This window comes from Paramormyrops kingsleyae, chromosome 11 (genome assembly GCF_048594095.1).
Source record: "Paramormyrops kingsleyae isolate MSU_618 chromosome 11, PKINGS_0.4, whole genome shotgun sequence".
NCBI lineage: Eukaryota > Metazoa > Chordata > Actinopteri > Osteoglossiformes > Mormyridae > Paramormyrops > Paramormyrops kingsleyae.
In genome coordinates this window covers 17939363-18196862 of record NC_132807.1, presented here as the reverse complement: position 1 = coordinate 18196862, position 257500 = coordinate 17939363, and the positions used below count along the sequence as shown (strand labels likewise).

The window sequence follows — 257500 nt, the reverse complement described above, 5'->3', positions numbered from 1 at the left end:
AAGCAGGAGCCAGACATCTGAGGGCTCCCCCCCGGCCCACTCCCCACACACGGAGGAGCCTCACAGCAGGAGGAGCTCGCGGAAGCCGGAGCAGTCTACGGCTGGGACAGCAGCTGTAACCCCGGGCTGCTCCAACTGGGAGAGCTACAACATCCAGAACAAGGAGAACCTGAGTTCCAGTCAACAGTTGGAGTCTCCAGAGGCTGAAATGCGCCCCCCCTCCCCAGCACTGAGTGAGCACAGCGCTGATGATGATCTAGGAGATGAGGACAGGGAGAACCAGCAGCAGAGCGGGGAGGAGAGTGAAGAAGATGGCTCCCAGAGTGAAGGTGAGTCACCAAGGCTACGTTCAGCCCTAAAGAAACACTGCAAATGGTTTATTTAAATGGAAATGGTGGTGCATTGTACACTCTATTACACAAGCATTGCAACTATGACTAGGATCCATTGTGGAGACTGCCTTTATAATCCAGCAGGGCTTACGTACATGTCGAGCTGAATGGGTGTCAGAGGTCACCCACGAAAGCGTAGCTCCACGCCCCGGAGGCATGAGGTGGCAGAGATGCCCACTGAGCCAGTGAACCGCACAACACCCGAAAACACAGAATAATTTAATATTTACAGTCAAAAGTTCTGACTAGTGAAACTAAGGATGGATGGAGGATGCAAGTAATGGTTTCAGCCAGTTTTGTGTTTTTGTGTCTGATGACAAATGGCACAAACGGAGATTTCACACTGCCTGTTTCCGTCTTCCCTGGCTGAAACTCAAGAGCTGTCCATGAAAACACCGGCCTTTGTCCGCCAGAAGAAGGCGACCCAAACGCCAGGGCCCGCTGTCACGCCTGGCTTCCTCAAACTGGTGAAGAATGCACAGTACGTAGAGCCTGCACTGGACACACTGGGCTTGGCAGCTGGCTGTACCAGTAATGCCATGCTTCTGATGGGGGGGGGGCTCGCTGTTATCGCCCAATGGGGCGTGCTTTTCAAAGCCATGTGTGTAACATACGGGAGCTCTGTGTCCTCCCCCAGGAAGCCTTCCCAGGCCCCCACTGCCCAACCCAAGAGGAAGCGCCAGGCTGCGGCCACCAAGAAGGAGACGGGCTTGCCGAAGAGCTACCTGATGTCAGTCTTCAAGCATTTCGCCAAGACCAGCGTGTCCTCAGATGTCTACCCGGTGCTGAAGGAAGTGTAAGGCAGTCGGAATTCAGGGTGGGGCATTGCCTTTCCTCTCTTGGGTGGGGCTGTCCTGCTGGGGCTGCCTGGATAAAGGCCCTTTGGTACCCACAATGCCTCAGTCATCTGTATGCTCTTTCCCATTGGCTTCATCACTTGCATGCAGTCAGGACCATGACCATTGCTAACAAAGCCTCACAGATCAGTGTAGGCTAGCCAACCAAACTGGGTTTATCCTTCTGTATTGGTCATTCGTTAAACAGGTACTGGTGGTTGCACAAAACCTTCAGCTCCAGTTAGATGCAGAGACAGCATTTTTGATATCATGTTCTCCTTAGTTCTTCCTCAGATCTCACTTATTACACCATAGGATCCCTTTGTCTGAAAAGGGGGTGTCGGCACAAGCTGTTCTGCCTTTAACCATGGTGTCAGTATTTCCTTTATTTATGCCTATTTCGTACTTCACTTTTCCGCATGCGATTCCGTACGCTATGAATTTTCGTGTGCAGCAGCTTGTGTTCATACTATATATGGCTGCAGTTGGTGCATGCAAACAGTGATATTCCACCAGACCAGGGGAGGGCAGATGTATTGCAATAGACACAAATACAAGCAGTGTAGCGAGGGTAAACTTTTTATGAAGTTCTAAAGTTATTAGTCAAGGCTTGGGCAGTATTATGGTAAGGTGTTAAGTATTATGGTCATGAAGCATAACGTGGGATTTTGAAATCCTTGCAACAAAATTAGCCAGGACCCCTACCCATTTGGTGAATTTTATTACCAAGATTTCAAAATGGCGGAACGGTGCTGCTTTTTAAAATACCGTACACCTCAGTATACTGTCTGGACCGTGTGGGGAAAATTTAGATATGCAGGTACCTCCAACTCTCCTCATACAGCTGTGCACTGTAACTACTGTTACAACAACAATAACCCTTCTTCCTCTACACTTTTGTCGTTGACCGCTGATCTGTGAATGGCCACGCTGCCACCTAATGGAAATGCCTATTCAATCTTGCACATGCCTGGTTGATGTGCACAGAAGCACAAGGTTTTCACTTGACACACAAATCTGGGCTACACATGCCAATACTTGATGACAATTTACATCGCACCCCCTCGTCCCCAACCAAAAGCACACGGGGGGGGGGGGTAGTGAAGTATGACTTGACCTTCACTCTGAAGTGCTTTTGCACATTTTAATACAGATCTTTGGTTGTGACAGCAGAAGTCCTAGTTGAACCAGTCAGTTCATGCTTAACTGCTTCAGTATATTCCAAAATATGAGTAAGAGACCTCTCATTGGATGCAGACCCTTAAGAGCCAGCCAATGAGGTACCACCATTTTTGCGGCACACTACCTGGACTTGGCTGAAGTTTGCAGGTGGGGCGTGTGCCTGTTCTCGTTCAGAACCCCTGATCTGTTCCACAGCATAGACAAGTTTTTCAGTCGGCTGTCTGAGGACCTGGAGGCGTACGCCAGGCATGCCAAGAGGAAGACCATTGAGTTGGAGGACGTAGAGCTGCTCCTGCGGAGGTCTGTTCCATTTCATTTGCGGTTTTTTGCTAAAGAATACCAGTTTTGTCTGGCATTCTCTTGTCACTCTCACTTGGCATCTATTAGCCTCTTCGCTTCAGAATCGCTGCTGTAATATGATACTGTAATATGATTGTTTGGTAGTACAATGTAGTGTTTGTTCGATGCATACAGAGGCAATGATGGCGTTTGTCACCACTCAAAGCATATATTTCTGTGGAGGCCCCTGTTGGCCACAAACAGTCACTACACTAGGGGTGCGGGGGGTGGGCAGAAATGACAAACCAGCCCCTATACAGAGGTCTGGGCTGGGCCTCCTTCATACAGGAACCCCTTAGGGGTACTTGCTGTGCTTGGAATAAACTTCTACTATAAAATGACCAAAAATCACATTAGGTGGCTGTATGCTTTCTCTGTAATAGCCTTTTGTTGTGCAGACCAGCGCCCCCCAGAGGCTTAGATGAATACTGCGTGAAGTTTTTTCTCATCCTCTTTGCCAACAGACAAGGGTTCGTGACGGACAGCATGCCGTTAAACGTGCTCATTGAGAGGTACCTCCCACAAGAGTACAGGAGGTTGCTGATCCCCGTGGCAACCAGCGGGAACAAGGTCGTGCCCAAGCCGAGGAGGTGAAACGGCATGGTTGTGCTGGTCCTGATCCTCTTCACATTCCATTTCACAACTCTTCTGCTCCTGAGTGCCACCTGGCTGTCCCCCAGTGAAAAGGCATCAGACTGGTTCAGTGATGTATTAAGCAAAGTAGTTCCAAAGGACAGCCACTTGCATGTGAGCTCTTCACACAGATGGATATTGACAATAGTGGATTCAGGAACAATGGCTGCCCTTAGGGTCCTGTTCCTGAAGATCTGTTATATATTACACAAGTAAAGATGCAGGGTTTTGTGTTAATGCTATAAAGTACTCTAATAAATAACATTAAGTGCAATATGTTTGATCTTTTTTTTTTTCTGTCCTTGCCTGTAACCTGGCCTAGACCTATCAAGCCCCTGACCTGTGTCTGTGTCTGTGTGTGTGTGTGTGTGTGTGTGTGTGTGTGTGTGTGTGTGTGTGTGTAAATGACATGTTCTCCCTGTGTCGTATGTGGCCTGCCATGGAACAGCACCCTTCTCAGTAATGTGTCCGCTGCCTGTGATTGGGCTCCAGGTCCCCCAGAAACATTACAATAACACGCTGTTCTATTTATGACCTCTGCTGGTCATTAAAGGGATAGCATGTAGCAAAATAACGCCCAACCGTTAAGTTGTGCAAGCATCAGCACTGTCTTGTGAGAACTTGTTTCAAATAGCGACTGTTAAAGTCTATTTTCTGCTATGTGAACTTTGACAGAACATACTCCCTTTTGAATTGCGCACACTTATTTTACTACAATGAACATTGCAAACTAAATATACCCCGACCCACCAAAAAAAAATAACCCTTATTTGGAAAAAGAGAAAGTGTTTTCCTCTTCTATTATGTTAATCTCCGAAAGAGGCGTTCAGTTCCCGTTCTGCTGCTGTTTACTAACAGCGGTAATGTTGGTCGGAGGTGTCCTTGGCAGTAGTTCCTGGCACGTTAGCGTGAGTCAATGACGTCATTGTTTATCTGCCAGTTGAAGCGTCTTTTAACTTGTTAGCATTCTGGAATTGGTCCGTGAGTCCGTGGCTGCAACACCACCAAGAGAACCGCAGGTGCTGTGCGCGATAACCCTTAGAGAGGAAGCCGGTTTGGTAATTCTGTTATAGTACTTCAACTGCTGGGGTGCATTTCAAATGCCCCTCACGATTAATGTATACCTCCGTAGGATCGTTTTAAGTTTTTGGAGACGACAGAACTGTAGCTATGATAAGAGTTTTAGGACCTCCTACGGTGTTCTTAATTCATGGACATGGATGAGTGGTGAACCTGAGTGGAAGGTCTCCCACTTCCTGTCACATGGCAAATGTCTCATGACGTTTAGATAAGTTACTAATAATGAATATGTGGTGGATGAATAAGTGGCACTGTGGTCTAACACCTCTGGATTTTGGGTTCATTTCCCCCTAGCGCCTCATTTCAACTGTGTGTACGTTACTATGTTTTTGGTCTCATCCCAGTTTAAAAACATGCTGTTTAGGGTTCCCACAGCGTTTGAATGTCTGCCCGAAGACTGGCATTCCATCCAGAGACTTCCATCCCATCCAAGGTCTCCCCTGCCTTGTGTCCTAAAACCACCGCGACTGTGTGCTGAAGAAGTAGTTATAGAAGCCAGATGACATTTGGAGTCAGCGAATGATACTCTTCAGGCATGTCTGGATAACCCAATTTTAATAATTAGAAGCAAAGAAACCTTCAACTTAGTGAAATAATAGCTAACCGTTTAATGGGATGGAATTAACTTTGGAAAACACCTAAAACTTTATCCACATGATACAGTTCAGTTTCTTGTCATCGTTTGCTTCCTTTTCAGGTCTTACAAGTATAGCTCTGCAGTTCCCTGCATAAACCCCTAAGGTCATAGTAAACATTGTACACTTTCTTTAAATATAAATGTGAAATGGACCGTTTTGTTGTCTTATAGGCGTGCATGAAACGACTGTATTATCGATCACAGTTTATGGCGAACTCCAGATGAGACGGAGCGATATGGGCTGCTATTGGCTGGCTCCGTATGAGCGCGATGCCATTGGTCAGGTTCTGGGACGGGCGTGGCCAGGCTCGCCTCCAGCGGTGCGGCTCATCTGCGCAGCCTCGCTGCCTCCAGTCCGCGGCGGAGCTCTGGAAGGTCTGGGTCTGCATCGCTTCGTATTCCCACGTACGGATCTCATTGGTGACCCTGCGGGCTACCTGCGATTAGCCTACACAGCGACTGTCACTGTGAGGATTAACCCAACCTTCTCCCTGGCGAGCTTGGGCCAGCAGGTTTCCCCAAATGTAGCTGCGCGCCGACGGCCCGAGGCAGCCGAAGGGTCTTCTCCACCCACCTCCGCGGAGCGTTGACACCGGCCAGGGACAGCCACCGGCCGCTCAGCTCACAGCCCTGCTGGAGGTACAGAAACGTCGCCAATAACAACAGTAAGATACCGTGGCTTGTTATATGCATATTACATCGCCGTAGCGGTAAGTAGCCCGATAAAGCCGCCGGAAGGTAAAGCGCATCCCCCCCGGAGACCCGGCTTGGCCGACGCAGGCTGTCGGGGGCACCTCCGGCGCCGCTCTACGTCATTTATTAACTACTCTGTATTTTGCAGAAGAAAAACGAGCCGCATGGGTGTCTGGTAATGGGTTTAAATCTCTCGAACCGAAAAGGACGCGTTCCTGGTGTCGGTCTGATTTACTGTCAGCCCGCGGTGCGCCTGTTAGAGTTTTGTTATCACCGGAAACCTTATTTTAGTTCCTATTTAAAAAGACGATAGAACAGGTCGGTGCGCTGCGGGCCGGACAGGTGGTGCCGGCCGGTTCGGTAAACCCTGATACGCCAGCAACGGCCAATCAAAAGCGGCTTTAATTTGCATAGTGATGAGCGACCCCTTCCTGTCTATCTGATGGGCCATGTGCCTGTGGTGTGTTAACATATCTTGCTGCTTTGGTTTTAGGGAAAAGCAGGCAAATATCCTGCGGAAGGAGGAAAAAGGTCCAGAGGCAGTGCAGGTAAGTCACGGTCCGACATTTTCACCCTCCAGGTGCCGCCAGCTTGTCTCTTTGCACTTTGCTCCTCAAGCTGGACCCTGTATAGACAACTTAGCTGCTGCTTATTTGTGGATTTTATGGGTGGCTACTGATAATGTACTTGGTAACCTGGCCCTGTGCTCAGACTGCTGTGTGTAGCGCAGTGACTATGCACTGTGCAGGGGGGATGGCATCCAGTGTACCGTGTAATATCATAGGCCAGAATATTTAATAATAATTTAAACTGTGAAATACTAAGTATCTTATTCAGGGTGCTAATGCTAACACCCACCTTTATTTTTCTTACAGCAGTAGCGCCCGACCGTTCCGGAGTGGCCTCCCGGTGATGTGCCACCGTCTGTGACGTGCCGTGTAGGGGGGCCATGCTGCCAGGGGTGGGTGTGTTTGGGACGGGCAGCACGGCACGGGTGCTGGTGCCGCTGCTGCAGGCAGAAGGCTTTGTGGTGCAGGCCGTGTGGGGCCGCACGGAGGAAGAGGCCCGGGCACTGGCACGCGAGCTGGGCATCCCCTTCTACACCAGCCGCACGGACGACGTGCTGCTGCACCCCGACGTCGACCTTGTCTGCGTCAACATCCCTCCACCCCTGACGCGCCAGATCGCCGTCAAGGCCCTCGGTGAGAGACACGCCTCTAGGCGGTCACCTGACCCTATGGCATCACATCACATATCTGGGGTTATTTTGCTCCGGTGCCCCGCGTGTGAATCAAGATCTTTACGAGTATGTGCACATGAAATTTTACATACTCTAGACTACTTGCAGTCAGAAGCAGCATGAGATGGAATTAGGTGTGAAATAATAAATAAATTCTGCATATAAGTAAAGTGATTTTGGGCAGAGTTAAAGGGTTGGCGTTGGAGCTTGGCTAGCGTCGCGCTCCCCTGATCAGCAGCCCTGCCGCTCACGCACGGCTTGTATAAACTCCGCACTGGCTGATTCGGGCTGATAGTGTGCATTCCTGTCTGTGGCGTCGCCTGCTCTCATTTGCTTTCCCTTCCCGTCCTGAAGCAGCCCCGCCCGGCTCACAGTTACTGCACGGCTGGGCTCTGTGGCGTAGCATAAACTGGAGTGGGGGGGGGGGGTGTTTCACCCATGAGGGCTGGGAATCCTGGTAGGGAGGAGGTGTTTTGCAGAACAAATCTTAAAGAAATCCAGGATTTAAATCAAGAAAAACTTTGTCATATCAAAATATGCAGGCATTTAGTGGAACACAATAGGGTTTGTCTAAGGCTTCGCACAGAACGTGACGATTTGGACACATGGGAGAGCTTTTGGCCACGCCAACTGTTTCCCCTCGATATGTACTTGTGTTAAAGCAACTTGTTTAGACTATTTTCATGCCATCCCATGGCACGGGGATGCGGGGCGGAGGCTGCGGATGCTTCCCTCTTCATGCTCAACATGACACAACCTGATATGGATTTATGGCAGAGCTTTTGGCCGCAGTCCTGCAGATAAGCAGCTCAGAGAGGATTCCTTTCCATACCATAATTGTCTGGTTGTTTTTAAGTGGGCCAGGTGTTGTTTGCTGTTTGTGCCTCTACCTTTGATTCTCATGCTTTTGCCTGCAGGATGATATATGTACATGTCAGTAGCGTTGGAGTGTCTGTGTTGCAACACGCTGCTTCGTACTCAGTTCAGGGCACTTTTCTGAAACCTGCGGGCTGGGTCGCCTACTCCTGGTTAATCAGATTTGGGAAGCCTCCGGCTCCTCCTTGTTATATTTACCGAGGGAGAATTCCTGTGCAGTGACGCCGGCTTCCTGCCCCAGCTTCCGGGTGCAGATTAGAGAGCCTTGTTACTGGCGGTCACATCCACAGAGATGCGCTTCACGGCCAGCTGCGAGCTGGATTTCTGATATCTGCCGAAGGCTAGGAAGCATTCTTCTCAGCCCAGGAGTGGACGGTGCAGCAGGAAGTCTGCTGAGATGACCTCTTTCCTCTTCCTGTGTGTGGGGGTCTTGCATTCCGTTTATGATTGGGGTCTGATTTTCAGGCCAGACGGGGGTGGGGGGAGGGTGACCTGGTGGAGGGTGGAGGAGCTGGGCAATGGGGGCAGTGGTGGTTACTTATGGAAATCGGGAGGGTGTGGTGGGAGAGGACCTGGGCAGATCGACCTGGTTAATTCACGCGAGGTGCCTGAACCTGTGTGCCCAAAAGCTGTGTGTGTATTGGACTCCACCAGGTGATTTGCATGGCTAGCTACCCCTCAGGGTCACGATGTCATTGTTTCCTTACTGTTTCTATGGTAATGTAACTACCCCATAACTACCTCAGCAGCAGCATCAGGCAGGACAGACTGGTAGAGCCACATTTCTGTATCGTATGTTTTGGATGGATATTCTGCGATCAGGCATATTCGGCCTGTTTTGCTTCGGTGCGGATCGTTGCAGATCGCGATGGCGCAGTTTGCCAGGCCGTAGTCACTGCGTATCACACAGCGTTTATGTGTGGACGCTGCTGGGACGTCAGAGCAAACAGGAAGACGCAGGCATTTTGGCAGAGGGCCGGATTTCCTCCCGAGGGGGCGAGTCTCAGGTGGGAGTGCATTGTTCTGGCACATGGGTTGGCTGAAGGCTGCCCTTCCTGTCTCGGGCCACATGCGGTCCAGACGGAAACGGATACACTCCCACTGGACATGGACGTGCAGTGCAGTAGGCAGCTGATACCGGATCAGATTGATCACTTATATCCCTGTTTCTCAAAATACATACTTGACAATACTTGTGTTCCCACGTACCCATTTCAGGTCATCTTCCAGTTATATCCATCTTCCAAATATCCAGTTTTAAAAAAATATGAAGTTTAAAAGATAAACAAGAAATTATAAGCGAGAGGAGGCCATTTGGCTCATCAAGCTCGCTTGGCGAGAATTCAACTTCGTTCTTGGAGGGTTAGCAAGACCGGTTTTGCTGAGACCACACTTTGCCTTGTTGGTGTTGAGGAACACTCTATGGTGCTGCTCTGCCTAAGATATGAATGGTTATATTTAGCAAATCATGCACTTCTATAATTTAGCACCGCTCTCCTCCAATCGCCTTTGACCGGGCAGTGGTCACTGTGGCTAACTCACCCCCCTCCCGCCCTTCCCAGGAATCGGTAAGAACGTGATCTGTGAGAAGGCAGCCACGTCGGCTGACGCCTTCAAGATGGTGACAGCATCGCGGTATTACCCTCAGCTCATGAGCCTGATGGGCGGCGTGCTGCGCTTCCTACCCGCCTTTGCTCGCATGCGCCACCTGCTGGCCGAAGGCTACGTGGGCGAGCTGCAGGTGTGTGACGCGCGTGTCTACTGGGGCAGCCTGCTGAGCGACACCTACGGCTGGACATGCGACGAGCTGATGGGCGGCGGCGGCCTGCACTCCATGGGCTCACACCTGGTGGACCTGCTGAGCCACCTGACGGGCCGGCGGGCCGAGCGCGTCCACGGGCTGCTGCGCACCTTCGTGGGCCAGAACGGCGCCATCCGCGGCATCCGCCGCGTCACCAGCGACGACTTCTGCTTCTTCCAGATGCTGATGGGTGGGCCCGGGGGTGGGACTGGGGGCGGGGTCTGCTGCACTGTCACACTCAATTTCAACATGCCGGGCGCATTCGTGCATGAGGTCATGGTGGTGGGCTCAGCTGGCAGACTGGTGGCCCGCGGCAGCGACTTGTACGGCCAGCGCAATGGCACCTCCCAGGAGGAGCTGCTGCTCATGGATACGTCCGACACCGACCTGGGGGAGGCAACAAGAGAGATCCCTGCCCCCTACCTGAAGGGGATGGCCTGCATGGTGCAAGCCCTGCGGCTCTCCTTCCAGGACCAGGAGGATCGGCGGACCTGGGACCTGCGTCCCGTGGCAGCGGCGGCCTCCTTCGAGGACGGCCTGTATGTGCAAACCGTGGTGGACGCCATCAAGCGGTCGAGCCGCACGGGTGAGTGGGAACGTGTGGACGTGATGACGGAGGAACCCGACGCCAACCATTATCTGTGTGAAGTGCTGCAGAGGAATAATCCCTGAGGGGGTGGGTTCACGTGGGCTCCCCCGGCCCAGACGTGGACTTGAGGCGTCTCGAACGACAGCGCCTCTGCATATGTTCCGCTCTGCGTGATTGGATATCCTGCAGGCCAACCAAAAACCTCCCCTGGGACCGAGGGGTGGAGTTCGGGGGCGGTGCCGTCGAGTCATGAACTGGGAGTGGTGGATCCTCAGACGAGTCCATTGTTCTCTAAGGGTGGGTCTTCTGGAAAGATCCCCTGGGGAGTCCGTGTGGTTTATCAGATCCAACAGAACTTTGTAACTGGATCAGTGGAGTGTATGTGTTTAGTTTCTGGTTCTCCTTAAGGGAAGCAAGGTTGATGTTTTTCATCTGTGAGCTTATGTTGCCATGCGGACGTGGTGTTTTATTGTCCTACTGTCTGTACAGACCCCTCCCCCTAGGCCTGACCCTACCCCCCACGGCTGACTCGGGTGCGAGCATCAGGGGCCCTCTGAGAGCTGGTCCGTGCTCTCCCTATGTACCTTCTGTGTGACATCACTGGTTAGTGTTCCACTGTTAGATGATACATAATTGGACGATTTTAGGATTGTGAGTTTGTTTTTTCTATAAACAAAATCGAAATCTCAAAACCTGACTACTAATTCTATAAAATGCTTTCAGCTGAAGCAGAATCTCAGCATCATCTGATTGCAGCCGTAGCTGGTACTGCTTGTCACATCACTGAAACTAAATCTGTTTATTTATATAAGCAAATTAAGCTCCTGCTTTCTTCGCTGCAGTTTAGGATGCTGCTAAGTGGATGCATGGGTCTTTGTCTCGAAGGTCTCCTGAAATGTTGCGGTCTTGTCAGAAACATTTCACGGTGAGTTACAGTGTAGTCAACTGTACAAGTGTAATGCGGAGCAGAGTGAATAGAGTAAAACTAAAATCTCCAAGGAGATCTTGCTTAAATATTACTGTGCCCAGTGATGCGTTCAGACTGGACTGTTCTATCTCCCGCCTGTGAGTGAGGTGGAAGGTGTTTACAATACCGACGACAGATAACCCTTTCATACTGTATGGTAAGTAAGTCGGATAATATTGCATGTTAAATAATTAACATTCCATTATTAAAACTTGGAACTGAACCTTTTTAGGTTCACAGATTGCCTAACATACAAAATAAAAAGTACGCTGGAAGAAAGCAGAGGTGCTTGTCATCATCATAAGCTACATATTGGTCTTGTTTTTTTGAATATTTTGTCTGAGGGACCCGGGTGGGTAATTTTTTGCAGATAGCTGAGGGTTTCTCTGTGTTCTTGGTGCTTTTAATTTCACAGTTTTCCTGATTATCATTCCATCAGCAAGCCTTTCCTTGATGTATCGTGAATGTACAGCAGTCAGATGCACTGCGGACCCGGGTCCGAGGGGGGTATTTGTCCACACTCTGTGCTTGAGTGCATAAGTGTCTAAAGTACATAAACTGGTAGTCGTTCTGAAACACTGTATTTATATATTTTTTTCCTGTTATAATTCCTGCTGTCTGCTCTGTTTACTAAGTTTGTTTAGTGCTAGAGCAAGAAAATCTAAGTGTTGATTTGATATTTATTTGTGCCTAATAGGGTTAATTTTAAGTGTTATTAAAAGTGTTTTTAAGTTGTTTTCATAAAAAAAAACTTTGAATGCAATTTTGCTTCAATAAATATCCACAGTTTGAGTTATTGAAACAAAGTGTAATGTGATTGTATATGATAAGTTACAAGGTTTGCATTTTATAGCTGATCCCTTGCAGTGATAATTTGCTCAGATGCTCCTCGTGCTGTTTGCTTTCTTTGGACCACATTTACATTGTGACTTAATAATGACTCAGGAGGGAGTGCACCTCGCGCATGAATCAGGGCAGATTAACGGAACATCTGCTGCTTATTCAGAGACACGAGCATGAGCTACAATCCAAAAAAACTCTGACTGCATAATCGCCTCTGTGCTCTGTGGGGAAATACGTTCTGAGAGTCTGTCGGTTACTGCACTGAGTGTTCCAGCAGTGCATACCATCTATATAAAGAACCTTCATCATGCTCTGTAAGGTATTCTGACATTTAAACGCTCTAGGGGTGCGTAATTAAGAAGTGCAAATGTTTGTGTGCTTTCCTATGTTTTACATCCTGGTAGATGTCCAAAAATATAACAACTAATTGTCTAATAACCTAATTTAATAACCTAATTATCGTTTTAGATTACTTGATTTGCACTGTGATGTCCATATTCAATAGTGTACAGTGTCATCTGCATTTGAGCCACGTGTCTGGGAAGTACTTTTTACTCTGAGATTGCCTTGGGTTTAAACACATTGCCTGCCTGTTTGACGAAACTCGACCCCAGCGCTGGAATCCTGCACAGCCGGTTCAGCACCTTTCTCCACTTTTACCAAGAGTTTTATCACTTAGTTAAGATGGTTGTTTACTTTTCAGTCCTGTGATCTTCCAATCATATATTCCGGTTAGGGTCACAGGGGGCCAGGAGCCTGTATCCATGGGTACAGGGCACAGGACAGGGGTACATACTGGATAGGATGCAGGACACACACACAATCATAGCACCACTGTTAGCTTAGAGATGCCAAGTAGACTAACTGCATGTCTTTGGAATGCAGTTGCAATCCTATGTGACACAGAAGAGAGGTGTTATTTAAAGCCCCACCACCGGATGTGTGCAGTGAATGATACCTAATGAGACACTACGCTACCCACACAAGAAATCTAATAATACTGATGAACAAGAGCTCACCGGATTGCACTATGACCTCATGCCTGCAAGAGTATGCTTGTCGTCCCTGAGCCTGGGAGCATTTCCAGTGAGTTCTCCAAATTCCTGCTACCGTCTATATGTATGCGTTAGTAGAGTGTAGACTAGTGTCCAGGTTAAGGATGTATAATAATGCCTAAAACATAAATCTATTAAAACCAAAAGCTTTCCACATAAACATCAGCACTTCACACAAGAATTTTAATGTAATCATAACCATAAATTATTTTCTTACATTTGTAATCTCTTTTTAACTCTTTTTTTTTTTGGGGGGGGGGGAAATAAACATGATGATATCCAAAGCTGCAACACACCCATTTACTTTTTAAAACTTGTTTATATTACAATCTGTACCTGCTGAGAGCAAATCACGCTCACGGATGGACTTCCTATTTTCGATATGCTGCCCCCTAGCAAAGTGAAGCGCCATAACATATTCCACTGCTTATGAAAACAATTCTACTAAATCCCACATAATTGCGTAATTTAAACATTATTACACGAACAAGAAAATTAAATTAATACTAAGGACTGCCACACGCAGGACTGAACCCCCGCATTCCCGTCCGATGTTAACATATGACCCGCCTGAACGATGAGAGTGACTATGGCAGTGTGGGCGTTTCCACTCAATTCAATCTCTGATTGGTAGAAATGACGATATGTTTGCTAGACTTGCTTTTCTATTGGGTCAGGCAAGTGTCAATCTCACGCTGTTTCTCCTATTCGATTCAGCTGAACGAATCGCTTCCTGAAGCGAATCTGCACGAACGGCTGGTTGGGAGGATTCGCTCAGGAAGACTCGTCCTTCCCAGGACTCTCAGTCCTGTTTACCCCCCTTTCCGGGGAATGGCGTCCAGAAAGTGGAGCGCGGTGTGGCTGTATTACCAAGACGGCAAAGATGCGAAAAAAGTAGTTTGCCTCATATGTTTGGAGACCATCCAGCATCATGGCAACACCAGTAACATGCGCAGGCATTTGAGATTAAAGCACCACGCCGAGTACGCCGACCTACAGGCAAAGAAAAGAAGAGACGAAGTGGCCGGAGGGATCAGGAAGCAGCCCGTACCGGGTGTACAGTGCGGCCATTACTCAGGTAGCGGGGCGCAGGATACTTGATAGTTCATGCGGAGACCAGTGCCTGTGAGATCACTTAGTGATTAGTAAATAATTAATAACCGGTACTTAATAATTAATTAATAATAAATAATTAGATATTTGTACCTAATAATTAATCATTGGTAATTCATCAGTATTCAGCAGGCGGCAGGACGGCGTCTCTGTGAGATCACTTAGGTACCATGAGTTTATTTGGTGACCACGGCTAGATAAATCAGATTGCACAATGTGATCATGTAAAGGTTTTCAGTTTCCAGTAAAACAGCCGAAAATTCTAAGATTTATTTTTTTATATACAGAAGTTGTTGTATTTACCACGTAGATGCACGATGTTCTAGCATTAATTAGTGGTAGTCACCCAGTTTCGGCGTCTGTGGCCAGTGATAGGAACTCCTGTCAAATATAACAGGCAAAAAGACACAAAATATCAGGCACTGGTTAATCCGTGTGAACGATGAGAACGAAGTATTTTGGAAATTAAATGTTTTTTTTTTTAAGATACTTTCCCGGCAGCCGGCTTTGGACTGCCGTGTATCAGACGATTTAACAGTGATCAGGGGAAATACGGATTACTTTATTACGGACTCTGCTTCATTTACATCCGTGATAAGGAATCTGCGAAATGTGGAAAAACAATTTTTAAATACAAATTATAAGATTTAAAACAAGCATGTGTATTCTAAATATTTTAACTAGGTAGACCTATTTTTCCCCCAAAACAATTTCAGATGCATTGTAAATATAATGCGAATATGAATATATAGCAGCAATAGCCTGTTGGGTGATAGTACTAAAACAAAAAAATTAGGAACCGCGAATTTTGTTACAATTTTGTAACATTCAGTCAATCATTAAAAATATGTCAGATCGCTTGGTTTTATATTTTGTAGCTATTCCTTGCATGGAATAGCTGCCTTTATAATTTACTGCAATCTTGCAGTCAAGTATTGGTGTAAAAGTAGTTTGTAAAGTTGACTCAAATATTTGTTAATTTTGATGTATTTGAGCCCTTTTAGCATCATGGCAACACCTTTTAGACAAATTCTGCCATGAAGTAAAGATTCTGTTTATTGCACCAGAAACTGGGGCATTGCAACTGGTTGTTGCTATTTGCTCTCTGGGATAGTGGAATTACTTTAATGATAGTACATAGAATTTTTTTACCCTTTTAATCATATGGACAATCTTTTCCAGAAAGCTCAGATTCTGCAGTAGGGGGAGGAACCACAGTACAGAGAGTGCTGAAGAGAGAAGAGTTTAATGATACAGCCGGCGGGATTGGTGATGAAGCCCCGTCTCCCTTCAGTGTGGTATGGCTGTATTATCAAGTAGGGCAGGAGAGCAGCTTGGCACTCTGCCTGTTATGTTCAAAGATGGGGCAATGAGATCCGCCTTCTCAAACATTTACAGAACCAGCACCCCAGGGAGTACAGCGATGTGGAAAGCAGAGCAACGGGACAGAGCCCGGAGCAGCGGGTAGCAGGGCCCACAATGTATTGCGCTTTGGGGCGGCCATCTTTGCAAGAGGAAGCTGGCAGGAGCACTGGAGGAAATGCAGGTGATTCTGTAGGAAACTTGTTTTCATCAGGTTCTCTGGAAGGGGCTGGTTTGTTGTTTCTGGATCCCCTTCAAAAAGTCACTTAGGGGGCCCCAGTCCCTACTCACATTCAACGAGTAAATAGCTATCGAGTAGAGCAGTGCTTCCCAACCCAGTCCTCGGGCAACCCCAGACAGTCCACGTTTTTGCTCCCTCCCAGCTCCCAGCCAATCAGTAACACCGAATACCTGGTATAGGTGCGCAAGGAGCTGAGAGGAAGCAAAAACATGGACTGTCCAGGGTTCCCCAAGGACTGGGTTGGGAAACACTGGAGTAGAGTCAGAAAATCATAGCTAACTGGCTGGTCAGCAGAACATGCTGCTTTAGCATCTTCCTAATAAGGAATGTGTATATTTAATATTTAGTGTGGTGACTCTTTGTGGCCAAAAGGGGGCCCTGAAACCTTAGGGGCAAATAGATGGTTTGAATGGTGGCACACAGCCACTCTTCTCAGGTTCTGTTTTCTCCCATTCAGATGTTATGAAAGTCATAACTGTGGGGCAGTCAGAGCAGGAGCAGATAAGGAGGGCCTTGGAGCAGGAGGCACGAGCACTGCAGAGAGAGAGGGAGCTGACAGAGCAGCTGAGGAGAGCCCAGGAACAGGAGGCACGAGCTCTGGAGCAGCAGCGGGAGCTGACGGAACAGCTGCGGAGGGCCCAGGAGCAGGAGATGAAGAGGACCAGAGACCAGGAGGCCCAGGCTTTCCAGCGAGAGAAGGAGCTGATAGAGCAGCTGCGCAGGATTCAGGAGCAGGAGGCACGAGCTCTGGAGCAGCAGCGGGAGCTGACGGAGCAGCTGCGGAGAGCCCAGGAGCAAGATATGAAGAGGACCAGAGACCAGGAGGCCCAGGCTTTCCAGCAAGAGAAGGAGCTGATGGAGCAGCTGCGCAGGATTCAGGAGCAGGAGGCACGAGCTCTGGAGCAGCAGCGGGAGATGATGGAGCAGCTGAGGAGGGACCAGGAGCAGGAGATGAAGAGGGCCAGAGACCAGGAGGCCCAGGCTCTGGATCGCGAGAGGCAGGCCATAGAGCAGCTGAGGAGGGCCCAGGAGCAGGAGGGCCGGGCCATCGAGCGGGAAAGGGAGGCACTGGAGCAGCTGCGCAGGGAGCTGGGCGGGAGGGATTCAAGGAAGCAGGAGGAGCTGGGTGTGTGTTCATCAGATGGCAAGACAAAAGATGAAAGGACGAGGAGCAGTAGGAGCAAAACTGGAGGCAAAGGCTCATCATAATCTCTATTACAGTGATGGAGGGTCCTGCAAAAGGTTAGGAAGCTAATCTTATAAACTGGAGGGGGGGGGGGCGCTGTGGGGCTCGGTGAGTTAGGCCTCCCAGCCTGTGGTTGTCGGTTCGAGCCTCAGCAGAATAGTCACGGCTCCATTGGGCCCTTGAGCCCACCAAATTCTTCAGGGGCGCTGGATAAATGGCTGACCTGCACTCAGACCCCAAGGTGAGATATGCAAAGAGAAGCATCTGCACTTGTTCATAAGGCAAATAAATGATCATTTTATTTCATTGCTATTACAATAGCTGTCAGTGACTAAATGCTCATATAAAATAACTACATGAAATAAGCATCATTAGTACCGGGTTAAATGAGGATAAAATAGCTAAAATAGAAACAAATGCATTAAAAGCAGGTGTGTCCAGACTTTGACTGGTGCTGTATACAGATTTGAAGGTTTGCGTTGTAGTTTTATGAAACTGAAGGTACTGTAGTAACAGTATAGAAGGGTCAGCCAGTCCCGGCAGCATCAGGGGCAGAAGCTGTATGCTCATGTATCTTTTACCTGATAGCAAAAGACTGAATAGATGCCTTCCAGAGTTAGCGGTCATCGTAAACACGCTCAGTGTCTGGCAGCTGTAGTCCAGTGAAGTGTTTGACTATCTTGACTGTGTGTGGAAAGGGCTTTTCGGTCAGTAGCAGAATAAATGGAGAATCTGGCTCCGATGCATTATGTCAGGATGCTCTCGACGGGCAACTTATACAGATTAACCAAGAGTTGTTGTGGCAGATGGGGCTCTTTTTACCCCCCTCTGGATCTAAAGGCGCTGCTACTGTGCCTTGCTGATTAGAGTGGAGTGGTTAACAGTCCATTAGAGATCCTCCGCCGTGAGTATTTTGAGAAACTTGAAACTGGCAACTTTATCTGCTGCGTACATTTATGTGGACTGGGAGGTGCGGCCCATATCTGAATTTCCTAAAGTCCATTACTAATTCTTTGATCTTCTTGGTGTTGCGATCCGTGTTATTGCAGAGCGCCACTCGGCCAGCTTCTTCACTTCTTCCCCGTATGCTGTCTCCCTGTCGTTAGACGGCAGTACGGAGGATCTGGAAGTGTGAGGCTACAGCGCTGCTTACTGAGTGACCATGTCATTCTCCCTCATCATTTACTATGCTTTTTACATGAACGTATACTTATCTAGCTTCTAGGTACAGTGAAGATTATTAAACCCTCATGTAATAGTTTACTATTATTCTATTTGCATAAATCAGAAAGCTACATTTTTAGAAGGTAAAGATTTTTAAAGAGTTAAAGATTATTCTAGTTAATATGTAGATAATGATGTGATGGTGTTTTTTTTTTAGTTTATGACATACGAAGACAGCAATTTAATAAAATTCTTGCTAAACACTGTATTCTGATCTTGTGTGTATTTCTATTTGTGTGTGAGGGTGATTCTACGAAAAGGGTGCCCTGTTACTTTTGAATATCTTAATTTTGGATTCATGCAGGAATAAGGCCAATTATATTGTCATAGACGTACAGTAAGTGCTCTGGAGCAAGGGTGTTACTGTGGGTTGGACATTGGCGGGGGGGGGGGGGGGGGGTGGTGGTGGTTACATTCCCCCCATGCCCCTGTAACTCATGGCCATGCTCTCGAGCAGGCCAAGACAATTTGTTTTCATTGACAATGTGGTGCGTGCGCTTCACTTGGGCATTCCTGTGAGACGTTGACATGATAACCCCTGAGTAAAGATAATCATAGCTTACTAGACACCAGTGTATTACTATCTCGACGGACATAATACCGTCTTTGCTTCTCCACTGCTCTTAAAGGCGTACTCACGGTGTCTGTCAGATTGTGTGATCACATCTGCATGTGTTCAAACAAACTTATTTTAATGAATTGTGCAATTACAGGGTGGCTGTCCTCTCTGATTGTCAACCCTGTTATCCTGAAAAGGTAACAGGGTTGACAGTAACAGGGCTGATGATTAAATGCAAATCTAATTATTGCTAACGATATATCACCAGGCCAGATGGTCAAAATCAGAGAGCTGATCAAAAGTAATTTATGTTAGTAAAATTAAAATTTTTAAAAATCTCTTGTGGTAACAGTATTGACATGTTATGCTTGGACATCATAAAACATCAAGAAATGTAAAGTATGAATATGAGAAATTTAAATGTGTTTCAACCAATGTCTTTTCAAAGAGTCAATGCAGCTTCCTATTTATCATAGAATTGTGGAATAATTTATTTTTCTACGGGTGTGTCTACAACATGGTTAATAACATGGTTGACATGTTATTAAGAAACACCAAAAAAACTTAAATATTTAAAATGATTTACGTATAAATGTTTTTTAAAATTAGCTAAATAAAGACCGAAAGTGCTGACTAACCTATAACAGGTAGTCGCATTAAAGGGCTCTGGTCACAAACTGAGAAGAGTACGGTATACAAAACGTATAAAGCAGTGTTTGTAAGGGGGGGTCACCGTATGAAAATTGCCCGTCTGCAACTTGGTATAGCTATAATAAATGTCTGCTGATCAGCTGTTACTGGACTTTATTAATATTAAAGGTTAAACTTATTAAAGTTTATTTACTTAATGGCAATGTCTTAAGGCAGAACACTTGGGTAGCATTTTTACTAATAACGATGGAGGAAGGTGAGCTGATACCGACGTCCTTTCCCCCAGATTTTCAAGGATTCATTTATTTAGTTAAATTTTAACTTACTAGGAAAAATACTGTGTGCACCACTCCATGCCCAAAAACACGTAGCCTTTATAGGAACTGTCACTCTCGTGTTTGAAATATATATTAGAGGGTCATTTGATGACTGCGATCTGCACTTCACCTAAATTCGTCTAACCATCCAGGACAAATACTGTATTTTTCTGGTAGCATGTCACACTCCGTATGTATCAACAGAAAAGTGGGCATACAGGAAAACTTATGCAATCATAACTACGTATCACGTATCATCGTTTCTTCATTTTACACTCAGTACTGTACCACAACGATGCGGATACTCATAAATTTCAATTGCCATAAAATCTGACGGCACTTTACTGGTAAGTGCGCTGTGCACTGCTCGTGGGAAAAAAGTGGGGGTTGGAGCAGGCAGAGCTCAGTATTGCTGAACCTATAGACCTGACAAACTGCAGCAACCCCAGATCATAGCACTGCATCCACAGGCTAGAATGAGGCAGGATGGGTGCATCACTTCATCCGCCTCTCTTCTTACCCTGATGTGCCCATCATTCTGGAACAGGGTGAATCTGGACTCATCAGACCACATCTTCTTCCACTTCTCCAGAAGCCAATTTTTTTTTTCCTCAAAGAACTTTATTGAACAGCCCAATATAGCTTACAGATTTCTCAAGTATATTACATTACATAACTGAGCATATACAAGATCTGAAAATTTAATATGCCATCTTAATGAGGTACAAATAGACAAATTAAATCATGAACAAAAAATAGATACATAAAGTGAAACAAAAGTAAAGAAAAATAAAGAAATAGGATAAAAGGGGGTCTATTCATACAATAAATTATACAAGAACTGGAAAACAAACAATGCTTGTTTAATTTTTATGTATTTCATTGTTTTTTCAAAATGTTATTCATGAAAACTTCATGAAAACTACAAATACGGGTTTGGACCCATAGAATCTGCATCTATGAATAAATTGTTTGTCCATTAAAATTATACTACTGTATTATATATTATATCTCTTTTTTGTCCTGCATGACATCACCAAATTTAACATCTTGAAATTCTAGTTTGGGGAAGAGATTATCTTTGACATTTAACCAGTTTTGAAGAAGTTTGCAAAAAGGTTTTATGTGGGTCCAAAGGAAAAGTTTCAATATCAGCCTCGCAAAATAGTTATTTTTATCAATGTTAAATCTTTTCCTTAGAAATTCATGACAAGGGTAAATATCATTCATTATTCTGAAGTGAGTTTCTTTAGCTTTTGGTGAAATGTGGAGAGTGAGATGTCTGGATCTAATTATTTACTTCTGCTCCTCAGGGTAATATTTCAGTATTTTTGTCTTTTCAATGGAAAAAGGAATAACCTAGAGGTCAGAGTATATTTTGTTTATGCATTTTTTTCTCTTTAAAGACAAATTCATCAATACAGAGTAAAGGTTGTGGGACTAATGTGTTATAAAGCAGCACTCTTTTTACCATATGTACCATTCCTTGTGGGATTGCCTTAATAATCACTTAATATTGCTTCTCAGTACATTCCAAATTGAACTTGTGCATAAAAGCATCATATTATAAAAGTTTACCTCCTTCATCCAACAGATGTAATAGAGACCAAATATCCTTCTCAACCCAATCACAGAAACACAAGGATTTTTTTAAAAACAAGATATATCAATTATTCCATATTGGAGAGCTGTGTGGAGTAAAATTATGGTTGTATATCAGTTTCCAATACAAGAGAACCTGCTGATGAAATTTGGACAACTTAATGGGCAACTTAGAGATACGGAAATCACGGCTTAATAGAAGCACAATGCCACCAAACCTCTCAAAAATTCTGGAAGGGAGAAAGAACCAGAGTCTTGTAAAAAATGATGTAACCACTTTAACTTTATCATACCATTCATTGCTTCATAGTAAATCACATTTAGGCTACCTTCTTCTATGGATTTTACCACATCCCCTTTTCTATAGTAATGATGCTTGTTTTTCCTGACAAAATAGATTTTTTTTGATTAATTGATTTAATCAAATAGTCAGGAATGGCTAAGAAGAAAGCTGGGTACATAATCCTAGAAAGTGTCTACATTTTAAGGATCAAAATTCATGCAAAAATTGACAGATTTAAAGGTTCGGTATCTACACTGTTTTAATAAGATCAGCCAGGAATTCTGCAGCTAAAATAAAAAGCAATGGGGAACAGGGGCAGCGCTGTCTAATTCCGCGATTAACCTCAAACCTTTTAGAGGTTCCACGAGGAAGTGAAACAGAACTGTTAATGTAATTATAAATCATACTGATTATTTTAATGAATTTGGAACCAAATCCGAAGCATTCTAACGATTTCAAAATAAAAGAATGTTCGAGGGAATGAAAGGCTTTGTAAAAATCAAGAAATAAAATAAAACCATTTTCTTTCATCAGGTAATTGTAATCAAGTAAATCAAGAACCAGCCTAATGTTATTATGAATGGATCTTTCCTTAATAAATCCCGATTGGTCTTCATTAATTACCTGCCCAATACCCGCCTTTAAACGGTTGGCCATAATATGTGTAAACATTTTATAATCAACATTCAGTAAGGTAATTGGTCTTAATTATCTATAAAGTTTTTATCCTCACCAGGTGTGGGTATCAAGTTTATAATACCCTGTTTCATCGTTGGCATTAGATTATTATTACAAATACATTTTTTAGAGCCATAAATAACAAATCTTTAATATCATTTCAAAAAAACTTATAAAAGTTTGAGGTTAATCTGTCCTGAACAGGATCTTTACCATTCGCCATTTGTTTTATGGCTGCATCCAGTTCTTTAATAGTAATCTCACACACATGAATCTTTAAATGTCTGATCAATCTGGGAAACATACTGAATGATACTTTCAAAAATGGACTGTAAATGTTCCTTTACATAAGATGGAGAGTAAAGTTTTGGAAAAAAATGTATAAATTTCCTCAGATATTACTTTTGGATCAGAACATTCACAATTATTAACTATTAGTGTGTCTTTTTCTTCCCAATCCAAAGAAATAGGATGTATTCTTTTCTCCTTGTTCTATGAACTTTGCTCTGGATCTGACACAGGCTCCTCAATCTCATTTGGTTTGCAAACTTAAAACTTTTGCATTATTTTCATCACATACCTCAGCTTTCCTATAATACTCATTCATTTTATAAAATAACTTCTGACCTTATATTTAAAATATTCCCATTTCCCACAAAATGTGTCAATTCCAACATCATTAATAATATCCTCCAGTAAGGCTTTAACCGCCTTCACATATTCATTTACATTTACAACCCCAAATCAGAAAAAGTTGGGACAGTGTGGAAAATGTGAATAAAAAAGCAGTAATTTACAGATTTCCCTTAACTTTTATTTCATTGCAGACAGTATGAACACAAGATAATTCATGTTTTTTTTTGTTAACATCATTTGATTTGTAAATAAATATCCATTCAGGCTTGCAACACATTCCAAAAAAAGTTGGGATGGGGGCAATTCAGGGGTAGTAATGAGGTATAACAACTAAATAATGATGTGATTTGAAATTAAGTTAAGGGAAATTTGTAAATTACTGCTTTATTTTTTTATTCACATTTTCTACACTGTCCCAACTTTTTCTGATTTGGGGTTGTAATAAATCAGCATTGAATTAACAATAATTTCTTTTATGTGAATATGTTACTTCTGGTTTCATCGTGAATTCAATCACACAAAATGATCTATCAGGGGAGCAGCAGAAATTGAGAATTGTTAGATTCACAATTTCTGAAGATATAAGCCATAGATCTATTCTAGATTTAGAACGGTCATTAGAATTTGTCCAAGTACACTGCTTTAACAATGGATTATTGACTCCATGTGTCAATCAAAGAATTACTGCCCATAAAATCTTTAAATATCAAATTTTAATGATGATCATCATATTTAGATGGACATTTATCTAACCATTCGTCGGGTGTCATGTTCCAATCACCACTTGCTAGAGTGAACTTAATACCAAATTTTTGTTTAAATTCAGAGATAACTTCTGTAATAGACTCCAATAACAACCTATTTCATCCAATACTGTTATGTCCGTAAGTATTAATCAGGATACCAAATGACCCTTCAACATAGACAACCACCACAATCCAATGACTATCAACATCATTCTTAAATGTAACTATCTCCCCTGGGAATCTTTGGAAACAAATGGCCACACCCCCGGAACAATTACTGCCATGACAAAACAGCGTCTTATCTCCCAATTGGTTCTTCCAGAACAAACCATCCTCTTCACATTAACGGGTCTCATGTAAAAATATATTAGCGTGCTTTAAGACTTTTACAGAACAAGAAAGTCGCCTTGCGTTTAATATTGTCTTTAAGACCTCTTGCATTTAACGATAAAAAGGAAATCTCAGATTTTTAGGAAAACATAAAAAAAGGATAGAGAACAAGCACTCCATCTAGATCCTTGTCCCCTCCATGAACCCGAAGGGTCCATAGAAATATGCTTTCCTTCCGGATTTCCTCGCCTCCTCGATTTTGGGCCAGAGTACCTCTCTAGTCTTTTTATCTGCCATCGATAAGTCTTCAGCGAAACGGATTCCCTGTCATTTGCAGATTTCAAACTCTTTTGTCAGTTTCTGAATCTCCATTCTGTGCTCTCGTTTGACAAGCTGGATGATCACCTGACGTGACTTCTCCCTTTTTCCCACCCAATGCATCACGAACCACTAAGTCATTTATCTTGTGCACCCGCTGCGGCGCAACCTCCCGCAGTAGCTTAATCATTTTTCCCTTGCGTCTTCATTATCCGATTCTTTCATGCCTTTCCCTCTCAAGTTCCAGCATCTTCTGTATCAGTCAGCCAACCTTTCTTTAAAAACAGTTCTCTCTTTGTAGGGCTTCTACTTTTTTATCAAGAGCAGACACTTTGTTTTTACATTCTTTAATTTCTGCTGCATTAAATTCCAGTTCTGTGGCTAAACTAGAGATTATCATACTGTTCTTAATCTGAGCATTGATGTCATTCAATTTTTCTTTTTGCTTATCAAATCTGGAGCATAAAGCATTCACTGCAGACAAGATGGACTCGATTAATGTTTCCTCATTTCGTGTAATCCATTTCTGAATATGGGAGGCCTTAGATTGTGTGCAAAGTGGTGTGTCGTCCAGTTTGTCAAAATTGTTTGTCAGGGCCATCTGAAGTAACTTCCATCCCGTAGTCGTGCTGTAGAAGTGCTGCCGTAGCAGGTGCAACCTCTTTAATGTTAACTTGTTTAGAAGAATCTTGATTATTACTAACAAGCTTGTTGTTAGTCTGCTTTTCCTTTGTATTGGGAATACTACTCTTTGTAAGTTGACTCCTATCCTGGGAATCTGGTACCTTAACTTTGTTTGACATATCACAAGCTACCCTAGCAGTTCATCTTTGGAGGAAGAATTCTTACTAAATTTTTGAGGAATTCTTACTGCGTTTTTAAACGTACAACCGCTCAGTTCGCCATCTTGCCATCCTCGAGTCAAATCTTTATGCTCCCTAGCAAATTGAAGCCTTTTTTTCCGATTTGCCTGACTGATAAGTGGTTTTCTTAAGGCTACACAGCTGTTTAGTCCCAATCCTTTGAGTTCCCTTCGCATTGTGCGTGAGGAAATGCTCTTACTTTCACTATTAAACATAGCCGTAAGTTCTACTGTTGTTCTTTTACGATTTGATTTCACCAAACGTTTAAGTGATCGCCGATCACGATCATTCAAGATTTTTTTCCGACCACATGATTTCCTCGTAGATGATGGTTCCCCACTATCCTTCCAGTTTTTAATAATGCGTTGGACAGTTCTTAACCCAATTTTAGTAGTTTCAGCAATCTCCTTAGATGTTTTCATTGCTTGATGCATGCCGATAATTTGACCCTTCCGAAACAGATTAACATCTTTTCCACGACCACAGGATGTGTCTTCCGACATGGTTGTTTAAGAAATGAGAAGCTACTCACTGAATGAGTTAGGGTTAAGTAACGTGTTGCCAGCTGAAACAATCCATGCAGTAATTATCCAATGGGAGACTCTTACCTATTTGCTTAGTTAAATCCAGGTGGTGACCTTTTTTTGAACGGGCAGTGTATATTCAAACTGTAATAACACAGACAATGTTATGTCGTTCAGCGGCGTGACGTATGCAGACTAAACGTGATTGCGTATTGCATGACGTAATCGCGCAATCTAGCGACATTTCAGAGAGCCAATAGCGATTTCTCGTGAGATCTTTTGGCAACATTTTCCACAGGCGCGAAATAAACATGGAGGCGAATACAGAAGCTGTAAAGCCTTATCTCTGGTCTCCATTAGAAACCAAGGTTTTGGTGTCGATTTGGACATCAACTGAGTTCCAAACCAAATTTGAAAATTCTCCTAGGAAAAGTAAACTGTACGCTGAATTGGCGGAAAAGTTAGCAAAGGCTGGTTATGTGAGAACGCCGGAACAAATAATAAACAAGATCAAGAAAATGAAAAAAGAATATCGCGACGGGAAAACGAAACTAGGCAAAAGGTCCAATTTAGCGAAATGCTTCGACCTCCTCGATGGTGTTCTGGGTTGTAGGCCAGCAGACCTGCAGTCTGGAGCGCTAAATTCGGCCACAGAATATCTGGAGGAACGCGCGAGCGGATCGAGCACGCCTTTGGCTTCGGACGCGCAGGGTAGGTCGATGGCATCCCTACGTTTGATTTTATTTTTTTCTTCTCAAAACCTTTTTCGTTAATGTCGTTATGTGTTCGATTTTTCTTAATGTTCAAGAAGGACAAACTGTGGATCATGTCTTTAGTAAACCGTCACGCAATTTGCAATATTGTTCTGCTTTCGGTTAGTGTTAGTTTTTTGAGATCCAAATATGCTGTAACGTAACGCTGTCACTGATTATAAACTATACACTGCTTACTTTTTAAATTGCCTCATCCAATAGCAATTCAACGATGCCCCCAATGAGTAATTGGGATTAAACGATTATTTTTTTGTCTAATAATGCCTTTAGACTCAAATGGCGTCCTTGAGGATCCTGAATCTTTTGCTAGCATTTCTACAGAAGTCGCCCCACCTCAAGAGCAACCACGACCAAGGAGAAGTAAGTATGCTTAAGTTATAACCTGCCTTTTCCGTTTTAACAAGTACTTTCGCTAGGCTATCCTTACCGTGCCCGGGTCCGTTAGAAGTGGGCCCGGGCACGGTTCAGCTGGTCTGAATCCAGTGTGATCGCAAACCGTGCCCGAGTTAGTGTTAGCAACTAAAGGCTCACTTATGCTCCTTTTATGTACTAAAACATGTCCTTTTCGAAAGATGTAATTAAGGGCAATTTTTGCTTCCATTTTCCGCGCGTACGTATAGTTGCGGACCAGAGGAAGTGACGTAAATATCGCCATCAAGGGTTGGCTGTGTTCGGTGCGCGTGTAGCCCAGATTTTTTGGCTGTGTCCGAATTATATTCTTCCAGACCAGCAGAGGGCATATGTCGTCTTCTTGGTCTGAATGACGCCTTACGCAAAAGCAGGTAGTGAAGGTTCTTTAACAACACGTTTTAAGTCTTCTCGGGTTTTTAAAAACAACATTTTTGTAAGACTACTTAACAGATGTTGGCTGTGTGTCGCAAACAACATAGACGATAAATATTTTAAATATTTACCTATGCTCGATCACATTTCTCATTGAAGGTACTGTTTGATTCTTGTAACAAAAGATTTTTGTATAGAAATACATAATAAAGACACAGGTGGAATATATCATTGATCTTGAACAAATTGAAAGGACAAAGTTGATGTCAACTACTGGATATATCTAGTCGATTATCTTGCGCATGCACATTAGATGGGCATGGTTCCACTAGACACAAACTGCGCTATATGTGCACGGACTGCAGCCAACCCCGATGACAAAATTTATGTCATTTCCCCCCTTGCACAACAGAAAGTGCGCACAGAAAAGTGAAGTATGAAGGCTTTAAAGCTGCATTCGAAGACAGAATATGTCACAGCAGCTCAACAAGGCTATTCTGTTTCAAAGGCTCTTTCAAATGCAGCCTAGAAATGCGTTACCCTTTTGCTGAGATCCCAAGATTCATTGTGCGACCCTTCCAAGGACTCAAGGCCAATACATTCACAGATCAGCGGTCAACGACAAAAGGGTAGAGGAATAATAGTTGTAATAGTTATGGCAGCTGTATGAGGATGCCTTATTACTGTAATACTTATTGCCTATTTAACATAATACTGCGCAAGCCTCGACCTAATAACTTTTAAACTGTTCATAGAAATGTACCAGTTTCGCTACTTCTTGTTTGTTTGTTGGTTGCAATACATCTTCTCTATCTTGATGTGCTGGAATATCACTGTTGTATGCATGCACCAACCGCGACCATCTACAGCCAAATGTACTTATAAACACAAGCGGCCACACACATGACTGTCCGCAGACCGAAAGCGCACGCAGAAAAAGTAAAGTATGAACTAGGCTTCAGCCTACAAAGGCTACATAGACTGTGTCCTTTGAAAGATGCCGCCCCTGAATCGGGAACACAAGCTGCCACGCGGATGACTATCAGCCCAAAGGTGCAAGTGGAAATGTGAAGTATGAATTAGTCTTTACTGCCCACATACTTCCATGAGTCCTTTATGTTGCCATTGATGTTAAGCAACACATCCACTAGAGCAAACATGACGACAGTGAAGGAGGTCATAAAGTACTATTAACCTCACGACAATTTGCCATGGTGAACTATCCTACATTAACACTCGGTCCGCCAGAGTTCAAATCTTGTGCACGGCATATTTGCTATAAGTGTGGTGCAAGCTGGGAGACAGACCTTCTGCTGGTTTCTGAGTACTGGATTATGAAACACTGATAATTGTGGGATTCGTGATTTGTTAGACTTCAGTACAAAGTGATATTTCTTAATCAGGAAAAAGGAAGGCACCAGACACACCAGATCTCCTTGCGCATATGAAGAGGGCTGATGAGAAGGCTGAGGAGAGAGAAAAGAGGATGCTACAGCACATGGAGGAGACAACTAATGCTCTGCTCAACCTGGTTGGCAGGATGGTCACTGCAATAGGTACCATGAGTTCATCAGGTGAGCCCGGCTAGATACATTGGATGGTACAATGTGATCATGTGAACTAAAGTTTTCAGTTTCTGGTCAAAAGGCCTAAAATAAGATTTTCAATGTAGAAGTTGCAATGTTTACTATGTAGATGCACAATGTTCTAGCTTTAATTGGTAGTGACTAGGGGTGGGGGGAAATGCAGATTTTTATGATCAATCTCATTCCTGGTTTTGATGGTTTGATATCAATTCACAAAATCCCAATTAAATTTATGCTTTTTTCCCCATGGCTTTGAAAATGTTTTCTTCGATTTTTACCTGCATCAGTCATCTAAGGGCTGATTTATACTTGATGCTCACTTCGCATATGCGTATGTATCATGGCCAGCACACATTTTCTGTGTTCATTCCATGCATCGTAGGTACACCTACATGAGGAGTTAATGCAATGTGTACGCAAGATGCAGTACCACCAAAAATAGGGGTGGCAGTATGGTCACCTTTTGTCACGGGACTATGTGTTTATATCCGGTAGTTAGTATTAAAGTAACATCTAATTTTTTTTTTTTTTTTTAAAGAATCAATCGCCGGAAGAACTGTATGTTTTCAGAGGCAAGAGAGAAAATGCTGTGAGCACTGTTTTGTCCCTCTGTGTACAGCATCTTCAAAATTTAACAGCAGTTTAAGTTTCTCAGAAAGCATTCTATAGCGACAGTCTTCACCCTCACCCCTTCTATCTGAGTAAAGTTCGTTCTACTCTGCAACCATTTGTCCTTCACTCTCCACTTCACTACTTGTAACTGTGCTGACCAATCAGTGCAAAATGTCCTCACCACTCCGAACTCAGCTGGCTGTAATATGTAAATCAGAGACAATATAATAATTTTACGAAGACCTGGGAAGGCGTGGTGACTATTTACCACAAAAAGTATATGAAAGAATTAGGAATCCCAATAAACCTTGAAGCCTACATCGAATCTCGGACACTGAAGAGAACTCCATTTGACCAGAGACATGCTCTCGTCGTAGAGAATGACTTTGAGGAAGATGTAAATTATGCAGTTAAGACATCACAGAAGCAGGCAACGGACCATCTCATTCACATATAGCTAAAGAAATATCTAAATGAAAAATATTAACCCATAAATAATTTATATTTACGAAAGTATTGTATTAAGACATGAAAATGTGAATGTGTCTCGTTCTGAGAAGAGCAGCAGCGCTAGAACTTTTATATAGCTATAGGAAACAAAACTTAGCTAGCTCTGCAATTTTTATGGACGCTCCTTTTCGGGATTATGTAATGTGTTTACCACCGTTACTTTTGCATGAATCCGGAAACAAAGCAGACCAAGATGGTTTTCTTGCACTGCCCCCTGGTGGACGTGACATTTAATCCTCCAGATGTAAACTACGCGTACAAGTACAGTCAGTACGCTGTCTGCAATGCATATGCGTCACGTTGTGTATGCGTGGCCTCGTGTGAAGTATATCGGGGCCCTTATTGTACAAGTGGCGCTACCATATCTCTCACCTGTACAAGGGTTGCAACAGTATTGCGCAGTCGCCTCACGGCGCCATCTTGGTACATCGTCAGTTATGGTAATGGAGTACTCCAAGGACGTGAATGCAAGCAAGCCAAGTAGGCTTTTATTCTCACACCAATAATTTTCAGTACACTACTTAAGGTGACAAGAAGTAACATAATATAAAAGCAAAATAAATAAAATGAAATAAAAGCAAACAGTGTAAATAGAAAATGGAAGTTATTGGATGTGACCTGCTGTCAGTAATAAGAATATTGTTTTTTTTTTTTCCCAAACATGAGTAATACTTATTTCTGGTTCGGTACAAGAACTGCCGAATTAAAAATGTGGACAAAATATTTTGGTGTATTCACAGGTGAGTACAATAATAAATTTCATGCTTCTTATATATTGTTTTTCCATTATCTTATTTTTGTCATCCATGCTGGGAAAAGAAACAGCATAGACTCTAGGCTGGTGCTTGCTGGTTAGTGCTGGGTAGGTACTGGTGTAACTGGTTGACCAGAATAGCTGTGCTGGTGTACCTGCACATGAAGCTTGTCCACCTGCAATATTTAATTTATGATGGTAGTGCACCAGCACCAAAATGCAACATGCTGGTATATTCTGGGTTTTTTTTCAGCAGGGATTTAATGGTAACTTAAACGCTTTGCAATGGTAATGCTTACAGTGCTGTGCCTGTTGTAAAAACAATGACAACAGATCTGGTTTGATCACATATTAATGAACGTGTCTGACATAGATTGAATACAGTCAAAATAGGATCGAATCAGGTACTAATGATTAGAATCGAATTTGAGGTCAGGGTTGATTCCCGGCCCTAAACAACACCCATATATTCCTCAAATAAAAAGATTCTAATTTATGTTTTGGCACATGTTTAATTTAAAGCTGTCCTGAAACATGGCATGTGAGTTTTATTTTCAGCTTTTCTTTTCAGTTATGTATTTTTTGTACTTTGAAAGGGAGAAGGTGGTTTTATTTTGAAGGAACTATATCCATGTGTTCCGCAAAAAAGATTTTGTGCTTTGTTTAATGGCTTTTCCAGTTTGTTTCCATTGACTTTGTAGATTTGTGTCTAAGGGGCAGCAGTCTAAGTTGGGATGCCCAGGCATCCCTCTCACCAGCCACCTCCTCCAGCTCAACCAGGGGAATACAAGGTGTTCCTATGCCAGCTGAGAGATATAATCTCTCCATGTCCTGGGTCTGCCCCAGAGTCTCCTTCCAGTTAGACATGCCCAGACAACCTCCCCAGGGAGGTGTCCAGGAGATGCCTACACAGATGCCCAAACCACTTCAACTGACTCCTTTCTGTGTGGAGGAGCAACAGCTCTACTTTGAGCTCCTCCCAAATGTCTGTTCTCCTCACCCTATCTCCAAGGCTGAGCCCAAACACCCTGTGAAGGAAACTCATATCTGCCACTTGTGTCCGTGATCACATTCTTTCGGTCACTACCCAAACCTTGTGACCATAAGTGAGGATAGGAACATAGATCGACTGGTAAATCAAAAGCTTTGCCTTCCAACTCAGCTCTCCACCACGACAGAATGGTACAGCATCCTCATTACTGCTGACACGGCATTGATCCACTTGTTCACGAGTGAGGGAAGAAAGTGACAAGACCCCAAGATACTTAAACTCCTCCACTTGAGGCAGTAACTCATCTCATACCAGGAGAGTGCAATTCATCCTTTTCCAGTTGAGAATCATAGCCTTGGAGTTGCTGATCCTCATCATTGCTGCCTCACACTCAGCTGCAAACAATCTCCGTGCATGCTGAAGGTCACAGCCCAATGAAGCCAACAGGACCACATCTACAAAAAGTAAAGATGTGATCCTCTGGTCACCAAGCTGAACCCCCTCCATCTCTTGGCTTTGCCTAGAAATTCTGTCCATAAATGTTATGAACAGAATCGGTGACAAAGTCCAACAACCACCAGGAAAAAGTCTGAGTTGTTACTGGCAATGCGAACCAAACTCTTGCTCTGTTTATGCAGGATGAAATTTGTATTGTTCATCTTGGATCCAAGGTTTGCCGAACAGGTGAACCCTCCTTTCCGGTACCCCGGCATAGACCTTCCCAAGGAGGCTGAGGAGTGTGGTCCTCGTGAGGTTGGAACATATCCTCCAGTTCCCTTTCTTAAAGACTGGAACCACCACCCCAGTCTGCCAATCCAAAGGTACTGTCCCCAACCTCCATGCAATGTTAGAGGCGTGTCAGTCCACACAGCCCAATAACATCAAGAGCTTTCAAGAATTTAGGGCAAATCTCATCCACCCCTGGAGCCCTACCAGCAGAGAGTGTTTTTTTTGACTACTTCAGTGACCTCAACCTCTGTGATGGGTAAGTCCTCCTCAGTCTTCCAACTCTACTTCCTCCAAGGAAGGCGTGTCAGTGGAATTCGGGAGGTCCTCAAAATACTCCTTCCACAGCCTGATTATATTCTCATTTGAGGTCAACGGTTCTGTAAACGGCATGGGTAAAGCCTTGCTTCCTCCTCCTTAGTCACCTGACAGTTTTCTAGAATCTTTGAAGCCGGCTAAAAGTCCTTTCTCCCACATTGGAGTTTTTGTTGCCAAAGCTGTCAGCTGCTTCAGAAGTACCACAAGCTGACCAAGCTCGGAAGACGTCCTTCAGTTTGAAGGCTCCCTTTACCGCTGGTGTTCACCATCAGGCCCAACTCTTTTGACCTCTCAGTTCCTCTCTTCACCCGAGTGTCTGAAACATGCAGATGCAAATCTGATGATCCAATTACAAAATCTATCCTCAAACTGTGGCCTAGGGTGTTCTGGTGACAGGTGCACTTGTGCTCAAACATGGTGTTTTTTTGTGGAACTGTGGTTAGCACAGAAATCCAATAACAGAGCACCGCTGGGGTTTGGATCAAGCAGGCCGTTCCTCCCAGTCGCACCCTTCCAGGTTTCACTGTTGCTACCCATGTGATCTTTAAAGTCCCCTAGCAGAACAATGGAGTCCCCAGAGAGGGTGCCGACCAGCACCACATCTAAGGTCTCCCAAGAAGGTTGGATACTCCTGAACTGGTTTTTGGTACATACCACCAAACAAAAGGAAGGCAGCTCTCTTGTTCACTGGGGTAAATTTCAACATACTGGCCAAACCAGGGGTATACAAGTAGGCCCACAGCTGCCCGCCCCTTCTCACCATGGGTAACTCCAGAGTGGAATAGAGTCCAGCCCCTACCCAGGAGTTTGTTTCCAGAGCCCAAGCTGTGAGGTGAGTGCGACACTAGTTGGTATCTCTACATCCCACACCAGCTCAGGCTTGTTTCCAACTAAAGACTTTACATTCCATGAACCTATAGCCAGATTTGGTTGCCGACAGTCGGTCTGCTGAAGCCCCTGCCTTTTGACTGCCACCTGATTTACATAGAACCCGAACGGCACAGCTCCGCCTGCAGGTGGGGGGTCCACAGGAGGGTGGACCTATGTAACCCTTTTGGGCTATACTAGGCCGAGCCCCATGAGTAGAGGCCCGGCCACCAGGCTTTCCCTCACAAGCTCACTCCCCAGGTCTGGCTCCAGGGCAGGGTCCCAGTGTCCCCAATCTGAGCAGGTGTTACATCTGCCTCTATGGTAACCATCATGGGGGTCTGACCGCTCACCTAGGACAGATTTGCCTTGGGAGTACCAACCACGGACTATTGTCCCCAACCACATAGCTCCTAGGATCACAGAGGGCACACAAACTCCTCCATCATGATAAGGTGACAGTTCATGTAGAGGAGCTTTTTAAGCATGTGGTGTGATATAGTACCTCATGTCTCATTCTTATTGGATTGAATCAAATTGATTGAACATTTGCTTTATGCCACTTAGCTTTAACAAAACCCTATGTTAGCATCTGTTTTTGCTACCCAAAAGGAATCTGAAGAGGATTTTAGCTTTCAACAAAAAAATTGTATTTAGCATTTATCAGCAAGTCAATTTTGGATATACTGTTCTGGAAGAATCTTTGTTGTACTCATTTCTCTATTTTATATAATAATTGATACTTTATATTGATACTTTGTTGATCCCCTTTTGGAAATTCTCTTTACGCCTCTCCCAGCTTACTCTTTGTAGGCAAGTGTAAGCTACAGCAAAGGGCTGCCACCTGTTATGGTGCCCAGGGCTTTGCTCAAGGATGAATCAGTTCAAACCCATGCCGAAGCTGGGTTTGAACCAGCAACCTTCTGATCACAGACACACAGGTTTAGCCCACTGAGCCATGTGCTGCCCCCAGCAGGGTGGGTGTCTGCACACGTGTGAATATTATTTACCAACTGCAGCCTGGTTCTGCTGTGTTTCTCATTAACGAGGGGCTTCTCTGCTTCATGGAAGTTTTATTGCCCACCACCACCCCCCCTCTTCGGAGGACAACTTTATTTTACATTACATTCAAGAGCAAAGAGTGTGGCCGCTCCGAACTCACCCGTTCCGTGGAAAAAGGAAAAGAAAAGAAAAACGGGGGGGGAGGGATACAGAAACAACAAGCGTAACAATAACAGACATCAATCACCATGGGGAGAAGGGGAGAGAGAGAAAAAAAGCCTGGTGCTTCATGGAAGTTAAGTCCTGCTTCTAGGAACCTAATACGAACTTGCAGTGCACTTCACACCTGCACTTAGGCGCCCATTGCTTTTGAAGGTCACTCTCCTATGCATGTCATCCTCCAATTCATGAGAAACAATCATCTCTGTCATTAGAAAGTTGCTTCTGCCCTTTACCTGGCTGGTTTTTGGTCATTCTCAGTGTTCTTGTTCTTGTGTCAACTTGTTCTTGTGTTCTGCTGTCTTGGAAATTTTGAAGCTGGAAGCAACCTGCAGCTTATGTGTAGCCTTGTGCCAGCAGAACCAGGATTTCAAAATGCAGTTTTTTAAAACTATATTTTGGTCAATGACAAATGGAGCTGAAAAATTCCTGTCACTTAGTGACATTATAGCTGTCATGTTGTCATAGCACAACACATTTCTCGTGGTTGTGGTGATGCTGGTGTAAACAAACCTACTGTGCCACCGGCCATGTAAAAGTGTAGCACACACACGGTCATGTACAGCACATAATGCTGACGATACAAAGCATTAAGTTATTTATTTAATGTACTTTTTATCATTATCTAGGCTATGCCATATAGCCTAGGTGCATAGTAGGGTTATACCATCTAAGTCTGTGTAAGTACACTTTGATGTTCCCACAATGGTGAAATGTTTTGATGATTGTACATAGTGTTTTTTTTTTCCCCCCATTTCTTCCAGAAAGCTCAGATTCTGCGGTTGGAGGAGGAATCACAGTACAGAGAGTGCTGAAGAAAGAAGAGTTTAACGATATAGCCGGCGGGATTGGTGATGACGCCCCATCTCCCTTCAGTGTGGTATGGCTGTATTATCAAGTAGGGCAGGAGAGCAGATTGGCACTCTGCCTGTTATGTTCAAAGATGGGGCAATGAGATCCGCCTTCTCAAACATTTACAGAACCAGCACCCCAGGGAGTACAGCGACGTGGAAAGCAGAGCAACGGGACAGAGCCCGGAGCAGCGGGTAGCAGGGCCCACGATGCATTGTGCTTTGGGGCGGCCATCTTTGCAAGAGGAAGCTGGCAGGAGCACTGGAAGAAATGCAGGTGATTCTGTAGGGAACTTGTTTTTATCAGGTTCTCTGGAAGGGGCTGATTTGTTGTTTCTGGATCCCCTTCAAAAAAGTCACTTGGGGGGCTCCAGTCCCTACTCACATTCAACAAATAAATAACTATCGAGTAGAGCAGTATTTCCTAACCCAGTCCTCAGGGAACCCATATTTTCCATATTTTTGCTCCCTCCATCCCAGCCAATCAGGAACACCGAATATCTGGTGTGGGTGTGCTGGGAGCTGAGAGGAAGCAAAAACGTGGACTGTATAGGGTTCCCCGTGGACTGGATTGGGAAACACTGGAGTAGAGTCAGAAGATCATAGCTAACTGGCTGATTAGCAGAACATGCTGCTTCAGCATCTCCCAAATAAGAAATGTGTATATTTATTACTTAGTCTCGTTACTGACCAAAAGGCGGCCCCCAAACAAATAAGTGCAAATAGATGGTTTCAGTGGTGGCAAACACCATCACTGTTCTCACATTCTGTTTTCTCCCATTCAGATGTTCTGAATGTCATAACAGTGGGGCAGTCAGAGCAGGAGCAGATAAGGAGGGCCTTGGAGCAGGAGGCCCAGGCACTGCAGCGAGAGAGAGAGCTGACAGAGCAGCTGAGGAGAGCCCAGCAGCAAGAGGCACGAGCTCTGGAGCAGCAGCGGGAGCTGACGGAACAGCTGCGGAGGGCCCAGGAGCAGGAGATGAAGAGGACCAGAGACCAGGAGGCCCAGGTTCTCCAGCAAGAGAAGGAGCTGATGGAGCAGCTGCGCAGGATTCAGGAGCAGGAGAGCCAAGCTCTGGAGTCTGAGAGGCAGGCCATAGAGCAGCTGAGGAGGGCCCAGGAGCAGGAGGGCCGGGCCATCGAGCGGGAAAGGGAGGCGCTGGAACAGCTGCGCAGGGAGCTCGATGAGAGGGATCCGCGGAGGCAGGAGGAGCTGGGTGTGTGTTCATCAGATGGCAAGACAAAAGATGAAAGGACGAGGAGCAGTAGGAGCAAAACTGGAGGCAAAGGCTCATCATAATCTCTGTTACAGTGATGGAGGGTCCTGCAAAAGGTTAGGAAGCTAATCTTATAAACTGGAGGGGGGGGGGGCACTCTGTGGGGCTCGGTGAGTTAGGCCTCCCAGCCTGTGGTTGTCAGTTCGAGCCTCAGCAGAATAGTCACAGCTCCATTGGGCCCTTGAGCCCACCAAATTCTTCAGGGGCGCTGGATAAATGGCTGACCTGCACTCAGACCCCAAGCTTCGCTGTCAGCTGTGTGTATTTCAAAGGAGAACAAGGTGGGATGTGCAAAAAGAAGCATTCCAGTGTATCTGTACTTGTACGTGTTCATATGGCAAATAAAGGATCATTTCATTTTATTGCTATTCTGGCTGCAGCTATCGATTTATTTTTACGATTGATCAACTAATCGGATAAAATAAGTATTTTGTCTAAGGATGTGAATAAAAGTTTTGGAAAATAAAATTTAATTGCATGTATTTGTAGATTTGGTAAGACTTTTTGAAATGCCTTCCGATCCTGTACCGCACATTACAAGTATTGCATCTGTTAGTACTGCTATGGTAAATATTTAACAAAAAGGAACGCAGATGGCATGTGATGAGCATGTTCAAAAAACCATCAGTGAAAATCTTAGCCTGCTCAGGAGATCCATCTTCAGGTGTCTGTAAGAGACGGAGGTTTAATGAAAAAGAGAGAATTTAATTACATTTAATTTGTGAATAAAGAAATTTTTTTGCCATGTTTAAATCGGGTCAGCTATAGCATAATTATTTATTTACAAAATATTAAAACATGCACATAATACTCCAACCAAAACTTGCACTTTATTGCACATCTGCTCACACGGCAGTCCAGAATGTACAAAAATCACATTTCCATTTGGAAACACAGTCATCTGTAGTTGTCATAGTAAGCAGTTTGTGCTAGAGGCTAGCATAATTAGCTGCTAACAGTTAGCCCCCCCCCCCCCCCCAGAGACAGGCACTGGATTCAGCAGTATTGCAAGAGTCATGTTTTTACCATATCAATGTCAGAGGAAAGAATGAGAATTTAGCTGAATGAGCAGTCTGTAACCTTTGAAAACTCAAAACGCAAATTTTTACGTAATTAAACTTCGCAGTTTACCACTGCATTGCAACAAAATCCAAGTTCTTTGTGAATGTAATTAGCGTTACTGGCCTCTCCCAGCCACCTTTCAAATCAAGATTAATTACTTACTAAAACACGGAAATGGAGCTAAAGGAAGACACTAAAACGTTTGGGAGCATTTCAACCTGAGAACATAATGTTTTTGCCGTTATCTACCACTCGCCTCTTCCTTTCCTCCTTCTCGGTTTTCGTTCCCCACTTGGTGTTCCAGTTAGTATTGTCCAGGCACTGCTGCTGCCTGTGCATCATAGTTCCGTGGATCAAAAATCAAATGACCTCTCCTGGAGTCAACACCTTATTGTGGTGGAGGGGTTTGCGTGTTTCAGTGATTCCAGGAGCTAAGTTGTCCAGGGCTTTATGCCTCTGGTAGGGCCACCCAAGGCAAACAGGTCCTGGGTGAGGAACTAGACGAAGTGCGGCTCATCATAGACCCCTTATGATGAGAAACAACATGGATACGCGTTTCCAATGGGCTCACCACCTGTAGGAGGGACCAAAGGGGTCGGGTGCAATGTGAGTTGGGCAGTGGCCAAAGCCTGGGACCTTGGAAGTCTGATCCTCGGCTGCAGAAGCTAGCTCTAGAGACATGGAATGTCACCTCTCTGGCAGGGAAGGAGCCTGAGCTGGTGCGTGAGGTTGTGAGGCTCCAACTAGATATAGTCGGGCTCACCTCGACGCACGGCTTGGGCTCTGGAACCAGTCTCCTTGAGGGGGGTTGGACCCTCTTCCACTCTAGAGTTGCTTGCGGGGAGAGGTGCCGAGTAGGGGTGGGCATACTTATTGCCCCCTGGCTGGGCATCTGTGTGTTGGGGTTTACCGCAGTGGACGAGAGGGTAGCCTCCCGGGTCCTGACTGTTGTTTGCGCTTATGCGCCAAACGACAGTTCAGAATACCCACCCTTTTTGGAGTCCTTGGAAGGGGGGTTGGAGCAGTGGACCAGCTCTATACTCCCGGCAGGGTCCTGGAGGGTGCGTGGGAGTTTGCTCAACCGGTCTACATGTGCTTTGTGGACTTGGAGAAGGCATTCGACCGCGTCCCTCGGGGAGTCCTGTGGGGTGTACTCCGGGAGTATGTAGTGCCGGGCTAATTTATAAGAGCTATTCGGTCCCTGTACAACCGGTGTCAGAGCTTGGTCCGCATCGTCGGCAGTAAGTCGGACTTGTTTCCGGTGAGGGTTGGACTCCGCCAGGGTTCCCCTTTGTCACCGATTCTTTTATGGACAGAATTTCTAGGTGCAGCTAGGGTGTTCAGGGTGTCCAGTTTGGTGACCTCAGGATTAGGTCTTTGCTTTTTGCAGATGATGTGGTTCTGTTGGCTTCATCGGACCGTGACCTTCGGCTCTCGCTGGAGCAGTTCGCAGCTGAGTGTGAAATGACTGGGATGAAAATCAGTACCTCCAAATCCGAGACCATGGTCCTCAGCCGGAAAAGGGTGGAGTGCTCTCTCCAGGTCGGGGAGGAGGTTCTTCCCCAAGTAGAGGAGTTTAAGCATCTCGGGGTCTTGTTCACTAGTGAGGGAAGGATTGAACGGGAGATCGACAGGCGGATCGGTGTGGCGTCAGCAGTGATGCAGGCGCTGCATCGGTCTGTCATGGTGAATAAGGAGCTGAGCCAAAGGTCAAAGCTCTTGATTTACCAGTCGATCTACGTTCCTACCCTCACCTATGGTCACGAGCTGTGGGTAGTGACCGAAAGAACGAGATCGCGAGTGCAAGCGGCCGAAATGAGTTTCTCTGCAGAGTGGCTGGACTCTCCCTTAGAGATAGGGTGAGGAGCTTGGTCATTCAGGAGGGATTCAGAGTAGAGCCGCTGCTCCTCTGCATCGAGAGGGGCCAGATGAGGTGGCTCGGACATCTGGTCAGGATGCCTCCTGGACGCCTCCCTGGTGAGGTGTTTCAGGCATGTCCCACTGGGAGGAGGCCCTGGGGAAGACCTAGGACACTCGGTCTCTTAGCTGGCCTGGGGACGCCACGGGATTACCCTGGAGGAGCTGGACGAAGTGGTTGTGGAGAGAGAAGTCTGGGTTTAACTGCTTAGACTGCTGCCCCCGTGACTCGACCCAGAAAAGTGGTAGGAGATGGATGGATGGAAAAAACGAATGATCGAGGCAGAGAATTTGCCTTGAGGATTTTAATGAATCAAATTATTTGAGTAATTGTTTCAGCCATAATTTCTATTACAATATCTGTCAATGACTAAATGCTCATACAAAAAACACATTACCCGAAATAAACATCATTAGTGTTGGGTTGATTGAAACAAATGAAGTACTAATCCTTTTCTTCTGGAGCGCCCTGACATTCTTTAGTCTAAGACCTCACTTTGGCTGTCTCTACTGCCCTGCAGAAACTTGGGGTCTCTATGTAGGCTGGGGGTCATCTGGAAATACCGCTCCATTCACGTTTGAAGTGTGACATTCAGCTGGGTTGTGCTAATAGCTTTAGAACACAGATGACGAAAATTGTCTACATTTTTCCATTACATGGAGCTCCGAAGCATTCATCTTCCAAACACTTATTGGCTTTAGTTATGAGGGCCTGTATTCTCACCCAGGCAGCACAGGGCACAAAGCTGAAGTTCACAATGGATGGGGAGCCAGTCCATCGCAGGGCACAAACATATACACACCACAGGCAGTATCGAGACAGCGGTTACACACACAGCAGGATCAATGATTTTGTGTCATTGCACAAGTGGATTACACAAGTGCAATGAAATTTAGTAGCTGCCTTGATATTGGCATAATTAAATTCATATTTTAGAAACAGAGGAAATTCAATGAAGTATTTTCTATTTGCTCTGTACATATTGCACTGTCATGAAGTAAATGGTGCACAGTACGAGTCAAAAGTCAGGACACACCTACTGGAAAATCATTTAGTTTTCAACAATATTTCAACCCTAAGCACACCTTGAAGTTATGTAAGTACTGTATTATCTACAAGGTAAATAGATGGGGTGCTGCAACAGATCTCAAATTCTCCTGACCTAACCCCTATAGGGCAGTTTTGGGATGAGTTGGATCAAAGAGTAAGACCAAAGTACAACTGCCCAGAACTTGTGGAAACTCCTCAGACTGCCAGACTGAGAAGTCTGATTCGTCGTTGCACAGGACACATTTGCACTGCTCCAGAGCACAATGGTGGCCTGCTGTGCAACACTCCATCCTACATTTGGCATTGCTCTTGGTGATGTGAGGCTTGCATGCAGCTGCTCGGCCATGGAAGTCCATTCCATGAAGGTCCCAGAGCACAGTTTTTGTACTGGGGTTAATGCCAGAGAAAGATTCTATCACAATGGTTTGTAAACCTGACTGCATGGCTAGGTACTTGACTTTGTATACCTATGACCATGGGTGTGAATGAAACACCTGAATTCAATTATTAAGAGGTGCGTCCCAATACTTTTGTCCATATAGTGTATGTATTACTTCATTGTATCAAGGCATAACATAGCTAAAATAGAAACAAATGCATTAAATGCAGGTGTATCCAGACTTTTGACTGGTGCTGTATACAGAAATAATGTCCAATGTAGTTTTAAGAAACTGAAGTTGCCATAATAACAGAGCAGAAAGGTCAGTCAGTTACAGCAGCATCAGTGTTACTTGAAAAAACCTGTAAAGAGTTTGCTCGACAACATACCCAGTAAAACGGGGAGGTAATGGAATATTTTATAACGAGAGTGCCGTTTAACCTATAACAGGTAGCTGCAATGAAGGGCTCTGATCACAGACTGAGAAGAGTACGCTATACAAAACGCATAAAGCAGTGTTTCTGGGGCGGTCAACGTATTAAAATTGCCCGTCTGCAACTTAATGGTATAGCTATAATAAATGTCTACTGATAAGTTGTTTTTAAGTAGACTTTATTTATATTAAAGATTAAAGTTATTAAAGTTTATTTGCTTAATGGCAACGTCTTAAGGCAGAACACTTGGGTAGCATTTTTACAAATAACAATGGAGGATGGTGAACTGCATGATACCGACGTCCTTTCACCCAGATTTTCAAGGATTAATTTATTTAGTTAAAATTTAACTTGTGTGCGCTACTCCATGTTCAAAAACACGTAGCCTTTATAGTAACTATCACTGTCGTGTTTGAAATATATATTACAGGGTTATTTTATGCCTGCGATCTGCCCTTTATTAACCGAATTCCAATGACTGATGAACGAATGTCTTATAATTTATTGGAATTTTTAAAAGGCTTTTAACCTGAACACTGGGGAACAAGGACGTATGTTTGGTTTCAGCACTGGTAGTGCCCATATCAGCCCCGAAACCCCTGCCCCTAAACGCACAAGATACTCCCACGATATTGGTAGACATGCCCCCACCGCCCATACCCAAATCCACGACCTTGCTTGGGAAGGATATCACAGAAGCCAGATATTCCTTTCATATACATGCTGTGTAAAACAATATTTCCATACTGCACTGAGATTAGAAAACCGGTTTATCTTCACCGCGTACAATGTACGGCCACATTGAAATGGAACAACCATGTATAAGCAGGAAGTCAGGCCTGCCAGCTTTCACGCTTTCAGACTCTCACGCAAGAAATCTTACGGCAAATCTATATAATTCCATCATAAATCTAAAATTAGATACATAAAAACTGTCGGGGTAGTTTGCAAACCATACGAATTTTTACAAAATAATAAAAATGCTACATACATTTAAATGCATGTGCTTGTGTCTGCAGACTTATCTCACTCCAGCCGGCTGACCAAAGTTTGCAACCCTGGGAAGTCGATCTAATTTTGTACCCCATACAATATGTACTTTTGCCCAGGGAAATCTGATCAGAACCTACTATTTTAAGTGTCTGGGGTAAGAGCGTGGCCTCCACATCAGCAGGGGGCAGCACATTTAGCCCGGAAGGCTCGAAACTCGGACCTGTTCAAGACTGACATGGCGTCCCGAAAGCGAAGCGCGGTGTGGCTGTACTACCAACCCGGCGAAGACGCCAGCAAGGTGGTCTGCATGATATGCCTGGATGCCATCCAGCACTGTGGCAACACCAGCAACATGCTGAAGCACTTGCGCTCGAAGCACCACGCCGAGTACGCCGACGTGGAGGCGAAGAAGAAAGCGGAGGCGCGCACCCCGCGGGAGGCCGCGCACGCAGTGGCCGCCGCCTCCACTGCAGCCGCCGCGTACCCAGGTGGGGAGCCGCTCTGCAGGTGGGGCCGGCGGAGCGCTGAGACGCGCGTCGCTCCTACGGCTGGTCGCGTCCTTATCGGCAGCGTGTCATCCTCTGTTGCAGCGGATATTGGAAGTTCTTGCTTGTCCGTCTATTTGCCTTCTGGAAACTATGCTTTTTTCCTTGGTTTAAAACTTAATGTTAATGTATCTCGCATAGACACCGTGGACCTGCAGGATCGGTCATAGATGGTGAATTCTATAGGCATGTGGGACGCATAACCAGACAGCTGTTTCATCCGGTGCATATGGCACATCAGTATAATAATAGCATTCGTATTAGATCTGCACTGAGTTGCAGTGTCGAGCCAGTCCTTTAAATCAGAGCTAGATAAGATTTTAACAACTCGTGAGCTATTAAGTTCTCCCCAAACGAGCTTGATGGGCCGAATGTCCTCCTCTCGTTTGTAAATTTCTTATGTTCAATCTGTTTGTCCGTGTAGACGGGGATCATGACAATTTCTGTAGAACTTAATTCAACAGCATGCAACAATAGTTCCAGCTGTTTATTGAAATGGTGTCCCATCTATTTATATCCCGTATCAACTCGTTTAAATAAATTCTCTGCATTTTCATTTTCCATCAGACGAAATTACTTAAGCACCACCTGTAGAATGTTAAAGGCAGTGCTGTGCAGCATTGAATCTTTTCCCCGATGTCACTGTGCAGCTAAACGCATCTAAATGTTTAGTTAAGTGAGGGGAAACACAGAATTGTGGGTGTTATGGAAAATGCATTGATAAGAACTAAAGCTCTTATCAAAGGTCGTACATCAATGCGATGTAAATCTGTTGGGTGCATCTGTCTGGTGCTGCAGTTGCACGAGTTGCATTCTTACGGTTGATGTTGCCAATGTGCTTCTTCCAGACATGCTGACGATTGTGGTAGATGACTCGGAAAAGGAACAAATAAAAAGTGAGGATGACAGAACCGGGACGGTCATTGGCATCCATAACGGACCCTCCCATTCCTCTGTCTCAGAGCCCAAGAAGGAGGGAGCCATATGGGCGTATTATCAGGAAGGGCATGAAGGGAATTCTGCCCTCTGCCTGCTGTGCTCGGAAAACGTCCTCTATCGGCGCAACGAGAGCCAGCTGCACAAGCATTTACGCAAACGGCATCCCAACGAATATAATGGCTTAGAAGGCGGAGCCTCGGCGGTGGGGTGGGAGGAGCCGGCGGCAGGATCCATGGTGCACTGCTCCCTGAGGCGGCCATCTTTGCAAGATGAAGCTTGTGGCATCGGTGGAAGGTTCCCTGGTGAGTTGAGTATGTTGTGAGAGACTGTCGCAGTTTCCCATGAGGCAGCGGGCCTCCTTTTTTAGGAGGAATATGTCAAATAACGTGGTATTGTCATTCCTGTTATGTACAGCAGTGTTTCCCAAACAGGTCCTCGGGGACTTCCAGACAGTCCATGCAAAGAATTCTCAGTTATTAGTCATAGCTACATAAGAAAACCAACATCTCTCTACGAACTGATTGGTTATCTCTCTGAACAGATATATACACATACACACACATTGTTCTGCCCTCAGAACATTTTGTGTAAGTAAAACTCCCAAAAGAATGCTTAAGGTGGCAGTGGCGCAGATGTAAATAATTGTAAACAATATCGAGATGTAAACAGTATTTCCTAGTAATTCAACAGATGTGGGCAGCATGGGGCAACGGGATGGAAACAAGGGGTTCGTGTGAGGGGTGGGAGGAGGCCTTCAAAGTCCTAGAGGCTTTACGGATGCAATGTGTGAAGAATGTCCTGCACATAGGCTGGAGAGGTGTGGTCTGCATGTGGCATTAGAGAGAAATAACCTTGTATATTTGTCGATCCTCACAGATATACTCGAGGTAATAACGCTAGGGCAGTCAGAGCAGGAGCAGACAAGGCGGGCCTTGGAGCAGGAGGCCCGGGCACTGCAGCGAGAGAGAGAGCTGACAGAGCAACTGAGGAGAGCCCAGGAACAGGAGGCACGAGCTCTGGAGCAGCAGCGGGAGCTGACGGAGCAGCTGCGGAGGGCCCAGGAGCAGGAGATGAAGAGGGCCAGAGAACAGGAGGCCCAGGCTCTGGAGCGTGAGAGGCAGGCCATAGAGCAGCTGAGGAGGGCCCAGGAGCAGGAGGGCCGGGCCATACGGACAGAAAGGGAGGCGCTGGAGCAGCTGCGCAGGGATCTGGAGCAGGAGCGATTGGCATTACGGAGGCGGGAACGAGAATGTGAGGGAGCGGGCAGCGGCCGAGGACGGGCGACACTGGGGACGCAGACCGACGACGCTGACCCAGAGGAGGCGCTGTTGTGAAGGTGGAGGAGCGTGGCTAGTGCTGAGGCCGCTGGCGTGTGGGGGACATGCGGGCGGGGGATCGGGGGTAAGCTACGCTGGGGGCCGCTTCCGCCGTTTGTCTTTTTTATAAAAATGAATGTATATTCGTAGAACATCAAGTTTTTTTAATTCGTGGTTTCTTTCTTATACAGAGGTTCTTGACTAAGGCTATGAGGACCAAAAACCATATCTTGGTATTTTTGGCAGAATAGTGATACACTGTATATACTTTGGATGAAGCGGACAAAATGTTCAGTTATGTGTAAGAGCCACATTGTCACAGACACATTATTTTTAATGCGGTGTGTGGTCAAAATGAAATGCAAATACAGGGGTTTCAGTGAAATAGAACCGTGAAACTGAATGTTTTGATTTTGCTCTGAATCCTGTGCTTCTGTGCAACATCGTGACCAAAGCTCTCCTGCTGTTTACAGCCAGGAGGGAATACCATATATCTATTAAAAATCTTAATATTCCCTAATTTGGGTATCAAAACGGCGCATGCATTAATGCAGTCAAAGAAAAAATAACTTTGACACAGGTTTAATTTTAACACACAACAAAAATATAACAATTGTAAGCGGTATTCTCATCCTGTATCTCGTTTGAAAATATGCTGATACACAGTAAAGATGATATCGCCCACCCCTAGTTTAGAAGGCGTGTTATGGTAGATTTATAGATAATGATGTTACGTTATGTTTTTAAAAAGTTGTTTTAATACCACAGTGCTTGGTCTTATTAACTCATTAACTGTAACCAAAAGTCCAGTCAGATGTTTACAGACTTGCATTTTGTATTTTTCAGTTATTGAAGTCACATGACCCTGGAGGTGCCCAGCCTGCCTCCCTATTGGCTCGTTTTGTCTCCGCATCGGAAACCTTGGGCGGCCTGCATATGGATCCAGCCTGCCAGTGCTGCGACATAAACGTGGGGGTCCATTCACTCATGTTCAGCCGTCATTGAGTCTAGGGCCCATGTCACTGTTTCCGGTTTACCTACAGAAGACGCAGGACTGGACTGGAACGTGCCCCCGGTCACTATGAGACCCAGTTGGCCAGTGCCCGTAATTCTGCGAGATCCACTGTGTAAACGAGGCTCTGGGGTCGGGTGCTGAAGGGGGGAGCTTGAGGGAGCGCAACCCCAATGTTCCGGAGAGTTCTTCCAAGAGGCCTTCACTTGCGTCACAAAATCCCACACCGTGGCTTATTTAGGAATGCATTAAGAAGAAATAGTCGGGGAAATAAGACAGACCAGCGAGTCAGCAAGTGCCATGACATGGGAAGTCATGTTTCAGAAAGAACAAAGTGGTGAAAGATCTTTACTATTGGTCATAATTGTTAAACTTCCAAGCTGTTTGTATCCGTTACAATTTCATAATACGATGCTTTAATCCAGGGGTGGCCAATCTTATCTGCAAAGGGCCGGTGTGTATGCAGGTTTTTGGGATAACCTTTAGGTCAGCTGTTCAAACCCAGGTGTGAGGAGGACTCAGCCAATCAGTCCTCTAATTAGTAATCTAATTAGGGAGTTGCAGCGAAATCCCGCATACACACCGGCCCTTTGCGGATAAGATTGGCCACCCCTGCTTTAATCCATCAGTTGCCATCAAAGCAAAACACAGTTTAAACAGGTACCAACATCTGTACACCTGGCACCTTTTCAAAATTCACATTGTCACTGTAACCTTAATGTCCACTGCTGCCGATTTCCGCTGTGTGACTTTCCATCCCCTGTCACATGTCTAGGACCGCTGGGTGACACATCAGCTCCTTTAAAGCACTGAACCTCTTTCGTGAGCGATTACAGGAACCTGCCTTCCGGTGACTTTTTACTTTTGCGGGTTGTGGCTCATGCTGCTTGTGTCTGCCTCAGTGTTTTTGCAGTCAAACTTAATTTGTATGTGGGAGACGGGGTGTTTATATCCTGAAATACACAAATCTGTAATGTAAAGAGTAAATTACGAAATGTATATACCAGGTGTCAAGCATAGGGAGAGTTTACCTTCCATCTCTGGGACAGAATTCTCTAACTGTTGAAAAAAAATCATTAATATAACTTGATGCTGGATAGAGCTAATGACTGTTAACACTTTTTAAATCCCCCCCCGCATCTGTAGAGTTGCTGTTTGTTCTGTAATAGGTCTCCCTCTCAACTTGCATCATGCCAATTTGTGAGGTTATGTCATATGAAATTTTCCCTCAAGGGGGCGCCCCTGTCCACATGACTGACTCGGACTATGGACCCTGGAGTGAGCTAACACTCTAGCCAAATGCTGTTCATTCTGACCCACTTGTGGCCCTGTAGCTGCCCTATCGAAAGCACTGTACTCGCTCTACTTGAATATGCAAGCATGTTATATTGGGATCTTCCCTGCCATAAAAATGTGAGGTTTACATTTTCAGATTTAATGGTACATTTTCCAATTTATATCCTATGTCTCCATTTAATGTGCGGTTAACTTATTGTTTTTATTCACATTTGATTGTATATAAATGTGTTTTATAGCTGAGTTAAATTATCTGCATAAGTGAGTGGATTTTGGAAAAAACACAGTTTGAATTGTCCCATAGAATCCTTTATGACTTGTCTCTTTGTAATCTAGTCATAAATAAAAATGCTACTTGCATATGTTTTTGCATGCATGTAAATGAGGAGGGGCTGTCGCGAGTAGCTTAGCAACCTGAAACCTACAGAGCTTGAATCCCACCTCTGTTCCATGTGCGTGGGCTTCGCAGGGGGTCTGGTTTTTCCCCCACTATTCCAAAAAGCAGTTGGGCCAACTGGGATCTGTCTATCTGTGATGGGCCGGCATCCTGCTAAGTGGTTTTCCCCTTATGCCCTCTGCTTCCTGGGGCAAGACTCCAGGAACGTGTGCTATTTCATTATTGAGCATTTCATTTTCATTTAAGTAAATAAATTCACACTGCTTTTATGTTTGTCATGGTAACATTGGTAAGAAAGCACCAGAATGACTCTGCAGGATTCATGATCTCAGATATATCATGCAGTTTAAGTAGAATCTCCTTCATTAACACACAAATTAAGCAAACTTTGAATTCCAGGGTCAGCAGAGTAGTTTCACTATTGGGCCCTGGAGCAAGGACCTTAACCTCAGTTACTTCAGGGATTAATGTATCTGCTAAATAAAATGCAAATGTTTTAACTGTTAAAGCCAAATGCAATGGTCATAAAACTGTACAGCACATAGTACTAATTCACTTTGAAAAACGGACTTAGTAATTAAAAAACAAATTGCTATGAACGTCATTCTTATTGGCTAGACTGAAGTGTGACTGATGACCGATATCACGGAACTCATGAAGCGCCCTTAAATGTCACCGTGCTGTTGACATTTCTGGGTGTTTTTATCTCCAGCCCATAAGCCCGCCCGTGCCAGGCACCGTCACGCTAAAGTTGTGGCTAAGCTACGTCTGCTGATTGTCAACTGCTGACATTCTGAAATGGACCTCGGGGTCAGGGCGCTCTCGTCTCTGGAGAGAAGGAGGATAACCGTGCGTAATAATAACAAAGACTGGAAAACTATGTCATAATCACAGGTTATCGGGTCAGTTTCCTGAATGTTGAAGCTGTATAATTTTTATATTCATTTACATACTCAAACATTTTACATTTTACAATAATGTCACATGTGACTCTGACACATAAATGAACATTTTACAGCACAAAAATAAACATGTTGAATATAAATAACATTGCGTGAAGCAGGAACATCTGAGATTTAATAAACATTTTAAAACATCACTGAACATAGATTCCATTAACTTCCAGATTTGTTTTCATTGTTCTCTGTTTTTGGATGATTCCGTAGTACTGAGACCTGCTACAGCTGTTCACTTGAAAGGAAGGATTTACAACCAAAACCGATAACTGAGCAGAGTAACCCTGATATTGCACTCCTAATCTGAGTATTAAAGCTGACTAAACAAATTCATTTTAACATATGATTAACAATCTTGTATGTTTGTAATGTGCTATTTATGTCATATGTGCATCTTTTTCTACAAAAAACATGTGCCAGATTAATGTATATAAAGTGAATGATTTGTATGCAGTGACTTAGCTATAAATCTTGGGCCCCCACAATAGGATTTGCTGAGTGGACCCTCAATCTGCCAGGGTGTCCATGCCCCTCCAACACCTCCCCCCCGGCTGCCTTACTTCTGGTTGCCTGGCTATTGGAAGGAGCGTTGGCACAGGCTTGTCATCTCCCCCCTGCTCCTCCAATCTTATGATATGGACAGTATGACTTGGCACTTAGCAATCTCTCGTATTTGACTCTCCCTGCTAGCCCCTGGAGGATGGGCTCCCCCTTTGAGTCTGGTCCCTCCCAAGGTTTCTTCCTTCTAGGGATTTTTTCCTTGCCACTGTCGCCAATGGCTTACCCACTGGAGGCGTTCACAACAGCCCCGCCATTCAAGCCGACGACGCCCCGCTCCGTCCGCTCCTCCGATCCCATTGGTCCAGTGACGTAATTTCCGGAAGTGAAGCACCGGAAACGCTTTCAGGAAATTCAATTCGGTGTTTTCATTTTCAAATCGTATATGTTATATTTAATTTTATGTGGTTCAATTAAATAAACTGTGAGCAATGCTGTCTTTAGACTTCCTCGACGATGTGCGGCGAATGAATAAGCGCCAGGTACGTCGCTGGCCGCCTCGCTTTGTCTGTTTGCAGTTTATGACACGTTGCCTTATGCGAACCTTTTGCTCTCACTTTTGCAAAATAGGATTATGTATGCAAGCGTAGCATTTTGCAATATTTATCAATATGGTCTTGTGATCACAATGTCCTTTAGATGTCCACATTTAGGTTTTTTTCTGACTGGGTTGTGATGATCTCCTATGGTACGAAACGGTAACTAGTGGTTTCTGAAGATTTCCGCTGAATCGCTTATGATGAGGATAATTTTAAGACAATCCAAACCAAAACACCGTGAACGTGCATAAACGACACATTGCATTTTAGATTAAATTTTAAGGTATTAAAATTTGTCGGTTTTATTTTTAAATGGCAGTGTGAACCAGTATGTTTATATTTTACGGAAATTGGTACCATTTCATTACTTTACTAAGTAGGAATATATATTAAATGATTATTTTTAGTTATCTTTACCGATACAACCAAGCGTTGTCCCTTTTTTCGAGTTGGAGTTTTTTTTTAAGTTTTTGTGATGCACAGTGTAAGCAGCTGGCTCTTGAATGCAATGAATGGTTCTCGCAGGGCAGGCAGATATAACACATTTTACAGCGTAACGGAAGTAAAGGCCGCTGTACCATAGGGAGTTATCAATGATATGTTACGTTAGATTTTCATTACAGCGGCCATGTGCTCCATCTTGTTTCAGTGGATTTTGCGGTAGGGGTCGTCCTTCAGTTAGACCAGATGTGTCAGACTCCAGTCTTGGAGGGCTGGAGCCCTGTGTAGCTTAGTTCTTTTTCTGTTCCATCACAAATGATTCAGCTCAAGAGCTGTGTGGCAATTAGTACAAGGAGGTGCAAGTAATTGGATCAGGTGTGTTAAATGGGGAGAAACCCAAACATGTGTAGGGATCTGGCCCTCCAGGACTGGAGTTTGACACCTCTGAGTTAGACAATCTGGCATAAACACACTGCTGCATTCTTACGGAGACTGATGTGACGAGCCCAGTGTGGGATGGGGAACACAGGCCCCTACAGTCCTTTACCACAGCAGCTGATGTGTGTTCTAACTCATTTGCCGCACGTGTTATTGAAGAGCTTTTAGTCAGGAACCAGGTTGTACTTGAGAAACTCAACGCTGCAAGTAGTGTCATTTGAGATCGAGGTGGGCACAACTTAAATACAACCGCCTGTTTAATGGGGGAATGAATGACATTCCCCCAGTTCCTACACCTTTGGCTGTAGGAAACCTTCTGCATTTCTATACCTCCATCAGTGCTTTTTTTTTCTTCATTGCACGACTTTGACATAATTTATCCTATGTATGAATGCATTAGACCATCTAAAAAACTAGTGTATTTAAGGTAATGAGTGATTTTGTCCTGTACAGCTGTATTACCAGGTATTAAATTTTGGTATGATCGTGTCCTCCGCCCTGATGATCTGGAAAGGCCTCATGGTGGTGACTGGCAGTGAGAGCCCCATCGTGGTCGTCCTCAGGTGAGCTCTGATGTGATGCCATTGTAAAGTGAGACGAAATGTGCCGTAGTGCCTGATTTTAGTGGGATACCATTCTGCTGCTGCTTGTAGTGGGAGCATGGAGCCCGCCTTCCACCGAGGAGACCTTCTGTTTCTGACCAACCGCGTAGAAGATCCCATCCGAGTTGGAGAGATTGTGGTCTTCAGGATAGAAGGGAGGGAGATTCCAATAGTGCACAGAGTACTTAAGATTCACGAGAAGTAAGTTCTCACCGTTAGAGTACTCTGGAAATATTAATATTAACCCGTTAATAGCTCATTCACGTTAACATTTTGTATGCAATGGCTGACGATGGCTTGACGCCTCTGGGCGCTCATGAAGCTTTCTTTCATTATTTTCAGAGAGAATGGCGATATTAAGTTCCTGACCAAAGGTGACAATAATGCAGTGGACGACAGAGGCTTGTACAAGCAGGGTCAGCACTGGCTAGAGAAGAAGGATGTGGTGGGGAGAGCCCGGGGGTAAGGCGCCCCCTGCTGCTGGGAGGGGGACAGGCGGTTCTGGCTGTGGAATGGCAGTGACCCATTTAATATGCCATTCTTTGATATTCTCGATAAATGCGAGCGAATATCCCTGACTAGAATGTGTTATATTCTGTATTTAGAAAAAATCGTGGCCCTCGTAACCTTTGATGATGACCTTTTCTTCCAGGTTTGTGCCATACATTGGAATAGTTACAATCTTGATGAATGACTATCCTAAATTCAAAGTAAGGGGCCATATTTTCGTAGCATAACATTGCGGATTCTGGAACCTCAGTGCAGCCCCTCTGATTGAGCTTTTTCCTCTCTGACTTTGCAGTATGCCGTGCTTTTCCTTCTGGGTCTCTTTGTGCTCGTCCACCGGGAATGAAGAAAGCAGACGATGGTGCTGAGGGTTGATGACACGCGCGCACACACACACACACACACTTCCCCGTGTTAGCTTTTGTGAAACATCTGTAATAGTGTTGTCACTATACCTTCAAATAAATAGGCAAAGTGATAAGGCATTTGTCAACATTTTTACTGTTTCACTCAAAAAACCATGTTTAAGGAAACCTTTGCTTTTGCACTGGGAATAAAACCTGTTTTACAAAAGTCTCTTGTAGTTATAATGCTTTAATTCTCCGTTGTACCAAATTGCTTTTGTTTTTGTATTGTTTTTTCTGTGGTTGACTTATTGGATAATGATGCTTTTTAGTACCTAGGTATCGAAATAAAAAAGTGCCACGTTTATTTAAAATCGACGGTGTGGGTTAATGACGGACAGATTTTTTTTTTTTCTTCAGCAGATTGTGAATGCTATTAGATGACTACAGTAACAAGTACTCCAAAGAGAGAGTGAGTACTTCAGAGCATCCTGGTAGAATAGTTATACACAACTTATACACAGCATACAAGTCGGGACCAGATTTAGACCTGCAACGGAATTCTTTTCTCATGGCAAGTCCTGCTTAGTCACAGCTGAGGCAGATAAGAGAAGACATCGATACCTTCTGTCCTTTTACATAAACCCTGATCTGTTTCCCCTGTGTTATTCGGGTATCACAGTGGGAACAGTACTGACTTCTAGAAATATGTCCTACTGCTGTTATTAAATAAAAAATAAAAAACCTTTCTTCTGGGGAAAAACTCAGCAAAAATATGGAATTTTATTTTTGCATTGTCACTTAGGAATTTATGTTATACTGTTGTGTGAAACGGGGCTTTCCTCACAAAAAGTCGACTTCGATAATACTCCTCTTCATATGCACCACAGATTTGGAATCACCAGTCATTTATTAAACTCAGAACTGCTGTGTGTGGTAGGATTAAAAGTATGCTTAGATAAAAGCAAAGATAGCCGTTATTAAATAATTAATGATTGCTACTAATTGCAGACTTGTAATTCTGAAATTTGTTTTTTTTCCCCCCTGTGTTTTGGGAGACTGATAAGCATTTAACAATTATTTATGTTGTTGAAGTAGGCTATTGTGTATCGGCACGGGCGTCGCCGCCATTAAATTTGAGGGGGACTCTCACATTTCATAATTATTCATTTTGACCCCCCCCCCCCACATTTAACATAAAATATTAGTTTTTTGTCAGTGTCCCCCCCCCCCCCACACACACATACACACAATCAAAATGCTTCTGACGCCCCTGTGTATCAGAAATAAACTTCATTTCCTAGCAAGGGCAACAAAAAGCCTCTTTAATTGTGGAAAGATGCGCCTGCAGCAGGTGGGGAGGGGAGAGGTTATTCCGAGTTTCACTGTGAGTAAAATACTGTGAAAAAAGCCCTGACTTCGTGTCAGTCTGCTCGAAATCCCACCCAGGTCGTGTCATATAAATGCCGAAGCGGAGATGAAGACGGTATACATGACCAAGGTGAGCCGTCATTTGCCTTTATTGACTTCGTCTGATGTTATACGGGCGTTATTCAAGAATTATTCAAAAGACACGACGAGACTGAAAGGGGATCTCGACACATCAGCTGTACTGTGATAAAAGATGACTGCAGTTACGTGGAGCGGTGCTTGTCAGTTTGGGTTCCTGTCATACCTTCTGCTCGTCCCTTACATTTCCGTGAGCACCTCAGTCAGTCTTGATTTAACTGAACTTAGAAATAAAGTTTCGAAAATTAAAGTGAATCCACGGGGCAATCTATGGGCAACAGGTAAGCATATATTACTCAATAATTATAATAATTTCAATTAGCAGCTCTTTTGTGTTTTTAAAGAAAATTATCTTGAAGTCAATGTTAAGGTATATGTATCCCATATATTAATTATAGGTTTTCGGTATAGTCTCTGGGTTAATTTATTTGTCTGTCCAAATATTGGATAAAATATTCAGTCTTATACTCGACATGTTACCATTGTTCTGCAGGTCATTTCATGGGCAAGAAAAGCGTTTTGGACGGTTCCCCGATGGAGTCGCCCACTGAACTGAAAACAGACGAGATGGAAGATGCAACGAAAACAGAGAAACTCAAACTCCGTCTTTTACAGGAGGTGCTGAAAATGGCACAGCAGATACAAGGAAAGCACTACTACGGCGGGCCGGTAAGTCAATGAAAACGGAACGGTGAGAGAAAGATAAAAATAACTATTAAAAAAGAAAACAAAAGTCTTGAAAACAACTCCGCTATCTCAGTTGATTTCCGTGCAGCGTCCAGAACCAAATCACTGGGTGCATCTGAAACCTTGGGGCAGAATCCCCAGTCATAGGCTGATTAACTTCACCTGAGGCTGCACAGAAACTTGTATTTTGGTTACTACTGAATTTTGCCTGGTTTTTATTGCAATATAAATGATCGTTAAAATTTAGTTGTAATTAAATGCACTATAATACTTTTTGTTTGCAGAGACGGATTTTTAGGCAAGGAAGGACAATAATTCCATTCGAATCCAGTGTCCCTAAGTTGGTATTTATTAAATGACCTTTATGTGATTTTTTTAAGTTGAACGTGTGAATATTTGATTATGCGCGGTTACTACTGTATAATTTATGAGTTGCTTATAGGCTAATACCTTTTTGAGTGAACGATGAAGGACCATTTAGATAACATTTCCTATCTCCGCGGCAGAGATAGGAAATGTTATTTAAATGGTCCTTCATCGGAGACTCCGCCTATTGAATCTACGGACGATTTTATTAAACTAAAGTTTATTAACTGACAAACCTTGTAATGTTTTTAACATAAGCAGTAGTCATTGTTATATAAGCGTGTTTAAGTACCACAATAGCTTTATTTGCCTATCATGGAGTCCCTAAAGGGACAGGGCTGGAAAATATTTTTTCGAATTTTTGCGTTCCCTCGCAAACGTCAAATCCGCGAGAATTAAGCGTGATCACTGTGTCGGTGTACAGTATATTAGACCAAGTTCAAAGTAAGAATGTATAAGGTGATCCATTAGCGCTGGACCTGTCGGAATGGTACGGGTGTGAGGTGCACAGGAATGACAGGATATAAGACAGGTTGCGAGGGAATGCAAAATCGTTAAAAATATCTCTATCCCTTTAGAAGCCCCGTATGAAGCTTGTAGGCCTATATAATTATATATATATCGTTGGACATAACATAATGTGGAATAAAACCACAGAGGATGTTGGGCTGAATGTGATAGATTATTAGGGAATTAATGGATCATAAAATTAAAATGGTTACAGACTTCCATAAAACGCGAACACAGCTTGCGCTTTATTTCCCCCCCGCCACTTATTTCAGCTGGCTGGTGGTATTTCGATTTCTTTTAATTTGTGATTTTGAGCCCATGAGACTACCTATTAAATTGTCTAATTATCATAAACTAGTGTTACTATATTGGGAAATGTCGTATTAACGTGATTTCGCTCCTCACAATCGTCCTCTCTGGAATAATTGATATATTTTATGGAGGAGTAAGATTCCATAAAGACTGGATTGAAAGGGATATTTGATATATTGTTAATTTAATTGCTCATAATGGTGATTTGCTAGACCATAGTCAATTTGTTCTAAAATATAACATCAATTGTTCAGTTAAAAGATATTTGGACTTTTTCGAGCCATTCCTGTTGCCTTTGTAAAGCTGGTCAAAGGAATTTCACAATGCGCAACTTAATCACACGATCTCTGCAAGGGTAACTATAATTTGTTGGATTAATTTTTTTTTTTATAATAAATGTATTAGGCTGATCATTTCAAAGGTGCTCTTCCCTCTGCAAATTAAACAACATTGTTTATTGAACAAATTTTCAAAACCACAGATAGTCGAAATAAGGAAACGATATTTGTCATTCCCAGTGGTTCCCAAAATGACGGAAGTTCATTTTAAAGATAATTAATTAGTAATGACATCTATCTTTATAAAACAAAATTAAGACTGAGATTTAATAATGAGGACAACCTATGCACATTTAGTGAGAAAAACGTAGAAATCCAGGAACACCTTTTTTATTTATGTAATGTTATTGAGTTTTCATGAGCTGTTTTTTTTTTTTGGGGGGGGGGGGGGGGGGACTTTAAATAGTTGCCCAACAAAATAGAAATTCAAAGTTTTGTGTACATTCCTATAAAATGTTGTCTTTTTCTACAGGATAAAGACACTGAATACCTTCACAATAAAAAGATATATTTAATTTCTTTTTAAATTTGTTACAGTCACTGCTTGGTTTCTGCCAAACTTTATGTTTACAGTGTTAAATTGCTGTGTTTGTTTAATAAGCACCAATTATAAAATAATAATAATAACACAATGTGTCGATGTGTGTGTACAATATTTCAGCCCTATCCTGAAACACTGCAAAACGTAGGTAATATAACACAATGTATTTAGACAGTATTTTTTAATATTACAGGAGTTGCACTTATGAAGATTCTGGAAGGCTTCATCCAAAACAGGAGAAAATGAGAAATGATCCAGTCACACGTTTAATGTCTCCAGCTGTTCATACAGGGTGGATATCTGCCTTGTCCACACTAGCGGAATGATTTAAATGCATGTACATTTGTTCCTTCATAATGTGATCTTACTTTTACTTTTCAAATGTCTTGTATTAATACACTACATGTGAAAAAAATCCTCTTTAGTGTTCTCTGATTGATTTCCTGTGTACGGCCCATTACCTGTGCTGCCAATATGAAGGCATATCCCTCCTGCTTCTTTTACCCTTTCAATCAACATTTATATTAGAATATTTTATAATAAAAAAAGCAGAATGCACAATTTTGACTTATAGGCCTATGTATCCCATTTGTCCAAGACCTACACTATAACTCAAAAGTATTTATTAGCAAGCAAACATCATATCTTTGATTCATCAAAATAACCTCCTCTAGCAGTTATAGCAGCAGAGAAAATTCAAGGCATTCTTTCTACAAGGGACATTAAAATACTGCTCTGTTTCATGGGATGAAACTGTTAACTAGTGCATTTAAAGTTAAAGGACAACCTAGGATTTGACTATACCATCACCATACAACCAGTTAATAGGATGTCAGACATGCGCTGTTAAATACTCTTTCCATGTTATGGAGACTTGTTGTATTTGACTTATATTTCCATTTATAGTTGTTCGCTCAACTTTCCAATGCTAAACAAGAATAAGATATCTACAGCTTATGTAATAAATGGAAAAGTGATAAAAAAAAACCCAAAAAAACTGCTGTGCAAAAACATTTGACTGGTCGTCTATGTTTAGTGGATTAAACAAGTAAAAAAGACTTTCTACAGCATAATTACTCTAAATGTTTGTATCTGTGATATACAAAATGCAATCGCCTCTGGATCCCACAGCCGTGTGCTTGTTAATAACTCACAGAAGGCATGCTGCATCACAGTCTGATTTATGCTGACATATTTATCAAAACATTATTTAAATAATTGACTCATATGAGTCACATTTTGCAGTCTGTTTTAATCTTATGGGCTTTATCATTGTGTATTGCTGATAGGGTCCATGCATGAAAGTGCGAGCATCAAAGAGCAGGGCTGACTTATTTAAGGCTTTGGCCTCACAGGGTCTCCTGAACTGCGTCTTCATGTTCAGTCTAACCTGCAGGTAGTCTAGGATGAAGACCGACTTCAATAAGATGTGATGACCTCACCGGGCTTGATGTTCTGAGGGAAAAGTATAATGTTACTGCTTTGTTCTTCATCCACCAAATTTCCCGGTACAAATCAGCATACCAAGACCGGGCCATTAATATACTGGTCTTTCATGGTACCCATGTTAATAGCGAGACACGCCAGGACAGTCAATATGTCTGTGGCAGTGGCTTCTTTCCTAAGCATCCAACCTACCTGCTGACTGAGGTCATATCTTATTAAGGGACAAACTTAAGTTATGTTCTTGCTGGATTCTTTTCAGTCGATGATTTCTCACAAATCATGCTCACTTTCATCTTGGTCCATTAAAAAAACAAAAACTTAGATAATAGTTATGGAGAACTGGAATCACATTTAACACACATTTAAATCTATTTAAGGAAATAATTACATCTGCTTTTGGATCTAAAGTCTGCCACCTGAGTTAATAACAGTTTCCTGTTTCGTAGTGAGAGAACACGGCTTTGAGAAGCCTTTCGCTGATGTGACAGACTTGCCATTCCTTTCTATGTTGTTTACCTTTGGGTTAAACTAAGTCGTGAACCTCTGCATCAGCATAAGGTTGCAAATAAAGTTTTCCCTCAACTTGAAATCATCTCAGCTGACACTGATAAATCTTAGCAGCAGCATGTAAATGATGCAATGCCGACTTGATTGACACATTAGTCACTCAGTATCAGTCACGCTTTTGCTCCTGAGGGGTCAAGCATGGATGGAAACGACCACGGCCACAGGAAGACCAACACGCAGGCATGGATAACGCCTCCCAGATGGAACGAAGCCAGGATGCAAGAACAATGAGGTGCCAACACTACACACTGGGACACACACGTCACATGAAATAGCATGACACAATTAAGAGATTTATACCAGTTTATTTTGATACAGAAGGCTTCAGTCAGAATATTAAGATCCACAGAAAATTGGATCTCCCTAATGAAGCAGACATCTTTAAAAAGACTTAATGCTACATAAGACTCAGAAGATAGTCTCTCACTCCACATTACATTTAGGATTCAGTCCACTACATAAACCTATTTAGAGATATCAAGATCTTTATAAATGATTTATAATAATCAAGAATATATAGTTTTACATCCACATCAATTATATAGTGCTGATTTAACTACAGGCACCCAAAGAAATTTCAAAGCCACTTCTAGCTGTAAATACTGCAAAGTCCTAAGGAAACAGCACCCAGCCATGCTCTCTGCCCCTCCCCCTCTGCACTGTATCATGTCACCATTTCTAAACCTATTAGAATTCTGATCCTGATTGCAGAACTGTTGTGCAGGAGGGATAAAAATATTCTCTGTGGCATTTCCATTTGTAAAAATCAAGCTGCTGGATACACAGCAAAGCGTGAATTACCGTAATCTCTGAGGAGTTGGCCCCCACCCACGGCGCTTAAAAGGACCCAACAGCTGGCATTTAGCGCCTATACATCATTCTGTTTGTGACCTGAGGCATCAAAACACCTGTATGTTGTCTGTGAGCCAAGCTGAGGTTGTTTAAATTTCAAAGGGTAGCTCACGAGCCCCCAATCTAATTTCATTTGAACTTCTAGTTTCATCTTTTAATAAGATTTTTTTTTGAGCTTTTAATTTGAAATCCATCGTTTGCTCTTTAGTTCTTCTCGCTCTTTGCCTTCCGAGACACCGTCTTGTTTGCGCTGCTGAACTTCTGACGATCATTTCTGTTAAAAGAGGAGTGGGGTCACCAAGGATCTGTGTAACAAGCCCGAAAGCAGCTGACAATGAAAATGAACTTGCACGTCACAAAAAGACAGTTATCTGTATGCAGTTTAGCCATATTTAAACCAGTCTGAGCGACCAACCAATCAGAGTACACAACCTGTTCTCTCTGGCTCGTCATTGGCTGTTCTCCATATAATACCTGCTCATCTTCACTTTGTTCCTGCAGCCCAGGCCTCCTTCCCAGTGGCTGGTGTAGCTCCCTCTGGTCATCATGTTCCCACAGCTGATGCAGGGCTTTTCGTTGTTGTATGGCTACAAACCACAAGAGGGCGCCAATCACTCACGGGCCACCACGTCAAAAGGCTGGTTTTGGTCCTCTTTAGCCTCAGTCTTGGTCAGACTGAGAGGGACCTGCCATGAACTGGAAGGTTGCTCACCTGCTCCTTGGCACAGTGGCCACACAGCATCCTGGTTGCCCGTTCCATAGGGTGGTCTTGATCCGAGTCATGGCACAGGTCACATGGGTAAGCGCGACCGCAACATGGAAACCTGGGATACAGCAGAGATGTTTCAGTGGAGCTTAGGAAACAACACCGTCGGCCTCAGCCGTGCCAGCGTGCCAACGCTGCGCAGAGAAGCGGGCACCTCAGCCACCGCTGGCTCTGTTTGAAGTGTTTGCAAGTGCCTTTTCCGGGTAGGGGCTTCCCGTGCTGAACCGCCGGGTCTCTGGGGTACCGACCCGCTTGCTTCCTCTCTTCCTGACCTGCAGGGGGCGTCGCAGACAAGCAATGATAACCAGAGAAGCTTTTTCCATCCATTCATCCTCTAACGAATATAGGGTTATTGTGAACATACAGCCTACCCCAGCACAAGCCTCACTATATATACACACACACACACACACACACACACACACACACACACACACACACACACACACAGCTAATGGGCTATAGAAGCCTATGAGTGGCATATATTCTAATTGTATTATTGATCATTTTACATTTATTTATTTGCTGATGCTGTATTATTCAGCATGTTATTGGTAAAGATTGTTGTCAAGCAGCAGTGGCTGGGTTCTTGTACACATTGATGAAAATACCCCCTTTTGGCGGCTTGTTGCCAAGAGGGAAACCGTGCAGTTTATATTACATTCACGTTGTGACTCATTCAGACAGTGTGCAGTTAACGGTAAGTTCAGTTTAACAACGTACATAATGTCGTTCTTTAGTTGTTACTCGTTCAAAACAAGCGGTTTTCGTTAGACTTGTAAAAATCAAGCTGGTGGATTCACAGCAAAAGTGTGAATTACTGTAATCTCTGAGGTGTGTGTTCACTTTAAGAGTCATACAGTACATCAGCCTAGTTATAACTCAGTTATAACTAGGCTGTTCTGTTATTAAATAAGACCCTCCTGTCAAGTTTTATTGATAGAAATTCTTGCTCATTTGATGGACAAATCAGGTTAGTTTTACCTAGTCTATGTTAAAAGTTTTCATTATTTGTGGTACGGACTCATTCAGAGATTCAGCTCCCTTGTGGCCAATAGGAGTAAAGGGGTAAATATCCCCGTTTGGCCATTACTGTTACTAAAGTTACCTGTAAATACGTTTTAGTACTAACACTTTTTTAATATCTATATCTAGTGCATTGTTGATTACAGGATATGTATATAATGCAGTATACAATGTATTTCAGAACCTCACACACACATTCAGACATAAAAACAGTCCTATAACATAAGTCGAAGGGTATCTGCTTTGTGCACAACCTGCACCAGCTGTCTGAGCCTGACAAACAGAGCACCAGTCTGCCAAATTCCATGGCCAAAAACCACATACACACACTTGCGCACACACACACAGAGTCGGGAAGGGGGAGCAAAATCACCAGTTTGATTTCGAGTGCGTGGCTGGATGTACTGGAACCGTGTCCCCTCAACCAGTATGCTGAGCCGACTGTGGCAGTGCAGACAATTTACTTCCATGTTTTGTCCAAATGACAAACTCTGCGTGAGACACAGAGTAAGTCATATACTGTGACCATACCAATGACAATGAAAAGTCATGTTACAGATAAAGCATTTACACACAGCCTCAAAGAGAAGGAAAGATTGTTTATACGTCTCATTTTCCTCCTTAAGAGCATAGTATCCATAATGTCTGTATGGGGAAATATGTAGGTATCCACTAGGGCTATCACTATTGATTATATTCACAATCGAGTAACCTACCAATTAATCTGATGATTCATCGAGTAATCATTTATGTATAATATAATATAATAAGCTTTGCAATTTTAATGATGGTTCCTTTTCAGCATTATCTAGTACAGGTTTAAAAATTGTCCAAATTTTACTGCCCCTGCTTTTGCATGAGTGATATCCGAGACGACCATGTCATTCTCCCCCTTTCTGTTGGACTGATTCATTGACTGTGTGGAGCTTTTGTGAGAAATTAAGCAAAAAATTAGTAAAGAGGAGAAAGGCGAATAAGAACTGGTCACGAAACCCATTTGCGTTCCACTGTACGGTAATATTTTGTATTTTATAATGACAATGAGCAAAAGCAAGTGATTTGACAGCATTGCATTGTGTGTGTTGGTGCAGCTCTCGGCAACATCGAGTTGACAGATTCTGTTGGTAAATAAGTTAAAGGTAAATAACTTCTACATTTGGCTATATCGTTCATATTCGACTCCTCAGTACTGCAATACTATCTTTTTCTCATCTTGTTCAGACTTACGCAAAACACACAATATGTTAAATATAATTTTTTAATTTAATTGGTTCTTATGTATGGTATCATGTAAAATGATGCGGCTGGCCGAGGAATCTTCGTCAGCCAAATTTTCTATGCGAACCAATGCATTTTTTTCCATGAAATTTTTGGTCGTGAAACAAATTGTTCATAGTCCACAGCGTTCGTGAACCGCAGGCACCACTGTAATAATAATTCCATCATTATTGAACAACAATAACAATAATAAATCATCATCATGTCTACCTGCAGGGGGCCCTCCTGGGAGCATTCCAGGCAGCCCACCATCAGCTCACACTCCTGTAACACCAGGTCCACGGCGGCCGAGTTGCTGAGGTCCAGGTAGCCCAGGACGTCGCAGTAGCGGTGCAGCACGTTGGGCCGGAACGCCGCGCCAATTCCGACGCTGCACCTGTCGCAGTGGGCGGAGCAGGGCAGCCCCTCGCTGACGGCCAGGTCCGCCGTCACTTTGCACCTTCGTGCGACAGGCAACAGAGAGGCCACTGAGAACGCCCCGCGTACACATACCAGGAGACGGCAGGGGCAATGTGGCGGCGCCTACCTGTTGCACTGCAGTGATAGTGTGAGCCGCACTGCCCTCACTGTGGCTGTGCCCTCACCCAGCTGCAGGCCTAGCAGCTTCACCTCCGTGCCTCTCCGCGGCTCTGCACTCCTCATGTTCTCCACAGCTCGCCCGCTCGCCTCCTCCTCCTGCGCCAGGGTTGACATTCCCGCCTCTCCCGTATCATTGTCCTCCTCCTCACCATCATCCTCCTCCTCCTCCTCCTCTTCATCAGAGCTGCCCACTGCAGGCTCTGAGCGCTGGTCCTTGCAGACCGATGCTTGGAGCTGCTGGTAGGAGATGAACTGGATTCCAGATCGCTCAGCATCTATGTCCTTTTTCAGCTGGGAGGAGAGAAGATGGGGAGGTGAGGGGGGGGGGGTCATTTTTAAATAAAAAACACTGATCTGAACAAGTATTACATCAAACCAACCTGCCGGGCACCCTCAGTGAAAAGCCTCTCCAAGTTACGGTCCAGCCAGCGTAGGAACGGCCGGAACAGCAGCTCCACCTTCTCCATCAGCTCATTGGTGGCGTGCCTGGCCTGTAGCCACTCCTGAGAGGCCTTGCACACGTGCCTGTGTGTTAGAAACAGTGCGTCTTATTGGGTAATGTCCATAACAATAGATGCATCTATGACCTAAAAAAAAAAAAAAAAAGACTTCTTTTACCTCCCCATGATGGATGGCAAATCCTGGTCTTCTGGAATGAGCACATTAAAAACCTGTAACAGTTTCCATGCAGGCAATGTCAGTATTCTTCATTCACCAAAACACAGAGTAAGGGCAGAGTAGGAGCTCTGTTTGCTCACCTCCTGGGGATAGCGCTCAGGGAAGCTAACCATTACGTGGATTTCTTTCAAGTCAAAGGGCTGCAAGATCAACAGAGAGATACTGTCATTTAAAACACAACATCCACTACATATACACTGCATGTAACCCTCATCATTTTAGTTATATATATTTGGTTCAAAGATTAACCTATAAAGCAAGGAAGACTAATTACAGGAAAGTAAAGATGGGTGACCTCTGGATTATTGGGACCACTAAAAAGGAACTACAGCACTGAAACAAATCAGCATAAACATTTAAAATAGTTTTAACCTTCCATCCAGTAAAGACATGTTTCACTCAAGTCACCAGGACTAGAGTAATAAATGATGGATGGTTGTCAGAGCATTAAACATTAAACCAACATAAAGATCACAGAAAACCTAAGGGGTGTCCTTTACGAAGTCGTCTACACTGATTTCAGAATTGCATTTCAGATTCTGCCATCAATAATAGTTTTTGAGTGACATCATTATTAGGTAATATTTATAGTATGAAAATCCTTAGTAAGAATGGAGGGGTATATTAAAGGTTAAATTTAGGAAAAATTATTTCTATTTGTGAACATTTTTAGACTTTACAGAAGGCAAATACAAATGACAAATAGAATAAAGAATCTTGAGAATATCAAGGCAGCTGGAGTGCCAGTATGCCTCATGACTTATGGACTCTGTTCCAAAATACGGCAGAAAATCGCACTTCTAACTTTTAGATGAGTCACTTCCACCATGCATGTAGTGTAAATTTTAATTGTATCACTCAAAATTCTTGTGGGATAGGGAAATGCAATTAGAAATTTAAATTCAGTACAAAAATTTATGTAAGATTCAACTATTTTCATTTGTGTCACAAAAAGACAGCAAAAATTCAGCAAATTTGAGTAACAAGCTGCCTGACTGAACCTCAGCTGCCCGTGTACATATGCTGTGTGACATCATAAGATGTGGGATTACCCAGTCGGGGTCACTGGGATGCACGATGAACCTGTAGACAGTGAGCTGCCCATCCTCCCGCTCCTGAACGATCAGCTGGTCCCTGGGAAAGCGCTTGGCCAGCTGGGTGATCTCTGTGTCCCGGAGCCGCCTTGCCACTTCTTCCGTGAGCTCGCTCAGTCGCACGTGAATGACGCTGGGGGGCTCGACAGGCTCCCTGGGCCTAGTGTTTGGCTCGGCCACGGGAGGCAAATCATCAGGGTGCCAGAAGCGGCATCGGTCTTCCAGGGCGCAGTGGCCAGACAGGAAGTAGCGGCACGGCCGGGTGCCGTGACTTCGCCTGTGCGGAGCGGTCCCGGGGTGAGGCAAGCGATGGGCCTGGGAGCAGCTTTCGCCCTCTTCAGGACCGGGCTCCGCACGGCCGTCAGCTGTCTCCTGTGCCCCCCCTGGCATGTTATCCACGCCCTTCAGCGCCTGCTTGGCCTCTTCTCCCTGGTGGAGGAAGTGACAGTTTTCCCCAAACTGGCAGTTCTTTCCTTGGGAGTAGAAGCGGCATGGCTGTCGGTGCCGGGGCGGCCTCGGCTGCCTCCTGTTCTCTTTTTCGGGCTCCTGCAGGCAGTCCTCTCTGCTTTTCATGTCTGATCTCTGGAGAAAGGCCTGACAGTCAGCAGCAGAAACATGGACACTTCACACTTCTGAACCTCCGTTCTGTAACAGTGAAACACGTGACATCTCGGGATCAAGCACAATAAATAAACACGAAAAAACGCTAATTTAATGACATTATATGCCAAAGGTCCTGGTCCTAAAACATATTTGTATTGTAAGGTCTGAACATATGAATCATAATAAAAGCTAAAAATTAATGCAACACCTGAAAAATCTTCACGCAGCTAAGTTTAACTAACATATTATAAAAAAGTTAATTATACAATCGCTTCAGCATTTAAACGAATCACTTCACAGATTACTTAATACAAATCACGTAAACGCTGTTATCAAGTTAGTTTTCTCGTTACCAGATAATAACCACAGACAGTTACATAAACAACTCCGAAACTAGCATTCAGCTGACAGACATTTTAAAATAGCACTAGGCTTGCTAAACAACAAAGAAACAAACATTACTTCGGAATAAAGGTATCCTTCCAGCTAGATGACGCCGTAACTCGCTGCTTGTACGTAAATCCAGCTCTTTACCTGCTGTTTTTTCTGGCGTACTTCGGACTATAGAACAAAGCATCATGGGAAAAACCAGGGGGCCTGACTTCCGGTCTCCACATTTCACTGTAAAAGTCCATTTGTAATCGCAGTAGCTGGAGTAATCATCATCATCATCGTAATAATAATAATAGTAGTAATCATGACTACATACGTGTGATGTTTATTATGAAACAAATTTTTCATAACTTTGAAATTATTATGACTACGATATATATGCATAAAATAAAATCCTTACACTCACACGAATTAGGAAGTACCTTCAATTCGATCAGATTGTTGCCGGGGTTCTACTTCTGACCGGGTACTGAAACTGTTATGGGCTGAAAACTAGCTTGTGGCAACTCCTGTCGATTAATACTGTCTGTATAAAAAGTTAAAATCCAAATCAGTTATAATTTCGTGAATTGTATATCAACTATATATATATATATATATGCCATAAAATATTAGTGTATACGGGTGAATGTGTATAACTAGCTTCCAGTGACTGCAAATCAAATCAAAGTTTATCAAATTATAAGCAAGGTCACGGATAAGAAATTATATAAATTGAGGTCATAAGGTAGAAATAAATAATAATAATCTGTTATAATAATAATAATAATGTAATTAACATAAGAATCGAAGGAGCACTGAAATCATCATGGGGTGTTTATAGTGAGTGTATGTTGAAAGCTTCACGATTCCCTCGCCAGGGTCTTCACTTCGCCCGCTTCCCAGTGCATTATTACGGCACCTCCTGCCGGCTCTGCGGCACACACGCCGCCTCCCGTGCAGTTTTCCTCGGCGGGGGCGTCCGACACGGGGCTCAGCGGAGAGTTTCCGGGGTAACGGACTGCTGCAGGCAGACAGCCATTTTATAACTATAGTAATACGGCCCCTGTAAAAAATAAGCTGTTTTTCTGCAGGCGAAATGGGCCAGTGCGGTGTCACCTCCTCGAAGACCGTGCTGGTTTTCCTAAACCTTATTTTCTGGGTAAGTGGCAGCATGCGGCGTCTTGCCGGGGACACATATTGTTCCGGCCGGTTCTGGGGCTTTGAAGTGGCGCTGACATTTGCGTCTCCTCGGCGTTTAAACAACTACATTTCATGGTAATAAGCTGCCAAGGTGTAGCGTCAAGCCTTTGGCATTTATGGCCTTTTGGTTTTATATTAACTAGCTGATATATTGACACTTCAGTCCTGGTCTAAATGGCATTTGACTTTGGGTGTTAAGTACAGAAGTCAGTTTATTTTAGTGCATGTTCCGATCGCTAAATGTTTCAGGAACTGCTGATCATTTGCACATTTATTATCGAGACGTGCCATTGGTGCCAGCGGATTTGCAGGGTTTCCCCCCCGTCTCACTTAACTGCGTTATGCAAGAAATGTCGTAGTGCTTATCTCAAAATTTGGTTGTACCATGACCTTAGTTAGCTATCTGTCATTGCAGGTATGTATATATTTGCAAACCTACTATCTATGATCAGGGCTCAACACCATGGCGAATTCTGGAGGACATTTTGATCTAAATATTCTTAAGTAGTAGTTTACATTGTTATTTTTCTCTCTTGAAACATTTTGACACGGACATGTTGACGATCCCCGGCTATGATAACAAGCTGGAATAATCGGACGTGTATATTTATCAGAAAAACCTATATAGGTCAAAGAAAGTATTTGCCAGTGTACTTTACAATGTAAAACAAATAGCCCAGAGTTAGATATTATTGTACAGGTATACGATTGTATAAAATGTGAATAGTGCTGGTAATTCCAAATGCCTAATTGTAGTGAATCAGGTATAGTTGATTTCACGTGATTTCTTTATTGTGAGTGCCCTTATCTGTAGTGAAAGTGCTATTTTGGTGTTTAAGATGGGTGGTACAGTTTGTTACACGCCGGCAGAGCTACCTGTCCACAGTAGCTGACTTTATTGAGTGGGTTTGTGCCCACTGATGAGCTGGCATCTCACCCAGGGCTCACTGTTCACCAGAACCTCCTGTCCGGAACAGAATGGAAAGATTAAAAATGCCCTCTTGCATAATTTCCACATGAGACAGAGAGCATAAAGTAAATAGTGTGCGATAATGTTGAAATAATAAGTTACTGCTCAAGCAGTGAGCTGTGCGGAAGATATGCACGTAACATTCTTGTGAAACGCACAATAAAAATTACTGTCAGGATGTAACATTTATACTGTAATATTCAATCAACACGTGTATAATGGAGTGGCGGAAGGTTCCAGATGTATCAGGCAATTTATGTTTAATGCTCAGAAGCCTTGATAAATAAAACATGCATACACGTAGTTTTCCCCTTGTTTTATAGGCAGCCGCGGGAATTCTGTGTTACGTCGGAGCCTATGTGTTCATCACGTATGACGACTACGACCATTTCTTTGAGGACGTGTACACCCTGATCCCCGCTGTCATTATTATAGCTGTGGGAGCCCTTCTCTTCATCATCGGGCTCATCGGCTGCTGTGCCACGGTCCGAGAGAGCCGCTGTGGTCTGGCCGCTGTGAGTGACTCGATCTTATATTTCACTCAAAAGTATCGCCGTTCGAGATCCAGCTGGAATTTAGTCCGATGATGACCCATATCCACAGTAAACAACGTGCGGTTCTGGGGCGTGACCAGGGTGTGCAAATGGCACCCAAAACATCAGCTTGCACGCCCAAATTAAATAACATTTTTTGGCACACCCAAAGTAAATTTTCTGGCTACACCACACTTGCAAGACTAATCACATTGCAATTGTAGTATCTGTCCACACAACTGTCTGTTTCTAAACTGGCTCCAACCTTTTTCTAAATGTTATTAATAAAATGTCTCTCTGCTCCCTAGTTTGTCGTCATTCTCCTCCTGGTGTTTGTTACAGAAGTAGTTGTTGTCGTTCTTGGCTATATTTACCGAGCAAAGGTAAGTCTTTTACGACATTTTGATCTGTGTTGGAGTTTTTAATTTAAATGCAGAAACCTCTGTAATGGAATCTTTTCTTTTTTGCCATTGGGTGGGGTTTATCTGATAAAATTAATACTTCTCCCTGATTATATTGTGGTTCATAATCAGTTTTTTGTACGTTTATACTGTCAAGAACGAGTTTTTTTCTCTGGCAAAAATTGATATGTTAAAGATAGTTCATTGCTTACGGTAAGTCTTCTCTGGATGGTCGCTAAGGTTATTTGACTTTTCACCATCATATTCAGCCCCTAAACAATTGCTTGAATTTAGCGATGCTGTACATGCGTCACAAATGCCTCTAGTGGTAGCGACGTGAATTACAGCAATGCCCGTGTGGCGCTTGTGGGATTGAGCGACCCAAGGGTGCAACTTTGGTTTGAACATTGGAAGGGATAAGATCTCCACCCATTTAGGCAGAGACATGATTATTGAGGGGGGGGGGTGTATTAGCTGATTTTGATTACTGGGGGGTGGGGGGTGGTTACAACCCACCTCCATCCTCCCTGTAATTTACTCCCATGGTGCACCTTTAATATAATATCGTTGTGTTAAGATGAGCAGATTATATATTTTTTGCAGGTGGAAGATGAAGTAGATCGCTCTATTCATAAGGTGTACAATGAGTACAATGGGACAAACACCGATGCTCCGAGCCGTGCCATTGATTATGTACAAAGGCAGGTAGGAGGATCTAAATCACCTGTTACTGTCTTTGTGACATGCCTCCTGTTTCACTGGTGGATCTCCATGTTAAAAGTATCCTTTTCATGACAGCTTTATTGCTGTGGAATTCATAACTACTCTGACTGGAGGAATACCCGCTGGTTCAAGGAGTCGAGAAATAACAGCGTTCCGGTCAGCTGCTGCAAGTCCAGTGTCAGCAACTGTAGCGGTTCTCTGAGCCGCCCCGGAGACCTCTACCAGGAGGTGGGTGCTAGTTAAGACCCGTCCCCATGACGGTCTTGGTGAGCTTCACCACCTGGGGTTCTCATGCCAGCTTTAGGTTCAGGGGCAGACTGGTAGGCGGGGCAACCAGGGCAGCTGCCCCAGCACTGATGTTATGCATTTTATATGGACTTGTGACATGCATCTCTCATTTTTATGTATGCAATCTCATTATTACGGATGGAGTGGTGGCTGTAAGGCTAGGGATCTGTGCCAGCAATCAGAAGGTTGCTGGTTCAAATCCCGTGAATGCCTGGAGCGATTCTGCTCTGTTGGGCCCTTGAGCAAGGCCCTTAACCTGCATTTGCTTCATCCTGGGTATGATGTTAACCTACATCTGGCCCTGCAAGCAGGTCCTCCAACTTCCAGGGAAAATTTGGGGGTTAGTGGCAGGATTGACGCTTTTAGGCACTGGAAAAAACTCACACCGTTCCATCTGATGCTGCACGGCAGTACTCAGGTTGTCAGTGGTTTGTCATGTGGTGGGTGCACATGCTCGTCACCTACCACATTATGGTGGAAGCCCCATAATGCCCCAGGGCCCAGTGTACAGTTGTTCCACCATGGTGTTATTAGTGTTCTTGCATTTCCCAACTACATCAAAGCTGGTGCCACTTTACAATAAGGCTACTCATACAAAGGAAATGCTCTCCTTAAAAATCATGACTGCTGACACCTCCATATACTTACTGTATATTCTGACTCGTTTGGAGCCACAGGTTATGATGTTGCAATCACTGTGTTTCTTTTATCCTTGTGAATTTTTGATTCAGTATCACCAGAATACGAATAAAGTGAAATTAACAGCATTTTCTTTGTCCAGGGATGTGAAGCTCTTGTGGTGAAGAAACTGAAGCAGATCATGATGTATGTTATCTGGGCAGCTCTGACGTTTGCCGCGATACAGGTAAATCTGTTTACAAATAAATTATGATCCCACATAATGCTGGGCCATATACCGGATTTAATTTCCAGTACGGTATGAATTTTTTATATACCGCCATATTGTAGCATAGCTGAAACAACGGCTGTAATGCTTCAATAGGCAGCAAATTATATAATATTGTTCACTGCTAGAAGCATTATGAGTGTATTGAGAGGGGACCCCTGGTAATTATGTACACCCTTTTTTCTAACAGTGATAACTTTATAATGACAATTCTCCATATATAGTATAACTCAATATACAAACAACAAACGTTTGATTCAAATGTTTGGTCATACCGCCCAGCACTAATCCCACTTCATGGTATGTGTACCATGTATATATTTGTATTTGTTTAAAATGTATGTGGTTTGAAATGGCAGGTCTGTTTTATTAAAGACACAACGTGTATATAATTACAAACCTGCCCATCAGCCTGATATTTTCATTATTTGAGATACATTATATATTTACATCTTTAAATGTAATATTGTGAGTCTTGTAGCTTTGAAGTGTCTGGTGAACAGCAACCTTGTCAATAATGTTCAACATAATTATTGCCAAATTAGCTTATGAAGAGTATTTTTGAAGAATGTATTTGTCCACTATCATATGTATTTAGTGCGATGCAATCATGCATTAAACTTGCAACCGGACCATGAGCCGGCATGTCGCAGGTTTTAACGCAGCTGCTGGTTCTTTGCCGCAGATGCTTGGGATGCTGTGTGCCTGCGTGGTTCTGTGCCGCCGGAGCCGTGACCCGGCGTATGAGCTGCTCATCACCGGGGGGACGTACGCCTAGGGAGCTCTGTGCCATGTGACCGCGTGGGCTTCCTGCCACCATAAGCTAAAGCGCGCCGTGCACAGCGCAGGATAGCTACCACTGTGCACTGCTGTTGGGTGAGGCAGCAATACACTATTCATGCCATGCCTTTTTAGTTGATATTGCAGTCTTCACAAGATCTTAAGCATAAATAGCAATGACCTTTTTTTGTCCTGTGTTTTATGAAGCATGGCAAACAGAAAATAAGTGGGTGATGTTCTTTCTTATTAGTTTGCACTATGTGTAGGTTTTGAAGACATTTTGTAAGCACCCAGTACGAGCTGTAAATACCCCTTTGTCCTTTATTGGGTTTTGTTTTCCCACTGCAGAGTTGGTTTCAGCCCGTTGCCGATGTCACTTTCTGAGTAATAACATGACCTAACATCCTTATAGACAGACTTCTGCTCAAAACTTTCTGACTGTTTTCTGAGTGATTAACTTGAGGGTCCTGTAAACAATATGTGAATGGAATTTGGGAATAATCTATGCACTGTGTATTCCAGTCAGAGGGTAATTATTATTGTTTAATAGTTTTCTTTTGTGTGCAGAAATTAAGTTTGTGTGAGAAATTAAGTTTAACAAATAGTTGTGTAGAATAAAATAATGTGATGTTATTACTGTAAATAAGTCAGACCTCTTTCAATAAAATAAATGTAGACCTATCATTGTGTCTGAGAAAATGGCATTCTTTGTATCAGTTAGCATGCTTGTGGCTAACCGATGGTGTTAAATTGTGAACATTTCTGGGGCAGTTGATTTTGGTTTTGTTTCAGTTGGACTTGCAGTTAACACCAACAACAACAGTTTGCCCATATTGACGTGAACAGCACAATTTTTTTTAAGTGATCCAACCTCGGGTCTTCATTATTATTATTCTTCACGATAAGAGCGGCATTTCTCCAGTGCAACACAATGGCTTCTCTTCAGTCCGAAAGTTAACAGTCCCCAGTTGTTTGTGGTGTTCTCTTCAGAGCTTACGCAAAAGCCGTTTGCGGGGGACAACATCAAAGGCCTTCTGGAAATCTAAATAGATCATATCGTAGGCCTTTTTGTGATCAATTTCTCTTGTAGCTTCCTCAAAGAACTCAAGTAGATTAGTTAAACAGGATCTACCTCTCCTAAATCGATGTTGGCTATCCCTCAGAATGTTATTTGAATCCAGGTAATCTACCATTTTCACTTGGATTATAGCATCCATTCCTTTTCCAGTTATGCAAGTTAAACTGATTGGCCTATAGTTTGCTGGATTACTTCTATCCCCTTTTTTAATATATGGGCATTATATTGGAAGTTGGCTAATAATATCCCTCATCTATTTTAAAACTATAGGTAAGATGTCATCAGAGGCCCTGCGATTTATTTATTTTCAGTTTAACTAGGCTTAGTACCACATCAGCCTCAGTTATACATATATTGGTCATAGACGACGCTTTATTCGTACTAATTGGTGGTAAGTTACTTGTGTTCTCTACGTTGAAAACCCGTGTAAAATAATCATTAAACTCATTTACTATATCAATTTCATTTTCAATTATAATGCCGTTACTATCCTGCAAATTAGTGATTTCAGCTTTTAGAGCTCTTTTGGAGTTAAAGTACTGGAAGAAACTTTTATTGTCATCCTTAGCCTCCAATGCAATTTTTCTTTCTACATTCCTCTTGGACAGTCTAATGTTATTTTGTAACTCAACCTGTAGACTTAGATACTCCTGCTTTATTTTGAAATCATTAGTTATTTTCCGTTTGTGGAACAGAGCCCTTTTCCTCCCGACTTTATTCTTAATTTCCTTAGTAAAGCACCTTGGTTGCAGTTTCCTAGAAATATATAAGTCTTATATAGGTTACTGATTGGAGTGCCACTTTCTGCAGTACTGTGTTTAAACAAGGCACTTAATTAACACCTCTGGTAAATTATAGTGAATGGTTGCTGGCATTGTTATGTAAAGTTTCTTTAGATGAAATTGTCAGAGAAGTGAAATTTCTAAAACAAAAATGTGATCTGAAAGTGATACAGGTCTTATATGTTTGTGTTAGAGCCTGAAAACGTAGTGGACAAAGTGGGTGTTACCTTCCACTGGTTTTCAAAAGTCTCAGGGCATGATGAACTTTGGTTTGTTTTATTTTCAGTTGATAATTTTCCTTGCATGAGTAATTCACCAACCGCAATATACAAAATAAATAAAACACTTTTAGCATGGAAAGAAATCAGCATCACTATTCAAGTTTCAAGACATCGCTAATATTTCCACAGATAATATTTGTGACAAAAATGTTGTGAAGTTTAAATTAGACGATAAAACAAAATGACTGACAACTGTTACAGCTGTAGATCATGGATGAAACAGAAGATGTATAAGGTGTTGTTTCATTAGACTGAAGTTATGTTGTTGTAGCTGGGGGATGAGAGACTGACGTCGCTATTGGGCGGCCGGACTGCGTGAGGCGTAGCCCTTCCCATGGCTCCCATCATGCTTTGCTCAGGTAGCACCCCGGGACGAGCCCGGCCTGACCGTTCCTCTCCACCTGCCACCAGCCGTCCTCCCCCCTCTCAAGCACCATCACTCTCTCCCCATTCAGAATCGTCAGCTCGTCCGGGTCCTGTAAACAGAGGCCAACATAAGTGGCCTGTATGCCCCCCTCCCCAGCACTCTGGCGGTCTTCTGTAATAGCTACATCACACCCCCAGGGCTTGGCCCCCGCCGTGCGGTGTTGAAGCCCCATGAGTGGCCATGTGTTACACCACAGCCATGGGACCTCTTTGCTTCTGCAGGTGTTGCAACTGACCTGTGCTCTATAATCAAACAGGACTTGGTACTCAGCCTCTTTGTTGACGGCCGCGACAAACGCATTCGTCATGTTCGACATTTGACCTGGGGAGTAAGAACAGAGGAAGCAATAAGGAACTTTATCTGTTTGTCACTTAGTGTGGGGGGGGTAAGACATGAACACAGAGGGGACATCAAAACCACTCAGCAATCAACAAATTTTAAACTCTGTAAGCCATTTTTAAGCTGAGAGATCTTAGGAGGACCAAATCTGTAATGAAACTCACTACATGATACACAAAATACTCAGTTTCTCTTTAGAGATACAAACATGACTTTTTCAGCTATTTCCTTCTAGTATTATAATTCATTTCTGAAATCATTTAACAGTTTAACTGGGAATAATTTCACTGGGCAGAAATATTTAGTGGGTGCTGGCCACAGTGTTGCAGGATGATCCCTTAGATTGATGGTGAGGTGATTCATCAGCCAAACAACCCCGTGGCACAGTAGCAGTATGGAAGGCCTGCTGCGGCAGAGAGAAGGCCTGCTGCGGCAGAGAGAAGGCCTGCTGCGGCCGAGAGAAGGCCTGCTGCGGCAGAGAGAAGGCCTGCTGCGGCCGAGAGAAGGCTGAGAAATGCTGCGGTAGATTGGACGGCCATCTAAATTGTCACTAGTACTGACCACTAGATGATCCTGCTGACTGTGAAGCTTCAGCGATATTCAGCCTTGACCCGCCGTTGCTTTGCAAAAGATTAGAAAACCTAGAAATTAAAATTAAATTTCACGCTGATTGACATAAATTGGAAAGCAGGATATCTGAAATGGCTTTAGTGACTAAATTAATACATCATAATTGCTGAAAATGATTACGTGAACTATTCTGTATAAGAGTATTGTATTCATGGACATGTATGAATTTTATACGTATATATATATATATATATATATATATATACACACACACACACACACACACACACACTCCCAGGGTTACGATGGTCCGTGTTACAATATTTTGACTTTACGATTGGTAAATGTTTTTCACTTTCAGTACTTTATTCAATACAATACATGAGATACTCAACGCTTTATTATAAAATAGCCTATGTGTTAATGATTTTGCCCAACTGTAGGCTAATGTAAGTCTTCTAAGCATGTTTAAGGAAGGCTATGCTAGGCTGTGGTGTTTATTAGGTTAGGTGTACCGTAATAAAATACATTTTCGCCTTTTGATATTTTTGCCTTATGATAGCTTTATGGGAACGTAACTGCCTTGTAACCCGGGGAGCGTCGTTACATAGATCAGACACTTCTAGGGAGCCGAGGCTGTGTTAGGTGAAATGACCTCTGACCTCCTCATGACTCCTCCCCCTCCTCCCATGCGGGGGGTGCCATTGCTGTGGGCTGGCCCATCCCTCTCGTAGTAATTCTCAAAGGAAACGGGGGCTAGGGACACAACCATGAAGTCCAATGAGCACTTCCTGCAAGCAGTCCACTCTACCGCAGTATGAAAGTTCACAATGCACTCACATGCAGTATTCAAACATTCAAAGAAAGTTTCAAAATGTTGACTTAAAACGTTCAATATTCTAGATGAATCACTTTCTGTCATACAGGTATGGGTATTGACAATGCAGAAATATCAGTGAGGTCTTTGAACGAACATGCTTACTTAACTTTTTCAAGATACAGGGTCATTTGGTTATTTAATGACTTATTATCTAATGGTTTGAAGATCAGTGTACTAAACTAGACTAGCAATTATTTAAAAAGATCTATTTAAGAGTGTTTACTCCATACTTTCTAGAGTTTGTGCCAAGGCTGGGTCTGTTAAGTCATTAACAGGAAGTGATGTCACATACTGTCCTTATGGGGGGAAAAAAATCCAAATATTTTCTACACTCTGCCCCAAATCTTCACTGCTGATGTATAGACCAGATTAGTGCCACATGCATTAAAAGCACAAAACCTGGTGCTGAAGGGGGGGTTGTATTTGTGACCAAAGGAACATGACAGGTATGAAAATAAGGTTTTGTCATTTTTGGCACCACTTTCATTAATTAATCAATGTTTTCTGGAATATAGTAATAATGACACAGTAGGTAATTACCTGGTGGGCTTGAGCCAGTCATTTTCGTCCTAATGAAGCAGTTGTTGTCTGTGGTGGTATCACACTGTTCCAGAGTCTTCCTAACTTCCTCATAATACTGTAAAAACAGCCTTAAGTTGGATACAGTCACAGTTCCCTATATATTTACTAGTGTCCTTCAAAACAATATACAGGCGTGCAAGGTTTTTTCCCTAAAATTTTCTCATAATTACATGAGCTCTATTAATTACAAATATTAATTACAAAACAAAACATAGTTGTTATATTACAGTGTCTGTGGTTTAGTTATTGACCTATTTAACTACTCATCCATTCACGGGCACAGAGCCCCGACCCGCAGAGTCACATGACGCTGCCACTGACCTCGTCGTCTTTGACGCACTGCATTGAGAAATGGTTGCAGTGCACCCACATGGCGTTCCTCAGGAAGCTAATTCGGTCCACCTCCTGCTGCTGGAAGACCTGCAAACCAAACAGCCCAGTGATCCGCAGTGATCCTCATCACTGGAACCAACAGAGCAGGATACCAGCGAGAATCTAGCCCTTAAAAAGGAGCCTCAGATATCTTTACATCTGTGGTCCTGCAAGTGATAAATACTTCAACCATTATGCTATCATTTGTATTTTTATTATTTCATGTATTCATTTGAAAATAATCTCATAATGTGAACATTTGCAGATAAACCATGTCAAAATATCTGCTGTTGTCTTTGAGTTCTTTAAAATCTGTGACCTTTCTCCTGGATGAGCATCATCTTACTACAACATGCATCACAAGTGGGCCAAGTGCGACCATAGCAGACAGGAAGCAGCGGGCCGGGGGGCAGAGCTACCTCGCATGTGCTCGCGTGTGTGCTCTCCCAATCCTGCCGGACCTTCTCCAGTTGGGTGACGTTGGACACGTATTGCTTCTCTAGAGAAAAATAAAAGGATATTCTTCACGCCATTAGCCAATTTGCAGACTGTGCTCTGAGGTTCAGTGCTGATCTCGGTGGTGAACCAAACCTCAATGCATCCATTTGTTTGACCGACACGTGAGAGGAGAAGAGCACCGTTTCATGCAGAGGCGGAAAGTTCAGGTCCAGAAAGTAAAAGCCCAGACCCAGATTTTGTTTCAATCAGCCAGTTGAGTACTCTGTGACTGTGACTCTTCATACTCAACTGGTTAGTTGAAACAAAATCTGTACTTTCTGGACCTGAAATTTCCACCTCGGGTTTCGTGATGTAGCTAGTCAGAAATCTGTTGTCTCTGCTTTCGAAAAATGAGTGACTCCAAACCCAAATCTTGAAACCAAACCCTGCCCTTTGGTGAGCCACAGACAAGATGCCCACACACCTAAACGAATGGACAGACACATATCCTGCTTTCAAGGACAGGAGTTCAGCTTGTCACATGCTGCGGCGTCTCACCTGCTTCTGCGGCCACTTCCTTGCACTGTCGGGCCTTGCTGTGCACCTGATTCATCACAGGAAGGGAACATTCACGCAGAAAATGTCATAATGAAATAAAGACTGGGAACAAAAACAACTCGCTTCTGCTTTGGGGAAAACAAAATGTCATAAAGTGCAAAGCTTCGGAAACCTTCAACGCCAAAGTTACAGTTATTGGCCAGATGCTTTTGTCCAAAGTGACATGGAAGTGAGGAAAGCTCGAGGTGAATCGGCCTCGCTGGGGCAGTTGGGTTAAGGGACTTTTTGGACATAGATTACTAACCTGCTTGTTATGATAATACTTACTAGGAAAATATCTGTTTGAAATAATTGTCTAAGTTGATTTAAAAATAAAAAAAAGAAAACAGAAATTGGTTTTACTTTCTGTGTAAGGTGATATTTAAGGGCCAATCAAACATTTCCACCGTCAGTATTGAATTCTTTAAGAAACGGGACCCATGTCGCCGACCCCAGCGGCCGTAAGGGACCTGCCTTTCCCGTCTGCCTGCTGGTGGCGCTGGACGTGCCTTCCACCCGCTCCACGGTTTGTTCAGCCTCATCTGCTTCCCGGCACCGTTGCTCGTAGATCTTTTTGGACTGCAGGGGAATCAGAGGGCTTCAGAGATGTGTCTTTGTCAGGAAGCAGAATGCATCTAGCTGGACGCGCGTTTCACTGCATCTGAACATGCTGCTGCAGCGGGAAAATCTAGAGGCCTGAGAGATTAATGAATAGAAACCATCCGCTGAGGGCTATCAAATCTGGATGCTCAACCATTTCTATACTTACAGAAAAATGTATAAGAATGTAATTTTTTGTAATGCCCAACTGTGAAATTTATTTTAAAATTTTAAATTATAATTTTGGTTTTACTTATACTGTCAGCTGTAGGTAATAACATTTCCGGTGCCTCACAAATGTAACATTTTTTAGTAATTCTGACAGTGTCTCAAAACAGCTTTAGGTGTGACCTCAGGCTGACCCCGTCAGCTCCGCCAATCATCCGAGAAGAGAGTTTGCTCCTAAAATGGCACCGTTCACAGGTAGATCATTATCAAGCATAATCCAGGTCCTAACACAACAAGTAAGTACAGGGAAATCTTAGTGTGTGTAAACTCGACGGGAAGTGGATGTCATTGATGCGGAGAATATTCCAGAAGGTTTCTTGGGTAAGCGGTGCAGGGCTGAGGTGAAGGGCTGCCCTTTCTGCCTCTGTTTGTCATCCAGCGTGAACTAGCCGTGGTTGGATGATGGTTTGTTCTCCTTTCCACGTGTGATTTTCTCACTTATTCCACAAGTGGAAGCTGTAGACATGTGGCCATTATTTGGTATTTAAGTCGTGATCAACCAGTTGAAAAATAGTGCTGTGACATCAGATTGATCAGAGATACTGTGCAAACATTGTTAATGTTGTAAATGACTATCATAGCCGGAAACGGCTGTTTTTTAATGGAATATCTATATTGGTGTTGAAAAGACTAATTGATCATTAGAAAACCCTTCTGCAATTATGTTAACACAAATGAAAATGGCTGTGCTGATTGAAGAAGCAATAAAACTGGCCTCCTTTGGACTAAATGAGTATCTGAAGCATCAGCAATTGTGGGTTCGAACTGAAAATGGTCAGAAACAAAAAAACTTTCATCTGAAACTTGTCACTCTATTCTTGTTCTAAGAAATGAAATCTATTTCATGTGAGGAATTGCCAGAAATATCTCGTACAATGCTGTGTACTGCTCCTTTCACAGAGCAGCACTGGCTCTAACCACAATAGGAAGAGGAGAGGGAGACTTCGGGGCACAACTGAGCGAGAGGATACATATATTACAGTGTGTAGTTTGAGAAACAGACGCTTCGCAGGTCTTTAAGTGGCAGCTTCATTAGATAGTATCTGCAAAAGACCAGTCTCAACATCAACAGCGAAGAGGAAACTCCGGCATGCAAAGAAAAAGCCGCAGAGTCTCAGAATGGCCAAAAAAAAGAGGCTGAGGTGGACAAATGAACACGGACATGGACAGAAGACGATTGGGAAAAAGTGCTATGAATAGATGAATCTGAGGTTGAGGTGTCCAGATCACAAAGAAGAATGTTTGTAAAATGCAGATCAAATGATAAGACGCTGGAGGAGTGCTTGATGACGTCTGTCAAGCATGGTGGAGGCAATGTGATGGTCTGGGGCTGCTTTGGTGACAGTAAAGTGGGAGGTTTGTACAGGATAAAAGAGATCTTGGAGAAGGAAGGCTGTCACTCCATTTTGCAAGGCCATGCCATACCCTGTGGACGGTGCCTGATTGGAGCCAATTTCAGCCAACAGAACAATAACCCAAAAACAGCTCCAAATGATGTAAGAACTATTTAAGGAAGAAGCAGCCAGCTGGTATTCTGTGTATAATGGAGAGGCAGCACAGTCACTGGATGTCAACTCTACTGAGCTGTGATGGGAGCAGCTTGACCGAATGGTATGTAAGGAGTGCTCATCAAGCCAATCCAACTTGTGGAAGATGCTTCAGGAAGCAGTGGGTGAAATCTCATCAGACATCTAGAATGGCCAAGATCTACAAGGCTGTAAAAGGAGGACTCTTTGACGAAACCAATTTTGAAGAACACAATTATTTTAATTTCAAAAATGATTATTTATAACTTTGTCTATGACTATTTCCTATTTATTTAGCTATATTTCCTATTAAAACTCATTTCATGTATGTTTTCATGGGAAACAAGGGAATTCTAAGTGACCCCAAACTTTTGAATGGAAGTGTATATATTAGGTGCATCAAACGCCCTAAGGTTGAAAGATGAGGCTGTCCCTATTCTAGATTTTTTTTTCCTTTTCCCTATATGTCAGGTTTACAAACGTCTGTGAAAAAATGGGTTATTCTGAAGAGCTTAGTGAATGCAATCGTGGTATTATTATGATGGTGGTCGACTTCAAGTGGTATTACTGCAAAGTGGAAGTGTTAAGGAACAACTGAAACTCAGACATGAAGTGGGGACCACGTAAAGTATAGAACGGGGTCACAGAGAGCTGAGGTATATAGTGCATAAAAGTCACCAACGCTCTGTTGACTCAACTGCAGAGTTGCAAACTTCCTCTGCATTAACTCCAGCACAAAACTATGCACTGGGAGCTTCATGGAATGGGCTTCCATGGCTGAGCAGCTGCATGCAAGCCTCACATCACCAAGAGCAATGCCAAGTATAGGATGGAGTGTTGTAAAGCACACTGCTGGAGCAGTGGAAATGTGTTCTGTGCAGTGATGAGTCACGCTTCTCTGTCTGGCAGTCTGATGGATGAGTCTGGGTTTGGCAGGTGCCAGGAGAACATTACCTGCCTGACTGCATTGTGCCAACTGTAAAGTTTGGTGGAGGAGGGATAATGGTATGAGGTTATTTTCCGGGGCTGGGCTTGGCGCCTTAGTTACAGTGAATCCCTCCTCCACTAAAACAGAGACTGTGAGCCAGGCCTTCACATCCAACATCAGTGCCTGACCTCACTAATACTCTTCTGGATGAATGGGCAAAAATTCTGACAGATACACACCATAAACTTGTGGAAAGCCTTCCCAGAAGAGTGGCAGCTGTTATAGCTGCAAAAGAGTGACCAACTCCATATTGATGCCTATGGATTTAGAATGGGATGTTATAAAAGTTCCAATACTGCTGTCCATATAGTGTATGTGTGTATATATATATATATATATTAATCACTCACATTTTAAAATATCTATTTGTCACTCTGAGGGCTGTCTTTGGACAGATTGATGCACGTAAGCACAAGCACAGAACATTCATCTGTGAACATATCATTCATTTATAGCTAATTTGTCAATTTGTCCCTATACTTCACCAGTATATCTGAGAGAATAGCAGTGATGTGACGCAGGTGACATTGTACAATCCCCCTCTCTCTGCTCAGGATAAACAGCTGGAGGACGGTCTTGCATGAGCAATGTATAGCTGTAAAGCCGTATTATGTCAGTCCTCAACCAATCATAGTATTTGTGCCAAGTTACTAACAACAAGCTCTCTAAAGACAAACAGAAAGCAGAAGAACGTTAGATACTGAAATGCTTGCTGCATGTTACTTTCTATTTTAGGTGGCTGTTCCACTCATGAGTCAAGCAGCACATGCTACTGGCTAGTTGGCTTTATAGCCATCATACACCCCCCCCCCCCCCACGTCCATTCATGTTCTCATGACTCACCTCCATGGTTTTCTTGTACAAGATCACCTTATTTTTATGAATTTTCTCCATTATTCCTTCAAACTGCAAAAGACAGGAGAACATTCCAGTAAACGGAATGTAATGGAGGGCTGCATCGATGCTGGATACGCAGAGTGAGAGTTGCGTGTGTATCAAATATATGATAGAAACCCATTCAATCTCAATGTCTCCATGTTCACCTTCTTTCTTTTCTCTTTCTGCTGCTCCCGGAAAATCTCTATCCCCTTCACTTCTTCCTTCAGCATCGCCGACAGCTGGATGTGTAAATTCCCCGTGTTTTCCATTTCTGGAAGTATAGGTTCACCGTTAGGGGAGGGGCTGCATGTCGCGATGGAGCACGACGGAAAGGTTCCTCGATAAAAACAGGCCCAGTATCGGCTTACCTGCTTTGAGCTGATCAATGGAAGCTCGCAGCGTGCTGTTTCAGAGACAGAAAGAGATATTTATTATTATCGATGTTTGACATCATTGCTGCTGAAATGTACGTGCATACAGATTTAATTTTATTTGTGTTTAAGTTGCAGTCTTAGGGTTTGGAACCTCAGCACGCTGTGGGCTATATCAGCTGCACCTAAAAACCTTTGGCGTGTGCAAGACACTCATTAGATAAGTGGGTAATTTGGGAGCCTTGTTCAGGCATGACGGACACACTCTAGCTTTCTTTCCTCCCTGATCACCGCATGCTATATTTCGATCTTGACAGCCACAGTCATGTGTCTATTGCCTTGAGATCGGTGAAACATTCATAAACAAACTTAAATGTGGAACTGTGTGTGATGTACCTGATCTCCATCTGGCCCCCGCACTTGCGAGCGATCATCACCAGCTCCTTCCCATACTTCTCCTCTGCCAGAGCTCTGTGTAGGTGGACCCACAGACATGCAGCTGTGCTTACGATGCTTTCCAAATGCGCTCGTGGGGCCAGCCGGCGATCAGAGGGACCTTACCTTAGTTTGAGGAGCTCTTCCACATCCTTGCACGTACGCCGGCCCTCGCAGAGTCTCTGCATCAGCACTTCATATCCAATGTGATCATTGAAATCTGCCCCCTGGAGAAAATCATGTCAGCTGTGTCTCAGCAATAACTACATACGTAGGATCCATCCATCCATCCATCATCGTCCAACCACTTACCCTGGAGCCTATCTCAGGCACAGTGAGCACAAGACAAGGGACACCCAGGGCAGCATATACACACAATCGTATTCTATGGGTATATAGAACTTACATAAAAGCATTAATGTTTACTGTCAATGATGCAACAAACTGATGCAACAAAGCACTTGTAACATCTGTAAGTCCACTTAAAATATGCTGTATCTTTCAAAGACCTGTATCCTGTAAAGTAATTCATATTTAATCACCTTGTACCAGATGGATAAACAGATATATACAGATAAGAATGTGAGGCATTACCTCAACCTCATTTTACTTATTTAGTAGATCCTTTTATCCAAAATGATGCACATTTTGAGAAAGCAGAGTCAGACAGTCCTTGGAGCAGTTGCACATTAAAGGGCTTGCTCAGGGGCCCGATGACATCACTCTGCTGGCCCTGGGATTTGAACCAGCAACCTTCCCATCACAGGTAGAGTGTCCTAACCTACCTTGTCTTACACCATCCACCAGTTAGTAAATCTAATAGATGGTTATATATTGGCTCAGTTTAATGGCTTGTGTAACCATTATATGATCTGCGATGACCAACAAAATGTAGCTCTATATATCCTTAGAGTTTAGTTTAAACCACAGCAAATTAATTTAAATAAGCATCGTAAACACGTTCTGTTTTATGTAATAAGTGCGTATAGTGGAAGTTTCCCCGCAATTTGCAGTTTTCACGTGTGCAGAGGTACAGGAAGACTGCTGTACAGTGCCTTCAATGCAAATCAACCCAGAAACCTTCTGTCGCGGCCGCGCAATGCACCATAGTCAAAAGATCAAAGACGTACAAAACATTTAACATGGTTGTCACACGGCCAAAATAGCATTACAGGAAGCTCTCGGCAGAAGATTACACCACGCTGAAAGCACACTTAATAAATTCATACTTCATTAAATGACCCTTTTCGTTTCTATTGTCCATTTGCCAACATAATAATGTCACGAGGACAAAATGTGTTTCTTGTTGTAAATCGTACATAAATGGGCATGTTTTTTACTCTAATCAACCGTGAAAACTTATTGCCAAGTAAGACCCATTAGTTGACCATGAATGAAGTATTTCCTCTTTATTATAATGATTCGGGTTGCATGTACCGAATAACGTTAGTGTTAGAGGCAATTGTTGACTATTTCTTTTTACAGGTTTTCCCATATACCTCATGAAAGATTATTAATACACTTTTGCAAAAATGTAATTAAATAGCAGTTTTATATAGATACGGACGACAGAATAAACGAGTTTATTTTGAGTTCTGCCTTTTGCTAAAATAGCTCAATTCAGACATTGCCGTCACTCACACTCACTTAAAACCATAGGTATTGGTTCCTCATAGTTAACTATGCCAAAATGACTGAGGTTTCATGCAAAGTGTATATTTTCCTAACATACAATTTTCCATTTCTTACAAATGTAAACACTGCAGCTGACTTGTGTGCTGTACTTATTACATGACGGACTGTACATATTACATAAATCTACCCTTTTGCAAAACACTATCCGGATGACGGTGGTACAGTTAATTATTTTCAGAAGCCCAGAGAATATTGCAGTACGCATCAAAAATACGCATCACTAAACTGTGAATAATAATAAACAGAATTTAATTTTTTAACAAAACTCTTGGCTGGTGACCCCATACAAAGCAAAATAAATAACTTTTAATCACATAATACATGGAGCAAGTTTTCGTACAATAAGTGAAGACGTTTCACAACTTACCCAAAAAGCATCTTTAAACCATAAGGTTGTCATGCTGATAGAAATTTGACTGGAAATACTGTATTTTGAAAATGTTTTTTATTTAAAAGAAATGTTGCTTGAAATCAGGGAAATTGCTTTTGAAAAAAAAATACAATGAAAATGAATGCCAGAGTTAAGCGGCATGGGAGCGGCGCCCAGTTTTCGATTAAATGAGGAAGAAGAGTCGCGTCACGAGCTGCATAGAGCCTCTTTAAGTTCCAGTTGCTGTTTGAATGCAAGATAAGATCGGTAACGCGTGCGTACCAGATTATGGCTGCTGACAATCAAAAATTAATTAAAGATTTCTATACAACTCTGACCACCAAACCCTATAGAGTATAGATTAATGCCAGAAAAGCCGAGCTACATTTTGTACTTTTTACAGAGCCAGGTTTGGCTTATTGCTATCCTAGTGACATACCTGATCACCGACACAAATCAGTCACAACAATATATTTTAAATATTAATTACGATATATTAAAAAGGGAAAGCATAGTACAGAAGACGTAGGCTAGATGCCTTATTTTTTATAACTAGTAAATAAAAAACACAAAGGTGAAGAAATGTTGGTTTCATTTAAATGTATTCAATTTAATGACATTCCCAAATAAATGGCTAGACGGGACACCTTGATACGCAACGTACTACAATAACAAATAATCCCAAAAGCTATATTAAAATTTTGAACAATACTGCCCCTTAGTGGAAACTATTAGTAATAGCCAGGAGTATATAGGAGCACCCTTAAAACTTTTTCATGCTTAAATTTCAGAATAGATTCAGCTTTCCAATCCTGCACAGCTAACTGAAATTATTATTACATTGAGTCCGTAAGATTCAAGATTTTTATTTGTCACATGCATGAATATAGTGTTACAACAGCAGCGAAACCAATCAATCAATCATCAAACAAACAAACAAACAAACAAACAGAAGTACAATACTTTATGGACTTGAAATTACAATTTGGCTATTCAGAAAAGGTGAGTATTTTTTAGTAAAGGGGTAAAGATATTAATTGCCCACCAATGATACAAGCATACTCGATGCAGAGGAAAACTAGCTTCGTTTGGTTGCAACTGTTGTAAGCAAATATTTCACACGTACATGTACAGTTAATATAAATAGTCAGTTAACAGGTAACTTAATGCGCGTCTGAATAGGAGATTATAGCCAAGTAAATGGGCGCTAAGGCATAACGTAACTATGATCTTTAACCCTCTCCATGTACGGCTTTACATTTGTTCTTCAAATGCAGCCCCCCGCAGATTACAGAGGCACCCATAAACAAACACACTTCGCAGTGCACACTGGGGTATCCCTACATCCCTAAACAAACAAACCATCATACATAATGTGGTTTCCAGACAGATCCCGGTCGCCAGTGTTGCCGGACCACACCCCTCGCGCGCGTTCTTCTGTTCGTCCATTGGCTATTTCGTGATTGTTGCCCGCCTTTCGACCAAAAACTGGCGTCTTTATTGGCCACGACAGATGTTTGTCAAGGTTGCAAAGTAACGGCGGCATCTTATTAGCTGCCGGACATGTTTGTCACGGTTGCGAAGCAGACACTTCCTGCTACCTTGCGGGTCACGCCGATCGTCGCTGCCAGTCTTGACAAATGTAGCCGGTCTGTTTTGCGACCCGCCCTTATATTGCGTCGAGTTGGAGGATAGTTTGGATTTTTTTTTTCGAAATAAACCCGGCATTCGATGTCGAAAGACGGCCGCGGTGACGGGAGACGGCGCGGCGCGGCGCAGCACAGGTTCGGGCCGAGGGCGGCCCAGGGTGGGGATGGACGGGAGAGGTCCGGGAGCAACAGCTCGGGGTCTTCGCACGGAGGAGGAGGAAAAGGCAGGAACACGCCGATAAGCATCGCATTGAAGGTAGCTATCGTTTAGTTGTCCCACATACCACGATCACAGTGGCCAGGGGGGCTGGCGGCGGGACGTCGGGAGGGGGAGGATGTATGTCAGGCTGCGAGCATGCAAGTGCGCTAGGACTGCACAGGCTTTATTTCTTCTCACCGGTAGGACATTACCCACGGCTCCCCTCAGCTCCCCCCACCGTCTGCAGTTACTTTTTGAGACACTTGTGTACACACACGCCCCGCATCCCCTATGAACACAGTAACACCGTTATTTTCATCAAGAAATGTAGGTTATAGGTGAAGAGAGATACAAACATGTCAGTGGTAGATGTCAGAAGGGCAACTGTCAAACCTAATCACCCTCCCCCGCCCCGCCCCGCCCCCATCTGCAGTCACAAGGCAAAACCATTTCACCTTTTAATTACAGGGGATGGGACCGGTGCATGGAAGGACAATAAAACAAATAACAGCACAGTACAGGACACAGGAATATATTTTGCACCACAAATCAAAGCAGTACCAGCTGTATTTACCCCCCATCTCTATCCCTGACCCATGGCCCCATGTTTAAATGACACTAATATCCCTGCATTGGCATAGATATATGGTGCAGGGTAGAATGGCTGTAGGAGATGCAGGTGCATAAGAAGCCGTGGGTGGCTGTCCTCTGAGAAGCAGTGAGCTCTAGTCTGAGCATCACGTATCTGCCACACTCCCGCAGCACCTTTTGCCCTAGTTAATGTATTATCTTTGTACTCTAAGTTCTAGGCTTAGGCTTGCAGAAGGTCGGTGTTTTAATGTTAGTAATATTAAAGGGTTTTGCATATTATGCAGTGTGAGATGTTTGAATACTCAGTCTTTCCTGCAGTTTACTTTGGGTAAATATGCGGCATATGACACATTAGCTGCCATATGGTGCGTGACTGTAAATGCCGGTCATTGTGGTTGTTAGTAGCAGTACTTGTGTTTAAATTAGGCTGCTGTTTTCCCAGTGGCACTGGGCCACAGAGATAGGAAGCAAGTGTTAAGTGTAACAGTGTCATCCATCCATTCATTAGTTGATGGAAATGGACTCCTGTTTGTTCACGTTGACATGAGGACAGTGTGAACTTGGGCCAATCGCTTACTGGGTTTTCAGAATGGTTGTCATTGATTTAACATGTATAGAGTTCATGAGGTGATATTTAAGAAAACAGGTAGCTGTGGCAATCATTTAGTCATTCACATGTTTGTATTGTTATGTATATGTACTACATGCTCATGTCGGAGATGTCATGCTTTATCTGGAATGTTCTTTTCTGTTCTGATGGTGTTGCACCTGTTTGTCTCTGTTTACTTCTTGCACTGATGACACACTCTTTATAGTGTGTGTCTGCCTCCCCCATAAAAGCCGGCACTGACGCCCCGATGTGATGAATGCTCGACAGTGTGTGTCCACCTCAGACCTCACGATTCCTAGGACTCTCCCCCCCCCACTCGTTGAAATCTGTATTCACGCAGCTAACAGCGAATCTCCCCCCCCCCCCCACCCTTCAATGTGTCATTTCGCTCCTGTCCTCCTGTTCGGAACACACTTCTCGCCGATGCATCAGATCAGATGCAGAGTCCACCCCCGCGGTGGCCGTCCGCGTGCGAGACTGGGGGACTGAACGACTGCACGACACCTGAGCTGGGAGAGAGAGAGGGAGAGGGAGAGAGAGAGGGACAGAATGAGGGTGAGGGAGAGAGGGAGTGAGGAACGACAAGTCCGTCCGCTCTGACGAGGGCGGTGAAAGCAGGAGGAGCTCACTGCGGCGGCCAGGCGGCTCCGGCGGCCCGCTTGGTGTCACGGAGCCCCGGCCGCTTTCTGCAGGAGGTGCAGCGGGCCCTGGTGTCGGTGCTAAGGGACAAGAAGAGGTGACGCGGCCTGAGGAGCCTCCGGCAGCCGGCCGGGCCAGAAGGCTATTTTGGTCCCACGCTCGGATGACGATGTCAGCGATGGCAGGCGGCCGTGCTGGCGTGTGGCAGGCGACTCGGTGACCATCACCGCTGTTAACCGCAGCATGTCGGGCTCGGAGGAGCCGGCATTCAGGCCCGACTTCTACTCTGTACGTACCCTCAGTCCGCGATCCGCATGGCCGCCGTCTCGTGTGCATCGGTGATCTGATTCAGGGACAGTAACCCCACACAGAAGGGCCTCCTCACAATGGCTGCCTTTGTACGGCGTCTGAAAAGGCCTGGCTCTGTGCCATGGGCTTCTTAAGAACCACGCTGCCCTGGTATGAAAAGACAGGGGGGTGTGGGGGGGGGGGGGACAGGTGCCAGAGTCCTGCGGCTGATTGTGGCACCAGAGAAGCCTTTCTGTTACCGTATGCTACCCCTCTGCAGTGTGTTGTAACTGTGCATGGCTTGCCCCTCTACGCTGTGCCGTTACTGTGCGTTACCTGCCCCTCTACGCTGTGCCATTACTGTGCGTTACCTGCCCCTCTACGCTGTGCCGTTACTGTGCGTTACCTGCCCCCCTACGCTGTGCCGTTACTGTGCGTTACCTGCCCCCCTACGCTGTGCCGTTACTGTGCGTTACCTGCCCCTCTACGCTGTGCCGTTACTGTGCGTTACCTGCCCCCCTACGCTGTGCCGTTACTGTGCGTTACCTGCCCCCCTACGCTGTGCCGTTACTGTGCGTTACCTGCCCCTCTATGCTGTGCCGTTACTGTGCGTTACCTGCCCCTCTACGCTGTGCCGTTACTGTGCGTTACCTGCCCCTCTACGCTGTGCCGTTACTGTGCGTTACCTGCCCCTCTACGCTGTGCCGTTACTGTGCGTTACCTGCCCCCCTACGCTGTGCCGTTACTGTGCGTTACCTGCCCCCCTACGCTGTGCCGTTACTGTGCGTTACCTGCCCCCCTACGCTGTGCCGTTACTGTGCGTTACCTGCCCCCCTACGCTGTGCCATTACTGTGCGTTACCTGCCCCTCTACGCTGTGCCGTTACTGTGCGTTACCTGCCCCTCTACGCCCCACTGCAGTGTGTTGTTATTGTGCGTTACCTGCCCCTCTGCGGTGTGTCGTCACTGTCGGTCACCTGCCCCACTGCAGTGTGTTGTTATTGTGCATTGCCTGACCCTCTAAAGTGTGTTGTTATTGTGCGTTACCTGCCCCTCTGCGGTGTGTCGTCACTGTCGGTCACCTGCCCCACTGCAGTGTGTTGTTATTGTGCGTTGCCTGACCCTCTAAAGTGTGTTGTTATTGTGCGTTACCTGCCCCTCTGTGGTGTGTCGTCACTGTCGGTCACCTGCCCCACTGCAGTGTGTTGTTATTATGCGTTGCCTGACCCTCTGCGGTGTGTTGTTATTGTACGTTACCTGCCCCTCTGTCGTGCGTTGTCACTGTGCATTACCTGCCACTCTGCAGTGAGTCATCACTGTACGATACCCGCCCCTCTGCAGTGAGTCGTCACTGTGCGTTACCTGCCCCTCTGCAGTGAGTCGTCACTGTGCGTTACCTGCCCCTCTGCAGTGAGTCGTCACTGTGTGTTACCTGCCCCTCTGCAGTGAGTCGTCACTGTGCCTTACCTGCCCCTCTGCAGTGAGTCGTCACTGTGCGTTACCTGCCCCTCTGCAGTGAGTCGTCACTGTGCGTTACCTGCCCCTCTGTGTGTAGTTACTGTCCTCAGGGCAGGTCTCTTTGGCAGCACTGTTTTCCCAGGTCTTGGTGTTCAGTCCTGATCCTTCTAAGTAGGTCAGCTGTATATTAGGCATTTTAAAGTGGTGATGTGATCTGGACCTAGAACATCGCACAGCCCTGGAGTTTCGGAATAGCTGGGAGTTTGTCGAAGCAGAGCTAAATTAACTGCTTTGTGGTGTCATTAACTGTGCTGATTGTGATCATGAACAACACGGCACTGCAGGACCAGGCTGGTTTCTTATTCTGTTGAGGTGTCTGAATGAAGCAGGGCTGGGTGAAGGCGGGCCTCTCTAAATCCACGCCCAGATGCTGGGAAGAAGCATCATCTAGCCCTGGGAATATTAACCCGGCACTGCTGCCATGTTTACAGGTCCTGTAAGGGGAACAAAAAACAAAATAGATATCTGAAGTGAATGACTTGTCTGTTGTCACGGTGATGATGAGATCACATAAATGGGCAGAGGCCCTATATGAGAACAACCCCCATCCCAATTTACATGTGTGTGGGCGTGTGTTAATGCACATTTTATGATGCACTGCTGTGCAGCCAACTTTGATTTGAGCTCAGTACTAATTGTACTGTTTTCTGTAAAGAATGCATTCACACTCTAAGCCCCACTTACTCAGATTGCACTGGAGAATTGTTAAATTTTAGTCTAAGAAGTTAAAATATTTGACATCGCTTTTGAGCAGTGTTCCGTTAAGCACCTTTTAATCCCATCAGTGTGAATAACACAGTGAAATAATCCCTTCTTTTTGATTCAGTAGCGTCAGAATGCCGACTCTGATCTCTAAGCTTATCCATAAGCTTTAAATCAACTTTTCAGTTTGACCTTTAAACAAATAGTAAAAACGATAAGGAATCAGAGTAATGGGTTGGGGATACCCCCCCCCCCCACCCCCAACCCTAGGAGCCTGAAAGCAGTACATCTGATCCTTCCCCTTAGATCCGCGGCCCCGGCCCCTGTCAGCTGCCCTTGAATCCTGGCCCCCAGTGGCACATTTAATGACTCATGCTTTTTGTGCTTGTTGATAAATGAGGACACCGGTTTAATCAGCAGTTTATATCTATGTCACGATTCTGTCAGAGGCGGCAGCTGCTCTCGCGTGTTTTTACGTTTATTATTTAGATGCTTTTACCCAAAGTAACGTACTTGGGGTCAGAGAGCAGGGTGAGCTGGCATCCAGCGTTCCTGGAGTAGCTGGGGTTAAGGGCCTTGATCCTGCGCTCAATGGAGGTCCTATATCTGACCGTGGGGTTTGTACCCACAACCTTTGGGACACGGGGACAGATTCCTGACCTACTGAGCTACACACCGCCGGCTTCTTGCCCTTAAGGCAGAGGTATGACTAATGCGCTGTTGCTGGTAAATCCTCAGCGTGACTCTAACTGGCAGTGTGGGCTGCAAGGCTGCAGGGTGTCTGCACTGGTGCTTGTCTGGCATGGGAGGGCAGCTCTGGGAGCCGGTTGCCAGGAGACAAGCGTCCCATGTGGCGTCGGCCTGACAGATACCCCCCCTTCTCTTCCCCAGGCCTCCTTCCAGCGGTCCAACAGTCACGACAAGGTGCGGAAGATCGTCGCAGAGGAAGGCCGGGCCGCTCGCAACCTGATTGCTTGGAGCGTGCCACTGGAGACCAAGGAGGAGGAAGGTGAGAAGTCTATGGGGGTGTGGCCTCCACCCTGGGACACGCCCACCACCCTGGGACACGCCCACCACCCTGGGACACGCCCCCCACAGTGTAACTGGCAGCCCAACTTCACGCACCCTAACACACAGGTAGTCTGACACCTGCTTCAGCCCTTGTGCAGATAGAATCCACATGTTTGCTGATTTTCTAGCAGACGCTGGTTCTTGTATATGGCTGGGAGTTACCAGGGTGTTAAAAGAAGGGTTTGCTGCAGCTGCAGCCTGTTGTCAGGGCTCAGTTGTGCTGGAGTTTTACTGCAGGTGCAGCAGTTGAGACTCCACCTCTCAGACAGGCTGCCTTTCCTGGCTTTGGTCATGTGGTGTTAGATCGGTCTGGTGGTGAGAGGAGACCCTGAACGTCTGATTTTTAATCCACTTCTCCTATGAAATGCCTGCAGGCATCTTCAGCTGCTGCGTTCCCAGCCTTCAAACTTAAGCCACATTAGTCAGCTTGGCTTGTGCAGTTTGACATCATCGACGATAACAGACAAGTAAACCCAGTCCGTCCGTGTCTGACAGTGACTGGCTGGCGATTATCGCCTAAGTAAGATAAAGAAATGTATGATATGGCTCTCAGTTCAGCCGATCTTTAAAGTGTTTTAACTGATTGTAATATTACATAGTTATGAATTTTTTACTTATTTTATTTAATGTTTTAATGCTCTTCATGCTCTCCTCATGAATATAGGCCTTGCCCTAGCTTCTGGCATGGCGTTAAAAGTGAGCATAACTTATTCAGTAAGTTTATTATAATATAATCATCTCGTTATCTTGAAATATCAAAGCTCGTTTTCTCGAGATAACAAGATCATTTTCTCTGAATAATTACATGGATAAGCATATTGTGCCGCCTTGGGCCAGTCATCCAGAACGCCCCGCTGTTTGCATTTGTACTGTAACTTTGTTACTGAATGTGTGCTTCCGTTTATTTAACGTTAAAATTAAGCGTTGTACCCGTGTAGTATCTTACTGTGAAGTACATGTTACATCCTAAGTTGCACCATGGTCCAGGGAAATACTGTCATATCACTGTACGCAATATAAAAATATTCACATTTGAAATAAACAAACCTTCATAACTACATTAAAATCTACACACATTATCTGAATCCTTGCAGGTTATTCCGCTAAGTGCATTGTGCTATGTTTGACAGTGTTCCATTGACAGAGTGGCAGACACACAGAGCAGCCCTAAGGTATTAATGTAAACTGTATATAAGCTGCAAGTCCTTTTAAAACCCGTAGCTTACTCTGCCACGCTGCAAAATTTTCTTGTTATCTTGGGAATATCAGCTTTGTTTTTTCGATATTTATCTCATTATCTTGCGATAATCACATTTAAAATAATTGCAAGCACTACAGTTCTAATCTGTGTATCGGTTATTTTTCATGCTCCTTTATTTTCGGCTAAAAAATTCAAGTAGTCCTCTTTAGTTCCGCGCACGAGCGTGTGTGTGTGTGTGCGCGCATGCGCGCGCGTGTGTTGAGAGGGGTGTCGAATGACTCCGTTATTGTTGTTATGATATTTTCATGGTTAAATATTGCATATTATTTTTAAACATCGCCCAGTACTGATACCCGCTACGTCCAGCTGATCTCTGTCGCTGTCATCGACAGCAGGGATGTAAGGTCGGGTTTCCCATCCCCTGGGGGTTTTGCGGAGGGGTTGGTTTCTGAAAAAATAAACTATATATGTTTCATTATATGACCCCTGGCTTCGCGCGAGCCCCTGAATGCCCAATCGAAATGCTCTGCCGGCGCCGCTGCTCGTCAGCCCCGATAAATATGCATGTGAAACGGCACATATTCCCCTCGTATCGCCGTAGCGGCTAGTTTCATGCACGTGGTGGTGTGGTGAAGATCTCCCCAGTTAATGTTCTGTGAAGATCTGTAGCTGGTAAAGTCTAGTAAACTAGTAGCAGAAGCCAACAGCTCATATGATTTTAACCTTTGGTTCAGTGGTGAGACGATAAAAGGGAGTTTTTGGTGGATAGCTCTCCTTCATCAAACACAACCTTCGCTTTCCTCTCCTACGCTTCTTGTGACTTCCTCTCTTTATCTAAACACGTTTTATTTGTTTATTCCATGTCTTCACAAGAAACTAAAAGGACTTTTGAAATCATTAGTCATGGATAGATATGCATGTAAACAGAGTTGGGTAATTCATGTCCAGATAGTAGAAGTCCAGACTGGGATTTTATTTCAACCATCCAGTTGAGTTCTCTGTGACTGTGACTCTTTGTGCTCAACTGGTTGGTTGAAACAAAATCCCAGTCTGGACTTTTACTCTCTGGACATGAATTACCCAACTCTGCTCTGTATATCGTACATATAGACCTTTATTTATCCTGCTGTATTCGGTACTGTGGTCTGCAGGAATCACACAGGTGAGAATTTCATTGTGCCTTTGGCACATAACAATAAAAGGATCTTGGACTTTGACTCTGGGGTAAAAGCAAACAAGGTTGCATGACTCTGACCCTAACCCTAACCCTGACCCCCATCTGAACAGAACAGTCAGGTAGCTGCCGGGTGATTCTGTTCTGCTGTCACCCAGCTGGATGCTCACTACTACCCCTGTGATGCTTATTCTGGTTGCCTGTTAGTTGCAGGGAAGATCCCACTGGAATCGACTGGAGCCAAGAGCCACAGGGGAGGCACCGACACAGCCAGAGCACAGGGCGCAGTTCCTCTCCCACTCCTGTGTTGAGCTGTGTTTCATCTTGCTTTGCAGGGAAGCCCAAATCACAGGCCAGCCCGAGACCACAGCGGATCAGCGCCGGGATCCACCGCAACAAGAAGCGGGTAAATCTTAATTTCTGCATTTCGCTATTAACTCCAGATCAGTCAGGATTTAATGGTGTTAATGTGTGAGGTTGAAAGCAGACTCAGGCAGTATATATTTCATAACCATTAAACCTGCAACTGACACCATTTTCATTTTATGCAGTTCTGTTGCTTGACCACAAGAGGGAGACACAGACCGTGTTAGCTTGGCTTATTGTAGATCATTGAACAAAATTTCTGTAGGCCTGTCATGTTTTAAAGGAGGTGTGTTTGATAATTAATACATGGCACATGGTGTTATGGCAGAAATGTAACTGGATATTGAGATCAGGGTTAGTAATAGCAGAATCTGGCTGCTTTGTTTGTGGTCAGGGGACTTTGAATTGCAGATTGTAGCCTGTCCTATATCAGCAGAATTAAGCTTTAGTCTAAAATGTCACTTCCTTGGCTGGAGTTTGTGGTTGTGTCTAAACGGCCTGGATCTACAGGGGTCTCATGTCAAGGTTGTGATGAGATGCAGAGTTGGTGGGGGGGGGGGCACCCTTCCCCTCCTGGCATTTTTATCATTTAAATCATTCATATATATCATTTAAACATTTTTCTTCTGGTCCAGATAATGTGGTTCACTTGGTAGGGAGGTTTTCGTTTCAAACTCTGTCGTCCAGCAGGAGGCGCTGTGGGCTGTCTTACTGGCAGCTGGGAGGAATGCTAATGACGGGAGTGACGGGGTGAGCTGGCTGGGCCATTAGGGGTGGGTGTCTGTGGTGGCAGCCATGTCCCTGGGGTGGCACTTATTGAACTGTGACAGATGTGGGCTGTCAGACTGCCCCTCCCGCGGACCTTCCATTACCCAGCCCCCCCCCCCACATGGAGATAGGGTTACACTCCACATGCCCCCACCCCCACAGTCCAGACAGTCACAAACTGCTTGTGAGCTGCGCATTGAGCGCTTGGTCTGTTTCTTTATCATTCTAGTTATACTGTATATCTGCTGTGTGTCAGGTTAGTGTGCATGGGCGCCCACTACAGGCCAGGCATGGCATGTCCTCGGTGTGCCGGGGGAGGGGGGCATCTAGGAGCTGGTTGACAGGCTGCATGTGAAAGGTGAGTTGGGATGTGACGAGACGGGTGCCGGTCAAGTTTGGCGTCAACCTGCCACGGCCCTGACAGACTGGGGGCTAATTACAGGCGTGGGGCCGGGGGGGTGCTGTCAGAGCGTGGCTGAAAACCCGCAGCTGGGGAGAGGGTGGGGGCGGTGAGAGCAGAGAAACGGAGCTGCAGCCTCAGGACCTGTGGCTTTGACCAGCCCGGGTCTGGAACGAAGGACAGAAGTGTGTCTGTTACACGTTAAGGCAGCTCGGCGTTCCGGAATTCCACTTCTGTGACTTCTGTGTGTGTCATTGTGATGGACTGACATCCTGTTTGGGGACTCCCCCCAGCCCAGTGCATGCTGGGATAGGCTCATGTAGCATACTGATGAGCGGCTATGGGAGATGAATGGGTAGATGGTCAGTGGAATTATAGATTCTTGCTTGGTACCTACGCTGGTGACTGTGGCTGCGCTGCTGTTCTCCGGCTCCTCCTTGCCTCCCTGCAGAATGCCGGCCTGGACACCAAGGGGGCTGGCGGCGGGGGCGGGGGCGGCGGCGGGGGCGGGGCCACGCTCGACAAGGCCGCCGAGAAGAGCCCTACCAAGGCCCGGCCCCCGCGCAAGGTGGACCTGCGGGCGCGCTACTGGGCCTTCCTGTTCGACAACCTGCGGCGGGCAGTGGACGAGATCTATGTCACCTGCGAGTGGGATCAGAGCGTGGTGGAGTGCAAGGTACGAGTGGCTCCGTGTCGCACCTCATGGGACGTCTGGAACCTTACGGAGACCTGGTTCTGAGTTTGACCTCCATCTGAGAGGGGGGATGGGGGGGGAACTGGCCCCATGTAAAATAACAGCCACATCCTTTGGCGGAGAAGGTTATTTAATGCCTTTAATGAGTAACTTTTAATTAATTTAATTTATGCCGTTGTACCATGGCTATGTATAGGCAGTATTTTATAGCCTAAGACACGGTTATATATTTTGATGGCCACAAGATGGGGCTGTTGAGACTTTCTGCTGCTTTATTTCCATCCACACATTCCTCTTGTTTTCTGGTTTGTGTCAGTGGGAGCTTTGAAAGTGTCCCAGTGAGAGAATTATCACGGGGGCGCTCCTTTGGACGTCCCCGAGAGTGAGGTGATTGATGACGATGTTTAAACGGCGTGGGTGAGTGGTCTGGCAGGGGGCTGAAAGGTTAGGACTGATTAAGGTCCCCATGGGCGGAGCTTTGAAGGTCCGCCCCCCCCCCCCCCCCGGTCGCGAGAGGGGAGCATGGGAAAGTCCAAAATCAGCAGCGTGGCCCCATCGAGGCCAAAACCTCCAGCTGGGCAATGTTTTTGACAGATTGTGGAGATTCTGTCGCGGGTTCTGTAGGTCAACATGTGGTCTGTGGCCGTTCAGCAGCAGTGGATGCAGATCAGGGGTCCGGATATCATTGACAGGTCTATACTCTGCTGGTCTGGTTTTACCTGATGGGTGTTGTGGGAATTTTGGTGTTGCATTCTGGGTAACTGTGGTCACTGGGTGTTTAACCTAGAGAGAAAAACTGTGAAGAAGCTGCTCCAACCAATAAGCAAAATCAGCCACATTCAGAGTTACTGTAATGTTTTCCCCATGATCCAGACCAGGGGAAGTGGTTAGAGGATGGATGGGTATCATATCTGTGTCTCCCACAAAGGGGCTTTCAGTTTGTTTTCCCCTTTTGTGTGGGGGCCCGTTTTCCTGCTGTGCTGCCCTAATTGGACCTGTCTGCCCCCACTGTGCCCCCCCTCCAGCATTCGCCTGTACTCTGGCACACAAGACTATCAGTCACCGTGTCACGCAGGATAACACTGAGCATGGCTCTTTTGACAGCTTGTGATCGGAGCTGCAGGGATAACTGCTGTGGTCGGGACCCTGACATCATGATCTGGGATCACCTGCTGCCTCACCCACTTCACATTCAGCCCCACCCATCTCGTATGCAGCCCCGCCCATTCCCGTTTCAGCCCCACCCATCTCATATGCAGCCCCGCCCATTTCCCATTCAGCCCCACCCATCTCGTATGCAGCCCCGCCCATTCCTGTTTCAGCCCCACCCACCTCACATTCCACCCCACCCATCTCATATGCAGCCCCGCCCATTCCCGTTTCAGCCCCACCCACCTCACATTCCACCCCACCCATCTCATATGCAGCCCTGCCCATTCCCGTTTCAGCCCCACCCACCTCACATTCCACCTCATATGGGCGGGGCTGCATATGAGATGGGTGGGGCTGAATGGGAAATGGGGATGGCTGCATATGAGATGGGTGGGGTGGAATGTGAGGTGGGTGGGGCTGAAACGGGAATGACCTGCTTGAAGAGATTGACCCAGGCACAGTACGGCGCCATCACACCAGTCAAATGAACTGGACTTTAGGGGTCAGTTGCGTTCAGGTGTGGTAGGGATGGCCTAGCGTGAGCATACTGTGAGAGTGCGCTGCGTGTGCTGATGTAACCACCTGCAGCTGTGCGCTGTGGCTCAGTCCAGAGTCCGGCCTGCACACCCACTGGTCCCATCACAGGATCACCTCTTCTGGGCCGACGAGATGATTGATCCTGTTTGTGTTTAGATGCGATCATGTAATAAAGTCTGATTGTTAGGCCATTTCCACAGCTTGGTTTATCAATCTGACCCCCTAGGAGGGAGCACCCCCCCCCACTGGGTACTCATCCTACCTGTGCTGGGCCTCAGGGCCATGGGGATCTCATGGCCTGGGTGGGGGGACTTTGTTTTGGGTGTTGAGGTCATTCTGTTGGGGTGTTCTGCTCCCCCCCCCATTACCAAATGAGCGCACGCCCTCCCGCCCGGTAAGCAGCCCCACGCACATCTTTCACTAGTTGACTCGTCTATTAACTAAAAGCACCGTAGAGGTTTACTCCCCATTATCCCTCCCCGCCAGCCCCCATAAATCATGCCCCAGTGTCCCCACTACTGTCCCCAGGGGGGGGGGGCTCTACATTACGATCCCCGCCATATAAAAGCGGCTTTTTAAAACATGTGGCTTTTCCGGATCCCCGCAAGCTCGCGTCCTGGCGACTGTTACCGTGGAGACGCTGTCCCCCACGTGGGAGCATTTGAAGGAGACGAACCGAATCCACGGTATTTTTACCCCGCCATCGATCTGCCCGTCGCCCTCTGTGACCTTCAGATTGGGGGGGTGGGTGGGTATCAGTGACCGCACCCCCTCCGTCACGCCGCTCGGCAGCACTGAGTCGTCTTTGTGTCGTCAGCACCTCCTCTGGCGGTCGAAGGCCCCCCTCCCCCCAACGGAGGTGAGCCGTGGGGTCTATTGATGTCCAGAGCCCCCGTGAGCCCGGCTGTGGGATAGTGTGTCAGCGGGACGGCACGGTGGCGCCATCAGTCCTGCTCTACGCGCCAGGGACCAGAATTAATTACCAACCAATCGAATTTGTTGCAGCCAATTGGTAAACTAATTGGTAATTCCAGCTGTAGGCGGAGACTTGCCGGTGGGTGGAGCCTGGTCCGGGGGTGCCTTGTACTGAGGCCGTTTTGTTCTCCCTGTCCCAGCTGAACAGAGTGTGGCCTTGCCGGGCTGGGGGGGGGGGGGCGTGCCAGCTTCATGCCAGCTGTCTGTCTCGTTGCTGTTTCCCCATCAGACTTGGGGGCTCAGGTTACGGGCCGATCATCTAGGGGTCCGCAAATATCCCCCCCACCCACCCACAACCATTAGCAGGGAGCTGCTCTCCCGGGGCAGTCAGGCCCGTCCTTTGTGCTCCTTTTCGTGGGGAGAACGGGCAGGGGGTGGGCAGCGTCCCCTTCACTGCCCCCTGTCCTGACTTCTAACAGGTTGGTGTTTAGAGATAAGCAAATCCCCTTTCGCTTGCCGTAATGTCCAACCTGATATGGAAGCAAAGCGGATGTGGTAGCCGGAGATGGAATGAAGAAGCCAGCCTTGTGAAAACTGTAACGATCTTAATTAAAAACAGCCACAGTTAAAATATCATGTCATATTGTGTTAATGAGGTGTCCAGCGATGCTGCCCCTCTCTGGACCTGACCTTCTCACCCTGTTCTACAGGAAGTCCTCATGATGTTGGACAATTATGTGCGTGACTTCAAAGCCCTGATCGACTGGATCCAGCTTCAGGAGAAACTGGAGAAGACCGACGCCCAGAACAGGTGGGGCCACACGCCTCGGAGTCCCGCGGCCGGTCGTCATGGCAACAGGCCGTAATTCAGAGCACTCCAACACTTTGTTTCCTTTTAACGGAAAAACTACAAGAACGATAAATTGATTAAGGCATAAAAAGGCTCTTAAGTGGCCCTTGGTTTGAACGGCGGTCGACTTGCTTCTCCTACCAGTAGGAGCAGTAAATTGTATACTGAAGGGAACAGCTGTGTGCGGTCACATGATGCGTGAGGTCACCAGATGCATGCTGACGTTGTCACACTACAGCCCTGTAACGTGTTGGTCTGTCTGTCCGTCTCCCTGCAGACCCACCTCACTGGCCTGGGAGGTGCGTAAGATGTCCCCGGGACGCCACGTGATTCCCAGCCCATCCAGCGACCGCATGCTGCCGTCTCCCAGCGCACGCCGTTCCCTTAACTTTGGGTCAGTAGGATCATCTCCCCCCCCCCCCACCTTCTGGCTTTCTGGGCCCCCCACCCAGTTCGCTAAGAAAAGTACGTGTTTAATGTGATTTTCGCAGACTCAGCTTCCTCATACGCAGGACTGGTGGCACGTTCAGTATGGGTGTCATTCTGTAACCCGACTCCACAGGCCGCTCACCCGCCTTGTCCGGCCATTTTCTCTCGCTCAAGACACTGGGTTTTGAAGAGGCCATGAGCACGCGCGTCTTTCTGCGGCTCCGTGAATCCGCAAACCCTCACAGAGACCCTGGCTGAATGTTGCCGATGTCTTAGTCATTTAATGTCTTAGTCAGGTAGACATTTTACAGCAGAGAATGCTGGGTCAGAATCAGCGACCATCTCATCATAGGCACAGCTGCCTAACCCCCTGGACCCCACTCTGCCTCCTCCCCTGTCTTCTCTGGTATCGGGGTCCTTTAGAAGTACTTCAGGCTTCCAGTTCCTGTTTCCCGGTTTTGTTTCAGTTCTGGGGTTCTGGAGTACGGCTTGTTCCCTCGTCTCCACGTTAGTGTTGGTCAGGAATCCCTCCTTCTGACTGGGTTCCGTTTCTCCCGCCCAGGGGGCCCCCACCCACACTGGCCACCGTCCGCCTGCCCAACACTGGGCCCAGCTGGGCCGACCGCGTGAAGTCCTCCCAGTCGCTGACAGTCCCCAGCCAGGGAGCCCCCCGATCCAGCCTGCCGACGCGGCCCGTGGAGAAGCCAGGTGAATGTCCCCACTGCCAGGAGTCTGTCACCCCCTGGTGGCTGGAGCTGGGCACCTCCAGTGCTGTTGGAGCTTAGTTAGGACTTCTGAAGAATATGACCGAAGATCCTTGACGGTTAATGACAGCGGATCCTAACGTACCGTAATCACTGTTACTTTGACTGTCATGTGACCGGCTGTTATGCGGATTGATTAGCCCCAGTTAGCCTGCTTGTGTGTTTAACGGTCAGCTGATGGTAAATGAGCCGCATTTATTTGTAGCTTGATGTTTCCTGGTGCGTCCGCCGTGGTGGGCAGTTCAAGGCCCTGCCGTTACCGAGTTAATCTTCTCTCCAGGGAAGGACGCCGAGGGCTGGGAGACGGTGCAGCGTGGGCGTCCTGCCCGGCCGCGCTCCGCCGCCGTGGTGGCCAAGGTCAGCCCCGTCCTGGTCCACAGTGCCCCCCGGGACGACAGCGACAAGGAGAACCACCGGCACCGGGACAACTCTGGGGGCCAGGACCCGGAGCAGACGGAACCGGTCAAACCGATTGACCCCCCAGTCCAGGAAGAAAGGGGGGGCGACGAGAAGGCAGAGGGCGCCCAGGTGCTTGGCATGCAGGTCACTCACCCGCTATCAGCCGCTAACGCGGTAATGGTTCAGCATGCTGTGGATGCTCGCTGCTAACGTTAGCATGACCCCCCCCCCCCCCCCAAATGTGGGGTTGGTCAGAGCATATTGGGGGAGGGGGGACCGTATGTGCTGTTGTATTTGTGGGTATTTGCTTCACATGTGATGCACACCGTGGGCCTTTAAGTGTCCCTGTACCCGCATGCCGACCCCCTGGGTCCCCCCCCCCCCCACAGGGTGCATGTGTTTAACCGGCGCCTGTGTTGGTGCAGCCCCCATGTGACAGCGTGCGGGCCTCGGGGCCCCGGGAAGACGAGGCTCCCCCCAGCGTGGCCCCTGGCCCCGCCCCTGCCCCCCCCAGCATGGACGCGGCGGGGGCGGGGGGTGAGCCGTCGGCCCCCACAGCATCTGCTCCAGGACAGACCCCCGCGGCGGAGGCTGTGAAAGCGGAGAGCATGCTGGATCCCGCAGAGCTGACCACTGTGAGTGCTGAGAGATGGGGGAGGGGGGGGGCGGCGCGGGGGCCTCAAAGCCTAAACAAATTCAGCAGAAAATCAGGGCCCCTTGCCAGCGTGACTGCTGGCGGTGGGGGCGGCGGTGAGGCCAGGCCAAGCAACCGGACTCCCCCATCGTGTCCCCCGGGGTGGCGGGCTGACAGCTGCTCTGTCCTGGGGGGCGTAGATGGGGACGGGGGGGGGGGCTCCGTCTGCAGGGAGTACACGTCTCAATGGGTTACTGTGGCAGTACAGGGGAGCACGCTCAGAATGGGGGGGGGGGGACTTAGGTTTCTCGTTCTCCGACTCAGCGCTGTGTGGATCAATGGCTCGGCTGAGGTTACGCCCCCCCCCCCCCCACCGTTGTTACAGGCTGCTGTTCCCACCCATTTCTGTTAGGGGGGTTACCAGTGGACCTGCAGGTACAGCGCTGTCTGGATAGAGCAGTGGACTATAAGGGGGCCCCATGCCATAAGGGGGCCCCTCATTCACAAAGCAGGTTTATAGACCCTTGTGCAAAAGTTTGAGAGTGGCTGGTTCAGGTTTGCAGACGTTAACGCTGCTGCCGCGTGTGGAATTGAGACAGCCTGTCTCTGTTTTTATCTAGTGTCGTATTTATCATCATTGTCCTGCTGCATCAGATACTCTCCCCCATTAATGGGGGCATGCATCTGTCTGTTTATGAATATTAAAAACCAAATATCAAGTTCAGATCTGTTCACCATAAATTCAATCTCTTAAAAGAATTTTTCCTATTGATTGTTTCCTGAAATAGGCTTAAATTTTAGAAATATATTTGGAAGTGTACTTTAGGAATGTTCCGGTTTATAAAAATAATCTTCCCGTGCTGCTGGTTTGGATCTGTGGGATGGGATCAGCTATCACGGGCCAGGGTCACCGTGGCGACGCAGGGTGGTTCATGACGTCTTCCTGTGTGACGATACAGCAGAGTGAACCATCTCTGATTGTGGCCTGAACCAATCAGTGTTATAAAAATTTGAAATCATCACATCAGGGCAGGTTTATTTTTGGATAAAGATAAACAGAGTTTGTTTGAAACACAGTGAGATTGTTTAGTTGCTGTAGCTTGGCTGCAGGGTCGAGATGGTGCTCCAGCACCAGCAAACCGCTGTGCTGCCTCAGTCTGTTAATGTGGACAGAGATGTTCCTTCACAGTGTGGAACAGCCCATCTTCTCTGGGTAACAGGAGACCTTGTGGCAGGGGTTTGGTCTGGATGAGGTTTGGGGGGCGGTGGTTGTCACTGCTGTCTATTGTTGTTTTTCTACACCATGGTGCTGTACAGGCAAACTAAGGTGTAACTTAATTCGAGGGACATTTGGGCAAATATCTCAGCACGGCACAGGTGAGCAGCCCCCCTGTCTGGAGTGGTACCTTCCACTAGTGGAGCTTAGGGGTTAATTAAAGGCACCCCCCACCAGCTTCACTTGGACCTCTTACGCCAGCCAGCTTAAAATATCAAGACGAATGGCTTTTTAATGGCTTTGGGGGAAGCGCTATCGAGACCCAGATCAGAAGCTTGTCTCTTAGGCGTTTGTCTTGGGGGTGGTGGGGGCCGGTGGTGACTCTCTGGGTGGGCAGGCGTAGCGAGTAAGTGGCCGCTGTTTAGGCTGTGTGGCCTCCTGGTGTTGATAGAGCAAGCGAGGGAGAGCACCATTTCGCTCCCCGTCAGCCATGTTTATAGGGTGCCCCCACCAGTGAACTGTGAGCCTGTCATTAGAATTGCACTATCAGCAAGTGGCCTGCAGGGGGTGCTGTGACTCACCCAGGATACCGTTCTTCTTCACCATCTCTTCATCACTAGAGTCCCGCATGATGGCTTGTGTGTTCCTCGTGGTTAAGAAGTGCATTTGGTCTGTAGTGTCGAGTGTGGTTTGTGGTTTATGGTTTTGTTTTACCGAGTAGCATGGACTGTTCAGACTAACAGCGATGAGACCCGTGGGGTCACCGTAGTGAATGACGCGAGCGTGAGGCATGTCCCATATTGCAGCCGCAGTCCATGGCCGAGGTCCTGGCCAAGAAGGAGGAGCTAGCCGACCGCTTGGAGAAGGCCAACGAGGAAGCCATCGCCAGCGCAATTGCCGAGGAGGAACAGCTGAACCGCGAGATCCAGGCAGAGCACATCGACCTGGAGGCCGACAACGAGAATGACTTCTCCGTAAGCCCAGCAGGATGGGGGGGTCGCGATCACTGACGTTCGGCATGCAGTGACGTGCTAATACTTAGCCATGAGTCACTATGAATTTTCCAATTAAAAATGCTGCATTTATTTAACGGTAAATTATTTATAATGTTAATTATTAATTGTCTTTCCATTTTCCATCTGATTGGCTTGTATTAAGGGTGGTACCTTCTCTTTAAAAGAAGAGGTGACTTATGGTATCTAAGGTGTAGGGCAGTCATGCTTTCCCGCTCATCTTCCTCGTCTTCCTCCCCCTCCTCCAGACTGGCATCGGGGGCTGTGGACTCAGCCTGGACTGGACCGAAATGTTAGCTGACTACGAAGGTGCCGGACTGTCACATCCCATAAGCAACCAATCGCTAAGCTGCCCAGCGTAACCACAACTACCTTTCAGTTCTAACTGCGTCTGAGTCATTGGTTTTGCGATCTTCTCTCTCTTTCATTCTTTCGCTTTCCACCCTGTCCTTCATGCGAGTCTCTCTCTCGGCAGCCCGTGAGCCATGGCGTCAGAGCACCTCGTGGGGGGACATTGTGGAGGAGGAGCCGGCTCGCCCCCCCGGCCATGGGATCCACATGCATGAGAAACTGTCGTCCCCGTCACGCAAGAGGTGGGGGCCCAAGGAGCCCGAGGGGCCAGCGTGGCGGGTTTTATGGGCCCTTCGTTTGCGTTCCTTTAGCCAGGACATTGAGGATCAAACACAAAATCAGAACGTTTTGCAGACCTTTTGAGACCACAAGGTACTCAGTAGCTGGTAAAGGGAAGATGGTGGCTTGGTTTAGGCTCCATGAAAGTGGTAAGTAACCAGTAGGAGAGCACCCCCTAATGTTAGTTGGAAGCCATCTTCTCCTTTCTTGCTGGCAGGACCATCGCGGAGTCCAAGCGGAAGCACGAGGAGAAGCAGCTGAAGGCACAGCAGCTCCGGGAGAAGCTGCGGGAGGAGAAGAGCCACAAGCTGCAGAAGCTGCTTGAGCGGGTGAGCGTCCCCGTCTGGTGGGAGGAGGGAATGCACTTTCGGGCCACGATGGTCTGAACACAGAGCTTGTTCAGTGCGATTGGCTGGAAATGCTGTTTGGTTTGGGAGTCTTTTAGTTTGTTTTTGCTCTGTAGGTCCTGGAAAGAAGAAACTTTTCGAATAAATGGTCGTATTATCTGCATAAAAAAATCCACAAAGTGTTTGTGTGGATGGATCCGATACAGGGGGGTGTTGGATGGGTTTAGTGACCTGCACAGTTGGGGATGTCAGAGCGTGGTCGGTAAGGAGCCGGCGATCGCCATCTGATCCCTGTCCCTCTGCGGCCCAGGAGAAGGACGTCAGGAAGTGGAAAGAGGAGTTGCTGGACCAGAGACGCAAGATGATGGAAGAGAAGCTTCTGCACGCTGAGTTCAAGCGGGAGCTGCAGCTGCAGGCCATCGTGAAGAAGGCCCAGGAGGAGGAAGCCAAGGTGAGGCGGGGCCCCCCGGCCAGGAGGGTCACGGGATCGGAACAGGCGCCGCGCTGGACCTGTCCTGTGACTGGATTCCCTGGTGTCATCTCTCTGACGTCGAGCCGATGGCCCTGGTCCACATTCACTGTATTTCAACAATATGTCTTTTGTAATAATTTAATGTTTGTCTTTTAACTGCCTATCTGGTACGGGGCGCGGGAGCCAATCAAAGCAAGCATGGGACAGTAAATGGCGGACCAACCACACACACACACACACACACACACACACACCATGATGCTAGTTCACCTCTTTTGACTACAAGAGGAAACTCATATCACACTTGGAGAGCAGGCAGACTCCACACCCATGGAGCAGGTCTGGGATCTGAACTCCCAAATACAGCAGCAATGTCGCCACCCACTGGACCAGTATGCCGCATGCTTTATGTACCACGACCACGGCATGGAGGCACCATCGGCCTGTTTCCCATCGCGTGATGCGCGGCTTCCCCCGCAGGTGAATGAGATCGCCTTCATCAACACCCTGGAGGCCCAGAACAAGAGGCACGACGTGCTGGCCAAGCTCAACGAGTATGAGCAGCGCCTCAACGAGCTACAGGAGGAGCGCCAGAGGAGGCAGGAGGAGAAGCAGGCCCGGGACGAGGCCGTCCAGGTACGGCCGGAACGTGGCGGGGTGCTAACAGGGGTGGGTGGGGGTGAGCAGGGGCCACAGATGGGTGAAGTATGCAGGTTCAAATCTCAGAGTCAGCAGGGTAATGCTGATGTTGGTCCCTTGAGGATGGATAACTGTGCTTTCTCAAAAACGTCCGTCACGTTGGATAAAAGCTAAATGAACGTCGCTGTAATTGCATCCCCTGTCCTGCAGGAGCGCAAGCGAGCCCTGGAGGCGGAGCGGCAGGCACGGGTGGAGGAGCTCCTGATGCGGCGGCGTGAGCAGGAGGCTCGCATTGAGCAGCAGCGGCAGGAGAAGGAGCGGGCGAGGGAGGACGCGGCGCGCGAGCGGGCCAGGTGGGGGAGCCGGAGGGGGAAGGGGCAGGCCAATAGCTGTGTGACATCAGTGCGGCCCGTAGACGTGCGCCGTGTGTCCGTGCTGCAGGGACCGGGAGGAGCGTCTGGCGGCCCTGAGCGCCGCCCAGCAGGAGGCCATGGAGGAGCTGCAGAAGAAGATCCAGATGAAGGTGAGCGGGCCGCTGATAATGGCCGCTGCCGCCGCGCTGCCGAGTGCAGCCCCCCTGAGCCTGTCGCCCCGCCGCTGCCCCCTACAGCACGACGAGAGCAGCCGCAGGCACATGGAGCAGATCGAGCAGAGGAAGGAGAAGGCGGCGGAGCTGAGCAGTGGGCGGCACGCCAGCACCGACTACGCTCCCAAGCTGACGCCTTACGAGCGCAAGAAGCAGTGCTCACTCTGCAACGTGCTGGTGCGTCTCTCGGGCGAGGGAGGGGGGTTCACATGCAGTGCTTTATGTTTATGTACATCTACAGTCATGTGATTTCCACAGCATTCCACAGGGTTCTGGTATCGTCTGCTCCTCCTGCTGAGACACACAGTAGCACAAAATAAATAATAATACAAAATGGATAAGATAAGACAGAGCTTCACTGATCCTGTTAATTTTTCATTTCGAGTAGAAATAATTATAATAAAGGATATAACTTTACATATTTATTATCTACTTTTACAAGACAGAATATGTAATGAAATCTAACTAGATTAAAAATAATGTGCAAAAAATGTACAGCTCTGGTAAAGACCATGTAGAACAGCTGCTATGCAATGTCTGTTCAGAATACTAGTGTGTTAGGAAGTTGTATGGCAGAGACATTAAAGAGCATTCACAAAATACATGTATAAGTATCAGCCATTAAGGTTGTCGCGAGCAGAGGTACATGACAGCGACACAAGCCTGTGATTCCTTAGAGCAGTGACCCAGAGACCTACCGGGCACTGGGAGGGAGCAAAAACGTGGACCGTCTGGCAGGGAGCAAAAACGTGGACTGTCTGGGAGGGAGCAAAAACGTGGACCGTCTGGGAGGGAACAAAAACGTGGACCGTCTGGGTCCACTCTAAGGAGAACTGCCTTAGAGTGACTGTGAGCGAGTTTGTTCAGGAGGAAAGTGACATTTGAGAAATACATTTTGTTCATTTATGCTCTCTAGCAATTTCCATAACACTAGCATGCTAGGTGAAAGGTCGGCATGCTTGGCTTGCTTAATCCCCCTGTCACCTTTCACGCTGATGATGTCACTCGGGTCACCTTGCGGTCTTGCATTTGCCAGAAGGTGCCGTTTCTTGCCTCGGTGTGGTTTTGATGCTGTGACGTAACCACAGGTGGCGCTAGAGATTTTAGACCCTATGCAGGTATATCCTATTGTGCCCCCCACCCAGACCAATCCTATTATGTCAGCAATCGGCCTAACTTTCCCTCCCTTTATGGCGGTCCAGGACACGGTTACCAGTGGAGTATCTAACTGCCTTTATTAGGCAGAATTCTCAATCTTTAGATGGAGAGCTGGTCCTCGTCTTTTACATGGTGGGGGGTGACAGGCTGCAAATCTGCAGCAGACCCCTCTGCGTCATGCCTGCGTCCGGAGCGGCGAGAATCAGGCTCCATGGTGGATCTTTGGGCCACTGTGAGATTAAAAGTACTCAGCTGGGTTCCAGAGGCACAATCAAATCTTGTTGAAAGTGTCAGCTGACCTTGGCTCTCGCGACACCGCGGCCCCCTGCAGGTCAGTGCGGCACTCTGATTAATCACACCATGCTGGTCATTGTGATTCTGGCCTTGCGCTCTTCCCGCTCTGGCGCGCTTCTGTCTCTTCTCTGGGATTTCATCACATGACCTGCTGGTTCGTCTGTTTGCTGGGTAAATCGCCGCGCTCCTGCTGGGGCTCTGGGGCTGAGAGACGCTAGCAGAGACCAAGATGGGTGTCTCCCGCCTGGGACGGTACCTTCCGCTTGAGGTGGAGGAGCTGAACTTCCCAGGCAGAAGGAGAAGCGCAGCGCGGGTGAGGGCGGAATTTCACGGGCGGCTTGTGAGTGTGAGCGTCTTCCGCTGCTTTTTCAGATCACCTCCGAGGTTCACCTCTTCAGCCACACGAAGGGACGGCGCCACCAGCTGGCCGTACGGGACAGCAGCAGCATCCAGGGCCGCGAGCTGTCCGACGAGGAAGTGGTAAGTAGGCTGTGCGCGTCCGGAGATGCTCTTTCCGGGAACCTAAGCCACCGGTGTGGTTCTCTAGGTCACGGGCCTCCTCGCTGAGTGAAGCTCATTAGCAGTGCCCCCCTGACCTCCGACCTCTGACCTCGGCCTCCTCCCGACTCAACTTATTGCCCTAGGGCAGATGTGGCCCTAGATTGCTGTTTTGACCATTTGTATTTGTGACTTTCGATGTTTACGGAACCGTAATTGCTTGGAGTTTGAGCAGGTGGCTGATGGAGCTTTTATAAACTCCCTGCGGTGTTGATGATCGCTGCTCATATGACATAAACATGGCTGAGATCACATGATCGAAAGCCTTTAAACACTTCTCACTGTGACTAATCTTCTGGTCACGTGCAGGTGAGAAGCTTTTATTTTTTTGGCTAGATAAATTTGGCTGGATGTTTCTTATCTTCCCAGACAAGTACTGATGTCACCCTGACTGGAAAGCTGACAGGACACTGTCACGTTGGTGATGCATTTAATGATGTTTTCAGTAATAATGCTTGTATTTTTACTGTAGTTTTTACTTTTAGTGGGCATGGGGCTTGGGGGCGCTCAATGAACTGGGATTGCGGGACTGGGTTTTTGTGGGCCACTCGTGAAACATGAGGTCATGATCATAAATGCCTGCTGGGGCTCAGACCCTAATTGAAATTGCCGTGGTGGGAGCAGGACACTTGACCTGTCCTTTCTCACTGTCCCCTGCTGCCCTCCAGACATTTAGTCATGAGGAGATTCCCCCAGACCACACCCCCTTCATCTCCAGGACATCTAGACACCCAGGGACACCTAAAACCTGAATTACTGAAGTCACATCAAGGAGTCCTTTGCCCTCCAGTGAGATGTCATGAGCCGTGGGTGATTTAAAAAGGAGCTTCTAGACTTTATAACACATATTTAAGCATGAGAAATTAAACATAATTACAGTAAAAAAATCGGTAGGTGATGTTAGGAGCCCTAGAAAGATATTTGCTTTGCATTATGGTGACACCATCGCTTCCAGAAGATGCCAGTCAGCCCAAAAGCCCTAGAAGAAAACAAATGAGCGTTTGCTCCTCTCTGAAGGAGGTGTCACTCGATGCCTTTGTCCTACATGATGGAGCAGCTGATAAGAGCAGCTTCATGGCCCCGCAGGTGTGAGGATCTCTCTCGTCATCCTCCTCAGAAACAAACAGTGCCATTGTCACCCTGCCCCGCCCCTCATTGTTCCCGGGATCCCAGGTGGTGACGTCCTGCCCCAAGGTGGCTGTGAACTGCCTGCAGTCGTCCATTCAGAGCGTCACGCCTGCGAAGCGCAAATCCTCGGTCAATCAATCAGTCAATCAATAAATCAATCAAAGTTTTGTAACATACGCACTTAGCTCCAGGACTATAAAACAGGGTACATAAATGTAAAGAGACAGTAGACATGAAACAATATTCATTAAACAATAATCATTAATGTCCATGAAAAGTGCACAACTAGCAGTAAAAGGACAGGTGGCAGTGCAGAAAGTCTAAGAGTAAATAAGTGTATATTTACACAAGTAAGCCGTACATGTATATGCAGGTCACTGGTATTGTGAGCAAAACTGTAAAGTGTGTCCAAAATGAATGATCCATTTTATTCCAGTTAAAGCTGTACAGCTGTGGTATATATGCAGATAGATGGTGGATTATCACATGTGTGCAGATGAGACCTGAAGTGCCGTTTGAATGAAGCACGGTGGTTTGAAGCAGAGCGTCCTGGGTGTGAAGCCCCCCCCCGTTCGCCAGGATGCCATCAAACAGAGGGTCGTTCTCCTGAAGGTGCAGCAGAAACAATCCCATTAAGGCTGAGCTGGGAGACACGGATCACCTCTCAGGGAGATTGCTGAACATCTGCCTCCCCAGGAAGAGCGGGGAACGGTCCCGGCTGAGGGCCAGAGAGCCGGGGGTCCCGGGAAGGGGGGGGGGGGGGGGTGCAGTGCAGCCAAGGGCCTGCAGTATGGCTCCTGATGATGGGAAGGGGGGGACGCCAGCCGCCTCTGCGTGGGGGTGATGAGCACTCCGCCGTATCTCATTTCCGTCTTTAAATGTTTATAGCCTGTAAAGCCTTCCACCTCTTTTCACGATGCAGCGTTTCGGCATCGTCACAGCAGAAGCGCGATTGCCGACCTTAGACGAAGGTGCTCAATCGATACACGCATCGCCGGCGGGCTGTAAAGCACAGCCCAAGCGTCCCGCACTTCTGAGGGCGTGTTTCTCACCCCCGCGCCTGTTAATCCGCCCCATAACACCTCACTGTCATCCTGCGCCGTCCTCTTGGCTGCTTGATGTTTATTGGGGTTCTCTGGTCACCTTACCTGTAATGAGCAAAGTCGAGTCTCCGCGCTGGATTCCCCTCCCATCAGCCTTTAATTCATTACCCCGCCGTAATCGATGGGCTGCCTCCATTGCGGAGAAGGGTTAACAGAAAAAAGCTAAGAGCTTATTTACCCGAAACCTGGGATTTGGTAATGTTCTGTGCCCCCCGCAGTCATTCTTAAAGTGATGAACATCAAAAAAAGTTCATCTGAAAAGCGGAATTTGCAGATTGATCACAGCACCATCCAATAAATGGCAGGCGTCCTGTATCCAGCCAAAAGGAATTTCTCATGCAGGTGATTTGGGTCACGGTGCGAGTTTGTCATGGCAATGACAGAATAATGAGATAATTGGTAGCTGTTTTTATATGCTTTCATTAATCATTTTCATTTTTTCCTCTTGGAATTGTCATTGGCATCTGATAAGCACCCACCTCACCAGGTCGAGATAGTTCTTCCAGCTGGAGGCTTTAATGGAACTTTGGGGCTTGTACCACGTGCCTCATAATGACAGAGTGCGGTGCCTTGGAGCTTGATGCCTTCGAGGGTATTGGAAATGTTTGTGTTACTACGCTTACGCCTGATTTATGGTTGTTCGTAGGCTCTCCGCAGAGTTTACACCGTGGCCTATGCGAGTGGCTTCCGCTGTTGTGAGCGTTTATACTTGTGTGCGATCTGTGTTGCCGTGACATGCAGTTACATTTCTGGGTAAGTGTGCATCAGGGTACTGTGTTGATTCTACACACAACCATTAATCAGTCTTTACTGAGGGGACCCTCTTTTTGGGCCGTCATTTGAATTCCACTTAGGGCTGGGCGATATCATATCGATATTACATCGCACATGCGCATCGGGGAGGTCTGACGAGTACGTGTCACTCACACAAGGTATCTGTATGTCATAAAGGATCTTAAAAGAGAACAAGACCTACTGGTCAGCCTACCTACCAGTGGCACCTGGGACAGAGGGGATTACTGACAACCAGTGGAATTAGGGCTGGGCGATATCATATCGATATTATATCGCGCATGCGCAATAATCACCAGGGTTTCAGATGACAGCCGAAGCATTTGGCCGGACGCCAGCTTTTCGGTGCTATACGGACATTTATTTACGCCCACAATTTGTTAAGCAGTTTAGTAGTATGGCTAAAATATTAATGAGGCTTTTTTTGATGCCCAAAAGTCATCATTAGTATAAATACGGCATATCCTTATGTTTAATAAATGTGTCAGACTTTCAACTGCAAAAAGTACCACCACACTGCCGACGTCTTTTTACCTTGTAAAAAGATCTCCTCTTTTAAAAGATGTCGTGGCTGCTCTTGTTTACCAGGACTTCAGTGCATATTGCACTGAGGTATACCAAACTGTAGTATACCAAACCGTAGTATACCAAACTGTAGTATACCAAAACAGTATTATGTGGGGTGCTAATCGAATTTAAGAAACATAAAGTTTATACAGATTACTAACTTTTGGGTATCACAAAATGCATCTCATTAATATTTAAGCCATACTACTAATCTTTTGAGCAAATTGTGGGCGTAAATAAATGTCCGTATAGCACCGGAAAGCTGGCGTCCGGCCAAATGCTTCGGCTGTCATCTGAAACCCTGGTGATTATTGCGCATGCGCGATATAATATCGATATGATATCGCCCAGCCCTAATTCCACTGGTTGTCAGTAATCCCCTCTGTCCCAGGTGCCACTGGTAGGTAGGCTGACCAGTACGTCTTGTTCTCTTTTAAGATCCTTTATGACATACAGATACCTTGTGTGAGTGACACGTACTCGTCAGACCTCCCCGATGTCCTTGTCAGAAACAATTACTTGCTATTTCAGGCCACTCCTGAGATGTATGTTGTGGGCTGGCTGTGAGTATAGGGGGGGGTATTGCAGCAGCTGGACAGCTGGCTTGTTGGGGTTGGGGTCACGTTCAGCCCGATGAATTCCATTAACTGATGTAGGACTGCGGTCTCAGGTCCATCCCAGTGCCTTCTTATAATCTGATAGCATGTTTATCTGCTGACCAACTGATCCTGAATGATCATGCAGCTTGTTCTGGTTCCGCTCTGTCTGAAAAATAATATCCATCAATGTTGACTTGTTTTAAAACATAGTTCTCCTGGTGGGGTTATGGAGCCCACACAGATAAGTATGTGGTGATAAGATGCAACGTTACTGATCCTCGTGGGGGGGGGGGGGATTCTTTGTCCTGTAGATAACCTAAAACAATAAAAATCACACCATGGTAAATCTTATCGTATCATTGTATACTCTGTCTAAGGAACAGAATTCAGCTGGTTCGCTTTCCGTTCCAGGAACACCTGTCCTTAAAGAAGTATATCGTGGATGTGGTGACGGACGGCACGGTCGCTGCGGAGCCGGCGAAGGATGGCGAGGAGAAGCAGAAGGCGAGGAAGAGGGCGAAGAAGCTGCGAGCTCGCATGAACTCCAGGTGACCTGCTGGGAACGCCGCTCCCGCAGGGGCGAGGGGGACGCGGCCGGCTTTATGAGTAACAGGCCACGGAATGCGGGACGTTATGCGCTCCGCGGCCGTCATCAAAATAACACAGATGAGCCTAATTTATTGCCACTTTCTGTGATTGCGGAGGGAAGCTGGAGATCGATCTGCGGCCCTCGCCGTCACCTGTTAAGAGCTTTTCTCATAATTGGCTGCCAGAGTGCTGCCAAAATTGCAGCCTCCCGCCACGTACAATAGTATGTTAAAGTATGTGTAAACCGTGCCTGTTTTCCTACCCCCGCGCTATTGATTTTTAAATGAAGTATCAAGGAAAATCAATAGTAATCAACAAATAGAGGGCGTCGCACTTGGGTGTCACATTGCGGGGCTTGGGGTAATCGATTTTGTTGTCTGTCACAATAAGAGAAGGAGGGAGAAAGAGCTGGAAATGGAGGAATAGAGTGAGTTGTAAGATGGGCCATATATCACCAGAGCCGAGGGGTGAGGAGTGCGAAGATGCGGACTCGGGCTTGTCCAAGCTGTCGTGAGGTCCTTGTCATGTCCTGTTCCCTTTGCCCCCTTGTGATGACCTCATCTTGTTCCCTCTGTCCCTTCTTGATGACCCCTTGTGTTCCCTCTGTGCCTTCTTGATGACGCCGTCGTGTTCCCTCAGTCCCTTCTTGATGACCCCGTTGTGTTCCCTCTGTGCCTTCTTGATGACACTGTCGTGTTCCCTCAGTCCCTTAGTTATGACACAGTGTTGTTCCCTGTGTCCCCTCATGATGACCTTGTCTTGTTTCCTCTTTCTCTCATGATGACCCCGTCTTGTTCCCTCAGTCCCCTCGTGATGACCCCGTCTTGTTCCTGCCATCCTCTTGTTCCCTCTTCTATCTTGTCCCTGCTGTCCCCACATGATGACCTTGCCTTGTTCATTTTGTTCCCTCATGATGACCTCATCTTGTTGATGACTTTATTATCCCTGTTAGCCAGCTGAGAAAGTATTTTGGTGATGGCCTGTTAGTACGTGGAATATAAGTTGGGAGCAGCGATCACCTGAGTAGCATGTTCCTAGCGTCTGAAAATCGTTGGAAGTCTTTTATGTCATCCGTCCTTCATCTCGATGATTAGGGTGTTCACCTTGTTCTTGATTACCCCCTAATTGCTCACATTCATTTTCAGGAACTTTATTAATTTGGTAAATATCAGACCCTGTTTGGCACCTATGTTCAGCATGTCTGAAATGGTTTTTCCTGTGTTCTGGAGAGTTGCTGGCCTTGGATTCAAGCCTCCCATATCGCTGAAGCAGTGTTGACCTGTTCATTAACCTGCCCTGACATCTTTAGGATTTATACTTTTGTTTTACTTAACAGCAGGCAGCAAAACATGGTCGTCTTAACAAGTTGCGAGCTTCCAGCATCTCCTTTGTAGAGGTGAACACAGGGACAAGTCATGATAAATTGATCCTTACTTGATCGTTGTAACTTCGTGTTTTTCCCCTTCTCGTGCTAATATTGCTAATATTTATATCCAGAGGCCATTTAACTGGGGCCGCCATAGTAGATGATGTATCGCTTAGCAATTGGTCTGTTTAACCCCGAGGAACGTAAAGCTGTCATAGAAGCGCAGTGTAATCTACGCGCTGATGAAGGGCCCAACGCACTCCTGGCTGCTCCACGGCCATGTGGCTCCTCTTGGCGGCTGCGCCTTGGAAAATGATCTTTAGATGAAAGATGATACTTTACTTGCCATTTATACAAGAACAGGTGCATTGGAATGTGTTTCTGCATATCCCATCATGCTCTCCTGCGAGAGAGACACAGACAAACACGCGTATAGAGGTGAGAGTGAAGATTGGGTTCCGAGCACAGGGTCAGCCATTTATCCGGCACCCCCGGAACAGTTTGGGGGTTTAAGGACCTTGCTCAAGGGCCCAACGGAGATGTGGCTACTTTGCCGAGCACAGGATCTAAACCGGCAACCAAACAATGACAGACACAGGGGTCTAACCCAGTGAGCCATACAGCGCCCTCTACTGGCTACACAGAGGACTGTGTACTCATACCTGTTATAAACCTACCTCTGTGTATTTCTGGCAGCTGAGTGAAATGATGACTCTAAATTGCTCTCAGTGTGTGATTGTGAGTCTTGGTCCTGTGATGGACTGACATTACACCCAGAGTGTACCTCCACATCAGACCCTGTGCTTCCTAGGAGGGGCAGCTGGATGGATGGATGGATGGATGGGTGGGTGGATGTGTTATTTCCCAATCTGGCCACTGTGCATGCTTCTGCTTGGTGGCACAGTCTGCCGAACAGCAGGGGTTTTACTTCAGGCTTCTGCCCTATTCCTCTTGCCTTTGTGTCTGCGTCCCTTGCGCCTTGTTGATATTATACATTTCGATATGACTGATGGAGAACGACTGCGGTTTCTCAGTCTGATCTGTAGGTCCTGATGGACACTGCATGTCAGGTGTCCTCAGACGTCTTGTTGTGGTTTGCCGGAAATGTGGTCCGGTTTCATTTCACCTTGTCAGCTTTCCGCACTAAAAGCTGAGGACCGCGTGGACTTGTTCTTACCTGCCTAGATGCCTTTTCTGCTCACTAAGTATTCTATCGGTCCTCTGGTGGAAACTCGTGGATTGCATCAGTTTATCAGTTCTCTGCTGGAGAGGCCGGCAGGTATCGCGTGCGATTCCAGGGGGAATCAGGCTGTCTAAGCTGCCTGGGGCTGGGGCCTCCCACCTGTCAGCTCTCCCTGGGGGGGAGGGGGTAGTTATCCATCACGGTGCCATTGTGCCCCAAGCTCACGGTTCTGCTTTGACTAGGAAGTGTGTCATGTCGGGTGGGAATTCCTCTGCAACGTTTAGCGGTGTCCCCGGGGATGGAGGGGGGGAGGGGCATGTGTACCCTCACTTTGACCTGAGACGTTCCTACACACTGGAGACCGGAGGCTGTTAGATGGAAGGTTCCGGCTTTGCCTGTCAGTGTTCATGGTTAGGGATTTGGGTTCTATCCACGGGCCACGTTCCCAGGTGTCAGTTTAGGTCTGTTGTGCTCCATGTCTCGTGATATGAGTTTGCTCTTAGTCCCATCTCTCTGAAGGAAGATCCATTATAAAGCTTGATTCTGGGACCTCTACTCCTTGTTAGTTACTCTAGTTGATTTTTAAATTGTATAAACAGCACTCTCAAACAAGACACTACCATTGTCCTCTTCAGTAAAATTCACTTGTCTAAGTTTCTAAAAATGGCATTTTCGGGGCGATGGATCAGCTACACGGCTTAAATGCTGAAGGTGATGTCTGAGTGCAGGCTCTGTACCTTAAGCACCAGGGAGTGTAACGTGGGAGAGCCGTCATGATGCCATTATGTGTTGAGCTGGGGCTGTAGAGAGGTTCATCCTGAGTGGCTCCTCGCTAGAGGAGAGCAGAGTTCTCACTCATCAAGACGAGCTTCTCTAAGATCTGTCAGCAGCTTAAAGCAGCATCTTTAGGAAGTGTTTAGTTTTATCTGCTGGCTGCTGACAGCCGACTCCTCCCGTATCCTGAAAGCTGTCCTTATCAGCAGGGTTAGGGCCCAGAGGTCGGGAGCAGTGACCTGTCCTGCGCTTCAGAGATGGGGAGTGTAAAGTGTGCGCTGATATCCCACAGGGCTTCAGGCAGAATATAGCTGGCTAGTCCCATCAGTCCTGCTGGGAGGTTTTTCGGGAGGTGGTTGGTCCTTTGGGGGGTGGGGGGTTGTCTTCTTTCCTCCTTCAGCATCGCCAAGCTGCCCTCATCGTTTCTCCTCCCCCTCCACAGGGCGAAGGAGTATGAGACCTTATTAGAGGGCAAGACGCAGGTTCCAGACTCAACGTACAAAGCCAAGTAGGTGCCCTTCTTCCCGCGCCACTCGCTCCTCTGCCTCCTCAGCTGAGCTGAGCCTCAGTATCTCCATGTGCCCCCCCTCAGGCTCCAGCGTCTGGTGAAGGACTTGGGGAAGCATCTCCAGGGACAGGACAGTGGGCAGTGGGCCAACAGCAAGGTGTCGAGCCTGGACAGGACGCTGGGGGAGATCAGCCGCATCCTGGAGAAACAGGTATCTTGTCCCACGTCCCGTCTTTGTCCCGTCCGTGTCCCACATCCCGTCTGTATCCCGTCTTTGTCCCGTCCGTGTCCCACATCCCGTTTTTGTCCCACATCCCGTCTGTGTCCCACGTCCCGTCTGTGTCCCTTCCATGTCCCACATCCTGTCTTTGTCCCGTCTGTGCCCCACATCCCGTTTTTGTCCCACTTCCCGTCTGTGTCCCACGTCCCGTCTGTATCCCGTCCGTGTCCCACATCCTGTCTTTGTCCCGTCTGTGTCCCACATCCCGTTTTTGTCCCACTTCCCGTTTGTGTCTCACGTCCCGACCGTGTCCCACATCCTGTCTTTGTCCCGTCCGTGTCCCACATTCCGTTTTTGTCCCACATCCCGTCTGTGTCCCACGTCCCATCTGTGTCCCGCCCATGTCCCACATCCTGTCTTTGTCCCGTCTGTGTCCCACATCCCGTTTTTGTCCCACTTCCCATCTGTGTCTCACGTCCCGTCTGTGTCCCACATCCTGTCTTTGTCCCGTCTGTGTCCCACATCCCATTTTTGTCCCACTTCCCATCTATGTCCCACGTCCCGTCCGTGTCCCACATCCTGTCTTTGTCGCGTCCATATCCCACGTCCCTTCTGTGTCCTATCCGTGTCCCGTCCGTGTCACTTTGTGGCCCCATTGTAGTGTCTTTCTGGCCAGCAGGAAGCTTCCAGACTTCGGGAACCCATGGTGTGAGTGGTGGTAATCACTGCTGCTGAAAGTACATCAGACGCAATCAGCCCCCCCCCCCACCCCATGCAGGAACAGGAATGTTCCTGCATGTTCCCTCTCCTTCTTTTGAGGAAGTAAATAAAAATATTAAATAAATAATTAAAATAAATAAATAAATAAATAAATAAATACAAATAAAGTAGTCTTCCGCAGAGGGGGGGTGGAGGAGGGAATATTTAAAAAAAAAAAAAAAAAAAAGGAATGTTCCGGTAACATGAAACGTTATGGGATTTGCCTTTCACTTGTTTTACGTGTATATCGCCAGACAAACCGACTGCTGAACCTCTTCAGTCCTCTTCAGGATGGTTTCCATATTCCTGTTCACTGATTTCCTGAGTCTTCAGTCGACACAGGAACGTCCTGCTCGTGCACCATGATATTTATCCTGTTTTTTCGACAGTGCCCCCCCACCTTGACACTTGGCACGTCCATGTCAGAGCCCCCCCCCCCCCCCACATCCTGGGGAGCCGTTTCTCTGTAGCTGGTCATGCGCAGGCCAACACCCTCTCTGGGAGTCTGGAGGCCCGGGCCCCCCCATGGATCTGTACCAAACCGTACATTCTGCCCCCGGTTGTCCGTAATGCAGGCCAGGCTCCGTTTGAAGGCGCACATGTTATAAATTGGGTGACTCCTGCCTGCCTGGGGACAGCCCGCCGTATCTGACATAGGCCTGTATTTCGTGGCGTTCTCGTGTTAGGATATACTGATTTACAGTACAGCTTCTCTTTGTAAATGTAGCATTTCTGCACGCTAATATAATCCAATTTACGGGGAGCGATCTTGATGGGGGGGGGGGGGGTTGCTTCCCTTCAATAGCTCTCCACCCGTAGCATGTAGCAAGCGGCCTCTGGTTCCCGCGGCAAACCTCGGCAAACCTCGGCAAACCTCGGCATCTCGCGGCCGGATAAGCAGGTAGTATAAGAAACAGATGCTCCCAGTCCGTCCTCTGAGAACATCTGAAATCTGCCTGTTTTCTAGAACCTTCTACGACCATTGGGCCTGCCCGGCGCATCATGAAGATAAAATGGCCATTTATTTTCCGTTAATCTTTATTAACTTTCAGCATCTCCGTGGGCGTAAACCAGCAAAGGTGTACTGGGAGGCACAGTGCCAGTGAGGACGATGTAATTGTTGAGCGCAGGCCAACCTACAAAGTCATTTTGACAATTTTTTTTTATAACCTGTACTTTGGAAAGTGTTCCAGAGCTACTTTGGAGCGGGCGGGGAGACTGCGAATGTGTTTATTATTTCCGAACTTCGAAACCGCCCCCACCCCCCCATCTTCTCAATGTTTATAAAGTTCACCGCCCCCAGCATTTATCCTGTGCCTCTCGTCAGCCGCACCATAAACGCGCTGCCGCGTGTGTCAGTTCTGCTCATGCCGCTCTTTCTCTTGGAGACTTTTCTGCATGGATTTGGATCAGGAGAACATTCTGGGGCTGACATGCCCAGCGCCGTCCAGCGGATCCGCATAGATGTCCAGGGAGTTTGGAGTTCAGCGATCGTTTCAGATGGATGATTCCAGAAACTTAGGCCAGGAAAAATCCTTCTGGTCAGGGAGTCGCTGGTTGTGAGTTGTGATCCGGCTGAGTGTACAATGCCCCCCCCCCCCCCCCCAACATGTGCGGCCCCGTTACCGCTGACGACCCGTGTAGTCTGCTCTGATCGATAAGGTCAAGGAAGGAGCTGCTAGGGTGACAGTCACCCTGTTTTTAGTGGCAGCGGCGAGCGGTCATTGTCCCGGCAGGGGGCGTGTCGGGGGCTGCTGGTGGCCATCATTGACACGTGGGTTCGATGAACAGGCCATTAATGGATTTCCTTGGGGGGGGGAGCAGGCGTTGGGGGTGGGACGGAACAGGCTGGTCATAGAGACGAAACACGTCCATCTCACAGCTGAACGGAACCACTGGGGGGGTCCCAGCACCACATGGGGACGCTTAAGAGATGTGCGGAGAGGTTAGGTTAGTTTATTCAGTCACCCCCTGCCCCAAGGGGAACACCCTCTTGTTAAATAAACACGCTCCATGTGGACGTCCAGCCCTGTCCTGCCCTTCAGCTCTGCTTGCTTCCTTCACTGGCCCAGCTGATCTTTATTGTCTCTGAAGTGTCCAATTTAGTCTCTGCCTTCCCTACCCCTCTCTGTGAGCCACACCAGGCATTCGGATCTCCCAAACCAGCCCCCTCCCCTGCCCCTGCCACGCCCGGCCTGCTCAGGTCTCTGGCCCCAGCTGGTACCTCCCTCTTTGTTCACTGATGGTTTACTTTGTGTGAAATGTTCTATAAATTTGCTGATTTACACCGAAGCTCAGTGTATGTCACACCTCTCAACTGGAAGGTGGCCGGCTGGAGCCTATCACGAGGGCAGAATCAAGTCACATGGTTTGTGGGGATGGCCACTTTTTACGTTTTCATTGATTGGCCATCAATAGTCGACTTGACATAACCAAGGTTGGTAGGCGGGACTTTGGCTAAACATCCCTTAAGCCTTTTTAGGAGAGGTGATTAGTCTGAAGTGAATTATAGTCAAGGCCATAAACAAAGAGGGGTTATGCGCATCAGAAGTCTGAAGAAGTGAAGAAGAAAAAGGGAATTCAGTTTATAAAAATATAAAATAAATAATAAAATAAATAAATAAATACAAATAAAGTAGTCCTCCGCAGAGATGGTGTGGAGGAGGGAATATTAAAAAAAAAAAAAGGAATGTTCCGGTAACATGAAACAAATCACAGACAAATCAAGTCAAAATTATATTTTATTTGTCCTTTTATGTTTATTTTTGTGTATTTTGTTTTTTTTTTGGGAGAGATCTGTATTGTGTCTTCAGTTATAGATTCACAGCCTAAAAAAAGAATGTTGACTTTACTGTCTCCAGTTAGCAAACTTCCTTTCATTGTTATTTCTCGTTAGACACACATAATGGTAAGATTGATGCAGTGCTCCTGCTTCCTGGCGCCCTGGCAGTACCGGTAGATGCAGTGCTCCTGCTTCCTGGCGCTCTGGCAGTACCGGTAGATGCAGTGCTCCTGCTTCCTGGCGCCCTGGCAGTACCGGTAGATGCAGTGCTCCTGCTTCCTGGCGCTCTGGCAGTTCCTGTAGATGCAGTGCTCCTGCTTCCTGGCGCTCTGGCAGTACCGGTAGATGCAGTGCTCCTGCTTCCTGGCGCTTAGACAGTACCGGTAGATGCAGTGCTCCTGCTTCCTGGCGCTTTGGCAGTAGTGATAGATGCAGTGCCACCTGACCATGAATACTTTCATTCATGAGACCCTGAGGAGACAGACAGCCAGCCAGGAAGGACTGGACAGCTTGGGCATGGTTTGACATTGTAATAAAACTGCTGGACCGTTTCCCTTTCTTAGGAAAGGAAGATTTCACTTTCTTACCTCATAAACTTGAACTGTACTCAAAAAATTGCTATCGATCAGAAATTACAAGTCAGATTTACAACCTTGTTTTTTTTCCTTTGCCGAATGTCCACTAGATGGCACCTCTGCCAGTGATGCTGGCCTTCCCGGCCTTGACGTCCCTTCTGAAACAGCCCGTTGTACTTCTGTGACACTCTGCGTTGTTAGGGTTAGAGCCCCCAAAAAAGGGGGAAGGGGCCGATGTTTAAACATTCCTTAGCCGTGCGCTAAGCTGCGTCGGCTGCGGGTTCTGCGGTTCGGCGCGGGGCTCTGCTCTCATCTTCACCGCTGGCGTGGTATGGAGGTGTGGGGTGGACCCCCCTTCCAGATGTCTGTTTGAGGGTTCTGTCGGGGGGGGGGGCGGCATTTGGAAAACCAAGCCAACTGCGCTGTCCAATTCAGATGATCGGAATTTGGGTTGTGTCCATGTGCTCCAGGGCAGGAATGTTTTATATATTTAAAGTAAGACTAGATTTAAATTATAACATGTTTTTATTATCCGTTGCTGCTCGAATGTGGTTTATCATGTATAAATCCCAAATATGATTAAGCATAAACCCTACTTGCAATGTAAGTAACCTAATTCAGATAGGATTCCTGGTAATCGGTTACATTTTTGACACTTGGAAGTTACATGTGTGAGTTTCCTCATCAGCTCAAGAGGAGAGAAGTAATGAGCAAAAAGGAGAGGAGAGTTTGCAATCGGCAGTCGGCTACCCAGATACAAACCCCCTTATTCCCTGGACAAACGGAAGTTGGCATGGCGATTTCCGATCGATCGTTCTCTTGACGGGGCTCTCTTAACATACCTGCTCCGGAATGATCCTAACTCTGCCTGGTGTCCTGATCCCGCACCGCGAATCCGCTGACTGATACGCTGGCCTTTTTCCCGAGGTCGACCTTCCGTTTCCAGCACGGTGCGGTATTCCAAGTCCCGCGCTCCGTATGTGTGAACGCAGGCCGTTCCGAGTCACGGCTGGGCGCCAGCTCGTCCTGCCCCCTCTACGGGACGTGCCCTGTGCCCGCACATGGTAGGTAGCCAGGTGGTGGCCGCCTACCCCATGCCACGCCATGTGTGCCTGTTTGGTGGCACCCTGAGGGCTGGAAGTGGGACCCAGCTCTCCACAGCCCCCTATCACAGACGCTGCATCAGTTTTCAAGCTAAACATACCTGTAGAGATTTAAAGGGGTGTTTAATTAGATCAAGGCTTTTTTATATGATGGCTGGCAGTGGGTCATAATCTTGTTCTGGAATAATTTGTAAAGTCGCTATCAGAAGCTGGGTGACGGTTCCTCCCTGAAACTCATTAGCTGGTATGTGCCTTTTGGGCCCTCAGCTTTGTGCCCGCTGCGCCCACATGCCCTCTCTCCTCCGTTAGCTATCGATAGGCCCATGGCTATGTGCTGTTGCATGTTCCCATTGTTTACACAAGGACCTGCCACTGCCTCCCCCGAACATGAGTCACGGGATGATGACGGCGTTTATGATTGCCAGGCCTCCGGGGAAGTGGGGATGTTTGTTTTAGGAAAGGCCGAGTGTCTGTTTTCTACTTAGTCACAGTCCCGACGGCTGGCAGTATCGCGGAGAATAAGCACAGGCCCCTCCAGCATTCGGTCTCCCGTGCAGAGTGCAGACAGCTTTGATGAGACTGGCCTGCTCTTCTTGCGGTTGACTGCGATCTTCAGGCTCGGCGGGCACCATTGAACCTGGGCTTTAGAATAAACTTCGACCGTGGATCCGTTTCTGAAGTTTTTACAGCGTCCTAACCCTCCTGCCATCTAGTCCTGTAAATATCAAACACTCTTAAAATATTTAGAGAAGCCGTTTTGATGTGGTTCATCTATGTAACCGTGTTTTGGTTTCTCACTTAACTGGATTGGTCCCTGTCTGAGGACGGCCCGGCTCCTGTCCCGGGTAGAGCTAGACTGTTAGCATGTTAGCGTGCGGCTGTGTGAACCTAGGGCAGGGTAGCCCCTGGCCGGCCCCGCGACCCTCCCAGCACCTCTAATGAGCCCCAGCCAGTTGTTCCCCATCTGTTGCCTGAGCTTTGAGAAGGTGGGAGTGTCCCGCCTCCCCCAGCGTGGGCTAATTAGAGTGCTCAGTGGGAGGCGAGTGCGGCCCACTCCCCGCCCCCCCCATCAGCGGCCACTTGGCCTTTGTGTTTTCTTGTCTAATGACAGTCACACGGCATCATAATTGGACGAGATTCCTGGGCCGTGTAATTCAAGTCCGGGCCGCCTCTCCTCCTCCTCAGACGCGCGTCTTTCCGCGAGCGTTTAATCGCGGCTCCGAGGCCGAGTCTTTAATCCCGTCACTCAGCTTTTAGTTAGTCTGGCAGGGGCGGCGGTAGCGGCGGTGATGAGGCACGCCCCGCCCCGCCCCGGAGCCCGCGGCGGCGATGAAGCACGCCCCGCCCCACCCCACCCCGCCCCGGAGCCCGCTCCTCGCCTCCTCATCAGCGGCCGCCCGCTGTGCTGTTTTTAGCGACCGCTTCGGCAGAAAGGGCCACTTTCTAACACGTCTGTGTCTTTTTTATTTAGTTGGGCCGGTGGAGTATAAACTGTGGCCGTTTGACAGTTATCTCTGCTCGGGCCTCCTCCTCGTCAGCTCCGGCCATCTTTATCATGGGAGCCAATAAGCATTGGGGCTTCCTGTCTTTGGCTGAACAGCTGTACACCATTAACTAGCTAACTACCTAAGCTAAACAACTAACTAACTGTCTTTCTGAATACCTGCCTGTCTCTTTGTCTGTCTGTTAGTTTGTTAGTTTTGTTTGTTTGTTTGTCCTGTTGGTTTGTTTTCCCCCTAATATTTATTATGCTCCTAAATATTCAGTTTTTGTCTGGATTGTATATGTGTACTTTTTTCATTTGTTCGCACCACATTTTCTTGTTCGCACTGTGTCTTGTCTGTGCGACTCGCCTGTGTTGCTCTATATCTATGTTTGTCTGGTCTGTGGTCTATGTACTTGCTGCTGTATGCACAAGAATTTCCCTCTGGCATCAATAAAGTTAATCTAATCTAATTTATGCATAAATAAAGCATGTTGTAGCAGTACAATAAGCTATGTTCTGTGAAGGGTACTAACCGGTTGTAGCTGAGGTATACCAGCTGCTACCTTAGTGTACACGCCGCATTGTTCCCGTACCTTTAGTGAGATCAGTGGCTAAAGATGGGCTGCTGACTGAGGGTCAGATCCATACCACCCAGAGGATACGAGCGTGATGTGATTGGCTAATCCCCTTGGCTTGGCAGTGAGCTTTTCTGGCTACCAGACAATCGAGAGTCATGCAGGTAGAGTTAATGTGTGGCAGATAGTCAGCATGGGTATACGCGGCCCCCTGTCCTCCCCGCCAGCCGTGTCTGTGAGGTGCCCAGTCGGAGACGTCAGGCCACGAAGCTCCTGAAGTCAAAGAATTCCGGCAGAGCTGCCGGCTCCTCAAAGCCCCTGTCCTTCCCAGAACGTTCCAGAATGTTCTGCACAGGCTCGGGGAGATTCTCCCCGGATTTTGTAACAGTTGATTTATATGGCTTCGTTGCTGCAGTCTGTGGCTTGCTGCCAAACCTCAGACATCACCCCCCCTTCCCAGAACCCCACCCCATAACAAAAGAGAGAGATTGCGGCTTTCTGGGGTCTTAGCCTTTAATTACACCCCTAACCTTCTGGCAGCCGATCAAATGTTGAACTTGTAGGAATTTTAGGAAGCAGGTAAGTTCGAGTGATGTAAACAGATCACTTAAACATGCCTGTTCGCCGTGACATAGCCAGTTTGTACAGCAATTACTCCGGGCGATTAAGCAGTTTTATCATTGTACATGACAGTTTGGGTTCTTGTTACCTGCATATCCAGCAACTTAGAGCCAGGTAGCTAATTTAAGCACAGAAATGACAGTGGTCACATGCTCGTAATTCCGGACGCAGGATTTTTCTGGGCTCTGTAAATAGTGCAACATATGATCGAGCATTTATGTAACGGATTGGGGGGCTAACGAACGCATACCGAACCATCTGTAAGGTGCGAGGAAGCTGTGCATCTTTTAGGGGTGGGGCGCAGTGGAGGGACCTGTGAGAGAGACCGGCACTGCAGACCGGCACTGCAGACCGGCACTGGCACGCCACTTCGGGGGGCTCTTGTTTCATTTGTTTTTAGTTCGGAAGCAAATCGTTTGTTTGTATGTCGTGTGGTTCACCTAATCGCTGTTTCCATGAAACAATTCCTGCATTCCGATCTCCATTTCCGTGGGGTGTTTTTACTTAAGATCTAATTATCGTTCTGTTAAACACGTAGCCTGCTGCAGACTTTTTAAAAAAAATAATCAAGTTATTATTTCTGTCATTTTTGAACTTGATTTTGAATTTGGCTCTGGAACGGTCTGTGTTGGGCTTGGATTCTGGGACGCATGTGTATCTTCTGTCTTGCCCCATCTCGAGTCCAGGTGGGGGGGGGGGGGGTGTCTTGTACTTTTGAGATTTAACAGAAATGCTTTGGCGATCACTTTGTTTTGGGTTTCACTTCAGCTCTGCTTTGGAAATGGGGGGGGGCGCGGGGGGTATAACCTGATAGCGGGGGCCGGCTCGCTGCCGCTCACTGCGCCTCTTGTTCTCCCCCCACAGAACAATGCGGATCAGGTGGCATTCCGGCTGGGAGGGGGACTCCAAGCCTTGGAACAGATTCTGCAGGTAGCAGCGGTGGCCCTCACCCCCACGGCAGTCCCACGCATCCCGCTGAAGTGAGTACCAATGCCCCACCTCCGCCCCAGCCCCGTCAGGGATGGTACTGAGGAGGGGGGCTGTAGCATGGGTTAGGGTGACAGGCTGCCTCCCCAATGTAATCTTTCATCAGATGACCCTCGGTGACCTTCACAAACGTACAGATATGAGCGGCAGATTCACTGGTGAACCGTGGGCCGTCACTCCGCGCTTTACCTGCGGGGGCGCTTATCATTTCTGAGTTGCGGTCTATGTGCCTGTACCTGTGTTCTTTTACTGACCGTTAAAAGAGCATGAGTAGCTGAAACACCCCCCCCCCCCCCCAAAAAAAAAAAAAACACAATTACCCACACCTCTGTGTGAGCAGTGAATTTGCTCCCTGGCTCCTGCCTGCATGCGGGGGCACGTCTGCCTCTTTCATCTGGAGATGTTCTGCTGACATGTTCTGGAAGAGTAGGGGAGGAGACGCTCTTCCTGAAAGGCATATCTTTCATGTTCAATCAAACGCTGAAGTGGTCCTTAGTCAGGATAAAGGAATGGGCTCTTCTCTGGAATGGATCAGCCCTGTGCCTCGACTTGTTGGAAAATGCTCACATTCTGGTGCTGCTGGGGATGATCCGGTTCGGCCAGTCGTATATTCATCAGGGTGAAACGGTGACCGGTGCAAACAAACTGCCAGTCTTACCTTTAGGATTTCAGAGCCTTTGAGAATCCTTTCTAAACTTCCTTGGATTAATATCTTTAGGTAGTGTGTTAGAGAGTAGTGATTTTACTTGTTTTTAAGTAGATTAGCAAGGTTGTTTTGGTTAAGTACTTGGCCACCTTCCTGTTTTATCCTGATATGCAGTGGTGGTGGAGAGACCGGCTTTTTGGACATCACAGCCAGGCACGTAGCGGGGGGGGGGGGGCACAGACAGAGACGGATGGGGGGGAAGTCTTTGGAAGATGGAGCAGCACATTAGAAGAAAATGGTGACCGTCAAAGCTGTGTTAGAACGTGTGCACGGTGTTTATGGCCCTACCTTACAGCAATGTTTTATTTAGTCATTTACCTTTAATTTTTCTAGCAGACGCTTTTACCCAAAGTGGTGTCCATTTTGCAGAAAGCAGAATCAGAAAGTCTCTGGAGGGGTTACGGGTTAAGGGCCTTGCTTAGGGGCCCAACAGTGACATCACTCTGCTGAGCCTGGGATTTGACCCCCTGACCTGATCACAGGCTCAGCATGCTAACCCACTGAGTTTCTTTTTCTAATGACAATAAAAAGCCAGTCCCCGGGTTCTGCAAGCTGCGGGTCGTCCTGCTCTATTGCTCTGGCTCGGCCGCGCTGCACTGTGAGCTGCTGGTGTATCTGTATCCTGAGCCCCTGGATACTGACCGGCTCTCTCCCTTTAAGCAAGTTGATAAGTTGATATACCGAGGCAGCATCGGCCAGGACTCTCTGGAGCGTTCTCCTCAGCGTAGTTGATGTCCGTCTTGTTACCATTACATTAATGAGCTAATTATTCTCTCTGTGATGTTAATACCTCGGCGTGCTGCTCTGGAATTCCCCTGGGAGGCAGGACCGCCGGCGGATGTGAAGGTTGGGTGTCTCCGGCTGGGAGGAAGCCGCTCTGATGGGGCCAGATTACGCATCGCCCCGCGTCCCAGACGGTGACCCTCAGAGTCCCCGATAAATAATGACGTGTGGGCAGAATTACCAGCAGTGGGGGCTGCGCTCTGGGCTCTTCCTGATTGATTTCTGTTTGCGTTTTTTGAAACGTTAGCCCTACCGCAGGATCCTTTCAGTTGAACTGACAGGAATTTACATGTTTCTTTTGTTTTTCATTTAAATGTTTTATTGAAAGGTCTGGAGGAAGGAAATATTGGTGTGTCTCTATCTTTTAAGCCCCTCCCTCCAACAGACAAGTGAGAGAATTCACTTCCCTATGGAAGGAAGATGTCTCACCTGTGTGTGTGTGTGTGTGTGTGTGTGTGTGTGTGTATAGGGAAGAGGGGGAGTGTGGTCGGGCAAACAGATGCTGTCCTATCTATGGTTGCAAAGGTGTGGGAAGTTTTCAGTAAATTTCCGGAAACTTTCCATTCCATGGGAAGTTAAGCTGGGGAATTTTGAAAATGTTCCAAGTTGGGAACTTTCCATGGGAATTAATGGGAATATATGGGAATTAATGGGAATTAACTGGATATTTGGGGTAATATATACAAACTGTATCATATACAAACATAAATTTAAACATTTTGTTTTGTCATAAGCAGACACGCATGCAAATATTTCTCATATAAATTTTAAAAATGACATTTTTGACTTCAAATTCAATTTGAATTTGCATTGAATCTGGTTGTTTTAAGCAGGATTATGCTGAAAGATGTTTTTTCAGCTACATTCAAGGCTAACCTGGGGGGGCCATCGCTGCCCACATTGAGGAGGCCGGTGAGTGAAAGCGAGTCAGACCCTGGGTCACGCTCAGCAGAAGGTGTGAGGCCTGCAGCCCGATCCTCGAGGGTCTCGGTAGCAGATCGGGGAAGTTGGGGCCATGTGGAGGACCCTGTAAGACTGGCTGTAACGTTACCGAGGTGGGATCGTGTTCCGGAAGCTTCTGCTCCTCAGCCCTGATGTCCCGAGGCCGACTCTGGGGCACTGCGTGGGGGTTATCCGCTGAAATCAGAGCCAGTGCGCCATGATTTGGGGCAGCCGTTATCAGCGGCGGCGCTGCCAGTTTCTCCCTGGACAGGGTCTGCTCGCCGGGCCGTGGGATGGGTTTCTCTGTCGTATCCAGCAGATCAGAATAATCGGCGACAGAACCAACTGGAACGCCACTGAGGACTTCAGTGACAGGAAGGACAGTTTCTTTTCCACTCCTTCCTGATTTTTTTGTCCTTCTGGTTTGCTTCTAGGAAAGTTGCTGAAATAATTTCCTTGCCTATTTCCTCCTGAACCATTTGTAGCTGCATATACTCTCTTGGCAAGTGATCCTGAATTGTGTTCAGATCAGAAGGATCTGATGATTGTCCTGGATCCAGTGATGTCCTGGTAGAGCAACTTAACCCCTTAGTGTGTGTGTGTGTGTGTGTGTGCGTGTGTGTGTGTGCATTAACCCCTCGCGTACCGCCCCCCACAGAGGGCCAGGCCGGCCCTGCTAGCGAGGTTAAGCTGTTTGAAGGAGGTGAGGAGATTACACGCCCTATTATCCCCATGTCCCGTTCCCCGCAGGCGGGCGGCGCGGGCCAGCTCGGAAACATAATCCCGTGTCTACAAGATAAGGTGCTATTATGCAGAGATTAACAATATGGCCGTTGTTTGCGGTCTGGGCGGTGGCGGCAGCGCGGGAGTCAGGTTCTGCGGGCGGATGTGAACCCTGCCAGCAGGCGGGGTGACGTGACCGGCGTGCGGAGCAGGGCGCGCCCCGTAATGCGAGTATGGGGGTCCGCCGGCCACCTCCTCCCAATCTTTGCCAGGGGGGCATTCGGCAAGGGGAAACAGGGTGGTTATCTTTCCGGCCGCGAACAGCGGGAGCTCCATGTCACGTGATGGGGGGGCTACCCGCAGAGCGGCAGTGTGGCAGGGGGCCGGGTTTACGGGCATCTTTGGGAGGCTCTCTGCTGTCTGTGGGGCGGCATTGACACGAGACGCTGGGGGAGGGGGTGCAGGGTGGGGGCTGGCGGGAAGCCGGAGTTCCTGCGGTGCGATTCGCTGTGAGCGAGTGACCGTCTGGGCCTGTTCTGTAGGCACATCAGCCATGTGTTTCACATCCACTCTCCTTGTGAATTTATGTGATACTTAATTATGTATTTCCAGCAGTTGAAGGAGCAGAAATTGCTCAAATTTCATTATCCTGAATTAAAGTGACTAGCGTTTACACTCCAGATAGTGCTAGAATTGATTTTGTAATGCATAATAATGCTGGTTTGGTCTCTAAGCTTAGCTCGTCTGCACAGTGCCCAGACTCCACGCTCCCTCACAGAAAGGCCCCTCACGCTTCCGTCTGCACAGTGCCCAGACTCCATGCTCCCTCACAGAAAGGTCCCTCACGCTTCCGTCTGCACAGTGCCCAGACTCCGCGCTCCCTCACAGAAAGGCCCCATACGCTTCCGTCTGTACAGTGCCCAGACTCCACGCTCCCTCACAGAAAGGTCCCTCACGCTTCCGTCTGCACAGTGCCCAGACTCCACGCTCCCTCACAGAAAGGTCCCTCACGCTTCCGTCTGCACAGTGCCCAGACTCCTCGCTCCCTCACAGAAAGGTCCCTCACGCTTCCGTCTGCACAGTGCCCAGACTCCACGCTCCCTCACAGAAAGGTCCCTCACGCTTCCGTCTGCACAGTGCCCAGACTCCACGCTCCCTCACAGAAAGGTCCCTCACACTCCTGTTTGCGCAGTGGCCAGACTCCATGTGCCCTCACAGCGAAGGGCCCCTCCAGTCATGAGGGGCTCCTGTTTCCATGGTGACAGTCGACAGCTGTTCTTCTCCTAATAAGATTAGAGTAAGAAATTAGTTGTGTGCTCTTTAATCTGTTGCTTAGCAGTACCGGGCTCCTGGTTCAGCCGCTGTGACAGAGGCAGTTGGACTTTGGGGCCCAGCGGCGATACGGTCACTCTGATGCCTGCGGTCTTATTCTCCTGTATTCTGTCCAGCACACCGTGGCTGGGACCGACACGGCGGGTAGGTTTCCCATAGAGCCTGCGACCCATCCATGTGGACTGGGGACCTTATGAAAGGGGCTAAACGAGAGCTATGGTTTCGCAAAGACAGGGAGCACTGGCTGGCCTGAGAGCACAGGCGGGGAGAGCGTAGGCATTCTGGGAGTTTCTGTGATTAGTCAGTCAGTGAAATCTCACAACGGGGCAAAGTTTCCCTTCTGCTGACAAGCCGGCTTTGGCTGAGTGGCACAAACGTGCCTTCTTTTTTTTCCAGGCAAATCAATTGGCCGCCCCGGGGCTGGTCCACTGCCCAGAATGCACAGTTTGGAGGGCGTCTCACGTTACTCCTGTACCCTTGCTGAATAGGACCCTGTATTATCTCTCCACTCAACCGTGCTTCTTCCATTTTGCACCAGCTAGTTTTCAAGACCCAACAGATAAGTCTTTCTCCCCCATCAATGGTGGGAACACAATGAGCTGTTCACTGTGTTTGTGCATCGACGGGCCCCATGCGCACTGGGCAAATCGGGGCCACGGGGTCCTGGGGCCCCGGGGGCCCACCGCGTCTGGCCTAGGCCCACGCCCAGCAAGGCGGCTGTGTATTCTCGTCCGCTTTCCCGCGCTGACAGATGTCCGTCTGCGTTTCTGGCATGCCGATTTTATTACGAGATCTGGTGAGGTTCTGCTGAGGATTCATAACAGATGTGAAGGTTCTGGTCGATATCAAAATGTTTAAGAGTTAAATAAACATGGCTTACTTCAGATTCCCTCTCTCGAGGGCCTGGGAGGACGCCCCCTCTGTTTCTGGTTAAAACCCCCCTTTGTCCGGAGCACCAGCGGAGAGAGACGATGGCGGCGGTGGAGGCAGTGATAATAAGCCCTCAGCGACGGCGGCAGCGCCCACTTTATCTGTTGCATTTATCTGCCGCCCGAGATGGAGGCTCCTCGCATTTGTTTATTCACTTTCTCTGCGCCCTTGCTGAGCAGGGGTGTCCCTTGCCTGGCCTGTCACGGGCTTGCGACCTCTAGCCGACGCTGATGGCTGGTTGTGTTCCCTTGGTTGTTACTCGTATTCCTGAGCCTTGTAGTCCGGTGCAGAAACCAGGTTGTCCGCCTCGGACGTTTGGGCAAAGGTCATGTCTGTAACCCATACTTCACGCTTGCTGTTCCTGTTCACAGGAAGTGGTTGCATTCTTGTGTTGCTTCTCATGGCAGATTGTCTGTCTGTCTCTGTCAGTTTCTTTGTCTGTCTGTCTTTCTGTCTAAGCTTTGATCCCCTGCTTATCCATTAAACTTTGGATGAAGCAAAAAGTCAGCATGTGGTCATCCAGTATGTGATTCCATCTGGCCGAATTGTAACCTGCCGTGATTCCCGCTCTGAGCCTTTTCCTCACGGCCTCCATGCGTCTGTAGCCGTGTCTGTAACCCACCTTGATTCCCGCGGAGAGCTGTTTCCTTGCGTTCACCATACTGTAGGTCTATAGCCGTGTCTGTAACCCGCCGCGATTCCCGGTGAGGGCCTCTTCTTCGTGGACACTGTTTGTTTGAAAACGTCTCACTTTTCTGTCTGTTCCTCCCGCCCTGCAGGTCCCTCTGTTCGGCTGTCAGCACGTACTCCCTCGCCTGCTTCGCCTGTCCCGCCAACTGCTCCTATGTCCTATTTAGCAACAAGATCGCCTTCCTGACGGACGTCCTCTTACACCAGCTCACGGTAGGAGCCCCGAGGTTCCGACATTCACAACACACTTTTACCCGAAGTGACGCACATCATCATTATTATTATTATTATTGTTATTATTTTGGTAAATAGGATCAGATAGTCCCTTGAGCGATTGGGGGTGCTGATCACAGAAATCTAACCAGCGACCTTCTGATCACAGGCACAGCAGGGCCCATTCTGCTGAGCCACACGCTGTCCCCATATGTCACTAATGTGCGTGTCCGCTGTCAGCCTGTGTCCGCAGTTGATTTACTCACAAATGAGCGGAGACAATCGTAGTTTATCCATGGAACGCTGCCGGCGGCTCGTCGCTTCAGTAGACGTGCTTGGGATTCCCCAACCCGGGCATTCCGTTAATCCGGAAGTTTGCGTTGGGAAGTTTCAGCAGGGCACTACCTCCCTCACTAGCCGGCTCGCTGCCGCACGCCTGACGCAGACGCGCAGAGACCCAGATAGTTCTGCCCACATTCCCGCGTGTCTGCGCAGCCGGCTGCAGGAGCCACGTTGTTTAGTAAATATATTACCTTTACGGGGGCTGCGATCTTGGGTTTCATCTCTTCCAGGGGGATGGTGTGTTTAACAGAAAACATGCCTCTGTGGTTATGCTGATCAGTGATATATTTAACGGTGCTGTAGTCCATTTTTTTGGTCAATAGATGCGCCCAGAGCTCAAGGCTGTTTAAAAGTTAAGGCCTTTTCTATTTAAAAGCTTTTTTTTGCCATCATGAAAGGTAACTTGTAAATGATATGTGGTAAACAAAAAAAAATGTCAGGAATCTTCTGGAATTTCCATCTTTGCATCTTTTCAATTTTTCTGACCTTTAATAAGAACCACCTGTCAGCTTCTGGCCCTTCAGCTACTGCTGGACATGTGCACAGACGCACGCACACACAGACGCACGTACACTCGCAAACGCATGCACACACAGATGCACGCACACTTGCAAACGCATGCACACACACACAGACGCACAGCTCATATATTCCTATCATTGTATCATTTTTAGTTTTTTGGTTTCAGTCACAGATTTTTTTTTTTTATTGAGGTTTATATTATGAGGACCTGAAAAATGTCCCCATTAGCTAAAAAGTAACAGGTTTTTAACCACACTGTGTGGACATTTGGTCATGGTGGCCCCGGTATTTGGTTCTCGCTTGGTGCCTTTGAGAACCTGCCCACGTTTCCACTGGTATCAAAAAAGAACAGAACGGAAACGTTACGTTGGTGGAAGCGAGAGTAAAGTAAGAGTTTTTTTCCCATTTATTTTTGACCTGTTTTGGATTTTAACTTTTTATAAGCTGCAAAACCCAAAGAAAGTTTTCAGAGTCTCTGCCTCGCTGCCCCCGTCTCTGTTGCCTGTTTCCACTGTTGTCTCCCTAAAGGCTGTTTGTCTCCAGTCTGTTTGTGTGAGTGGATTTATTCTCACTCCCTGTTTTACCGTTGTCCTCATGACCCTAAAGCTTCACAATATATATATTTTTTTGACCTGCAACATTTATAATTCATTATCAAATCTGGCCAACAGATTGATCTTTCATTTTCATGGAATAAAAAAATGATGTAACATTCCGCTAATAAGCTGGCAAGTTGTTTTACTCCCAGCACTGGCAATATTAGACAAAACTACATCGGTTATTGATTGAATTTTCTGGCCATGCGGAGGATTTTGACACGATAGCCCATCCCACTTTCATTGCGTTACAGTTCCAAATTCTGAGCCCAGCATTTCTGTGGTGCCGTGCTGGAGCTATTTTTTCTGGCCCAGGGCCAGTTTTTTGCAGGGGAGACATGTAGAACTAGTTCCAGATTGGAAGTCCGGCACCGGACTGCATTGGTGGAAACAGGGTACCAGTCCCTCTCTCTCCCCAGTTCCTCTTTCCCCCTGTTCCCAGGCCCTCTCTCCCTCTGTTCCTAGTCCCGCTCTTTCCCTTTGTTCCTAGTCCCTCTCTTTCCCCCTGTTCCTAGTCCCTCTCTTTCCCTCTGTTCCTAGTCCCTCTCTTTCCCCCTGTTCCTAGTCCCTCTCTTTCCCCCTGCTCCCAGTCCCTCTCTTTCCCCCTGTTCCCAGTCCCTCTCTTTCCCCCTGTTCCCAGTCCCTCTCTTTCCCCCTGTTCCCAGTCCCTCTTTTCCCCTGTTCCTAGTCCCTCTCTTTCCCTCTGTTCCTAGTCCCTCTCTTTCCCTCTGTTCCTAGTCCCTCTCTTTCCCCCTGTTACTAGTCCCTCTCTTTCCCTCTGTTCCTAGTCCCTCTCTTTCCCCCTGTTCCCAGTTCCTCTTTCCCCCTGTTCCCAGTCCCTCTTTCCCCTTGTTCCCAGTCCCTCTCTCTCTCAGTTCCTCTTTCCCCCTGTTCTCAGTCCTCCTGTCTCCCCTTGTTCCCAGTCCCTCTTTCCCCTGTTCCCAGTTCCTCTCTCTCTCTGTCCAAAGTTCCTCTTCCTCCCAGTTCCTCTCTCCCTCTGTCCCCAGCCCCTTTTCCTTAACTGAGGGATTTTGCGTGTCCTGCTAGCTGAACTTTTAACCCCACTTGCAGAAGGAAGCGGTGGTCACATGATTAAGGTGTCAGTTTCAGGCATATGCCTCTTGTCTGGTCAGTCAGTATCTGGCTGTCCAGAAAATAATGGACGCATCGCCCGTCTGGTTTTGCCTTTTTATCGGTTGTTCTTCATGAAACATGAGATGGTCAGTTAGGATGCCCTCCCTAGGACGGATGAGTTAAGGCGCCCTCCTTGGAATGGACGGGATGGGCGATCAGCTGACAGACGCAGAGCATCCCCTGGTAAACACAGTGGTCACCTGAGCGGGCCTAAAGGTTCACCTTACATTCTGGAAGCTGTCCAAGCCTCTCCTCACATGCCTGCTCCTGGCACTTGGCCGAAAATGATCCGTCACAGTGAGTCTTAACCGCTACCCTGTTGCCTGCAGCTGATGAATATTAAAACGGTGTACGGTTTGTTATCTGTTTCACGACTCTGCGGCGTTCCAGCTGTGATCTCCTGTAGGGGGCAGAGCTGCTGCTGCTCCGACATTTTGGCACCTAGTCAGTGTAACGGCATCCCTTTATGGGTACACGGTCCATTAGGTTTGTCAACAATGCCATTCAGCATGGCAGCTGTGTTGACGCATTTTACGCCTACAGTCTGCGGCCGTTGTTTGTGTCATTAGCAGGGCTGATGCATGGGACCGTTACATACCTCATTTCCACCAACACAGAACCAGCCTGTGTTTGCACTGGTTTCAGAAAAGAACGTAACATAAATGTTACATTGGTGAAAATGAGGGTAAAGTACTTTGATGAAATGCTTGTGTTTTTTACTTTCAATAATATGATGGAGTATTAGGACCACATTGAAGGGAAAAAAATCTGAGATTTTGAGAATAAAGTCATCATATTATGGAAATAAAGTCATAGCCAAATATTATGAGAAAAAAGCTATAATTTTAAGAGAATTAAGTTGTAATTTTACTAGAAAAATGTCATAACAGTACAAGAATAAAGTAGTAATTTTAGGCTACGTGTTCTTTTTGAGGGGAGATGTCAGAAGACCAGCCTGCCATCTGCGCTAATGAGGACCGTGAAGTATCTTGTACAATTATAGTTTGTAGAGGTTTCACAAATAACGAAAGACATTTGGCACATCAGCACCACATTATCATATGTGGAAGAGTGTTAAACCCCCTAAAAGGTAAAAAAAAAAAGAAAAATATATAAAATGTTTTAAGATCAAAGTTGAAAGTTAAATGGTAGAAGCCTATCTGTGAGCTTATCTGTAGGAGGTGAGTTGTCTTATGGGTCGTCACCATAGAGACGCCTCACATTCAGCTGCTTATTGGCTCATTCTGCACGAAGTAAAGGTCCTTGTCTGACAGGAAATGGCTTCTAAAGTTTTCAGCCCAGGGCTCCAAAATAACAGTTAAGATTAAATTTTTTTTTTTAACCTACGATATCGTACAGTATTAAGATCAAGCAGCATTAATAATTCACGGTGAATGCTCTCAACATGACGGGTAAAGTAACGTTTTTGATTTTATTTTTTAGCATTGATTTGACAGAGATGTAAGCTTATTAGCAGTACCTACAATAATCCTTTATACAAGTAAATGGTAAATGGACTGCATTTATATAGCGCTTTTCTACTCCTACGAGTACTCAAAGCGCTTTACAATACATGCCTCACATTCACCCATCCACACACATTCACACCCATCCACACCCATCCACACACATCCACACCCATCCACACACATCCACACCCATCCACACACATCCACACCCATCCACACACATCCACACCCATCCACACACATCCACACGCCGGTGGCGGAGGCTGCCATGCAAGACGCCAACCTGCACACCGGGAGCAATTTGGGGTTCAGTGTCTTTCTCAAGGACACTTTGATGGGGTCGAACCTGCAACCTCCAGCTGCCGAACAATAGCACTATCTCCTGCGCCACCATCTTCCCCAAGTGTTTCCCAAACCTTGGTACTTGGGAGCCCTCAGAGAGTCCATGATTCTATGTTAGTCCAGCTCTCACCTTCTCCATCCGCGTTCTCCGGCTCGCCCCGGACCTCACCGTCTCCGTTTCCCAGTTTGCCCAGCCCTCACTGTCTCTATTTCCATGTCCCTTCCAGCTGTACATCCCAGATGAGGACAAATCAGCGGCAGGCCGCAGCCTGAACAAGCAAGTGTTCGAGGGGTTGGCCGCCGGCTTGCTGCAGACCATCGCCACTGTGCTGAGGTACCTGCTCCCTCTACCTCTGGACACCAAGACGCAGATTGGAGAGACCTTCAACAGCCGCATTCAAGACCTCATCAGGTACTTCCTGTGGCCACCGCCCACCCCTCCATCATCCCCCGTCTCTTTTCTCTGACTTGCCTCTCCCATGCATTCAGGGCTGCCAATGCAGACATGCATCCTCTGCGTTTCATCATTCTAAAAATATCTCCTTAAAATTAGATGTCTTTTTCTCGTGGAACATCTTTCATTGGATGAACTTTAGATTTGCGGTTGAATTTCTTGGCAGTTTCAGTCACCATTCGTCACAAATGACCCCGAACCCCCCCCCCCCCCCCACTGGGGCTGTCTGCGTCTAGCTAACAGTGGGGGCTAGAAGATCTTGTAGGAGATTAACGCTCCTCTGGTTGGCTGCCAAGGATTTTCTTTTTTGGGGTGGGGGATGGAACTTATGGAGTGACCCCCACTGCTGGTCATGTGGGCTGGCTCAGGCCGGGCTGCTCCCTCCAGGTTTGGATCAGGGGTATCTGTCGACAAAACCTCACGGGATCTAGAAGGGGAACCACGTCCTGGTCCTGCTGAAGGTCACACGAGCCAGCAGCCAAAGTCCGCTTCAGGAAATTGGTGCCAGTTCTTTGATCTCGATCCCTGAGGGAAGAAAAAAAACAACAGTCCTGGCCTGTGGTAGAACAAGGGATACAGCTAGATGGACAGGGACGTGAGAAAAGGCAGACAGCTTCCCCTGTCTGCTCCGGCTGGTGCGGGATGCAGTGAGTCACCCTGCCAGCACAGCTGCTCCGTCTCTGGGGACTGTTTCCAAATTCTGCTGATTAATGAGCGCTTTACACCCGCTTCCAGGAACTCGGAGTGCGCCGCATCACATCGTGGCAAACCGAGGTGTATGAACACTTGGGAAATTTACACTATTGGATTCATGCATTCACACAAATAACGGTACGGATTTTTTGCAGAAAACATGGTTTAATTTGAAGATCAGATTGATGGACTGTCAGTGACATTGAAACATGTGGCACTTCGCTGCTGCCTTTTCGACCGGGTCGGTTTTGGTCGACTGCGTCCACCTCCCCCATATTTGTAGAGGAGGATAAAGTCATAACAAGGAGTTAAGTTCACGTGACTGTTGACCTTTCCAGAGGGAGGGTGACCTGTCATTACCTGCAGTTTGAAACACTTCCTCTTGGTGGTGGTGGTGAGTAATGGTGGTCCATGTTCGAGACAGAGGCTTTGAAGGGCATGTTTGACGTTCTAGTCGGCTGCAGTGGGACAGGCCTGGCAGATGGGGGGTGGGGAATTCAGCGACCCCTCTCAGCTCTGCCACCAGGAGACGCGGAGACAGAGTAATGACTCAATTAGGCGTGATTAGTTATCCAGTGGGCCGGCGGCCGGAGAGCGATCATCAGGCCCGCCATTGGCTGATAAATCAGCAGCGTTACTGCGGTAAGTTATGGTAGCTGGCTGCCTCTCCGAGGAGACACAGTGAGAGACCCTGCTGCTGTGATTACCCAAATATGCCTGGGGGGGGGGGGGGGGGCAAATATCATAAATGTTACTAAATATCACTGGCCGGTGTGCCCCCTCCGAGCCAGCTTTGATTCTGTGGCTGTGGGCTGCATGTTTCTTTGTCTTATTTAGATAGAGGATCATGTCCATGCTGGACACATACCCCACAACCCACCCCCCTACCCATCGTTCCACTTGTGCACCTCTCTCCTGTTCTTCTTGCCCTCACTGCATGTGGTTTCCCCGCTGTGTGTCTCTCGTACGCAGCTTCCCTGTCCATGTGTAGCTCTCGGTAAATGAAGCCGCTTCCAATTTTGTGTTATTGCCTATATTTTCGATTTAGGGAATGTTAGCATTAGCGGTTAGCAGGAGTGGATGATGACTGATGTGCCCCCCTGCCCCTGTTCTGCAGCTACGTGGTCAGTGTGGGCCTCCTGGACAAGCTGTGCGCCTGCTTCCTGTCGGTCCAGGGCTCAGGGGACGAGAGCCCCAAGATGGCCACCTTCCTGTCCCAGGCAACAGCACTGCTACACGGCGTATGCAGGCTGTGCTTCGCTGTGACAGGCCGGTGAGTGGGACCTCCCACAGCTGTTACTCAGCCCCAGCTCACCCCATCTGTGTTGTCTCTCTCCGTCCATCTGTCTGTCAATATGTCTGTCCGTCTGTCTCTGTCTGACCTTTTCCTTTTGTCTGTCTGTCTGTCCGTCTGGCTTTCTCTCCGTCCATCTGTCTGTCTCTGTCTGACCTTTTGTCTGTCAGTCATTGCATGGCGGCTTGTTTTGCTCTGATTTTAATGCTGGTCTAGTGGCTGCGAATTGGGGATGTGTTCTGACTTCATTCTTTCTCTTTTCTCTCCTCCTTCCTGACTGATCAGTGACTCAAATGTTAAAATTTGTCACATACTCAGTTTTACTCAGTACAGTTATACTATACTATTATGTAGTTGTCTAGCTCTAGACTGTAAAACAAGAGACAAAACATTAAACAGTAACCAGCATTCATACAGATCAAATTTATTTCGAGGTTGTACCCGTTTGACCTAATTGTAACCGTGACACGGAATGCATTCGATAAAACATCACATGCCTCCTGAGATCCCCCTGAGATCCTCCCTCCAGTGCTCAGTGGAATTACAGCTATCGAGTGATGAAAAATGATCCCGCATCCACTGGCTTCCCAGTATGCCTGTGCTTCACATGTAGTGCCACTGCTTTAATGGGTTAGCTTAGCTTAGCTTAGCTTAGTGGTGTAAGAACAACCAACTGCTTGACAGCCATGTCACAGAAGGACAGAAGGGGGGGGGGGGCTCTTCCTGTCATCAGCAATCGATCCCCCCGCACCGCATCCTCACTTCCCCAAGCCACAGCGCTTTGACCGAGTCGAGCTGCTGAAATGTGCCTAATATCTATCAACCCTGCGCTCATGTTATTGGGATTGACAGCGAAGTTGACTGCTGCCGTGTTGTATGTGTGTTGTTATTCTGTGCTAGCATGTGATCTTCCTCTGTGCTCGCCACTTGCATGTGATCTTCCCGTGAGCTCGCTGCAAGTATATGATCTTGCCTTTAGTGTGTGACCTTCCTGTGAGCTCGCTGCTAGTATGTGGTCTTTCTGTTAGCATGTGATCTTCCTGTGCGGTCGCCATTAGCGTGTGATCCTCCTGTGAGTTTGCTGCTTTTGTGTGATGTTCTCGTGAGCTTGTTGCCCTGGCATTATATTTGTACCTTGTTCCTAAGCGTGCAGTGTGACTTTCACAAGCAACATCTCTGCCCTGTGCACATTCTCTCACTCCGCTCCATGTGTGTCCAGCTCGACCTGCACGTGCACATCGGCAGACCCGTGCCCACTAGTTCAGTGTTCAGTGTCCCTCTCTCTCCTCAGCATCTACACTCAGTGCATGCTCAACTCTGCTTACACGCTCATTCAACTGCATAGGGCTACTTTTGTGCCACAATTATTAGCGAACCGGAGGACCGAAGTGGCTAATTTCTGATTGGCCAGTCTGCTCTCCAATCACTACTCTTCTTGACAAGGCGATTAGAAGAGAGAAATTGCACTGTACATGGAAACATGGAAATTATTTTTCCTTCTGGACGAAATAGACTTGTGCAATAACAGGTTGGATGTCAATGGATTGTCAAATGATACAATGACTGGGTCTTGGTACACAGTACTATTGTTGCAATATCCAAATACACAATCAAAAGCTTTTCAAAACGAAGTGTGATATATAAATAATTACTTGCCCGTGGTGTATCGATATTTTCAGGATTTGCATCCAATTTTGTTCAATAGGTCAAAAAATAAAACTGAAAATATGAGAATTATTTTATTCTATATCACCTATTGGACAAAATTGGTGTGGAATTTGTTTCTGGAGCCATGATACTTATTGTTATATGTATGGGGTTTATATCCCAGGGTCAGCAGAGTGATGTCACCCTTTTTGTTCCTGAGCAGTTGCTCCAGGGACTGACTAACGCTGCTTTTCTGTATGTAGCTCAGGCGAGAGTACCTGCCATATAAATAAAATTCATCTGACTTGGGAGACCATCTGCCTCCTGAAAGCCACCCGAACCCAAGCAGCTTTCAGAGCAGCTCCATCTCCGACGCGCACCACACTCCCTTCTTAAAGAGGCTCGTTAGGATCAGTTGGTGACCTCCGAACTTTGAGGACGCGTGGTGGAGGCTCAGAGCAGCGAGCAGGCCGACCCTCCCGGACGCCATGTTCTGCGTGGCCGGTCAGCTGACTGCCAGCCGTGGAACTGGGATCCCGGCGTTCCGTGAAGTGTGACCAGGAGCCTCGGGCGCAATGAAGGCTTGCTATTGTTCAGCTGCTGGCATGAAGGTCCCATCCTGTTCTTGGCATGCCGGACTGACATGGATACCCATAAGTGGTGTTTGGGATCGGAAATCGGAATTAGTGGTGGGGTGGGGGGGGGGGGGGGTAGCCTGGTATTCTGAGGAATTTCTAAGAACCTGAAGCCATGCCATTCAGATGTGCTTTGTCATTTTAACGACATAATTAATGATCGTGTGCAAATCGACGTTTCCACATCCTTATCGGCTAATTAGTTAATTGGGAGTTTGGGTTTCCTACGCATTGCCTTTCGTTTCGGAAGAGGAAGTGCTTCCTGGGCCGAATGTCTGGGGTCTGTGGTCTTTCAGGCCATGGATATGTAAGGAAGGATTTGGGCTCTAATGAATAGGGCTGTGAAATCGCCCTGTGATTGAATTTCGAGGTTCCGTCGGGAATGGCGTTTATATAATCCCGATTTCTCGTCAACGGTGGTGGGATTTGCCACTGAGGTGTGGGTGTCCCCCACCCGGCGCGCTGGGTGTTATCTCAGCCCAGCCCTCTTTGAGTTTTCTGGGGGGGTGTAATTAAAAGTCCTATACGACAGGCACTGACAGCCAGCTGTTAGCATTGCTGGGGGGGGGGCTCCTCGCTTTAAAACCCACGTGTTTCCACCTTCGATTATGCAGTAACCGCGTGGGGCTTGGATCCCATCAACGCACATCGAGAGGCGAGTGATAATCTTTCCCGCAACTTCCATGTCGGTTTGAAATGAATACAGCCCTCTCTGGCAGCGGCCCCCACCTGTCCCCGGAGCCCCACGCTCGAACCTGACAGGCGTGCCACTCAGTGCGGGCCGCTCGCATTATTGATATGCGAGAGGACAGCGCCGGTCAGCCCCAATGCGCTGGAGCAGCAGACGGCGCATATCCTGGTGAACCGCTGACAGCCGCACATCTCGGGTTTCCCGCCGCGGTTTGTCTGGCCGCTGCAGCCTGGTGGCTCTGGGCCCCATCGCTTCTGTCAGCAGGTGGGGGGGGGGGGGGAGAGCACTGCTCTCAGGCCCCCTCTCCCCCAACCTTCCCGTTAACTTTCTCTTCAGAGTTGCACATGTTCTGTTGCATGGGATCTCCCAGCATGCTTTGTGGCTTTCCTGACCTGTGCCTCTTCCACCCCCCCCCCCCCCCCGCAGCTCCCCCAACATGTTCGACAAGCGGCCGGAGCCCACAGGTCTGGCAGCACTGCTGCGGAGTACCGACCTGCTGGGTGTGCTGCACATGCTGTACTGTGTGCTGCTGCAGGGCGTGCTGCCCGAGCCAGGCCTGGCCACGCCCCCGGAGGTCTACCCCCCCGCCGTTGCCCACGTGGCCCTGCAGAGCGTCCGCTTCCTCAACGCCTTCGCCCTGCTGGACCTGCCGGCCTTCCAGGTGCAGCTCGCACGTCCCGCGTGAATCACAAGCTGCACCATACGCTTTAGAAGGCCGCCGTGTCCGCACTCTGATTTGAGGTCGTCTGTGGGGAGCAGGGTTAGGGTTAGGGTTAGGGTTAGGATTAGGATCCCTTCATTAATCCCCATGGGATTAGGGGGGTCACAGCATAGGGGCAACCAGGACGTAAGGCCCCTGGAGCTGGGGGTTCAGGGCCTTACAGCAACCTTCTGAGCACCTGCTGAGCCACACAGCGCCCCCCTGAGCCCAGCCGCTGTACTCCACCATGGGCATTAACCAACAGCTTTCTGTGAAGTGTGACCAGAAGTGGGCCTCAAACGCATGGGGTATGTGCTATCAGATGGATCGATGCCCCCCCGGCATCGCAGCCGTGAAGCTGAGCTGTGGGGGGGGGGCACTGTCTGCTGTTTCGTTTAAACGTCCTCTTCTGTGACGCCCCCGCTGTGCTTTACCATCTTGCTAACTGATGGAGATGGTTTCCGTAATTCCAAGGCGAGATGCAGGCAGGCGCCGGCGAAGCAGGGGATGTAAACAGTGGGCGGGGCTTTGTCCAGGGCAGGGGCGGGGGGGTTCACGGCGTTATTGTTGTTTATGCAGTTGTTTAGATGCCATCCTCTTCCCCTTCGTTTTGTTCACTTCTCTCCTGACCTTCGGCCGCTCAGTCATGTTTGACATGTTTAATAAATACTGTCTGTGAGTGTTCAGATACCATCTCTTCGGGAGGGGGAGGAGGACTGGGGACCCTCAGAAAGGCCAAATCCCAGAAATAGGCTCCACTCCTGTCTGAACCATCCCCTTTGGCCCAGAATGAAGTTTCAGAGAGTCCGTTTGCTGCTCTTTCTCTAGCTTTGTGATGTCCGTAAGTTGTTGGAGGCAGTGTGCGGCTCATCCGGGTAGGACTGCGATCAGAAGGTTGCTGGTTCAAATCCCATGGTCGGCAGAGTGATGTCACCATTGGGCCCCTGAGCAAGGCCCTTTAGCCCCTAGTCGCTCCAGGGACTGACTGCTTTCTCAAAAATTGTATGTTGCAAATGTATGAATAAAAGCATCTTCTAAATAAATAAAAATGTAAAAGAAAAAAAGACATTAAGGGGGAAATGGGGCTGTAAAATATCACATGGTGACTGTTTGGTGCAGTAAGCAGCAAGCTTTACATGACGGGCGTAAACATTTGTCCGGATGCCGGCGATTCGGTACTTTGCAGACCTTTACTTACGGCCACAATTTGGTAAGCAGGTTAGGAGTATGTCTAAAATATTAGTGAGAGGCGTTTTGTGATGTCCAAAAGTTAGTAATCTGTATAAATTCAGCGTGTTCTTGTTTAATAAACGTGTCATACCTTAAAATGCAAAAAGTGACAAGAACAGTCTTTTTTTACCTCGTTTATCCACAAGATCCTCCTCTTTTAAAAGTTTTAAATGTTGTGGCTGTTGAGCTGTTCCTTTCTTCACCACCACATCGTTGCTCATCGCTTCCTTGATTTACCAAAACAGTAGCATGTGACGTGCTCCGATAAATGAGTTTAATAAACATAAGGATAGGCTGAATATATACAGATTACTAACTGTTAGGTATCACAATATGTCTTTCATTAATATTTTCGGCGTACTACTGATCGGTTTATCAAATTGTGGCTGTAAGTAAACATCTGTATATTACAGAAAAGCCTGCGCTCGGACAAATGTTTACCCCCGTCATCTAAAGCCCTGGTGATTATTGCATATTATCCATATGATCACGATTAAATCATCATATAGTCCTAATGGGATGTTAGTAAATGAGTTTTTCAGTCAAAATGAAGTTCTCCTCTCGCTCCCATTGCCCCAGCGGAGTGTGAACTTTCTGAAAATTCCCCTTCATGCTATTACATTATTTTTTTCCTTCCTCGTGGACCCGCCATTTAAGCCGGCCAATCCCCTGCCTAGATCTTGCTGATGCCTCTATGCCTGGTGGTGCCCCATACGGCCCCGCCCCTCACTAACACGCTCCTGGGGGTGTCCAGTCTGTCCTAGGTGCCGAGGGACTGTCCCTGGCCTTCCGTCACATCGTCAGCTCGCTGCTCTGCTACTGCTCTCAGCAGACGGACGAGAGCCTGCTGCACGAGGTCATCATCTGCGTGGGCTACTTCACTGTCAGCCACCCAGACAACCAGGTACTGCACGCTGGGCAGCTTCCAGAAGCTTCCTGTACTCTACACAGCAATGTGATGGGAATGTCACTCCCTGAAATTCATGCATATGAATCTGAATTTTACCATGGCATGAAGTGTGTGTGTGTGTGTGTGTGTGTGTGTGTGTGTTTGTGTCTGTGTGGGTTTGTCTTTAACATTTTTTGGGACACTATATAAACCTTAATTTTATAAAAATCTGTGAATGCAATCAAAAAACTGACAATTCCAAAACTCTTGTATTAATTTTGGTTACTTATGGTTAAGGCTAGGGCTTGGTAGGGGTTAGGGTTGTCATAGTTAGGATTAAGGTTATGGCCATAGAAATGAAAGGAGAGTCCCCACAATGGTAGGGAGTATATGATGTGTGTGCGTGTGTAGCGGCGCTCTGGTCCACGCTGCAGCTTTTTAGCCGCCCGTTTCCTGTCGGCAGACAGCGTGACACTTTTACACACGGGTATGAATTCATGAATATTCCACTGGAATGTTTCAGGCCCCCGGTCACTGGCTCTCATCAGCGCCCCTCAAACCGGGAAGCTGCCGGCCTTCGTCACTTAGGCGCGGCTGTTCCCGTGGCAACCTCCGCAGGGAAAACTTAGTGTTATTAAGGCGTCCTTGTGCGTGGGGGCCACTTGGCGATTTACGGGCAGATTACAGATTCTAATAAAATCTTTGTGGCCTTAATCAAAGAATCTGCTCCTACTTTATGGCACGTCGACCCTGCCCCCACCCCCCCACGCCACCTCAGTCCAATTTAATTATTCTGATGTACGTAATTAGCATGTGCTGGCATTGTTCGCTTCATTTGCATATTATATTGGATAATTGAACGCGGGCTGATAATTAAATTGGGGGCAGTGACGGATGAGTCGGCTTTGTCCGCCCGCGGAGAACTTACCGGAATGAGCGAGCTGGGAATAGCGCAGTTGCATATTCATTTATTCCCAGTACATTTCGCTGATTTGAAGAAAGTCGGTGTTGGGGATGTGATCGTACTGCAGGCGTGGCTGCGCCCCCGGCGGCAGCCGAAAAATGAGCTTTCTGGAAAGGCCTGTGACGTCCTACGGGACACCGATATGTAATGCCTGTCACGCTGGGAACATGCTGACATTTATGCAGCGGAAAGATTTCGGGGAAACTTCAAAAGTTGCAATAAAGCAGATATTTAAAGCTTTGAGCACCGATTGCTTTATTTATTTAAGCAGAATGAGTATATTCCTGAGGAGTACAAATAAATAAATACCAAAGGCTGCATATTTTTAGTTCTGAAACAGGACGATTTATAATGTTTTTATGATCAGCAACCCCCCCCCCCCCCCCCCCAGACCAGAGATGGTCCTGAACAGTGTTGCTTTGCTGGAATTTCTCCATGCAGGGGGGGGCGGATAAGCAGGATAAATGTTTAGAGGGGATATCTGTGGAGGCTTCAGCATGTCACATGTTAATGTAAGCACTGGCAGGACTAGAAAGGACCTGGTCACGGGGTGGGGGGGCATGGCGGGGGGGGGTTGAGGGCGCAGCCTCGGGTTCGGACCTGGCAGCTGTGTTTACGTGCTGGACGGAGAGCCACCGTATAAGGCAGCAACATACACGTCACGTTCCAGCCTATTTCTGTCGGGGGGACTCGTGTCAGTCAGTCAGTGTCTCCTGGCCGGATCCTGGGAGTCGGAGCCTGTTTGAGATTTTCCTGTACGGACGTGCGTCCATCTCTCGATATCCACCAGCCTCTGCTCGCTACCCTGCGACAGCTCGTGAATGTGCCCGTGGACACACTGGGGGGGAAAAACCCCCGTGAAATTAAGGCAGCCGGAGGGCTCGTCCCATTAGTGGCGGTCACATGGCTCTGTGGACCAGGCCGATGGCACTTGTGTCCTAGGGGGGGGTCACCTCCCCTCCATCCCAAAAGCTGGCTCGCACCGGCCCTAACTTCAACACCCAGCGTTTCTCCATCAGCGCGTCCTCATGCTGACGGTGACCGCTACCCCGTCGCTAGGCAGCAGGGCCGGTTCCCGGGAGGAAACGGAATTTATGACGGAGGCTGTTTGTCACGGCGCCTGTTTCTGCGCCTGCCGTCGCTCCACAGGTCAGTTCTGCAGACCTTTTGCCCTCGTTCATACACACACGAAGGGCTCACTGCAGATTAGCATATAATGCGTGTCAGGAATGCCCTTAAGCAGCGGCTCGGAGACGGCACATAGAAACGGGGTTGCGCTTTACCAAATGAATTGCACCCCCCTTGCCTGAGTGGGATGACTTTGGATGGGGGGGGGGGGGGGTTCCCAGTGGTCAGACCATGTCAGAGCTGCTGAGAAGCTGGGTGGGAGGAGCTGCTTAGATAAGTCGCTTCCTGTCAGGAGGCTGTCGCCCCCCCCCCCCCCCCCCGCCACCACCCATGTGCCTCAAACCTCTTATCAGTGACTCTGCTCTCTGGGCACTACAAACGCTGGGGGGGTCTGTTTTGTATTGCGCTTTTGAGCTGAGATTTGTGGTCCTCACTTGGAAGCCGATGGGTCCGAGGTCCTTAGTGGGGGGGGGGGAGAGTGTCTATGATATCCAGGGTGGTGGGAGCTGCCCCGAGTCATCATGTCAGCCTGGTGTTTGGCCTCTGGGTTGGAGGTTCTTTGCTGCGGTGCTGCTCTATCAGGATGTAACAGTTTCATCCTCTAATGCTTCGTCAATAAACTCGTTTTCACATTTTACCGTTTCTTAGCTAATTAAAAGCCAAACTCTTCTTCCGCCTTTGCTGGGAACCTTTGCCTTTGTGTTGCAGACGTCCATCTCGGGTTCTGCAGAACAGGCCCACCCTGTGGCAAACATTAAGCGCCCCCACTCCCACCAGACCCCCACTGACCCCCGGGGGCATCTGTGTGTCAGGATGCAAACTTTGCCTGCCCCCGTCTCCCCCAGCAGAGCAGCGTGGGAGTTATGTAATGGAGGGCTGTAAAACGGCGGCCCGTTTGAGGCTCGGGCCGGCCCGGCTTCAGAGGGGGCCCGGCGTGCTCAGGCGCTCTGCTTTTACGTGGCCCCCTGTAATTTAGGGGCTGATTCATGGGCCCAAAGCCTGCCCTCCTTTTTTACTGCCTGCAGCTCTGAATGGGCCCCCCCTGTCAGCAGCAAGCGACTCGCTTGAGTGTCGAGCCTCTTGCCCGTAACGCTGAGAGCTCATTCTCCTGTTGCAGACAGGAACTGGGAGGTCAACGGCAATGCCGGTGACCAGTGAGGGATGGACACCCCCCCATGGGGGATTTGTCAGGCTCTGCGTCGCGCTTCTGATTTTCTAGACATTATTAGTTTTGAACGCTTCTATTTCCGAGTGCTTTAAGTCCCAGTACCGGAACCCCAGAGAAAAACCTTACAATTGTTTGTTTTTAGGTTCTCCATTTTCCATCTTTGTCTCCCTGCCTCATTTACAGACCCCGCTACTGATGAATGTCACTTTTATTAAGTAGTGTGGCTGTCTTGTCCTGTTCTTGAGGCCAGTTCTTAAAAAAGTAACAATGAAAATGTCCTTCAAGACGAATTCCAGTCGGGTTCAGTCCTTCATGGGAAAACGATAGGATTAAGAGCTTAGCGGGGATCTCCAGACAGCTCCGCTTGATGCGTCGTGGCGTGGGGCAGCTTTGAACGCCGCTGTAGAACAGTCCAGATGGGGCTCACCTTGAAATGATAAACACCTGAATTATCGGTTTGTTTATTGTACCCTTAAACCCTAAAGTGCATTATTAAACGGAGAGCGTATTGGGAGAGTTTTGTTAAAAGTGTTTTTAAAATCTTGTAAATCTTGTGAATTTATGTCACTCTGCTTGAGATGCTTCAGCCTGGATTTCTGGTTTCAATTTGCCTGGAAGTTCCTCTCTTCTCTACCTGTAAAGCTGCTGTTTTTTACTCAGCTACAATTTACTGTCGTGACCTCCCGGTTGTCCCACGGCTCCCCCAGGCTCCAGGCTCACTGTACCTCTCGACCCCCCCCCCCACCCCCCCCATTATTCTCCAGCATGCTGCTGTAATCAGACTAGTCTGGGTGTGATTTGATTTTAATGTTTGTCAGCCGGGCGTAATGGTGTGAGTGTAACGCCGGGGTGGGGGGGGGGGGGGTGGTGGATGCAGTTAATGGTATTGTTCATCTCCTAAAGTGGCAATGATGCTGCCCACCCCCCCCAAACCCCCCCCCCCCCCCTCCCGGAAGGTCCCACCTCCTCCCCGGCTGCTCCTCAGTGGATTGGCTGGCGATACACAGCTGCCCTCTGAGGTTACGGGCAAGTTGCAAGTTTTAAAATTAGCCTGAAGGCGGCAGATGTCTTCACATCGCTTCAGTAAGATCTATCAAGTGCTCCGGCTTCGAGCCGCGCCTTCAGAGTAATCCTCCGGGTCCAACCTTTGCAGCAGTAGCTATTCCGTGTGTGACGCTGACCTTTCGTTGAACCCTTGGGGGTGTGTCTGTGTGCTTTGTGTTGTGTGGGCGGGGCTGGGTGATGCCCCACCCCCCCGGCTGACTCGCACCTATGCATCGCAGGCGATCGTGCAGTCTGGCCGCCAGCCCAGCGTCCTGCAGAAGCTCTGCCAGCTGCCCTTCCAGTACTTCAGCGAGCCCCGCCTGGTTCGGGTGCTCTTCCCCACGCTGATCTCGGCCTGCCACAGCAACCCACAGAACAAGGTCATCCTGCAGCAGGAGATGAGCAGCGTGCTGTTGGCCACCTTCATACAGGTACGAGGCAGGGTCAGCGCACGTCTCTGGGACCGTCCCCAACGCTGAGGGACTTTCCAGGTGTCTCCCTGCAGTACGTTGTCAGATCCGGTCATCCAAACGCCGTCCAAAGTCCCTGGATGTTCAGTTTATTTCGGAGCATGACACAGATGCCAGATTCCCGCCGTAGAATCTCCGTCTGTTTCTCATTGCCCCCCCCCAGCAACCCCCCGCCCCCCGCCCCCCGCATTTTCGAGGTGAAGCACTAACTCACTGTCATCTGCTGTGGGCTTATCACTCAGCAGCCGGGCGTCCAATCACAGAACCCCGCCACCTGACAGGATGCTCTGCTTGTCCTATCGAGTTACAGTTTGCTGCCGATTGTTGTTGTTTATTTCGACCAGATAAACTAAATGCTGCACATCAATGCCTTTCATATACTGTCGTGTACCTTTTTCAGAAAAATCTAGCACCTTTTAATGATAAAATGTTTATTAGGTATGTGTTTGCTTAAATACATAATTTTATGCTAGCCGGACATTCTCCGTGTGGATTTTATTTGCCATTTTTTTTTGTGAGAAGTTCAGACACGCTCTCGTGGTATCAGGTTCTTGCAAAAGCCGCCATTGTTTCCCCCAGATCAATAAAAACGCAGCTTCTCCGCATCCTAAGGAGATGTTGACACTGACCTTTCATTATCTGTGTAATCTAAGATTAGCCATGATTAAACTGTTGTCCCTCCAAGTTAACTGGGCCATCTCCAAACCAAGATAAATCAGTTTTAATGTGTCGACACAGAGAACCTCGGCGGGAAAAAAAAAAAATACGCAAACTAGAAAAACGAGGTGTCATGTTCGTAGGCCTCGGCCAGACCCAGCACAAAATCACAGGCATTCGATCGTTGTTTTTGTCGCCACGGTTGGAGAAATGGAGCAATTCAGCGTCACTGAGGGTTACACGCATGTTCTGGGAGATTCTGCGAAACCCGATGCCCCTGGCGTGGGATGACGCCCTTTTTGGTCGCCGGCTCGTGGGCTGGTTTTCTCTGGAGCTCGGTGAACATGTGATATCTCTCTATAAAACCCTCAGAGATCCATCTTCCATCTGTTCATGGAAGATGTCCTTTTACGCTAGCTACGGTGTTAAGTCACATTTTCTTATGCGTAGGACTGTGCTCAGAGTTCAGGCCGGGTGGAAAATCGGACATCGCAGAAAGAAGGTGGGTTTTTTCCTGTTTTTTTCTCCTTTGGAGGCTTTGTCCTTCTTCATCCTGATAATCGGGCCACTTTATATGAACGGTTCAGGAAGTGTGCTGCGATTTTAACGCATCAGACCTGCTCTGATCCTGACAGTCGGCGGTATGCCAGCGACTTCACCATATACTCCTCTGTGGTTTGGTTTTTCTTCCCCTCTGTCTTTCCCTCCAAAAAGACTCGAGGTCCCTGGAGCCCCTGGACCTGGCCAGCCGCTTCCCCCGCGATCGCTGGGAGGAGGCCCTGCAGTTCTTCCTGAACAAGCAGAACGACTGACCCTCGGACAGGCCGATTCACAGTGTCGGGAATCACACCAAAGGGAAATGCACGTCTCCGCTTTCCACCTGGGCCTGGAGATATGTGGATCTGACTCTTTCCGTTACTTTGAGATATGCAGAGGTCAGGCTGAGACCCGTTGGGGACGGGATTTTGCCGCTCCGTGGACTGTAGACGGCTCTTGTTCCCACTGCTGCTGAAGATAACTGGTAATGAATCGTTTGTCTTTTGACAATAGGAAATCTTGGTTAAGATGGGCATTGTTGGGGAAAAAACTTTTACACACTGTTCTGCAACTTCATTATGAGATTGTATATACTTTAATACCAAAAACCAGTGATGTTCTGCTAAAACTTGGGATTTTTCTTGGATATGTATATTTGACTGTTTTTGTATTCATTTGTGTAATTTGCACAATTGGTGTGTGTTCACTGTTCATTTATTATGCTAGTAAATTCTGACAGTAGTGTGGTTGGTTTTCTTTGTTGAATATGCCCTGTTGTGTTAAATAACTTCAGTAAGTATAAATTATTTAGTTAACGTTTCTATAATAAAATAATTTATTACTGCACAGTGAAGCCTTGTTTGTTCCACTGTGAGAGGCCCGGCTGTAATTAACTTGCCACATCGGAACGGTGACACTGTCGGGACCATGTGGGTACCTTATGATGGGACCAATGAGTCGTGACCTTTTGGGGACCTGGGATGTCATGGGTGGGGGGGGGGGGGGGGGGACATCCAGGAAGCACAGGGCAGATATATTTCCCTCTTCACCTGCCCGACTACATCAGAGTTACACTTTCCGCTTTCTGGGCCATTGCAGTGAGACATTGTGAGTTTTTTTTATTTTTGTTAATAAGAAATGTTACTCTGTCCTGCATGGATGCCCCAGGGATTCTGATTATTTATGCTCCAACCAAAGCAGCTAAATGAAGTACCCAGGGCCATATATTGAGTTTTTTTAAGTCACAAAACAAAAACACATGAATAAGGAACACGAATTAAATGAACTGTAAACAATGAAACACCCACATGTAGACCGAGGCCTCCTCTTCGTAAGCAAAGCAGGACGGGGAGATTATCGCTCCTCTGAACTGCTTCTGAGAATTTACTGCCATTTCTTAAATTTTACAAAACGCATTTCATACTGTTCTTTAACCGGTTCCTGTCAAATGTTCGCCAGGTATAGATTGTAACCTATTTAACAAATTCAACAGTGATTTAGAATTTCTCCTCAAGGTTGTAAATATCATTCCCTGTCAGCTTCCAGCTGCCGATTTTTTTGGTATCGCTTTCCAACTTTATGGTCCTAACCTTTTGTTTATTATTATTATTATTAGTGTTGTTGCTGTTATTGTTTGTCGTTTTTTGTTTTTGTAAGAAAGAAGAAAGCTAATGTGAAAGTCGCCCCGTGAAAAGGCTGTGGAAGCAAAGTGTCTGCAGGAGTAGCAGCCGGCGCACTTTCTCTCTAAGAACGAATCTATATTTCATATAATTGGCGATGCCCCCCTCTAATTTATTATAGTAATAATACATCACTTCTATGTGCGGTGTGGGGGTTTATCCTTCGTTTTACCGCTGGGTAGCTCACCATGGAAGCCTCTTGGGAATGAGTTACCGCTGTGTTTGGGTTTGTTTTGTTCGATGATAATTTTAAGTACAGACACAATAGTTTTACAAAATATAAAACTTTTAAATAAATTCGTCAGACTTGTTTTATTGTAATGTATGCGTAATAAATGTTCTATATCCTGACTTCGGACGGCAGCAAACGCTCCAGCCACATCCAGTCACCCTAAAATAATAGAGCTGTAACCGAAAAGGGGAATTTGGAAACTATTTTACTGTTGGGTTTAGTGATACATAACTGAAATGTTTAGTTGGTTATTTATATTAGATCGGAGTCAAAATATTCTTTTGAAATATAAAAGCTGGGATTGTTAACATTTTAACTGGCTTTATAGGTATATTTTTCGCTTGTACACTTTTGAAATTTTTAGAAACAACTGCTTTGATGGCTGTGCAAACCTGAATATAATTTTTAAAGGAAAAAAAATTGAAGGGGAAAGACTATAAAAACGAAAGCTAGTAATATGATTTCATTTAAGTTTGAATGAGTGGCCCATTCTGTGCGCGCGCTTTCTACTTATCAACAGTGTCGCAAGCGGATTGTGAAAACTACATTGGTGTAAATCATTAGGCTATCTGATTTACGCTTATTTTTATTTTTTTTTAAGACAAATATTGTATTACCTACGGTATGTGTAAGAAATTTTGGTCATTTTAAGCATTCGATGGCTGTTTTTTTTTTTTAAACAGTCGTAATCTAAATGCATGTCTCCTACATAAAAGTTTCACGTTTATTTTATGTCAGTTGCAAGGACTATAACTTAATTTCAGTTGTATTTAATAGACACTGATTTGTCCTTAAGATGCCAATCGCTACGCAGCGATTTATGTCATTCACCGACTGTGCTCGCTGATTTAATTAATGACGCAGGTTAACTCGTATGAAATCCGATAGAACGGGGGCTAAAATGTCTGATGCATTTATTGGAAGTGCAACATCCTTTGTAAATTTGTATTATTTATATTTCTCAATGAGTAGGCAACTGCGTTGCGCAGTTGGCTACTCATTGATAAATGTCGCTGTTGCCAGTCATTATCTCCAGCTATCTGTATTGTTTTCTGTTATCTCCGAGTTTTGGTTTACGCACCGCCTGTTTAACTTTGGCCACGTTGTCTCCGATTTCATCTATTGTATTCGTACCTGTTATTTGAAACCTTTAATTATACATTGAATTCTTTCATTTGACAGCTTTACTTAATCTGTAAAAAAAAAAAAAAATACTCGAATTAGATGCTACGTTACAGGGCTTGTTAAAAGAGCCCCCGTGTTTTTAAACCTCGGTGATTCGGGTCTGTCTTCAGTTTCAACTAATGTATTAAATTCTTACAAAGTTTTCGAGGTTTTGCCGACATCCAGATTCCCTTCCCGTACAAATTGTGGTGGCCTGAAATGTGAAATGTCACGGCAGGCTGACCCGACTGCTATTCCCAGCCCTGACACCGACGCTATGAGAATAAAGCGCCGACACGCCAGCGTGTCTCTGCGCAATGAGCTTCCCTTTTAATACACTCGCTAGTGAAAGAAGTGCGTTTGCTGAAGCTTCATTCAATGTATCGTTTGCAGGTGATGCCAGCAGAGATAAGGAACCGCCAAACCTTGTCCTGTCTAGACTTGTAACTTAACAAGTGAAGCGGGATTTATCTCAAACCCGCCGGAGAAGACAACTTGGTATCGCTCAACCACCAAACGATTTGTACAATTATTAAAACTACTGTGAAAATGTGTTTACTTTAAAGAGGAAAAATCAACACATTGGCTGTTATGGTTGTATTACTTGCCAAAAATTCTAAACACAATGGTATTTGCTATTTTCAGATTGATTCGCATATAATTTTTTCGCTTAGCTTCCCCCCCCCCAAAAAAAATTGTAAGCATAGGCCTGTTTTATAAATCATCAGTATCTAATTGTGCAGGTATTAAATTTTGCAGTTTGGCATCACACCGTCAAGACGATATATGAAAAAATGCTCTAAATTTCTCTCTAATTTTCTAAAAATACGGGTGAGCTTGTCGAAGACACCCCGGTACAGATGTAGGCCTATTGACCGCTGAATCATAACCTCTGTCTCTTAAGTCTTTATTCGGTATATCCTTTATTCTTAGCTCCTGGTCTTCGAGAAAGTATTGCTCTTAAAGACAGTAGCCTGCTTACGAAAGGGGTTGGAATTGTTTAAAGACATGGAGTTTTTAGTAACAGTGAAACTTTCAAATAAAACATACCGATTCCCCGCAGATTCACATAAATATTAGATACAGGTCACGATGAACAACTAGCCACTTCATTCATATGACTTTTGGTCTGTTTCTTCATTTCGACGTGTAGACAATATATTACTCTTACGGGCATGTCAATGTTTTCTCGAGAAAGTAATTACAGATCGCGATTATTTGTATTTGTCGTTATTCGTTATTCAATCAGTCGGAAAACACAAAATTATTCGCTTAGATCTTTTTCATTCCAAAGCTCTCTCATGGGCTTCTCAGTAATTCAGTTTATTATTAATAATAATTATTATTATTACTATTATTATCATCGGTTTCTGATCTCTGTATGAACGGTTGTTCTCGCAATAAATAACAATAACTTACTTTTGTTCGAGAGGCACAAACAATATGTCCTCCGTCCATTAAGATAAAATATTTTACAACAAGAATATGTTTTATATCACCTTCGGAAATCATGCGCGTTAAGACAAACACGAGGATCTGGAGACTCAATAGCGAAATATATAAAAATGTGTAAGAAATGAGACACAACGATCACCAATGAATGAAAAACGCTCAGCACGGATAGAGTTAGTGGCTCCGAGTCAGCGTTAGGAAGACTGGTTTGTATATCCTTCATGATGTCTTCTGGGGTTGCAAACGCAGCTGGCGATGCGATTATGTTGAGTTATTTCTCCACCCAAATCCTCACAATGATGACTTGCGCGGTCTTCATTGAAGATAGCGTTCGCTTATGGGAGATCGCTAACAGTGCATCTTCCATGACAAATCCTCTGTAAAAGATCTCTGGGAGCTGGTCTGTCGTCATGCAGGGCATCAGGAGCATGCTGGCCAGGGACAATCTCGGTTAGCTTCACGTCTCCACGGGGCTGGGCACCATACTATTCGGAGTGTCCGGTAACTGCGACGACAGGGACGTCACATCGCTGCCCGAGGAGTTGCCCAGGGAGCCCGATTCTGAAAAAGACACCTGTGACATGGAAACGGTCCTTTAAAAGCAAAGAATATGGAATGTGAACTGGGGTTATACGTGCCGTTAAATAATAGGCCTACTGAACTTAAAGCAACGGCGTTTTACAGAGGTTTTAGTTTTTATTCAGCCGAAAATGTTGTAAACAGAATGATCCGAACTGCCCAAATGGCGGATCCGAACTGCCCAAATGAACGAAATGCCAGAGCAAAACGTCTAGAAAGGTAATGATGTGTTCAGTACAGGAGGACAGTCGTACTGGACTGGGTGAGTATAGAATGCTGTCATAGATTTGCGCTATAAAATGCGTTTGCGTATTTCAAAACTGGAGGGGAAAAAATAAAAATCCACATATTCGCTTGATAAAGCTTTCGATGCTGCAGCTTAGTTGTAAAGTGGAGCGTTAATACTCACCAGTTGCTGGAAGGCGGGTTGATCCAAGTCACTTTGCAAGGCAAATTCACTTAAGGCTTTCCAAGGAGGCTGATAGGTTTGTACCTCCACCGGGTTACCTTGAAGCGTGTTGTCATGTCTAACCGGACTGCCTGCCACAAGAGGCGTACCCGTGAGGCCTTGCAGATTCTGGTAAAATATTTAAAAATGACTTATAAATACACACGAAAATATTACAAATATTTTTACATTTCAGAAACATATTGCATTGTAGATCAGTAATAGTATGTCTACTTTGTAATCGTAAACTTGTGAATCGCTCAAAAATAACTTTACGATATTTTTAAAATTCAAAACGAACGTGTCCCATATCTTAAACGATTAGGCATACTCTCACTCGGCCTGACTAAAATAAATGAAAATATCAGACGTGATCAAAATATCCGCCAAATGTTTTTCCATTCTCCTAGCGTTTATTTTGAGGATGAGCCGTCCAGTTTCTGAAGTTTCACCAAAAGCAGAAGTTCAGTCCAATAATAACGCTGTATCATACACCAGTCCAGAATTTACACCTCAGTTAGAGTTGCATGCAGTTTACAAAACATTTACCGTCTGGGAGAAATTTAATTTAGAATTGTGTCATAACATGCCTGTACAAATAGACCTATTAAGTTTAGCCTTCCTTCCTATATCAACAGCACGGCGCTAACAACGTTAAGGTCGTAGGTTAACATCCTAGAGAACACGCATGAACTGTATAATTTCCCTTCTACTGTAGGTCGCGTCAGATAAGTAGGCTATTATTTAACAATGAACAATAAAAGCGCTAAATGTAATTTTCCTTGAATGCAAACGATAAGATTCGTTGTGAAAAAAAATAGAATGACAGATTTACTTGCAAGCAGGTATTGCACACTGAGTAATGATAGGCTTGGGGTAATTAGGAAAACGCTTACGGTTTTGTCACAGTGCTGCTGCTGCTGGAGCTGCTTCATCAGAATGGACTTCTTCTTGTCCTTACAGCGTTTATTCTGGAACCAGACCCGTATGACTCGCGGACTCAGGCCCGTCATTTCCACTAGCTGCTCCTTCATCAGGGCGTCGGGTCTCGGGTTCGCGTTGTAGCACGTCCGGAGGGTGTGGAGCTGCTTTTCATTCAGCACCGTCCGTACGCGAGTGGTTTTCTCCGACTGCTTGTGGACGTGATTTCGATGGGGTGCTTGTCTAACCGATACTGGATCTGCTAAAAAAAAAACACAATTTAAAACGTTCAGCGTTTTGTTTTAAAATGAGTTTAGAATAATTTCTACATAATACAACACGTTGTGTGACCTCTACTGTATCGTACTATCCAAGGAACTATTGGTGGTTATAGCAGCGGCAGTAGGCCCAATAACAACAGGTTTAAATAAAATAAGTATAGCGATATTAATAAAATATCAGTAATCGATGCATTGTTTAGCTAAAAGAGTCCCTTTTCCTAATTTATTTTTTAAAAGAATTTGGCGTATTTCACATAACTGTGATATCAATTTTATGTTGATTTTTATTTTAATTACTTTTCTTTTCAAATAATATTAATGAAATTGCCTCTGTGGAATGTAAGCATATTTTCTTTGTTATGCTATCATTGTATGCAAATGACGAAGAAAGCAACGAATTTTATAGTAAATATGAATAACTGGCATTATTTTGTTACCAACTGAATAAAAAAATAATTGACTGAAGTATGGCATTTGAAATGGCAACGGCAAACTCAGATTGTCTTACGAACTGTTCTTGAAAAACACCAGAGACCTCACTGAATAAAATGTTGAGCAAATCAGCTACACCGAATTACATATTTAACAAACTCATAAGATCTATTCAAACACAATGACAGCCAAACGACACGTGCTGAGGCTATAGCGAAACGACATTCCCATCCGTCTCGTTTTTCACTGCTGTGTACCTTTATCTGTGACCCCTTAGCGAAACAGCGCGTCGGATAAATCCGCCCGCATATATAACAGAAAACAGTTGTTGTGTTTGTGAATACCCCGTTAATGGCACTTAAAATGCATATGGCAGCTTACCCTTTGGTTAAAACTGAATTTAACTTGTCAGGTAATAATCTCAGTTAAATAAACATTAACATTCTAGAGGGAATTTCTTTTTTAATTCTGGTGTCGATTGTGTAAACAATGCCATTTAAATCAATGTTTTTACACACTTTAGCTCAAAGATAATATTCGTATTCGTATTGGTCTGTCCGTTTCGACAATATGTATTATTAGCACGATAAACAATATTTAGGCCTATTACAGTATCCATTTATTATAGAATCTGTACATTTATATAATCTATTAAACATTACTCATGTATGTCCGAATACAGAGGCCTATTTTAAATAGGTCTAAAACTTATACTGAAAGCAGACATGGAGAAAAGCTATAAACAAAGATTATAATTTTCTGGCCAGTGTTTAGTTTGAAGAGCTCTGAAATAAATCTGCAACATATATAAAATAACAGTTGGCATTGTTTTTTCATGATTTCAAAACGCTGTCAATGCAAAAAAATGTCAGCCTATTACAACGATAGTAAGTAACGGGTGACCCTACCTGCCATGTGAAGTGACCTGTTGGAGTGAAGGTGCTCCGGGCTGATCGGGCTTCCGGCGGCGCTCCGCTCCAGCAATAAACCATAATCCGCCCGGCAGAGAAGCTCTTCATCCCGCAAAGAGAACTCGTCGCCTGGCAGAAGCTGCCTGCTGCACACCGAGCACCTGAAACACTCGATGTGATACACGCTGTCCCGGGCTCTCATGACTAAATCGCTGCTGCTGAAGCCAAGGTTACATTTAGCGCACTTGATGCCAAACAACCTGGATAAGATAAAATAGTCTGGTTTAGTATTTTACAGGCTTAGAAACCTTAATATCTGTATTCTGTTTAACATAAAACATTGTTGAGAAGTATATTTGTCAAATTGTTTTGACAAGACAAGACGCATATGCTTTGTTGCGTATCTATGAGAAATCTTAACTCTACAACGATACATTTTATTGTATAGCGGACATCAGCCAAAATAATAAAAGAGAAATATGTGGCGGGCTAGTGACTCATCTGGTTTGTTAAATTATGTGAATATATCAGAAAATAGTTACCATGTGTATGTTCCAAATGCACGTATGTAGAAATGTGATGTTACTGGACTAGTTCCATTGGTGGAAAAAAAACACGAGCGTGTATCTACCTTGCATAATCTCTTTTACAGTATGTTTTGCCGTCTCGAACAAAGCAAGTGCACGTTTCATCCAAGTACTGATTGCATTCCGCACACTTCAAACACGCAGCGTGCCACTCCAGGTCGGGCGAAACTCTCAGTATGTACTGGTCCTGTATCTGACTCCCACAGCCGACACACATAGCGATTGCAGGCTTCTCTGTTGGAAAGCAAAATATATCCGCTGAACCTCCAAAAGCTCCAAAATACAAAATAATTTTAACGAGTATTTATGTAGCATTCACGGTCAACAGAATTTGCAGTTTATTTCTATGCATGTTGCTAATAGAAATTTGTGTTTGCCTTGTCTTTGGCATTGGCAATAAAAACGTATATACCTGCCATATTCCTTTGATATCACAAAGGCGTATAATTAAATTATATAAATTTTCACCGCAGTTTCATTTTAAGTATTTTATTTCAAACAATTAGTGCACAGAATCCTCAGTGTCTCATTGAAAACAGCACGCAACTTCGTTGGAATAAAAATAACAAACAGATGAAAATGTACAATTTTACTTACTTTTGGAATGATCCCCCATATCACCCAAGAAAGAAGAATTCAAAATAATATCCACCATACAGGACGGATGAAGGAGAAAACGACAGATGCAGAAATGAAGAGGGAAGCCGCGTGCCCAGTCCCTTACTGCCTCATAACTTGTATCCTCAGAGCGGAGTACGGGTAAGACCCTGCAATGTCTCACATGCGGCATGACGTCACACGCACACTTGGACCCAGACGGGTCAATAGGGGGCAACAGTAGACCTGCCAAGTAATTGGTGAGGAGAGGAAAATTAATCTAATAAGTTTGTACTATTTAAGGAGTACATTTTTCGATTCATACTTTCCAAATAATAATAATAATAATACGACAGTAGTCAAAACACTTAATCTGCATACCCATTCTCGCTTCTACATGACATCTGTACTTTCAAAATTCAAAAACATATACACGCATCACACTTGTTAACATGTAGTATTGATGTACATGTCATTGGAAATTATGTGAACAATGGGTGACGTTAGTATTTGCTGCAAAGATTCCTGGCACATATTATTATTATTAGTCTAAGAATGTCAGAACCCATCGCACCCCTGGCATCGTTCTGGGAAAAAACGCCCCCTGCTGGGTGAAATATATATATCCATATTTCTCCGCTCCGGTCAAAAATCTCAGCATTATTACTGAAGGCAAATCTTTTGCTTATTAAGCTGCTTCGAATAAGTTTTTATTCGAATAATAAAAAAAACTATAGGCTTACTAATAACAAAAAACCTCATTTTAATGTTACTATTGCAACGTGCATTTTTTTTCAGCGAATGTTCCTGCATCCAACATTTTGAACGCAGGTCAATAATTTCTAAACATAATTTTAAGACGAACCTTTTCAGACCTGTTTTTAACGTTGATCACAATGTAAGCATAATGATTAACACGGTCCGTATTCATTTCTAATATCCCTATCATATATGGGCATGTTTTCATGTCAATAATCTACAATACAGTAATATACCGACTGAAACGTGTCTGAATCATTAGATCCCATTTTCTTTTTTTTCGGTCTGTCTAGCCTATACTTGTCACGTTGACTCATTTCTGGATAGATATTAAATATCTCGAAGTGCAATTAATTTTATAAACGGCCTGGTAAATCAAATAAATGTTTTCACGTTTAAACACATGGAAATAAATTACATATACTAACCACTTTTGTTTCGAATTGCTTTGTTCAGTCACTTTTCATTTTGTATTTCCAAAAGGAAACTATTTGATGATGAAGCGTAAGAAATCCCACCATCACACCGGCAAATCAGTGGCGATAAATGTACGAGGAAATTGTTTTATTCGAAGGCTGTGAATTGTGTTACACGGATCACAGTTTAATTGGAACGTTGAAGTTTTTTCCATCTCACTTGCTCTCGTCACATTTATCGAAATCCGTGAATGGACTGGAAACACAGTGACACGCTATAACTCGTAAATCGTGACAGCAAATTTAAACGTTAAAATGACATGCGTTGGTGTTATACGGTTTAACACCGGATACGTTTAAACTCCCAATGCAAACCAATAAAAGATAACATCTTTCTGAGAAGTTGTAGTAGCGTATGTCTATTCACGGCCATATATTTATTAATAGATACGCTACAACAACAAATTCGGTGATTATGTTTATATGAAACAAAAGTAATACAGATTTTCATTCATAGGTTGAACTAAATGTTCGAGCTAAATCCTGAAATTAAAACGAATTTAAAATAATAAGTAAAACATTGAACCTAATCTTTGACGACGCTGTTTACTTATTAGCCAATTGTGGTAGGAAATAGCTTATGTAACAAATCACATAAAAATCACATAAAAATCACAAGTCGTACTTGCTATCAAAAACACAAGTAGGCCTATATTTAACTGTATTAATTTTCACTTTAACATTTGGGTGGTTCTGGTGTCCATATTTCAGGCCGCAATCAAGTTAAGTTTAACCATAATGTGATTTTAATACATTTTTAAAACTTGTAGGGTATATGAAAACTTTATATCAAAACATAGTTGAGAAAGGTTTGCAGAGACAGTGTATAATAAATCCGATTGAAGTCACACAGATAACAACTACTATACATATAACAAAATCAATAACATAAAATCAAATATTTATGAAATAGGTTTAGCTGTTTAGAGTGTTTAGCTTCTGACTACTTACAAACGTATTCTTATATAGCTTATATAGCTTGCTGTGCTTTCGCTCTCTCGCTCTCTCTCTCTTCCCCCTTTTTCCCGGATTTTAAACTCCATCCATCTTAGTATGTTGCCGCTGCTGTTGTTAATCACCGCTGTACTGGAAAGACGATGCTACTTTAGTTTATTCTCTACACGGTCAAAGGGCGATCACTCAATGCACAGGACAAGGACAATAAGACCACATTAATAAGTTAAAGCGATTAATGAAACCTACCCGATCTAGCGTAATTCAGCGCAATGCTATAGCCTACGTGAGCACGTAAGGAGCGCCTGGTGAGCCGCGCTGCACTTGCCAGATAAGCATAGCCGCTTCAGACAGACCGCAGCCAGGGGTGTTTGTCCGAACCAGAATTGGGTGCAAATGTAGAATACTATACTACTTCTTCGGTAATTTTAATTCAGTTCACTTAAACGCATTTCATGTATCTTGTGGAGCAGGATTTTAAATGAATTTGTAAAACCAATAGTAGGGACAGTTTCATTATAAGAATTATAACCTGGCGCTAACATTTTTTAGCATATTTTCTCAGTATTTAACAGATGACGTTCAAAACGTTCATAACCTCTGAATACTGTCGATTTATGAAGCTTAGCCAGCACTCTTCTATGCCTAAAATAAATGTCTAGTTTCTGTACCTAATTGTAAGTGCAACTAAAGTAGTGTAAGTTGGCATCTTATAAATGAATAGAAATTCATTTTTGTAAAGAAAGATAAAACAAACAAAAACATCATATCAAATATAATGTGAAGATTTTTACTTAGTATTCTCGGCAGCCCATCCATCCATCCATCCATCCAGCCGTCCGTCCGTCCATCCATCCATTCATCCTTCCATCTTCCACCCACTTATTCTGTACAGGGTCGCGAGGGCATGACGCCTGTCTCAGACATTTGAGCAAATTTGCTTGCGCAGTTGTAAGTAGGCCTGCACGGAGGCCCAGGCTCCGTGGGAACGCGGTGTCACACGGCCGGTGACTGGAAACACTACAGGAAAAACTTTTGGAAGATGGACTTTCGTTTACCTCGTTACACTACAGAAACAAAATAGAATGTCATATAAAAACACAATTTCACAATAATGTAATACGGCATCTATTTTGTACTCGCACTGTTCCAGTACTTTTGGGCAAGTTCATATCAGTCTGTTTGAATGTGAAATTCCTGTCTGTTACTAACACAGAACAAGTGACGCAAGTTTTAAATATCATAAAAATCTTCTCTATTGAATATTTTAATATAGCTAATTCACTTTTCTGTGTTTAAAGTGATTAGCCGCATGTTTGATATATTTCTTTAACATATTAAAAAGAATTGACATTGTTATTATCCGTTGTCGCATGTTTTGCAATTTGTCATGTGTATAGAGCTGTCACCTTGGTGATCTAATGGTATTTAAATTGAATTACAATACATTACACGTATGTTGTGTATTACAACCCAACTTGTATTGACTAAAGCAGGATATTAGTCTCGGTGTTCCCGAATAGCTGAGTGCACTTCGCATGATCCATGTTTATATTGTAGATGCCGTCTTATTTTATCAGTAATCATCTTTGAAGAAACTCTTTTTGAAGTCAGTTTTTGGATTTGTTTTTTAAAGTTAACTTTGAATTTTTGCTTTGCTCTATATACGCAGGCTATTTTGGATTAAACTTACTAAATTTCCTTAGTTGTTTCTATAATCGTAAGAATGACATCGAAACAACAATCCACGTGTTACTTTAGTGCGCTGGAAGTCTTTTCTACTATAGAAGCACCGTTAATGTCACCAAGTGGATCCTCTTTCAGATATCTTTAAAATCATTGCTATTATTCATTGTTCCATCGATTTACTTTGGACATCATTTGACCTTTTATCTCTGTTGCAAATATTCTCTTTCTACGTACACTAAGGCTTTTTTCGTAACTGTTTCAAGCATAGGGTCAGTGACAGAGATTATGCGTCCAAGTGGACCGCACAAAATTCTGCGTGAATCTGTTCATTTATTCAGATTCTCTGAGCTCAAGGTTTATTCTGGATCAGCTTTCTTGACAGGTATTTCAGCTGCATATTTTTGCAAATTGTTCAGTTTATGTCGCATCACGAACGTTTGTTTGGGCGATTTGGATTTTCTCGCGCTCCACACTCCATAATGTTATTATCGGTACTGTCATTCATCTTGAACCATCCATATAGGCCTACATAACCGCGATTCCGCCCGCGTGTATTGTTTCGGCCTTACTATTGCTTTCCGATAGTTTTTATTTTCAGACATTGTGATATTGAAGCTTACCAGACCAGCTTTCTGTAAAGACTGCTTTGTTTTCTGATTTGTGGAAGGAAACTGACGGATTATTCATCGTTGTGCTGCCGGTCTTAATCGGGCCAATTCGATTTCATCGCATTCCAATCTGAAAAATTAGAAAAACGTGCGCGATGTTTATGCGTGCGCGTGCCCAGTAACGGGAATAGTCATGCCGTAGTTTCTCCGGTTTTCCTTCAAGGTAGCACGCACTGTAGAAGGGGCTGCTCTATGGTAATTAGATAGGACTTTCCCATGTCACACCAGTTTTACTTTAGCAGAAACATATATTTAACTTTTTTATATGTCCAAAAAAAAACTATGGTGGAACGCAAGAAGCGTTTAATCGAATAGAAATGGATGGATGGATGTACCAAACATTAACAGAACGCGTCAAGGTAGCAAACTTTCTTGTGACTTTTGAGTTTGCACGTCTTACTTATCTTCGTCGGCTGTAATAGTAATAACAATGCTTAATATACAAGTACAAATTTATATACACTGCACCAAAATAAAACAAGTGATTCGTGTGATATTTTAATGAATGATCACGTGCTCTTATATGGACCTCGTAGTTGATGCTGTTTCAACTGGCAAAGGTCCGTGCGTTGTCTAGGTCTTGATACATAAACGTGGTGATTTTATTGGCTTGTCCTGATTTAATTTTCTTGCTGGCCTTCACTGTGTAACACCTGAGACCGCCAGTCATGCACTTTCGTAAACAAACAGGACGTCGCTCAGTAATAAACTATAAACCCATCCCTACAGCAATGGGAACAAAATAAAGATTAGCCTACTTCACCACATACATACTGTACTTCAAAACCGAACAAGCTTTGAAATCGAGTAAGATTAAAAAAGGTTTATTTTCCATTAACCTTTTCAGGTGACAGACAGGCACTATTTGATGGCTTCACATCCCCTCACAGCTATCACTGTATTTCTATGATTTTTAAAATATGTTTAGATTCATATTCAAGTTTAGAAACTTCGTAATCTAAGGTTTTTGGAAGCATTTAATTTTGTACAAGACTTTGAAAACTATAAGAAGAGGAAAATAAGCCTTTATCCATAATTATATGAAAGAAGAACTATACTGTGGATATATAATTCATTTGATTAGATCATACCGAATTCACATAATAATTGCTGTCTGTGGATACATCTGCGCGGTTGCTGGATGAACTCGACGCATTATTGTCTTAACCGATGTGACTGTCTGTTGTCTGCTGCGTTTTAATAATTAACAACTTATAATTATTCCACTAAGAAGCATTTTCTCAGTCCATACAAGTCAAGTATGCTAGAACGTGTCCGTGTTAATGAACATTTGCGACATTCAGAAATACCGACTCGGTGTCGCTTCGTTACTTCATAAGAATCAGAGTGTTTTCAATATAGTGGGAAGCAGTTTTGAGTAAAAAAAAAACAATCAAAGAAAAATAACTTCCATAATTAATATTTATATACACCATGAAAAAACAGACTTACATAGCATCTACATGTGTAGATAATATAATGTATACAAAAAAATTTTTTGTATCTGTGGGCAAAGTCGGATAAATGAGACTTTGAAGTAACCACAGTAATTAGTATTTGTTAGATTGTATGCTAATATGTTACAATGTATCTGTTGCAATGAGGTATTCATCTGTCTACTTCGTGAAACTTTATCATGTATTTTCTTCTCCTCTTGTATGTGAAGCCCACTACTCGTAACAATATTCCAGTGTATCTACAGCCAATAAATAGTTTGTAAATGTAAAGAACTGTACAGTGGACAGCAATCCGAGCAACGTGCTTAGCTCATGCCTGTACGTTAAGCCACGATGTGCAGTTTTTCAGGAGCTGGCCTGAGACACCTTACGGACGGCGCTGCGTGTCAGTGCGGGGCTCACAGCATCACTTAGGGGGTGATTTATTAACAGACCGACAGATGGACTGGTGCTCCGGGCGCAGCTGCGAGGTCCTGCCGGAGGAGGGGGGGGTGGGTTGGTCCGGGGATGCCGAACCGGTGGTCTTTGCTTCTCCTGGGGCATGTATACATTTTTAAGAGATTGCCTGCCTAGAAGTAGTTTGCAATGGAAAACTTTGGAGAAGTGTCCGCATGCTGCTAGGGACCGAGGTATATGCGGCTGATTTTTTTTTCTTTCCGACTTGACAGGGCTTTCATACTGTATTATCCGGCCGGGCTTTTAACTCTAGGAGAACTGTGTTCACAAATTGATGCTCTGCTCCTCTGGGGTTACTGCAGAAACATTAAATCGTACTGAAATATTCATATGTGAGTGCATTTAGCTGAAAGCCATTGATGTGCTTCTCCCAAGAGGGAAAATGGAAATGCTGCCGGGCCGTCTGTCTAGCAGACACCACAAGCAGTCTTCTTAAGAGTAATTACAGGGGCTGCCCGGTGAGGGTCCGCGGGGTCTCGCTACTGGGGCGGGGCTGATGGGGAAGATTTGGTCGGTGTTAGTCTTCAGTCTCAGGGCTTGGATTAGCTCTTTAAAGATTAGGGCGGTAAACGCGATCAGGACCAATCTCAGACCGCCCGCAAAGGACACGCAATTCTCTGTGGACGCGAACCGCGGTCATATATCTACAGTTAGAAAAGTGTGGATTTATGCAGGGAAATACAGTGGTACCTCAGAACTCGAACTTAATCCGTTCAGAACTCCGGATCGAATCCTAAAAAGTTGAAGTTCTGATCGAATTTTCCCCATAAGAAATAATGGAAAACCAATTAATTGGTTCCCGACCCCAAAAAATTACACATAAATATGTTTTTTTTTTTTCGCATTTAAACACAAAATGAACCGGATAAAATAAGAAGAGCATATACTGTACTAAACACATCTAAGCACATTTATCAAAACAGAAATTTGTAAAGTAAGAAAATAAATGTATCCAAACAATGTGTCCTGCCCCATCCGCTCCTTCCGTGTGCCACGCCCCCTCTTTAACCCAGTGTGGAATCCCCGTGTGATTAGCTGTTTCTGGTTGTTGTCATTAGTCCTCTGTATTTAGTCCGCGTTTCAGTTTGTTTCCACAGTCCAGTCATTGTATTGTCCGTCTGCGTTTTGCCTGCCTTACCTGTCATTAAACCCGTATTCACCGACACCCTGACGTCTGCGCCTTTGTCTCTGGTCCTTCCCCACTCGGCAGGACAATATTATTATAATTAAATGTATTAATGGTTTATTATTAATATTAAAATAATTAATAAGAATTTTTATTTTTAAATACATTTTATTATATAATAATAATTACTGTTACTGTCTATCTGTCCTGACCGCTATCCGGCGAGCAGGCAGGAAGCGGGGAATGACACGGCAGGTAGACCAGAATCTAAAAACAAAGGGTTTATTTAGACGAATGGGGCTAACAGCGACGAACATCAATGACAGATCTGGGGAATACTGACTTAGACGCAGACTAAATACACAGGACAAGTTGAACATAACAGGCAACAGGTGAATACAATCGGAATAAACATGAGGTAACGAGGGGGGAGTGGCACACACGAGGATCGAACGAGCCGGGCGTGACACTATCATTGTCTAAATGTATTGTTACTGTCTAAATATATGTATTCAGGTAGTGTAAACATGCAGGATGCTATCACAGCGAATGCGAGACTGAGATTGAAGCATTACCCTTTGTTTCTGCTGAGAGACGTGCCACGTGACTCATTTCCTCAAGTGTTATCTTAGGTCGGTGTTCACGGTTTGACTTCTGAGATTCAGATCGAGTTCTAGGTATTTTTTTTTCCAAACTGGTTGGTTCGACTTTTAAGAAATTCGAGTTCTAATGAGTTTGAGAACTGAGGTACCACTGTATTTAAAGAGTTTGGGCAGAACAGCGTCCCTATTCCATCTGGTGGTGCGTAGGAGTTCAACAGTAGGGTATTTTCATAGAAAATGCACGCTATGCGTGGCTGATTTAAGAATGCACTGAGCAGATCCTACAGATCTCAGGATCTGTTCTTGGATCTGTGTGCCACGGCATATACGCGCCAGCTTCATATTTAGATACCTCAGCTGGAAAGGTAATAGCAGAAACTCTTAGCTATATATAGGCACTTTAATTTGTATGAATGATAATAGACTCCTTGTAGTTGGCTTAATAAATTAACAGGCTTCTTTCCTTGACATTGAAAGCTCTTGGATGTATAAAAGTGCAGCTCTTGGTTTATTTCTGGAAACTTCACAGTGGTTAGGTAGAGGGTAATTTAATCTTTGCCTCCGCGTCTCTTTTATAATAACTCATGCACAAATATTTCTGGCCAGGACTAAATCATCATTAGCGTAACGTCTAGCGTAATGTAGAGAATATTCTATTCGATATTCTATCGCATCTAAGCCCATGTTAACTGCAGAAATCACATGAATCCAGGCATGATAACATTCCAGAGTGTATCTAGCTGTAGAGATTGGTCAACGTTGCCCTCCCTGAATGTGATGTATGGCTCACTAGCTTTGGCCTTCCCCGGGGCCTCCTCCCAGTGGGACATGCCTGAAACACCTCAACAGGGGGGCATCCAGGAGGCCCCTGATCAGATGCCTGAGCCACCTCATCTGGCTCCTCTCGATGCGGAGGAGCAGCGGCTCTACTCTGAGTGCCTCCCGAATGACCAAGCTCCTCACCCTACCTCTAAGGGAGAGCCCAGCCACCCTGCAGAGGAAACCCATTTTGGCTGCTTGTATTCGCAACCTCGTTCTTTTGGTCACCACCCACAGCTCATGACCATACGTGAGGGTAGGAACATAGATCGACTGGTAAATCGAGAGCTTTGCTTTTTGGCTCAGCTCCTTCTTCACCACGACAGACCGATGCAGCGCCTGCATCACTGCTGACGCCGCACCGATCCGCCTGTCGATCTCCTGCTCCATCCTTCCCTCACTCGTGAACAAGACCCTGATATACTTAAACTCCTCCACTTGGGGAAGGACCCTCTCCCCGACCCGGAGAGAGCACTTCACCCTTTTCCGGCTTAGGACCATGTTCTCGGATTTGGAGGTGCTGATTTTCATCCCAGCCGCTTCACACTCAGCTGCGAACTGCTCCAGTGAGAGCCGAAGGTCACGGTCCGATGAAGCCAACAGAACCACATCATCTGCAATAAGCAAAGACCTAATCCTGAGGTCACCAAACCAGACATCCTCAACACCCTGGCTGTGCCTAGAAATTCTGTCCACAAAAGTTATGAACAGAATCGGTGACAAAGGGCAGCCCTGGTCCGACTTACTGCCGGCAATGTGGACCAAACTCTGACACCGGTCGTACAGGGACTGAACAGCCCTTATAAGGTAGCCCAGCACCCCATACACCCAGAGCACTCCCCACAGGATTCCCCGAGGGACGTGGTCGAATGCCTTCTCCAAGTCCACAAAGCACACGTAGACTTGTTGGGCAAACTCCCACGCACCCTCCAGGACCCTGCCGAGAGTATAGAGCTGGTCCGCTGTTCTACGGCCAGGGCGAAAACCACACTGCTCCTCCTGAATCCGAGGTTCAGCAATACGAGGGACCCTCCTCTTCAGGAGCCCCAAAAAGACCTTACCTGGGAGGCTGAGGAGTGTGATCCCCCTATAGTTGGAACACACCCTCCAGTCCCCCTTCTTGAAGAGGGGGACCAATACCCCGGTCTGCCAGTTCAGAGGCACTGCACCCGATGTCCATGCGATGCCACAGATGCATGTCAACCAGGACAGCCCTGCAACATCCAGAGCCCTGAGGGACTCCGGGCGGATCTCATTCACCCCCGGGGCCCGGCCACCGAGGAGCATTTTAACCACCTCAGCAACCTCTGCCCCAGAGACAGGGAAGTCCACCCCCAAGTCCCCATACTCTGCTTCTTCATTGGAAGGCGTGTTGGTGGGATTGAAGAGGTCTTCGAAATATTCCTTCCACCGACCCACAACGTCCCGAGCTGAGGTCAGCAGCACCCCATCCCCACCATAAACAGTGTTGATGCTGCACCACTTTCTTGCCCTGAGCCGCCGGATGGTGGACCAGAATCTCCTCAAAGCCGTCCAGAAGTCGTTCTCCATGGCCTCACCAAACTCCTCCCACACCTGAGTTTTTGCCTCAGCGACCGCTGAAGCCGCGTTCTGCTTGGCCCGCTGGTGCTCATCAGCTGCCTCTTAAGTCCTACAGGCCAAAAAGGCCTGATAGGACTCCTTCTTCAGCTTGACGCCAAGTGCACATATGGACACCCTTGTTTGAACATGGTGTTCATTATGGACAATCCATGATAAGTACAGAAGTCCAATAACAAAACACCACTCGAGTTCAGATCGGGGGGGCCGTTCCTCCCAATCACGCCCCTCCAGGTCTCACTGTCATTGAAGTCCCCCAGCAGAACAAAAGAGTCCCCAGGAGGAGCGCTCTCCAACCCCCCTTCCAAGGACTCCAAGAAGGGTGGGTATTCTGAACTGCCGTTTGGTGCATAAGCGCAAACAACAGTCAGGACCCGTCCCCCCACCCGAAGGCGAAGGGAGGCGACCCTCTCGTCCACTGCGGTAAACCCCAATGTACAGGCGCCCAGCCAGGGGGCAATAAGTATGCCCACCCCTGCTAAATGCCCCTCCCCGTGAGCAACTCCAGAATGGAAGAGGGCCCAACCCCCTTCAAGGAGACTGGTTCCAGAGCCCAAGTCGTGCGTCGAGGTGAACCCTACTATATCTAGTTGGAACCTCACAACCTCGCGCACCAGATCAGGCGCCTTCCCTGCCAGAGAGGTGACATTCTACGTCCCTATAGCTAGCTTCTGCAGCCAAGGGTCGTACCGCCAAGGCCACTGCCCACAGGTGGTGAGCCCATTGGAGGGGGGACCCACGTACCTTCTTCAGGCTGTGCCCGACCAGGCCCCATGAGGTTAGAAGATGGTTGATGGAGAATGGTCTCACTGCGTTATCCGTTATGGTATCGTGATTTGACTAGTGTGGGAATTTCTCATGTGGTACGTGGGTGAGTTTTGCGCCTTTGCAGATAAGACTGACATTAATTTCTCTCCCTGCTCTCTCAGCTGAGTGACCCACTTTTATAAGGACTGTGAAGAAGGGTGTGTAGAACCTGAAAGAACCTCTTTTATGAAAACGTGACAGCTGAAGAAAAAAACAAAACTCTTTTGTAACCATGGCAACAGCCTCCTGAGTGGATGATGTGCTCTCAGGAATGTCTGAATTAAATGGGAACCTGAGAAGCTTTTCAGGAATCTATCTATAATTTATTTGCATTTTTGCTTCAGAGAATCTACAATGAGTGCTGTGGTCTGGATGTGCCTGGGATATATTATGCAGGACATATTTTTATGGTTATAATTGTGACGCTTACCTTTTGGCAGGGCATTCTATTGCTTATTTATGTGGCTGATGGTCATTTTCATCAACCCAGTGTCACGTGGAATCATAAGTCTGAGTGTATCGTAAAAGTTATCCTCAAAACTGCCATTATAGAATGATAGAATTCATTCATGATGTGGAAGCTTCCTTATAAGTTAGTTTAGCTATTTTTGTTACGAATTGCTGCTTTTAAACTTATTTTCTGTGCAGTTCCTGTCTCCTGCCCTTGAATGACTGTGCAATTTGAAAGTTCATATATATATATATATATATATATATATATATATATATTCCCTGTTATAAATATTTAATGAATATAAAAAAACACCATCACATAAGAAAACTTTTCTTAGATATTGTGTGAAATATTCAAATGAAAGTAATTAAATAAAATGTTTTGCTTAGAGATTGTCCACCAGATAAAAACCTGTCTACCAGTATGTTTAGGTAGATAATGGGATTTGCATTTTGAATTTTGGTGATTTGCTTTGAAATAGGTGTATTGAAATGCGCATCATTTGAACAATGCATTCTTGTAATACCATTAGCTAAAATGCAGTATCCCACAAGCCACAGCATATGTTAGAGGGCTGGAATAATTGAGATAAGTAACGCTGTACTTATATTTAGAAATGAAGTATCCAAAAGAAGTGCCCATACATTAACTGAAGGCACAATTAAAAATAGAAAAACATTTTTGCATTTGACTTTGATTTAAAGGAACGTTCCTCTATTGAACTTTTAAAGACAGAGTCTCCTGTCCGCATTTGTGATTTATCACTGCTTTTTAATGGCATCTCAGTTATAACTTGCCTACTGAGATTTTTCATCACTGGGGGGTGATATGTTGCCCGGGTGCCCACTTACCTTGTGTTTGCCACTGTGGGCAGTGGGCCAAATGTGCTGGGCACATTTCACACAGGCCCAGGGCTATAAACCTTTGCCCAAAAAGCACAGGCATTTCAATAACCAATAGACAAAACAATTACAGTGCCCAATCAATTTTGTATGAGGTTTTGTTCCACATAATGGATATGCAGATCTGTTTAATAATTGAGGCCCTCAATCAGCCGGTCAGGAATTGAGCCTGGAGTGTGCGCAGGTCGGGACGGCTGCTCCTCCAACCGGTGCAGTAACTGATAGTTAACAAGTGCACAGGATGTGAACCAGGAGTATCTTCTGTTACTGTCCACCTGGAGTTGACATGATCAGCTGATTCCAGCAGCCAGTCAGGATGCTCTCCTCACCGCTGGCTTGATTGTGTTGTAGAGCAGTGTTTCCCAATCCGGTCCTCAGGGACCCGCAGACAGTCCATGTTTTTGCTTCCTCTCAGCTCTTGGTAGCAAAAATGTGGACTGTCTGGCAGGGAGCTCGGAGGGAACAGAAACACGGACTGAGGAACGGATTGGGAAGCACTGTTGCAGCGTGTAGGCAGTGTCCACATTGCACTGCCACGTGTGAGATAGTCCCGTCGCTTCAGTGAACTCTAAGCATGACTGGCATTAACCAGCAGCAGCTGTAGAACGGTCACCTGGAAGTCATCAGATTACATGCGGTTGGCTTGCAGGTGACACTTTCAAAAACGTAGTAATTATGTCACAGCAAATAACGCTGCCTTTGCACCTTTTTCATGTGTGAGCCGCATGGCTGAGAGTACTTGATTCGAAGGTGAAAGTACGCAATTAGCATATCAGGTGGGATACATCAAGAAGGACATCGGGTTATGCAGCCATCCAGTGGGTATTTTCGCATGAAGACTTTAAGCCTAAAACCAGCTCACAGGTCTAATTCATCCTTGAAGACAGGAGTCGAATCAGTGCTTTGTGTTTTGTACTCTACTGACAATACTGAAAAACAGTGAAGTTCATACGAGTAATTTAACAAACAACAAATTCTAGCTTTAATACTGGACTTTGGTAACATCTGAATTGTTTTGATGTGCGCTCACACATCTTAAAAATTATAAATGTGCATAGATACATAAAAGAATTCATATTAAATTCAGGTCATGTTCTGTCTTGTGAGGTAATTTCTGATCTTTTAAGGTGCTCGTGGTTGCAGGTTTTTGATCACTTTTTAGTCACATTTTCACCGACAGAGTGTGGCATGTAAATGTGATTACCGTGTGGTTTATTTGTAAAATAATGCTCATTTCTTATACATGTTATTTGCTGTGAGTTGGATAAACAGACTTCTTTTGGTGAATATCATTTAAATTCATGGATGCAAACATCCCGACTGTAGACACATCACTTTTTCTTTAAGATGCATGAAGATTATGTGACCCTTTTATCCTCTACAGCAGTGTTTCCCAATCAATCCTCAGTGACTTGGAGGGAATACAAACATGGAGCTATTGTGGGTCCCTGTGTACCGGATTGGAAAACACTGCTGTTCAGGATGAGGGGGAACCTGCAGCCTGGCCCATGAGGCAGAGGGCAGGAGGTGGGCTTCACCCTGGACGGGATGCCAGTCCATCACAGGACACACACGACACGGGGCACCTGCATTAAAAAAAGGCAATGCTGACATTTAACCTTGTTGGAATGGATGCCCTGATTCTAGTTTGTGAGCTTAGGCTGACTACCAATGAGAAGCACGAGATGGGGAGGGGGGCAGGGGTTTATTAACCTCAGGGCACCCCCACTGGAAGTACCAAGGTAGGAGCAGCAGGGGAATCTATCTAACAGCGCACCTCTGCAATTAGTAAAATCAGTCACATACAAACTGCTATCAAATAAAACACAATTCCTCATAATACTATGAATAGATAGTTTCACAGACATACTGTATCATTGCATTATTTTTTCTGGTCTATTGGTCTATGTGAAATTGCTAAGAATAATGTCTGCATGCCAGTCTGCATGCCACCAAGGTGACTTTGTTTAGTTTTGACTTTCGGTTGACAGTGATGGGGGGGTGGGGGATGCATTCATACCCGAGTGCCAAATTATCACAAATGAAAACAGAAAGGTCTAAGCCCAGGTGCCCATTTTAGAAAAGAGAGGAAGCAAGAAGAAGAGAGACATGGAAGAGATAAAGGGATAAAGGAACGTAGATATTTGATCTCTTTATGAGTATGATATTATGCATGTAATGAAACAGGGTAGCATAACATGTGTGTTTGTTAGCCAGTAACAGTGTAATAACTTGATTCTCTTTTTTAGTTTTTATTATATACTGCAGTTTGTTTCTATTTGTCTTTGTTACTTTAGTTTTATATTCATGAATCTTATTTTGTATTAATTGTTATATTTATATAGTTTTAAATTTTATCATTATTTAATTGTATTGTTACAAATGTCAATAAAACTGACAGTTAGTGCTGAATGGTCCTTTTTATTGTTGGCGGAGGGGGGGCAGCTGAAGGTGGGCTTCGATTTGGGTGCCGTAAAAGCTGGAAGCGTCACTGCACACACATAAACAAACAAAAATCACACACTGTGAGCGATATGGAGACCCACTGCCGACCCTAAAATAAAGATATGCAATGAGAGAAAAAATACTCCTGTCCTGCAATAAGCAGGCTACTGATTCAGCCTACCACTGCGCTTTCAAATTTGCAGTGAAATCAAAGTGTGGTTTCATAAGTTTGTTACATAGAATATAATACAGATCAAACAGACTCATCTGAGAACATAACCATGGCGATCAGCTTTTCATAGTCAACAATTACTCTTACCTGTCTCAGCGTGAGGACTGCAAGCAGTCTGTAAAGGATTTAGCACACAATTACAATTTACCTTTATTTAACAAACTTTTATTTTTATCAATTGACAACAACTGCAGTCTTGCACTTGATCCCCCCATATTGGGAATATAAAAGGTCTGTAAACATGAAAGTGCACAGGGTTCGTTTGCCGGACGTAAAAGCAAGTCGTCTTAAAGGTTCATGCTATGAGCATCCATTCCACTGCATCATTCCCTTTACAGTACTTGTCCTATAAAATTTGAGAAATGTTTAGCTTTTTCTTTTTTAACCTCAACCGCCTGCCTGTCTGGTTTAAGGTTCGGACCTGAATGCGGTTACCCTCTCTGTGAATACAAATGTCAATATTTGTAACGTAGAAAGACCAAGGTAAGAAATTTACAGTGAATACAACTCATCCAATCAAATATACCCTGCAGTAGCCAGATCAGAGAGGACTATACATTTTATTATATTTCATACAAAGATAAAAGCCAGTCCCCACCCATCATCAGACCTGCCCCACTATCCCACGTGAAAGTGCAGTCATAATTAACACTGCCAATTACGCTTATTTCAAAGCCTCAGCATCGCCCCCTGCTGGTATTACATACTTAATGCTAATACATATATTTCTATATATTAGCTTCTGTGTTGGGACTGGTTCACATTGGAAATTCCTGATGATTGCTCAGTGCTGGTTCCTAAAATGCCCCATCCTGTCATCTTCTCCTCTGACAGTTGTGCGATTTGGCCTGAAATGTCTGCAGCTTCCCGCCAGGAGGTGGCGCTGGTGCCCCACTCCTACCCGCCCACCAACCTTAGGCGTCGGGCAGCTGGCTGAGCGGGGCATTGACGGGCCCCAGGAACCTGTACTTCTCCTCCAGTGAGGCCTTCCTGGCCTGCAGGTGGATGACGGGCTTGGTCTGGAAGGTGCTGAGGCCCTCCTGGTTCCTCTTGTTGTAGATGTTGACCCGGTGCTCCAGTTCTGGGCTGGTTTCGGCCGAGCCGGCGGGGCTCGGCAGTTTGAGGTTCAGTGGATCCAGGCCCTTCTGGGCCAGGCAGGAGTCCTCGGAGAGTGAGGAGAGTAACTCCTGGACCACGGCACTGGGGTCGTAGCGTTGCCGCCCCAGGGGGAAGGGGCTGGAGAACGGGGAGGGGGCTGTCCTCTCTGGCGGGCCGCCGTCCACCGAGGCCTCCTGGGTGATGCAGTCGGTGGTGGAGGCCAGCGTCTGGCTGCTGGAGCAGGGGTTCGCCGTGGAGATGCTGCAGGAGGAGCGGCACACAGTAGAGGAGGCGTCGCTGGCGGAGGCACCCGTGTGCTGCGGGTCCACGCTGAGCAGCCCCGACGACAGGTGGCGCGGGTTATTGGGGAGGTGGACGTCGATGGCTGTGGTGGTGATGATGTGGGCACCAGCCTCGGGGATGTCCACATCTGCAGGGGGGGGGGGGGGGGGTTAAAATGAGACAAATAGCATACGGCCGTCGAGGAGTCGACTTGGCATAAGTGCAGCTAGGCTGAGCTTCCAGTGAATACCCAGGGTCAAGTGTGAGCAGTGTTAGAGTAGGAGATACACAACATCTACCGGACAGAGCAAGAACCTAATAAAACTACAATTCAAATCAGCAGAGAGTACAACATTAGGGGCATCTTGGGAATGTGCTTGCAGAAAAAAATACTCATTGGTCACAGTACAGGCAGAGTAAGGGAAGCTGCCGGTCATTACTGACAGACAGGGGGCGTTACTGTACACTCACCGCTGCTGGGCTCGCTGTAGTACTGCCGGATGTAGTTGTTCATATCATCCCGACTCACAGCTTCTGAGAAAAGAGGCAGATTTAATTTGTGACACCTGAACAGGCATCATGTACAAACAAACCGCTGGTGTCCCGGTCCCTGAGTATGTGCGGCTATTAAGCTTTCCTGGTCACACCCATGCAGGACGATGCAGAATGAGTGTTTAACTTTCAGGGTCACTTCCTCAGGGTCTCTGTCCTACTGGCTTCTGGATAACAGAAATACATCCTTTTATGCTCACAATCTGTGTCTGCATGCTGGGTGGGGAATCCTAAAGACCACACGTCACTTAACTCTATGGGCTCTAAAACGACCCACAGTCTCATTGCATATCTTTGCTTTACAGCTTAACGATATCCAGGCTGTGGTGGCACAGCGAGTAGCACTGCTGCCTCATACCTCTAGGCCCTCTACTCTGGGTTCTCTGGTTCCTCCCCAGTCCAGAAACATGCTAAGGTGAACTGGAGTTACTGAATGGTGTGTGTGTGTGTATGTGTGTGTGTGTGTGTGAGCACTGCAATGGGTCAGTGTCCCATCCTGGGTTATTCCCTGCCCTGCAACTCTGAATGGGGCAAGCGGGTACAGAAGTTGGATGGATGGATATCTTTGCTCTTTATTTTTAGTCTTATTTTGCCATGATATTTTATCCATCCATTTTGTGTAATCTCATTTATTTTTCCTGCTTTAAATTTTTATCGGGGTCTTGTGCTGTGGAAGAAGCCCCCCACCCCCCATGCGCAAGCATAGACAGGATGATCGTCCCATAATTAATAACGCATGAACCAAAAAACAAGCCTTTTAAAAGTTTCCGGATATGGCGGCTCTCTCCTGCGCAGGCGTTTGCGTATCGCTGGTGCTGCTTCACAGAATAACCCTCCAAGTGCTTGTGCGAGTTCTCGCACGGCGCAGCCTAATTTTCTCACTGTCAAACAGAAAGCACTGCGACGGACAGTGGAGCACTTGGAAACGTAGTCAAATTTGTAAACACTGAGTTCAAATCAACTCATTTTACAGTATTAGGCATAGTATTTTTTTTAAATATCACTGGATTGATTAGAAATACATAAATGAATCTCTTTTCTATATATATAGGGTTATCTTTGATCCTTATAAACTTTGTACGCTGGGACTGTGTCCCTCCAAAACACCCCAAGAAGGATCGTTAATTTCGGAAATGGGGGTCACGCATAGACCCCCAATGGATGGATAAGTTAGGGTCTCAGAGCTGTATGACCTGATGAATGTTTTAACCCATGGCTAACAGGTCTGCAGCGATCTATAATGTGAAGGGATTGTATCCCCTGGATGCGTGCAGATATACATTTTGAGAGACCTGTTATTTCACACTGGTGTGTCATGGGATTTTTCCATCATCTTCAGTAAGAGGAGGGGTCTTTGAGACAGGAGAGAACCGCCCAAATCCCCCAGCTCCGCCTGACCAGCGGCTTACCCCGTCCTAAGTGCCCTTTTTCAGCACAGTGTTTTGGAAAACACCGCACTTGTTTCTGCAAGCCAGATTTCCCACAATCCCCTGGGGGCGGTCGTGTGACTGCTCTGCATGGCCTGCTGTGGTTTCCAGGTGAAAGGAACAGATGTTGGCTGGCGAGCGCCCCCCCCGCCGAACACGGCCCAAAGCACAGAGCACTCTGTACCTGAAATAGCCCTGGCCACCGCGGCGTGGGGGGGGGGGGGGGGCATGGGCTTCTGTCTCCATGAGACCCTAAAAGCTTTTTAGCTTCTATTGATCCCGATGGCTGCAGCCAGGAGCCACCGTGTGCTAATGGGGGGGGGGGGGGGGGATGCCCAGGGGCGAATCTGGCGGCTACACGGGGTGCGGCTTCTGCCCCACACTGATCTGATGTCACACCATTTGTAACTTTTTGTCTTCTGTGACCACATGTCCCAGCTGACAGACCACATGTCCCAGCTTAGCCCTGTCCAGAGATTTCAGGCAGTTCCTGTTAAACCTTGAATTTGATCAACCATTTACTTCATGATATATTAAGAAATATATAATAAATTATAAATGAATGGTGACTAGCTCTTACTCTCACGTCACATATAATAATTCTAATGTATTTATTATGAGGTCAAATTCTTGGTCCAAAAAACCGTCAACTGGCTGTTTGCTGATGTGAAGGTTGATTTATCCTGGTCTGATTTTGCCTGGGGACACCCAGGAAGGGGAGGGGGCAGGCGGCGGTGCTACCTGTGGGGGGCCGGGCCTCCCGGATGTTGCCGTGACCCTCGTCGTCAGACTCCCCGGGGGTCAGCCCCTCCACCACCTGGAAGCTACTGCTCTGCTTGTGCCAGACGTGGCGGATCTGCATGGCCGCCTCGCGCTCCGCCGCCAGGTCCAGGTCCTGCTGCGCCAGGTGGGCCCGCAGCTGCCGGATCTCGAACTGGCCGGGGTGCGAGTGGAGGGGACACGGTCAGAGGCTCCCACCCCCACGCCCCACTCCCAGCCCTGACATCAACATCCAAAGGGACAGGGCCATTCCATTTACTCACGAATGACTTACAATGTGTCAGAGACTCTATATTAACTATATATTTTACTACCACTCAAACTATGCATTTGCATGGGGCCCCCTGTTGGATACAAACAGTCACTACACTAAATATTAAATAAATCCTTTCTTTATTCGAGAGGTGCTGAAACAGCATGTTCTGCCAACTGGCTAGCTACCTATGATCTTCTGACTCTACTCACTAGCTATTTATTTAGCTTTTGAAACATCTGGGGGGGTGAAGTTGCACATAAACAGTATAATCCACATATAATACTCATCAGAAGTAGGCAGAGCTCAACATTTAATGTTTTATGGCTTGTATTTTTACATATCGCACACCATGTGCCTCACATGCAAAATATCGGTATCTCTCCGATTAAACACCCTTGAGTGTGTTATCTAATTGCACTACATGGGAAATGTCATTTCCAAGTTGACCTATAATTATATAACATATAACGCAAATTTCAAAGTGCTACAAAATAGGCCTGGTAGCGCATGGGGAGACTTAAATGATGTTTTACTGGCCTCTGCTGGCAGAACATAGAATTACAACCTGTGACTGCTAAGTTGTCATCCTGTTTTAGTGAATATAAGAGTTACGTAAATGAGTGATAAAGTATCTAAAGTCTATATCTAATAAATATATATAAAATATGCTATATAATTATTAGATATCTTACTAGGGGTGGCACAGTGGTTAGTCCTGTCGCCTCCCCCTCTGGGACCAGGGATCGAGTCTCTGCCTGGTCTCTGTGTCTGGAGTTTGCATGTTTTCCCTGCGTCATCGTGGGGTTTCCTGCAGGCACTCTGGTTTCCCTCCACAGTTCCCAAATCACCTATAGGTGTGAAAGGTGCGTGACTCACCGCCTGCTCCTGACAGATCTGCGTCAGCCTCTCCAGGTGATCTTCCCGAACCGCCTTGGCCTTCTCATACTGCTGGATCTCCAGCTCCATCTCCACCTTCACCTGGAGGACGTAGGCTGCGGCAGAGCAGAGCGGCACAGGTCACCATCCAGTGCCAATGACATATTTCTCCACAAGGAGCGCTGACAGCCAGGATGTGCCAAGATCAGCACAAATGACATGTCCAGTCATGAATGCCCCAAAACTACATTCTAGCAATGAAATATCTGCCCTATATTTGTTATCTTGTGTGTGACACCAGGCATGTAGTGTTTGAGGGTCACACAGAGCTTGCCTGAAAAGTAAAGCACAGAAATTCATTTAAAGTTGCTGTTTCTTGAGCTGATCCTGGAAAAACCTATTCAAGGTCATTACAGCGGAGAGGTTCTTGCTAACTTACAGCTTGGGAAAAAATTAGGAGACCACTGCAAAATTTTCAATTTCACTCATTTCTCAATTTATGGTTATGCGTCTGTGTGAAATATACATTTTTTTTAAAACTCCAGCCTGGCTCTTCCCTGCTTCTCATTGATGAAGGGCTTCTTCCTTGCTTTATGGGTCTTCAGTCCTGCTTCTAGGAGCCTGTTATAAATTATTCTATCAGTGCACCTCACACCACTTAATGTTTCCCATTCTTTTTGAAGGTTCCTTCAAAAAGAATGATACAGATGTCATTCTCTGATTCATGAAAAACTGTCAGATAAGCTGACAGTCATCTCTGGCATTAGAAAGTCACTTCTGCCATCTACCTGGCTGGTTTTTGGTCTCTCCCAGTGTCTCCTGCTTCACCTTGTTCTTGTGTACTGCTGTCTTTCTTACTTTGAGATTGGAAGCAGCCTGCCTCGCAGTGTAGCCTTCTGCCAGCAGAAGCAGGATTAAACCAGGATGTAACAACGCAGAATCTTAAAAACTATGGAGTGGTCTCTTAAATTTTCCAGAGCTGTAGATATATGGGTGCAGCTGGAGTGATCCCACATGGCTGAGTTAGAGTTACAAGTTTGCTCCTGATCTAACGCTCTGTGCAGAAAAGCTGCCTGTATCTATTGGAAGAGAGACACACTGGGTACTATGCATCATTCACGTCTGCATAACATATCAATCAAATGCGAGTGAAGTTTGCCAAACGTTGATGCGTTTATTATGTTTCTAACCATAGTAATGCAGGACCGACATCTGAATTAAGTTTCTGACTTTCTCTGAAAAATTTGCTTCACACTGACATAAAATGCATAATTTCCTCCATTAAGGATGTTTAAGTGGCAGACGGTGGAGCAGCTACTGGCTACAGCCCCGGAGACTCAACACGAGGTCCCAGCAGATCACTGGGTCACGCTGGGGCTCTAGCTACTGTGACAGGAGCATTTCCAGACATTTACTCGCACAGCCCATTAAAACAGGTAGGATGTGGTGGGGAGGCGCCACCATATTCTACCACCTGAGGGCGTGGTAGAGTACTGGTTTTGCGCACGGCATTTTCATCTGCATTAAAACAGACGCACGAGGGGACATGTTGCCCAGCACATTACTTTGCGGGTGACAAAGATAATGGGGAGAAACAGCTGATCACATGACAGCTTCACATCACAGGAACTGACTGTAATATATTCCCACATCCCAGGTGCTCTATTAATCTTATCAGGTGTGACAGCTCCTATTGCTGTGGTTAGCTTATTACTATAATACTGATACAGCTTTGGATAGACAGCTGGTACTCTGGCATTCAGCTGCAGCCCAGCAGTAAAATCCGGGGATATTAACCTGGTTTAAAGGGAGCTACGTTAGAAATTCAAATCGGTCCGCTGGCTTTTGTGGGCTTAGGATGCCTTGGTTAGCTGTTTAAATATGAGATCCGGACACATGGCAAATTTTGGCTCAGTGGGCTTGACGGCTTAGAGGTGGAGGTTTCAGAAGCCTGTGTAGATGATCATCCAGGGTGTGACACTGCTGGGAACCAGGTGCCTTTAACAACATAAAGCACTGCACCAGTTGACTGGCGGAGGTCGTCCTCATGGCGCCCCCTGGCTCTCACCGTCGATGATGCGCTTCACCCTCCAGATGCGCAGCGTGATGATGAGGCTGATGGCATCCCATGGGCTGCTGGGTCCATTAGCGACAGTGGAGGCCACCATTGGGGCCAAGGAGAGGACGATGACGGCGCCATCGAACACCTGCGTGCGAGAAAAACGCGTCCGTGACGCGTCCTGACGGCGGACAACCCGCAAGGCAGCATCTTAAACATACGGCCAGCATCACTTTGAATGTTCCTCCCTGCCTTCACGTAGTTGGGGACAGAGTTCCTCATGTGTTATAACTACCACTGGCTCCTGTCAATTTATCTGGGACTCATCTCGTATATTGTGAACAGTTAAACACTAGATCTGCTTGTAGACTTAAACATTATTTTATTCAGTTTATTTTTATACAGCGCCTTTCAAAATACTGTTGCTCTAAGTAACTTGACAAGAATATGTGGCTGTCCATTACTACATCATGTTAAATGTTTAAAAAGTGACTCAGCTAAAAGTGCACTCCCAAGACGCAGATTTCATTCAATACTGCGGTGCCTCCCCAGTAAAGGCTGTGATACACCTCAGTGCTGCAGGCGCTCTGGGGTGTGCGAGCCCCCAGTCACTCCAATACCCCTGGCAGCATCAGTCCCAGGGGATCCCGAGGTTCTCACCTCAACTTTGTTCTCGATGTAATCCCAGATGCCCAAGACCACGATGCGGAACACAGTCTGAGAGCGAGAGATACACACAGACACAGGAAACACTTTCAAAGACACGCTGACGTTCCATCTGCGCAATTCATCAGCTAAGAAATCTGTTCAACAATCACACCACATTCGCCAGAAGTGACACACCCCACTGGTGATATCTGTCTAGCCCTGGTGATCCATACCTCGGTGAAGAAGACGGAGAGGATACCGAGGCTGATCCAGTGGATGATGCTGGCAAACTGGGAGGCATTGGCAACTGGAAAACAGGGAGTGTGGTGTTAACAAGCACCAATGATAACCAGCAATCAACAGCTCTGCTCAGTGGCTTACAGGCCATTCACGCTTCACGGAATAATGCTAAAGCATTACAGGATGCTAACAAATATAATTCAAGGCCACAAAGAGACCTTTTTCTTAGGTAACATCAGAGGGGGAAAGTTCAGGTCCAGAAAGTACAAATCCGAACCAAGTTTTCATTTCAACCAACCAATTGAGTACTTTATGCTTAACTGGTTGGTTAAAGGAAAATCTTAGTCTGGATTTGCACTTTCTGTCCCTGAACTTTCCATGTCTGGGTAACATACATACAAGACTGATGCCTACAAGTCTGTATGTACTGACACTGAAAATGTTTGCAATCATCTCCATTATTTCAGTAGTTGTATCTTTATCTCTGGTTCTTCTAACTTTGACTATTGCCAAAGTTTAAATATTGGATGTCAATATTGACCAAAACTGATACATCGGACTCATGCAAATATCTTGTGTTTTAACGAAAATCGGCCGATTCTAATATTAACCAATATATTGTGTATTTCTAACTGATGAGGATGAGGTCTGTAGGTACTCACACTGAAGAAGTTTGGTGTCTATGAGGAGCTCCAAGGCGAGGAAGAGCACGACTAGAATCACACAGGCCACCAGAAAGCAGTTGAAGCCTGCACTCAGTACACAGACTTGCCAGAGTGCCACTCGCCGTCCACAACATGGCTTCAACCAGTTAGATCTGGAGTTAGAGTAAAAATCGCACACAGCACATAAGACAGAGGGCTAAACATCCACCACAATCCTGTAATAAAACATTTCCAAGACAAATAATGTACAATGTGTGACAGCCATGGGCGTAAATTACGGGGGGGATGGGGGGGTTGTAGCCCCCCCAATAAATCAAAACCAGCTAATACAACCCCCCCAATAATCATGTTTCCCCCGTAATGGGTGGAGACCTCAACCCCCCCCCCAATGTTCCAGCCAAAGTTACGCCCTTGGTGAGAGCAAATACATAAAAGCTAATCTCAACGTGGCTGGCTCGCACTTTTGCAGCAAGTATAAATAATTTGAAAAGATAATAACGATATACATGGAATCAGGGGAGTTTCTAGCTATTGAAAAGATCAGGGGCTAAGTCAAGTTTACCTGGGGCTCGACTTTTTTGTTTTTGAGGGAAGATTGGCATCGGGGCTAAAATACTCGAGGCTGGACTTAAAATACTCCGACCTAACGACGCCCATGCACTGAATTATAAAATTGCAATATTTGGTATTTTTTTAAGCGTATAAAATACGAAATGACGATCCCTATATGAGTCGGAAGAGGGCGGTGTACTACACACAGTATGGTAGCCTAAGAAAAGAACGTGAAGAGAAACAGAGCTTCAAGATAAAATGGATGAGAGACGGCAAATAAAGCACATTTACGATAAAAGAAAGATGAAAAAATTATTTACAGCGTCACACAGCCAAGGTCCGCAAAACCTTGAAAAATACACACGAAAACATACGAACAGGTCTTAATTGTGCTACCCTGTCCTGGAATACTGATTTCTTATATAAAAGAAAATGCACATAACGCAGCATACACAGGTACCTGTAATCCAAGGATTCGGTCCTAACTTTTATCTTACCTGATTTTTTATTTATGTTCAAATACTTTTTAAATGTCGAGTTTTGTGTCGAATTGCAGATCCTGATCCATAGAAGAATTCCTGCCTATCCCACTTTCGTCTTTCCATACCATTTGTAATTGCTTTGATCATCCCCAGTCTCAGACAGTCTGACCACCCCTGGTGCATTATGGGTGGAAAATGCTGTCCCTACCCAAGTCTCGCCGCGGAGCCCGACAGCAGGGGCCCCGCGCCCTCGCTGTCACCCGACGCGCTTTGCAGTGCTAATAAACCTCAATGATCCCTCGCCCGTTTCCAAATAACGCGGCCGATTTGTTCAAAAGCGCAGAAGGAGCGAAAGTGACTTTATGATGCTCCCCGGCTCTTCAAAAATGCAGCCGCCGACGCAAACGTAGGAGGAGCTGGTGCTTTTTGAAACCGAACTCCTCATATCAAATTTATAGCGGGGCTTCCCGCCCCAAACGAATCTCCTAGCTGCGTTACTATTTAATGCATCGCCTGCTATCGACCCTTCAGCTGCTTGTTCGTTAATTCAACTTGCGATCTCAAGCTGCTTAGATTTTTTAACAATGACTTAGCTGACTTTAACCAGCAGGACTTTGAACAGTGTTTAACATTAAGTAAAAAGAATAATACAATTACCTAATTTAATTAGCCTGATTAAGCTCATATTTGCCGTGCCTTACGATGCCTTTAGGTAGGACGCATATAATTATTTTTAAAAGTGGGACGTACAGCTGCTTTAGCAGACTAATTAGCCTGCGTCCTTAAAGATAATCGAATGGATTTGACGTCGTATGTCTGCTGTAACTGAGCCAGCCGCTGCTCTTCGGGCACGGTGATCTATAACACAACTTTTCATTACAATCAGAGCTGACTGTGGACCTTAAACAATCTTTCTCCCGTCACTTTCACTGCCAGAGGTTACGCAGATTTACAATTGGAAACAATGGGATATTTATTGCTTTAATTAAGTCTACGATTTTAATAAGAGTACAGCTGTGATCTGTGAAGTGCCTTGGTAGCCTCCAGAGCATTAAATTATTAACAGGCACCTACAGTATTTAATTTGATAGCTTTTACTTGCTCTGTCATATTTGACCAGTACACTGCTAACCTTTGGTATGTCTCAGTAAAGCTATGTTAATGCACATTAGGCGCTACCACCTGATTAAGAAATCATGGGCCCCTGGGCACGACCCTTTTGAGGGCCCTCCCCAGGTAACTAAAGGGGCCTTAGGACTCCATAAACCACAGTTGGCCAAAAGTGGTGTAGTATATAAGGCAGCCCTGGGCTTTATTAAATAACAGGCACTGCCATAGCTACGGGATGACACAAGGAGAGGGACATCATTTGGGACCCCCAGTGGGCCCAAGTTGTAATCCATCCATGACTGTCACCTGCTAGGTCGATGTCGCTGTGTGTACGGGGTGCAGAGCTGGTGGGGAGCTTCCCCGTCCTGTGTTTGTGCTCTGCGCCATGTGTCGATGACAGGGTCGTGAGGAGCTCGCGGAGAGCGCCATCTCTGATTGCAGAGTGGGGCATTTGGGTTTTCAAATGCTGTTAAAAACGGGGGGGGCAGACTAGGGCTCGATTCCCATAGTAAGAGTTTATGCAGTAATGTAAGACAGGGGACCAGATGTGACCTCACACTCACTCACATGTATAGATACTGATATACTCTCTCTCTCCCTTTCTCTCTCACACATGCACACACTTTTTAAAAATTGCTGCTTTACCCTTTTTCAGGGAGCTGCACACACACTAATCAAGGACAAAAGCCAGTGGCCTGTAAACGATGTCAGAGTAATCAAATAAAAGCATAATCATGCTGTTAGCAATCATTTTCCTGGCTGAGGCTGCGGAGGGAGCCATACTCTCCAGATGGCGCTGGCCCGGTTCAGGCACGACGCTCTGGGTGTCAGTGGGCGGGGTTAAGGCTGCGAGGTGCCCTGGGAACGAGAGGAGCAGACAGGAAGCGGACCCTCCGACTCAGAACCGGGCTTGGAAACGGCGACAGCTGGACGGCCGGTATGAGTGGAGGGAGTAGGACCTCGGCCTGAGCACCCGGCACGGCAGAGTGTAAATGGCTTTAAAGCGTGATTCCCAAGTGGAACAGTGTGCCTCTGCTATTCACATTTTAGTATTTATGTATTTTTTTTTTGTAATTTTACATGAAAGAAGCAAATACAAAATGATGATCACGGGAATAATAAATAGAATGTAGAATTGTTACTGGTTGTAGAATTGAGCAGGTGAATTAGGAAATATACTTCAGGATCAGTCACTCCTGGAATTTTAAAAACCAGAAACAGGTAAGTGATTTATATTGGCCTCAGTCTGTGACCATTTCAGCACCATGGACAGCTACTGACTCCACGTCACGTATAAACATCTACTAATTTAGCATAATACTTAGACCAGCAGTTGGTTTCCATTGAATGGTTTGTATGACATCGCCTAATGATCAATGCCACCCTAATTACATAAGCGAGAGCGGAAAACTGACGGGTCATTGAGTTGACAATTTTTCAACATAATTAACAAGGTCTTTCCTAGTTGCTGTCAGCACTCCAGGCCTTACAGAGTGGTGCACTGACAAGGATATATTAACGTTAAATTTTCTTTTTAATGCGAGATAAGTGGAGATGCAGAGCTGACAGGAGGGTCCCTACTCATAGACCCAGCCGTTGTTTTCTAGAGGGCACAACATAAACTGAGAGCAGATAGGAAGCAGTTCCTCTGTCCCGCTGCATACAAGCAACAATGACACAGTAACTGCATTTGTAAATGGACGTTCTGAAGCTTCTCCCAGACATTCTTCCACAGTGTAATTAAAGCTCACAAATAATTGGTGCACCCTAAATATTGATATAACCAGCTCAAAAAGTGTGAGGATATTTGGCATTTTTTCATTATGACTATGAATGCAATTAGTAGATAACAGTAGGAATCTAGTTTGAAAAAATGTGCGTGATGTGAGATTGAAGGGTGGGAACTGGGGAGCACATGGTGGTAATGAGCCATCGCTGGGAGATGTGCTGTTCCCAGTGCTGCAGATGGAGAGATGGTAACTGATTATTTTTTGGTTGTTTAACACTAATGGGGTCAGATCACCTCCTGGTTGTTCCACACACAGTGATAGTTTTGTTATCTGGGAGCTCGGAGCTCACGTCTAGGCGTGTTGGAAGATCTGGACCGGTCACGATTGTCAAAACAGGGTCATGGGGAGCAGGTCAGAAGGCCGGACGACGTCCCGGACATCACGCCATCCATCGTCAATCACAAACACACACACAGACACGGAGAGGACACAGCAACTCCACACACACACAGAGGACACACTCAGCAGACACACAAACTCCACACACACAGACACAGAGAGGACACACCAACTCCACACACACTCAGCGGACACACAAACTCCACACACACAGACACAGAGAGGACACACCAACTCCACACACACACAGCGGACACACAAACTCCACACACACACAGAGGACACACTCAGCGGACACACAAACTCCACACACACAGACACAGAGAGGACACACCAACTCCACACACACACAGCGGACACACAAACTCCACACACACAGACACAGAGAGGACACACAAACTCCACACACACAGACACAGAGAGGACACACAAACTCCACACACACAGACACAGAGAGGACACACCAACTCCACACACACACAGCGGACACACAAACTCCACACACACACAGAGGACACACTCAGCGGACACACAAACTCCACACACACAGACACAGAGAGGACACACCAACTCCACACACACACAGCGGACACACAAACTCCACACACACAGACACAGAGAGGACACACAAACTCCACACACACAGACACAGAGAGGACACACAAACTCCACACACACAGACACAGAGAGGACACACAAACTCCACACACACACAGCGGACACACAAACTCCACACACACAGACACAGAGAGGACACACAAACTCCACACACACAGACACAGAGAGGACATACAAACTCCACACACACACAGAGGACACACACAGACACAGAGAGGACATACAAACTCCACACACACACACAGAGGACACACACACACACAGCGGACACACCAACTCCACACATAGAAAGCGGTGGTGGGATTAAAATCCCTGAGGCAATGGTGCTATTAACTGAGAACATTTGAAACAAACAAGCAATAATGCAATTCATTTATAAAATACGTATGTTAATTGAAATGACATGAATCGCATTCACCTATTACTGTGCAGTTATTAAATGCTATTTGGTGACTTATCCAAATCCCACCCCAAACCCTACCAAGAAACGTGTCCATAAATAAAGCATTTCATAAACCTGTCTAAAATAATCTCTGACCAGGGGAAGCTGTCTGAAGACAGATGGATGGATGGATCTACAGAAATATGCAACCCTAGATGCCTTCAAGGTTATTTGAAGGGAGTGGGGTGGGGGGGGGGCTGCTCTGCACACCTTCCTCTGCCCCCCAGGAGGCTGACCCAGATGGGCCATCTGTCCACGGTCCGCACCACCAGCCTGCCTGCCCGTGTGCATGAGCTGCGCAGAAATTACCCGCATATGCTGCATCTTCAGCTCCTGGCAGCCATGACATCATCTCGGCAAGGCTGTGCAGGCCGCACTTCATTACTTCGCACTCATTACTGCTCGTTAGGGGGGGTGGGGGGGCGGTGAGAGGGTTTGGGGCTGGGGAGGATCTGCATCTTATTACGAGGCACCACAGCGATGGCTGGCTTCTGTCACCATACGCACGGTTACACCTTCATTTGATATCGCCATGACATCCTACTATACAGGTTACTGAAGTCACAAATCCATACATTATTACATATTTCAATGTGCAGCGCCAACATACCCCCTCAGCTATGGAACTGTGTTTAATCAAATTTCACTGCTGCAGCAATGATGGGGCAATCCTGGAAGAGGGCAACCTGGGGATGGGGGGGGAGAGGTACACTGCTATCAGCATCCCCCCCCCCCTCAGACAGCACCCATCCACTGAGCCCTGCTAGGTGGCAGTAAACACTATCTGCCTGACACAGTCATTAATCACATCATTTACGAGCCAGAGATCCAGCTAATCATCGCGAACAACCAACAAGCGTATCACAAACACTATCCTCGCTGGGGATTAGAGTGCATACAGCGTGTGTACAGTGCAGTTAATAACCCAGAACAGAAGCTCGGCAGAGATGATCACAGCTTAAGCAAACAGGGAGCGACTGCTTACTTAGGGGCCATAAGAGGCTCTTTTTTTGGAGTTCCACTCCATTTCTCATTCCAGTCTTACTCCTCATCCTTGTATCGGAGGCCCCTGGAGGGCCCCTCAGATCCGTTTCTGGAGGGCCAGTTTGCCACACAGTTTAACATTAAAGACACCTTATTCAGCTCGCCAGCCAATTTTCAGGTTTGGTAGGTGTGTTTGAGCAGGGAAATACTCTGCAAACTGTGTTGCAAGCTGGCCCTCCAGGCCAGAATTTGGAGAATTCTATCTTAAAGGGTGAGTTCATTTTTAAAAAAATTCAAAAGAAGTTAAAAAAAAAAAAAAGGAAGACGCAAAATGCACAGAAATACAGTCCCACAAGACGGCAGTGAGAAAAGCGAGCGCGGGCCACGCCCCCTCTGACTGGAAGATAGATCGGCGGATGCCTATTAATAACCGCCCTCTGCTTACCGCCGCGCCCAAAGTGCCGACGCAGCGAGTACCGGCACTGTCCGCGAGGACACGCGGCTTCCGTAAAACGAGCCGCCGCGCACGTCGACAGGCTCCACCGGGCAGGCGGAGCAGCTCCAGGCTACGCTAAACCTGCAGCAGGCATCTCCCATCCTTCCCGTAAAAACGTCGTGAAACTCATGGTTTTATTTACGAGGCAGATCGCTGCAGGTTCGGGGCACTGCATCTTTCCCTTTTACGGGCTGTCGGCAATATGGGGCGGGACTCATACCTTTTACCCATAATTCATATGAGGAAGGACAAAAGTGGGCAGAACAGGGCAGCGGACCAGGAGACATGGGAGGGGATGCCGGTCTGTCACTGATATAACACACACACACACACGCACACACACATATATATAAAAGCATGCACACACACACACAGAAACATATACACACACCGCGTGCTCTCTCTGCCTTCACCGTGTCACAAGGTAACCCCCCCACAGAACATCATGAGTGTTTCCAAGCCGCTGTAGGGTCTGCTGCAAAACTGCACAGGGTTCCCTCCGTGTTAGAAAGCGGGAATCGGATCACCATACACGCTGACGGCCGTCCGCATCGGGGATGGCGGGGGGGTCGGAGAGATCAGCGGAGCGGGGACTGATTCGGTGACAAACGGAGCACCTGGACGGTGTGCTGGGCCGTGTGATAAAGCTTATGGTGTTTATCCGCGAAGGGGGGACGGGGAGGTGAGTCACACTTCCCGGCCAGAGTCGCGGGGACTCGCTGTCGACGATGTGCCAGGAAGAGCGCCCCCTGCTGTGTGGGCTGAGAGTCTCGCGGACTAGAACCATGACAGCCCACTACTAATAAGGTGCTAAAAGCAGCCAAAGCCAAAACGGATACGGTAGAATAGGGGGGGGAGATGTTTCAACAAGAAAAATACATTTATCGAATCACCCAAGTCACAGCAGCATCGGCGACTGAATAATGACAAAATGTCCCAGGACAAAACCCTCAGCGCACAAACAGGCAGAGATACATGGGAAACACTCACTAACATTAAGAGCTACGTCACATTTCATTCTGCAGATAATTTCTAACTGCACAGCTGTAAAAATGTCTAACATAATCTGCCAGATAAAGTATCCTGGTACTAAGGTGAGTTATTTAATAGCTGAGTTAACAGCAAACCATCTTCCTGAAAGAGATATTACAGAACAATTAATATATACAGCTATGGAAAAAATTGAGACCACCATATTTAAAAAAAATCTGCATTTTTAAATCCTGGTTTAAACCTGGCTCTGCTGGCAGAAAGCTACACTGCGAAGCAGGCTGCTTCCAGGCTCAAAGTAAGAAAGACAGCAGTACACAAGAACAAGGTGAAGCAGGAGACACTGGGAGAGACCAGAAACCAGCCAGGGAGAAGGCAGAAGTGACTTTCTAATGTCAGAGACGACTGTCAGCTTATCCGGCAGGGCCTCATATATTGGAGGATGATCTCAAGTGACCTTCAAAAAGAATGGGAAACATTAAGTGTTGTGAAGTGCACTGCTAGGACAATTTATAACAGGCTGCAAGAAGCAGGACTGAACATCTATAAAGCAAGGAAGAAGCCCTTCATCAATGAGAAGCTGAGGAGAGCTAGGCTGGAGTTTACAAAAAAATATATATTATTCACAGACGCGCACCCATAAATTGAGACATGAGTGAAACTGAAAATTTTGCTGTGGTCTCTTCATTTTTTCCTGAGCTGTATAATCCTGAGACTTTAGGCAAACGCCTCTAAATGACGGCGGTGTTGCTATGGAGCTCCTGCTGGCTGTGGACCCCGCGCCAGATGTGCAGCAGGTCAGGGCCCTACCCTTCTCTGGCGTCCTCCTCGTCGACGTTGGACAGCAGCTGGGATCCTGCTAGGGAGAGGTCCAGGGCGGCCAGCGGCAGGTCCCGGTAGGCGAAGCTGACCAGTTGCAGTGGGGCCATGCACTGGTTCTCCTCCTCCACAGGCTGGGAGATGACCTCCAGTTCAGAAAGCCCGGCCTGCTGGGATGCCCTGCGGTGCGGAGACCAGAGCATCACTGTTTGACCGTCTCGGTCTGCAGTCACGTGTGATTAACGGGGGCAGCAAGGCCTGGGGTCCTGCGAGGGGCAGACAGACCTGTGCAGAGTGACAGCGCGGCAGAGGGGTCGGGGTAAATCCCCCCCTGGGGTTGAGAAACATTATTGCTGGTGATTCAACATGTGAAATTTAGGAATATATTTCGACCCTCTGTACAGGCCTCGAATAATGAACAAATAAACAATAACAACGAGCAAATGAATATAATTAATGTAAACATGCATAATAATGCAGTTATTATAAGTATGAGGGAGACAGCTGTGAAGAACGTTTTGTTTTTGTCAAAAAAGCAGGAAGTGATGTAACGTGCCCTTAACCAGATGGGGGGGTCCGGATGGGGGCATGACGCCGTGTTAAAAATGCATATAACCATGGGACGAAAACAGGAAATAGGCAGTGACCTTGTTATCCCAGAGCTCCAACAGACTGAACAAATCCTATTACCGGTCATTTCCACATGGATTATTGTCTGAGATGGATGATTATTTCTATTTTGGTAATGTAAGATACGTGAAATTACACAAACATATCAGCAGACCCCACCCTCGCAAAGGGCAGGCTTATTTTTGGGGCTCCAGTGAAAAGACCCCCCCCCCCCCCCCCACCTGCTAGCTGCCTGGTTCGCAGATCATGCTGCTTCAGCATCTCTTAAGTAAGGAATGTGGTTTGTTAATTTAGTGCAGTGCCTGTTCCTGGCCAACAGGGGGCCCCATGCAAATGTGTGGTTTGAGTGGTAGTAAACACCACCACTTTGACTGTCGTAAGGATATACAGAACAAACCAGTATCCATCACAATGATAACGATGGGAAAAGTGTGTGTCGATGTGTCAGGATTTATGCCTCTCTGGCCATTTTTTGTCATTTCCTTAAATTATTTATCATCTTGGGTAATTAGAGTTGCTGCCAGTCTTGCAAAATAGCCCAGTGTGTGAATTTAGATGAAAGTAGAGCTTTAAATCAAAGGCAGATCAGTGCACCTACTACCGGAGCTGAGTGTGTTTGCATGATATGCACTCGCACTAAAGCGAACAGAATGTACAGGGTGAAAAGTTGGCAGTGGGAGGGGGCAGGGCAATGCAGGCTGCTTGATACCCGCCTTGCTGTACCCGGCCAGGACAAGGACATACCTTCGGTAATGGGAGATGGAGCAACGATGGCAAGAGGCCACACTTATAGACATGAAGACAGCTTGTCACTCTGCACCCGTCAGCTTACATTTTATTTAATTAGTGGAAACTTTTATCCAAAGGTCAGACAGTCCCTGTCAGAGAGTCCTTGGAGAAATTGGGGGTAAAGGGCCGACCGTCCTGTGTGACAGTAAACACATGGGCAGGTTTGAGAATTTTCCTAAGCCACGACCACAGCTACAAACAGGAAGTGACATAGTGACATATGATGCAAACAGGAAGTGACTGGTGAATGGATTCTGCAGTGTGTAATTAAACAACTCCAGAAGTGATGAGACCCGAGCGATGAGGTTGGAGAGTGTCTCAACCCCCAGGGACTAAGCTTTGGCGGAGTTAGCTCATGGACCAAGAAGAGAGTAGCAACTTGATAAGAGAATCACATGACGTCTAATATCCTCCAGAAGAGAATTATGCAGAGTAACTGCTTTTATTATTAATATTCACAACGTGGCCTCAGATACCAAGCCTCTTGGAACTCACTGTCAAACAGAATTGTGACGTAAACCTACATCTGTCATAAAAAGCAGATGTGCCGATAGATGCAAAACACTGCTATAACTGATGATTAAGAGTATTAAGAAAAATAAACATAAAATAATATGTAAAAGATAAAACCGAAGTAGTGGCCTTGGGATTGCAGTTTGGGGGTTAAATGCTGTTACCCTCTTTAGTTTGGGCTGTTGACTCATCCTTATATATAACATTTCCCCTTTCAGAAAAGCTAACTCTTGCTTGGAACCATTATAAAAATTTATTCTATTTGTGCAAATGATTATTTGGCCAAATTCCCTAAATTAAATATCAAATGAAATAAAAGCCAAAACTTCTCCCAAGACCACTACACTGATTAGTATCACATTACATTATGTCACTTCCTGTCCTCCAGGGGTCAGTAGACTTCCTGCACTGGGAAAGTGGTTCAACATCGCCTCTTTGGGCTAGAGATGCGCTTTTTCAGCCCGATCACTGTAAGTGACACCCTTTTGGATATCAGACAGGCAGGATATCACACAGCCATGGGTATCACACTGGCAGGATATCACACAGCCATGGATATCACACTGGCAGGATATCACACAGCCATGGATATCACACTGGCAGGATATCACACAGCCATGGATATCAGAAAGGCAGGGATATCACACAGCCATGGATATCACACTGGCAGGATATCACACAGCCATGGATATCACACTGGCAGGATATCACACAGCCATGGATATCAGAAAGGCAGGGATATCGCACAGACAGGGATATCGCACAGACAGGGATATCACACAGACAGGGATATCACACAGACAGGGATATCACACAGACAGGGATATCGCACAGACAGGGATATCACACAGACAGGGATATCACACAGACAGGAATTTAGCACAGGCAGCGATATCACAGAAGCAGCGATATCAAACTGGCAGTGATATCAGATAGGCAGGGATATCACACGCTGTATTCATCACGCATTAAGACATATGATGACATGGTCAAGGCACATCTGCATGCATAACAGCCTCACATTATATGCTGCTCAGATCATCACTGGCAGAAACTCCCCAGTATCACTCACACTCCAGCGACAGTGAATTTATTTGCAGTCCAGGTGAAGAATTGCTACAATCCAATCAGTGCAAATAAATATTTATGCTAATTAAGGCAGTCGGGAATCTACTCCAGGTCAGAATGATCTCTGAGCTTCTTGTTCTGCTGGTGATTTATTGCTGGCTGAGGTTTGACAGGTCACAGCCTGAGCTGTAATGGTGCTGCAGCAACATCTATAAGCTGCAGGTTAAACAGGCATTTAAATAAAATCTCAGTGGAGAGCTACAAACCAAAACAAGCAATCGTGGGACTTTCAGGGCCGGGTATAGTAATCCGACAAAATTAACAGATCAAGAGCTATTTTGGGAAATCGGGGCCTCGATTTTTAAACGCCAGCGGCTTCACACTAAGCGGCACCTTGGCGATGAAACAGGACATTGGAGAGAAGCATAACCAAACGCTATCCCAGAATTCCATAGATGTCAGTCATCGTTTTGGGATGTGCTTATTAAAGGGATGGAGATACTGCCGACACGGTCTTCAGATTAGGTCACACATGAAGTGGCGGGGGAGGGAGTGACCACACGTGACATGACGGGGACCCCCTCGGGGACCCCCTCGCTCTGCAGCGGACCAGTATGGCACATCGAGCATGAAAGGAGCACGGACGTTTCTGCCTGGACAAACCGGGTGTGAGGGTTCAGCGGTCAACGGAACACAATGTCACCTTCAGGAAGGCAACATGGTGCCAACTAATGCATCATCACCACAGCCCATAGACTTGTGGGAGGGGCTGCTGGGTCGGGCCAAAAGCCCAGGAAGGTTGCTTCTGGCGCTGCAGTATAACGGAGGCGGGGCTATAAGCGGTCTGACTTCCTGTATATTGCTCCATTACTCATTTATTTGTTTATAAGTTAACCTTGAGTGTCCTGCTAAGCCAAATAGAGCGCGGAACGATGTTAAATTCTTTAGCATCGACACCTTACGCCAAACTCAGCCAGGGTCACGCAGGGGTCACGCAAGTTCCCAAAAGCTGCTGAATCGTGCAATTATTTCACTCCGTTGATACTTAGACCGAATGAAGGGAAGCTGAGGAATCACGGTCGGCTGGTGCAATGCTAGCACCCTAAAATGAAACACAAGCCCTGGATGGGGAAACTCATCAGTCTGAGGGGCCTTTGAGTATTATAGAGGAACGGGAGGACATACGAAATAAAAAAAAGAAAGATGTACAGTTTTTTTTGCAATCTTAAAATGTTCCTTGAGGGAAATTTGCAGATACAAGGCAAAAGGTCCACCATAAAACAAAATGAATATGAACTGCAGCATTTTTCCCGCAGAACATTTGTATTTCTTATCAGTGACCGTATCGCCATGTGCCAATTAGTTTTTTTATTATAGCCTAAGCAAGAGCCAAAAAGCATCTCTGAACAAGAGGAGGAAGATATACAGTAATGCTTTAATTCACAGACTCTGCAGTACAAGCTATAGCAGAATCATCCTCACAACAGCAACGATCCAGGAAAATGTATGATATATATATACAATATATGATCTGAGTAGCTAAACCAGCGAGCCATTATGTAGCAGTTCTTACTGTTGATTTATGCTCAGGAAAAACACAGTACAGCCTGAAATCATGCCAGGAGCTTCCAGACTCCAGCAGGAAACCTCAGATTCCTGATCTGAATGCTGATTAGACGTTTATACTGGAAAACACCGCAAACCGGCAGCATTTATTGTGGAACCTCATGCTTTAAGGTTTGAACCAGCAGAACAGGGGATGGCATATAAGGATGATGGTGAGCGTAAACATCAGACATGGGCGACTTCTCTGTGAGTGTGAACAGGAGGTTGTTGGTTCGATTCCTGTGCTCAGCTTCTCCTTTAGCTCTATATGTGTGCATATGTAAATACAGGTAAATTGGTAGGTGTTAGTCTTCACATATCCGATAAGGCTCCCCTTTGGGACACACGCATAGAGGTGAGAGACTGGGGTCGGATTGCAGGGTCAGCCATCCATCCAGTACCCCAGGAGCATTTCAGGGGATTAAAGGCCTTGTTCAAGGGCCCGACAGAGATATGGGTACACTGCCGGGCATAGGATTCAAACCAGCAACCTTCTGATCACAGGAACTGAGGTCAAACCTGCTGACCAACACACCTCCCCCTAAATATCCATGTGACCTCCTGCAGACTCTCAGAAAATTTGCCCCACTTTTTAACAGCATAAGATCCATCCACCCCCACTAAGCACCCACCCAGAGTAAGGTCACAGAGCGCCTGCAGCTTGTCCCAGAAAGGGCAGTGTTATGAGCCAGGGGACGTCCTGCACAGGATGCCAGCCCATCGCATCCCTCTTAAAGATAAAGACACACCTTTGACATGCGCTCAGCGTGCGTGAAGCAGCACAGGGGCGGCCCTGCCCCTGCCCGCTGAGAAGTATGAAGGTGCAGCAGAAAGCGCAGCTGTGATCGAACCATCTACGACAGTGAGGCGTGTCAGCGTGTTTAAGCGGCACCGCAAAGCCGTGCCAGGGCACCGCGAGAGCTCACGGCATGGGGTCACCGCCTCGTCACGCCCGGGGCTTGCCACACCGGGGATATTTGCACGTCTCCGCTGATGCATTCACACAGTCACATGGCCCAATGTTACTCACACTTCTGAGGTGTGCAGGAGGACCGCAGGGGGCGTTAAAAGGTGAGAAAGGGAAGCAGAGAAGTCAAACAGCCTAAAATGCGACAGGATTGTTTTAGAAAAAGAGCTTAGCAGTGAAAGCGGGGGGCCCACGTCCGAGGAAATGCCATCTGACGACCGAGGCACATGATTTGTGTGTCGCGCCGAACTGTGCACACATTCAGCCCCTCGCTGAGAGGGAGGCTAAGTGAGGCTAAGGGAAACTAAGCAGCTGCTGCTGTTCACGCCGTATTTCATGCATATCTCTGCTCTGCGCATTTTATGGCCCATTTACTGCAGGAAGAATGAAATCATGCAAAAAAAAAAAAACTTACAGAAGCCATATAGCCATATACATATTGGGCAGCTATATGGAATCCATAAAACAAAAATGTGAGATTACAGTGGTGTAAATATAAGGCAATATCCGTCGAGCTGAACCAGCACGTAAGCGACAAGCACCGCACAGAGGGTAGGTGGAGCTGAAGGTCTTCAGGAGGAAGACTGCACAATGGGCACTGGGCCAGCCTCTGCCTCAGATCAGCAGGCTGCGATGCTGGGCCTGGGATAGCAAGGTCGCCGCTTCAAACCCAAGGCTCAGCATAGTGATTTCATTGTAGAGCCTCAGTTGCTCCAGTGATCGTCTGACCCTGCTTTCTCAATTGTATCACTTTGGATAAAAGCATCTGCCAAGTAAATAGATGTAAATGTAACTTGGTCTGTTAAGATGAAGATTGATTAAAAAAAAGGTGAAGTTGAGAGAGGTGCAGGCAGCCATGTTCTGGATGAGCCGGCCCAGGACCCAGGCAGGGCAAAGGGCTCAGCCATCTTCAGGGGAGCAGCACCCCGCGATTTACTCACTCAGCGTTGATCATGTCGAGGGTTGACTTTCCACACTCTTTCACCCAATCCTCACTGCCAGGGTCATCACAGGAGAAAGATACTTCACACACAGCAGACCTGCGAAAGGAACAGGAGAGCACATTACACACGCAAAAACATGATCCCGTACCACTCAGGCTCAGCGTATAATACATTAAATTGCGCTACTGAAGCCAGTCATGACAGGACGAACGCATGATGTTACTGTGCAACATTTTATGAAATATATATTTGCACCAAAGTTTGCATTGGATCTGGATGAATTTGCACAATATTTGCAAAATATCGAAGTACATATCTAAACATGGCCACGATGACCGTGTGCTTAGGTTAGACTCCTGAGCACTTCATGCATTCTGGCCAGCAAGAATATAATGTTACCGTTAATGGGCAAGTGTTTCAAACTATCCTGCAACACAGAATACCTTTAAACTCCTTAAAATTTAAATTTAAGTCTCACTCTGAGGGAGATTTTGGTGCAGTCGGAATGCTGCACAAAAAGGACAAGTGCATCCACACCAAGTCCTTATGGTATGAAACTGCACCACTGTTCAGTTACTCCACTGCTCAGTTATTCCACCGTTCAGTTACTCCTAGCATCACTGGATGTTTTGTGCAAACCTTGCTGTGCAATACAATCTTGGGATGTTCCATTCTGACAGTGTATGGGGGTGAACAGTGTAATGGAAATGCCACATGCAAACGCAGCTCCTGAGGTTGAGTGACATCAGGTGGAGCCACAATCAGCAGCACGTGTGTCAGCTATTAAGGGCTCTGACAATCAGCACTTTGATATCAGAGTTTTTAGAGGATCAGGAGGCAACTTGCAGCCCAAATTGCAGGAGCACCAGTCACAAAAAGCGTCAAATATGTAATGTCTCACGTGGAATAGTCTCAAAAATCATGCCAGTGAAGAAATTTATCAGGAAAGAGGAGCTTTCATTGTGTAAGTTGAAGCTCAGCATTAGGAAAGGACAGACACTTAACAGGACAGTCGCTAAGCACCACAAAAATAAAACCTCAAAAATCACTACAGATCTGAATCAGCACCTTGGTGACCAAAACCGCGTGTCATCAGCCTCACAAAGCTGGAATGCGTGCCGCTCGTTTCCAAGGCCGATGCAAAACGCAGGGTAACAAGCACAAAACTAGGACCCCAAGCAATGAATAAAACAAATAAAAGGATAATATGGTATGATGAATCATTTTTCACCCTTTTCCCCGACCTGAACAGGTTTATGTTTTGAGAAAGCCAAAGGACGCCTTCAGTCCTTGGCGTCTGTGCGTACGGGCTGCCGTCTCTCGGCAGTCATTAGGTCTGATGATCGCTCTGTGTGGTTGTATAACCACCAAGAAATATGAGGCCATTTTACAGGACTGGCTGCACCCCACAGTGCAAACACTGTTCCCTCATGATGTTCCCATATTCAAAGATCATAATGTCCCCATACACAAGTTAAACACATTCAGGAATAGTTTCATGAACACCAGAATTAAACCAAATGTCATCCATTGCCTCTCTGATAGCCAGATCTAAACATCATTGAACCGCTGTGGGACACACTGGACTCCAAACTGCGAATACTTGAATCTCCTTCATCCCTCACAGAACTGGAAGCTTTTCCTCTTGAACATATGGTTCAGTATCCCACTGCATGGTTCAGGATCCATACTGACAGCATTAATTAGCATGTTGATATGTGTTTACATTATTGTGTCTCATACATAGGATGCCTAACTCCCATGTGTAACTCATTAGTGTTTCGGTGGATATCAAAGCTTCCAGACATGTGCTTCCACCTGAATGCTGTTCTTTGAAGACAGTGCCATTCTTTTTAGTGCCCACACTGCCCACGCCAGCGGTCCCCAGTGCCAGCAGAGCCAAGGGATATCCCACTGGCATGTGCGAAAAGATAAGACTCTCTAAAAAGACACCTCTGTATATTTCGTACGCTCTCGAGCATGTCACACAGCCTGAGCTCTGCATGTAACCATAAATATCCATGTGTAACAAAGACACATTAATAAACAGCCAGCAATTCTGCTTAGATATCATTTGATTTGAGAGTGTGAACTGGATGGTATGTAGTTCATTCATCAATGAAGTGACAACGTGTTACGAAACTGTCATGTGACATGGTTGTAGAACATCCATCCATCCATCCATCCACCCATTTTCTGTAACCACTTGTCCTTTTCAGGGTTAAGGGGGGTGCAGAGTCTATCCCGAAGGCTACAGGCACAAGCCAGGGAACAAGCCAGGATATGGTGCCAATCCATCACAGGGGGTTGTAGCAATTAATCAGGCTAATTACATGAAACACATAAATACAATAAACACAAAGGGTAAACATTTTATACATATGTTATATTTCAAAAACATGAAAGATATTATTGATATGAAAATGCAAATATGATATGCAAATAAATATGTCTTAGAAACTGTATGAGTAACAATTTTTCACACGTCAATCAGCTGAACATCGAAATTATTATGACAAATATATATCACGCCCATCCATACAAACAACCATCCATCTTCAATAACTGTTAATCTAGTATTATGGTGTTTACAGAGTCCCAACAAGAAGCATGACACACCAAGAGAGAACGGTTTCCGAGCATTCATACATGCACTCATACATGCACTCATTTATACATGCACTCATTCATACATGCACTCATACATGCACTCATTTATACAGGCACTCATACATGCACTCATTTATACATGCACTCATTCATACATGCACTCATACATGCACTCATACATGCACTCATTTATACAGGCACTCATACATGCACTCATACATGCACTCATTTATACATGCACTCATTCATACATGCACTCATACATGCACTCATTTATACAGGCACTCATACATGCATGCACTCATACATGCACTCATACATGCATGCACTCATTCATATATGCACTCATTCATACATGCACTCATACATGCACTCATACATGCATGCACTCATTCATATATGCACTCATGCACTCATACATGCACTGATTCATGCACACAATTGCACATTAAGGACGCACTGTTCTATATCAGATTCATATTTCTCTTATTCCAAGACATGATGACAATCAATGGAGAACGGAATTACTAAAATTAAAATATATATATTTTAAAATACAAAAGTTTATATTATAAAATAAAATAGGCCTTTCGGACGTTACTAGTGGTAGCAAAAGGCAGATACATTAACTTTGCTTGAGTTCGTACTGCTTTAAAAAAAAAAAAAACAGGAACAGGGAAAGGATGTATTAAGCCTAATTTTATTCACAGGACTGACAGCATGGTTACTGCACCATGCCTGTCTCTCAAAACCCACATGGAGACCGTTGCATAAGCGTTATCCATATTTTTTTTACCACGATGTCAAATAACAGAGAAATCGCTTTTACTGCTGCTTTCTGACTCATTTTCACAATCACAACACACAGCCCAGGAACCGTCTAATTTCGGACTTTTTCCCGCAGCCAAAGCGCAAAGCAGTAATAGAAATAAAATCCCCAGACGGGTTTTTAGTTATGGATCCGTACTCGTTTCTGAGGCATCTCTGTGTGTCTGCATGGCTTCACAGGGCCGCGGACGGATTTCTGTAGCAGCTCCCATGATAAATTCAGCGTGTAACTCAGTCCCCGGTGATTCTCCGCGATTCGCCGCACAAACGCCACTCGCGCCGGCTCCCATCCAAACCAAAATCGCTACTTTGCAATATACACGGCTGTATCCGTACAAAATTACCACGCAATGATATGAAAATGAATAAAACATGAAGTAAGTGAAGGTAGGGGAAAGCCCGGAGGAGCCCCAACTATTAACTATGAATAATTTATTTCCAGCGGCGCACCTACCTTCCTTAGTTTACATTGTTGAGTTAAATCGTGCCTCCCTTGCCCGGTGCTGATGATGGTGATGATGATGATGATGATGGTGATGATAATGTCTTCCTGCTTGCAGTGTGTAGGCTGCTATCCTCGACAGTTTGGCATTGGAGAGGCACCCCCGCTGCTGCTTAGGATAGAGGGCATAACGGAGAAGCTGAAAGACAAGCCTCATAATTCGGCAAAATGTTACCGAGAGCCCCCGACCAGCCAAAGGACTACAGGACGGCGCCCCCGGCTGTGGAGGCATGCATGATGCGCTCGGATGCCGGCCGCGTACGGAGCGCTTCCCCGCAGCAGGGATCCCGCACAGAGCTGTCCGCGGTGCTGAAAAGCGGCGATTCCCCCCTAAAAACCACAATATAGCCTCATGCGATTAGACGCCATGGCAAACGCCGGACTTTGCATCTGTCAGGCTTCAAAGTACCCATAATAAATCCAATCCACACGTCCAGAAAGAGGCTACAAATGTTTCGACCGATGAGCTTGAGTGAAATGTGTCAATGCGTCCCGGTATCCCCCGTCAGATGGGTCCAGATTCAGACCCCTAATTTTTGCGAGTTTTACGCTTGGGTGCCCTCTCCTCGTGTCGCCAGTTATTCTCCCTTGGTGTACAAAATAAATACAGCGCGGAAATGCATGATGTATCCTTATACCAATTGGCTTCACCGTTTGCCATTCAAATGGACGAGGCAGTATAGATGGTCCAAACTGACATCAATCAGCCTCGGAGCGTCTCCTCAGCCTCCTTCAGATGAAGGCAGCCCGGCCGGGTATGCTGACAGCGCCGGGGTTCCTGTGAATCAGGGGCTTCGGCTTATTATGCAGATCGCGACAGAAGCCAGGCATAATTATCATACCCTAATACGCAAACTGAATATTACGAAATGATCGCACTAAGATGCGCGTTATTTTTCGCGTCGGTTATTCGATATCTACAGAATGAACGCGGTACATCCTCTTAAAGCTCGTATTTCAGCCATTTTCTTGAAATAAATGGCGCTGAAGAGAATACACGGCATTTGCAGCAACGACTTGGTAAAATAGCGTTGTGCTGAAAAACAAAAACCTCTAAATATAAAGATCCACTATAACAAGGCTCTCCGATACGTTATAAGACTTTAATGAGACGACACGGATCTGATAAATGCTTCAATATTTTATTATCAAGCGCAGGAACACTGACCATATCTATAGACTACATAATATTATTTTTCATTCCTTAATATATTCCTGATGAGTGCTGATCTTTTTTGCTCAGCAGTACAAGAATCCTTAAGATGTCGATAATAAGATGTTTTGGTGGTACAGCAGGACTGAACTAGTATGGATAATATTTCGAGCTTTGTGGGATAATCTATGGATATGGGAAACAATCCAGTCAACAGGTAGGTAGGTGATTAAAAATTCAAGCACACTACCGCTACCAATTAAATAACTTTGCTGAAGATGCAAAACACAGCATTTGTCGAGAATTAAAGAATAAAACGCAACGTTCCAATTATTGAGTCTCGCATCATTAATCAAACTAATTAATTAAACGAAGTTAATCCTAAATTTACAGAAAATAACACCCATCGTTTTGCCCACACGCAGATTAGCATGCGCTACAGCTACCCGGAGCGTAAAGGCTTTAAAGTGAACTATAGCATCCCGCCACGATTAACCGTCAATAAGCTTGGAGCTGTATCTGCGATCATGGAGAAGCTCAGCCAGCGTGTCATATTAGCGCTATCCGCCAGCATTCACCGCGATGACAAAAATTTCATTTACTGATGCAAATGGGCATAAGTGAATAAACAGTCTCCACTGTAAGATTAAGGCTGGATTATTAATCTTGGCGATATCTGCAGGACAGTTCAATCGTTACTGAAAGAAAATTGCTTCTGTTAATTAGATTGTTTAATATATAGCCAATTGTTATGGATGGAAGGCTTTTGGAGTACTGAAATAGTTCTACTACCTGCTGTCCTATATGTACTGTAGGCCTATATATGTTAAAGAGTGACCTGAACAATATTACGAATAAATTAAATAAATTATTAGGGGAAAATGAATTCTAACACATCTAATCTGTATGTAAGTTCTTGATATGAACATATAACCTGGAATTTAAAATTCCTTCATCCATTAGATAATACTACTTTAGTTAGAATCTGACTAAATGAAAAAATTGCAAGTTTTTCTTACACAAAACCAATATTTTGTTGTGCAGCCAGACAGTAAAATCGGAAGATCATAGTTAGCTAGCCGCTTAGCAGAACATGCTGCTTCAGCATCTCCTATAAATAAGGAGCACATTTATTAATTATTTAATATAATGACTGTCCGTGGCCAACAGGGGGCCCTCAGACGTCAGGGCCCCACACCCATGCTCAGTTTGAATGGGGGTAAACAGCGCCACTGAGCCGGGATTTCTCCTCTCTGTAGGACAGCGTTAGCTAACCCTTCCCTGTTGATTCCCCACAGCGTGTTTCGGCTGCCCTCAATAAGGCTCTGACCCACTGGACACTGGTGCTTTTTCTTTATTTGGACATAATACAAAGCTGAGAGTCTAAGGTCAACTGGAATGGTGCCTGTTAATGTGAAGGGCATTGTGGGGCCCCAGGGCAGGCGAGCTGAGGTCTCACTGCTTCAGCTGCATGGGGCTGCCTGTTTGTAGCTTGGAAACAAGCCGGAGATGATTAACAGATGAGGGCATGCATCTCCGGCTCCTTTCAGTAACAAGTAGCTGCTAACAGCCACCTTTGTGGGGGGGGGGGGGGGGTGGTCCCCTGAGCCGCGATTTCCCCCCGTAGACCGAGTGGAAATCCTTTTCCGACAAGAAGCAACTTCTCACCAGTCTTTCACTCTGAAAGCCTGTGTGTGCATTTGGCTTCTTGTACATTTCTGCAGAATTATTTCTAAAGCGGCGATGGTTTTGTGCTTAAATCCTGGGGCCAGTGCAGCTCCCCGATGGTTCTGTGAGTACGGACCCAGCAAATGTCAGCTTCCCACCCGCTGTCTCAGCAGGGCCATGAGCAGCTGAGGGTGTTAGCATTTGGGGCACTTGGCGGTATGTGACTCAGTGGGTTCGAATACTGTGCCTTTGTTTGGAAGGTTGTCAGTTCAAATCCCAGGGACTGTCTGACTGAGCTGTCTCTAAAAATGTACATGATATTAGATAAAATTAACTGCTAAATAAACATTTTCAAAAGTGTTCCATTCATATTTGGTGAGAGCCAAATGGATTCAGGGATTATGAGCACAGGAAGGTCATCATGACGCCCTTACATAAAAAAAGCTCCAGTTTGTTAGAGGTGGACGTCCCCAAAATCCCAGTAGTACAGACTAATGCTCTATTCAAGGTGGAAGCGGAGAATTTATGCATCTAGTGTTAACACCGAGCAAAAAATACTGGATTTCATCAAGATAGCTAATACATGGAGCATATTCATTATGTTGTTGATTCACAATTTGTTTCCTGTTTTTGTTCCACTGTGACACAACAGTGATGTAACAAGATGATCACTGATTATCATGGAGACACAAAACAATGAGATCTGGTGTTCCACCTAACCTCCCTAAGCCAATTCCAGGACTGCCCGGAATGCCATTCCCTACAGAAACTCCTTAACAGTGACAAGCAGCACTTACTAAACACCACGGCGCTTATGAATGAGACTCCAGCCCATCCTTAACAACGTAATCCTAATACATGACACCTTCAGCCCTGCGTGAGAATTATAAAATCTCCGGTGTAAATGGCTCTGCAGTTCATTTGCAGCCTGGCCAGCAGTTTAACGGGGTCATTAGGGCTCTGCATTTTTAGCCATTTTTAGTCACACCCTGCGGTCCGTAACAGTTGTAGCATATAAATCTAAACACTGTCAACAAAATACGAAGATTTAAACAACTGATCTCCAGCCATAACTCATTCTGTTAATTATACCTTTTAAAAAAGAGACTTCGTATTACATTTCAGATGTTTGAATTTGTGGTTCCTCTGTGATCCACAGGCACTGAGACTGACCCTGTTCCCCTAACCTCCCTTTAATTTAATTAGCATGGCTGCTGGCTCGTTGCTCTGTTGATAATGTCTGCCATTGTTGTCACTGAGTTTTCTCCTGGGTCTCGTACTCGGTTGGCTTCCCCTACAAAGCCCAGATCAGCAGGGTCATTTTTCTTCCAGCTTATAAATGAGGTGTCATGTGCAAGGCAATGATTAACACAAACCACTACTGGGCAGCACTCACATTCTTGTGCATCGCACATTAATAATGCATTATTTTGCATTCAGAGAGGTGATCTTACAATTCCTCTTTCCATTAATCACTATGAAATAAGCCTTTTCAACACAGAGAACAGTAAAAGTTACCATTAAGGAGACAACGGGGTTTGTATCAATCGGTAATCGTACACCTTTGCCTGGGGCAGCGGTGAGGAAGAGGCCAATCGAAGTCATTAATCACAGGCAGAATAAGCACACAGTTAGCAATTTGCTTTTAACAATTTGCAGTACACGCACAACGCAGTGCATGTTGTTCAGTTCATTATATGTCAAGAACTATACATGCACGGTTTGCATTTTGTATGGAGAAATTAAATATAGTTTGCATCACATTTGAAAATTGTAACACAATACCTTGAGTAACTTTATATTACAGCAGCACTGCTACAGGGTGGTGTGACGGTGCAGTGCTGTTACCTCTCACTGGCCTCTGGATGTGTAGCCTGCAGGCTCCCCATGTCCTGCCAGATCTCCACTCCAGCTTCCTTCCGCAGTCCCGAGACCCGCAGCTCGGTGAATCTGGCATCTCGGTGCTTCCTGCAGCGTATGTGTACGTCCCCTGCGATGGAGCGGCATCCTGTCCAGCGTGTCCCCTGCCCTGTGTCCTGCGCGCCATGGCACAGGCTCCAGACTCTCAACACCCAGCTCAGTATAAGCAGGCGAATGATGGTTGGACAGAGCAAAATACTAACGAGAAGCTTTAAACCACTATGAAGTGCCATTAATACTCAGGGACATGCAGAGTGATATGAAAAATTAGAAGTTATTGATAAATAATCAACCACTTTAGTTATCCTGGCCTGGAAAATGTGTGTGTGTATATATATGACCTTCATAATAGAAAAGATTACACTATGGTGACAACCTCTGTGATCGAGGTCAATCGATGTCACCTCTGAGGCTGTGCTGAGAAATCAGTGTGTGTATCTGCATGTCTCTGACGGCTTGCCTTGGATTATCATTCCTCCAATCTTCTATATGGAATGTAAGACCTTCTGTTCATTTTGTGACTGCCGTTCATTTTTGTTTCCTGTATTCTTATTTGAATGCAGAATTTAGGTCTTTCAAACATTTAAAATGTTTTATGAATGCATTTGGGATCGTTGAACTCTAATTAATATTCTACAGATAAATCATCACAATATGGTTTTATGCTGCCAGAGTCCTGTTAAATCCACATCAGAACTATAACCTGCAACATGACATTTTCGGAACGAAACTAGTTAGATTTAATAAATATCTAGATATCTAGAGATGTTAATCTAATAAAAGAATAATTTGTGTGTGACTTAGAATGTGTTAGTTAGACAGAGAGATCCCAAGCCTAGACAGGGATCAAGGGCACGATGATAATTCTGTCAAGAAAAAAAAAAAAAGAACAGGAAAAAAATCCTCAGCTGAAATGTTTCGGGGCTGAACAAATAAGGCCAGCTGAATAAATGTTTGGAATTGACTATGGACCAAACTACTCATTCGGCACACCGATAAGTCCATCACTAAACAGAGAGTGTAAATGATTAGAAAAAAACGTTTCGTAATATAAAAATACAATTGGGAAATGGACGTTTTACTGCTTTTAATACGTCTGTATAAAAAGTCAGCCGTCGGACTCTAAGACCTGTACAGAAGTACGGTGAACAGCTCTGTCAGCAGAAATACGTTTCATGTCATTTAATCATTTTTTATAGGTTATCAGTTCATGTCGCAGGTTTTAATCCAACTTCTCATTCCTGTGTAGATGACTCTGCTATATCCTCTCCCACTCACCGATCCATCCATCCATCCATCCATCCATAACTGCTTATCCAGCATAGGAGTGCGGTGAACCTGGAGCCTGTCCCATTAAGCAAAGGGCCTGACACAGGGGATTGCAGCCATTGTCGGGGGTGCATAGAGTCAAATACACTAAGGGCGACTTCGAGTCACTGTGGGAGAAGGAAAAATCAGTGTTCTCAGGAAGAAGACAAAAACTGGAGAGAAGTTTAAACCCCAAAGTCCGGAGTCGTGAGGGAGCAGCGATACCCGCTGAGTCGCCGGACCCCCCCGCCCCCGCGTGCGCCTAAGCCTGCAGTAACACGCCGGTTTGTTTGTCCGTGCAGAAGCACCATATGTCTGCTTTTCCTCTCCACGTTCAGCATCTCCCCGGCTCGGACTCTGCAGGCCGGCTCGCGGTCCAGCCCTGCCCTTAATTACCCGGCCGCAATTGAGTCACTGATTGAACGAAACGCTTACATTTTTAAAGATTTTAATTAAAATCTCATTAAGCTCAACGCTCGCTCTAATTTTCCAATCGCTGTTAGTTATCATTTGGACGGTGAAAAAATAACGACTTCACGGCTCGACATAGACCTATGTTTTGTTTCAAATAATAATAATGTTCATTTTTATTACATTTTTATTAATCACTAAGTATTTGTATGTAGCCCGTGATAAATACAAAGGACGTAAGTAATTTAATTCACATAAACTTGCAGATATGCTTTATTATTATAAAATTAAAGAAACATATTTAATTAGCAAAGCTACTTTTTTGTTAAGGCAATCAGTATTGATAGCCAGTCCTCAAGTAATAAATTCCACTGCATTATCTGAATCATTTGATGCATTTAATTTATATTTTCACTGATAGACTTACCTCTTCTTCCGGAACTCACTTACCAACTTTTTTTTTGACAGTGCAACATATTAATATCATCTCATTTTTGACTGCTGCCAGTAATTTGTAGCTACATCAAAAACACGCTAGAGAAACACGGATCATGCTTCATACGTGTTTGACATTAATATTTTGTATGTAATTCGAAGCAGAACAACCTGGATCTTTGTGAAAGTATATGCATATATGAAGAGATTCCATTTGGAGGTTTGGACTATTTATGACCAGCGAAGGGGACGGAAGGAAAAGGGGAGGACACTGGGGTATTTTCTCTTGGGGAGGGGGCCAGGATGCAATATATAGGCAGCATACAGAAAGGAGATGAGGTGCAGAAGTATTTCTGATTGGAGCCCATTCCCAGACCTGCCACAAGGTCCTTGTCGCATTAAATCTCACTGTTTGAAAGCCAAGCACTTACCTAAGGGCGCATTGAAGGCAGGTGTTATGCCGAAAAAGGCATACCTGCCGTAGAATGCATGCCTGTCTCTAAATGACCGATTGGTCGCTGTTCTGAAACGAGTTGAGCTACTTTGTCAAGTAAGGCTACCGTAGTGCTAATCAATAGCCCCAAAAAACCCGTAAAACTCTAACCTTAACCCCCCAAAAACCTCTAAAACCCTAACCGCCAAAACCCCCCTAAAACCCTAACCCTAACCCCCAAAACCCTAACCCTAACCCCTAAAAAACCCCTAACCCCCAAAAAACCCTTAAAAGCTCAACTCATCAGAACACCGGCATGCGTTATAAGGCAGGGATGCGTTTTTCGGCAGGGATGCGTTTTTCGGCATTAACACCTGTTGTGGCAGTGCAGGGCTGACATTCAGTGCACTCAGAAATTTACATTTAAAATATGTGCTGTGCTCATACCAAAACAAATAATATTTATATAATTATAATATTTGCTCTCATATCAATAAGCAGATGATTTACAGGAGCGTTTTCAACCATAAGAAATGACCGGCTTCTTGCAGAGACTGACCCTGAAGGCTTTTCTCCCGAATGGAAAATAATAGCATTGTGGGCAATTTATTACCCGCCTCCATTATGGAAATGGGAGCTCATTTTTATTCAGTCATGGTAGCGTGTCCTGACCCAGTCAATTCTCCCACACTCCCACAGGGCGGCCAACTTTGGTCAGCTGCCTGACGTGAGACTTTCAATTTCAGACAAGTCTGAACTCGCATTTACATGTATGTAAGAGTTTTTTTTACCTTCGAAATAGTCTGTATGGTTTGCAAACTACCCCGATGCTTTTGATGTAGCTAATTTTAGGTTTATAATGGAAGAATAGTTTTGCCGTAAGACTGCTTGCATGAGCGTGAGAATTGGAATGCATGAGTGTCACGCCAGATGCGCGAGAGTTGGCAGCCCTGCTCTCACTTCCAGCGAAAGCACTAATACGGGGCTCTGCAAATCCAGACCTTGTCTTCAATTCTCCCAGGTAGTTAGATCAATAATTACTGATTCTGATTGGCCAGAGGGTTCACACCTGGCTCACAGGTAAAGGAATGCTGGAAAACCAGCAGGGCTCGTACCTTGATTTGAATAGCTCTGCACTAATATATAATTTTCCCCCGGCACAAAGCAGGTACCCCTGCAGTAAAACATGTGGTTTCCTCTCACATGCAGGCTTTGATCACCATCAGCCTCCAGAAAAAGGTCAGTTAAGTGCCAAAGATTCACTACATCTCACTCCCACAACTGGCACGAGTGTCCCAGGAAAACAAAGTACTTTATCAACTATCAAATAAAAACACACTCTTAGATATTGTGTAATTTGAAGCTGGCTTGCACAGCGAAACTGGTAGTCATATTACCCATAATGTACATAATAAGTGTGTAGGAGTTAATAGTACAAAGAAATAACTGCAGTATCAGTATTTACATCAGGGCAGAAACTGAAACATTGATCCAAACAAACAGTAAATACCTATCAATGCAGTAGAAATGCACCAATCCTTCAGGGTAACACTTTCTTTGTTTATTCTAAGCTACTATTCTGTCAGATACATTTTAGCTCCAGCAGGGGCGTCAGAGGGGCATGGATACCCTGATAGATTCAATACGAAAAAATAATAATTTATACCCAGCCCTTGTATCTCGCAACACTAGCGGGGGGCCCAGAATTTCTAGCTAAGTCCATGGCCTCCGGACACCCCCTTTACGGACCTGTTCTCAAGATCATCTATTACTGCCCTCTAGTGGCATAATACCCATGATTTTTGTTTTTTTCCCGTTGACACGAATTTCATTGGTATGGATGACCCAGTATGCAACACTGTCACTTCGTACCGACAGTGTTAAGGATTCGAATCCCACCCCTGCTCTCTGTGCAGGTTCTTCGTGTTGTGCAGTTTTTCCTCTTGTAGAATATGGTTTAAATGTTATAGTAACACATTACGTACAAATTCAATTATAATACGTACTCGACAATAAACTGTAACGATGCTGTTATACAGGCATTAGCAATTATGTAGCTCTAGGTAATGTTTAGGGCTCAGCACGGATATAAGCCGACTTCGATACTTTAGTTAGTTACTTCTTAATGTCGGTATCAGATAATGTCTATAATTGTTATCTACGGAGATGATCATATTGATTTCTGGGCTTCTGCTGACGTTGTATTCATGCCCGTGAATATGTTTCACTCCAGGGGTAGCCACGTGACACCCCCCTCGCAGCAGGACATTACTCACCTTGCAATGGCAGCCTGCGTCCACAGGAGGTCACCATTTCCTCCATTTAAAGTGTATTTTAGCGTACGACGCTCATGTGTGTCTTGACATGACAAATAATTTAGCAAAACTGTCTGCCTGGCAAAACTTCTGGTGAACACAAAATTAATAAAATGAATACAAATATTATTAAACCATACACCTGGAGAGAGTAAAATCCATTAAAAGCAAAAGTATAAGAAAATAATAATAAAAAATCAGATATAAAACACTTAAACAAAAGTCAAAACTGTGGTTTTATTTGTTTGTACATTCTGCATAAGGCGTATTTTATTTTTGAATGTTTAAAAAGTTGTAAATAAAAGGGGAACGACCAAATTTATCATTAGACAAAAACAGAAAAAGGGAAAACATGAGTTTTAAATAACAGGGGGAAATAAAACAGAATTTTAGTTAAATGTTTCTTTTAATGACTTCAGGGATTAAGTAAAATAAATATGTACTGGAGTGTAAAACAAACACAAAGCTTTTTATAAAAAGAAAACAATGTACACACTGTTTGGGTCTAAACCGTCAAACTGAAGACGGCTGTTTGGAAGTTTGTGGCTGATGTTACAGCAGCACCCGCATGGAAGTGGCAGCTCTTTGCGTACGACATCGCATAAAAAAATAAAAACGAAGTGCAAACGTAAATTAAGAGAGTACTTTGAGCGCCCAGACGGCCCACAGACCTTCTCCTCCTGCCGATTTTTAAAAATGCATAAGCAATAAATCCTAAACGAGGACCATGTGAATGATGGTAACCCCATGACACACCAGCAGATGAATGTGTGGGTGTCTGTGCATTGCTTGAGGGGCTAAAAGTGTGCGTGACCCACAGGAGCGTGACCCTGCATCTTGCTAGGCTTTGGTTTGGACAAGCGGGTCTCAGGGGGGGGGGGGGGGGGCGTCGGCAGGAGGGTGGAAGCCGGGCTCACGGGGTCCCACATACTCTCAGATGGCACTCGGATTAAGACTCGTAACACTACGGAGCATGTGGACCACTGAGTGGCTGGGATAGTTTCACATTTGTCAGCGCTGCGTCTGGCCGGAGCGTCACCGTTCGTAGTGTGAGCTCTACAGATAAAGACTGTTACTGCAGAGGATGACCGACGTGGAGCCTGAGTGAGCTGGGAATGTGGCCGATGTGACTCCCGGTAACCCGTAACAATCACACACTAATGCTGACATCACACACATTGTAAATCAGTTGGCATGAATACTGACGTTGTCATGAAAACGTTGGTCATTCCTTCATCCCTTGTCGATTTCCATCGCAAGTAGCATGGTGCAAGTTTAAAGCTTCTGGTTACTCTTTTTCCATCAAAGGGGGGGGGGCGTGGATGGGGCGGGGGGGGGGCATTCACGGCAAGCGAGGTGAGAGCAGTAAGGACAGGTGGCCAGGCGGCAGACTTTCACATATTGTTTAATTCCATTAGAGTCTGATCCAGCATCTGGTGCATATCCAGGTTTTCTTCTTTAGCGTGAGCGAGTTTCTCTGCCAGAACAGCAAATGAGAGCATTAAAGACCATGATAATCTGACCGTGACATGACCGTACACGACTGACATGACCGTACACGACCGTGACATGACCGTTCACATGCGGCGGCAGGCTTCAGGTTAATTACACAGTCGGCCCTGCCTTCCAACTGACAGGTTGTCACGGGAGGAAGAGGACTCCAAAACAGTGGGTGGGAACACCGAGTCATCAGCGATCAGCCATCTTATTGGTCACTTCTTATTGGTGATGACCCAATGGGCTTAAACCAGGCACTGACTGACAGCACGCAGTTATTCCAAGGGGCGTGGCTATAGGTAGGACCCAAGCGAATTGCCTGCCCACCCAACAGAAACTTAACCAATAATTTGTGATTTAACTTAATTGTCTCAGGACACCCATAAGGGCTCATGGACCCCCCATAAGAGAGAATATATAATTCAGAGCCACAACCCCCCCCCGGAAAAACTGTTAGCTTCCCTCATTATTTCCTTTGTAGAAGTGGCTTTCATTGTAAATAAGGTGGCAGATCCTATGCTACATTTACGCAAAGCAGGGTGCCCACCGAACACACCCAAATGCCCAGCCTGGGGTGGCATCCCGCCAGCTGGTAAATAATCATAGTCGGGGTTCCTCCCATCACCACTGACGCAAGCACGGTCATGTGACGCTCGCCGAACAGAACGTTCAGCTTTTGCAAAACACGCATGCACAATGAGTGGGATATGAACAGGAACATTCATTTACGGTTAGAAGGGTCACTTGCGGCACATTCACTAACAAAGATCCAGAGACCATGAGCACATATATCAAGAATACAGCTGCAATTATGTTCTGGACATGCAGGACTAACATACAGGACGTACAATATTCCATAATAGATACATATATTTTAATTCATATGTATATTTTAATTAGATGTCTGCTCTGGAAACACAGAAGACAGACATAATCCCTGAATTCCTCTTCCCAGTCTGACACCCCTTGCTACACTGTAAGATTTATATGTAGGAGGTCAGCAAACCCTAACATCCTGCAGCTGCCATCATTCATCATTACAAGGAAGCACATGATAAATGCAACAAGCTTCATCTCACGAGACGGAAACATCCAGAAAACATTTCTAATCCTCATTGAGGGCCAGTCTCAGCTCATTAGTGAGAAGACGGTTTTTCTCGAGTTGCTGGTAGAGGCGGTCTGGACCGTCAGAAAGCAGTTTAACAAGAAAAGAGAGAGAGAAAAAGAGAGAGAGAGCAGAGGGGTGTTAGCAACGGTTATTAGAAACGTCTGGTTAGTGGGATTTTATCACAGTGCAAGTCAGCGACCTGTATTCCTGTGAAAACAAAGTGGTTATCACTGAGACTGCCACACAACGTCAATGACCGAGCACGTCTGGAGACAGGGGGTCTATGTTTCCGAACGGACGGGCTAACAATACGGCGGAGAGGGCAAAGCACACAGGTCAATAAAGACTCCCTCCAATAGGATCGCTGAACTGTGAAGGGACCGGCTGGGGAGAGCAGAACGGCCTAAACGCATCATCATTAAAGGCTCATCTCGCACTGAGGAGGTGCTCACTTAGGCATCTAGGGAAGAAAACATATTCGTAAAGCTCACTGATTTATGGGGAAAGCCGTAAATCTACCTGGCTGACAGTCAAATCAATCTATTTACTCATCCGTGAGGAGAAATCACTCCCAAAGCTGGTTTATTAAGACATCTCCTGTAGATGTTGTCCATCCACATTCAGCAGGCAGCTCTATGTCCAGCCATGTCCCTGAATCTGCAGTAGGGCCCAGAGCCCCTGATGTAACTGCCAGCTACCCTCAATGAATAATTCTTGAACCAGCTCTCTCTCCCAACAGGAGTGAGGCTGGAATTCTCTGTGTTGAACACTCTGTGGCTGCGACTCTTTATACTCAATTGGATGGCTGAGACAGAATCTTGATCTGGATTTTTACTTTCTGGACCGGAACCATCCATGTTCACACAGCACACAGACTCTTGGTTGGTGGGGGGGGGGGGGGTTGCATACAGCACATAATCACAAGTGTGTGTGTATAAGCAAATCCATGACACTGAAATGCAGAAATGTGTAGATGCAACAATCACGGTTCATATTATAAATGCAGTTCTGGTAAGCAAGAGTCAGCTGGAGACAGACAGCTGGAGAGTGTTTCGGAATTGGCGAATACAAATTAAATTTTAAAAGCAACAAGCTCACGGGAGTGACCTCTCAGGAATGAAGGGAGGAATGAAACAGGACAGACAGGGAGAGGCACTTGGCTATCAAGGAGTCAACTAGGCATGAATGCAGCTTTGCTGCGCTTCCAGTGAATGCCCAGGTAGAAGCCAGAGCAGAATCACAGTAGGAGCTACACAAGATCCACCAACAAAGCAAGGACCTAATACTACTAATATTCACATCATCAGAAAGTGCAACACTAAGAGCATTCAGGCTAGTAGAGGGAGAACAACTGCACCCAGTGTCAATACACCAAAGTCTTACTCTTACAATGGAAAAGAGTGTTATGCAGGGGACAACATGCAGGGGGCGGTATGCAGGGTCAAGCTGGTATCAAAACACGGGAAGAAGCAGGAAGGGGTCAAACACACAATCAGACACAGTGATCTGCAGCAGAGGTCCGCCGCTGACTTCGGAGCAGAGCGACAATGGGGTGAAGGTGAGGATGGGTGAGCAGACGCAGTGGGCGAGGAGGGTCACATGGCGCTCATGTCGCTGAGCGCGTGGTCCAGCTCCTCGCTGACGCTCCTGTACTTCACTCTCTGTCTATGCAGCTCATCTTACAGAAAATTATGGGATGGCAAAGAGAGCACGAGTGGCGGGGGAGACAGAGAGTGGAGAGATGAAGAGGTCACATTCAGCAGGGGACATGCAGAGAGCGACAGGTAAGAGCGGCAGATTCCACAGGCACGTCATGGACGACTACAACTAGGCTCAAATTAAGGACCCCCGGAGGATGTAAACTGCATACATCATTACATCCACACTGTAAATGGAACAGTGGGCCCATGCAGCCTGGGTTACCGGCTTACTATGTGCCCTCAGCTGTAAAATACAGTGCGCTGGCATTAACTCTCCTTCCCAAGTAGCACAGAAATGCGCTAAACTGCTACAGCTCAGGTAGAAAACTGCTACCGCTGCTGCTACGTGCTGATCTGGAATCAGCGTGACGACATGTAGACCCCAGGAAGCAAAACACATTCCCAGGGTTGTTAGCAGCTTGCAGTGACTCCTGCGGTCACATGACAATCAGCCTTCCAAGTATGAAATACACTCCTGCCTTATTCACAACACCAGCTGAAATTCATTTATTTTGTTTGGTCAGCATCTGTCCAGGAAGGCTACTCTCCAGAAGGCACATGAGAGACGCGGCATGTGTGTGTAATTCAGTGTTAATCTAAAACAAGGGTCATACCTTCAAGGTCGTCGATGGCCGTCTCCAGCTTGGTGACTGATCTCTCGGCAAACTCGGCACGGGTTTCAGCCTGAAGGGTAAAGCGGCTGTAACTTTAGGGAGGATTCAAATGGCCAAAACAACACCCAACATGAGCATGCAGACGGACAGGCAGACGGACAGGCGGCGACTAAGAGGCAGACAGCAAGAGACAGAGAGACAGACAGATGGACGGACGACGAGAGACACAGGCACAAACGGACAGACAGATGGACAGGCAGACAGAAAGGCGGAGACAGAAACATACAGTGAGACAGAGACAGACAGGCGGATGAACAGAGTAAGATAGACAGATGGAGACAGTCAGACAGAAACAGAGACAGACAGCGAGAAACAGACAGACAGAGAGATACAAAGATGGGCAGAAAGACAGAGATGGACAGAGAAAGTGAGAGTCAAAGAAAGAGAGAGAAAGAGACAGATGAACAGAGAGCAGGACAGAGAAACAGAGAGAGAAAGACAGAGAAAGATGGAGAGAGAGAGACAGAGACTTAGTGAGACAGATGGATAGAGAGACAGAAAGACAGAGAGAGAGACAGAGTGCCATGCAGCACCCTTAGGGGGGACAACTTGCCTCTTTCAGCTTGTCAGCGAGGACCTTTATCTCCTCCTCGAACTTATCCTCCTGGTTCGAGTACTATGGATGGAGAGCAGGACCTGTCAGCTCGTCCAACGCCCCCCCCACACCTGCGGTACATCCTCACCTCCCCATCACTGCTAATCTGTTGTTAATCTGTCGCTAATCTGCTACAGACCTTCCGATAATCGGCCATTAATCTGCCGACAACCTGCTGATAATCTGCTGCTAACTACTAGCGGTTTAAATGATCTGCACACCCCTGCTGCAGCAACATCCATTAATACTCTCAAGAAACTGAGCAGCTCCACCATCCCGGACCAGCCCTTGAACCCGATGCCCGCCTACCTTCTCAGACTGGGCCTCCAGTGACTTCAGGTTGTTGGTCACCGTTTTCAATTCCTCCTCAAGCTCAACACATTTGCTGGCATTTAGGCGTAATCAGAGAGCAGAGGGCCAGGATGGGGGGCAACAGGATAAAAAGGAGGGGGGGGGTTCAGAGAGAGCGCACACATTAGGGGGGGCGCAGTGGGGCAGGGACAAAACCAGAGTAAACACAGACGGAGAACACAAAGTAAATGGAGGCACGGCAAGCGGGGGGGAAGCACTCGGGGGTGTAACACAGCAGGGAGGCCCGTGACCGCGTGCAGGCAGGCGCTTCCGGAAGCTTCCGCAGACTCAGCACCGGACACAGGCCCTGCTGGGTTAGGGCACACGCACTGAGAGCTGAGCGTCGATGGCCATAAAGTCTAAAGGGGGGGTGTTAGAAAAAGAGGGACGGGAGGCGAGTGGCGAAGGACAAAAACGCAAGTGGCAGGAGACGGAGAGGCGGCAAGAGGCATTAGTGTGACAGGGGCCGCGCCGGGCAGGGTGGGGGGTGGGGGGGCCGCGCCGGGCAGGGTGTGGGGGGGCCGCGCCGGGCAGGGTGGGGGGTGGGGCGTCCGGCCGTAGTACCTTGATGTTTGAGGCCTTTAAGGATTTAACCTTTTGGTCCTTAAGCCTCTGCTCATCCTCCGCCTTCCGCACGCGTCTGTTAGTGAGTGTGACAAACAGGTGACTCGCCATGCAGCGTGGGGACAAGCCGCGGTGTCACAAAGCCCCTGTCACTCCACTTAGGAGAGAAATCTGGGGACAGCGTGCGTGTGAGTCGGCGTGCATGCGAGACGGCAGCATGCAGCCCGATCCTGGGGCTCCCTACTTCTCAGCCTGCTCTGCCCGCTCCTCTGCCCGCTCCATGTCGGACTCGATGACCACCAGCTTCCGGGCCACCTGCAGAGAGAGTGGGTCAGTACTGGCGGGTCAGCACCGCGGCCCGATTCGAACCCGAGGTCGCCACCGCCTCGGGGAACCTGCCTCTTCGTATTTGCGGTCGGCATCCTCAGCGATGTGCTTGGCCTCCTTCAGCTGCACCTCCTGCAGTTCCATCTTCTCCTCGTCCTTGTTGGCCTTGTTCTCGATGACCTTCATCCCCCTGCGGGCGGGCAGACGGGAGGTCGGCGTCAGGCTCCGCGGTGCCACCGTAAGAGGACGCCGCGGGTCACCGGCACAGAGCTGAAACCGCGACGCGCTGATGGCTTTTCTGGAGGAGGCACAGGCCTGAGCAACAATGAGGCCACACAGCCGGGATGTATCTCAGCTTCATGACTGGCCACACAGAGGCGCTGATTATACGGCACAAAAGCCGCATTATTCCAGGGAAATGCTGTTTATCCTGGGCGCCACTCCTCCTGAAACAATCCCTGCCTGTTTATTCCCAGAATGCCTCTCTCTGTTATATTCGAGCGAAAACGCCACCCTTAGCTCCTATTGGACATTCAGACAGCATAATAAACATCTACAAAACATATGATTTAATGTTACAAAATGGGGGAAAATCCTCTTGAAAACGATCAAGCTTAAAGTGGCCTATTTAAAAGTAGTCTAAGGCTAAGTTCACGCTTCCAGATGTTCAAATTCAAGTTCGCGGACAACTTACTCTTCAAAGAGCAAGTTGAGGGAGGCGTAAAAACAATTTCCCCACGGGGATCAATAAAGTATCAATTATTATTATTATTATTATTAATATTAATATTATCCGATCGTTATATATCGTTCACACTAGGCAACTTGATGTTTGTAATCAGGAATCTTTAAGTCATGATGGTTTACACACTACAAGATCTTTCATCTGGAGGAATCGCTGACACTTCGGTCTGGTCTCCGAACTGCTTTTTGTCACAAAATCACATGCGTGAATGATGTAGGGAAATGACAATCATAGTGTCGACGCTCTTCAAACCGTTAAAACACTTAAATCAAATGACAGCACATATGCTCAACATGTACAAACGTGCAGCAAATTAACCCATGTATACATATACATTTCAGGAAAGATATATATCTGGAAAAAATTAAGAGACCAGAGCAAAATTTTCAATTTCATTCATTTCTCAATTTATAGTTATGCACCTGTGTGAAATATACATTTCTTGCAAACTCCAGCCTGGCTCTTCCCTGCCTCTCATTAATGAAGGGCTTCTTCCTTGCTTTAAAGGTCTTCAGTCCTGCTTCTAGGAGCCTGTTATGAATTGTCCTAGCAGTGCACTTCACAACACTTAATGTTTCCCATTCTTTTTGAAGGTTACTTTAGGTCAAAGTCACTTCTGCCATCTACCTGGCTGGTTTCTGGTCTCTCCCAGTGTCTCCTGCTTCACCTTGTTCTTGTGTACTGCTGTCTTTCTTACTTTGAGCCTGGAAGCAGCCTGCCTCGCAGTGTAGCTTTCTGCCAGCAGAGCCAAGATTAAACCAGGATCTACTAAGTTTTTCCAGAGCTTTATGTATGCGAACACCAGGCCCCGGTCGAACACGCCGGCCAGCACCAGGCCCCAATCCAACAGCACAGCCCCATTCACTCCACAGACCCACCTCTCGCTCTCGTCGGCCGCCTTCTCCGCCTCCTCCAGCTTCTGCAGGGATGTGGTCAGACGCTCCTGGGCGCGGTCGAGCTCCTCCTCCACCAGCTGGATGCGTCTGTTCAAGCTGGCCACTTCCCCCTCGGCCTGGCAGACCACAGCACGGCAGGGCAGCCAGTTAGGGCCGGCACACGCAATGCACAGACTCACACACCGCTGTTAGCCTTCAGATTATTAACACCACAGGCAACCATGTGCCCAAGATCAGGAAGTTCACTGATAAACTATCATCCTTGGGCCCCTGATCAAGGTCCTTAACTCCATGACTGGTCCAGGGCAGCAGGATAAATGGCAGACCCAGCTTCCCCAAGCTTCACCTATGTCTCAAAAGGCAATAAAAAGATGAAATATGCAAAAACTAAAGAAATCTCATGTGGCTGTGTGTACAGCATGCTACACTGGACATTTTTAGCACAGTCTTTTTATTTTAATGTTTATGTTTTTTAAATTGTTCTACACACAAGTGAGGACCAGACTGTGTCCCTGTAGGAGTTAAGGGGTTTGTTCAAGGCCCCAACAGTGATATGATTACTCTGCCAGCCATGGGATTTGAACCCACAACCTTCAGGACACAGACACCGATTCCTGAGCCACTGAGCTGCACTGTACTGCATGAGACAGGCTTCATGCCCCCACGACCCTGAACAGGATATGCATTTGGTAGGTGGATGGATAAATGGATGGATATTGTTTCTGACTGTGCTGCAACACACAAGACACAGCTGCAAGTCACAGCACCACATTCAATTCAGGGCAATAAAGTGTCTACAATTTCAAAAGTGAACTGAGCTTCCATCTCACTTCAGGAACAACCAGCAGCCACAGAAACAGACAGCTTGTGAAGCGACCCAAGCACCAGCTTCCACTTCCCGTTCATGTAGTGCTGCCATAGCTTCCTCGCTAACCGCGACCATGCTCGGCCGCGACACTCAGCTCCTCATGCCCTTATAAGGTAAACTAAAAAAAGCTGAAAGCGTGTTCAGCAAGCAAATGACATTCTGGCCTTTTTACTCGGAATCCTTTGTAGACATCTGAATTTTGAGCTTTCCCTTTGACTTGGCCCACTCAAAATGCTGTCATGAAATGCACTGTACATTATAAAAGGTTGCTGACACTTTATTTTTCCATGTACATAATACATACCAGCTCACTGAAATGAACAGAAAGCCTGTCAGTACGTTTGTTAAAAGTGTCCATTAAGTGTGTCTGAAAAACCTCTCTGTATGAGTTTAAACAATCAAGTAATTAATTATTAGAGATTAATCAGCGGGTAATTACATCAGCTTCCAAACCAGCTATTACAGTAAGTTTGGTATAATGTTTGGGTCTAATCCACATATATTCAACCAATACTCTCATTTTGGTTGTCTCAGTGCCATAATACAAAATAAAATCATTTCAGTCGGTTGTCAGCATCAGTTGTGTTTCCTGATTTCTAGAAAAGTCTTCTTCCTTTTAAATATGCAACTTCTAGCGGTCAGATCATTCGACTTTCTAGCAAATGCAATGGAAATGCCGAGTACCCGAGCCGAGCCGAGCCGAGCCACACCGAATACCTCCCTTCAATAACTCATGTCTTTGCACATAAAGACATCACGCCTACCAGCTGCACATCAGGATCGAGCAACACCAACCACCCAGGACCTTGTAAGTGTTTCCGGCTTTGATCTTGATCACAGTGAGGATGCAAACATGAACACGGTACGACGAATAACGATTCTGCAGCTCATCGGTGCCCATAAGGCAGCATCATCTTACGGATTCCCTGGCTTCCCTCTCCAGCATCAACTCCCTCTGCAGGATCTTAGCCTTCTCCTCGGCGCTGTCCGCCTGATCCTGCAACGACTTTATTTTTCGCTTCACCGCTTCCAGCGACGTTAAACCCGCCATGATCCCGATACGGCGACGCTTTCGGCGATTTAACACTACCAGAAACGCCCCAGTATCTATGCTGGGGGACGGGCAAAACGGCAGCAGCGACTACGACTATACCGGAAGTTCCCCAGTCTGGTGTTTTGTGGTCTGACCATAACAGGAAATCGAGGTAACCCCGGCATCCAATCAAGAGGCAGGATCGCTACAGAAAAGCGCAAACCACGCCTCTTCATTGGCGACGCACGTTGGGGAGAACGCTGCCTTTCCGTAGGGCGCAAAACGAAGAAAGCTTGTATGTGGCCGTGTGTCCCGAAGATCGCATTTACAGCAGCGTTTTTATTGTCCGGGTGGTTCTTGGGGAAAAACATGTGAAAATTCTGATTTTATTGGCACATATCCGAGCTGTGATTTTTATACCGTTAATTCAATATATACAAAACACAATAGACATTCTTAAGCAGTGAGGGTGTCTGCAGTGAGTTCGCAACATTTAAAAAATGATGCACAAAATCTCGGGGCATAGTTCAGTGTATATTTAATACTAATTGAATAGAAACAGTATGACACAGTTGCAGTCTTGAATTACGTGTTTGCGGAACTGGCTTATATTCAGAGAAAGGTCAGAAAATAATAGGCCTAAAATTATTATGGAGGAATAAATAGTACTGATGGGAAAAGCATGCTTCTTAACCCACTGAGAATGGAATAATTTGGATGCTGTAAATCACTGGTTGACCCCATGGGAAATGGGTACAATCAGTCGGTGACTGACAGCGCATGATAATCCCACCCATGTTTCTCTCTGTGCAGTTTTCCCACCATTATTCATCCATTCATCTATCTTCTAAATGCGTTCCTGTTTTTCTACCACTAATAAATAGGAAATTCGAGCAAAGGTGTAGTGTAGTTCCTCGGTTGAACCAGTAGGGGGGCTCTTGAACACAAAGTTTGTATACATTTTTCACAAATTAATTGGCCTATGAAAACATGCACAATTATGTCTATAGCGGAGCGATATATGGCATAATCACTATATATTCTTCTAAAGGTTACATTTTCTCCCTAAATGACAATATATCAGAAATATCTAAAATCTGTTTTTCAGCTGTCTTTACTATTGATTATAACAGCCTGACTTTTAGCGGTTTAAGTAAATGAAGACCACATATATCTTGTTAATTCCATCAATACGGGACAACTTGTGTGAAAGTTGTCATCTGCAAGGATGATGCGGCATGTCTCATCCTCTGTATTTACGTCGGCTATTATCCTCTAAGGCAGTTCCAGTTTCTCGTGTGCATCTTTAGAGTTTCACAGTAAACTGTCCTCTGTAATGGTCCGGGACGATCCGATGCCTCATACTGAGGCTGTGTTACGCAGAATAGGACGCGCATGCAAGGACGCGCGGCCAGAAACGGCCGTAAAGTTAGGGGGACACTCTCAGGGTCTGGCGAATTACCTTGGTGGCGACCTCATCAGCGCTCAGCAGCTTTTCCTCAGCGGCTTGGAAATCTTCAAGCGCTTTATCTCTCTCGTCTTCGGTGACACGCATTTTCTTTTCCAATTGACTTAATTCATCTTCTAACTACACATGCATACAAACGAGAGTTGGTTTACAAGTCAGACACTGAAGGGTACATTTCACGCGCAACTTTTACCTTATTTCATACAACACTCTCACGCTTCTCTTACATAAAAATCGTTTTAAACAGTAGGCTATATTCCCACAAATAAATAAACCGTTTTGCATTCAAATCCGTAACCTGTTATAAATCCACACCGGGGCGGGTGGGGGGATGGATCCGTTATACTTAGAGTGGCGTTTGGGTGCTTTTTAAAATCCCCCCTGGCATACGCATTTTAAACGCACACCTCCTTGCAGCGGTCCTCGGCCGCTTTCTTCTCTGCCTCGGCCTGCTCTGCCCTGTCCAGGGCGTTCTCCTTGTCGAGCTTCAGCATCTGCATCTTCTTCTTGATGGCATCCATGGCTGTAGGTGGCTGGCGCGGGCTCACACAGGTCTCAGAAAGCAGAAGAAAGTCTCCGGGGAGAGAGGTATACGGACGTCCGTGCGGGGTTTAACGCTGCGCTGATGTGCGGGGGAGTCCGGACGCTACCGAAATATGTGTTTTTAGAAGGGCGCATTCCTCTGGACATCCAATACTTTTATGGAAACAGCTCCTGCTGGCCTCGTGCCAACCCCCCCGACTTATTAAATAGATCTGCCGGGCGATTCGCTCTTCCCAGAAGTTTCACCAGTGATGTGACTATATATGGGATCTCCTGGGCAAGAAGACAACACCCACCAAAAGACCGGTATTTCTCACATTGCAGATGCTTAACCGCGGAAACACTTTGCACTGGGAGGATAAAAAGTCCATATATTCATAAAATGAGGCCTACATAAGTGATTTGGTTAATGTTTAGGCTACATATGTACACACGTAATATAGAACAAAACTAAATTAATCAACAAAGGCGTAATATGGATGCATTTAATGTGTAGCATACGTGTAATAAGACCACCACGCAGAACTGGATAACCAAAAACGCAAACTAGATGGATGTAAGAAATTTCTTCTTGTATTCCGCTGATAGTATATTATACAGCTTATCGGGGGCCACACGTTACGAAATTTTCCCTTGTGGGTAACATAATTATTTTACATTTGCGTGTTACATTTAGGGTCAGTTCTCAAGCACATGCTAAAATTATGTAGCAACAGTCAACATATTTTAACACGGAATTTCATACTTATTGTCTTTTACCTTAACAGAAATTTCTGAATTTGTTTTAATTTTAATGTGGATGAAACTGAAAAATAAAAATGAAATAAAACCACGAAGATGTGTAATCTCAAACAAATTAGAAAGGGGCTTTAATTGCTCAAATCACAATAAGAAACAGTACTTCATATTTTTGGGGACGCCTTGCAGAAACTGTCTTCAGTTTTCTTGGTCCCAAGTAGCTTCACTGGTTTCGTGGGAAATCATTCCTGTTCATGATTAGCTTTTCAAGGGTTAAAACTGCCCGAGATGGTTTCTAAAGTACCGGATGCTCAGAAATATTCAGGGAATGACTCTCAGCTCATTTGTTAACGGCACGTTTCATTTATTATACTTAAAAGTCATGTGCTCGGAAAGAACTTTATGAAGTGAACAAAACATCAAATACTTCTGCATTCAGGCGAGTGCATCTGGAATATAATTTTCATAAATTACTATGACTAGGTTCTGGGAAAAAAAACTGAAATTCCGAAAACTGTGCACGGGAAAATATTGTAACATCCTCTTTGACAGGAGGGAGGATGCCGACCATTTTAATGAACTTTAAGGGTTTCCTGTGTTTACAGACTACCCGCGGACACTCCGGGTTCACGTTGGGAGGAGCCTTGCTTCGTCTGGAGCCTGTTTATTTGACCAGTGCTGCTCTGGGGAGAACAGTTATGGTAGTTCAGTAAAACTGAGAAAATTCCCAGGCTCCGCCAAACTCTCCGTGTCAGTGAACAAAACACGGCAGTGCTGAAGTCTTGAACCTCTTCTTTCCACCTTCATAGATAGTTGAGATGTCGGTGTTTGACATTACGGAATTTAACCTTGATAACTTGACAAGTTATGGCTTAAATGTGCAAAGTAAATGGAGGCAATGGGGCAATTGGGGGAATTCCTGTTTAATAGCTCTGTGATCCTTAGACGACGCCTCGCAGGGACCGTCTTTACATGAGGCTGCGCATTCAAAAACACCGCAATGTAGCACTATCTGATGCAGTTCTGTCACGATGATGATGATGATGATTGATTGATTGATTGATGATGAGTTATTAACGGAGAACACAGCATTCTTCATGCAGAACAAATAGCATCAACATATAGCAACAGAACAGAAAGTGAGCGCTTTCGGCCAGTGGTTTTTCGGTGGGCGGTACCTGAAGAACCGACACCAGCACAAGCCGACTTTGCTTTGCTTTGCTTTGATTCTTAGTTCTGAATCAAGTAATTAGAATATAATTGCATCAAACTCTTGCCTCTCTCGTTTATGAAATGCAATGAACCATGGTATACTTTGGAATAAAGATCATAGTACAATATTATGTGCCACAATTAGTATTTTCCATGTAATAAATTTAGTGTGGTTCAAATATTACCAGAACTGATAGTCAGTGCAGAACTCGGGGGTCATCCCCGTGCCTGGAACAGAATATTTGTGTATACTGCACATTGTTACAAAATAGTCTTGGGGGAGAGGTCGTGCCCGTGCCTAGTACTGAATATCTGTGCATACTGCACATTGTTACAAGATACTCTATTGGGGGGGGGGTCGTGCCCGTGCCTGGTACAGAATATTTGTGTATACTGCACATTGTTACAAGATACTCTATTGGGGGGAGGGGTTCATTCCCGTGCCTGGAACAGAATATTTGTGTATACTGCACATTGTTACAGAATACTCTATTGGGGGGGGGGGGTTGTGCCTGGTATAGAATATTTGTGTATACTGCACATTGTTACAAAATAGTCTGGAGGGGGGGGGGTTGTGCCTGGTATAGAATATTTGTGTATACTGCACATTGTTACAAAATAGTCTGGAGGGGGGGGGGGTTGTGCCTGGTATAGAATATTTGTGTATACTGCACATTGTTACAAAATAGTCTGGAGGGGGGGGGGGTTGTGCCTGGTATAGAATATTTGTGTATACTGCACATTGTTACAAAATAGTCTGGAGGGGGGGGGGGTTGTGCCTGGTATAGAATATTTGTGTATACTGCACATTGTTACAAAATAGTCTGGAGGGGGGGGGGGGTTGTGCCTGGTATAGAATATTTGTGTATACTGCACATTGTTACAAAATAGTCTGGAGGGGGGGGGGTTGTGCCTGGTATAGAATATTTGTGTATACTGCACATTGTTGCAATATAGCCTCCAGGTCTAATGGTTCTTCTCAAGTATCACATTTCAATCGCCCTGAACTGGTGATGTCACATTGATGACGTTTAAGATTAACTTTATTGATCCCAGTGAGATATTACAGCTGCTTGTCATTGATATCTAGTTTCAATTCTTTTCATCAATGCCAAAATGAGGACTGAAAGCCTAGAAGATGCAGAACGTCATGCAGAATGCTAAACACGTCTGACAATTACATTACAGTCAGGAAATTATAGACAGGTTTCATGCTCATAACAAATGGTATGAGGTGTTATAAATAGCTGAATATAATGTAATTCTATATTAGATCTGTAGTAAAATTAATTCAGTGTTAATGTAGTTTGATGTAATTCAAGTGCCTCTGCTAAATCCATTCATCCATCCACTAAATACTGTACTTATTTTACTAAATCCTAGAAGGAAAAACTTGAAAAGTCAATTCCTTTTCTCTGTATTCACTGCATTCACTCAGTTTGGGCTTCGGCCTGTGCACTGAAGTTCACAACATGCTTTGTTTATGCAGATGTTCGAGTGACACTCAGACGTCTCACAGCTGCTCGATGTCCCACGCCCTTACCTGAGCTCTGCCACATGCCACAGGGTATTTATCTAAGCTCTGCATACTCAGTCCAGGAGGACGGCTCATATGTCACCGGAGTGTCACTGTCGTCAGTCTGAGCAGAGTGGTTTTGGAGGAGGGGTGAAAGGGAGCCTTAGAGTGACCTCAGCAGGGTCCCCGAATGCCTCAGTACCTGATCCATGTCACCTGCCTTGCTGTTTACCATACAACAAGGCAGTTTTGCCAGATAATCTAAGACAACTTTAAAGTTCAGGGGAAATGGGGGAAAAAATCATTTGCATGAAAATTTAAAGGAGCTTGAAGAAAGAATAATTATTGCTGGTAATTACCCAGCTTTGTGGTCTGAAGTCACTTTTTGGAATAAAATGCTTGCATTAGAACCAAAGGGACTTCCGTTGTAACTAAAAGGCCAAACCTGAGGATTGCCTTTGCAGAACTGGGACTAGGCTCAGGGTTACGGCAGCCACAGGTGGTGCGTGATCGGTAAAGTTAGAGCACATTTCCAGGCTGAGTAGATTCCTCACTTCCTGCTCTTTGTAGAAATTAAGACTGAAGGATCTGATTTCCGACTCATAAAACTTTAAGGAACAGAAGATACTTGCAGGGTCATTTAATCTACTGTAATCAGCTGTGCTGATATAATTTACCTCGGTCTTTAGAGCAGTCCTAAGAAACGTAAGGTTCCTAATCTGGCTCTGAGTACTGACTGCATGAGTTACAGAACCCTCTGCAAATCAACGAGGCGAACTCACCTGACAACTGGAGCCAAAACCATTTCACCAAAGGAATAGTCTAGTATACCAACATTTTCATGTTGTCACAAAAGGCTACAATAAACAGTTCATACTGAACAGCTAAACTGTTTACAAACAGGAGACTTTAGCAGCCTATAAAGTAAACACACAGGAAACATTCTTACAAGAGTTGAGCATTTGTTTGCTAAACTGATCTGTTCTCAAAATGGGATATTCAGACATTTCCCTCTCATCCCATTGCAACTTGAACTGATTCAAAGAGGAACATGAATTATGGATGCGTCTTGTTTTCAAGTTCCTTGGCAAATACTCAATCCCTCAATTCCACATGGACTCATTTCTAAATACTTAAAAGCAGTAGCATTTAAAAAAAAAAAAAAAAGCTTTCGTGGGGAGATATGTACTGCCCAGGAGAGTCAATAGTCCTTGCTAATGTCATCCAAGGGGCACCACCTGTAAAATGTCATTATTTAAACATGCAGCAGATGGCAAATGCATGGCTTGCCACTGAAGGCAGCTCAGCCCGCTGACGTAGCAAGAACACAAGCATGTCGAGGAATGAGGCAGCAGCGCAGGATTTGTCCTGGATGCGCTTCCATATACGGTAAAGTCACGACACCCGAGAACGAATGTGCAACTACATCCTGCATCCAGCGAAATACCAGCCTCCCTTTTCAGGAAGTGAGCAAACAAAGAACTTTTCAAGCTCTGAAGCCAGAAAATTCTTTTTTTTTTTTTTTTGAGGAGAAAACATATAATTCCACTAACAGGCAAGTTGAAAAGACAGACTGGGGTACAAGCCCCCCCCCCCAAAAAAAAACCATATGCAGATTTCAACTTTTAATGGTCACTGGGAACATTCTGATCTTCTCAAATGTTCTCAGACTCATCCTGAGCCCAGCATACTCTTGCTTTGTGAAAAGTTTTCACTCTCAAATCAACACTACATACTTCACTCTGTACATTTAAATAATCCAGCAGTTGGGCTGTTTGGATAGCGCCTTAGCATACCTCCCTAAAATAGGCATCTACTGTATGGTACATACAAAACTTCAGATGACTTTATTAGCTGCAGACTCTGTTTACATTACCAACCTCCCTAAAAGGAGAACAAACACAGTTTAAAAATGGTGTTGATGGGAGGGGCGCGTGCTTAAAAGCCTCGAATCGTTGGAGCATGTATTTCAGAGTTACTTCTGACTTACCTAGCCTTGTTTGAATGTTTCCATTCCAAATGGACGTCAGCCACCTGTGGATGTGTATGGTGACGCACAGGGGTCGATGTTATTCTGCTCTTCGGCGTGGAGTGGGGAGCTCGTCCCTTAGGGGTCTTAGATCTTACGACAATGGGCCAAACATCACCAGAGGTCAGCCTGATGTTTGCAAAGCTGCTATAGCATGACCCCCCCCCCCCCCACCACCGAAACTTTCATTTGCTACAAATGCAACACATTTAGGAAGCATTTTTGTTTTGTCGTCATTGATTTTTGTCTTGTTTGGATTTAGTGGGTGCAATTAAAATGTCAAATTACCCCCAACCTCCCCCCCCCCCAAGGAATACACTCAGTATTACAGATGGATGGGGGGGGTGTATTTCTCTCTGGGGGGAAAAACATTTACTGCAGTTAATTATTAATCTTCCTGTTGGCCTGTAATTTATATCATAATTTCATAATATTGCCATACAAATACTGACTGCCGTTTACTATTAACCGCTCTGTAAGCCACTAATTATGATAATTGTGCCCTTTTTCATCTTTCACCACAATGGTTGCATTCAGATCATTTTTAACATGCTGATAATGAAGCTTGTGGAATTTTGGCCCAGTGGTTCTAGCGTATCAAAATAGAGAATGGGAGCCTCGTCTGGAAAATGGCAGGGGGGTGTGAAGCTGCGGATGAAATCCTCCTTTCTGGTGTCGACTCATGGCCAGTGCCGGTCCGTCTGTGACAAGGCGAAGCATCAACGCAGCACGTGCTGCAGGGTCTGGGCCTTGTGCGGAATCGGCAGCTGGATGATCATTAGTGATTTCCCTCCGTGTCAAAGAGTCCAAGCAGGTCCTACAGCAGAGGTGCAGCTGGCCTGCGACCGGGCCAGTGATCCTTTACTCATGTTAATGACACGCAGCATCAGTAAAAACCTCAATCTGAAATGACCAGGCGAGGAGGGAAGAGTGTAGGGACAGTGGCAATGCTGTGGTCCACCGACATGTGAAATCATGCAGGGAAATGTCCGGTTATGAGAACGAGCACATACCCCTGGCCAGTGCGGATACTGCGTCTGACTAATCTCAATATAGCGCTGCATGTGCTTATTTAAAACGGCTTATTTATACAGCAAGATTGTCATTGTCAGTGATCCTAAAATTCCTGGATTCTGGAAATGTTTTCTCTCCTTGTTCAATGATGAGACACCTCCTCAGCTTCCTGTAGCACTGTCAGGGAAGTGCCTGTCCACTAAAAAGTCAGATGCCCAAATATGGCTGGCCTTCATGCAGGTTGGCCATCGCACTCCACAGGTACTGGGGCAGCTCCAGAACAATCAGGAGTATAATTTACACCATGTCCCAGCTTCAGATTAATGCAGAACGTCATGTGTATGTGGACACATTTATATCAGATTTTTCATCAGTGGGAAAACTCACAGGAGAAAACGCATTTCTCCATTATTGGGTGAGCTTGTCGTGACTAGTAGTCAAGCGCATAGCCATTTAAAACACAATTACGCTGAAATGCTCAACACTGACATCTTGTGGTGGGAATGTCAACGCACTGACATTCCGACAAGCGTCGAGACGGTGTTCGGCAAACTATCAGTAAACATTTTTGATATATTATCTTAGGAAATATAAAAGTTCGGCTTCAAATGCGTTTAAATTTTAGTCGTGGTTTTTAGAACAAATCAAAGTTATGTTTTAGAAACGACAGAGCAGACGTCTTTTCTTTCTACCGAAACACACAAGTCAGGCGAAACGGAAAAAAAACGTTCTTTGAAACCCTTTATTGTCAATGAATACAAAAAAATATTTTTTGAAGCCAGATAAATAGTATACATACGCCATTATCCATTACTGCTGTAGGTTCATAGCCATTTAATTTAGGGTAAAAGCGAACAATATGAGAACAGCTGTTTCTTTCCACTCCAGTAAAATGCTTCATACTAGATAGTGTTCACCATAGATATATATTTGAATATCTTAATTACAAAGATTTAAAAAAACTCAAGAACTTCCATTCAAAGTGGCTTACTGAGAAATGGGACAATGGATACCACCTCTGACGCATACGTGAAGCATACAGTAACCCAGAGATGGATGCATCTCCTTATCCAACAGTCCAAATGCATCTTGATGCATGCTTATGGGATGCACATACACACGCATGTACATATATTTATATTATATATACGCACGTATACGCTCACACACGAACTGTAGCATTTGAAACACTGAAACATCTTGTAGGGAATGACGTTAGTTTATCTTCCGGGAAATTTACTATTTGGAGTAGGATGGTACGTGAGAGGAGTATGACATCACTGGGAAACCTATTAGGATCTAATTAGGACATGAGAAATCGGATTCAGCTCGTCTCTCAAAGGAATACATTAGAGGCTACGTGGAGCAGACGCTGTATGGACTACAGACTAAGGCACTAAAACTACACAGGTCAGACAAGCAGTGAGCATGGAGGTGGGGGGCAGGGGCGGAATAACCCAGTGTCATGATGGCAAGCAGTGTCGTGCGACTTAATACATAAAGAAAATGGACTAAAGTGAACATAAATATGAGTGGAGAAAAACGATGGCTGAAAACAGAATGTAACATTAATTATGTGCAGTGTTTAAAAAAGTACGAATATCAGTGCATTCTAGTGTCAGCGTTGGTGAATGAAAGTGGCGCCGTCCGTCCGCTTTGCCCTGAATCCACACCTGCTCAACGAGACAGGGGAACGACCTGCTCTCACTCTGTCCGCTTGCTAAAGAGGGGTTTCTTACACTACAGACACTCACGGATGAGCATATTCCTAACAATCAATTTAAACGGGCCAAAAAGGCACTACCACAGGAAGATTTTTTTTTAACCTAAAGCAAAGCCAAGCCAGTGTTTTTCATGGGCCTTCTTAGTGTCTCAACTATTAAATTCACCCCAAAACACACTTATTATAGATCCGGTTGTTCTGCTTGTGGAACTTGCCCACAAAAAAAAAAGCTTTTAGTGTAACTGACGCAGCAAAACACTGAAAACCTGACATCGAAACAGGAAGAATGTATAGGCTATATTAAACTACTGGAGCCACACAGAGGAGCTTCAGATTTAAGAAGAACCAAGCAGACATCAGCTAACGGACCGCAGGTCCCGCAGCTTCCAGGAAGTCGGATCTATATCTAGATTGACTTCGGTTTCACTTCTGCTGGTCCCGCGTACGGTCTTCAGGAAGTCTAGTGGTCATTATGGAAACGCAGCATGGTTACAATGCGGTAGTCATTGCACTTTTACTGTCAACCACAGGCGACAAGCTTACGTGTTTAACAGCAAATATTCTGTACATTTTTGCCTCCTATATATTTGGCTTTGATACCTATCTAATAGTGAGGGGTGAAAGTGTGATATGTTCCGTCCTACGTGTACTGAGAAGGCATGCAGGGCATCCAGAGGGAGGGGGGGGGGAGCGGATTCAGGACGTAGATTCTACAACCAGACTCCATCCCGCTCCGGAATGTTTCAGCCCCTTCAAACTGTATTGCATTAGTTAGTGTGTTTAGGAGATAGCTTCAAAAGGATGCGTGGCTCGATGCATACTAACGGACTGCACGCGGACTGCGATCTGTGATGGTAACGTACTGCCCGAATGGGACACACACGTGGTGCAAGCACTGCCATTGCGATCTGCATGATGTACTGCAAACGGCGGCAAGAGTTACACAAAAAAACTGCCCCTTCAAAAAAAAAAAAAAAAAAATCTATTTCCACAATAAAACACATCCAAAAGACTGAAAGTTACAGGTAGATTATCTTAAAGATGATGACCTTCTTTAGGTAGAGCACAGACATTGCATTTGCCATCTACATTCTTAAAGAAAACAAAGGATAGTTAAAGATGGCTTTCACCTGATGCCTCAAAAATTAAATTCTCATGTCACAGCAGATAATACAGCCAGGAACTATCTGAGCCCCAGAAACGAAAGAGGGCATCTCTACAGGTTATCCACACTGGGGTCAGATTGAGTGAGTAGGTCCCACTTTTACATTCACACTGCCCATCCTGTAAATAACTGTGTGTAGCTTTACAACTGCACCAGCAAAAATTCCTTTCTCCTGAAATTATCCAAATCGAGCTGTGTGTGTGTGCGCGTGCAAGTGTGTGTGTCATTCAGGTACTCATTCGGCCTTATTCCCATCTCTGCTTTCTGATGGGGTAGAAGCATGTCTAGGTGCTTTTAAAGGGCGCAGGGACTTCTGTGCAGCAGGAGTTATGGGTTCAGACCAAATGAATATCTGAAGAGAAGCAGCTTCAGCAGAAAGGGACACCGTTGTGACAGAGATGGGGAGTCTGTGGCACTCTCCTGGGTTTATACACATGCACGCATACACGCGCAGCTCTATTGGTCCGTGATGGGAAGGGGGCGGGGCTGGGAAGGGGGTGGGGCTGGTCAGTTCTCATCCTCCCGCAGCTCACTGGGAAGGAACTTGTACTGCTGCTGTCGGATCTGGGCCAGCTTCTTCCGGGCCTCCTCCAGCTCACGCTCCTTCCTCAGCATCTCCTCCTGGGCAGCGATGATCTGCGTGCGGGGAGGAGTTGCGCTCCCTGTTAGCCAGTGTCACGCTCTGCGTGCGAGGAGGTCCCAGATCTACCCGAGCACAGGGCTGACCCGTCCGACACACATGGCACAGTACATGGGGATAATTACACACACACACATACACACACAGGAACAGGAAGTGCGCAAACACCAAAGCCGTCCGTCTCCACGGAACGGCAAACCAAAGGGGCTGACGATCAGCCATCCTGACACAGCTGCAAGCAGAGGTGTCTGATACCGGTGTTTAGGGCTGGGGGGGGGGGTCCTCTAATGAATGGGTAGGAAGAGGATTCATACAACAAAGGCCTATTTCCTGAGCTGACTGTCAATGGCAAATGGTGGATGAAGGCAGGCCTGCGGAAGGCCCATAGAGAACAACGCAGTGCAGTACAGGAAGTAACCCAGGGCAACCGGGACGAGGCTACCAGGTGCTCAGACCAAACCCAAAGGCAGAGGGATGACAGATGCAGGGAGGCGGGAACAAGGCGTCACCTACGTTTCCACCCCATCGGAAATTTGGATGCAGATTAAAGGAGTAATGAGGCCTTTGATCAAAAAGGAATTTGAGGAATTAGTTTCAAAGGACTGGGAATGACTGATAACAGAGACATTCCTTGAGTCCCGTCTGAGAAAACACCCACTGGATCATGAAGGAATTTCATCTGCGAAGGGCTGGACAGCCATGTGACGCGATTGGCCAGACCATCGGCTAAGCACGGCCTCCGAAGCCAAGCCTCACCTGAGCGATTCCTCCCACAAATTTGGTCTTCACCACCACACTGTCGTCGTCTGCCTTGTCGAAGGCTGCCTTCTGTGCCGCCCGCACCAGGTTATCGGACGCCCGCTTCACGGCATTCCCGGCAGCCTTCGGGAGACAGAGTGGGCAGTCACCACTGCAACCAATCAACGGTGTCGCCCACTGGCAAATGGGAGGTGCCTGGGTGTGGAGATACCTGCAGCCTCCGCATGGCCTCCGAGTCCTGGTCAGCCTTGACCTTGCAGGCCACCAGAAGCTGGGCGGTGGAGGCAGCGACCTGCTTGGCTGAGGAGATGAGCTTCTCCTCGCTGGCGTGGCCCTGCACCGAGGCATTGGCTGCCTCACACAGGTTACTGGTGGCAGCAGCTACCATGCGGGCCTTCAGGAGGAAGCAGGAGATGGGAGGAGCCATTAAACCCAAGAAGGGGCAACATTTACTGTTATAACCCACCCACCCATGTCCAAGGGCTAAACGATGAAACTCACAGCAGAAATGAGGCCTTGAGACCACTGACCATCGTCCACGGCGTTAGCAGGGATGGAGCCCACCTGAAAAACAGCACAGTCACCAAGGAGACCGCGTTCCACACCTCAGCATTGCCCAACTTTCTTCGGTGCCCAGACTCACCTTGCCCTGCGCCACCAGCTCTCTCTGTGCGGCAGACGCCGATTTCACCAGGGCGCTGGTCGCTGCGGCGATGGATTTTGCTGCCTCCAAGATCTGCTCCTCGAAGTCCAGGGATTCGTCTGCTTGCTGAGAGTGAAATGAGTCCATCAGGCCCAGCAAAGTTAACAAGATCCAGTCAGAAGGGAAAGGCATGCAACTTAGGAGCAAATTAAACTGCGGAAGCTGAACGATACCTATTACTGCTCAGATGGTCTCAAATGCCAGCCACCATACATAAAAATAGACTGAACAATCGCGATCCGCATTATATGTCACAAAAATACAGACTGAACAAACGCGATCCGCATTATATGTCACAAAAATAGACTGAACAAACGCGATCCGCATTATATGTCACAAAAATACAGACTGAACAAACGCGATCCGCATTATATGTCACAAAAATACAGACTGAATAAACGCGATCCGCATTATGTGTCACAAAAATGCAGATTGAACAAAACGCGAACTGCATTAGAAACACAGAGACTGAGCAAACGACAACAGTCATTAGCACAAAAATACAGACTGGACAAATTCCAACTGCATTATATATCACAAAAATACAGACTGAACAAACGCCAACCGCATTATGAGTCACAAAAATAGACTGGCCAAATGCCAACAGTCATATCAGAAAAACACAGACTGATCAAAGCACTGGAATGCAAACAGAGTGTGTAGTGTGGTGGCCACCACTGGTGGTGCCATGAGGACCCCCAGACACGTGAGGAGGACTCAGAGGAACCAGCCGTGAGGCGCACAGCCTGATCTTCCTCCTCTCTGCTTACAGCCACTGGACTTTGCCTCGCTACTGGCTCAAGCGTGCTGGATGAATGCTTGCGTCCCCGTCCCCCCACGTACCATGCCATGCTGACTACATTTCAAAGCCTAGGGGTCTTATAGACTCAACTGGTAACACTAAATTAATTTATCAAACTATTTTTAAAACTTCAAAACTCATTTACATTTATAAATGCATGCAAGAATGTTTAAAAGCCTTTGTCAGTAGGGAATGAAAAATGAGACTCATAAATATTAAATTTTGCCAAAAATCATATTTAAAAAAATCATAATCTAGGGACATACATATAAAACCCTACAGATTTCCCCATATGATTAACCACCACTATTAGAAGGATTTTAATTATAAGCAAACAATCCTTCTGATATTCCGCAAGAACTAGGCCTACATCAATTCAGTAGACATGCCCCCCCACACACAAACACACACAAACACACACACACACACACACACACACACACACACACACACAGAAGACTCCACAACGGTGACATTGTGTGGTGGAGACTGGGAACTGCAGCTTTATACAAAGGGAGTTCAGGTTTATGTCCGTTTGGCTGCCCGTCCTCAGGTCGAGTGCAACGCGATACACAGAAATCCTTGATTTTGATGTGTAAAACACGCTAAAGAACATCTGACAACTAAAGCAATGACTCCCCAAGCCAAAAAAAGCAAAATTAAGAGTCAACACAGAAAAGGCAAGAACATCTAAGCATTCCTGAATCACCTCAGGACAACAGAGGAGCACACAGAAAGCACGTGTCTGGAGACAGGGCGGGACACTGTAGGAATATGTTTGATATATAGTTGGACTGAATAACAACCTAATATATCAAACATATCAGACAGAGCCCTGCAGAGCAGGATTCCAGCTTTAAAACCGGGGGACAGAACAACAGCAGGTCAGGCAGTGACCACTTAGACAGGGGCACACAGGACGCGGGGGGGGGGGGAGAAACGCAGGGGGAGGGTGGAGCCTCTCCACGCTGCCCAGCAGACAATCGGACAAGACCAGAAGACCACCCGACCTGACCTGGTTCAGACGAGTGCAATTGCAACACCTGTGTGTTTGATTGACATAACAATAGTAATCAGGGGAAGCAGAAACCTGCACCACGAAAATGACGACCCGACTACGCCTGGGAATGATGGGAAGTACAGAGTGCTCATCTCCCAGGTCCAGGCACACAGACCGTGCTTATCTGCGGTCCCGAGGACGCTCGTTGGAAACGAAGCCAACATCAGGCAAACAGAGACTCCTCCGAACACACGTCTGCTCTAATATTCAACACCATCACCAAGCACCCCCACCCGCCAAAGATACAGAGGGTGCACAATATTTAAAGCAGGCTGCAGAAAGTTCACCTCAGCCCTGAAGGCATTCAGAGTATTTCAAGAAGAATGCAGGATGAGAAGGCCGGCAGAGCGGGACATGTGTGGCTTGTGATTAATCCAGCTGGCTCTGTTCAAAGACAGCAGGGGCCACGGGGCCACAACATGGGCTCCGGCCGACCCGGCACGGGGGGGGAGCACAACCGCGAGCAGGCAAAGTGCTGAGTATGGAAAACGGCACGACACTGGGTGACTGGCAGAGAGGTCAGCCGCACACTCGGCCCATACAGGTTCATACAGTATTTTTTGATTGCGGTCAGAGATTTTATTTTATTTTTTTAATCAAAATGAGTTTCCCCTTTCGGGGACCAAAACAAATGGTCCCCATAATGCCAAAAAATAAACATAAAAAAAAACAGATTGATCACATTGTGAGGAAATCTGGTCCTCAAGATGTAATTATAGAAACGTGCACACGCACCATACACAGCCTTACACACGCTGTGCGTGCACACTGCTCACACACACGCCACAGGGAGGGGCCCATACCTTGGGCTTCGCTCGGGGCTTCAGCTGCTCCAGCTTCTTAGCTGCCGCCTCGATGGAAGCCGCCGCCCCCAGCAGCTCCGTCTCCGCAATGATGGTGGGGTCCTCGGGGTCCACCCACTCTGTGCCTGAAAGGCCACCGCAGCCCCGTCAGGTACGGGGGTGTCGTGACCTCGCCCCATGTGGCCCCCAGATGGCCCCCCCCACCATATGGCCCGAATGCAACTGTAGTCAATGCTGCTCTGTGGTCAATGGCTGGACCCCGACGCTGAGTGAAAGCGTGCAGTGGCTACGCACGGCATGCTACTGCGTTTAGCTGTGTAGGAGCCACACACTGCGAAAACGGCATGGGTTTTATACAGGCATTTTACAGTGTCGCCATGACGATGTCGAGTGCTGAAGGCCTGGGGAGATGAGCTGATGAAAGCATGAAAAACTCTTGCCCGCCTCGTCTATGGGAGGCGACAAAGAGTGTGTGGTCAACTTACCCCCGTCTGAGGCAAGAGAGAAAGACAAAGGCTGTTACCTTGGTGACGGGGAGTCCCCGTCTCTCGAGCACCGGGGGTCACATGATTAGCGTACTGCCCAAGGCGGGTTTGAAAGTTCAGACACGCTGTCCAGGGCCATTATTTATGCGGTGTGTAATGCTGACATGTAAAACCAGAGCGAGGACATCGCCGCGTTTACACCCCCACGCCTGACACCCAGTTACAGCCCATCATTAACACCAAGTTTACAGCCCCCATCATTAACACCAAGTTTACAGCCCTATCATTAACACAGAGTTTACATTCCTTTGGTTAACCCTGATTTTACACCCGTGACCGTCTCCGTTTATACCTCGCCTGCCCCCCCCAGTCCCCAAGGCTGCGTGGCCCCCTCACCTTTCATCACCTCCGCCGTCTGGATGAGCTCTGTGACTGCGCCGGCCACACGCTTGGAGAACGCGGGCAGCTGCTGCTTCTGCTCCGGGATGGGCTTCTGGAGAACCTGCTCACACACACACGCACGATCTGAGCCCCCACCCTGCCCCACGGCCTGGATCGCAGAGCCCGCTTGCCCCCTGTCTTACCAGCAGCACTTGCTCCAGCAGCTCAATGTATCCCAGAGTGCACTCTGTGCCGAACGCCAAGGCCTTGGCCCGTACATCGTCGGCCACCTCCGGGTGGAAAGCCGCTTGCTGGTGGGGGGGGGATTTATACTTTACAGCGAGCAGGGGAATCAGCCTACCCATCAACAGCCCCATCAGACAAAGAGACAAACATTCAGCTCACAGAGGTGTGTACAGAGTGGCCAAGTCCAGCCGGGATGCATGGCAACCCTGCGGCCCCCGCCTTCCTAATGACAGGGCGTGAAGAGCTGCGCTAACAAACAGCTACGCCAGGCCAAACTAAACGCTGACCGAGCACTATTGAAATCTCTGCACTGGGCCATTCAGGCACCAGGAGGCTTGTGACAAATGGCTGGAGGAAAAGGCAAAGCAGGCGAGTTCCTCTACTGGGTTCGTAATGCGGACTGTTCTCGAAGTATGGGGGCCGGAAAGCCGTACATCCCCAAGCTGGCTGAAGGACCGGACACGTCGAGAGCAGGACAAACGGCAAGGTAACAGCGCCCTGGTTTGGCCGGAGCCAGCGGCTGGGTGGGCACCTTGCAGGTGCTGAGCATGTCGGAGATGGCTTTGCGGCTCATGTTCGCCGTGGAGATCACGTCCTCCTGGCGCGCCGAGTTGCCGGCGGCTACTGCTTTGGCTGTTGCCGTGGTGATACCCTTGGTCATGCGGATGAACTCCTCCGGAGTGGTCGACCTCTCGGGGATGTCCTTGGATTGGAAGACCTGCAAACATCAGTGATGTCAGAGACCCAAACGTTTAGCTACCTAACTGAACACGTGTTCCGGGAACAAACAGAAGACCTCAAATTCAGGACCGAACCTCCAGGCCAGAGTCACAAATATCACCAGCTCCAGCCGTTTATGTTCTCGGACCAATGTTAACAAATGTTACAGTCAAAGCCACTGATTTAGATTAATGGCTAAAATAAACAGTCGCTCTAGCAGCTGCAGCTAAGCTGGGATTTAATGTGGGCAGCTGTGAGATCAGACAGTAGGCAGCAGGGGGCGCCAATGCACCGTCAGCTCCTGCTTGATGCACTCGATGGTGGCTTCCAGGGCCCGCGTCCCCCGGGTGGCCTCGTCCTCTACCGCCTTCACGGTCTTCAGTAGAGACGTCACATTGGTCACCATCACCTGTGAAAGGAACAGCAGACAGGCTGGGCATCACTGACCGTAAACTGATCCGAGAGACGCGGTGGAGATCACAGTGCGTGTCTCCATGCAAGGCAGAAGTTAGACCGCCATCCTTAAAGACGTGAGGCCTTTAACTCCCCAATGACTGTGCAGGATTTGTCTTGTGACCTATGACATTCAGTCACATCGAAGCTCAGGGCAGTTCCACCTCCAGCTGCCATGTTTCTGATGGGAAACTGGGTGCAAGTCACAGCACACGCGAGTCATGGCCCCCGCTTCCCCTGCGACTGAGCTCTCCTCAGCGGTGTTCAGCTGGATGCCGTCACTGTCAGCACTGGCGAGAAGCAGTAAACAGAACCTGGCCCCCTCCCCCCAGAACCGGCAATCTGCCAGAAACGACATTAATACCACCGGGTCAGGGGTTTGACGGAACAGGCGATGCCTGGTCTTCAACTTAAGCTAAATAAAGGAAGCTATGCCAAGGAAATTTGTTTTATTTTAGTACCCGGGGGGGGACCCCTTGCCTGTCACCCATGTGGGAGACCTGAGGTATTAAGCTGTCTTTTGCTGTCCTTATAAAGCCATTATTTCGGTAATGCTTGCCTGAAGGAGAATAAAAATCATAGCGCAAGGAGGCTGCAGTTGTAGCAGGAGGAGGAGGATGGCGAGCTTCTCATACACACAGCATCGCTGTTCAGCTAGAAGCATAGGCAGCTTCATTGGACGCCAGAGTATGGGCGAGTCAGAGGCACGGGCACCTCTGTGGATGCCCAAATACGGGCGAGTCAGAGGCACGGGCACCTCTGTGGACACCTGAGTGCGGGCGAGTCAGAGGCATGGGCACCTCTGTGGATGCCCAAATACGGGCGAGTCAGAGGCACGGGCACCTCTGTGGATGCCCAAATACGGGCGAGTCAGAGGCACGGGCACCTCTGTGGATGCCCAAATACGGGCGAGTCAGAGGCACGGGCACCTCTGTGGACACCTGAGTGCGGGCGAGTCAGAGGCACGGGCACCTCTGTGGATGCCCAAATACAGGCGAGTCAGAGGCATGGGCACCTCTGTGGATGTCAGTCAGAGGTAGAGTGTAACTGAACCAGAGGCACAGGCAGTGCCATGGACGTCTGTATGTGGCCAAGGCAGAGGTACGGGTCAGAGGTACTCTGTGAAAACCAAGTGTGGGCGAGTGAGAGGCACGGGTAGCTCTGTGGATGCCCAAATATGGGCGAGTGAGAGGCACGGGTAGCTCTGTGGATGCCCAAATATGGGCGAGTCAGAGGTACGGGTAGCTCTGTGGATGCCCAAATATGGGCGAGTCAGAGGTACGGGTAGCTCTGTGGATGCCCAAATATGGGCGAGTCAGAGGCACGGGTAGCTCTGTGGATGCCCAAATATGGGCGAGTCAGAGGTACGGGTAGCTCTGTGGATGCCCAAATATGGGCGAGTCAGAGGTACGGGTAACTCTGTGGATGCCCAAATATGGGCGAGTCAGAGGCACGGGTAGCTCTGTGGATGCCCAAATATGGGCGAGTCAGAGGTACGGGTAACTCTGTGGATGCCCAAATATGGGCGAGTCAGAGGTACGGATAGCTCTGTGGATGCCCAAATATGGGTGAGTCAGAGGCACGGGTAGCTCTGTGGATGCCCAAATATGGGCGAGTCAGAGGTACGGGTAGCTCTGTGGATGCCCAAATATGGGCGAGTCAGAGGTACGGGTAACTCTGTGGATGCCCAAATATGGGCGAGTCAGAGGCACGGGTAGCTCTGTGGATGCCCAAATATGGGCGAGTCAGAGGTACGGGTAACTCTGTGGATGCCCAAATATGGGCGAGTCAGAGGTACGGATAGCTCTGTGGATGCCCAAATATGGGTGAGTCAGAGGCACGGGTAGCTCTGTGGATGCCCAAATATGGGCGAGTCAGAGGTACGGGTAGCTCTGTGGATGCCTGAAAAGGGCCTGTCTGCCCGGGGCCCCACCTTGGCGGCGCTCTTCAGCTGGTACATAGACGGGTCATCAGCAGACTTCCCTGCAGCGCATTTTGTAGCCCCTATCAGATCAGCCAGGGCCTTGGCCACGTCCTTCACCGCATTGATGAGCACCACCTAGAGGTTGGAGGACCATTACAATCAGGCAAACACTGCGTACAGCGCAACCACTCAAATTATTTCACACTCCCGAATGGCTACCTGTGTTTCCGGGTCATCAGAGCCGATGCTGGCGGCGCCCAGCTTGACCACGTCTGTGAGCTGGGTGATGGTGTTGGCGGAGGACTGGGCAGCCTGTGCCAGCCTCTCCTGGCTGGATGCCGCCCCAGACACCAGCATCTTGGTGTCCTCCACCAGAGCCTTGGCCGTTTTCAAGATGTTCTCCCTGTGCAGAGACCAGATCACAGGTGACATGGTGATTAGCGTACCCGCACTCTAACGAGGGCAACGGCCTGATCCCGTCTGAGCAGCAATAACCTGAAAACAATCTCAAACACGTGTCTGGTCGCTGTTTATGTTTATACACAAACTGTACATCGGAGTCAGGAGAATATGCAGATGGTGGTCAGTAAAAGCAAAGGGCGAGATGAACTTCCTTCAGATGACCCTGAATGCCTGACCTACTGTGAAGAGCTGTGTTAAATACACAGAATCCCTGGACGGGATCTAAAAGGGATTTTTCAACTGAATTGAGTTGTCTCTGCTTGAGCTTTCTCTGCTTTTCCATCCAAGAATTCCTCTGCACATGTGGAACAATTCGTCCCTCCGGGCCAGGCATCTGGCCCCCCCAGTGCAGACCGTAGTCCGTCGGCGTTCCTCGCCTCACCTGTGGTCGGCGAAGGACTCGTCGTTTTCCGCATTTAGCGTGCCGGCTGAGGCGAACATGATAGTGGTGTCCAGGTCAGCGATGATGCCGGAGACGGCGCTGCCGGCCGTGATGCACGCCTGGGTGCCTTTGTTTCCCGCCTGCAGAGCTGACAGTACCAAGGAGACCTGTGGGGTAGGCAGGGGGGGCGGAGCCAGTGATCCGGATCACATGGTTACCGGAAAAAAACAGCGTCACTCGCACGCACTGGCAGCGTCACCCACAGAAGACATCTGCACGGGCAGCATCTCCGTGCCGGTAATTACGGCGTCATGCAGTCGTGAATGAGCAGGGGCTGCTGAGATAAGGAGCGAGAGATGCGGCACAGTGGAGAGCGAGGGGCCTGCTGTCAGTCCTTCACAAGCCACTTAATGAAAAACACCTTTAAATGAGTCCCGGGCTTCGGAGCTCTTTACATATACACCCGCAAATTACACAAGGCCGCAACAAACCTCAAACTGAATCGAGTGAATCGGCGGAACCGAGTGGGGAAAATAGAAACCAGTCAGGATAGTGGCAGCGATCACGACTGGAAAACCCATCCGAGAGGTGCAGTCACGCGGTGGACAGCGCCCCCGAGTGGCTGGCCCGCATCACAGCATTTTCGGGTAAACAACCGAAGGAAGACTACACAGGTAAACGGGACACTGTCTATGAATGTCGCTGATGGACTCACATCCCATACCTCAGAGGCAAGACCATGCCGCAGTGTTCACCACAAAAAAAATAAAATTATGCAGTAAAATGTGGTCAGCAAATCAACAAAGTATACTGCTGGGAGCGATCGCCGTGTCTGCGGCCCCCACCTTCTCGGTGACGGCGCGGGCACTCTCGATGAGCTCCTTCTTGCTGAAGCTGTCCGTGGGGCTCAGCTGTAGGGCCCCAGCCTTCTGCACCAGCAGGATGCAGCCGTGGCCCAGCTCCTGCACCCGCGTCCGGATCTGGAAGCCGATCTGCGGGCACAGCAGTCGGTCACATGACTTTATATGCCTTTAACAAAGCTCCACTATATTACGTAAAAATGAACATATGACAAACACAAAGCTTAAATACAGAGGCTAGCTGTCTTTCACATATTGGTATTCTTTAATCAGACTGGCTAATAGCACAGGCATGTCATTCGGGCCCAGGTTCGCAGATAGAGGATGCAGCTCACGGGGGCCGCAGGCAGGGGGCAATCTTGAGCTGCTCGGTCTCTCTCTCTTACCTCCTCCGGTTCTGCGGTGGCGGCTGCCAGGCGCCCCTGCAGGGCCAACTGGCTGTAGTCGGCTGTCACCTGCGAGGCCAGCCCCCCCAGCTCCTCCGGGCTGGTCACCGACTTGGTCATCTGCGGCGGGGGCGAGGGGGGGCACAGATTGCCATGGTTACTGAGCTCAAGAATGGGTGTGGCGAACTTTCACGACGGCTCAGTGTTTCACCCACCATCTCCTGGGCTGTGACGGCGACGGCCTTGGAGAACTTCACCATGGTGGTCTGGTAATCCACGAAGGAGCCCTCGGGCTCTGGGGGGGTGCCTTCATCCAGCTGGGGGAGTAAGGAGTTAGCGTTAGGCGCGAACATTAGCACAAGGCAACTGTGGGCAAGAGGGGGCGATGAGTGTCCTATCCAGCAAAGGGGGCCCTCAAGGACCTTACAGAGGGGGCTTCCATCTTAGCGAGGTCAGTGAAGTTACTATGTGGACAGTGCCCCCCCGCCCCCCCCCCCCGACTCACCCTGCCCATGGCCTCGGCGATAGACTCCACCATGCCTCCCACCATGCCCACTTCACTAGCGGCTTCGTTCAGCGTCACCATGATGTCGTCAACAGCCTCCTTCATCAGCTGGGCTGCCTCGGCGATGGCGTCGTGGGTGTGCGCCGCCTGGGGGAGGGGGGATCATCATCCTCATTATCATCATCCTCATCATCATCCTCATCATCATCAAAAAGGCTACGCGGTCGATTGGGGCAGACCTTGGGGTTGCCTCCGCCCTCCTTAGCAGCGTATAGCATCTGCAGGGCCGACTCAGCCAGAGTCTTCGTCTGGTCCATGATGGTCATCTGCTGCTGGTGATCAAGGATCTTGGAGGCAACCCCCACAGACGCCACGATGAGCGGCTCGAAGTAGCTGGCCAGCCGGGTGACCTGCGTAGGGCGAGACACGCGGCCGGGTCAGGCTCGGACCGCAGCGTCATGCTGTAACCGGCGTGTTGTGTGTGCGCACCTTGTGGCCCAGCTGGGCGGCCTCCCCCCTCGCCGCTGTGGAGATGGGGTCGATGAGGTGTCCGATCTCCTGCACGGCGGACGTCAGCTGCTCCTGCAGGGCCTGTGGAGGCGGTACAGACCGTGAAAGTGCCACATGGAAGCCGCCAGGGATTGCAGGAGACACTATCCCAGAGGGAATTAGGCCGGAGAAAACCGGGACACCAGAAACGAGGCCGTCAGACTGAATTCAGGCCTCAAAAAGGCACAAACCGGCAGGTTCCTGAAGCGTGGGGGCCTTAACGATGAAGAAATGGGTTAGTACTATGTTAAAGATGTGTGCTGCTGAGTCATGGGGGTGGGGGTCGTGCAGGCCAGGGGTGCATACAGGGGGGCTGCCACAGGGGCACAGGCTGAGCTGAAAGCTAATTGGCCCACAGTGTGAACCTTCCCATCACCTACCGATTCAAAAAATACTATTGGCTAATGAAACAGTAGGCCCCTCTGCTGAAATTATGGCCTCTCTTCTGTCCCCCAGCTTAAAAAAAGATCCTAAAATCTCCCCTGGCACAGGCAGAGTGATGAGCTGGCAGCGTAGTGATTACCTCCAGGGAGATGTCATCACGGCTGGGGAGGCTCTGGTTGACGGCAGCCAGGGACGCCTGCTCAATGTCCCGGATGCACTTGTTGATGTTGTCGATGGAGGAGTCACACTCCCTCTGCCCCGGAGCTTTATCCCTGGGGGGTGGGGAGGGGGACAGAGCAACATGGTGTGTCCGCTGTCAAGGGGGGGCCCGGGAAACCGGGGGCACCCCGCTCCAGCAGCCAAGTCACCCCTCGAAGATTTGAGCGCCGTTACAGCCCAAGTACCAACACAAGGATCCTCCCTGTTACTTACAGGGGAATTCCACTAAAACGATAAAAGGGCCTTCAGATAATCCCCAGATGTCGTCCTGGGCATCCAGAAACTAATTATATTACATGCTGCATGAACAGAGCACTTTGCATTCTGCACAGGGAAAAAAAAAACTCATTCTCCAATAACATGGGCAAAGGTTTCTGTTCCACTTTGCAAAGGGTCTAATCGAGGCCCAATCGTTTTTTTCAGTCGGTGACAGAGATCGACATCAGCCCTGACAGCAGGCTTTATACCAATAGGTTCCCCCCCGAATATCATTCCAATATTTTTATTTACATTACAAGACCATAGAACAAAACTGGCAGCTTCCAGCTCAGATTCCCTGGCCAGGAAGAATACGATCATTTTACTGCTTAGAAAAACTCGAGGCTGGCCACTTGGTGCAAATCCGTAATAAAGTTACTGTAATGTAACACAATGACCCATTTTTAGAAGAATTTCATGTTGAGGCTGGGGGCACCACAAAATAAAATGTGGAACAGTCTTGCATGTTGTTCTGGCTCTGAGTAACGACTATTTTAGCGGAAAGGAGAGCATTTTCAACATGAGGCTCATTTATTTATTTATTTTTTAAAAAAGACATTTGTATATTATGGAGTGAAGAAAGATCTGAAGATGATGATGTCAGAAGCCATGAACGAGGGAGCATAGAGAAGCTGCCAAAGTCAGTGCCGGGGGACGAACCTGATGGCTGTGATGAGGCTCTTGATGGAGTCCGAGACGGTGCGCGAGTGGCTGGCCAAGATGGACCAGGTGGGCGGGTCCTTTGGGTTGATGACCAATGAGCGAGCAGTCTTGAGGAGCTCAGTGGAGCTGTCCAGCATGGCACGAGCGGATTGGATGATGGGCTCCTGAGCCGCCGAGCCCTGCACGTCGGGAAGACATGGTCATCAGCCAACTGCTAACCACACCTCCAGGGGACGCCACTGAAACACGGGACCGGACTCCAGCTTGGGTTTCTGGGTATTACTGAAAAATTCCTGACTGGGATCAAAAGGGTCTCTGTACGTGATTCATATTTTTCTTAAACAATTCATGCTTTGCAGCCTTCGGGCTCCAAGCTTAAGTCCTTAAATACTAAGCCACCTGATTAATATCTACCAGGGGATGTCAGCAGATTAATATAATCACTCAAAACAAGACATAGAACTCATGCAGAATAAACTACTGAGGTCACCACCCTCTAATGCTATGACCATGGATGGTCTGCTTCTCCTTTTGAGTTTGGTTAAGAAGCTCAGGGTTACACCAACTGCACCGAAGCAGAGAGATGAGTGTAAATTTGATCCCATTCGCTTTAAGGAAGTCATCTTGAAAGAAAAACACCTTCAGATACCGGAGGTGATCGGCAGCTGTGACTGGCCAAGGATTCAGGTCATGATGGAGCTCAGTACCTCGCTGCTGATCTGCGCGGGGATGCTGGCGAATTCCGGGTTTGAGGCAAACGTGGTGAGATTCTCCACGGCCTGGATGAGGGGCGCCGTGGCCACGCGGCACTTGTCCCGGTTCTCCTCGGAGAAGTCACCGTCCAGGGCCTGCAGGGGGCGACAGCGAGTGGTACCACCTTCAGCCAATAATACTGGGGGTAAATCTAAATCCCATTCCACACCAGCAGCAGATGTTTCATGGGGAGTGGAGGAGACGGTGCACCTTGATGGTCTTGACGAGGTTGGCCGTGCTGTTGGCGACCTCCTTGGCTGACTGGACGAAGTGCCTCTTGGCCACGGGGTTGGCCGTCTTAGACGAGGCCAGGCGGCAGGCGTTGCAGAGCGCTGACGTGTGTTTGGCGACGATGGTGGCTGCAGACAGCACCTGGTGGTGAATGAGACCTTCAGAGAATGTTTACTGGGGGGGGATGGGGGGGGGTGGTCGCGGGGGACGACAAGGGGGTAGGGCAGTTCAATCTCAGGTCCTCCCAATGACCCAGGATGCGCTGACCTGGGACGGGCTGCTGGCTGGGTCCACTAGGTTCTGACAGGCCATCTGAATGGCCTGATTGGCTCGAGCGAACTGGATGGGGTCCACCAAGCCCTGGTGGCCTGACTGGCTGTTTGGGTCAGACACACCGACCAAGTAAGAGGCCTACAGAGGAGAGGAGGAGGAGGAGGAGGAGGAGGAGGAGAAACACCACTCAGCAAGATCTGAACGAACATGATAACTGAAACACATAAGCCGCATAAAATTAACCACATTTTGAACAGTGTGGGGTGGGATGGCATCTGATATCCCTCCAACAGGGGGCGCCACATGGCAGGAGCCCCGCTGGCCTCACCTGTCCTCCAGCCTCAGTCAGGCCGCATAAGGCTTTGGAGGCCACGCCCACGCACTCCCCAAAAGCTGGCACGTCTCCCGTCTTGCAGTTTTGAGAAATGCCCGCCATAGACTCCCCGAGGACCTGGGAGGGAGCGAAGGAGATGATCACACGTGTGCCCCACCCAGCTGGAAAGCCTGCGTCCTCACAGGTGCCCCCTACCTTTGAGTTCTCCATGACGCTCTCGATGCAGTCGAAGTAGGAGAGGTCGCTGACCGGCTCGCTGGGGTTGTCCAGCATGCCCCTCACCGCCTGCGCGCACCACCAGATGGGGCAGAGAGTAAATAAAAGTCACGGGTTCGAGGCTGAAGGTTCCCTTAGCAAGGGGCCCTTGTCACCTCTCCATATTTAAACCAGCGAATCTACACAAGGCTGATTGTGTCAGGATGCACTATCCAGCTAAAATATGGAACTACACAGATAGATACAGTCTCACACACACAGACCCAGAGATACACACACACATTCATGGTAGGTGGCCGCCACTCTCTTCTTGGCAAAGGCCCAAGAAGAGGAAGAATGTTGCCTTTTAAATGAAACCGAGTAGCTCTCTCCAATACAGGGGCCCTCTGGGCTAAGCAGCATTATTTAAAGAAGCTAACAGCCCCCACAGAGCACTGATGTGGAGCCACAAAGATGGGGGTGTGGGAGGAAGCAGGGCTGACATAACCAGCATTTGTAGCACAAACAGGGACCATGCCTCACCTGCAGAGAGCTCCAAGCGATCACGTCTCACACACAAAACTAATAGTTACCAGTTCACCTGAAATGAAAACTATAGATCCCGAAAAAAGCTCAGATTAAGACAAATTAAGATATTTCTCTAGAATAACAGAACTGTCACGTAGGTGCCTGGTTTCCTGGACGACAGGACAACAGGAGAGCGAATAGCTGGGTGGCCATCTCCATAAGCGGCACGGACGCAGCCGTACCTCGAGCTCACGCAGGGCGTTGTCGCACTCCTTCTGCCCCGGGGCCTGCTGGGTACACAGCGTGATCAGCTGATTGATGCTCTCAGTCACGGCTCTGAAATGGGTGGAAAAGCGGCGGCAGTCAGACATGGGGCCCGGGATCCAACGTGCGGCAATGTCAGGGTTAGGGTTCCGTGACAGTCACGGCGTGTGTCCAATCTGCGACTGACCCGGGTGGAAATGAGCTGTCGGGGGGGGGGCAGCTACAAGCAGGATGCTCACAAGTGAGCGACACATCACGTTTAATACATGACAGACTGGATTAAGTCCACAAGAAGACCGAGGAACCACAGACTGACAAACAGACAGAAGTTCCCAGTCAGAGACACTCATTTTCCTTCGGCACTTCAAGAGCACCGCCTGCAAACGGCATCACCGTTGCGATCTCGCTCCCCCATCCCACCTTGCGGCGGCGGCCAGGAGATTCTTGGCATTGGCGGCGCCGGGATCCACCGAGAGGGACTTGGCGGCCAGGAGCAGCTTGCTGGAGGCCATGGAAATGCTCTTCAGGTTCCCGATGACTTGGAACTGGTCTTCCTTGCACTAAAAAAGGCAGAATGCAACAGCAGGGCAGAAACAAAGAAGTTATTTTCACACTTGTTGGGGAGCTTGTTGCTTTGTGACGAACACAAACAAGACCCAAGGCCACCCCCCCGATGAATAATGCTCTGGATGAGGGCGGCCATTAGCCTAAATAAACGTTTAATGAATCAAACGCTGATGGAGGCATTTCATAATTTAAGAGCCCAACTATCCATCCATCCATCAACCTGGAACCCAGGCAACATAGGACACATAGCAGGGGTTCACCCTGGACAGGACGTCAGTCTGTTGTAGGGGACACAAACACATTCACCCTATGGGCAATTTTCAGTTGCCAGTTTATCAAACTGCATGTCTTCAAACTGTGGTATAAAACCAGCCAGGTGTAGGGAGGCTTCGAACCCCAGCCATGGAGGTGTGAGGGAGCAGCGCCACCCACAGGACGCACCATTTATCGCGTCACTTAAATGTTTCAATCCGTCCTAAATGTAGACTGACAATATAAACACTACCTCCGGTTCAGACCAGTCTGGCACGCCATGGCAGTAAGAGTGGCGGAGGAGGATGCAGTGGTACCTGAGTGTGTCCTGCCATCTCGATGCCGGCGTCCAGGAACTCGTCGAAATCCTCGCTGAATTTGCCGGACGCCACGGCCAGCTGGCTGCTGGTGCCGCGGGACGAGTGGACGACCTCCCCGGCCGAGTGGTTGAGGTCGGCCGCAGTTTGGTTCAGGTCGCTCTGGGCTTCCTGGAAGGACTTGGTGGTGGGGGGAAGCTGGAGGTGGCACAGGCGGCACGCAGTCAGAACCGGCAGTGGCCGCGGTGCTGTGAGCGTGTTGCTACATTGTCAGAAGAATACGTACCGATTTGTACTTCTGAGGGTAGAAGTACTTTTCACTGGGCCTGCCAATTATACCCTAGCTGTAGGTTAATGTACCTTTTAGTATAATGGTACAGAAATGGACTCTGAGGAACATTATAGCACCACTGGGGGTACATTAATGTTGTTTGTACCTTAAGCAATAAAGTTGTACCAGGGTTGTATCGTTTTTTTCTGACAGTGTAGAGAGACAATGTGGGGACTGTTCAGATTAGCGACACGAGGACAGGAGCTCTCACACTGTCCACCAGGAGCCTCTTGCTGGCCTCGCCGATGCTCTTCAGCGCCATGTCCACGTCCTTCTGGCCCGGCAGACAGTTGACGCAGTTATTCAGGGAGTGGGACACGGCCTTGGCCACCTGAGAACAGGGACACCGGCACACGCGCTGAGGATGGGAACCCGCATTTATGGTTCCACACTCACACCACCGATGGCCAGGCTAAATGCGATTCACTGTTCACCACAAAAACAAATATCAAGTATCAAAGTGAGAAAGGTATCTGGAAGGTGATGTTACTCGTGAGCAGCGTGACATATAGGGATGTGCAGATTGTTTAATTTTTAAAAGTGAACGTGTGCACGAGCCTTGTAAATGCTGTGCGATGATGCAGTGGATGCCGTATATTGAAAATTGGTGCATTTTCCTTCACTTGCTACTGCACTGTAACTTGCAGCACTGGGTCATACAGGTTGCAACGCTAAACCTGGACAAACCGCTGATTTTTGAAAAGCCGCCCGGACTCCCAGACAGGGACACCAAAAGAGGACGCGACCTGGGAAACCCGGACACACGGTAACACAGCACCAGGCTGAATTAAAGCTCATTGGTTATATCTGATTTAGCCTCGTTTTAGCGCCGTTATGCTAACAAAGCGTGTAACTTGAGCGGTTATGGAAGTTTATTAGCAAAATATTTTGGCTATTCTTCCATATTCTGAAAGCAAAGATGTTTTGCATGCACACGGAAATCTAAACGAGCATCTACAGATGGACTGCAGTGACAGAGGGTGACAGGGGCCCCACATGGACCCAGCGAAAGGGAGATGAATGAAGCGGCCAGAATGCACGACCCTTACGGAACCTGCCGGAAACGCGGCAGTGGCCATTATCCTCAGCAGCACCGCAGTCTGCAGTTTAATTGCATGCGTCACTAACTAGCTGCTGGCTTTCTTTTTAAATAAATGACCAAAATGGAATGGATTACTTTTATAATTTAACACATCTGTTTGCAGAAGATGGAGTTGTTTTGTTCCCTTAACATTCAACGGCGGCCTTGTGGATGAGGGTTTGAATGAAAGCAGCACACGGGTCTGTCTGTGAGAAAATGTCCTCACTGTTCCCCTGGCAAACCTTCCAGAAAGAGCCCCAGTATCACCTGATTCACTGCCCTGAAAGATACAGGCATGTGGTAGAATTTTTTTTTCCTTAACATGGATATTTTGTTCTCTAATATCGGCGCTTAGGAAAAATGTGACACTGGAGAATTCTCCTTTTTGTGGGGAGTAGTTGCAATGGTGATTACCTGGATTTAGTGATAATTAAAAACTGTTGGACGACCCATAGAATCTTCAACTCAAGGCCAGTAACTAAAATTTTGAAACAGCAATTCAGCCTTACTATGACTATAGGACATGAGTTCAAGCATCAGAGAGAAAGTTTCATTATCAAAACGAAAGAAACTGTTACAATAAGCATGCTATCTTTAATAATCTAGTCCGATGGGGTTACTTCATAAAGTACAGAAAGGTAACCGTGGTAACCATACAGTAAGGTTGCCATGGTTACTGAGTCAGCACGGGGCCCGGTTCCTCACCTGTGCCAGCCTCTGTTGGCTCTCGGCGTCCCCTGGGGAGACCAGGGCCTGCTTGGCCTCATGAATCAGCATGGCGGAGCCCTCCATTACATCGCGGGCCGAGTCCAACATGGCCGCTGCGGACTGGGGATCCATGGTGGAGGCGGCGACACCGCGGGCGGCTTGGGCCAGCGTCTTCAGGGCCTGAGCGGTCTCCCTGGCTGCCACACCTGGACGGACAGCGGTGGCATGTGTGACATTCAAAGTACACTCCAATGCAGGCTGCGAGTATTACTGGATATATAAATACATACATAAATGTAGAGTATAAATAGCAGTTTCGGCAATAACTGGACCCAGACAATAAAAATGCCTGTCACCCCTTACAAGCTAAGTACCGCTCCGAGGAAATGATTCAGACGATTACTTTGGCCTGAGAAAATGACAGCGGCCATATTTCTGTGAGCTATTATATCAAGACAAACAAATGCTAGACGTACGAGACGTGCTAAATCAAAATAAAAGATCGGCGGCATTCGGGTTTAACCGAGATTTAGGAAGCCGGAACGCAAGTCTGGCGAACGGAAAGGTGGGAGGGAGCTCTGACTGATCCCAGGTCAGCGAGCCGCGGGATCATTCAGGATAACGGGATGGATCACGACGCACAACTGGCGTTGCTGTTCCACAGATATGGAGATTCATGTGGTGGAAAGGTCACTGTGGGATTCAGAGATAGAACCTTCCCCGACCATGTTCACGGTGATGTACAGCGCCCCCCCTGGGCTGCCCACGGTCGCTGCTCTACCTGTGTAATGCTCGTTGCCCTGGGCGGCACAGGTGAGAAGCTGGGCCATGGAGGAGCCCACAGCCTTGGAGGTGCTTCCGAGATCCTGGGCACACTTCTCAAGCTGAGCGAGAAGGACGCCGCCTCGTTAATGCATGTGACACTTAGCAGTCAGTCAGAGGCTTTCAACTCCTCTTAACCCAGTCCCTCCAAATGAAGAGCTCAGAGCAGGGATGGGGGGCACGTTTATTCCCCCTACAAGGGCTCTGTAGACCCCACAGCGGGTGGCAGACCCCCCTGCCTTACACTCAAAATCATTTACAGCCACAGCGACAAAGAATTATTAGACATGGCTGAAATGGGGCCGTTAAATGATTTACATGCTGTAGCGGCTATATGGCTAATTAACTGTCAGGGAGACGCGCGCTGACCGATTCTCCAGGGAGGGGTTTCAGCTCGGCATCCACGGCGGCCATCTTGGCATCCTGGAGCTCGTTTTTCAG

General features: G+C 46.4%; 14 protein-coding genes and 1 long non-coding RNA gene across 44 annotated transcripts in view; 9 read left to right on the top strand and 6 right to left on the bottom strand.

Moving 5' to 3' along the window:
- The window catches only part of cenpt (centromere protein T), a 10001-nt gene extending 6345 nt beyond the window's left edge, over window positions 1-3656 (top strand). The window contains exons 10-14 of the mRNA XM_023818106.2: window positions 1-329; window positions 771-873; window positions 1030-1188; window positions 2606-2710; window positions 3214-3656. The exon at window positions 1-329 is cut by the window's left edge and continues 64 nt beyond it. Coding sequence (XP_023673874.2) covers window positions 1-329; window positions 771-873; window positions 1030-1188; window positions 2606-2710; window positions 3214-3343 — 826 coding nt within the window. The 3' untranslated portion in view covers window positions 3344-3656. The remainder of the gene's footprint in view (window positions 330-770; window positions 874-1029; window positions 1189-2605; window positions 2711-3213) is intronic.
- A 701-nt stretch (window positions 3657-4357) lies between these two features.
- Window positions 4358-12071, top strand: gfod2 (glucose-fructose oxidoreductase domain containing 2). 5 transcript variants are annotated; one of them, XM_072718185.1, is made up of 5 exons: window positions 4358-4401; window positions 4827-5738; window positions 6286-6340; window positions 6668-6994; window positions 9471-12071. In XM_072718185.1, exons 4-5 carry the CDS (start codon window positions 6742-6744, stop codon window positions 10379-10381), a joined length of 1164 nt encoding a protein of 387 aa, XP_072574286.1. In that variant the 5' UTR covers window positions 4358-4401; window positions 4827-5738; window positions 6286-6340; window positions 6668-6741; the 3' UTR covers window positions 10382-12071. The 5 variants fall into 5 exon arrangements, with proteins under 5 accessions (XP_072574286.1, XP_023674467.1, XP_072574287.1 ...); XM_023818699.2 differs by having other exon boundaries at window positions 4366-4440; XM_072718186.1 differs by having other exon boundaries at window positions 4376-4995; window positions 5271-5738.
- Window positions 12072-13878: 1807 nt separating this feature from the next.
- LOC111847660 (uncharacterized) lies at window positions 13879-18627 on the top strand. Of its 2 annotated transcripts, none has more exons than XM_072718182.1 (4): window positions 13879-14241; window positions 15459-15574; window positions 15675-15822; window positions 16337-18625. In XM_072718182.1, the coding sequence occupies exons 1-4, from the start codon at window positions 13995-13997 to the stop codon at window positions 17086-17088; spliced, it is 1263 nt and encodes a 420-aa protein (XP_072574283.1). In that variant the 5' UTR covers window positions 13879-13994; the 3' UTR covers window positions 17089-18625. The 2 variants fall into 2 exon arrangements, with proteins under 2 accessions (XP_072574283.1, XP_072574285.1); XM_072718184.1 differs by having other exon boundaries at window positions 14104-14241; window positions 15459-15545; window positions 16337-18627.
- A 7380-nt stretch (window positions 18628-26007) lies between these two features.
- LOC111846759 (uncharacterized) lies at window positions 26008-37433 on the top strand. The gene is made up of 6 exons (XM_023817309.2): window positions 26008-26507; window positions 26840-26929; window positions 28756-28926; window positions 35702-35817; window positions 35918-36065; window positions 36574-37433. Exons 1-6 carry the CDS (start codon window positions 26108-26110, stop codon window positions 37086-37088), a joined length of 1440 nt encoding a protein of 479 aa, XP_023673077.2. The 5' UTR covers window positions 26008-26107; the 3' UTR covers window positions 37089-37433.
- A 5565-nt stretch (window positions 37434-42998) lies between these two features.
- Window positions 42999-48675, top strand: LOC111846119 (uncharacterized). Of its 2 annotated transcripts, none has more exons than XM_023816015.2 (4): window positions 42999-43389; window positions 44409-44687; window positions 45262-45786; window positions 46548-48675. In XM_023816015.2, exons 1-3 carry the CDS (start codon window positions 43137-43139, stop codon window positions 45717-45719), a joined length of 990 nt encoding a protein of 329 aa, XP_023671783.1. In that variant the 5' UTR covers window positions 42999-43136; the 3' UTR covers window positions 45720-45786; window positions 46548-48675. The 2 variants fall into 2 exon arrangements, with proteins under 2 accessions (XP_023671783.1, XP_023671777.1); XM_023816009.2 differs by having other exon boundaries at window positions 44295-44687.
- A 1548-nt stretch (window positions 48676-50223) lies between these two features.
- Window positions 50224-53023, top strand: LOC111846956 (SEC11 homolog A, signal peptidase complex subunit). Its single transcript, XM_023817713.2, has 6 exons — window positions 50224-50402; window positions 51792-51901; window positions 51992-52141; window positions 52283-52402; window positions 52593-52650; window positions 52743-53023. Exons 1-6 carry the CDS (start codon window positions 50352-50354, stop codon window positions 52791-52793), a joined length of 540 nt encoding a protein of 179 aa, XP_023673481.1. The 5' UTR covers window positions 50224-50351; the 3' UTR covers window positions 52794-53023.
- A 6329-nt stretch (window positions 53024-59352) lies between these two features.
- On the bottom strand, window positions 59353-66541 carry LOC111846930 (uncharacterized). 3 transcript variants are annotated; one of them, XM_023817698.2, is made up of 12 exons: window positions 66478-66541; window positions 65299-65922; window positions 64327-64386; window positions 64187-64239; window positions 63949-64093; window positions 63516-63859; window positions 63200-63428; window positions 62085-62202; window positions 60840-60957; window positions 60632-60743; window positions 60394-60506; window positions 59353-60193 (listed from the first exon to the last, which is right to left on the bottom strand). In XM_023817698.2, the coding sequence occupies exons 2-12, from the start codon at window positions 65911-65913 to the stop codon at window positions 60124-60126; spliced, it is 1977 nt and encodes a 658-aa protein (XP_023673466.2). In that variant the 5' UTR covers window positions 65914-65922; window positions 66478-66541; the 3' UTR covers window positions 59353-60123. The 3 variants fall into 3 exon arrangements, with proteins under 3 accessions (XP_023673466.2, XP_023673450.2, XP_023673443.2); XM_023817682.2 differs by lacking the exon at window positions 66478-66541 and adding an exon at window positions 66406-66446 and having other exon boundaries at window positions 65299-65985; XM_023817675.2 differs by lacking the exon at window positions 66478-66541 and adding an exon at window positions 66406-66446.
- A 712-nt stretch (window positions 66542-67253) lies between these two features.
- Window positions 67254-72802, top strand: tspan3a (tetraspanin 3a). Its single transcript, XM_023819245.2, has 7 exons — window positions 67254-67477; window positions 68812-69003; window positions 69330-69404; window positions 70026-70127; window positions 70221-70373; window positions 71215-71298; window positions 72026-72802. The coding sequence occupies exons 1-7, from the start codon at window positions 67415-67417 to the stop codon at window positions 72116-72118; spliced, it is 762 nt and encodes a 253-aa protein (XP_023675013.1). The 5' UTR covers window positions 67254-67414; the 3' UTR covers window positions 72119-72802.
- A 1438-nt stretch (window positions 72803-74240) lies between these two features.
- On the bottom strand, window positions 74241-85761 carry LOC111846641 (proline-serine-threonine phosphatase-interacting protein 1-like). The gene is made up of 15 exons (XM_023817054.2): window positions 85556-85761; window positions 83620-83720; window positions 83455-83529; window positions 83056-83090; window positions 82852-82958; window positions 82652-82714; window positions 78941-79045; window positions 78428-78473; window positions 77851-77930; window positions 77381-77479; window positions 77018-77114; window positions 76260-76353; window positions 75589-75668; window positions 74924-75009; window positions 74241-74737 (listed from the first exon to the last, which is right to left on the bottom strand). Exons 1-15 carry the CDS (start codon window positions 85586-85588, stop codon window positions 74606-74608), a joined length of 1233 nt encoding a protein of 410 aa, XP_023672822.2. The 5' UTR covers window positions 85589-85761; the 3' UTR covers window positions 74241-74605.
- A 1343-nt stretch (window positions 85762-87104) lies between these two features.
- On the top strand, window positions 87105-153507 carry scaper (S-phase cyclin A-associated protein in the ER). Of its 5 annotated transcripts, none has more exons than XM_072718177.1 (31): window positions 87105-87463; window positions 92645-92762; window positions 95535-95605; window positions 97185-97409; window positions 100742-100842; window positions 101159-101275; window positions 101873-102018; window positions 102355-102602; window positions 102899-103108; window positions 105130-105297; window positions 105585-105645; window positions 105812-105929; window positions 106184-106295; window positions 106624-106764; window positions 107266-107421; window positions 107635-107777; window positions 107866-107947; window positions 108035-108187; window positions 109835-109942; window positions 114621-114757; window positions 118563-118628; window positions 118713-118839; window positions 127614-127729; window positions 133932-134055; window positions 138688-138872; window positions 140725-140880; window positions 144301-144535; window positions 146559-146708; window positions 151237-151428; window positions 152575-152626; window positions 152839-153507. In XM_072718177.1, exons 1-31 carry the CDS (start codon window positions 87290-87292, stop codon window positions 152934-152936), a joined length of 4290 nt encoding a protein of 1429 aa, XP_072574278.1. In that variant the 5' UTR covers window positions 87105-87289; the 3' UTR covers window positions 152937-153507. The 5 variants fall into 5 exon arrangements, with proteins under 5 accessions (XP_072574278.1, XP_072574277.1, XP_072574281.1 ...); XM_072718176.1 differs by having other exon boundaries at window positions 102355-102617; XM_072718178.1 differs by lacking the exon at window positions 87105-87463 and adding an exon at window positions 89007-89534 and having other exon boundaries at window positions 102355-102617.
- Window positions 153508-157043: 3536 nt separating this feature from the next.
- Window positions 157044-162278, bottom strand: LOC111846787 (insulin gene enhancer protein isl-2a). 3 transcript variants are annotated; one of them, XM_023817383.2, is made up of 6 exons: window positions 161945-162278; window positions 161392-161581; window positions 160758-161020; window positions 159112-159398; window positions 158177-158344; window positions 157044-157749 (listed from the first exon to the last, which is right to left on the bottom strand). In XM_023817383.2, the coding sequence occupies exons 1-6, from the start codon at window positions 162135-162137 to the stop codon at window positions 157711-157713; spliced, it is 1140 nt and encodes a 379-aa protein (XP_023673151.1). In that variant the 5' UTR covers window positions 162138-162278; the 3' UTR covers window positions 157044-157710. The 3 variants fall into 3 exon arrangements, with proteins under 3 accessions (XP_023673151.1, XP_023673143.1, XP_023673134.1); XM_023817375.2 differs by having other exon boundaries at window positions 157044-157762; window positions 159112-159395; window positions 161945-162260; XM_023817366.2 differs by having other exon boundaries at window positions 157044-157762; window positions 161945-162259.
- Window positions 157760-182747, top strand: LOC140593450 (uncharacterized). The gene is made up of 3 exons (XR_011993820.1): window positions 157760-158029; window positions 162007-162106; window positions 182621-182747. It is a non-coding gene; the product is annotated as an uncharacterized lncRNA (long non-coding RNA).
- On the bottom strand, window positions 177539-206436 carry LOC111847652 (transmembrane protein 266-like). Of its 2 annotated transcripts, none has more exons than XM_072718175.1 (11): window positions 205303-206436; window positions 201408-201506; window positions 194886-195074; window positions 186270-186424; window positions 185601-185674; window positions 185380-185436; window positions 184729-184867; window positions 182661-182776; window positions 181490-181682; window positions 179241-179300; window positions 177539-178917 (listed from the first exon to the last, which is right to left on the bottom strand). In XM_072718175.1, the coding sequence occupies exons 2-11, from the start codon at window positions 201419-201421 to the stop codon at window positions 178304-178306; spliced, it is 1611 nt and encodes a 536-aa protein (XP_072574276.1). In that variant the 5' UTR covers window positions 201422-201506; window positions 205303-206436; the 3' UTR covers window positions 177539-178303. The 2 variants fall into 2 exon arrangements, with proteins under 2 accessions (XP_072574276.1, XP_072574275.1); XM_072718174.1 differs by having other exon boundaries at window positions 179241-179303; window positions 205303-206433.
- An 8774-nt stretch (window positions 206437-215210) lies between these two features.
- On the bottom strand, window positions 215211-227540 carry LOC111846827 (uncharacterized). 13 transcript variants are annotated; one of them, XM_023817473.2, is made up of 9 exons: window positions 227227-227536; window positions 226814-226939; window positions 223433-223566; window positions 221882-221999; window positions 221727-221797; window positions 221483-221558; window positions 220526-220588; window positions 219913-219982; window positions 215211-216470 (listed from the first exon to the last, which is right to left on the bottom strand). In XM_023817473.2, exons 1-9 carry the CDS (start codon window positions 227338-227340, stop codon window positions 216388-216390), a joined length of 855 nt encoding a protein of 284 aa, XP_023673241.1. In that variant the 5' UTR covers window positions 227341-227536; the 3' UTR covers window positions 215211-216387. The 13 variants fall into 13 exon arrangements, with proteins under 13 accessions (XP_023673241.1, XP_023673227.1, XP_023673284.1 ...); XM_023817459.2 differs by lacking the exon at window positions 221483-221558 and adding an exon at window positions 220877-220952 and having other exon boundaries at window positions 227227-227526; XM_072718172.1 differs by having other exon boundaries at window positions 216383-217669; window positions 227227-227539.
- A 7059-nt stretch (window positions 227541-234599) lies between these two features.
- Window positions 234600-257500, bottom strand: part of tln2b (talin 2b) — a 78582-nt gene continuing 55681 nt past the window's right edge. For all 3 annotated transcript variants that reach the window (XM_072718169.1, XM_072718170.1, XM_072718171.1), the window contains 33 exons: window positions 257429-257500; window positions 257019-257121; window positions 256235-256443; window positions 254660-254779; window positions 254118-254315; window positions 253402-253541; window positions 252960-253053; window positions 252190-252279; window positions 251989-252111; window positions 251655-251798; window positions 251367-251528; window positions 251111-251251; window positions 250401-250582; window positions 249403-249535; window positions 248820-248921; window positions 248570-248740; window positions 248331-248477; window positions 248041-248142; window positions 247826-247945; window positions 247425-247571; window positions 246580-246746; window positions 245955-246138; window positions 245745-245870; window positions 243651-243767; window positions 243171-243356; window positions 242596-242703; window positions 242408-242513; window positions 241527-241651; window positions 238802-238927; window positions 238660-238722; window positions 238370-238552; window positions 238156-238281; window positions 234600-237395 (listed from right to left, as the gene is read on the bottom strand). The exon at window positions 257429-257500 is cut by the window's right edge and continues 57 nt beyond it. In XM_072718169.1, the coding sequence (XP_072574270.1) occupies window positions 237267-237395; window positions 238156-238281; window positions 238370-238552; window positions 238660-238722; window positions 238802-238927; window positions 241527-241651; window positions 242408-242513; window positions 242596-242703; window positions 243171-243356; window positions 243651-243767; window positions 245745-245870; window positions 245955-246138; window positions 246580-246746; window positions 247425-247571; window positions 247826-247945; window positions 248041-248142; window positions 248331-248477; window positions 248570-248740; window positions 248820-248921; window positions 249403-249535; window positions 250401-250582; window positions 251111-251251; window positions 251367-251528; window positions 251655-251798; window positions 251989-252111; window positions 252190-252279; window positions 252960-253053; window positions 253402-253541; window positions 254118-254315; window positions 254660-254779; window positions 256235-256443; window positions 257019-257121; window positions 257429-257500 (4446 nt within the window). In that variant the 3' untranslated portion in view covers window positions 234600-237266. The remainder of the gene's footprint in view (window positions 237396-238155; window positions 238282-238369; window positions 238553-238659; window positions 238723-238801; window positions 238928-241526; window positions 241652-242407; window positions 242514-242595; window positions 242704-243170; window positions 243357-243650; window positions 243768-245744; window positions 245871-245954; window positions 246139-246579; window positions 246747-247424; window positions 247572-247825; window positions 247946-248040; window positions 248143-248330; window positions 248478-248569; window positions 248741-248819; window positions 248922-249402; window positions 249536-250400; window positions 250583-251110; window positions 251252-251366; window positions 251529-251654; window positions 251799-251988; window positions 252112-252189; window positions 252280-252959; window positions 253054-253401; window positions 253542-254117; window positions 254316-254659; window positions 254780-256234; window positions 256444-257018; window positions 257122-257428) is intronic.

Coding starts and splice junctions, on each gene's coding strand:
- LOC111847652 (XM_072718174.1), bottom strand. Junction 186,425..194,885: donor GAGGAGGACGCCAGAGAAGG/GTAGGGCCCTGA, acceptor CTCTAACTCCAG/ATCTAACTGGTTGAAGCCAT. Junction 178,918..179,240: donor CTACAGCGAGCCCAGCAGCG/GTGAGTGTACAG, acceptor CCCCCCCTGCAG/ATGTGGACATCCCCGAGGCT.
- LOC111846930 (XM_023817698.2), bottom strand. CDS start 65,913: ATGAAAAGCAGAGAGGACTGCCTGCAGGAGCCCGAAAAAGAGAACAGG. Junction 64,387..65,298: donor ATCCCAGTGACCCCGACTGG/GTAATCCCACAT, acceptor TTGATCTTGCAG/CCCTTTGACTTGAAAGAAAT. Junction 63,860..63,948: donor TCACTGAGGGTGCCCGGCAG/GTTGGTTTGATG, acceptor CTCTCCTCCCAG/CTGAAAAAGGACATAGATGC.
- LOC111846787 (XM_023817366.2), bottom strand. CDS start 162,137: ATGCCGCATGTGAGACATTGCAGGGTCTTACCCGTACTCCGCTCTGAG. Junction 161,582..161,944: donor TATGGGGGATCATTCCAAAA/GTAAGTAAAATT, acceptor GCTTTCCAACAG/AGAAGCCTGCAATCGCTATG. Junction 157,763..158,176: donor AACCCGCCTTCCAGCAACTG/GTGAGTATTAAC, acceptor TCCATGTCACAG/GTGTCTTTTTCAGAATCGGG.
- LOC111846827 (XM_023817479.2), bottom strand. CDS start 227,340: ATGGATGCCATCAAGAAGAAGATGCAGATGCTGAAGCTCGACAAGGAG. Junction 226,940..227,226: donor CCGAGGACCGCTGCAAGGAG/GTGTGCGTTTAA, acceptor ATGCATGTGTAG/TTAGAAGATGAATTAAGTCA. Junction 221,798..221,881: donor CCGACCGCAAATACGAAGAG/GCAGGTTCCCCG, acceptor CTCTCTCTGCAG/GTGGCCCGGAAGCTGGTGGT.
- gfod2 (XM_072718185.1), top strand. CDS start 6,742: ATGCTGCCAGGGGTGGGTGTGTTTGGGACGGGCAGCACGGCACGGGTG. Junction 6,995..9,470: donor GATCGCCGTCAAGGCCCTCG/GTGAGAGACACG, acceptor CGCCCTTCCCAG/GAATCGGTAAGAACGTGATC.
- scaper (XM_072718176.1), top strand. CDS start 87,290: ATGTCGAAAGACGGCCGCGGTGACGGGAGACGGCGCGGCGCGGCGCAG. Junction 102,019..102,354: donor GCGGCCCGTGGAGAAGCCAG/GTGAATGTCCCC, acceptor TCTTCTCTCCAG/GGAAGGACGCCGAGGGCTGG. Junction 105,298..105,584: donor ACAACGAGAATGACTTCTCC/GTAAGCCCAGCA, acceptor CCCCTCCTCCAG/ACTGGCATCGGGGGCTGTGG.
- LOC111846641 (XM_023817054.2), bottom strand. CDS start 85,588: ATGACAACCTTATGGTTTAAAGATGCTTTTTGG. Junction 83,091..83,454: donor GGGGGCCAGATGGAGATCAG/GTACATCACACA, acceptor TCTCTGAAACAG/CACGCTGCGAGCTTCCATTG. Junction 76,354..77,017: donor GACTGGCTCAAGCCCACCAG/GTAATTACCTAC, acceptor TTGTGTCCCTAG/CCCCCGTTTCCTTTGAGAAT.
- LOC111846119 (XM_023816009.2), top strand. CDS start 43,137: ATGGCGTCCCGAAAGCGAAGCGCGGTGTGGCTGTACTACCAACCCGGC. Junction 43,390..44,294: donor TGCAGCCGCCGCGTACCCAG/GTGGGGAGCCGC, acceptor TGCTTCTTCCAG/ACATGCTGACGATTGTGGTA. Junction 44,688..45,261: donor CATCGGTGGAAGGTTCCCTG/GTGAGTTGAGTA, acceptor CGATCCTCACAG/ATATACTCGAGGTAATAACG.
- LOC111846759 (XM_023817309.2), top strand. CDS start 26,108: ATGGAGGCGAATACAGAAGCTGTAAAGCCTTATCTCTGGTCTCCATTA. Junction 26,930..28,755: donor GCAACCACGACCAAGGAGAA/GTAAGTATGCTT, acceptor TTTCTTAATCAG/GAAAAAGGAAGGCACCAGAC. Junction 28,927..35,701: donor AGGTACCATGAGTTCATCAG/GTGAGCCCGGCT, acceptor CATTTCTTCCAG/AAAGCTCAGATTCTGCGGTT.
- tspan3a (XM_023819245.2), top strand. CDS start 67,415: ATGGGCCAGTGCGGTGTCACCTCCTCGAAGACCGTGCTGGTTTTCCTA. Junction 69,004..69,329: donor GCCGCTGTGGTCTGGCCGCT/GTGAGTGACTCG, acceptor TCTGCTCCCTAG/TTTGTCGTCATTCTCCTCCT. Junction 71,299..72,025: donor TGACGTTTGCCGCGATACAG/GTAAATCTGTTT, acceptor TCTTTGCCGCAG/ATGCTTGGGATGCTGTGTGC.
- LOC111846956 (XM_023817713.2), top strand. CDS start 50,352: ATGCTGTCTTTAGACTTCCTCGACGATGTGCGGCGAATGAATAAGCGC. Junction 52,142..52,282: donor GTACTTAAGATTCACGAGAA/GTAAGTTCTCAC, acceptor CATTATTTTCAG/AGAGAATGGCGATATTAAGT. Junction 52,403..52,592: donor GTGGTGGGGAGAGCCCGGGG/GTAAGGCGCCCC, acceptor CTTTTCTTCCAG/GTTTGTGCCATACATTGGAA.
- LOC111847660 (XM_072718182.1), top strand. CDS start 13,995: ATGGCGTCCAGAAAGTGGAGCGCGGTGTGGCTGTATTACCAAGACGGC. Junction 15,575..15,674: donor CCCCGTCTCCCTTCAGTGTG/GTATGGCTGTAT, acceptor AAACATTTACAG/AACCAGCACCCCAGGGAGTA. Junction 15,823..16,336: donor GAGCACTGGAGGAAATGCAG/GTGATTCTGTAG, acceptor TCTCCCATTCAG/ATGTTATGAAAGTCATAACT.